We start from the raw sequence: 288,358 nt of genomic DNA on the forward strand, positions 1-288,358 counted from the left end.
GATTGTCTGGTCTAGTAATCAGAATTTTATTATAATGATAACCACCTATATAAATAACCACATAAAGCCCTTTGGGGTACTGTCATATATATATATAGGTAGTAAGTATTCTATCATAAATACTACGATGGTCCAGTTGTGCGTAGATGACTACCATATAATCAATTAGACATTCTTCTACCCAATAAAAGCATGACTGAATGACTTATATTAGATGAAATTTGTATGCACAGGATGATAAGAAAACTATTCGATGAAGTTGCTTGCTAAACCGCCAATTAAATGGCAAGTTGTTTGAAAACTTTACATCTTATATTATTTTACAATGTGTATTTAGAAATTGAAATACTAAATATTTGAATCAGTGAGTATGGGTGTTACCACATACAAAAAAACTGGTAAAAGAAAAAGTTACACCTATCATAACAATAAAAACTTATTATTGATAAACAAACATATTGTTATAATTGATTGTTAAAAATTTTTATTAATTTTGCCGAAAAATAAAACTTTTCACGCGCGTTTTCACATCATAAATGACATCTTTTCCCATAAGATTCACACTACGTACTTCTAATTTAATTTCAGATTTTAATTATTTTTACTATACGTCAGTACAAAATATATTTGAAAACCAATAAATAAACTAACATTTTTTAACGATAAAATGTTTTATTATGTGTAATTATATTCAATTACACAAGATGATGATTTTTTTTTAATTGGATGATTAATTAGGTTCCTGAATCTTCTATGCAAGATTGATTAACAAGACGTGGATTTAGTTTTATTTTCATGTAAAATAATAAAAGTTCTATAACGAGACAGTCTAATCATATAAATTTCTATTCTTTACGAGATCACCAGAAATTAATATAACTCTTCGTGAATACACTGCAAAAATATACCGAAATTAGCAGCGAACCAACGCAAATAAGAGTTCCATTGATCAGAAACATTTCTATGAAATGAGAATTCCCTATAATAGAACCTAACCACTACCGACGACGCAGACAATAATACATTATACAACGATAGATGGCGCTTGAACGACCAATTCAACTTACTCTTCTCATCTTAGACACTAAAGACTATTTTGGTTTTAGCCCTTTTATTGAATTTTATTCGAATGAAATTAATGATTATTACTATTTTTCGCCCCCTTTTTATCCATTAGGTATAGAAAAAAAACTTTCATAACAATAAATTGATTCAAAAATCAAAAATCAAAATCAAAGTATACTTTATTCAAGTGGGCTTTTACAAGCACTTTTGAATCGTCATTTAACAATTAAGTGAAGCTACCACCGGTTCGGAAAGTAGATTCTACCGAGAAGAACCGGCAAGAAACTCAGTAGTTACTCTTTTTCAACATTTAAAAAAATACAGTCATGTTAGTTAATTTTTAAGTTAATACAAATATTAAATTAATATATCCTGCCTGGAAGTCAACAGGTATTAATTCCACGCTTTTTTATCATCTACAAAATCTTGTATCGAATAATACGCCTTTTCACCAATGTATTTTTTATAAACGATTTGAATTTACGAGACGGCAAAGTTAAAAATTTCTGTGGAATTTTATTATAGAAATGGATACCTTGACCCAAGAAAGATTTATTGACTTTGCGGAGTCGGAAACTTGGCGTTATAAGCTTATCCTTACTTCTAGTGCATATATGTACAATGATTATCACTGATTTTATCAAAGTTATCAATGTTACTGTGAATATACATGATATTGTTGTAAATATATTGCGACGCAACAGTGAGTATTCCTACTCTGTTAAAAACATCCCGAAGAGAGTCTCTAGCTCCAAGATTATAAATAAACCGAATTGCTCTCTTTTGTAAAATAAACACAGATTCAATGTCTGCAGCGTTACCCCAAAGTAATATGCCATATGACATAATACTGTGAAAATAACCAAAATAAACTAAACGAGCGGTATCAATATCAGTTAATGGTCTAACTTTTCTAACCGCGTATGCTGCGGAGCTGAGTCTCCCTGTTAGGGACGACAAATGGGGACTCCACTGAAGTCTGGAATCCAATTCTATTCCCAAGAACACGGTAGTATCGGGCGGGCCTCCGCTATCGGGCGGCCCTACATCAAGCGGGCCACCGCTTAAAGATATATTATAATTTTGCTTCCTAACATTGGGTAGGGTAAAAACTACACATTTTGTTTTTTGAGTATTCAAAACCAAATTATTTACATTAAACCAATCTTGTATCTGTGATAAGGCACCGTTCACATCGTCATAGTCAGTTTTTTTCCTGTCAACCTTAAAAATCAGTGAAGTATCGTCAGCAAACAATACTATATCACAAATACCTTTAACAAAGAAAGGAAGGTCATTTATATACTTGACAATTTAAAGTTTGGGATATTAAATATGTTAAAACTTTTAATCCAATGCTCTGTGAAACAAAATACATGAGTTTTGTAATTTTCTGAAAATAATTCTATTTCATGATCTTTGCCACCTATGCCCTGTATATTTTGATGTATAATATTTAAGTAAGAGGGCATAGGTTTTGTCATTTTATTCAGTTTAAACTATGAATTTTAATATCCTTACTTTTGTCAGTGTTAATGTAAATTAGGTTATTATTTTTATTATATATATGATCCTTGGTAACATTACACATAAAATAATTATTAATATTGTAAGCAATTAGGTTACCAAGTTGTCTTCTGGATTTAATTGGTAGATACATAGTACCCTCTGTCAACTTAAACCTATAAATGAATTTATTAATATCAAATAACATGACATCATTACTACAATGTCGAGTCACATTGTATAAACATACATTTAAATCATAAATATGTAAGTTATGTGCATCTGTCAAGGTGTGCGAATATGGAAATGTACTAATTATAAATTTACATTTCTTTTGATTTTGAATTTCAAGTAATAATTTTGTATCCTTAATTAAATTCTTTTTATTCAGAGACAAGCTGTCACCATGCATTAAAACAACTATATTAGTGGAATCCAGATGCATAGAACTTATCTTATTTATTTGGTACTGATAGCTTGCCCCGGGTGTACATGTATTGAATACATTTTCTACCTCACTTTTTAGTATTAAGCCAAAGCCCTGACCTAACTTATCAGATACTACTATAACATTTTTAACATTTTTATTAATTCCTAACCCCAGTCTATTGTGGTTGTGGATTTTTGGTGAACATTGACTCAACTTGATAGGTTGAGGCACCGTGGTATTATTAGTACTAGTAGCAGCCAACTCATTTTCTTGATTATGCAAGCAGTTACATATGCATTTATTTGATAGGGATTCAAATTTTTCCAAGTTGGATGTACATAGCTCAAGAAGATTATTGGCTGCATGTACATATATGTTCCTCTATCTGTTTTTGAGCCAAGTCATATTTTTTATTAACAAAATCTAAAGTTTTCTGTAGGCTAAAAATTTCTAGTTGCATTTGTTCAATATTAGTGTCATACATTAATTTTTTATTTTGCAATTTATTATTACATGATTTTATTTTATTAATCAAATGTGAGCGGTCCTTTCTCATTTTGTGTATAAATTGATACTTATGAGTATTATTGATCATTTTTTTTGTTTTATTTATAAATTTATTTAATTTTATTTTTGATTTATGATTATTAAATATTTTTTTCATAAAATGCCAGTATGTATGATTACGACTAACGCCATCTGTATTGATAATTGATAGCTAAAAGTTTATCTAATATGTTTTCCACATTGTCAAAGACAAATGAGAATAACTATGCAGTTATTAATGAAGAGTAATTTAAATTTGACATTTTTTAATAAACGTAAAAATATAAATCATTGAATAATTTTACAGTTTCGTAAATATTATAAAAAATAATTTGCAAGAAAGGTTAAATGTCATGTTACAATAGTTTTTTTTTATTTCTTTATAATATTGATTGTATACTATGCCTTAAAGTTAGTTATTTCGAACGCATCCATATAACAATGCTACCAATATCGTAAATTTAAAACTTAACAGTCTTGCCAGCTTTTAAGAGTTTTATGTCAACTGTAGTTTGTAAGTGGCAATGCTTGCTTGCTTACTTTCTGCTTTCGTTGCTTAACTCGTACGCGCGTCGTTAGTCAATGGACTTTTCGGTTACAAGAATACAAAACATAACATACAAATAAGATAAATAAACTAGAGTGTACGATTTGTGTTACGTGCAAACCGTGAACACCAATAAAACTGGGATGCTTCGAAGATATTATGTGAAAGTGACAGTCGTATAAAATCGAATTCTTTTTTTTGTGAGAATTACAATGTTGTTTCGCATAGTTTCAAGTACCGCCACATAAATATTATAATGGGAACTCTGTATACCCTTACGACTCGAAAGCACTATGTTCGAAGTGGGATGATAAATACAAGTTCGTGATTATCAGTTAGAATGCAAGACGAGTGTTCGAATACGAAGAGGAACTTCGAGCAGCGGAGGCCTACGAAAGTGCTGAAGATAGCGGAGAGTTTCACAAACTTGGACGAGACTGCTAAGGCTGGTCGATTTGTGCGTGGTCCCAACTCCAAGGTTGGGAAGAGATTCCTGGAAAATGGGGGACGAAGTAGACGCGAGTGTTGTGATGATGGTTGTGCGGAGTCGAGTGTAAGTGATGGTGAGAAACTTGGTGATCGAAGAGTGACCGGGTCCTCGTGCACGGCGCTCAGGACAGCAGTGGCAGCCCTCTATCCTTTCGACGATTTCATTTTAGAAAAAATCGGAACTGGCTTCTTCTCTGAAGTATTCAAAGTGAGTACCCTTGCTTTTATTACAACCTTGGAATGTTTTGTTTACAATGATGATAGGTTGTGTATTTTACACATTGCTGTTAAAAATAGTAATTCAGAATATCCTAGAAATCTGTTAAAAATATTTCCATGAATACCTTATTGAAACCTAATTTGATTTATTGGCGGTATGAAAATCTTATAAGAATAATAACAAAATATTTTACGTAATATTATTAGGTGAGTCACAATAATTGTGTTTTCTACAGCATATTTTGGTGTTATTATTTTATATAATTTTTTCAAAATAAATGCTAATCAAAATATCTTAACAAATCCATTCTAACCACTACTAAAAAATGTATGTAAATGTTGTTATTTTTGTGTTACAAATTTCATATGTGGAGGTAGTTTACAAACACTTCTAATGAGTTTATTGTTCAAATTGCATAAGCTATTACATGTGATTCACAATTCATTACATAAATTATGTTTTGAAATTTATCATATATAAGCTTAAATCTAATACAATGTTGCGATGGCAATGGATATATATACTATAAATATACTTTACTGATGAAAACCTTAAAAAACATGGCCTCTTTAAACATAGTGATAAATTATGTTATCAACTTTTGGCAAGATATATCAAGATCGTTGGCTTATGCTATGTTTGTAATTTCACCGATGCTGGCAACTTGCCTCAGCTATGTCCACACTAGAATATTTGTACTAGAATGTTGTTAATTTATTTCTTATTACAACAATTTTCTCAATTAGTCTAGGTTACTCATTTTCTATAATTGGCAACTTTTTTTTTATGTTTCGTAACATGTACATTATTTCTGAAATATTTTAATTATATTTCTGTGAATCAACTTTAAAACTAATTGTTTAATTAATTTTCAATTAAATAAAATTATTAATTAATATACTCGAGAGATACAAATATACATTCAATTATCAATTCAAATAATTACTATTTAATTAATGTTTAATCACGGGTTAATTAATACAAACATTTACTGTTCTAGATAAGTTGTAAAGAATTGGTGTTAGTTTTTTGAATGTCGACCTTATTTATAAGAACTAGATTTTATTCACTATGCTTTCACATTTCTATTTAACCTGAGTTATAAATAATAAATATATCAAATTATAATTTATTATCTGTTAAAAATGATTAATATGTTTGTATAATGTTGCATACAGATTGCATGAGCATTGCATAAGAATACAGGCACGTCAAAAATACACATGATCAAAATAAAAGAAAGATACCTCAGTAGTTTTAATAATTTAATTCCTTTTAGAGTTATTATTTAAAGTATTAACGTCAGGATGGATTATTTTGTTCCTTTTTTTACAACTTTTATACAACAAACGTATATAAATAATAATACTAGAATATTTTATTACAATTAAATCAATGTGTAAATTTTAAGTCAAGTCATAATATTATGAATAAGTCATCTAATAATAAATTCAAAGGTTCCAAAAAGTTCCGACACCAATAGATATAGACTTGCATAACAAATAAAAATAATTAAAAAAACTGTTAAATTACGAAGGTTATATTAATTAGATTAAATTGTTCGTCTTTTCTTTCCCGTTATTTGAATTTCACATTTTCATTAATAATAAAATTAATGCCATTGATAGGAAATTAATTGACGAATTATCCTTGTTCCCATTCAATTCTTATTTTATTATTCATTATATTAATGTTAATTATAGAAGTTTATCTTATCATAATTTTTTATGGCAATTGAATATAATTTGAACTGTCCTTATAATAGCTAAGGTATAAAAAGGAGTAAGGTTGGGTTTTGTCTTAGCGTGTTTGAGTTTAAACAATCAACTTAACAAAAATTCTACCGCCAAAGACTCATTCTACCGTCATCGAATTGATGGTTCATCTTTCAAGTGAATAACATGTTAGTTCTCATGTTAGTCCAGTCATCTAGTTTATGATGATGGGCGATGCCTCTAATTTGATTAAGTAGTTTTTTTGTCATATGTATTAATTATATGCGTATAAGTTACTCAAATTTACCGAGTGTTACCAATATAGATAGAAGCTAGAAATAAAACTAAAAGCTATAAGAATACATTCTAATGTATAAATAATAATATCATGATAGAATATGTATTTGTAATGTGTTATATTTCATGTTGCAATTATGTAGATATAGGATAATTGTGAAAATTGAGAAGTTGATTGAGAGTATGGTTTTTTTTTTTTAATTTAAAGATTACCTACAAAAACATACAATAAAAATTTTATGACTTTTTAATTATTAGGTGAACTTAAAAGATTTATAAGTTTTAATATCATTCAAATCTGCCAAAATAAAACAAAAATATATAGGTATATGTTTTGAACTAAAAGTGAAGTAGAGATTATTTTTAATTATTTCTTTCTATAAAAGAAGAAAACAGCATTTCTTGTTTGTAGGGTTTCTGGGTGAGTGAGTCAGTGTGACTACAGGCACAATGGTCATAACTGGAATGCCTCTTCAATTTCCTTCTTTTAAAAGTTATCCAATGAGACTAACTAAAAACCTATTTGAAATCGCTAGCACTGAACCAGACACCTTAACTCTACTGCCAAAAATATTTATACAAAGTTTCGTCCTAATCGCATAAAAGATGCGTGAACGCATACAATACGAAGAAAAACTAAACATTCATTTTTATATAAAGGATTAGGTATATAGATAAAGAAACTTTATAGAATTTTAGGAAAATATATTTGAATTTCATATCTACTTCATAAACTCGTTACCGGCAAATATTGCATGATGTAAAAATAAGGTCATGCTTGATGTCAGAATGCAAATTTAATATATTCATTTGCCGATTTAAATTCTGTAAGGTCTTCGTTATGGTTATCCTGACCTTGCCAATGACCTTCGTTGTTTAGTACAGCGTTTAGTACAATTTGAATTGTTTGTTAACTACCGTGAATGAATAATCTGACATTGGTTCCTGGACTAATGTCGCTGAGTCCATTGTATTGATGATTATTGCTATCCTGTACTATACTCCAAGGGATAAGAAATCAAAATAAACAAACCATAGATTTACATATGCGATTTATATGAGATTGTCTATGTAATGCACTATAAACAGTTTGATTAATGTTTTTATTTATAATACAACACTATTAACCTTAGCCACTTCTACCCTTATCTACTCTCGAATGCCCATTCAAACGAATCAATATTCTTTATCATAGACTATTTTAGATTTCGACCAATGATATCGTGTCATTTCAAGGTCGAATTTGTTTATTTACCTTTAATCCAACCAATGGAATCGTCTTCACAATGAAATAAACAAATATTTATAGTAGGAAGAGGAGAAATGGGCTTTTTGTTTGTAAGTGGTTAGTGGTTACCTCTCCTCAAAGACATTGGTACTACGAAAAACCAATGGAGTATGATGTTAAGTCCTGTTATGCCTTCGCAATAAACTTATCTCAGCTCAATAATTAACTATAACTTAATAATTAAATAAAATTATAATGATAAGGAGATGATTTTTTGCATCTTTGGTATTTGTGGATCAAATCTTGCAAAAAACTTTAAAACCAGTTCTTCCCAATCGATTGAATTGTAATTTAGCATACTTTTTTAGTGTTGATGAGTATGTTAGCTCTACTAGCTAAATATTAAATTTGAATTTGATTTTATTCTTCTTTATCTTACATTTCTTTTACGCGATAAATATGAATTACAATTTAGTAATATTATATTTTACTTAAACATTACAATTTAAAGTATATTTGTACACATTGTAATGAATGTTTTATAACATACGCTTTTTTTTAATTAATCGAAGATATGTTTTTTGTTCTTAATCCTGTTTAATTTCATAATATAATTCGGTAAGGGATAATCAATCAATAAATAAAAAAGTCAAAAACATTTTTTGTATATTATGTAGATTATAAGTGTTACAATCGTTTATTGATATTAAAAAATCTCCCAGCGATTCGAAAATGAACACCTTAGACCTGAGAAGAACTGGCGAAGAAAACTCAGTGGTTTTGTTTTGTCATATCGTAAAGTTTTCGTAAACTTGTCACAGGATTAATTCAACGAATATATATCTCTTTCACTCATCAGCAATTTGACATTAAAAAGTAAGAGACAAAGCGTTGTTTATTAGTTATGACATATATGCGTCAACATAGTATGGTTTGAAATTAATGTTATTATTTAAGGTGTCTTCTATATCCGTAACGCCGTTTGTCACAGTACCCCGTTGTTAACTCAAGTGACGCCGAAGAAAGGCATGCCTCGACACTGACATCATTTGTTAATTGTTTATTATACGCTTAATTATATTATATTAATAAATTAATTCTCATTTTAAATATTTACCTAGTGATGAGCTAGTATTTGATAGGTTATTTATCGATATCAAATTATGAATATGTTACATATATAATAAAAAATTAAATAATTATGCAGCTGTACCTATGGTCCAGTTGTTAGAATATAAAGAACATGAAGATCGTGCCTTACATGACAAAACCTTCATTTGTCAGAATTCTGTCTTATGAGTATCCAGTACTCATCATGGAACGGCATATTGATATAAAGTCCAAACCTTAAAAGGTCTTTGCCCAATTGTGGGATTGAGATTAAATAAGTTATGTATAAACATTCGATTTATAAAAACCTAAACACGAACGTTACTACAAAAATAACCTTTTAATAAAAAGCTGAATCATTACTTCCTCTGTTTCCCAACAAAGGGCGGGAAACGGTCTATCTGAATTCTGTAGTAAGTTTTTATGAATAAAAGTGATATTGCACAAATTTTAAGACTCGTAACTATGTCTGCGAATGCGGAGCGGAAATTTAATTACCTAAACTTACCGAAACAATTACGTGTTTTCTATAGTGAATTCTGAACGGAATCGGTATTGAAACTCAGCTGGTCCGGTGATCCGGTCTCAAAATGTAATTAATGAACGATTAAAACTGTACGGATGCGTGATTCGTGAACTAAAATATACGATTTACGTTTATAGCGTTTCAAATACATGATCTGGATATAAAAAGTACTTTTGACGGTGAGAATTTACCAGGAACAATAAAAAATGTTATTCAGTACATAACGCATATTGATTTCATTAGCAAGCGCATTAAGCGCAAATATAATATGTCTCTTTCTGTCACTAGTGATTCGCCATAAGAAAGAAGAAAGCAAAGCGTTGTTGTGTTAAGCACAACGCCAAATTACGTTTGTAAGTGAACACCGAAAACTGCCGAGCAGTTTGTTAATATTTATTATAAAAATGTTGTGTACAATAATTTATAATATATTGTTAAAAGGTACGGTGACGTAAGTGTAAAAAAAGATCGTACTTGTCCGTAGTACAAAAAAATGTCAGAAGTTTGACCACACACGATACTAGGTTTATATTTCTCTTATAAAACAAAAGCTTCCGTTGATACTACATCAGTGAACTTAGACTATCATCTTCCACAGGATAAAAATAATCTTTTCACATCGCAAATTATGATTCGATTAAAAAAGACCGGATCATTTTACGGAAGATTAAAATTTGAATTGAGATCATTAATTTTTTTGCGATTAAGCAGTAATCATCATAAAATTGGAAAATGTTATATGAAATAATTAAATAAAAATTTTTTGTAATAAAACCTCCTTGTTGGATTCGCAGAACACCTATTGTACTTTAGTAGTACTACGCCTTGAAAATTAACTGCACAGAGTTTCAATTGAATCAAACGACCGATGCGTCACGGTCTTGAAAAAACAACAATATATACATTATACATGTAAATAATATTAATAAAAAAAGATTTAGGATATTTTCATTGAGGCTCTTGACCAGACGTGGCCAATTTATCTTCAATTATATTTTTATGTCTGACTTCTAATTATCGTTGACTGTACTTACTGCGGAAAATAGAAACACAAAGTCGCTTATTAAATATTTATTCGCCATTTACTTCCGCCAACTTTGCTGCACTTTAGTATGAAATAGACAATGCTATCGCTTAAACTATCGCGTTCATAATGATAGTTTTTTCTATATGTTACGCAATAAAAATGTTTCGAAAAAAAACCTATAAATTTCAATATGATGTTGTCATAATCAATTCGACGCGAATTTTCTAAACACGACATTCATTTAATTTATGATAAAGAAATATACAAAGCGTTTCAAATAAATTTTCCTCAAGATTTTCTCTTTTAATGATATTTATAAAACAATTGTTTATCGTAACAGCTCGAGTTCCACGGAAGAAATTAATAGAAGTTTTTGTTCGGCATTGTAAACGACCTACCGAGATTGAATGCAGGAAAATGTATCTAAGGAAGTTTATTTGTTGATGCAGGATGTTACCTTCAACGAAGGTTTTAATGGAAACATTTTGAGCAAAAAATCTGAAAGAGCACTTTAAGTACTTGTGTACTTAATAAAAACGTTTTTTTTAACATTCCATTTTTGAATCTCAAAAATACTGAAAGCTTATTGGTTGAAAAAAAACGTCATCCGGTGTCTGACCAATGACCACTCCGATTAATGTAAAATTTTTTTGATCTAGTTTTGATCATTGACATCAATGATGCTCTAGTAAACAGATATGTCATTAACGCGCAAAAAGTGAAGACTAGGAAACGTCCTAATTGGGACGTTTGCCTTTAGTCGTTTTCATCATAATTATGCCAGTAATACGTTATAACACATCATAATTATGTAGTAATACGTTTAACGTAATTAAAACATCTAGTTATCCCTTTTACTTATTGTTTTTTATCAAGCTATCATTTTTACTTGTAACGAAATGTAAAATAAACAGTCTCCGGCGCGGCACACTTTTTTCTGTTGTTTAGTATGGGTATAACATATCTGTTTATTAGAATATCATTGATAGGCATATTATAGGCAAATAATAAAAATATTTAATTTGATTATAAGAGAAGTATCAGTTTCAGAATAAAGTAATGACGAAACCGAATTTTATTTATAAAGAATCCTGTTGGTTCGTAATACAGGATGTTGCCATCACTCCCAATGTTCACAATACGAAGTGCTTAATTATAGACGACCACGTGCGTTTTGTTTGTGATGTGCGTTGAGCTTATTAAAACGTATTTATAGATTGTTTCAAAGCCCGCAAAATTGAGTCGTAATGTAAAAATATATTTTTTCGATCTGGGTGGAAATAGGCCACATGATTATAAAATTTTATTCAACTGTTGAATTTTAGAAATATAAAATATCAAGATTGATAGTGCTAACTATGGAATTTTAATTACACTGACTCATTCATAAAACAAAAACGGTTGGCGTACTCCAATCAAAGTTTTTACAATAATAACTGAATGTGTAAAATGGTTTCAGATGTAATTTAATTGGTTAAGACTGTTTCTATACAAATATAAAAATGTATCAGCTTTCAAATGAAATGCTGCAATACATATTACTGTTTGGCGATGGTATATTTTTCTAAGGTAGGCAAGCTGACCTGCAGAAAGTCCGACCACGCAATTTTCTAATAGCTCTGCTATATAATGAACTACTATCAGTTTTTAATTGATATATTTTTATTTATAATACAACACTATTTCCATATAAATTACTTATATCAATTTTCATTTCAGTTCCAAAGTTCCGATAACAGTTTCGTCGACGTTCAAAGAGCCACTTTTTCGCAAATACATTATTAATATCATAGATTATTCAAGCTTTCGATGTCGCATCAATTCGATCTCAAAAATTGTTTATTTAGCTTCTGTATTCTCGATTACAATAGACTATGAATAGTTGCGATTTTTAAATTAGCGTTGTTTAAATATGAATAGTAAAACAGTAACAGCCTGTAAATTTCCCAACGCTGGGCTAAGGCCTCCTCTCCTATTAAGGAGAGGGTTTGGAACATATTCCACCACGCTGTTCCAATGCGGGTTGGTGGAATGCACATGTGGCAGACACATGCAGGTTTCCTCACGATGTCTTCCTTCGCCGCCGAGCATGAGATGAATTGTAAACGCAAATTAAGCACTTATGTATAGTGGTGCTTACCTGGGTTTCAACCCGAAATTATTGGTTAAGATGCACTCGTTGTAACCACTGGGCCATCTCAGCTCTACATATTAAATATGAATACGTAATTTCAAATCACTCGTATATACATTTTTCTATAGTGAAATAAGTTAGCCAATGTATTTAAATAGAATATCTGCCTCGCAGACTTGCTAACAAAAAACGAATACAAGTATATGAATTCCAAGCGTCTTACCTCGACCGCTTTTCGAACGAAATCCACCCGTCGCGTCGTTCGAGCAGATGTTTTCGACATTTGGCTTAGATAACGATGTTAATTGCCGCTGGGATTCTGCAATACACCTTTATTTGTCGCTAACAAATCACAAATAACAAGATATATAGATAATTGAGACTGCGAATGAGTCAACGGCGAGAGATTATTATTAAACATTGAATATTTTATATTATTATTCTCTCTCGCTATAGAAACGTATGCAGTCTTGTAAATATATGAGTTTTAAGTTTCGTCTAATATTTGACCTTCGTGTAATTTCGCGGTTTAAAATCCAAGAACAAAATAGTTTTTTTTCATAGCTGTATTAAAGCATTTACTTCGTATGTAATCGTGAGGAAATCTGCCATATGTATGAGATAACGTTTTGCTTAATGCATATGTATTCCTATATCTGGCTAAATGTACATGTTCAGTAAGCTCCAAACCTTATCAAGCCTTTGTATATGTATATTTTACTGTTCGATAATTTAAAAAAGAAATCCTAAACAAGTTTATATGTAGGTGTATATGTAAATGTATGTAATGTAATATTACTTACAATTGTTACATAAATAACCTTAGCGGTTGCTTAAATACTAACACTAAACATACGTAATCTGTAAACATGGGGTGAAAGAAAACAATATATTTAAGAGTATATTTGACATAAGTGAAGACAGATGATTGGGCAAAAATCACACTTATGTTTAATGTAATATAGTCCACTTTAAAATATTTGTTAATGCATTTTTTTTCTGAAAAAATCTTTAGCTTGTGATGAGGCTGCCTGATATTTTATGAATATATTTGTGTTATTGATTAGTAATAAATATTTCCCTTTGCTAAATTTTTACTTACTGTTTTCGTATAATTGACTTATATGTAGTTGATTATTATTGGTGTATAATTTTGTTGATATTCTCGTTTTAACGTCGTTAAAACCGTCCCGTGATCACATTGACCCAAAAGACAACTGGTTTTAAAAAAAGGTATATTTTTTTCGTATTTTACTGTTCAATAATTATATCATTATTATTATTTTATTATAAACGGCCTTTGTCGTAACCTTATTGATAAAAGCGCCGCTTTTTGATAAGCCGTCACAGCGATTGTTTATACTTAGTAATTACGATACTATTATTAGCGGTTACGTAGAGCAATCTTAACAGAGGTCAGGTAGGATAACTGCAAACTCTTGATATCGTTACGTAGAAATCATAATAAAATACGATATACTTTCTTTATTTTTAAGATACTTTTTACTATAGATATAGTAATTTGTAATGATGTTAAATTTATGTGTATTGATTTCGTAGTTATGTTTCTTAAATGGCTTATCTCTATAACTAATAGTCGGATTTTATAAAACTTTTTGCATTAGATAGTCCAAATACTTGAGGGAGGTTACAAGCTAGATAATCTCTTCTTACAGCTTAAGAGAGTTAAGGGTGAAGGTTTAACGCGGGTGTAACCTAGCTGGATAAACCCTTCTTAGGTGGTATTTAATTAAGTAAGTATTAACTAAATTATGGATGGAGGCCTTATCTCTCATTATTCATAAACGATTTGCGGATATACATTATGCATGTGTCTGGATTACATTTTTTCCGACACATGCAGGCGTCCTCAGAATGTTTCCTTCATCGTCGAGCACGAGATGAATTGTAAAAACGCAGCTTAAAAGCAACGACCTCAGCAAAAAGGTCAACATATTCTTACCGCTGACTCATCACTGTTAATTATTATGATTCATATTTTATTAATAAATAATTTTTTCATCACATTAACGACTTATTTTAATTAAATAAAACTCGTCCAATTGCGATGTAATCCAAACGTCTAGCCGAGAAGACCTTAAAAAAGGCCGACTGACAAGTTCTCAATGATTCATAAGCAATTACAACTGTTATGAAGTTGAATTATAAAAATGTCTTATATCCATTTACTCAACATTGAATAAAATGTTTTAAAAAAAATTACCTACCATAACAAATGAAAAAGTTTCGTATCAAAAATCATGGCAGTTAATAAAATATTGCATAAAGGTATATTAATTAATCTATATGGTTCCGATGAAAATTTGGAAATTTTGAATTAAGAACGAAAATTTGCATTTCAACAGCTGTAGATTAACACTTTGAGTTAGTAGTAGACTTACTCTTTGAGTGTCGTTGGTTTCGTAGAAGTGTTTATCATCATAAATGACGTCAGAAGGCATTAAATTGTTCCATTAGGTATGGTATTTGTTAGGATATAAAACTGTCAATCTCGATTGTTAATTACTAATTATAAAATTGGCGACGCTTGTAGGAAACTGCGCCAACATTTAATAAAGAATAGGAGTTTAAATTTAAGAAGATTTGAGTTTTTAAAATGATAATGCATTTTAAAAACTTGTGGTTTTTATTATGACCTCGTGATTAATTACAATAAAAGCAATTAGATACTAGACGAACGATTATTATTAATCGTTTTTTAATTTCGTCTAAAATTTTATATAAGCTACGTAGGTAGTTAACGGATAATTTGACCTTATAGCAATGTAGTACGTACAACGTTATATGATGAAATATATAAGCAACGATGCCCCATCAATGACTACATATTCAATACATGTTCATGGAATAGTATCATAAACGATATTAAAAAATATAGACTAACAAAGTTAAGGGAACCACGATTCAGATAAAAGAACATTTGCCTAATCAGTGCTGCTTCAAACTAGGAACGAGTGACGACAGCATCAAACCGATGGATTCATAAGGCACAGGATAAGAGAATGGTTCAAAAGTGTTCATGAAAATATGATTGAACTAAAAACTTCATTATAAACGGCATAAATGAAAGGATCAGATAACACAATATAACACCAAGAACGATCTGCTGAAGTATGCACTAAACTTCGTGATGGAAAGTCAATTTGAAATAAGTATATTTAATTTACAAAACGTATAGTTACATATATTAGCAAATCCAAAGCTATCGTTTTTCACCATTAATACATGTGATGTGAAATACAATTAATAATTTCAAGTTCAAATCTTAATTTATAACCTATAGATAAATTTTAATGCCCTCACAATTCATTATGTCTCATATTTATCAATAATATTATAATAAATACTTCACGATTAATCAATCCGACCCCACTATATTTTTATCATGTAATATAATATGTTAATAAATTACGTTAACGTCAAAAATTAATATTAAACAACATTTCGCCCAGTCAATGCCAAACTTACATATCACCTGAACGAGTACAATGTGTGAACCCTTAACTGGTTGCTAGTTTTTTAGGTTAATGGTTGCATATCACTTGCAACCTTGTACAGAAGGTTGCAGTTTATCAATCGGAGACAGCACTTAACAATCGATTGAACAATATGCTCCGTATGTATTGCTTTTTAAGAAGCGATAAATTTTGTCTTTAAGCGATAAAAATAAGGTAAGCGGTTGTTTGCAATAAAAGGGTTTAAGTCATTTGGTTATAACTGCCTTTTTAATGTTGTAGTTTACTTTTAAGGCGAAACAATCCTCGTGTTGTTGGGCTATTAAAAATATTGGATCCTTCTGTCACGAAAATTTCAGCTACAATCTCATTTAAATTTAGTCAAACCGTTGCGTTTGTATTTAATGTCCTATCGGATGCTGCACCATCGGTAAAATTACGGGATGGAGACTGTTCTGTTTTTGCGCAAGCTTTTGGACCTACTGCCATCTTCACTTGGCTAGTGTCTCCTGAGAATGATTCATCTTGCAATAAAACATAGGACAGCTTACTTTTTAAATCGAAATACAGCAGCTGTAAGTACTACGGTTTTATATAAGTTTATGCTTCTATTTTAGCATTGTTCGATTTATTCTCTTAAGTATTTTAAAAATGTAAGTCATGAAACAAAATCTCTGGGATTTGCCTTGAGCGATCAGGAAAGGGCTTTCCGAATAAAAAATAAAAACTGTTATTCCTTATTTTTATCCGTCGTCTGGCTCTCGTTTAATGGTTTCCTATTGGTTACAATAGTCATAGTTAATGTACGCCGATTCTGAGATGCAATACAAATTCCACATTATAGATCTGGCGTCAATCCCATTTGGCAGGATATCATAAAATTACAACTATGCATCAAAATGTGTTACAGATTGATGTAACATGAAACAGATTGTTTTAATATGTTATAAAGTATTTTAATTTATATGTTGACAATTGTATGATCTTCGCACATGATAGATGATGCGGTATGTTGACCGAGTATACATTATGTCGGTATTATTTTTAATTTGTGGTTCGCAATACAATGTAATAGGGCATGTGAGCTACTTGTGATGATATTTCTTTTGTTGATTTACATTGTAAGTACATTTTTGAACGTTTTCTGAGATCTTTTTCGTAAAAGCGAATTGTCCTACAGCCAAGCTGAGATAGCCCAATGGTTAGAACTCGTGCATCTTAACCGATGTTATAACGAAAGATTTTTTTTGACTGAATCTTAGACAAGTTTGTCTCAAATTTTTGTAATTCTACTTGGAATCCGTATGTATTGTATTATTTGTTCTTCAATCGCAGGAAAAAAAATACTGAATTATTCATTTCTGCTCGTAGATTTTTCTACGGAAAAACACAATTTAAATTGATCTTTGATCTTACCGATAATACGTGGTAAGTCATCTATGTCAGTTCATTATTGCGTATCGTCGTACGGTAAGTATTTTATAAAACATTTCACGTAAATAAATTTCCGTTAAATCCCTTATTTGTTGTATAAGAATGACTAAAAATGTTTTGTATTCATAGCTGGCTTGACCACCTGCTTCGAAGTTACAAGATATCTCCGTATTCTTTTAATTATTTATTATCTGTACTATCTTATCTAATTTAATAAATAAATAAAGAATGTTTTTTTTTTTTTTGTAATTCCTAATTTAAAAATTTATTTAATCAAAAAATATAGAGCTTATATCAGGCAGGCAGAAACGTTTAGTATATAATATTATCATATTAGCTGTGCTATGACAAGCAAGATTTTTTAAGTCTTTGTTATCGTCATAGAACCTTAATATTGTAATATTAGCGTCTTTCTGTTTGAACGTTATCATATATAACAGCTGTGTTTCTTATTTCATTTATCATTAACTGGCTGTGCCCTGCGGTTTGAGACGCGTTAAATTTTGATTACACTCAGCCGTCTCCTACACGCGATGAATAGCCATGACATAGCGTACCATATTATAGCATAACCGTGTGTGCATCTAAGCACCAGTAGTTTGTCTGATTGCTTGACGTTTATGGTTCCTGCGCGCCTAAGGGTCGTAATGTGAAGTTATATAGCCTATAACCTTCCTCGATAAATGCGCAATATAAAGCAGGAATTCTTCAAATCGTAGCCATTAGTGGCTTCTTAGATTAGCTCGTTCGAAGTCATAAACTCTCTAGCTTTATAATATGAATACTCCATGATATCGAGCATATATAAAAACGGGCAAGCATAAACAGAATTTAAAAAAATAGCGTTAACCATATATGGCTGACGATTCTGAGTGGATTGGTCATAGTTTTCACGTGATTAACGCACAAAGAAATTTATTTATATATATAGATGATGTAGACCATTCTCAATAAGTACGTGACATTAAGAAGTAAAATAATTTTATCTATATAATTACTAGTTACACTCAGTTTCGTTGTACGTACGATACGCCTTCATATTTAAAGGTTTTTAATTCAATGATTGGAACGAGAGTACGCTGTTTTAGTGTCGGTACTATCTCGTCAAATTAGAAATCCATGTGATCTATGGAAAAGGTGTTGCAAGCATGCAAAATTTCATTTTGTATCATATAAAAATAATTTACATTTGTTAAATAGATGTCACGATATGGAGAAAACAAAACCCAACCATTGTGGTCTTTAAATGTTTAATTCAATGTTAATATATACATAATTCATGTAAAACTAGAACTCATATACATATAACTAGGTTTCATGTACATTTTTATATAAAATAGTTTAATTTTCACACATGAAAGTCACTAAAAAAGATGATTTGATTCAATTCAAAAGTGCTTATGAAAACGTACACTAATTACGTATTGTCTTAATTTCAATGTTGCGATATTATTGAAACTATTATGTAAATAACGTAATTACTAGTAATCACATACATCAAAGCATTAATTAGTACTAAAAGTGAAATGTAAAAAAGTATTATGGAAGACATAAACTTAAATCACTCGGCTCCGTCGCAATTACAATGCGAAGAATCCAGTTTCACTTGTCATAAAAGTTAACTGTTTATCATTTTCCAATTTTAAATAAAGACGTAACTTTGCTGGTACAAACGAAACTTTCCCGGTGTTGAACATGATCGTGCATGACGATGCGGAATCAGTTCATCTTGTAACGTGGTCGTCAATCGAATTTGCAAATACATATTGGAAAGTCGTCGGTGTAACGATTGATACATCAAAATCAGTGAAAGCGATACTCTAACGTCGTCTAAATAATTAACTATTTCGTTGATGTTTTTCTGTTTTCCGCGTGAGATGTGATCAAGGAAATTTGTAATGAGTCTATCATGACGATTTTATCTTTTTTTCATGTACGTTCAAGTAGTGAGGAGTTATTTAACTGTACACTTACGCACCTGTTCGGTTACATGTGTTGTATTACGAGTAAACGCGTCCCTCATTGTATTTTATTGCGATATGTAACGCTCGGCAGGGTGCTGGCGAAACTCTCTTGATAGCTCCATATTGATAATTTTATAACAACGTTATCGTCAATTTATTAGGCTGCGTAATGTTAGGTCTTCCGCTACTAACTATATAATATGAAATGCTAATTGCTTAATTACGTATTTATGAAATTATAAACACTACGAGTATCAAACCGCTTCAGGTTAACTCGAGAGCTTTTAATAACCAGAATTTAACGTAACAACCGTATTATATTTCGAAATGTTATTTTATTCGATATTTAAACAAGTAGCGTGTGAGTATTAAAGTTGTATGAAAAAAAAAATTCAAAACGTTTTTTTTTTATTTAAATGTACCTATGTATATAGGTACTGTACTAATAATTTCAATAAGTACTCCAAAATATATGACAATATTAATATAAGTTGATAAATATTATGAATGAATGTTTTTACGTATACGTGTTGTATCGTATCTCGCGTTGATCAAAATCTTCATTCATCAATTTGGTCCGCGTCGGTAGCGGTGCGTTCAATTACCTAAATTGATGTGTGCGCTGCACATAGATCCAGTCATTCAAGAGAGGGGACCTTTGCCGGTTTAATTCAATCAGCCAGCTCATGCCTGGCCCCGCATCTCCCTAACCATTCATATCGTATTACGTTTTCACAGCTGTTTTAACTTTAACACCTCTATCATTCGCAACTGTTGCATATTCTTCTCATATATCTTTTTAATATTTAATTTTTGCTAGCAATCCCAACGTTACTACGTTTTTTTATCAACGTTAAACAAAGGAGATAAAATTTTATACTCAAATTTTGATGTATACTTTTATGGTTATTTGCTGTATTGTACTCTCATTATTGTGAGAGTACAGTGACATGACGTCAGATAGGGAAGTATGAAGGAGAAGACATGCTGCTCTGACCCCAAGTAAATTGGGATAAGGGCAAGAAGATGATGATGATGATGAACTGTAAACAAGTTGAATAAATATTTGTTGTACATATAGAATATTAATATAAAAAAAAACTTTCTTAAAAGTACTAACAGGTGTTAACTTTCATAATGATCGGTCAAACTGACGTATTTTTAACCGACTTCAAAAAAAGGAGGAGGTTCTCAATTCGTCGGGGCCTTTTTTTTTTTTTTTTTTTTTTTTTTCTTATATAATAACATCCAGTTTTATATATGTAAATAGATCAATAAATTTCTAAAGTATATCTTAGTAATTAATAGTCTGATAAATAAAATTGAACAATATTGGTAGAATCCGAATAATATCTTTCTCATAAAATAGTTCTCAGAGACTGTTTGTGAATCAACATCTCAATGACCATAGGCCATGTGAACGAGTACATCTCGTTAACAATACATTTTTCAAGTTGAAACTCAATTAACTCTTCAACCAATATCCCCCTACTTTTCTATTTATTAAATTTCGAAATTCCTTAATTAAAATTATAATCGGTTGTACCGTTGTATTCGGTAAAGAATATTTTGTCTGTGTCTGAATATATTTTATATAATACCCTGTAATAATGCATGTAAATGACTAATTATGATAAATTAGGTTTAAAAATTCATAAATTTTGTAAGTGCTAAAGCAGTTAGTTACTTTCAGAATGATTTTGGCGTTTGAATGTTTAATAAGAATGTTCTGAATTTGAAAATGAAATAAAGTTCTTTATTGTTCTTATATACTCAATCAGCTCTCGACCTTGTCTTAACTGTGATATAAACATTGATATTGCCATATTTTGTAATAATAATAACATGTAAAATTCAAACATGGAACCAATAAACAACCTCTATGCCTCTAAAGCCTTTCCAGACGGGCTAACTTGAAGTGGTACTCGTCGTTTATTATTTTAACCGCCATATTGATATACCCTGTGGTAGTGCGTTCCCATTCGAAGGGTGAGCGAAATTAAAGGGTGAGTAAACCCTATTAAGCAACGATTTCAGTATACATTATGATTTATATATATAGTCTACGGCCATTATCAAGTGGGCAGTTTGCATGTTCCTAAGATGAATTAAAAAAAATAAAACTGTTCTAAAGAATTCGTAAACAATATCGGTATTCAATTATGAATGTTCGTTTTTTGTGTTCAGTTAAATGTTGTGCCGAATTTCACTATGATCAATGGAATGGCTCAGTTTTGAAAGCCGGACAAACAAACAGACTCACTTTCACTTACATCATATAGAGCTTCGATTTAAAAAAATATCGTAATATAATATGTGTATATAAGAATATCGTAATATGATATCGATGTCAACATTACATTTATAATAGAATGAAGGAAAGGTTTTTGAACGGCGTTTAGTAATTTCATCGCTTGAAAAATGTATCAAAATTTAATATGTTCTATGTAATAAATCTAAATTGAAAGCGGGTAAAACTGCAAAGCGCTGCTAGTATAATACAAGCGGCTTTACCCGCGCAAAATGTATAAAACAAAAACTTCCAATCCCTGTTTCAGCCCCTCAGGGATGGAATTTCATTTCGGTATGTCTACACCCCATAAGGATCTTGCCTGTCAAATTTCAAGTTTGTAAGTGTTATAGTTTCTGATATTTCGTGATTAATCAGTGAGTGGTATATCGCTTATATATATATATATATATATATATATATATATAGGAGAAGATTAAGCGTGCATCATCTGTTATGGTTTTGGTTAAATAGTTTTTGAGTTGGGATTTGACATCTCTTCAATTATTTTTTGTTCACATCACTACATAGTATAAAACAAAGTCGCTTTATCAGTCCCCATATCCCTATGTATGCCTATATCTTTAAAACTATACAACGGATTTTGATTCGTTTTTTTAGTAGATAGAGTGATTCGAAAGGAAGGTTTTTAAATATAAAACATGGACAATTTAGTAAAGAAATATGGATAATTTTAGAGGTTCCTACTATGATGTCATATTATTGCACCCGTGCGGAGCCGGCGCTGGTCGCTTGTTTAGAACAAAATGTAACATACTGTTAAACAATAGTGTAACAGTTATTCAGATCAAAACAGAGCATAGATAGGTCGCGGATACGAAGCCACAAGTAATAGTCAAGCTAGGTATATAAATAAAGATGCAATCTAAGTGCGTGTAGGTACGTGCGTTTAAGTTATAAAGCCTCGCCTCACTTGTATCCGTGAGAAATGTTTTACAATGGAAATCATTCTGCAATTAGACTAACTCCGTTGTCATTGTTAATGATATATTTTTTTTAAATAATATTATTACGTACCCAAACACGTTGTTTGTTCTGCCGAGTTTCCTTAAGAAAAATAATCTTCGATGATTTTACTATTGTTATGAGTTATGAATGCTAGAGTTGGTGTTTTAATGTTTGTTACGTAATAACCGCATTTTATGTGCGTACACTTAATCGATTACTGATTTTAATCTTTAGTATATAGGTCTATATAATTTATTGTTTATATAAATAATGTTTTGTTCTCTAATAACTTTTTCATATGATATTTTTATAATGTCGCGGGATATAGCACGCATGATTATGCACATTAAAACTAATTAAGCCGTCTTATGTGTTGATTCCCATAATTAAAATTAATCGGTTTTATATTTTTACATCTTGTAATGTATCAAAACCAAAATAACAGTCTTCCGAGTTGATATATTTTTGTGTGAGCCCTGTTTTATTATTAATAACTTGGGAGGCGTCGATTTCATGATAACAGACTCTGAGAAATGTTACGAAAGAAGCCCATTCATTTCCCATCGACCGATGTGAAATAAGAATGCTGTGGTTTTGGTTAGCGGTTACTAAAATATTAATTATCTGATACCGTTTCGCTTTAGTGTTCACACCATACTGACTTTCAATTATAAAAATATTACGTTTACATTATAAGATTTACTTCCTAATTTAATATAAAAAATATAGGTATAAATTACGACGGTACCACAAACACCCAGACTCACTCGACAACACTCGAAACACAGACTCAGTCGAATATATAAAACAAAATTTGAAAGGTGTAATAATAATAAAAATATGTTCTATAAATTGTTGGGTCGCTTCATAATCTATTTGCCCGCGGTAAAGCCCACATTCTCACAGTTAAGCTACACATCTAACGACAACTCGTTTGTTTAAATAGGTTTGCCAAATTGCCTCCGCTAGCGCATTCAAGGTCATTTGGAAAAGTAAAACGAATTTAAAAAAGTCATATGTACATTTTCGAATATATTAAGATTATATGTGAACTCGTAATCTAATTTACAAGTAGGCGTTAAACCGCAACATAACCACAATAAATAGTTCAGTTACAATAACCTCTGATTACGGTCACCCAACGCGTGTTACGTCTTGCGATTTTTACAACAACATTCGCAAAATACTTGATAACCTACCGCTAACCAGTGTATGAAATTACTAGCAGTTATAAAATTACACGTAATTTCTAAATAGCTTCATATCGTAGACCAAACAAAACGCGTACTATTAACGTATACACCGAACCAGTTGTATGTAAAATATAAGGTAAGAAGATTAATTTCAAAGCGTAAGTAGCAATTAGAAGTTTCTCTTCTTATTTATGATGTTCTTATAAAGTTAAATAATCGTACCGACCTTGAGACGTAACACTATAAACGTAATATAAAAAAAATAACAATACAAAAGTCTTATGTGGGAACATGTGTGTAGACTTTCACGCACGACTTTCGCCACTAATTAAACATGGCAACAGAACAATAGCAAGAAGCAGATCTCTAGCTGATGTTGCCATTAATTGCCGATCACCCACGCTTTCTACCACGATACGACGCTGAACTGGCTCGATACTCGCACCGGCTGACATGCGTATAATGACATCTCTGAATATTATATCATTTACAAAGATAACGTATCGAATAAACTTTTAAATTATTTAATAAGTCACAGGTGATGCTCGAACGAAAAAAACTCGTGTTCGTTACAATGGTACGAAGAATTTGATGAGATTTCTTAGATAAACGAATAGAAAGTGTTTATGATCGAGATGCTTTTTATTTTACGCTCATTTGAATAGTTAGATATTCGTTACCTTCCTCTCGTTCACATACACGTTTTTTATATAATTATCTATTTTATTTTGCATATGTAAATTTTAAACTAAGAAAGTGTCTTCATGGCAACGTTTAAAACGTAGTTCCGTGTTTCGATACATTATGGACAGAATATTAATATTATTTTCATTTTACCTGTTTCGTAAATATTTGATATATATTTTAAGGTATATTGCCTTGAAGCGTAGAACCTGACTATGTAACTAGCGAGTGTAATTACTATGTACGCTTTCCCACAACCTTTAAATAAGCAGACCATGTCTGCATTAAAAAAGAGGTTGCATTTATCTGATCTAAGAAATGAGGCTACTGAAATAGTTTGTTAGCATCTGGACTATTTAAAAAAAAAACATATTCAAATGGAACTCTACGAAATATTCTAAATTTAAATTATAAATTAAGATTTCAATTTAATAAATTATACGTTATACATAAAACAAATCGATCATTTTGTATCGATAACTCTGTATAAATATCACAAATTTATATTGCGAATTAAAATAATATTGAATGATAGTACATTTTTCATAAATCAATTATAGATTAGACGAAACGTAAACGAATAACATCATCGATACTTTCTCGATCATCGAAATAAATGCGCTTTCTGTAATTTATATATTCGAAAGTGCAGTATAACTAAACAGTCAGATTTTGGTCTTCGAGTTTGAAATTTTTAATATAGAACTTTGTGTAAATAAGACATAAACATCCTACCTGGTAAGTGTTGGTTATAATTGTAGGCTTTTTTTAATTTAGGTTCAGATCAAATAGAAAGTCTATGCTATAATCTGCTAATTAACCGTGTACTGTTCAATGACAATTCATTGCTTTATTAAATTAGGTTGAATTTAAACGCAATATGAAAGAAACTAAAATATTTAATTTAAAAAATATATTATGATGAATCTACCAAGAGTCATATATTTTTTTGTATCTCATCCGTCGTTTGTCTTCAATTTGCTTGGATTGACGTCAATGAAATTACAAAAACATGGACAAAAAACTCCACTAATTACCGTGGATTTTTGTATTTATATTGTTAATTGCATTCTGTACCTTAACCAAGTAATTTTTTTTTAATATCTCTTTCTGACTAAAAATAATCATTATTTCTTTATACGCTCTAAAATTTACAATAATTAACGATTCATGACAGACATTTTTTTTCACAACACAATAATTACTCTCTGTGACGTCACGTATCTACGTGACTTAGAAGGCGTATGACAATTTGATTATCTATCGCCCAAAATTGATACGATGTGTGACGCTAATCAGTCAGTTTATTTAAAGCCTTTGACCTTGGAATGAACTATTAGCAAAGCTGTTCGGTCAGAGCATAGTATAGACAACAATAAGCCTGCGCCAGCGCAGCGTCTTGCTTAGCCGGCACCAAGGGGTCGATGACCCCTCGCGGGTTAGCGCACGAGATTTCTTAAACCGATCCGCTTATTAGGTATTCTATATCGTGTGCTGAGTAGTGAGCGAGTTTTGTAACCGTATTCTATTTTAGGAATGTTAAAATGTTTACTTTACAAATTCACTTGATATGATGGGAAATTCATTAGCGCCGCGTTGATAGATGAGTTTCTCCGTTCACATTGTTTTGTAACGACTCGTTGCGAACTTGTCTTACTTTGAAATGATTGTTGAATTATATTGTTATGAAGCAACGATATTTTATTCCTTTTATTATTTCCTATTTATACTTGAATAAAATCTTTGTAATTAAAAGAGTATTTCAAAATATACAACTGAAATGTCGGCCGAAATTTTAAAATTAGTTTCTTAACCGGAAATGAAATATTTATTACAACTGAATAGAATAAGGCGTCGACGCCCTTAAATCAATGCGATGCTCGGTGCTATTCTATCTCCTATTCAAAATGTCACCTCTGCCCCTTAAACGCAGATGAAGAGTTCAACGACCTGCAAATAATACACAATCACGTGTTCTTGAAAATAATTTCAAGTTAAGAATCAACACATATTACAACAAATTTTATATAAAGTAAGTTCTAATAAATGACTTATTTATCTAACTTGTATTTAAATTAATTTCTCCTAATTCTTTTATATGCGTAGAATGTTTTAAAAATTGTATTTAATGATATTAGTTATTATCGTAAGTATGTATCATATTTTTTGATAACAGAAATTATAATAATTTTGATGATAAAAATGTCGTTCTGACCGAAATATCCAATTAAACAAATTACAAACCTAAATATATATATTAATTCTTATAATAAATAAGGTTATCAATTCGCTTGTATTTTTGCGTTTGTTACTTCAACTCTATCATTAATAAACCGAGGTGGATAATTATTTTTTGTAATAATCTATAATACATGTGTACGTAAATTTGTTTATTATTAACATTTTATATTATTGCAATATACATCGATCTGTATGCTCGCTACCGACATCTGTGATTAGTAAATTGCTGAAATTTTAATTCTTATCATTAATAAAATATTTTTATGTACATAAAAGATAAGTTAATAAATGTGTAACACTCGTTTTTTTTTAAATTATTTCTAAAATCTTAAGCCACATTCCAATAAACGTAATCACATTAAAATATTTACAGTATCTTAATTGTGTCAATTAAACGGTCGTTAAGATTAAGGTCAAATTTAAAGATGCTATTAGTAAAAATATTAATTGATCGCTGGTCTATACGTAACTACGTCACCTGAAAAAATACTGAGAGATACGATAATCACAAAACAAATTGCAAAATGTTATCTTTCATATCGAAATTATTACAGAAGTGCTAAATGTGTTAATTAACGTCAAGTCAGCCTTCGTGTCTAGTCATTTTAAATTGTTATTACATCCATTAACTACCGGTCGGTATTTACTCCTTAGTCTCACCTTATTTTAGGCACGTTTCAGATGTGGAAAATAAAATATATGTAAGAAAATTATCGATAATTTTTATTAGTAAACCGCAATTAACGTAACATCGTAAAGAGCCTCGAGAGTACAATTATTTTAATATTACGAGTTCTGTATCTGTTAACATGTTCGAACCAATTAGGGCTAATAATTTTTTAACCCTTAGGCATTGAATGCTCAACATGTGATTACATTGACGTAGAGACATATGACCTAGATGTATACGATCATTATTTATTTATGCATATGTTAAATGTATGGAAAAAGGAAAATCGACTTTCAGGACAAGACACCGCATACTCCTAACCACCGATATTGGCAAAACAATAACAATTTGCTATCTATAAACGGTTGACAAACTTTTCGTCTTATATAAATTTACATCGAACCCTATAATTGATTAGATAAGCGTGATAATAATTCCTGCTCAAAAAACAGCAATGATCTTCCGACTCCAACTTCTGAAGCACAGAGCATACAGCAATAAGTGACTTCTAAATTCTGAATTACTACTAATATACTACTTGATTTTTTAACGTCCAAATAAGTTTTTAATGGCAAATAAAAATGGTCAAAATTAGTGTAAAGAAAAAGCAAACCTACCATTGAATTCCATGTAATTTAATGATTAAATTCACACCCTTAAATATCGAGAGTGTAACAACGTTCACATTAGTGATTCTTATCTAAATGCACATGTTTCTAATTATAGTCTGTCAGTATCGAAAGCTGCAATTAATTTTCTTAATTGTATGTTTCAAACTGTACATTATACTTAGATTTTGCAATCGTTGTAAAACTATAAAAACGTCATTCAACTAACACAGGTACTAATTTATCTAGGCGCGGTTTTAAAATCGTATGACGCATCAGAATCTATTTGTCATAGCTAGTGTAATCTGCAGTGGGTCATAGGCATATATTTACAGCAAATACTTTATATTTATTCATCACTAAAACAACCGCTAAACAGAAATATTAATTGTCATATTTTAAACCAATTACATTTTAAAAAATCTATTCAAGAAAAGGCTTCGTTGATTTGTTGTGACAAGAATCTGCCAGATAGTGACATGGCGGTATAGTATGTGACGTAATAATCCCATGTATTCACAAGCACATTACAACTTAGATCTAAATGTTGATTTTATTGGCAGTGTCAACATTCGCATATGATTGAAATAATTTGGTCGGTTGTAAGGCATATGATCACCTATCTTTCTTTCTCACTGCCCAACAAAAATTTAGTATCTTTGAAAAGTCTAGAATGATTGATGAATCACAGTTGAATTCTTCCATTCAATCTGTTTTACGCAAGCAAAACAATTTAATATTTTAATTATATAACGTGTTCCAAAAATCAAAACATTTCTCACATACAATTAACACAATGGATGATACACAAAACTTACGTAAAAAAACGGCAGTCGTTTCATGAATAGTGTTTAATTTTGAAACTCACAACATATAATTGTAGGTTAGCACCTCGCATGCGACCAACAAATGTTAACAAATAACATTTCCGCAAAGTAGTCTGTTCGTACTCCGAGCTGACTTTCGTCTTGTTCACGCCATTTATAAAGATAGAGCTATTTTATTCTCACGAACAAACTATTTTATTACATAAGCTAAAGTATCTTCTTTGTTTATACAAGAGATAAATTAAGATATTATAACATGAAAAATACATTGATAAAGATGGCATATTATGCCAATATAAGATTATATAAATGTTAAAAATGTGTGCAGCTAATACTTGTTGACTTTCAGGCAGGATGTATTATATATACATAAACATTTAACTAATATGAAGTTGTATTTTTAAATGTTAAAATAGAGTAACTTCTTAGATTTTTTCCGGTTCTTCTCGGTGGAATCAGCATTCGGTAACGAGAGTAGCTTCACTTAATATACATAGTTTTTAAATGACGATTCAAAAGTGCCTATAAAATCCTACTGTATAAAGTCCAGCTCCAATTTCTTATATTCAAAAGTATATTGTGATATTGTTATTGATATATTTATCTTATCCTATATAAATAAACGTCTTAAATCTATTTTTATAAGTTTTATCTTTGCGTTTTATAAATGTCTCTATTTTCTCAGTAAATAAAATGGCTTACTGAATATATATACGATCTTACTATTTTCAGGTTCATTAACTTTAAAATAAGTGATCGTTACGTATATTAGTCAGAGTTTATTTTAACAATACGAAATTCTTAAGCCTCTGAAACAATAGGCCGAAAGCTACATACGTATGTATCTAATATATTCATACTACTTGTATAAATTAACTGTATTGGTTTTTGTTTTGTATAGGTAGACGAAATGGCAAAGATGCCCTTGATGGTAAATAGTCACCAACGTCAATAGACATTGGCTCTGTATACGCCAATACACCAACAACCTTGGAAACAGATGTTATGTCCCTTTGGCTTACTCACCCTTGAAACCGGAAAGCAATAACGTAGTGCCTCTTGGTGGTGTAAATGTGATGATCAGTGGTACCCAACATATATATCAATACTGCAGAACCAATGCTGATAAAATTTGGTACGCAGCTTCATTCCCAAGGATGTATGCTTATTATATTTTACCCTTTTAGGGAGGTAAAGTTGTAGATTAAGATTTGTATGCAAGCTCTTGAATGTTTTTCATGAAAAAGAGTATACCTCACGGGCGATGCGGCGAGTTCTGAAAATACTTTATAAAGAATTATACCTCAACCGTTGCGATAATCACACTTATAATGTCGTAAATAAAATAAATGATTGTTTCGACATCAGATAACGTAATGTAACAGCTTTTTTTAGCAGTAAGTATTGCATGTATGTAAATTATATCATCCGCTTCGAGAATGTGCATCTGTTTGGTAAAGAGAGCGAACAATCGTGCAACTTTCGTTGTTTCGCTTCGGAGTTCCGGAAATGCGTACACTGCTTTAATTCCGTGATAAAATCTACTCGGACCGGCCATTGCAATTATTTACGGTCAATTTATGGGTGTTGCTACGTCTTTATATAACGTCTCATAGTGAAATGGAAAATTCCGCCCTCTAATTGATGTTCGTTCTTCTTGAGATTCTTGGTCGATTACGATCCAAAGTTATCTAGAGATCTGTACTACATTCGTATGTTTTTGTGTCTAGAATTTCTCAATACTATTTTTTTTGGGTTAAACAACTGCAACAACTAACATTAATTATATAATGTGAAGACTATCGTGACTATGTTATATAGAATGGAGGGGTTCAATACAACTAAATCATGCTGTGTCAGGTAAGTAATAACGCAAAGTTGCGTATCATTTGCCAACGTATAAAACTTTTTCTCTACTCGAGTATTTCTTTTCGAATCGCTTATTACACTTCGCTCTTGTGGATTTGACAGCAGCGCAGAGGGGACGATGTCGAGGAAGAGATTTAGCCGTGAATAGGGGAGACTTCGAAAGGGTGGAATCGCAGTTCGAATAAGATACCTCTTTTACTCTTATTTTGGTCACATATTGTTTATTTTTTAATTGTTTGTAGTCTTATTTTTGACCAATTTCATACAAATTAATTCGAGGTAGTTTAAAATAGAATGTGCTTGTCTCAATGTTTATTGATTGAACGTAAAAAATGTTTACGCTCACCTTACTAATTGCAGGCACCAGTTGCGTTTTATTGTATAAGAGTAGCGTAAGAATTAAGATTTATGTTTTAAAAACTGTGTTATGAAGTAATAAATACTAAATAAAATACATTTATTTGATTAAAGTAAAATAGATTCGTTGCTCATAATATATATTTGGTTTTTTAAATAGTATGTTATATTTGCAGTGTTTTTATCGGTTTTACGCAATTGTAATCTCGTTAGTGCGGTATTCGTAATGTAAATACTCGATACAGACGTTAAGTGTGGTAAGACACTCGGCTAATAATTAGCAATACACAAATGACATCATTAAAATGTAATACAAACGATAATTTACTTTTTTATTATGTAATATTTAATTAAATTACATATTGTTAATAATGAAGTCCTCTTTACGGTAACCATCATAATTGGAACTTGCCAATAGCGCACGAGAATAAAATGAACTGAGTAATACCATGGCGAAGTAAAAGTGAAGTTTAATCGCATAGTCCAATATTCTCAGACGACCGGATAGAAACCTGGCCGAGGATCAACAGTTTTACGTTCTCATATATTTTCATATTCAAAGCAAATGAAATTTCCCCTGCAGCGTATCTCGACGCCTTTAATTAAAAGACCACCCACCTGTTGCACTTAAATCGAACGTATGTTTTATACATAAGCTTCTTTCTCGCACATTTGTAGTGAAATCGAGTTTAAAATCCGTTCGATGTTGTTTTTTTTTTTATTTATTTTTTATACGGAACGATGACGCTGCGAATATCGCAGACTAACAAGAAATGTCTCCCGGTATACTTTTTCACTTCGACGAGTTTCGAGATCGTTACGTACGTAATTAATAATTGACATCTGCTGATTAAGACTTGTATATCCAATTAGGTGTTGGATTTAAAATTTGTTAATAATCGATGTTTCGACTGTCAATTAAAATGTTTGATTATAATGAAACTTATCATCATCGAAACGCATACGACACAACTTATATGTAGCATCGGCAAAATTCTTAAAACCGGTCACATCCAAATGAAGTACGCTATCCCAAATTATCAATATTTATTTCTTATTTGAATATGATCTTTAGACAAAATTGTAATATCATATAACCGAATATATTTGTCAATTTGAGACGTCACTGACGCGATAATCTAATAGCGACAAATAGCGTAAATTGGCGCGATAGGGAGTTATTTCTATTGGTTGTATAAATCGGCAATAATCGGTTTTATTGAATTTGCCGATGCTACATGTAAGTTGTGTCGTACTGTACGTTTCAATTTATCGAGAACGCATCCGCAATATCAGAAATGTTTGCGGAATATTATACAGTGATTATTTTTAATTTTAATTGGTGTTTATCACAACGTTTCGGGCTGTTAGCGGTGTTCGTGTTCGCGAGCTACCGTAGCCGATCGGTCATTCGTATGTTATTATATCATATCATATCTTTCAGCTACTGCGACGTTTACATATCAATTAGCCGAGTTTAACTTTTTTCGCGATTATTAACGTGCGTGATTCGATCGGCTAGAAATATTTATCACAAAACATTCTATTCGAAAATAGAATTCGTCTTTTAAATGACATTACAAGGAGTATTTATGCAATAATTTATTTTACTTTTTGAATATTACTAACCCTTAACAATTGTTTATATGTATACTGTACGCGATTATACAATAGCGACGTATCACGCGAATGTATTTGATTATTTTGAAAGTGACTCACCATATATCAATTGCTATAATCGTATGAATCATGTTTTTACAATTCGGGCCAAGCTAAAGGGACCACGCTGCTGATTCAAGGTCAATATAAAATTAGCGAAATTTTCGAATCTCCACAAAAGTATTAAGTAAGTTAATACCTGTTGAATTCCAGGCAGGATATATTAATTAAAATAATTGTATTTAACTAATTTGACTTTGTATTTTTTTTTCGTTGAAAAAGAGTAACTACTGAGTTTCTTGCCGGTTCTTCTCGGTAGAATCTACTTTCCGAACCGATGCTAGTTTCACTTAATTGTAAAATGGCGATTCAAAAGTGCTTGTAAAAGCCTACTTGAATAAAATTTTATTTTGATTTTGTACTCCGTGATTCTATAGATATTGTGAGTTGGTTGAAATGTCTGATCGTATAATTAGTGAGAGGCGATCGTCATTTATATTCTCAGTGTTCTTTGTGTGCCAAGTAGATATAAACGGTTTTAAAGAGTTTTTACCTTTCAATTAGGATACAATTTCGCCCTCTTTAGTGATATAAATGATAGCGTTGGTTCTTTTTTCAGTTCTAATTGGAGTCTGTAATTGGTGGCGCACTTTGACGCTATTGCTTCTATTTCATGTATACTTCACTCTTGTCAAAGACTATTAAAAAAGTATTAATTACTAGAAATGCTTTTTTTGTAAACGCAAGTGCGTGCTCGCGACTCTAAACCGTGGTCTCTTAATAAGAATTCGTGCTCTGAAACAGTTTTGTTTATATGTTAACTAGAAATACAATTCCAAATTAAACGATTCTTCCGTTATGGTAACAGTTAATATACCTTCGCATAGTTAAAATTGAGATATCGTTTAACAATAATTAGTTATATTTTATTAATACATAACACGCGAATATCGGCGCCATCTTTAAAAAAAATAACGGTAGTACAAAAATATAGTCACCGTTATATATATGTTATTAATTTACAATACATAAGCATATAAATATAGGAGTTTTGACAGTATTGTGGGTGGGTGGGTATGTTTAAACCAAATAAAAGTTTAATAATAATTTTAATCATATATTTTCTGAATGGCCTTTCATAAAAAAAGTCGCCCAGATACGTGCCAATAACATTCCGAAAGCGCAACGCTCTCGAACCGGCCGGAAAAAACTATAAACCGAAATGAAAAATAATAAAAGCAAAATAAAACGTACGCTCCAAATGTCGATCGCGCATTTCACTGTTTGCACTTTGTTGAATGTCGTAAGCGCGTGTGGTGTACAGTGTACACGATAAGTGGGCTGCAAGTGTAAAAACGTAATGTTCGACTCGGCTGACCGCGATGTCCCACTTGCTAGGAACATTTTTAAAGGTCTTGGAGTACATAAACACGGAAATTATAATATTTTCTCATACGTAATAGTGATGGATTGAATTTTGCAATTTTTTTGCGTTAAAAATTAAAATTGAATCTTAAGTTTTAGTTTAATTATTTTTCCGTTATGAAAGTTAAAACTGGCCAAGTTACATGGCGAAATAATCATTATCATTACATAGTATGAAACAAAGCCGCTTACTGCTGTCTGTCTTAATGTATTCTTATATCTTTTAAATGACACCACGTATTTTGAAGCGTTTTTTTTTCTAATAGATTGATTCAAGAGGAAGGTTTATATGTACAATATATACATAATATAGTAGAAAATGACTGAGAAACTGTAAACATAGTAAAATAAAACGTAGTAGGTATATTTAGTATCAGCAGTGCAACCGTGCGAAGCCGGGGCGCGTCACTAGTAGTTTATATTTCGTAAACAATAAATAATTCGCCCACATGTTCACTTACACCACGAACTTAATTAATGATTGTTCATTAATAAGGATTACAATGTATTATTGATATCCAAACAGGCTTGCTCTGACTTGCATACATTTAGATTAACTTGACATTTTAACAGGAAAAATAAAATGAAACAATTGTTGTTTTATAGACAATGATCAAGCAATTTGAGTCATAAGATCTTTGATCTTACCAGTCTTCATTCTCGTGTTTCATAACAAGTCGGTATAACATCTTAAAAAGATAATACAAGATGAATAAATCATTTCAGTGAATAGTGAATAACCCTTTAAAATTCCAAGTCACGAATAGAAAAAGAAAATGGTCACAGAATTTTACGGCCGTGTATTAAACGTTTCCGGTGTCGTCGTCGGAGTGGCGTGCGCGGAAACTCTTGCGCAATGAAGTTTGTAACTAAGCTCATCGCGAGCTCATCGTGTTTTATCAGCAGGAAGTCGCATCCATATTTTTTTTTATTTTTAAATTTACTCAACAATATTAACAAATGTAGAGTCAAGTTTATACAAGAGTTACATAAAATGCAGCTGACGAAAATAACTATCAGTAACGACGTACGATGAATAATTTTTCGTATGTATGTAAACTATTGAATTACAAAAAAATCGTTGAATATGGTAATTGAAATCTTAATTTAATGATTAATATGGTTTATTTCAGCATGGCGTGTCGTTTAAAAGCTCGTTAGTATCGCGGGTCAGCTCGATCGAGCTGACCAAAAATATCGGCAGCCGTTTCATAATACTTTCATTTTCGAATATGCAATTGCACATGACTGTCCAGTTTTGCACGTAATTTCGTCCTTTATGCAGTTCCTTGTTTTTATGTAACTTTTTTTTATTATGAAATAAATTTGCAGCAAGTGGGTCGATGGTATCATTATATACGTTTATTAAGCTGAAATCTTACAATTATATTGAGGAAATAAAATCTACAAAACGTAGCTGCTTTTTTTTAAACGTTTGTGCTCAGTAAATTGGTCCAATTTCTTGTCCAATTGTGTTATATGTTTCACCTACTTTCTTTTTTAAATTAACTAACCTAATATCGTTTGAAGAGTTTACAAAACAATAAAAACTATTTTGTACAGTTTCAATACAATTTCTTTAGTGCCACCAAATTGTCTTTATTTTAGTCTTCGAATTCATTCGAAAGTATTAGAAATGATTGAAGTATTGCGATTTTATTGATGTTTTCCACTGTAATCACACCATTGAATATAAAACTTTGGGAAGCCTTCTAAGTTAGTTCTTATACATAACTTTACTTCACCGTCAAACATCGGTACTCTGTATTGATAGGTTCAGAATTGAAGAATGGCTGTAATTACAGACAAGGCAGACGTAACATCTTTGATCTCAAAGTTTGGGATAAGCCATTGACAATATAAATAGTATTTACTGTTTCTAGCAGTATTCAGTAAACCCTTTAGTGATTTTCATCAAAATTTATCTGCCTTAATAATACAATATAAGAACAAAAAAGATGCTAGCAAATCTATAACGACGCTTATTACTTGTCTATTTGTTGTAATAGGTATATTTTCGAAACGAAAAAAAATGTAAAAAATATTAACATTCTTTCCATAATTAAAAAAGCGGTCTTTATGGCGGAGAAAACATTAACTTTCCCATATTTTCATGGCTTGTTTCGCTGCATAGCATGGGTTCGAAGTTGTGCCTATAAATACACTGGCTCACGCACTCAAACCGGAACATAACAAAACAACATATATATAATAGAATCGCTTTTTGGTCTCCTCTATTGACTTCTACCGACTGTGGCTGATAATGATAAATTAATGGATAAGCTTATATATTCTACTACTACTACTCTCAATCAATCAATAAATCAAAATAAACTTTATTCAAGTAGGCTTTTGCAAGCACTTTTGAATTGTCATTTTACAATTAAGTGAAGCTACCACCGGTTCGGAAAGTAGATTCTACCGAGAAGAACCGGCAAGTAGTTACTCTTTTTTTAACATTTTAAAACTCTCTTTCGCGCGACCTCGTGCGTGTTTGAATTTAACAAACAGGGTAGTCTTTCTGTGAGTCTTGTCAAAATTGGTCCAGCCGTTCTAAAGATTAGCCAGAAAAAACTGACAAGCAGACACACAAAAATTGCAAAAAAAGCATTTGGTATATATACCGTGTTTATAAATAAATGCATTTATTAAAAAGCGGTTATTTTAACATTACAAACAGACACAGCAATTTAATTATATGTATAGATAAAATAATCCAGTAAGAGTACATTTTTTAATACAAATTATGCAAAATCCCAAGTAGCGATATAATCTCATTAAGGAAGAGATTGTGTATGCGGTACTCATTGTAATCACTAATAGAGCGGAAAGGGTCATCGTGATTAATGCCTCGCGTGTCAGCGGGACATGCCTTTGAGCATTTTCTATGAATTAAAACATTCCACTTATGTCATTGCGTCACGCATTGCTTTTAGGATTTTATGGTTTCAATCCTACTACACTTTCATACGTCGTCTTTACAAAGATGAACATAACATATGTATAGTAAACATACCAATACTACCTAATCGATTATCAATCTTTAATATCTATACTTCTATACTAATATTATAAATGTGAAATTACCTTTTTTGTTTACTTGGTTGTAGGGCTTTCAGCAAGGTACCACCCACTCATCAGTTATTCTACCTAATAACAGTACTCAGTATAGTTGTGTTCCAGTTTGAAGGGTGAGTGAGCCAGTGTTACTACAGGCACAAGGGACATAACATCTTAGTTCCCAAGGTTGTTGGCACATTGACGATTTAAGGAATAGTTAATATTTCTTACTGCGTCATTGTCTATGGGTGATGGTGACCTCTTACCATCAGGTGGCCCATACGCTCGTCCGCCAACCTATACTATAAAAAACTGTCTGTATATCCGTCGCTCTTTCGCTACCAAACCAACGAACCGAATTTCATAATTTTTGTTACGAAGGAAACTTGAACGCCAACGAAGGACATAGACTACTTTTTTGCCGAGCATGTGACCTAGCCCCAACCCTTAAAACGCGAGGGAAGCCCAAGCAACAACTAGTTCAGTAGTTATATACTTCTTAAAAAACCTTTTTACCTTTTCATAACTTGACTTGAAATGACTACGAAAATTTTATTTTGTACAAAATAACCTCAATAAATCTGAATAAGTACACATGTTTTACATTTGTTAATTGTACAATTTAATGCAATATTTAAAGAAAAAAAAACCTTCGTTGATATATAATCATATTTATATAAACCTTTTAGAGGTTTTCGTGGCATTTTATATTGTTAATCTAACTTGTATTTTCTTTTGTATTTTGAACAATAAGAAAGAGAAAAAAAAGAAAAAAATTTATACCACTTATTTAAACTTGCATTTACGAATGAAGCGTCTGATAATTTAATGTTAGTTTTTAAAGTAATGTTGATGTGATGCTCGTTATGTGTGCATGGGAAAAGGGAAACAGTTTGTTATCAAAGGGCTTACCTTAGATTATAAAACAAAACGCAGAAGTGCTATCACTGTAATTATTAATAGTATTTACGTATTAACAAGAAGACGCGTCATTATAGCATTACTGGGAATTTATTTTCACTTCCCACATATTCAGCTCGGTCCTTCATCTATATATACATACATATAATAAAATTGAGTGTCTGTTTGAAATATTAAAATAATCCTTTTTTTACTCAATGCATGTGTAATACGTGTATAAAAGGTACATAAACCAAAACTTGACGGGACTGTCACTTTACGCAGATAATTGATATAGGTAATAAGGAGTAACTTAGGCTACAATAATATATGTTTTTGTTAAATATAAACGCGTACAAGATCGCGGGCGCAGCTAGTTTGTATTATAATCCGAGCACAAATTGTAATTAAAGTAACAATATTTATTTTTCTAAACCCATTAAGCAATTAAAGTAACTTATGCAGATCAAACGATCCGTATTCATCAAGCGTTAACTCTGCATTTTGCAATGCTTCCAAAAATGTAAGGCTTTCGTTGAATTTTAATTGTGAATCTTTGTTATGTCTACGTAAAACGTCTTTCACAATTCTGTATAAACGATTCAAATGTCTGTTTATATATATATATATTATTAAACCAATAATAATTTAATATAATGACTAGGTGAACCTGTACGATATTTTTAAAGTAAAGGTAAGGTGTCTATAGCTCATATACTGCCCATTTTGTTCCCTTATAGAGTTAGATGTTTCCTCAGGACTCAAACTATTTCCAAATCAAATTTCACAAAAATCGGTTCAAACGTTTTAACAGACAGACTTGCTTTTGCATGTATAATATTAGTACCTATAGATAAAAATCAATACCATGTTTCACTTTGAATACTAAATGAGCTAACTATTTAAGATTTCATCTTTATAGTTCGAAATCAAATAAGTCAATTTAATTTGAGATCTTACTCAAATTTGCCAAGGATATACTTGGTTCAAATATTGCACCAAATAATTTGCAATTACTTGTCAAAAATAAATTAATTATTTCTCTTTCTTTACCATTACATACGGTATTTGTATGTATGCCAATGCTGTTATTCTATTTTTGTAAGTTATAAAAGTCGTTCCACGTAAAGGAAAGGTGAATTATAATTAAAGTACGTTTTAAAAGACGTTTGGAGGTCAAACGTTTAAGCTCCTTCGACCCTCAGTCAGCGAAGCGTATCGCCTTATGTTGCAGCAGGTGTTTATAGAGAGGGGAACTTGCATATGCAGACGATGTTTTATAATATACGAGTGGAACTTATCAATTTGTTCCCTTTGTTATTTGTATATATACATAAGAATACGTTAGAAGCAGTACATGCTGTGTAGCCCATTGTTGCTGCATTTGAACGTAAGCCTGGATTAAAATCGAATCATAATGATAAATTTTACATCGTAGATGAAATGAAACTCGCTGATTATATAAAATTTCTCTTATTTTCCATAAAACATATAATCAATAGCGATCAATTCAATGGCGCTGCGATAGAAATAACGGAGTACCAAGACAATTGTATAGATTCTGAAGAGAAAATACTCATTATACAAAACATACGTCAAGGTAATGTTCTGTCTTTTACTATCACCGTCGTGACTTCGTTAATAATTGTTGTTCAACGTTTTACTTTAAGTGTGCAACGTATTGCATGATAGTTACGCTTGAAAGTACCATTTGTTCTGTCTTAAATATTCTTACATTTTATTTAGAGAGTGATTGATGTTAGCATCGACTCGTGTCGCTGTGTTTACAATATCGTCTACACGTGTTCTGTGATCGTGGAAAATATTAATTGCGACAAATTTTAGATCTAATTGTATACTAACAATACATTTCAGATTTATACTAGATCTTATCTCGTCAATGGCCATTTGTCACTAAGAATATATTTAAAGATGATCTCATATCTTATTCGTCGTAAAATTAATGTTAAATGTAATGCGATACTTAACGGGTAAATAAACCGAGTTTCACTTTCAATGGATTATGGAAAATACACGTTTTAACTCGTAATAGTTGCGGTTTTGACCGCGTTTTGCCAATGTCACGATGGACAAATTACTAAACCAGAGACTCGACTCGAGAAAATTGTTAAGTATTAAACTATGATTATAATACATATTTAAAGTGAAATGTTGTTTTTTAAAGAGAAAAGCACTAGTCATTTAAAAGAAAACTTAGATAATAACAACTTACTAAACTATTTGCAGAGGATTTGAAATTGGCATGATCGATTGTCGCGACAATTTTCGTCCAAATTTACCTTTTTTCTAAGTGGAGTTTAAAATAAAGACTTTCTGATCAATATATAGAACCTTTTTTCAACGCGATGACTCATGACATTTATTGAAAAAAATCCACCACCTAGTGGACTATTTACACCAACTAAGAAATACTATTTCTATAAGAAGAATAAACCATCTCTTCATTGTCAATAACCACGGATTCTAAGATGTTCCTTCATCCGTTAAAGTTTAAATATAATAAGTTATATACTGATTTTTTTAACGCAATCATTATTATAAATCACCTTTTAAACAATCGTTTACGTTTCAATTTGATAAATGTGTAACCGCTTTGCTTAATGAACGTCCAAACGATTAAGTAAATATTAATAACGATTTGATCTAAATAGTTGTCGGCAACGATACTATCATTATAGTAATAAACATATTTGAAAACGTTCACGTAACTTTTAAGTCTCGCAATAATCTATTTATTTATTTTTTAATTTAATATTTCAAAGACTTTAATTTATTGTGAAATTAACAAACTCGTAATATTAAATAACAGTAGGTAACATATGCCTGACCTAGCACCATTGCCTACTTCGTTTATGAATCGACCCGTTACTAAGCGTGCGTTATAGTGTTAATGATACTAAATATTTCCTTACTGATTTATCTTTCATCAATGGTAGTGTTACTAAAATTTTACGTAAAAATTACAATATCGTTACGTAACACTGTGATACAATTGTATAAAGAAGATAATATAACCAAAAAATAACTAAAGGTTAGTTATCTTGTAGGAAAATATAAAGATCTGATCGACATATGTATAATTATATATTGGAATGTTGTTTTATAGGAGATTCGATAAGTTTTAACCAACGCGACAGATGGTTCGTTCGCCTACACTATGTTTCGGATAATTGGTACATTCGTTGTACTAATGGTACAAAGGAGAGACTGCGTTATAGTAACTTGGTTTTACTGTTGCAGATTTCGATTTTCTGTTGCAGAGTCCAAATAAAAAATATTGGATTTTCAGTAGAACAGTTTCAGGCATTTTTCAAGTTAAATATCTTCCTAATTGATTACGAAATTGGTATAGTAAAAATATTCCTGTAGTCGCTATTAGGCCTTGTATTAATTATGTATAATCAATAAAACTCGTGGTAGATTACATAACCTTAATGAACTTATACTTGTATAACATTCAAATCTGCATATTAGTTTAGCTCATTCAAATTGAAACTATTTTTGTAATTCTCATCGTTTTTTTTTTAATTAACTAAGTAATTGCGAATCGATGATTTATCAATACATGTTTTATAATCTGATCCGCCTGTACTGGCGCCGCAACGAGGCCAAGTTTTTACACAGGTCGGTTTCACGCGTGTAGGTCGTTTACGCACCGTCGTGGAGGTCGAATACTTGATCATCCAGTATTATGCGACTGCTATTGTTCAATATCAACGGCCTATATTATCAAATATACGATAAACTTGCCACAGAATGCTAAACAACAAATATTTTCTCACTTAAATCTGCTGATTTTTATTTGCGTTAACATATGCGTACTTTTTATGTTCTATGTTCTATATTTGAAATCTCAATTTGATAAAAAGTTGAGGAAAAAGAAAAGTTATCAAGTAATATTAGATAATGTTATGTTATTAACTTTCCTGGCTTGCAGCTATGACGTCTTTCTTGGTATAGACAATATAAAATAATAAATTATGACATGTTTCACGATAAGAATAAAAATAAACCAGTTGATATAAGACCGAGATCATTTCGCAATGGGATGCGACGAAGAATCTTTATCAATGTCAGATAACATGTTGTACACGGTGCATTTTCTAGAATGTTCGAGTTTTCTGCAGAATAAATAACAAGGCACGCTATTGACGCAGTAGCTTACCTAGATTTGCAATTGATAAAACCATCTGTCGCGACATCGTTTCTTTGAACGGACAAGCCAACTTTTGCACGTTAACTTGATATTAATATACGATACCTGATCAATGCTCATAATTACCATCAATTAAGATTACGAATAAGATGCCAGTTTTTGTCATTTTTTATTTCCTCACTATATAAATACTCTTTGTATAAACTGTTCTTCCAGATATATATTTTTTTCGAGACAAAGTTCCTGCAGATATTCTCTAGCGAAAGTTTGCGTTATGTTTAGCTTGTTTTAATTTTTTTCATAGCAGGCTTCCACGTCTGTACCCGTCGTGCAAGTTTTTCAGCTAAGAATGTCGAATCCTCAGTCGGTATTGGCCTCTCTGAATAAAATATATGCGGCATCTTTTGTCTTCCAATTCCAGTTTTGGTTCTAATAAAAACTGGTCGAACGTCAAAATGTAAACGCAGAGTTACGTATCAAACAATTTCTTGAGTTCATGTAACAAATAATAAGTTAAGTTAAAGATATAGAAATCTAGAAGTGGTAAAACATGAGCCATATGACATAAAAACACTAGCAAACTTTCTTTCTTACATAAAATCGCTTTTAATGGAATATAACAAAAACTGGTTAATGTGACAACTTTACTTACATTTTGTATATAACTAAATGTTAAGTAAAATAAGCGCATATGGCATATTTTGCAATACTGGAACATCAAAATGTATTTTTAAAAAAAAAAGCAATGCATATATGATACTATAATAGAAGACCTATTAGCATACAAATATTTAGATTTCTTGCTCCATTTAATACGATTTTCGCTAGACTGGTTTTACGGTCAATTTTTTTTTATGCGTAATCAAAGCAAAGATCATTCTCAGAAAATGAGATCACCTCCACTCCCGAAAATAAATCGAGTTTGACAATGCTATTGTATTTTTCTAACATGAGAGTTGTTTTGTTTTCAAGTTGTATGTTTTATTATTACGTCTGACTTTAATCATGGGCTTTCAGACAGTAATTTAATTTGAAATGTATGATTGTTAAAAGTAATTACATTTCAAAGGAGACACTGACTGCAGTGTCGTTGACGCTGCTCTTTTGTATAAGAGCTTTAAACCTCTCCTGACTCTTGAGGTTTCATTTCGTTATCGTTAATTAGTTTTCGTTTGAATTTTTATGAATAAATTTACTATAAATTATCAAGTTAGTCTCTTGGTTTAGTGATAAGCTGGAATAGTTAACTGTTATGTATTAGTTGACTGTTAGGTATTCTCGATCAACTGTGTAACATAAGGCAAACATCGCACTGATGTAAAGTGACTTTAATTTAATTACATGTTAAATATAGTAAAAATAAACGCGTTTTACTTTTAAACTTACGTTCCAATTCAAATATCGAATACGATGAGATCGAAATATGAACCAAATGTAATAGCATAGATGTTTTGAAGTTTGTGTTATAGTTCGATTTGAACAACATTAATTATTGCAAAACTTTCTAATATATATTTGTTATATAAATGCATATAAGTTTTTTCCGATAAGTCGAACATTGTCATGACCGTTCCCATAGTTGGCAGTAATGATCTGTAGTGACCTCTTAGAAAACACATATTTCATGGCCTCACGGTAATCTTGATTGATTAATGTTTCTATTTATACTGTCTCGTATTGTTCGCTTCTCACGTGTCCATTTAAATGCGTAAGCGTATACTTTAACCCTCTCGACTTAAATGAGGACTCGGATGGCACAATCTAATACATCATTGTCCGATTCAATATAGTCAGTTGTTTAATATTTTTACGGTCGTTTTTGGCCTTTCTATTTTAAGGATTTAATTCCTTTTGGTTTTAGTAAACTATTTATTATTATTTTTAGGTTTCATCATGACATTATGTTACGATAATAAAATATTATTACGTCTAGCTTAATTCGATGTTTTTTTTTCGTTCATAATACTCTACTTTGTCTATTTTTAAGGCTTCACAATACCTATTAAGTATCTCTTGATCCGATTTAAAGAGATTTCGCTTGTTGTTCTCAGAAATTGTTTCACAGCTCGCTTATCGATTATTATAATATATTTCGGTCTTTAAAATTTATATACGTATTTGAATAATTTATGTAACATTTTAAATGTTTTATCTTATATTTCTCAATAAACTTCTGATGCTAATGTTCTCCAATCTATCAGAATATATTTCAGATTTAATATAATAGTAACAATATTTTTCTCATATGCGCGAAACGCGAAAACTTTACTTCAAGAAATCCCGAAACCTCCGATTTCAATTATGAAAAATAATTTCTTTTGTATATTAGCTATACTATCTACTGCCTTTTCAATCGGAGCGTTTCCTTAAATATAATTTCATTAACATTGTTCCGCATTTTAGTGTACCTACTCGTATATATGTCCTTTGGTTTATTATAATGTTCACCATTGTCGAGGTCTACATGGCGAACTGTTTGGTCACGGTCGTTGTTTGTTTGCAAAATAATTTCAATCGAGGAAGCCATTTTTATTGCCGAGATGAACGTGTGATGGAATTATAAAGATGTTATCACATTTTCCTTATGTATAAAGATTAACTTGATTTTACTCATCTCTAAGTAGGTTTAAACAATTTATATGTTTGTTTTTTTTATAGTAAGATTTTAAGATGCTGAATTATTATTTTTATTTAACGCTTTGTTTAAAATTTAATATAGCATTATTACAGTAATTATTTTTAATTTAAATGATAAGATCTTCAGCCTTTGTTTTATTTAATAATTAAAAGTTATAAATGTGCGTTATATAATATTTTAAAACGCAATACATGATTTCAATTTACTTATTTTCAAGTGAATAATATTATATCATATTAGTTTTTGGTATGTCGTCTGGGAAATTAACAAAAAATGGAGTATAAATGATTATGTAAGTTGAGAAGATATTTAAAAGCGAAACACTTCCAAGAATGCCCTTAATTTGCAAAACAAGCGGACCTGAGAGCGAGTCTTGAACGTTTGAAATGCAACGTGAATTTAACGAACAACGTTGAACCTTTTATTTCGATGTCACTCTTGAATTTTTTTGAATCACGGCGAAATTTTACGAGTTAGGCTTTTTAGTCTCTCAACAAACATTTTCGGTTTTTCAGTTCGTACATTGTGAAAAATCTAACCATCCGACGACAGGGCACAGATTATTTCGACAATGTCACGTAGGATGGAGAAGACACAAATAATTGATTGGTACGGTTGGGGAAATGAACTTCCTTAAATTTGGAAGACTAGCGTAGTATTAGTAATTTCCTTGTTTATCCTTAACCTATCCTAGAACAACACAAACTTTAAGGGTTAATAATAAGATACATTGAAAATAATTGTTAGTACTCTAAACAATCAATTGGACTATTCACAACTTAACTTTACTACATTTAATATAATTACATAGAAAAGAACAAAATGCACTAAACACAAACGTCAACAAACATTCAACATTTATAGGGCGAGAGACTTTAGGAGGGAGAATGTCCCAAGATTTTAAAATTTTAGGTCAATGTCGAATTTCATGTCACCCGAAAACATTCTGACGTCTGTCGAACAATCGACGCTTGCATGTCGAATAGATTATATTCAAGTGTAATAGTTGGCAATTTGTAGTTAAAACGTTAAACGGATCGCAGTGAAAAGTGCTAACCGTCCACTTTACCGTACATTCTCTGGTCAAATTATAAAGCGCACGCGATCTTCGATTGAGTATTTCGCGGGAAATCTCTGATCATTGAATCGATTATGAATATCGATACTGTGTTATATTTCGATACTTGCTTATATTAATATTTCACCAATGCTTACCATCTTCATTCTTTGCTATTGCTTTGAAGTTCAGCGTTGTCTGTTTTTTTTATTTAAGTTGCTTCACGCTGAGCATCCTTACGAAAGATTTTCATTTATTGGAAATGTTATTCGTTACAAAAAATATCCGAATCGGCCAAACAGTGGATTTTTAAAATATCTAGGTACTAGGTGAAATGGTATAACAACTTTCAACTCTGTTTAAATTATATATATGATCTTTCTCATGATATTTTCAAAAAAGAGTAAGGTTTAAAGATAATGAATAAATAGAGAACTTATTGTTTAATTTATGATATAGGAATATAATTTTATCGTATTGTATATTTTTTAAGTTTTGTTTTTTAATCGAAAACTCTAGTTCCCTGTCAAAAATACGAATCGCTCCAGATAATTAACGAGTGAGTGAGATACGCAAATATCTAGAGCGCAGACGAAGCAGCGCGTGGCGACTAGAGTATAAATAAAACTGGCGATGTAAAGTCACATGGATGGAGTGGCCTCGAGGTGCCCGCCTGTAACTAATCGTTGCTTCAATGGAATCTGTAACGAACACAACCTTGCTGCTTTATAATAAACTCTTACAATGGTACCACCATATAAATCGATCTCGAAATCTATAATTCAGTTCATACATTAAAATTGAATTATCGACCCTATAGTCATAATATCACTATATTAAATTGTAATAAGTTTTTTTTAAGTGAAAATCTAAAACAGCTAAAAGTTTCAATTTTTAGATTAAAATGTAATCTGTAATAATTAAATACAAACTTATTGTTTTATGACATCAAAACAGCAGGCTCTCGATCTCCTCTCTTCATTTATAAATGTTTAATGTGAGTTCTCATTTAACTTTTAGTTTATGAACTAATGATGATGATGGTAAGCGTTGTGCGATTAGTATTGAACAATGTAAAGGAGTTTTTAGTAACAACATTAATAGCCTGTAAATTTTCCACTGTTGGGCTAAGACTTCCTCTCCCTTTGGGAAGGTTTTTTTCGGAGCAAGTTCCACCACGCTGTTCCAATGCTAGTTGGTAGATAAAATGTGGCAGAATTTCGTTAAAATAAACACTTGCAAATTTCCTCGCGATGTTTTCCTCTACCTCCGAGCACGAAATGAATTATAAACAGATTAAATTTCAGTGGTGCTTGCCTGGTTTTGAACCTGCAATCACCGGTTAAGATGCACGAGGTCTAACCACTGGACCATGTCGGCTCTTTTTTTAATAAAATACTCTTATAACATTTAAAAAAAAACTTTACGATAATATTATTTAAACATTGTATTATTTTCCGATTTTCTACTCTGTCGATCATTGCAAATTCAAAAGAAGAAAACGAAACCTTCCGTCACGACACGACCGTTATACAACATGTAATACTAAGAAGGTTATTCTCGGCGTAATTGTAAATAACTATAATATTATTATGTTAAATGTTTAGAAATGTAACTTTCCTATTCACAAAGCAAAATGACATCAACAATATTTTAGTTTACGTCGAAATATCGATATCGAATGTCGTAGTGTTGCTGTTACATTATAATGCAGAAATCAATAAAACTTAATAAAGGTGTTTGGTCGGTTGTAACGGAAAATATTAAAATTATTTTACGAAACATTGTGATTCAATAAGTATTAAAGTTTCACTTGCTATAAAAAAGAAGATATGTACAATGATATCTTAGTATATATAAGGATCTCTCTAAGAATTTATTGAATTGAACATTCCTGAATATTCAAGAGATCGTTGATCGACCATTGAAAGCAATTAATAACAATTTTACTGTAAACAAGAAATAACTTATGTTTGTTATGTTTCTGCTTATGTCAATTCGTAAGCAAAACATGTAAGGCGGAAATAAAGAGACAGAATAATGACTATTGCATATTAAACGTGGAAAATTCAAACTATGTTAATACTAACTTTTCTATCAAGGTAACTTTTAATTGAAAATAATAGCGATATTTCTTGTTTAATCTCATACAGGAAGTTGATATTCTAATCGGACTTTCATATCCTGGTACAAATTATGGGTTATTAGTACTGAAAGATGTTTATTTTATTTCCTCAAAATATACATTACCTATGTGGTGGAGGCCTTCAACGCTCCATCGCGTCGAGCAATCAACGAATCGATTCGCTTCGTTAATCCACGAAATAACTCTGTTATTATTAAAAAACATTTTATATCAATTTGATTTGACGAACGTTATATATAAATTATTCGAAATAGCACGCCTCACGCACCACGTGTTCTTGTTTTTCTTACAGATCGATCTCGCTCTGTACACAGTCGGTGTCAACGACTCCCGCATAAAAAATATAAATAAACAAATAGTTACTTCATGATGTCTCGCCTATTATTGTATAGCTTGTGACCTTGCCACCGTTTGGCCCAATACCAGGTGGCGATGACTTCCTTGGCGCTTTCTACGAGTTTTTATCGACGTGACTATAAATCATTTCATTGTTCGATCTGTCGGAACTAGCTTGATGGTTAGGTATTTAAGAATTATAATGTGTAGACGAACGCAGTGTAATTACATATTAAGTATTTTATAAGTAATACGTCAGTGATATCTAAAGTATTGTAATACACAACAAGGGGTTGTTGAATATTCCGGTTGGAGTCGATATAAGGCAGGTTCTACGTAAATAAACACACGTGCACCTGCTTACGTCCGTTCCGCGTTATCTCGGCTAGAATTTAATGCGAAAACGTCGATGCTCTAAATAAGTCGAATGCCGACCTTGATTCAGTATTTTGGAATTAGTTTAATGCTTAAGCTAAATTGTCTATTTCCTATATCTTAACACAGACATTTTGTCTGATTTTCAATTCGTCTGTATCTTTTTTTTTTTTTTTTTTTTTTTTTTTTTATGTTTGTTACCTCATAACTTTTCACTGGGTGGACCGATTTTGATAATTTTTTTTTTGTTTGAAAGGTAGTGCTTCCCGTGCGGTCCCATTTTTTTTATTTTATTTTTCCGATGATGGTATCCATGTGAAAACGACATAAGTCTTAAATTTGCATTACGTGTATGCGCGACAAATAGGTGAATAACTGAAAATCACGTTAACCAATTTTGATAATTATTTTTTTATTATAAAATATATACTTCAAGGGTAATTTGGTGAAAGTTTGGTAAGGTTCTGAGCACAGGATCCATGACAAAGTAACGGAACGGAAGGGAACGGAACAATTCTGAGGAGCACGTTAGCGATACTCGGTCGAATCTTTTATTTATAGGTTATTTGGATATTTGAGTCACCTTCCGTAATGTGGTTATGTTTATGTAATTATCATAGTCGAATATTATAATCAACTAGCTACCCACCCCGGCTTCGCACGGGTGCAATACTGATACTAAATATACTACAGAATTTGTTTATATACGACATCACATCGCAAACTTCTAAAATTATCAGTGTTTCTTTACTATATTGTTCATGTATTATATACACAAACCTTCCCCTTGAATCACACTATCTTTTAATAAAAACCGCATCAAAATCCGTTCCGTAGATTTAAAGATATAGGGACAGAGAAAGCGACTTTGTTTTATACTATGTAGTGATGGAACTCCTATACGGCTCGCAGTTAGGGTGCGATATGGGGCAGAATTTCTTACTATCTTTAATCAAATTTTGTGTATGTGATGTGATGTCATATGATGTACGAAATATAGTTGGTCTTTTTCAAAGTTTTTTTTGCTGAGTTCGATTACAGCTCTTTCGAGGGATCCTTGTAGTTTACGCCGCGTGACGTATTAAATCCGCATTTTCGAAAGTCTATTTTTGCTTTATTCGCAAGTTTCCTTTGAAATTGTCCTCGAAATAGTTTCTGACTCTAAATATAAGCGTTCCGTGTATATACACGGAACGCTTAATCTATCCGTATTAAAAAAAAATAGTTAGTCAACATCAGCTTCACTTAAAATCAAAAAATAAATAAAATTTTAACAAAAAGAAAAACCGACTTCAAACAAACCACTATTTTAAAACAAATGAATATGCACGAAAAAGTAATAAAAATAATTGCGTATTCAACATATTTTTTAGAGTCTTCCTAAGTTAAATGAAATGAAAAATATTAGACTACTTAAAAGTCGATTAACGATTATATCATGTAGTTATAATTATTGATATATTTGGAGTCGGTGTCAGCCAATAAAACCCTACAGTATATCTATCATAAAACAATACGAGAATACTTTAACAAATATGTTTTTTACAAATTACCTTTTACACAATAATATACTGGATCAATCAAGGGGCTCGTATCGCTTCTTTCTTTTGATTGTTGGGGCAAGAGCACCGTGGCTGACACCGGCTCCAAATATACCAATAACTATAACTACATGATATAATCGTTAATCGACTTTTAAGTAGTCTAATATTTTTCATTTCATTTAACTTAGGAAGACTCTAAAAAATATGTTGAATACGCAATTATTTTTATTACTTTTTCGTGCATATTCATTTGTTTTAAAATAGTGGTTTGTTTGAAGTCGGTTTTTCTTTTTGTTAAAATTTTATTTATACTATCCACATGTTTCTTTTTAATCTAGTCCGTATTTTTTATATATTTAATTAATACTTAAAGTATTTTTAAAGAGCCGAGATGGCGCAGTGGTTAGAACGCGTAAATCTTAACCAATGATTGCGGGCTCAAACCCAGACAAACACCGCTGAATATACTGCATGTGTCTAATTTCATAGATATTCCACATGTGTATTCCACCAACCAGCATTGGATCAGCGTGATAGAATATGTTCCGAACTTTCTCCTCAAAGGGAGAGGAGCCCAACAGTGGGAAATTGATAGTCTGTTGGTGTTGTATTCTTTTATCGTTATAAATCGTATCAGCCACGTATCGTTTATTATATGCAAGTCACTCGCTTTGTTCTCGTTTTACATTATCGAGTTTAACGTATCTCAATTTACTCTCCGTTAACGACTGCGTTGTTTCTTCATACAGTCCTCGCTCCCGCACGACTTCCTATAATAACCGCTGTTCAAACATCGCGTCGTATTATTATGCATTAATATTTAGTACGATGGCTACACGTATACGACATTCTTGCTATCGATACGGACGTAAGAAACTGTTCATAATGTTCTTAAGGCACGAGGAAAATATGATAATTTTTAGTAAATTTATTTAATAAATAAATCCATATACGGTTATACTAAAACTATGTAGGTATGTATAATTATTTTATAGGTTTTCTATAAAATAATTATACATCAATCAATCATCAAAAAATGTAGACAACTTAGAAGATACAAATTATAATGAGTATGATAATATTGTTTGTATATAACAATGATACTGGTTTTTTAATGACTTATACTGACATCTTAAGATGCTACTTGAAAAAGCAAGCAATCAGGACTATGAAGTAGGTCTGTTTTGTAGGTAAAGGTAATTGATCCGGTCAAGGGTGTATTGTCTAGCACATTGAGGGCTTCTATCTGGAAAAGCATCTATCATTGTATACACAGCTGGAGGACTACAAATGTTATTGTCTTAAAAAAAAGTATACATTTCATTTGATTCTCCTATTATTAGTAAACTAGCTGTCTCGGGAAATTTTTCCAGTTTCATACGTCACTGCTCCTGTGAGTCTTTGTATCCATAACCCACCTCAAGGTATCTCGACAGTATACTTTAAGTCCGATTAGTAATATAAAGCAGATCCAAAGATCAGCGCGTTCAAAAAACCAATTTTCATAATGTTGTCTTAAATTTTCGCGATTATTACACATTTAAATAAAACTAATTATAACGGATGAATCGCGTATATTAATTATTTTTAAACATCCCGACGTTTCGAGCACTTTGCAGTCTACCCGTGACCACGAACACTGCAAAGTGCTCGAAACGTCGGGATGTTTAAAAATAATTAATATACGCGATTCATCCGTTATAATTAGTTTTATTTAAACCAATTTTCAGCTTCATAATATGTTATTATAGATATACTTTTTAATATATTTAATATTGTCTGTGCCAAAGACCTGATAACAACGATCTAACGAGTCAGGTGTTTATGTATTGACTCGTAAAACGTGTTAGGGATTCCGTAATGTATATTACCTGTGTCCGGAGCTGCGTAGGACTGAGGCGCCATCTACGCCCTCGCAGATCACGTCTATTGCGTCAACTAACTTGGTCAACGGGCCTATGAAACTTGAAACGTCTAGGGTATGCTTGCTTTATGAGAATTATTGCTCATGACACATTTTCAATGTTCTGCCTTTAAATTAATAAGACAGCAGACTAATTGTTTGTCACACTTTTGATGGCGAGTTTTCGAAACGTTTACGTCATGCTATCAGTTGTAAAAGCAAGCCGATTTCCTTCAATTAATATGAAACATATAACACTTTTGTTTTGACGTTTCTAATAATTTAACAGGACTTGCTAAACTTTTTTATGTCCATACCTGACAAAAAAGTATTAATAAGTCTAGTCCTTTCAAGTAAGTTAAGTTTCAGTATTGAAAACATCAAAACTAGTTCAATTGCATTTAATTATATTGTTAATCGAAGGTTTCAAAAAACCTGACAAAAAAGTATTAATAAGTCTAGTCCTTTCAAGTAAGTTAAGTTTCAGTATTGAAAACATCAAAACTAGTTCAATTGCATTTAATTATATTGTTAATCGAAGGTTTCAAAAACAAAACCTAGTTCTTTCATAATTACTATGTTTCAAAAATCTTGTATAAATATAATAAAACACTGAAAAGAATGACTATAAGTTGATGATTGTCCAAGGTAAATAAAAAACAATGATAATTTTCCAGATTAATATTTAAGAAATTCAAGCGAATATCTTACATAATTACATATATTGAATGTTAATGTCGATAATAACATTTTAACTATTATTTGAATACTGCAATAGAGTAGTTTACATTAAATACGAATGAATCAATATTAAAATTAAATCAATCATCGATTAAAAGTTTGTAGGAAATTCCTGAAATAAAGTTTTCGTGTAGCAAACAGTCATTGATAAACAAGTCTTCTGTATAATAATTTATTGTGAACGATGAGCAATGTGATAGAGTTATTATAGATATGTATGATAAGTCGGCAGGATACGAACCAGTTCCTTATCTGTCCCTCAGTTACATTACAAACCAATTATAATAAACTCGTATAAAGGTTAAAGCCCTTTTATTAGCAATGTTAATTTAAATAATTTAATGCCTCACTAACAATTTATATTTATCACCAGAAGAGCCGTCTTCGTTTACATAGGCTTATTGGAAAATTTAATCCAATATTCGATTATTTCTATAATATGTCATTATAAAATTTCAATCGGATACCAATATAATGTATTTTACGCTTAACGTATTGTAATCATTACATGATCACTTTGATTATAATATATTAAGATTAAGGTAGGAAATATGTAAGCTTATAATAATTACAAATATCACTTTCGCGACGAAGAGATGAACGACCTTAAAAACTCGTCTATTATTTAATGTCATATCCGCTGTTTAAATACAAATTATACATTTACGGAAACACAAGAGGAAGAAGGTAAATCGCTTCCTTCAACACCAGATATTTTTTTGCTCACACGACGGCACATAATTGCTATTTAATTGCTAAATATACGCATCGCGAACTTTTGCTCGTCATGCATATTCAGCGGTAGATTGCAACATAACTATTATTTGTTTTCTTCGTTTATTCTTTTGCCAGCTCCGTGGGTGCGAAGGAAGTTGCATCAGGTGGTACCCTCATACTGTCCGTCGAGACTCGTAATTTACGCCCACGTCGCACGCTCTAGGCCAATAAGGCTTTGACAGGAAAATCAAACACAGCTGTAAACTGCAGAATTTATAACTAACTATTAAACAAGTAGTTAATTTTCCATTATTTATAACCGAACATTCTCTAGTCGCTAGTTACCGTTAGTACACTAACTATTTGCAGTGGATGCGCTACGGGTGATTTCAAGCATAGCCTACTGGGCGAACGGCCAAATACCTCGGTTTCTAGTTTTCGTTGATACGTGCTTTCAATATAACTCATGTCATCGGGAATGTTTTTTGAAACAAGAAAATATGTCAACGATTGTCTTATTGAAATATTCTTTTGTGTGAACTGGAAAAAGTTGATTTGCTACAATTTTTTGTATGTTAATTATATAGGAGTGTTCATCAAGTTAGGCGTTAGGCAGTAGGTGCAAAACATGTTAAAGATTTTTTGCTTCAATGAAATAAATTTTATTTGCAAGTATAAATTAAACTCTTTAAAAATGTTCTTAATAGTAGGCGATTATATTGAAACTCTATGCTTTTTAAAATCTTCATGTTATATAGAAACTGTTATTTATTAGTGTTACGAGATTAAATCTTACCTCTCAATTGGTCTAAGGCGTGCCTATGTTCACTCCACTTGTCAACAAAGGGCTTCAAATTGCTCCTTTGTGTTCGGTTCGTTAAAATGGGATCAAGTGGTCTGTCAATTAAATTCGCTTACTTTTTGCATGGTATTCAAATTAGGCCATTGTTTGTTCTCTGAATGCAATAACAGAAATATTTTGAGCTATTATCCTTGAAATATTAAGCTTAGGAATTGATCCGTATGAATTCATCTTTTGTATACCAATATTAAAACAATATAGATGTCTTGTAAAAATGGTTAACACAATTTTATTTTTCTTTTCAGGTAAGTTAATGCCGCTCATACACGCTGGTCATAGAAACTTCTTCAGTCACAAATATGGTAATAAATGTATCTGTTGTCTCATCTGTAATAAACAAATCATACATAATGAGAGCATGAGAGCTCGTAAAGCAATGAAACAAATTGGTCTAACCATAACGCTGAAATGCATAACAAGATCTAATTATAAGTGCTCCTTAGCATCGAAGGACAGCGAAGACGCAGGATGCACCGCACTGACGCACACGATTCAGTACCGTTACACTTCACACGATATCTAAGGCCGTTAATACAACAACGACCTTTATTACAAACACTCTATGTGTACACTGATTATCTATATGCTCCTACAATCCCACGTGTTATAAATTATGATTGTTTAGAGAACGATGCTATTTCGCTGTGTACATATAGATTTTCATCAATTATTATTGAATTGATGTTCTTCTTTTTAGGTAGATAGTAGAAACGATATAAGGCTGCAAAATTAAATGTGCACATAACACTATTAAATTATTAGCAGTCGTTGGAATATTTATGCGTAAGTCTTCAAGATGTGGAGGGACTTAAACGGGCATCCACGGATCAGTGGGAATGTTATTTATAGCACTCATAAGCCCTTCGGCACGTCGGATGTCCATTCTTCAAGTTCTTAACGTATTTCGTAACGGACTTTTCGGACTGAGCATTTTAGTACCCTACACGTCTACACTATACATGTTATATTCGAGTTTTAAATGCCCACAACATTTTTTTCCTCTTCTGTACAAGATTGTTTCTGCCATAGTTTTACGTCTGAGCAAAAATGTTTTTGGACTTAAGAAAATTTCTATTGATTTTTTTATTAATTTTATTTTCTCAATAATGCTTTTAATGCGGTAATTGTTTTTAAGGTAGTTTAATGACTCAATTTGTGGTATAAATTTTCTGTTTTATTGACTTTTACTATTCCGAAATATTTTATAATAATATCTTATAACAGCAAAATCATAATTCGATTATAAATGCAGAGTGGTGTGCAAAAGTTAGTGAGTATTTAAAATGAGACGGCGGCGCTGAGCTTAATCAACTTTGTCGTCGCATTCAATGAGTTTTACTTCTGTTTTCCCACACAGTTGGCGTTTTAGTTCCATCGCTCCAGACGGGCTCAAAAAGTCTGCTAATCAAATAGACCCTTAAGCTATTAGTCTAACGATGTTCATTGTTCAATCAAACTAGTACTATATCTATGTATTATATCTGCTGATTTTTTAAAGTAATATTGCCGTCTATCTTTAAATATTTTTACATAAAACTGGCAACACAAAGGCGATATGAAAAAAAATTATTATAAAAAATTCATCATCGTTTTTAGGTCACCAATATTTTTTATTAGCGCGAATTTATATTTTTTTTACATGAGTGCGTATCGATTATAAACCCTTAATTGAAATATTATATTTAAACAAGTGATTACACAATTCATCTCAACAATCAACTACACGAAATTGAAAGTTTCAAATCAATCAATGCAGGTATTGTTTTTTCTCGTTGCTTACAATTCGTCGATCGTACCAAAATAAACAAATCGTATTTACAATGAGAAGGTATCGCGAGATACAATACACTGATAGTTGAGGAGGTGACTTCATACGATCGCCTTTATCTATATTCATTTGGCACATAATGTCATCTTGAATTTGTTCTAGAGTATTATTAGTCTACGCAAAATGTATTATTTTAATTATCAACCAGCGACGCGCCCTGGCTTCGCACGGGTGCATAGTTGATAGGAATATACTACAGATTTTTTTTTATTTACGGCACCACATTAAGAACTTCTAAAATTATCAGTGTTACTTTACTATGTATTTATATATTCTGTCCGTGTATTATATACAAAAACCTTCCTCTCAAATCATTTTATTTATTAAAAAAAAAGCATCATAATCCGTTGCTCAGTTTAAAAAAATAACCATATATAGGGAAGGAGAAAGCGATTTTGTTTTATACTACGTAATGATGTGATAGTCTGCTTCTTGCTGTAGGTTAGTGATCACGTTCGTCAGCTTTGTGCAGAGTTCCTTCAACTGCTGTTTTTGCCGTAATATCGACTGAAGAGACTTTTTTTTTTCTTTTGTACCAAAGCATACACACTCTGAAAAGACTGCTGTTCCTTTTCACATTTGTATTTTGCCTTTAGCACGAGCCCATCGCTAGTGCACGCGTGGATTCCAATGATCAAAGAACGCCGCTATGATTTTTTTAAGTTGGCGCTTAATTTGTTTTATCGGTTCATTTCGTGCTCAGCAATAATAAATAATAAATAAATATGAGACAACATCACATACATTACTCTGATCCCAATGTGAGTAGCTGAAGCACTTGTGTTATGAAAATCAGAAGTAACGACGGTACCACAAACACCCAGACCCAACAACATAGAAAACTAATGGTAATCTACATCGACTCGGCCGGGAATCGAACCCGGGACCTCAGAGTAGCGTACCCATGAAAACCGTTGTACACACCACTCGACCACGGAGGTCGTCAAATTTGATAGAAGTTCAGTCGCAAGCTTCAACATATTTGTTGTTTACTTTGGCTCTTCGAAATGTTTACCGAAGATATTCACATTATATTTGCTTGGCAGTTCTTGTTATTTGTATTATTTGGTATATATACGTTTAGAGGACCCTCAATCATTAATGGTAAGGGATATGTCACCCGTATTTCCTCATTGTATGAAATTTATCAAATGTACAATTAATAAAGTGAACGCTTATGCACCAGCATGATTTTACGCCAATTAACTTGTCTATATTTTTCCTAAATCACAGACGCTTTATTTATAAGAAAGTAAGTTTATTTTAAATTGATTAATGTTATAAATCAAAGTTTAATAAAAATATTGTCGCATTAAATTAACGATGTCATTATAAACATCAAAGATGTATGAAAACATTCTTTATTTAGAATCTTTAATCTATAATGCCCTGCTTAAAGAATCTATTTGTCATTGTTAACCTACTTTCGAAATTGTTCGTTTAACCAACAAGCGGAATTAATGATTTTAAATGTCGATCAAACTTTCTGTACCCAAAAGTTTACATGCATTCCCTTTCTATTCTATTTCTTTTCATCATAATGTTTATGAGTAGATTCTGAAACGTTGACACAGCGAGGTTTGTTTCGAACAAAACAAATGAGCATAGTCGTTTTGATTTTCCGCAATTTCTTTAATTTACCGCCACGCAATGATATTCTAATAAACAGATATGTTATATCCATACTAAACAACAGAAAAAATGTTTGCCGCGCCGGGGACCGTTTATTTTAGTTTATTTTTACATTTCGTTAAAAGTAAAAAGGAGAACTTGATAAAAACGATAAGTAAAAGGGATCACTAGATGTTTTAATTACGCAAAACGTATTACTACGTAATTATGATGTATTATAACGTATTACTACGTAAAACGACTAGAGACAAACGTCCCAATTAGGACGTTTTCTAGTCTTCACTTTTTGCGCGTTAATAACGTATCTGTTTACTACAACATCATTGCCTCCACGACAATACGTTACGCGATTATGTATTTTGATATATTTTATAACTGTTACTTTTTTTATAATAAAACTGTTATTAACTTCTGAGAGTGTATCATAAAAATGAATTTAACTTTTAACAAATATTGAGAACGTTAATGTAGTTTTAATTCGCAATAAACCAACAAGTAGGTCGGTAGTCGGAGCCCAAATATTTTCAGTTTCGAAATTTCTAGAGCGTTGATAATGCAGCTTACTTGCTGTGCGATACGCAGCCCACACATCGTAACAAATTCCTACGAAATATGATCTTTAGAAAACGCTATCAAAATAATATTCGAAATAGATTAAAGTGAATAAAAATAAGATTACGTTCCTCTGGACTTATTGAACTGTAAAATTAAGATTTATTGTTAGTTGAGGGCATTGACAGTTCAACTTTTTACGGTTTACATAATATGCAAAGAGAGATGAATTAATAATAGGTCACCAAAAATATTTATGATAAAATTCTAAATTATATTTTAGTTATTGCATATAAAGTCCTGCGTTACTTATAGAACTTATTATCAAGGTAATACTTCTATTTTGTCTAAATGCAGTTGCGTTTTATATATAGTAGATTAAAAGTCACAGTTAAGGTTGTTTGATTAAAAACAATGACTTGGTAGATAACAACGATAAGAGAGCAGATTTATCTAATAATTGATAATAATATTTGCTCATAAACGTCGCCATTGCAGCTGTTCAAGTTTTATATATAAAAGTAACAGCCTGTACATTTCCCACTTCTGAAATAAGGCCTCCTCTTCCATTAAGGAGATGGTTTGGAACATATTCCTCCACGCTATTCCAATGCGGGTTGGTGGATTGCACATGTGGCAGAATTTCGATGAAATTAGACACGTGCAGGTTTGCTCACGATGTTTTCCTTCACCGCCGAACACGAGATTAATTATGAACACAAATTAAGCACAAACATATAGTGGTGGGTTTGAATCCGCAATCATTGGTTAAGATGCACGCGTTCTTACCACTGGGCCATCTCAGCTCTATATATCTCATATAGTTACGGTAAATTCACAATTAAAAATATAAGGCCAAAGACATTGGCGTCATAGGTACCTACTTTTAATCATTCTTCGTTAAACATCGTCAATGCGCCACCGACCTTGGGAAGTAACATTTTAGGTCTCTCTTGCCTCTAGTTAAACAGGCAATGGGCCTGTTTAACTAGAGGCAACACTTCAAACCAGAACACAACAATATTTAATATAACTGTTTGGCTCAAGGAAATCTTTTGAGTGGCTGGTACCTACCCACCCGATCTGCACCAAACACTACACAGTAGTAGCAAGCTTAACAACATTGAAATATTACCAATAAATGTTGCATAGAAGATAAGTAATTTAATAAAGCTGTCTTCTTTTTTCGATTTTCAAATCATCTATGTCAAAAAGAGAGAAATCAGTGGTCAAAAGAATACCCAGTAAACAACGTTTATAAGTAAGAAGTCTAATTATTACGGAACCCAAGTTAAGTTCAATGCACTCGTCAAACTTTTTTTCAAACTGTGTGAACGTTATAACTGGAACTAGATTAAATAATTATGTCGACATTAACAGATGACGCCTGCGGAACTCATAATATTACAGCACGGCTTATGTAATTTTTAAAACAACGCGCTAATAAGTATTTTCTTTAGATAATATCCTTTACAATGAATAATAACTTCCATCGCTTTACTAACTCAAAGCGATACGTGAGAATATAACATTAGAAAGGAGTGTATCTATTTTTAATAAGTAAATCTTTATCTAATTCAAATGAAACTTCCTGTTCGCGTGTGACGATTTTTTATATTTGTATGCCATATAAGTATTTACAATTAGACCGAATTTCTTTTTCTTCCAATTTAAATATTTCGTGTGTTCATTTGTTTTAATGACTTTTCGTTTACGAAAGCAAGATATTCCTTACAATGTTTATGAGTTAGTAAAATATCTTCTTTAGAAAGATTATTATCTTCTTAAATGGACGAAAGACGTAATGGAATGGTATCCTAGGAATGGGAAACGACAAAAGGGGCGTCCAACCAAAAGATGGGAGGATGACCTACCAAAAGGTTGGAGAAGACTTGCTCGTGACAGACACGAATGGAAAAAACTAGGGGAGGCCTATGTCGAAAGACAACCTGACCAACGAACTGGTTGCTGTAGAATTGAACATATCACTTAAATTAAGCATATTTATTGTAACCATTATTTATAGTGTTATTAGTTATAATAGTGTTGTAAGTTATTTGTAAGTATTTTGGTCAGCGAATAAAGGCTTTTATTATTATTATTATTATATTGTTATTTTACTTTTCTCTCTTATGAGGTAACTGAATCCTACACACGCGGGCCGTAGCCAAACGTTAGTAGGAGCTAAGTAATAGTATAAGCAGCTGAGATGGATGAAGTCGTAAGGAACTTGCGAGTGAGGCGGCAGGTGTTAAGGATTACTGCCTTTTGGAGTAAATCATTAGTGTGATGAGGAATGTGTAATATATCAAGGCTACGTTGTAGGCTTTTGGGTACGACCCCAGTTGATGAGATGACTATGGGAACGATATGGATGGTGTCCGCACGCCACTGACGCTTCAGTTCTATTGCTAAATCTTGATATTTACTGAGCTTTTCCGAAATTGTCGATTGTATGTTGTGAGTGTTAGGGATAGCTATGTCAATAAGGTAAACAGTTTTGTTAGTTTTGTCGTGTAGTGTGATATCGGGTCTATTGAAATGTATTGTTTTATCTGTGATTATGGTTCTATCCCAGTATATCCTGTACCTGCTATTTTCTAGTATGGTGTCGGGTTTGTATTTATAGTATGGTATCTTCTTATTTATAAAATTATGTTTGTGTGCAAGATGTTGGTGTATAATGGCGCTTACTTGGTCGTGTCGGTGTTTATAATCAGTTTGCGCAAGGGCTCGGCAGGCAGAAGTTATGTGTTGAATGGTTTCAGGATTAGAATGACAGTGTCGGCATGTATCTGATTGAAGATTAGGGGCGCGTATTATATGCTTCTGGTAGTTCCGGGTGTCAATAACTTGATCCTGGATCGCTAACATAAAAGCCTCCGTTTCAGGAAACAGTTCACCACGCTTCAGCCAAGCGTTTGACGCTGCTTTGTCAACATATGGTTGCTGTAAATCGTGGCGGTGTCTTCCATGAAGGGATTTCTGTCTCCATAGAGCGGTTTTTTCGTTCATGTCAATAATCCGTTCGTTTTTTTGCGGGTGTCGGTCATTAAGGTTTAGTGGGGTAAGGCGTTTGTCTGCAAGCGTTACTGTTTCATGTAGTGGAGAATATTCTGAGCGTTGATGGAAGTAGTGTCTCAAGGATGTAATTTGTTTGTTATGCAGATTGACTATATCTATTAAGCCTCGTCCGCCTTCACCTCTGGGAAGAGTCATTCTTTGAACACAAGATCTAGGGTGATGTTTTCGGTGGGCAGTTAGAGTAGTATTAACGATACGTTGGAGGTTTTGGAGCTCACATTGGGACCAGTTAATTATACCGAAAGAATATGTAAGTACCGGGATTGCGTAACTATTGATTGCTTTAAATAAGTTATGGGAGTTGAGTTGAGATCGGAAAAGGATATTAAGACGATGTTTAAATTTAGTTTTAAGGCTATTTTTTGTTTCTTTTTGGTCAATTTTCCGAGCTTGTTGAAAGCCTAAGTATTTATAAGTAGATTCTTCATCTAAAGGTTCAATAATATTTCCTGACTCTAAAATGTAGCTGTTTGAGACGATTTTTCCATTTTTGACAGAAAATGTCTTACATTTATCTATCCCAAATTTCATGTGTATGTCGCTTGAGAAAGTTTGTGTAATGTCTGCAAGGCGATGTAGTGATTGTATTGTGTCGCTGTATAACTTAATATCATCCATGTACATAAGGTGTGTGAGAGTGGTGTCTTTGTGTGGAGTGTTTATAATGTAGCCGAGATTGGATTTGTGGAGCAAATGGGAGAGAGGGTTTAACGCAAGACAAAACCATAGTGGGCTAAGGGCGTCACCTTGGAAGATTCCTCGTCGTATTAAGATGTCAAGTGTTTCTGTATTAGAATGTCCCGTGATTTTAAGGGTGGTTTTCCAGTTCTGCATTGAGTTTTTAAGGAAATAAATAAGTTGTGGGTGAATTTTATAGTGTTGTAATACGTAAAGAAGCCAGCTATGTGGTATGGAGTCAAAAGCTTTCCTGTAGTCTATATACATGGTGTTAATATTTTTTTTCTTAGAAGTAGCATGTTTCATCGTAACTGAGTCTATTATTAGCTGTTCTTTGCACCCTTGTCTACCTTTTCGGCATCCTTTTTGTTCTTCGGTAAGAATATTGTTAGCGGCAATGTGTTCGTGTAGAAGTTCAGTAATACATCCTGTAAGTATTTTGTAAATGGTTTGCAGACAAGTAATAGGACGATATTTAGCAGGATTTTGATGGTCGTTATCTTTTGGTATCATAAAGGTAAGGCCCTGTGTAACAAAGTGAGGCATTGTTTTTGGTGTTTGAATAAATTTGTTGATATGTTTGTGTAGTAGTAAATGGACTGATGTGAACTTTTTATACCAATAATTGTGTATATGGTCGCTGCCAGGTGATTTCCAATTGTGCGCCTTATTGAGTACTCGCATAAACACTTCTAAAGGTATATGTTCAAAATTCATAGGTTCTATAGAATTAGTTACTTCGTAATCTGTATCTAGCCATGCAGCGTCCGTATTGTGACATACTGGTTCACTCCATATGCCAGACCAGAATGTATGTATTGCATTGGTTGGTGGTTGTGCTATGTCTTGCGTATTTGTACTAGTGTTGCGTTGTGTGGCGGATGACAAGATTCTGTAAAACTTTTTCTCATTATTAGCGAACTGTGTGTTTTGTGATTTTCTAAGAGTGCAATTTAAATATCTTTTCAGTCTACTAGATGCGGCATTTAATTTTTGTTTGAGGGTGTCAAGAAATTGTTCGTTGCTTGAGTTAGGTTCTTCATGTTGAGAGTGTATTTTGTATTTATTTTTTATCGCTTCTACTAGTAAGGTAAGCCTATTTGTCTTATTGCCGTTAATATATTCCGTGAGTCTTCCGATGTCTCTTCTGAGATCCTGTATCTTTTTCTGTAACCTTTTCTGCCATGCGGGTACTCTTTTCTGGACTTGGGAGGATTGGATGGTGATGTCCTTAATATTAGTTCCATTGCAGGTAGCCGCTGTGTAGGCAGCACAGTAAATAAGGGTATGAGTGGTTATAAAATCTTGTTCATCTGAAATATGTTGAGGCAGTATTTTGGTGTTAATGATATTTACAATTTGGGCTAGTTTTCTTGAGCTGTTTTGTTTTGGTATGTAGGGACGGCTAATTGGGTTGGTGTTTTGAAATTTTTCTAATGTGGTGTTGTATTGATTTTTGATTTTTTCCGCATCTAGATAATAAGTGGTTTGTTCCTGATCAGTTACTGTAGGTATGTCTGTTATTGGAACATGTGTTTGTAGTGATATATGTGGGTGGTTGTTATTTTCTGCGGGTGCCATATTTTCTGGTATAGTCAAATGTTGTAAACTATTTTCAAGATGGCTACGACGCAAACGAAGATCGTTTGATATTTCTTCACGGATTTCTTTAAGTTTTTGATCACTAATCATTTTGTTATTTAAAATAACTCGGAGCTGATCTGATATTCGCTGTTCACTTACTTCTGATAATTCTGGGTGTTCTGTGATTACCGCTTGATGAAGGGGTTGACGGTAAGCTGATCTATTTTCTTCTAATTCTGTAATTTTGTAGTAGTTTCTTATAATAGTTTCATTATACTCGGTAGTCCATCTTCTTCTCTGTCTTATACCTTGGGGGTTGTTGTGTATTTGCATGCTTAAATGAGTTTGTGCGTGAGTTCTATTTTGGTTATTGGTTTGTTGTAGGTACTCTGTTACTTCTTCTTTTATTTGTTCTAATATTTCTTGGGGAAGTAATTTATTTCTGACTATAGCTCGGCATTGGTCACCTAGTCTCTGTCTAGATGCCTGCATATGAGGAAATTTTAGTGAGAATTCTTGGTGTAGGTGAGCAAGGTATATTTTACTTGTGTTTAATTTTGTGGCAATGAGGTACGTGCGCCAGATGAATTTATTCATATCTTCTGACCATCTTTTACGCGCACGGTTTGTGTCTATGGCGGGTGCAGGTTCAATGGCTTGTGCCTCCTGCACAACATCCATAGACATAGGTGAAATTGTGTTTGATCTTGATGAAACCTGGAATGAAAGTGGCGATGAAGTGGGTGATTCATATGAACTGAAGGGTGAAGGTGAAACTGAAATAATTTCGTTAAGCATATCAGAGTCCTTTTCATGTTTTCCTTGGGTCATATGCTGAGGGCGAGTCGAAGGGGTATTTGTTTCGTCGCCCAAGGGGTCGGCTGTAGCTTCTACGTTGTAAGTCCGCCTGCTCAACTCACAGCGACCGGCTGTATCACTTTTACTGATGAGTGCCCGCCTGCTCAGCTCCTCATCACCGATGGTTCGCATGCTGTAGCATCCAGCATCGGCTCCAGATGCGCCCCGGCGAACCCCGGGAAGCGGCCGTAAATTGTATATTCTTTTACTCATCTCCATTTGGGTTTTGGGTTTGGGACCGTTAGTTGTGAAGGGAAAGGCCAAGATGTTAATGGCTATTAAAATTTACGTATCTCCTGTTTCGTTTATTATCAGGGTATATTTGGTCTAGTTCTTAGTGACCATTCATGCCTCCACTTAAGCCCCCCCACCACGGCAAGGTGGTCCCCTGGGGGGGTTATTATTATTATTATTATAAAATATCTTCTTACAGATTATACAACTACTTATAAGGGACTAGTAATCGCACGCGGCTTCACTCGAGTTTTTGGGTGTTGGTTGTCATGTCTTAGGCAAAAAATGTAGAGTATGTCCTTTTATGGAGTAAAATTTGCTTCATATCAAATTCGGTTCAGCGGTTTGGTCGTGAAATAGCAACAGACAGACAGAATTACTTTCTCATTTATAATATTAAATAATAATGTAGATGTTATCTTCACACATATTCTTCGTATGGATTTAATCCGTTATAAAATCAAGCAAAACAAATACGATAACTGATTCGACTCCGTCTAGAAATGCTTCGTCTAATCCGCGCCCATTCAATGTTAATCGATATGACCAAGTCGATACTCGTCGATACCTATCGATTTAACCGCAACCCGCAAGGAATACAGCAATCGATATTGAAACGGTCGGCCTTGGTACGAATTCCGGGACATTTACTGTTACCGGTCCATCTCTATTAAGCTGTCGTGGCGCTCCCACTGACCCGACGTGATAGTGACGCGACGCGACAAGATAAATAGACTAGTGTTTATCGATTTAAAATCTGACCGACGAAAACATTTTTTTAATTAAATATATTTATTGTTCGAAGAAGTCGATTCAAGCAAGAGTTACATTATTTGACCTAGAAGATGTTTATTAAATTTTGTTTAAAGCGATGCCGCTTTTACACCTTTATTTTAATTTTTTACTAACTCGAGCTGCTAATGTTTCTCTTCACAATCATAGAGTTAAACTAAGTTTTAACGTTGATTAGTCCGCTATTACTCATTTCTTAAATTAAATAAATATATGTATTTTATAATTCAACAGTTATATACATTCAGTATTAATTTATAATTCGATATCGTCTCGTTCTCGTTACGTTAAGTGTAATGCACGACTTACCTTGCCTTTCCGCTGAAATTAACCTAAGATATGTCGGCGTTTTATGCCTAACGGAACCGTTTTGTGCTATTTCTATTACAACAACCTGCAAAAACTTCTACAGCTATATAAAATTATATCAAATCGAATCTTAGGATAATTATTTTCAATGAAGGTTATACAATAGTATTGGCAACATATTTATAAATGGTTATCATGAATTGAAATCTTATATCGATTGAATACAGTAAAATAAATTTTGGAAATCGTTTTAAATACCGTCAAAATCAATTAGCCTTAAATAGACCGAGAAAATGTTTATGATACTGCAATTTATATAATGTGAGCATTTAAAATAAGCGCCGCCACATTGAGTGCATATTCGTTACGCAAAATATTTCAATATTTCTTAAAATTGTGAAAGTGTTATACACTTGTACAGAGGCAACGCCTCCAATATAATTTTAATGAGCAAATAAATTTCTGCACTTACCGACTATAGACCAAGCTTAAATCAAAATAGCCCTGAGATCCAGACTTTCGTCTATAAAACGGAATTTAACCAATAAACGAGTACAAATTGCTTTGACAATAAACAGAATTTAAGGCAGAAACATCGCGTCTAATCTCTTGATCTGTGAAAATTCAGCAACTGCAATATTCGCCTCTAATGCGAGGGTACACGGTATGTAATTGCGTAATGACCAAAAGTATGCTTGGTTAGGATAAAATGAATTCCGTGCGTACGCGCAGAATATCCTCTTAAAGCGGAATGCGTGTCTATTACGGTAAGGTGGCGGAGATGCCGTCAGAATGGAAAATGGACAACAGGATTACACTAAAGTATTGGGCTTACTTAAGTATGAGCAAAATATTGTTTAATATATTTCTGTTTTGAGATTAAATATACCAGATGACTAGAAAATTCCAAGCAATAATATTGTATGTCTTTGATTTCAATACCTACAATGTAGATAATCAGAAGATTTGAAAACACCATACCTATAAATACGTAAAAATATTGAATTCCAAATGTATAAGCGAATAATCCATACAAAGCGGTGTACTTGTGCACCCATTGAAACAAATACGAACTTTGGTCAAAATTGGACAAGCTTTGATTAACATTGGTTTTAACGATATAAAATATATTACAATATTCGAAGTTAACTTTTTTTCGAATGAATAATATAATTCAATATCTTCTATAATATATTATTTCTGTTTAAAACAATGTTTTGTTTTCCCCAACGTATAAACAAGTATGCTTGACGCGACTGTCATAGATTCAATATTAAAACAGCCATCTGATAGATTGACTAAAAATGGATACGATTTTTTTTTAATTATTTGAACGAATTACTTTTTGATTCATTTGAATTCAGATCGTTTCCTTTGAACCATGGCTTTAGGCATGTCACACTGTACGTGGGAACCGTAAGTGAATTACTTAATTTAATTGAACTATAAAATCCTTATTTTTATTTTGTTGACTCTTGGAAACTATACGAATATAAATCAGTATAAGTTCGTCACGAACTTATTTATGTGGTTGCCGATTTTGTACGTCACGCAGTTTTAAGGAGATTTTTGTATATTTTATTTGTTTATGCAGTGGTTTTGTTAATAGGTTCTGTGTTGTGTTGAGCGCCAATAAATGTTTTATCTATGAATCTAAATACCATTATTTGTGTAATAAAACCCGAATCACGATTCAGCCTGTCTTTAAATCTTAGTCTATCTAAATTTAAATAAACATGTGTTGAACGCAATACAACAGTTCTGGGTCAGACTTTAGCAGCATGGAAATTTTCGATTGCATTTTTTTTTACATGCAAAACGTATAGGATTTTGTCGTGAGCAATTTGTTTTTACGACGCGAGTTGCTTTCAAAGAACTATTAAGAAGCAATATCAAAGAAACAAATTCAAATGATGCTGTACATTTTATTGGAATGAAAACAAATTGAACTGTCAATATTATAAGCAAATCCAAATATACACAGACATGGAAATATTTCCAGTAGAATAAATTCAAGTAATGATTGGTTATAATCCCGGATTTAAAAGGAAAGCTTAACGGCAAAGTAATGCAATTTCTTGCTCGGCTCTCACTCGTAATCGAAAGTTATTTAACCCTAAAAAAACCTCGTATACCCCGCCAATAAAGAAAAATATCTATGGAATCAGAGTTCCGCTTAATCAATTTGCAACGAAAATTACTCGGAGTGAAGATAATCCGCGCCAGACGTGGTGGAATGCGATATTACCTGCAGGCCAATATCGCTCTTATGCCTCTGGTGTTACTTACGCCAGGAGAATGTCTCATCTAAAATATTTAGCGACATGCATAAAAACTGCATCACAGACGGCGCCATGTTGGATGCCTGTATTTTTAGTTGGACAAGAATAGCTGATCTGAGCCGCTGCCGGTGCATCTAAAACACCTTTGCACAAATATTCTTTAAAACAACCTAACGACAACAGTGTACATAACGGTATAACATACTTATATAATAAAAGTAATAAGTAATTTATTTAGGAATTATGATTTTGTATGAGGAATTATCTTTTTCTATTTTCATTTGTTGTTCATAATATTCATTAATTTACTCGTTTCTCTAGATAGCTGGCTAAGATTTCTTAAAGATGCAAATTTATATACATTCCTGGCACTTGACACCTAACTTTCATTTACTATTCAAATACAATCAAAAGCTAGTATTTCACACATTCCTTGAGCGTTGGTGCTACGCAGAATTCGAAGTATGTTCAGTGCTAGGAATTCAATGTGGTACATTATCAATGTGACAAAGCAGTTATGATAATAGTGATTCATATCGACCTACATATATGGCAATCTTTTATCTTCCCATTGTATAAGTAACAGTTTGTAAAGGTCTCACTGCTAGGCAACTAATGTCTTCTGTCGTCTTGAGAAATTTTGGACTTTATTACGTATGAAATTACATACGACAAAGGCAGCTTTTTTCACAAAGTTAAGCTCCACAAAATAAATTACAAAAACAAATTAGACCCCTGAAAACTTAGTGGTTTGAACCCGCAACTTTTGTTAAGATTAATGTGTAGGTATTAGCTGACCCATCTTAGCTCATATTATAAACGCATCATAAAATTCGAAAGAAGTACTTCAAACTAATATAAATTGTAAGGATTTACTACGTTAGTATGTTTCTAGTTACGAAATTTTTACTTTTTTTTTTGTACTTTGCAAGAAGATTTTGATTTCATCGTTTCACTAAATAATGTGGATTGTGGTAATTTATTCTGGTAACACCTTCCCGACGCGACGGCGGAGCGGACTTCGCGTTATCGTCTGCACGATTCGATACCCGTTACTTGAGGACCTGAAAACAATACCAGCATTCCCCATTAAACATAATCAACTTTGCAACAAGTTTACCTTTACCGATAGTATTCCTATACTTTTATTTTATACAATGGATTGCTATTATTTATTGCGGCATTTTCTTTCAAACGATTATATTTTGTATGGAAGGAAACTTATCATCGACGCGATCAGATAAACGCTACTCGAATACCTTTAAGATAACCGTATTTACATATAAATTTAACAATGTCTGTACTGCTTAAGTTTGTTTAACGTTGGTATTGTATTTTTTATTTTGATTAAATAATGATATCTCTGTTATTAAATCCAGTGTCACCTTTCAATGATTCAATGTCATTGAGTATTGTTCGCTAATGAAGGATTCTGGAGCTGATGCGTTTTAAAAGTCTTTACGTAGTGGGTACGACCCGTTAATCAGATAATCTACCGCTAGACAGCAATAGTCTTGTGTTAATGATTTAAAAGGATGAGGATACTATATACACATATAGGATACTATAGGTACAGACACAGATGTTATAACAATTTTATTAAAAAAAATCATTATAAATAAATAAATCTTAGTTCCCAAGGGCGATGTAAGGAATATTGAAGATTTCTTTAACTTTAATTATAACGTTGATTAAATAAAAGACTATGAGGAAGTGAACGTGCGAAATCACAAACACTTATCAACTATTATTATCATTATGATTATATATTACTTGAAATATACTAAGACTGTGCTTATATTGGTACTATATTATAATTTATATGAAGATAAATATATAGTGTGTCAGTTATTTTCTTTTCAATTGTTCATATCACGGGGATGATGATGATGTCGTCCTAAACGATTTTCGCCACAACGTCCAATATCAAGAGAGACTACGTAGGACATATTATAGAGCTAAAGTATATTCAAACACACAAAAACACTCTCTAATACCTTACTCTCATAGTTCGATAGGAAGGCAAATCCAACGCGACCACAAAAAGTTCAAGCTCAGGACCTTTCAACTTTCAATAAATTGGGCTGTAATTGAGTGTTCTTCTGCAAAAAGCATGATAATTTTTTATTGGTTCGACCACGAGTTCAAACCCCGGAGAATCCCATGGGGTTTTGCAGCCTTATATGTAACCAAAAGGCCAACGAGGCATTTGGATGATTGATGAATATAAAAATAATAAATTGAATAAGACAATTTTGCAAAAAGTCACCACCATCTAGTATAATTAGATTAGCATTAATCTAATCTAAAGTATTTACCGGAACAGCTAGAAGACTGTTTGATGATGGCATAACCGCTCTGCATTGAACCTTACGTAAGCATGGAGGGGAATATTTAGACATCGACTGTATAAATCTTTCTCATACACGCCTATCTACCTTGTTATCTGTTATATAAAATATGAGAACAATTTATACAGTTTTAAGCCGCTCACTCTCACACTATTCGTTTGAACTCATCGTCGTGTCAAAATGTGCTTTATATTTGTAGGCTCTAAGAGGCACGTTTCGGTCGTTATTAACAAAATAAATTAAAAAGTGTGTTCTTCACCTGTGTCTCTAGTCATATCGTAGGATCTTTTAATTTTCAGTATAGTTTTTGGTTTGGACTTAGTTGATTAAATAAAATAACAAACGGTACATGAAACTGTACACAAAGGTCAAACAATCATTTGTTACAGAGTAAATATATGTATTCATAAAGACAATATCTATTCGAAGCTATAAAAAGATTGTTCGTAACATTGATAAGGCTATCTTACTGATAGCAATGAATTAATACGAGAGCCAATGATGCATACATTTACGTATCGTAAGTCTATAGACACAATGGTTTTGTATGAAATGTTTTTAATTTTTACGAAGATAATAATCGTTTGTCTGACCGCTTACTCGACACGCTGTAATCATATATCGATTCTTACTTTACCCAAATATAGTTACAATATCGTCTTTGTAAAAGACGTCACTCGTTATCGAAACAGTTCGCTACATTTCTGGCGATTCTGGGATCAAAACCCCGGTCGTGCTGAAAAAAGTTATTTGGTATTTCTGTCGAAAAATCTCAAGAATAACAGGAAATCTGATAGCTGAAAGTATGGACGTGTCCGTGCCTCAGAAAGCACGTAAAGCCGTTCGTTCCTGCCTCTGAACTCTTTTCAGTCGAGTCGGATTTGCCGTCCCATAGGATTATAAGCCTGATGAAGTAAAGAGTGCATCTTTTTATATACACTAGTGCACTAAACTATGCTCTTCGCAGTTGCTTCGTCCTCTATGACCTTGACCGCCGTGATCTATAACAGCTAAACGTTGACATCATCTTTTTCTGTACACCAGACGTGAAATGTCATACTGATCGATTGAGTAGGTATACGAGACCTGAATGAATTAATTTTACAAAAATCAAAGAAAACTAGTTCAAAGATTTTTATCGGCTTATTAACCTTGTGTCTAATGATATGTGTTTTAATATATCAGCTATTATTAGATAGATATAGTGTATAAGATACTATCAAAAAGAATGAATTTGGTATAGTTCTGTATTTATGTTATATTAATATCTAGTTGGCGGTGTCTTTGACTTCGTGCGAATTTGAAAAAAAAAAATTATCTTATTGATTCGGTATTAGGCAGCTTTTGTGATATAAGTCGTTGATAGGAGGCACCCAACGTGACTTTATTATTATTTTACATATAATTCTAAAATAAAAGTAGCCTACGTTACTCCTTATTACATCAGCTATCTGCTGTGAAGGTACCGTCAAAATCTGTCCAGGCATTCCAGAAATTAGTCAAAACAGACAGACAGACATAGAAAAAGTGTAAATAATGTTATTTCGTTATATGTACCGTGTAGGTATACACAGCATTTAAAAAATGTTTATTTTAATACTACAAACAATTTTACTATACCTATGTTAAATTATTATAATAATATGAAATAGTACATATTATGAATTATATTTATTTTATTCGCGAAATTTCTTTTATTTTATTATTTATTTCGTCATTTTTAATTACATATAAATCAATTTACCATTAAAATCTACCCGGCGTCAAGCGACTGTTTCTGTAATTAAATTTGGTATCGATTATTCGATATACAGTACGTATAAGTTTAATAGAATAATTTATTTTAATCCGATTACGCTTTTAGTAATTTTCGATCAATATGTTATGAAAAATAAACCTCGACACTATTTGTATTATTTAATATGACTTTTTATTAAAGTCGTGGTATTATCAATTAATTTGTGATTTGATTATATTGATAATCGTATTCCTTTGTTCCTTACATTTTTACCGATAAATTTCCTTCTAACTTTTCTCGGAAATACATAATGTTTGTTTTTCTTATTATGAATTTGATTTATACTTACGACCTTTACGTTACTCACCAAACAAACAAAAAATGTAAGACAATACCATATTCTTTTATCTGGCGAAACATTAACTAAATGGCTTGAAGTGTAAAAATATATGCGGTCAAAAGAGTTTGGTTGCTTGTAGCAAATCCTATACAACCATGTATAAGTCGGTCAATGACCTCACTGTCCAAATAACATTCGAATAAACTCAAAATATTATTTTACTGTTTGTATCTTGACCTCGATGTCATGTAAATTTACAGAAAGCAATTTTAGTCTAAAATTGAAAATCATAAACTCACGATTGGCTGTTATTTTATTTAAATTACTACATGATAATGTATGCAATGATATGTATGTAAAATGAACTTTATGCAAATAATTTAATTATCATAATAATTCAATTATTTGCTTATCAATCATAATTGAAAAGGATTTCATTGAATGATTTTTTGTAATATACAAACATAGATATTGGCGTTATATGAAGTATTAACTATTTCATCACCAATGTTCGACCAACATTTGAAGTTGGTGTTATGTCCCTTGTGCCTGTGGTTACATTGGCTTACTGATTGGCGGTAGAATATCTAATAAACCCAGGCTAGCCCTACCATCAAGTAAATGTTAGCTACCACCGGTTTCGCTTGTAGATTATACTATGAACCGTCAAGGCTGATAATTACTTTTTTGTTGTTAAATGGAAATACATATTTATAAATATTAATACAAAAATTTCAATATACAATTAAATTTCTATATCCTTCATACATGGAAATCAATAAATACTAAAGCCACGGTTTTTTACCATCAAAGTAATCATCTATTGAGTAATATAAATGTTTTTATTATAAGATATAATGTATTAATTGGCAAAGTTGAAAAACATATTTACGCAATTGTTTTATAGAAACGCTTACCTTGCCCCAGGAAGGATGCATTGACTTTGTAAAGTCGGAAATTGCAGTTACAATTATAAACTGCGTGAGTTATACGCATTTTATATTTACGGAAAGACTCCAGAGCAGAGCCTTATCGTATTTCCCAACCGTGGGACGTTTTCGTTTTATTGCATGCGCTCATCATTCTTAGCAATTAGAATTACAATTCATGCAATAACTAGTTTATTACGGAACTAGCGACACGGCCCGGCTTCGCACGGCTGCAATGCTGATACTGAATATACAACGGAATTTGTTTATTGGCGACATCGGATTAGAAACTTCTAAAATTATCTGTATTTATTAACTATATTGGCGATGTATTATATACAAAAGCCTTCCTCTCGAATTACTCTATCAATTAAAAAATGCATCAAAATACGTTTCGTAATTTTAAAGATGTAAGCATACATAGGGACAGACAGCGGTAAGCGACTTTGTTTTATACTATGCAATGATTGTTTCAGCTAGTTATATAGGTGAGTAGTAGTTGAATTAGCATAAAATCTGGGTACACAGCTATACATAATACGTGTTTCGTGTATTCGCATGACTAGTGGCACGTGTTGTCTCTATATCAATGAACTTATTAAGCTTATGAGTCACGATTACTATGTTTTTAGTGTTAAATCGTGTCTGGTATCACATACATTATCACAGTACAATGTATGTTGGTGTTCCACTAAATTTATATAAATCGTTATATTCGTTCATATGTTAGAATGCCTTTATTGTAATACACAATGTAAAAATATTTAACTGATAAAAAAGCTTATTATAACTATTTTGGTGACAATACGATAGAATTTATAGTAGCTTCACATTTAATTGAATCCTGCAATGTGCCCCAAGAAATAAGTAGATAATTTTTTATTTAAAAAGTAATTCGATTTTTGGCTAATTATAAACTGTATCTGTATAGTATTGTAAGCCGAGATGAAGGGAGAAGAGAGAGATATAAGAGATGTACGTGAAATTTGACCGAAGATTACAGGTTAAAGACATAAATATTAATATAAATATAAATATAAATATGAGACAACATCACATACATTACTCTGATCCCACTGTAAGTAGCTGAAGCACTTGTGTTATGGAAATCAGAAGTAACGACGGTACCGCAATATATACATATTGGCGTTGTAAGAAGTTTTAATTATTTCATCAAAAATGTGCCACAAACATTTGAAGCTAAAGTGAACTCAGGCGAGCATGTTTCTCCGAATGTTTTTGAGCTTAAATTGTGTTTATAATTTTTCGACTCTGCGAAGAAAGAGAATACTGCATGTAATACAAAAATATGCCTCATATATTTTTTGTCACCAACCTGCGGTAGAAAAGGTTCCAAATCTTTTCAAAATGAAGTGACTATAGCATTAGGAAATTTGCTTTCTTCTATTAAGTAAGAATCAAATTAGAAGTTTTTCCTTTATTAGATATGTTTATTATTTTCTGCCAATTTCAGCCTTTATGTCGAATGTATATTTTAGGTCTAAATTATTTAATATTGAGTACGTGTTTATTTATCGTTCTACAGACTTTCGCACGATTGTGACTGTCTCCACATAGAAGATAAGGTGAAAATGTGTCATCAATAATAATGATACTATTGATAAAGATACTTTCGAATTTGATAACATAATATACCATTTAAAATTTAGCAATACCGTTAAGGCACCAACTTAAAACATATTAATTAATTGCATGTTAGTGAATTTATACAGCTTTATTTTTAAGATAGACAAGAATTATACGCATAAATAAATAATAATAATAAATAAATATGAGACAACATCACATACATTACTCTGATCCCAATGTAAGTAGCTGAAGCACTTGTGTTATGGAAATCGGAAGTAACGGCGGTACCACAAATACAAGCCAAGACAACATAGAAAACTAATGATAATCTACATCAATTCGGCCGGGAATCGTATCCGGCCCTCTGAGTGGCGTACCCATGAAAACCGATGTACACACCACTGGACCACGGAGGTCGTCAAATAGTTAATTTAGTTTATACTTTTCTAACATCTGTAATGCTTTAATCCTTCTAGCCGTTCCGCACGGCTTCATCCGCGTAGCACGTCATTGCTATAAATAGTCGATAACTTTTATATCAATAAATGTGCTATATCGAAAAAAAAATAGAAATTGTACTGAGTTTAAGATAAACACGATCAAACAGACAAACTAGATAGAACTAGATACCCGTCCCGGTTAAAAAAGAGGTCTACTTAAAAAGTTTGTATATGTAACTGGTAGTTTACAGGAAGCACAATGCTCCCAATTGACACGATACTTTCCCACATCGTTAACAATCGTCGTCATATTTCGTTCAATTTACATGCATGAATAATACACACACATACATACACACACACATACACACACACACACACATACACACACGCACAATCACACACATACACACACACACACACACACACACACATCTTCAATATTAATAACGTAAGCCGACTTTTGACCCAGTGAATATGAGACGATAGCTACACATAAAAACATTTTGGTCTCATTTTGAAAAGAAAAACATGCAGAAAGTAATGAGATTTAACAAAAACTTTTTTGAGAACTGAAAAAGTTCTGGCTGGTTAGAGAGCGGTCCTATGGCTGCATAAAAAAAAGAATGAAAAACGTATACGAAATTAAAGTTAATTGTTATCGACAAACTCTAATTCTATTTGACATAAAAAAAAATATCACTTAAAAAAGGTTTCATTTTCATTTTGGCGACAAATATAGATAAATGACTGGCAGATTACAGTGAAATGAAATCGAAATCAGGTCAGATTTCCAAATTAAAAAAAAGTCTTTCGCATAAATGCGAAGTTGCTGGAGACCCACTATTAAGCTAAATCTTCCTCATGAATCACTCGTCCATTGTTGAATCTTATGGAATTCCAGTACTTTTTCAGTTTGCATTCAGACAGACGCAGTTTATAATAATTATATAGTGATGTCTTCTATCCAAAGGTTGTCAATAAGAGATTGCTTTCTTAGCGATAAACACCTTTACCTCTATTTGTAACTGTATTCTATTTTAATGTACGCTTAATAGTCTTTAAATACCATATAATTATCATTTAAATTTTTTTCTTTAATGTGAGTGTAATTTAAACGCTTGAGAACTAATTAATTTCGAGATACAAACGTTTATTCATAACTTTATAACAAGGAAAATTACCGTTGAAACTTTCTAAATTTGAACAATACTTTCCAATATATTAAAATATGTTTGAAAGAACGTACAAGAAACTACCGGCTTATTCCGACTCTATGGTAAAATTTAATATACAAAGTTCTTAGCAGACTTTGCATAAAGCTGTTCCGAATTTCGGTTTTAATAGGACAAACGAAGACTTTAAAAAATGTTATTTGAAAGCAACCCACGTTTTGTTACTGTATTTAAATGTATATTTAAAGAGTTGTTTTTTGGATACCTTTTACCGGTATTTACGTTTTTTTTGGTTCTTCAAATTATCGCGTTGTCGTGATTTCTTATTAAGTTTGTAAAATAAAGAGTTATGTTATGTCGAAATTGGAGGTGAAATTTTAATGATATGGTTCCGTTACACTCGTGAAGGTAATACAGTGTGTGAAAAGTCAGAGGATGTTCGGTAATGTCTGTTACAACACTAAATAGAAGGCTATATGGTGATGATAAATATATAGGATTAATGGTAAATAAATTAATGTCTATTCTATATAAAACAATCTGTTTTCAACCTTAATTCGTATCCTGTAGAGTCGACAGTCGAATTTCATATCTGTAACGGCGAATGAACACAAAATATTTTTTTGTTTAATTGCCAATTAAATTGGATATTTGGTCGACGTTATTTCGTTCTTTCTACGTAAAGACTTTGAGAAACAGCTCGTGATTTTTCCGCTTCTTTAAAAGTGTCCGAGAAATCTTTCCGAAACATTAAAATGACAAATACTCCTATAAATAAATTCAGAATTTACTATATTCAAACTAAGAAATAAATTTTAAAATAAACCTCGGCTCAGAGGCAGTAACTTGCCATCATCTATCAGCAACAATCCTATCGGGATCGTATCAGTATTCCCGTATCGGGAAGGCATATTACGGTAGTTAGCAGTTGAGGTCAAAGGAATCCTTATTACGGCAGCGACAGTGCTGAAAGAGTTCAATTATGGAAATTTACTTGGAAACGTGCCTCGTTTGGAATTGCTTTTGGGTGTTAATTCCAGTAAAGGCGCATATTGGTCACGGTAGAATGTGTCCTTTATCAAAGTTTATCAGATAAAGGCGTAAATTAAATTATTTATTAGTTTATTAACTTAGATTAATAATTGCCTAGTAATACAGTATTATCATATATGCGTATATTTGTAATCAATGTTACGTGCCTCTTGCCAAAATATTCAAATGTCAAGGTGAAAAAAAAAATTGCGTCGAAATGTTATGTTCATTAATGATAATAAATTAAAAATAAAAGCTTGAATATTTTTAATTAAAAATAACCTTCCAATCATTAATTGGTGATTTTTTTTCTTACGTGTGGAAATAAAAATCTATTTTTATGCTCAACTAGCTATCCGTCTCGGCTTCGCGAGGGTGAGTGAGCGTCTTGGAATTAACAGATTCGCGACTGACGTTATAACACCTAGGGACGTTGATAGTATCAGAAACTATCACGTAGCTTCCAACAATACACACAAACATACATACACACGCACACACACACACACAACACACAAACACACACATTATTTTGATATAAATGAATAATAATAGCAGATCGCAATTAACATATTTTCATTGCATAATATTGGTTGTCATATTCATAATAAGAATATTATTATACTTAATGCAGCACCAGTCGCATACAATTTAATATGAGACGTTAGAAGTACAGTACTTCTGTACAAGTACAGTTTTTTACCAGTACAGTACTTACGATGATAACATTAGCAGTTTCATATAAAATATATCTTGATATGATCAGATGTGCTTTCAATAATACTAAACTGATTTTTAATATCTGCAGCCGCCAGCTACGAGTAAATAGTGAAAACGATTCAATCAAAGTCAAGCGCTAATAATGGTTCATCAAGAAGATATTTGTAATAGTTAGGTTCGTACACGGTTCAGTGAAGCGAAAGTGTTCGCATAGGTTCCGGACCCCATGATGTCGAGTGAGATGATAACCGACGTACATACGCCATGGTATAGTTACGTAACTAACATAACATTAACATCATCATGATATTTTCTCTTTTAAATCTACCGTGTGACTTGCAGCGGAAGGAGATATTTATTGAATGAAATTGTTGTTTGCTTAATATACAAGGGCTGAGATAGCCCAGTGGTTAGAACGCGTGCATCTTAACCGATGATTGCGGGTTCAAACCCAGGCAAGCACCACTATAATTATATATGTGCTTAATTTTTGTTTATAATTCATCTCGTGCTCGGCGATGAAGGAAAACATCGTGAGGAAACCTGCATGTGTCTAATTTCATCGAAATTCTGCCCCATTGCATTCCACCAACCCGCATTGGAACAGCGTGGTGGAATATGTTCCAAACCCTCTCCTTAATGGAAGAGGAGGCCTTCTCTCAGCAGTGGGAAATGTACAGGCTGTTACTTTACTTTACTAATATATACCTAAGAAGTTTTAGGGTGTTGGTTGTCATGTGTTAGGCAATAAAAGTAGTCAATTTTGCTTCATACCAAATTTCATCAATTTCGGTTCCGCAGTTCGTAGTGAAAAAACTACAGATAGGCAGACAGACAGAGTTACATTCACGTTTATAATATTAATATCAGTATAGATTATCACCTTAGTATGATGTGAGATGAAAGATGAAATATTTTACTGGGTAGATTATGCCTGCCAGAATTTCGACCACGGACTTCAATATGTGTGATTGCCCCAACCTGTGATTTGTGCCCAGTACTTCGAATTCTATACGTGAGCAACGTACATTCATAACAGTTATTCGTCAAAATTATTGATTGTTTAAGTAATATTTTGTACATTTTCAATGAAAGAAATATTATTTGTTGATAATAATAGGGCCAATTATGAGCTCCTGAGTGTTACAGTGATCCGACACTATTCCAGGGAGAGTAAGTAAATTATCCATAAACTCTTATTTTTATTAATTAATAAACTCAACTAACTCTAATTTCTAAACTAACTTGTCTTGAGAATCGTCAAGATTGAATCTTTAAAAAAAAACTTTGTTATAGTTTCTTCAATATTATAAAATAAATATATTCTTTATATCTGCATGTATTATTCAACGTTTCATAATAAAACATGTAGCGAACAAAGATAAAACTTTTCTCTAGATAGAAATCCGACACTAGGTGCGCTGGATTCTTATCTTATCACTCGCTCTCATGAGCGCTGACTTTGGTTATAACTAACGTTGAATCTTTGTTTGCAAATACTTAGAAGATTCCACGCATTCTTTACTTATAAAAATAGATATACAGGGTTTAAATTCTTTATGAGCGAGCTAATGCAAGTCACGTTGCAAATATAAATTAAAATGCTGAATGATGGTTGAAAAACGAAGAAAACTTAACTTATGACGTTATATACAAAGACAGACTCAACGGTCTTAACGATACGAAGATCGTAAACTCGATGAGATTGATTAGTGATTATTCAGTGTTTCCCTATTTATAGAATACTCGAAGAAACAAAGAACCAAAACAAGATATTCAATCGAATCCGTCCTTTTCATCGCTCATGAACAATATTTCAGTTAGCTGGCCTCGTGACAAATATAGTACATTTATATCTAAACATTTAACTTTACACTGATGCAAGAAATAAAAAAAAAAAAAAAACAACATTTCTATACAAATTGATGATAGTTGTTTTTGCTTTGGAGATGAATAATTATGTAATACTATTAAGCAACATTTTCGATTTATCCTCGTAGACTTGGAACATCGCAATGTAATTTCACACTTTTATTGTTATATTAACAATTACAGACGTCATAAAATGCATGATCTCAAAATATATTTCACAAATCAAATCAAATCAAAATAAACTTTATTCAAGTGGACTTCTACAAGCACTTTTGAATCGTCATTTAACAATTAAGTGAAGCTACCACCGGTTCGGAATGTAGATTCTACCGAGAAGAACCGGCAAGAAACTCAGTAGTTACTCTTTTTCAACATTTCAAATTCAATCATATTCGTTAAATACAATTATATATGTATGTATGTCAGTCCCGTTATCGACTTGTTATACCTTTACAATACGAGATGTTTAGATATAATGTTTACAATTACAACCCAGTGACCCATATCGGTCATCTAACTGGCTTAAGGTTCAAGTGATCTCAGCGTCTGAGACAATAGCGTGTCATCATTTCGAAACGTGTCAAGTGGTCACTCGAACTCGGAGGTAAGTTCAGACAACGATTTTACAACCTGCTTATTGTGTCATTGGCTTTTTAGCGATGTTAGCAGATAAAGTATACCACGAAGCACAACAACGACATACCAATTGTTGACCTAACGTATTGTTATTTCAATTTAACCCTTTATCACTTACTAAGTCAAAATTTAAATGTTCTCTGTTTAAGTGTGTTTTAGAATCGCTATATTGCAAGACTAAATTGTATTTGAGGCTGCCAATACACATATTCAATATAACCAATAATAAATGGCAAGATTTATTTCTCTTTCGTTTGTAAATATTTCCTCTCAAAAATACAATTATATACAATACCATATTTATTTATGTTCCTGTAATCATTTGTATATTCTTAGCAACATGCCTTATTGTTTTTCTTCATTAGATTTAAATCTATTAATAGACAAGGAATGGGTCAAGTATCCTTTCAAGTTTAATAAGACAAGACAATCACAAAAATTAAGAAAACATTCCAGAATCACATACATTGTACATAAAGAATTACTTGGAAAGAAAGATTCTATAAAAGATAAAACCAACATTTCGCAATAATCAGGTCAGTTCAGGTCATCCGTAGGTCATTTTGTCCGTCAAGCGCTATAAAAATGAAAATAAACAGTTGACTAACTATTGATCCTTAATTTTTAAATTATTTGTGTCGCAACTGAACCAAATGTATATCCCTCTGAGTTTCTTTCGCCGCTTCTTGGTCAGGTCTGAAGTGTTAAACTCGGAACCGGTGGTAGATTTTTGACTATCAATAAGCAAGTGTAATCATTTCAATTCAATTCTTAGTTTAATGGCTTTTAGTCGTGCCGACAGGGCGTAGATTTCGCCAATATCACGTAGGTAATCATTTCTGTATATAATAAAGACTTTTGACTTTGATACATAATGCCTTAAATAAATTAAATGTGTTCATTCGTCTCGTACTTGTAAAATTTCTTACATAGATTTTAGTGACCAATTTTTGGGGAATATTTTAAAATCCGACGCAACAACATACATATTGATGCAACGTCGTGATATTCGTGGGCGTGGAATACTGTTACGTTCCCACTTGGAGCACGGCGTGAGTGATCCATTTCGTAATACCTGGCTATCGTGTACTGTTCACTATTAATCACTTTCAAGTATTTTTGGGCTCGATAATTGGTAAATTGTATCACAAGCACTGCAATTACTTACTGTTACCATATCGAATAAATATATAATGGATAGAAAATTCTTGATTTTGAGAGTACTTGAAAACAATTTCATATCAAGAAACTAGCAGACTTAGTATCATTCCAACAACATTGTATATATGGCGTCAACAGAAATCTTATTGGATTATCAGTAATTCTGTTATGGATGTTTGTTTCACTTGAAATTATTGGAAGTGATAAGTATTTAGAAAGTTGAGAATTAACAATTAAACTAAAATCGTTCCCAAATACTTATCTTAAGCGTGTTTGACTATATTACAAATCTACCTCATCATATCGAAAAAACTGTTAACATATCGTATATAAATATAATATGGTTATTCATGTTACACCTTTATATATTAAATATATATTTACTTGGTTGGGTGAATATGCAAAAACTCTTATATTAAAAATATACAAGACCGATATTGTGTTCCGTATTCTAAGAATTTGCGAACATACTTTAGCTTGATATCTAAACCGGAATCCTTTCAAGAAGAACTTCGACGCTTATAAAATGATCAAACGTTTAATCAGTAGCCGAACTCCTTTGTTTACTGAGGTCTTATCGAACGATAATACATGGTCCACACAAATAGTAGACTAAGCTTCTATATTAATATCTATATTTTTATATGTTAAGCTTTGACGTCATATTCTCTTAATTTATATAATAACCATTGTGAAATTTGATAAATATGTATGCATAGCCATAAAGCTAAAAATCCCTTACCGATACATAGTCATTTTTGGAGCAGTTTCCCTTTCATCACACGCAACAAACGATCAACAATGATCGTACATCGATCCTTCGAAATTTAACTAAACAATAATTTAATTATCTCCTAAGTAATAATTAATATATAACCTATTTTAATTAATGTTGTCTTAAATTTTCGCGATTCATCCGTTATAAATAGTTCTATTTTAATTATTTCAAAGATATTATATATAGCCTTATTCGAAGGTAAAGACGATTTGAAATCGAAACTTTTTTGCAGTATTTGCAGCGGCAACACTAAAAAATAGCTCACGAAATAAATACAGTATAAAGATAATAATTAAGAAGAAGACATTCGCGATTCGATAAGCAGCATTAACCACTGTTTATGTATTCTGGTTTGAGGATGATTGAGTCAGTCAACAGGCACAAGGGACAAAACATCTTAATTCCTAAGTTTGGCGGCACTTTGTCAATGTAAGGAATGGTTAATATTTAGCCGGTTATGTCCATTGAAATCATTGAATATAAGATGTATGAACAGGATATTAGCTAAGACATAATTCAGTAATCGGTGTAATGGCTTTATCGTCCCGTTTATGTGACACGAACTACACTACTCTGACAAGCCTTAAACCAAGATACTTAGTTTGGTAATTGTTAAATGCCTACTGTAACAAGACGACGTCACGATTAGTTTACGCCAGTTGTGATCTTACATTGGATAATTTATTAGATATTGAATTTAAAATTATTTAACTTTATTAAGATTATTTAAGCAAGTAAAATAACATATAAAACATATAATATACAAGATAATAAGTGATTGAAATAATTATGTGTTCCTAACTTATTTCGGCAATGCACCATGCGTAAATAAAAAAAATACAATGCATAGAGAAAATATAACTCAGAATGAGGATTGTCGCAGTCCAATATGACGGACGGATAAAAAAAAAATCAAAGTATACTTTATTCAAGTGGGCTTTTACAAGCACTTTTGAATCGTCATTTAACAATTAAGTGAAGCTACCACCGGTTCGGAAAGTAGATTCTACTGAGAAGAACCGGCAAGAAACTCAGTAGCTACTCTTTTTCAACATTTAAAAAAATACAGTCATGTTAGTTAATTTTTAAGTTAATACAATTATTAAATTAATATATCCTGCCTGGAAGTCAACAGGTATTAATTCCACGCTTTTTTATCATCTACAAAATCTTGTATCGAATAATACGCCTTTTTCACTAATGTATTTTTTGTAAACGATTTGAATTTACGAGACGGCAAAGTTAAAAATGTCTGTGGAATTAACTAAAAAAAGATTAGGAACAAGGAATATCTTAACTTTCCGAGGCACGGGACCACTCTACCAACTCTTACTTAGAGCTGTTACTGAAGAATACTTTGACATAAAAAGTTCGATTTGTTCCTGAGATCTCATAATCTCTATACGAGGCAACTGTAGTAACTACTAACTACTATACTGGATTAAGTAGTTAATATCCATTACCAAAGAACCAAATCGATTACACGACCACCCCCTAATCGTGATTAATAGATGTATGTCAATCGTTACAGCTAGAACTCAGCGACTAGGTTTATGTTGTATATTAATATACCTACATTTGTCTTGTGTGTTTATTTCGTAATGCCGTTGACTCGTTAGTTGTATTTCGACATTGACCTTCACGTACTATCAATATCGAGAACCGAGCACGAACACGCAATGTATGTTTATCAAAACTATAAATTCCTTTGCAATAAAACATATTAATAAATTCAGGAAATGTGTAATGATAACAGGATATTTATAGTTGGTCTCTTTTTTTACGCAAGAATTTTTCGTTATTATTATTGACTCTGCTGATTTTAGGCGATACTTCCTAATTTTTAATACGTATTCAAAAAAACTGTGTCGTAAGTTACATCGATTACATTAGTATATTCGCACACATGTCATAAACACAACAACAAATAGCATACTTTGAGGTTAGCTATGTACAAATATGCAACTATGAATTAGTATCTAGCTAGAAACGTTGTTTGTACGACTATATTAAGAATGATCTGAGCATTTTTAGACGGCAAAACATTATTGTTATTGCAAATCCCAATACAAGGCTCAATAATAAGCAAGGAAATGTTAATAAATTTATTTTCAGTCTGTAAGATGCAAATTACCGTTATAAAATATACGAAGTATAGAATGCTGTATCAAAATTTTCCCTCTAAAACAATAACTTCAGTAAAGTTTTCTGTTACTCTACATTGAATGACACACTTAAACCCTTTGTCATCACTATATGTATTTAAACAAAGAATCAAAACTAAGAATAGTACGAATGTAATTGTTTTTGTTTAAAATTCAATGATTAATTGTTCTGTATAGTGTTTATTTGTTTCAGAAATTAAAAATGTTGGTATAATTAGCTATTATTTAATCCGGAAAATTCAAGAAAAAAACTCAGCGTCTATTCTTGTCGTGTGACATTTTATGTAACTATTATATAAAATATTCGCCTTATTAATTTCTTTTTTTTTTTTCAGGTGACACACAAGACCTCTGGCAAGGTCATGGTTCTAAAGATGAACCAGCAGAGGGCGAACCGTCCCAATATGCTCCGGGAAGTACAGCTGATGAACAAATTAAAACACCCCTACATCTTAGGGTGAGTATCGTTTGATTTCCTAAGGTATAAAATATGGATGATAATTTCGTAACAATTCTTTTTTTTTTTTAATTCCGAAATAATTTGAACTGATTATAAAAACAGATAATTCTTCGAAACCAAAATCTATTTAATTCATAACTCTTTCTAGTCGTTTAAGTCACTAAAACAAATCCGAAAAATCGACATATAGCTAACACAATGATGTCTTAACGTAGTAGAACGTATTGTTTCTTAAACTTTCAAATAACAATAAAAGAGTACGCATAAAAAACAAAATACATGGTGAAATAAATTTCATAACCGAAACCGGTAAAATTAACAAAGCAAAGATAACAGAACCGGTGTTTGCATGAACATTTACGAGCTGCCAATATTGGTGCCTTTATTTATTTATCGTTTAACGAACTCGCCAGCGCCTCTGTTTCATACATCATCGTACCGTACGACGTTGTTTTGAGAAATTGATCCTAACAAACACTGGAAACTGGTTGCCGGATTACATTATCGAGACCGCCCATAGTACCGAATTTAAAGGCGTCTATAGTTGTTGTGGGTGGGATTTCTGTAATATAAATTGTAACTGACTGAGGAACACTTTGAAGTATTAGTATTAAAGTAACAGCATAAAAATTATTGAAAATGTAATAATATAAACAAATTTACTCATTCAATTACCAGGAATGCAGAATGGGTAGAGAGCTACGTTTAAATAAATGTCTTGATTTTTTTAATTAAACGTATGCAATATGAACGCGTGGACGCTAGTTATCATTAGGGCGGTCTGATAGTTTCATCGGTCGCAGGCTGCCGCCTAGTGCTGTTCACACTGCGTATCGTGCGCACTTTTATCGATATATCGATATCAACACCGTCACCCAAATCGACTATTAAGTCGTAGCAATGTCAAATCAAATAAAATAAAATCGATTTTATTCAAGTCAACTTCACAATGAAGCGTTTTTGAATTGTTTATAATTAAATACTACCACCGTTTCGGAAAGCTGCTCCTAGCGAGAAGAAACGGCAAAGAACTCGCATAGCTCTTTTCAAATAAACAGATTTACAATGCTGTTCTTTACAGTTTCCTGTAATGGATCCCGAGCCTAACTCCAGGCATTTCTTTCTAAAAAGTACTCCTTTAATGAATAATATTATTATTAATAGAGTTTATTTGTTATTCCATTGCCCAAAAAACGTTCTTTTTATCGTATGCAATGCCGATAAACGTGTTCGGGGATGTATTTATCGGATCCCCCTAATGTGAATGATGCTATTGAAATCCGTATGCCGATATACAAATGACACGTACGGTACGATAAATCTGTCGGGTCGTTCTAATGTGAAAAAGCTCGTAGAAATGTCAATCCCAACAATAGGGACGGGACCTCGTCGTGGGCGGTTAGTGCTTGCGTTTCCCGTTGTGGGTTCAAACCCGAACGATAAAAGTAGATAATAATTTCGATTGAATCTAATCTATTTGGATTATGATCGAAGTCACAACAAAATTTTAAGATTCATTTTCGTTATGAAATAAAAAAAATAATGGATTGAAAAAAGAATTGATTAAACCTTTATGTAATGTAAATGTAATAAAATTGTAATCATAATTATATAGATACATCTTAAAGATCTTTAAATAAACGTATGAAAAAGTACAATAGGTCATAGGAAAATGTTTATATCTCTTTAAAATCTCTAATAAAATCCCCATCTTACCCGTGCGCGATCATTTCCCTTAATTCATCAGTTAAAAGTAATTTAACAGTTAAAGGTAAGTGAACTAGTTAATTTATAGTCACAATGGACGTAACATCTTAGTTCCCATGGCTCGCGGGCCGCGGCGCATTAACGGTGCAAGGAATAATTAATACTTCTTACAGTATGAATGACTATGGTCGGGTGTGACCACTTATCATCAGGTAGCTCGACTCGTTACAACTTATTATAAAAATGTTTAACTGTATGTCTGTGTCTTTAGGTCATTTGACTATGACCCAAAGACACAACTAAGTGCAATATGTGGTTATTGTCGCCTAATTTACTCCTTATATTACATCAACTTTCTGCCAGTGAAACTGCCGTCAAAATCGGTCCAACCATTCCTGAGATCAGCCTGAACGAACAGACTGACAAACAAAAATAGTAAAATATGTTATTTTGGTATATGTGCCATGTATTCATGCATATGTATATAGTAAATAGCTGTTTGTTTAATATTACAAACACACACTCCAATTAACAGAATTGGAGTGTGTGTTTGTATATAGAATATGTATGTATAACATTTGTATAATAATGATTCATCAATGTCCGTAAGTTATGACAAGGGTAGAAATAATATCTTCTGAACAATTTATTGAAGAATATATTTACATTTGTGTTTTAATATAGTCTTACAGCAAGTATAAACTTTATAAGTATATTAAATTATACGTGTTGTATTAAACATATGGGGATATGTAATCAAAAATTGTTATTTTAATCCGTCGTCCTTATGGAACATATTATGATATTAACGGTACATAAACATATCTATACATATACTAAAATTGGAGTGTCTGTTTGTAATATTAAAATAGCTCTTTTTACTCAATGCATACACTGTACATATTCCAAAATAATATTTTTTACAATTCTCTCTGTTTGTTCCGGCTAATCTCTGGAACGGCTGGACCGATTTTGACGGCACATTCACTAGCAGATAACTGATATAATATGGAGTAACTTAGATTATATATTTTTTTTTTGTTAAATTCAAATGCGTAAAAGGTCGCGGGCACAGTTAGTATTTGAAGAATAAGAGTTTTATTTAATAAACCAAAGTTATGGTAATCGTTGTGCTGTCTTCGTAATAAGTATTTGTTGCATAAAATTGTAAACCGACTCAAACACGCTCTCGATTTAGCGATTGACTCGTCTGAACCCGGTAAAGCTAAGTCGATGAATACCGTTTAAAATTTCGAGAACAATAAACATTCTAAAAACAGCGTAATATTTGTTTTGTTTAAACCTCATAACTTATGAGATAATTAATAAATTGAAATCCTATTTATATAACACAGACAAGTTCAAAATATATCTGTACTAGCAATCCGCCCCGGCTTCGGACGGGTGCAATAATGATGCAAAATATACTAAAGAGTTTGTTTATTTACGACATCACATTAGAAACTTCTAAAATTATCAGTGTTGGTTAACTATATTGTTCATGTATTATATACAAAAACCTTCCTCTTGAAACTATGTATATATATGAACAGTCGGGGTAAGAAAAGGTTCGTCACGTTAACGAGAATGACATACAACAACAACAACAACAACAGCCTGTAAATTCCCACTGCTGGGCTAAAGGCCTCCTCTCCCTTTGAGGAGAAGGCTTGGAACATATTCCACCACGCTGTTCCAATGCGGGTTGGTGGAATACACATGTGGTAGAATTTCTATGAAATTTGTCACATGCAGGTTTCCTCACGATGTTTTCCTTCACCGCTGAGCACGAGATGAATTATAAAGACAAATTAAGCACATGAATCAGCGGTGCTTGCCTGGGTTTGAACCCGCAATCATCGGTTAAGATGCACGCGTTCTAACCATCCATCTCGACTCTTATGACATATTGTGTCGCAATGATTTGATGTTTAGGTTCAAAAGGTACTAAGAGTTTAAGACTTGACAAAGGAATGGATTTGAAAACTGACGAAGGTTTTCTTACTCTGATTGTACATAGGAACAGACAGCGGCAAGCGTCTTTGTTATACTAAGTTATGATAAGAAACAACATTCCTCCCTTCACACTACGTATTTGCTTAAACCGTTTTCACTTTTAAAATCTTAACATCTCCTGATCATACAAGTGTGCCTTTGTTTTGTATCTACACAAAAAAAAGCTTTTACAGATCGTTTTTTTCAATCAACGTTACAAAGTTGTGTCAATTGACAAACAAGGAATAACTGGTATAACACCCCGTGCGCATGCGCTTACGCTAGTCAGGGTGTCAATTCTACGAACAAATTGTCATTTCATCGGAATATAATCGAAACGTTATCATTGCCGGGGTCAAATTTTACGATTTAATAAAAAAACATTTTGTATCTCACTCGCGAAATAAACCTGTAAATTTCTCACTGCTGGGATAAGGTCTCCTCTTCCATTAAGAAGAGCATTTGGAACATATTCCACCACGATGTTCCAATGCGAGTTGATGAAATGCACATGTGGCAGAATTTCAGTGAAATTAGACACATGCAGGTTTCCTCACTATGTTTTCCTTCACCGCCGAGCACGAGATGAATTACAAGCACAAATTAAGTGGTTAGCCACTGGGCCATCTCAGCTCCATATTGCATTTAATATTGTAATATTGTAATATTATAAACTCGCGTTCTGCGGTGAGGTTCGAGTTTCTTGTTACAGAATAACCTTACAGTTACGATTAAGCTGAGTTTTGACTTGTAGTCGAAGTTGGATCATAATAGAATCGGGAAAGTATGATAACCGTTATGTTAGTGGAATTAGCCCGCAGGTCACAGCGAAGCCTTCTCTAAACGAGAATCGCTTTGCACGTAACGCGTTACGAAATAACAACAAAATCCCGAACAATAGAGCGCACTGTTTCAGTTCATTTCCTGCTCGCTTATCTTAAACGAAATAAAAACAATGCACCTCTGATGCGATTGTTGAATAATATTTTTCTCAGCAACTAGGACGCTTCTTCACTTTTGAACGACCTTTTTTTATATACATACGAATTATAAAATTACGTAATTTCAAGATATAACGTACTACTTAATATTTCGCAATATAGTATAGAAAAGTGTGTTTAAGTAAGTGCTTTATTTTTTATAAACACATTTGAAATTTATACCAACAACAAAATCAGAAATCAAGCTACAGCTAAAACTAATGTTCATACATTTTATAATAAATAGAATATAACCTCCGTGGTCGAGTGGTGTGTACACCGGTTTTTCATTTTTCATCACTCCGATATCCCGGATTCGATTCCCGGCCGAGTCAATGCAGATGATCATTAGTTTTCTAGTTGTCTTGGGTCTGGATGTTTGTGGTACCGTCTTTACTTCTGATTTTCCATAAAACAAGTGCTTTAGCTACTTACATTGGGATCAGAGTAATGTTTGTGATGTTGTCTCATATTTATTTATTTAATAACGATTCGTGATTATTTATAATTTAAAGGATGTATTACAGGTGATGAAATAAACTAGGACTTAAAAAACACATATTAAGGTTTTATTAATGTATGGCGTTAGGACCAGATTAATGCGATACTACTCGAAAAGCAATACAAAGTATCATTCCAACTATTATATCTCTCCTATCTCTCTCCGTGATAAAAACCAAGTTCCAATTTTAACGTTTCTGTACGTGACTGTAGTGACTTTGGGTTAAATCCAGTTAGTTTGTATAAGATGCCTCAAGTATCTCGAGTCTTTTATGAACTATCATTATCATTTAAGCAAATTTTATGGAAAAATAGTAACATTAATCTATATTGGATCACGACAACGAACTATAGCCTATTCCAATGGAAGTAGTACAAAAAATAAACAAAAATTGGATTTACGTATTTCATAAGTTTTTTTAATAGCTCGGTTGTATTGTGGGTTCTTGATTAATATGTATTTTTTATTATACAACACCATTGCACCTGGTTAGGTGAATATAAGTGGTTATTTATTTTCACTTTAATTTTACTGTTAAAAGTACGATAATAGTTTCGTTGACGTTCGAAACGCTTTTTTCGCTTATCCATAGTGAATACCATAATATATTAAGCTCTCAACTAATGTGAAAAACTAATATTTATTTAAAAAACTAGCGGCCCGACCCGGCTTCGCACGGCAATGCTGATACTAAATATAGTAGAGAATATTTAAATTATCAGTGTTTGTATTACCCACGCATTATATACAAAAACTTTCCTCTCGAATCACTCTATCTATTTAAAAAAAAAACGCATCAAAATTAATTGCGTAATTTTAAAGATCTAAGCATACGTAGGGACAGACAGACATAATGATGATAATAATTATATACAGGTAAACCTATAAAGACAATAAATATTCACTCTCCACTTTTCACGTTGACTTCCTAGGAAGGATTTGAACTTTCACCGAGATGTGATGCGATCGTCTCTGCGTGTATATCTATCATTTGAAGCGTTTATTTTATTTATCATGGCACTTGCATTATAATTGAGCCCTCTCTAACCGCAGCACGCCAATTCTTAATTGGCAATTTGTATTGATTGCTTGATAGATTGATGAACCCCGACACCGGTCTCATTCTACAAGACCCCTTAAGTGATAGTTTTGTGTTTAAGCAACTACTTCCTTGTTTATTTATTATTTTACATTTAAAATTAAAAATGTAAAGCGCGAAGCTAATACTTGTTGATTTTCAGGAAGGATATATTACATTAGACATAACTTATTTCAAATATTGAAAAAAAGTAAGTTTATCGCCATTTCATCTCGATAGAATGATTCCAAATCGGTGATAGCTTTGCTTTTGATACAGTTCTGTAAAATGACGATTCAAAAGCCTACTTGAATAAAGTATGATTTGATTTTGAAAGTTTATTGAGCTTATATTATCAACATATTAAAATGATCAAAAAATACAATAGTTTTTTGTTCTCATATAGAGAACGTGTTTTAACCCCCAGGCATTTCATGCCCACTGTTTTATGATACAAAAGGGTTGAACCTCAAAATGTGTTTTGAATGTCGTCTCAAGTGGACCGTTGTTTCTGCTTTTGACTTCCCTGCATTTGTTACACCGCTCCCATTACAAGTACTTTGACACTACTTGCATATATATTTTTTTTAAACTTTGAATAATAACGCCGCTGTAACAACGTTAAATATTTATTGCAATAATTTAATTTGTTCTGTGTCAAATGTATTTTCTAGAATTAACTTAGTGTTTAACTCATCTGCTAAGAACGAGCAAGTCATGTTTATGTAATTAAGATTTTAATTACAATAATTAAAACGTTATAATTACATTGACAACTTGAGGAGGTTCAGCGAAGCGTTTCCAGCGTTATACGTATTCGTCTGTCCTTGCAGAATTAGTCATAGCTTGCTACCGACGCTGACTTTGCGTGGTACTAATATTTTACTCAGTATTTACGTACCAGGACTGATATTTCTTAATTACCCTCCAGAAACGATTACTAAATGAAACAACAAGTTACAAACATAGCAAAACTTCATAATATTAATACGTTTATAATCGTCAAAGGTGAAGTCTGTAGATTTGTTTTGCTGATACTTTAATATAATTAAGCTCTATTGTACAATAAATTGATTCATGAATTTTCGATATGATATGTTAAATGTTGATTCCAATTAAACGTCAGGAACTTATTTACTAAATATTACTTACTTACTTACTAAATATTCTAAGCACATCGAATGCTTATACAACGAGGTTAAACCGTTTGCCGATTTATAATTTAAAAATTAAAATTTCAGATTCATGGGCGTGTGTGTACACGAAGGTCAACTCCACGCTCTCACGGAGTACATGGAGGGTGGGTCTTTGGAGCAGCTAATACTCGGTAGGCCTCTTCAGCCGCTGCCGCAGTCCTTGAGGATATCGCTAGCTACCGATGTCGCTGAGGGCATGATGTACTTGCATTCATTGGGTGTCTTCCATAGAGATCTTACTACTAAGGTAAGATCATCCTTATCATCGTAATTTCCTTGTTCCGATTTTGTGGCGTAAAAATAATTTCATGCCTCATACTTTTAGTGCTAAATTTGTTCTCCGCCATATTATGGTTGATGGTTGACATTAAGCACATCGATTGATTAATGCTCTTAGCGTTTACGACAACCAGGTGTTGAGAGAGTATGGCTGATGACTTTCTCATAATTAAAATCACATAAGACGTTTTAGTCCTATGTATATATTTTTGACTTTAATTTTTTTCAGAATGTATTGTTAAGAAAAGTTGGCGACGGCGAGTATACCGCCGTTGTGGCAGACTTCGGCTTAGCTGCCAGGATACCTCATCCAATGTAAGTAACCTAAACTGTAATAACAACAACAAAAGCATCCTATAAATGTCCCACTGCTGGGCTAGGCCTCCTTTCCCTTTGAGGAGAAGGTATGGAATATTTTCCACTACGCTGTTCCAATGCGGATTGGTAGAATTCATAATGTGGCAGTATATCTATGAAATTAGACACATTCAGGTTTCCTCTTGATGTTTTCCTTCACCGCCGAGCACGAAATGAATTATAAACAAAATTATGCCCATGAATATTCTGGGGGGTCTTGACTGGATTTGAACCCGTAATCATCGGTTAACATGCACATGTTTTAACCGATGGGTCATCTCGGCTCTTGGTTGTTGTTGTTGTCACAACTGTAATATAAATTGCAAAAAAGATGTCGTTTCATCAACAAAGGTTGTTTTGTTATTAAGGATGGTTTCAATATCATTATCATAAGAAGCGACACGAATAACAGTAAAAGTTGAATCGTAAAGAAGCGACTCTGTGCATATCTAATAATAATTAAACGCACGTACAGTCATCAGTCTGTACGGAGCGTCACGCCATTTCGCGTGCAAAAACCGATATCGTGTGACGGAACGGGTCGTTTGTCAAGTTTAGCCAATTCATCAAGGTGGTATTTCGTAAGAACCACCCTTCACTTTTGTTTATGATGCGTGAACATTGCTACGAAGAAACTCGTATCATGTACCATAATTTTTCTATGATGACATGTCAACCCGTCATGTGACCATTTACCATTATGACCATGTCTGCCTACCTATATTATAACAAAACAAAAAAATTCTTATAGATCTTTATGGTTGTGAAGATTTTATCATTTAAATTCTTACATATTCGAGTCATTACTATAAACTGGTCAAAAAAAGTATAGACTGTATAACACTTCAAGGCAGAGTCCTTAGAAGAAGCTCCGTTGGGAGCCAATCCCGATGCTCCTATACGGTTGGGGTAGCGGATAAATCATGAACACGATTTGAACACATGAAACCTTTCGACTTAAGATCTTTTCTGTCTTCTGAACATGTTTGTGTTTGTGGGTCACACAAATGATACAAAAAAATTGATGATGACGTAACTCAAATAAATGAAATGTTTTGACATCAATAAAAGGTCACAAGTTCTTTTGCTATACAAAAGTTGTCAATACTAATTATGAAAAAAGTATATTCGTATATAAGTAAACTGTTTCCTGTTCTTCCTTAGGCTGGCTAGTAGAAAATGTTTTTAATAAGAAGTTATGTAGAGTCAGACTAAGAAAAACTTCGTCAGTTTTCAAATTAATTCCTTTATCAAGTCTTAAGTTCTTAGTACCTTTTGAAACTAAACATCAAATCATTGCGGCGCAATTTGACATTCTCGATCAGTAAAGCAGATTATCGGTCATACTGAGCAGACGAAAATAGATCTTAAGGTGACGAACCTTTCCTTACTCCGACTGTACATTTTATATCAAATCTGGTAATTAATCTTCACGATTAAAAATGGATCTTTCTTATATTTCTCAGCAACGGTCATCGTTTACCTAGCGTCGGGTCCCCATGGTGGATGTCACCGGAGTGTCTGAGGGGTCGGTGGTACGATAATCGCTCAGACATATTCTCGTATGGGATCATTTTGTGCCAACTTATAGCGAGGGTAAGTTCAAATAGCCGTGAAAATATCAATTCAGAAAATAAAATTGTTTGTTAACTTTAAATAGAATAATAAAAAATTATAAGGTAAATTTTAATTATAATCGAATATCTCTGCTTTTTGTGCATCTTTAAAAAAGAGTTCTTTTCGAAGGTGGATGCGGATCCAGACGTTTTGCCGCGGACAGATAACTTCGGCCTAAACTACATGGCATTCGTGGAGCTTTGCGACGAAGATACTGTACCAGATTTCCTTCGCCTAGCTTTCAATTGCTGCATTGTAAGTATTTTACGAAACATAAAAAGAAATAGGTGTGCGTCTCAGGACGCCCGTCAGAAGAGATAACTTAAAGAGTCCGCAATATGGCTGACATTGTGAATTAGAATGACAAAGGTGGTCGCTCGTATACGAGAGCGATAGGCAGGCAGCGAAAGAAAATTATTTGAAAAATTACTTAATAACAAAAAAATAAAGAATTCAATTTGATTAAAAGTAACATTATTTGCAGTACGAGCCCAAAGCTCGGCCGCTATTCCCGGAGATAGTGAGCAAACTCGCCGAGGTGAAGGAGGGCCTCGACGACGCCGCGTGGGAGTGTCATACGCCTAACAACTCCTACGACAGGTGCGTGCGTGACCCGGCTACCGAGACCGTGGTCGTTTGTGAGCTTAAGTCATTGATGACTGAGTGGTTCGAGGATGACCAATTAAGTGTTTCTTTTTATATTTCTAAAGCGAGGAGGCAGACTCGTCCGGACCGCGCTCGTGCCCCGGCCTCTCTGCCTGGCGCCGCCCGCAGCGCATGCGCTCCGAGGGCAGCCCGCACGCGCACGTGCACACACACACGCGTGACCGTGGAGCCGCACACCGCCGCTCCCTTTCCGAACTGGAGTGGGCGTGGCGGGGCACCGGGCCCGCCGGCGGCGCCCCCCCGCACCGCTCCGCCGGTGCTCTGGCGGCGCCGCCACCCGCCCCGCCGCGGCTGCAGCGCCTGCAGCGCCTCGCGCATATCATGCTGTTGCGCGACTCGCACGCCGCCCCCACGCCCGCCCGACGCGCGCTGCACACGTTCCGCGGCGTGCACAAGATCCTCGAGCCGGCGCCGTCGGCCGGCACGCCGGCGCGCTGCTCCAGCGGGGACCCGCCGCCCTCCCCGCCGCGCACTCTGCCCGACGAGCCGCGCTGCTCGTCGCTGCCGCCGTCGCCGACGTTCGCGCGTCGCACGCCCTTCGACGACGCTCCCCCGCCGAAGCTCGACTACCCGAAGAGCGACTCGAGTGTGGAGCTGCGTCGGCGCGCCTCCTGCGAGAGCGGAATCTTCTCGGTCGCCAACGAGGACCTGTGCGCGCCGCCGAGCTTCGGCGCCGTCTGCCCGTGCTCGCTGATGGGCTGCCACCGCTGCTGGTGGTGGCGACGCGACGTCGGCGACCGCTCCCTCGACGACGAGCCGGACGGAGAGCGCGCGCGGCTCCGCGTGTGCTCCGACTGCCTGCACGTGTACGAGCGCCTGCTGCGCCGCCGGCCGGCGCCGCCCGACGACTCGGCGCTCTCGACCACGGTGAGCTCGCTGCGCAGTCTCGACGACGAGGCGGAGGCGGAGGCGGCGTGCGAGGTGGGTGACGTGGGCGACTGGTCGCCGTTCCTGTGCGAGGGCTCGGCGGAGGAGCGCGAGGCGCACGTGCTGGCGCGCTGCTGCTGCGCCGCGGGGCTGCGCGCGGGCTGCGGCGCGCGCGCGCTGCACGCCGACGAGCTGCGCCGCGTGCTGCCGCGCGCCCTGCAGGCCTTCCCCGCGCACCTCCTGGCCGCCTACAAGCGCACGTCCAGCGTTTACACGGACAGCTCCGAGGACGTGGCCTCGCTGGGCTCGGACAGCCTCTACGACGACCGCATCCCCCGACACGTGCGCTCCGCTCAGATCTCGAAGATCGTCGAGTACTTCGAGAGGAAAGGTGCCGACTTCCGATGCGACGCGTTCAAGGCGCAGCGGCTGAAGGTATCGGGCGGGTTCGGACCGCCGCTGCTCGGCAAGGAGTACTTCGTGGACGTGAAGCACCGCGGCGGCGTGGCGAGTGGCGTGGCGAGCGGCGTGGCGGGCGGCGCCCGGGCGGCGCAGCGGCTGATGATCTGCGAGGGCGCGGTGCGCTCCAAGCTGCCGCTGTTCGACAAGAAGTCGTAACGGCGCGAGCGCGAGGTCGAGCGGCGCAGCTCCATGTACCGCTGACCGCACTCGCGCACTGAGGCTCCCGCCGGCGGCCACTCGCGACGGCACTGCTGTTATTCAGGTTTCTAGGGATCGTGAGAGCTATATAGTACTGGACGACGGCGTCCGCGTCTCGCTTCGGGACCGGGACGACTCCCGTGCGTTCGTTTGACTGAGTAAAATAAGCGTTTCGTTCGTTGTAATAATGAGATTAGAGAGAAGAATGTAGACGTTATGTTAAATGGCGATAAGGGGTTCGGCGTATCGAGTGATAGGAGAATCGTGGCCTATCATTTTTGAGGCCTTTATAGGTAGATTTTTAGCCAAAATATTACCCGAGATCGATTAGATGTAACGGAAAATGTACTTTTTCATACTTAAAAATGGTATAAAGGATGCCTGTAAATAGTTACATTTTAGGTTAATTCTGTTAACATATTTATAATTTATATACAGTATTATATTATTACTTGCCAGTTTTTATAAGTTTGTAAATATTATTCAGAGTAAATATAGGTGAAGAACGTCATAATAATATCGTAGTTTCGGGAGTGGCAACATTTTGGATACTGATTTATGTTATAACATTTTGTATTAAAAATACTTTATCATTTGATGCTTGATATGTATAAAAAGTTTGTGTTGATCGAAAGAAAGAAACGTCTTTATTTCTTAGTATCCTAAAATATTCATATTATTACCCAAAAAATATTCAATGCGTGTAATAATCCGCCGCATGTATACTATTTCGGGCAGAATTCGTCCTAAAATTAAATTATAAAATATATTAATAAATGGACATGTTACTAGTCTTTTAAACGTGTCGCAATCCGTCGATTTACTTGTGATCTAATGTATAAAAACACACGATATGATATATATTTATTACAGCTTAATATATTGAAAATATTTGAAATAATGTAAACGATTTCGTTTGGATAAATTATGTGTCACATCCGGCTAGAAGGACCAAATTATGATTTGTCAATTTGAATATTTCGGTTATTAAAATTATTTGGTACGAAACTAATACAATTGTGTTTGTACAAAGAATATTTAATTTATCATTAAATTTAGAATCAAAGGATTCAAATTTAGAAGTTATTCTAAAATAAATTCTTCTTCGTTTCGGAAATTAAAATTAAAAAAAATTCAATAGTGACGTATATCCGTTGGTAATTATTCTAACCGATTCTCTTGTACAGAATCTCTAAACTTTTATCGAGTCAAAATATTGCTATCTCCTTCTTATGTCTGAGGTTAAAAAGGATAACTAACCGCGTCAATTTAATTTAAATTAGAGATTTTTTACTACAGAATCAGTACCATTCAGAAATGACTTACTTATGATTTGTTTAATCGTAAGATATTAAGGTCTTACGATTTGTTTACAATACAGTTATATCAATAAACTGATATATTTCGTCTTCACTTAAAACATCTTCGCATGCTAAGTAAACAAACTATTAATAATTTCGAGTTCGATTCAAGTTACAATAAAACTGTGTACAAATATGTGTCAAATCGATTTCAAGCTAAAATAGATTAAAAAAATCGATTATTTTGATAAGTTTACGATTACAATTTTGAAATTTTACATTTCGATATGTTGATTTATTTTATTTTATTATCAGTCGTAAACTTTTATCGAGATATTCGAGAAGGTCGATTCGAAATGCATATATTTTTGTAAATAAAATTATTATCTATATATTCATCGTGACTAACATCTAATCGTGTTTACATCAGGGTATTTGTATCAATTTGTAAATAAAAATCATTTAATATAGAGTATATATTATCTCTAAATTAATATTTCCTGAAATAATATATTCAGATACAAAAGTGAAAATAAAATCAGTGCCAAATAAAGATAACGATTAAATATTATGTTTGGATTCACAGATAAAATAAGATTGCTACGAAAAAAGATCTATGAACAGTCGATTGAAACGACACTTTTGAAACGATTCGATACGATATTTCGTTTGTTTATTGTTTGATTCATTCATTTCATTCAAAAATGAATGGAATGATAAACAATGTGAAGCTAATGAGATGTATAATCTGTCACAAAAGTGTACGGTCAGCTCCAATAAGATTTTTTCTCACTTTAACTTTATTCGGATAAAAAGCAATTTTGTATCCGTCCAATGTGTTGTAGGAGTTTTATTTTGCAAATTCAAAATATTATTTTTAACGTTTCAGAAATATCATATTTTTTTTTACATAAAAATACCTTCCAGATTATGTAAAGTTTTTTTTTTTAATAAAAATCATATAAGTAATACATATTACTAAAATTGTTGCCAACTTACATTAATATTATATTTATTGTGCTTATAGTATTTACAAAGTCGAAAACATCCAAACATTTTTAAATTTATTCGTGTACTAATTATAATATATCTGTGGCCGTCATTAATATAGTGTAAAAAAAATTGTAACAATCATATGGTAATACTGAACAGTGTTGCCATGTTTAGTCCATTCCAAATAATAACATAATTGTTGATATATATTTTGTTTCAAGAGATTGTTAATGGATTAAAGACAACAAACTGAAAATATTTACTGGTGTTGTATTAGCAGAATAATTTGGAAGCGGTCCTAAGTTTTCGTACCATTTTCCACCCCTACACTTACCCTAAATGTGTGGTTTGATTATCGTTCATTACATTGTAAGTATAAATTTATTAGAATGTAAGAATAAAATGTTATACTAAATGTAAAATTGATAGCATGTTAAATTTTTTTTGTAATGCCATCAAAGATTACTTCAACTGGAATCTAATGCATCCGTCTGAGGCCGCTCTTTGTCAGTACACGACAATTCGTCGCTGTATTGTTGTTCCATTTAAATATATATTTCATTTGTGAAAATTGGATTGGAATGGACTATAATTGAGTAAAAACGTTAACTAATGTCAACCATCGATGGTGTAGGAAGTAATATTTGTCAGTTGTACCTGTTAAACGATACACAGTAAGCAAGATTAGTTATCGTGCAATAAACATGTGAATATTTCGACTGATTTCTGTGGTTTTGTGAGTGTAACGCGTGTTTATACATATATGTTAACGGCTAGAATCCATTTTCAAATATGACGTTATACTAATGTTGCCAATTTAAATTATAAATAATAGAATTACAGTTTTTGTTACAATTTTCAATTTAAACTTGGAAAGAATACGAGTTCACCTTTAAATTCAGTCTATTAGTCAAACTTAATGAAATGATAAGAAATCATTAATATTTTTTAAGTATCATCCAATACTTGATTTTGCACCAACATCAATAGAAACGCCTCTATAAATATTGGTTGATATAATTCTAGCCCTTATTGTTCTATTGTGAATATTGCAAGATATGCTGATTGGCAACACCACACTGCCTATATGAGCGAATACGCCTTACTTTCATGAAACCACAACCGCAAAGGAAACGGTGTAACTTTTGTCAATTATTCACTGAATTATATAATTAAATAAAACTATTATTAACTTTGTTCGCTCAGACAAAGTTACACCACATTGAGCATATCAGTTTCAAAACATTTAGGTCTAGTTATTTTTTATAATAAATCTAGATTAATAAGACCCGAGTAATTTCAGAAACTAATGTTGTGAATTTCGAAAATGACGTTTTTTTTATCTGTTCAATAACAATAGATAATAATAACACTTAATACAGATAAAAAATTAAATCAACTTTAATAAAATAAAGAGGCTACTTGATCACTTCGAAATTACTCGAGTTTTTAATGTATATCGATTAAGTTGTAGTACATCGATTCAATAATATGTAATACATCTTAGTACCTCGTCAAAGTTAGCAAATTAAAAGTGATATGATAACTCGAATGTATTTTTCGAAATCATTAGTGTGACCGGGTGCTAACTTGAGTACATATTAATGACGGACTGTACGATAGATCCTAATGTTCCTCGTTTTAGGGCACTAACGTTAAAATAGGGACATTTTGTTACATCGGTTGTGTCTTTTTACATACCCGGACTTGCAATAGTTTTATTAGCCGATTGAGGCGGTTAAAGAAAATAATTTGTAAATGAAGGTGGTATTAATAAATATATTTTGTTTCACTTGATGGACATTTATTTAGATCCTTTGAAGCACTTCCCTAGTGTTGTTGTCTCTTTTCAGCATGTTGGTTTTCAAATAGGTAGAAAGAGCAAAAACAAAAACCATTATTTCCCCTATAAACATAGAAATATTTCGAACAATATGGTGAAATAATCAAGCATTTTCCGCTTTTGTTAGCCTTTATTTCAATATTTATTAAAGTTTATATTCATAACATTTTTTTTTAAATTCGTCGTCGATATTCTTTGCAATTTCAGTTGACAAATCTACATTAATCCTTACAAACACATATCTTGATTTTTTCAGGTGATGTTTTCTGTAAAAATAGCAATGCTTACTACTTATATTAACAATGCTTAATACTTGGTGGTAGGGCTTTGTGCAAGCCCGTCTGGGTAGGTACCACCCACTCATCAGTTATTCTACCGCCAAATAACAATACTTAGTATTGTTGAGCCAGTGTAGCTACAGGCACAAAGGACATAAAATCTTAGTTCCCAACGTTGGTGGCACATTGACGATGTAAGGTAATATATCGTACAGCGTCATTGTCTATGGGTGATAATGACCACTTTCCATCAGGTGGCTCATATGCTCCGCCAACCTATACAAAAAAAAAATGCACTTATATTATTGTTAAATAGAAATTAGCTGGAGAATGCATGCCATTCTCATTCATTCGTCATGTATTATTACAGTGTAAATATTTGTTCGTTACGAGGGCAACACAGTTGAGAACGGAATAAATAAAAATACAGATTAAAATTTGTTTTACTAACACTTACTGCCGCACTCTGTAAGGTTCTTTCAAAGTAAACCAAATAAACACTTCAATTTTTAGTTTAATGGCTTTTAGTTATGCCGACAGGGCACAAATTATTTCGACAATGTCACGTAGGATGGAGAAGAAACGATTGAGAATCCAAATAAATCCATTCGACTTATAATTTTTTATTACTTTATAAATTAATCATTTATACCCACTTTAATAATTTATATTAAAAAAAAATGTTTATTTTTTAAATTGTCATTTTGTAGGCTTTTATTACATGTTATTATGATAACGGAAAAAAAAAACATTGTATTCCGTAACGATTTCGGAGTTCCATAAGATATCTAGTAGATACCATGTTTTCGTACATATTGTTAGTAATATTATATCAATGTTTTAAAAAATAGTAAAATGGTCGGTGACAAAATCTCATTGTCTTTGGTTAATAGCAATATGACAGAAGGTTATATAAGAGTACGGTCTATACCGGAAGACTCTATAAATTAATTTGTAGCTACATAAATCACAATAAAACTAATATGAAGATATAGGCAGAAGGACAAGCAAATGAGTCTTCTGATGGTAAGTGGTAACGACCGCCCATAGTCAATCGCGCTGTAAGAAACATTAGCTTCTTACATAGCCCATGTGCCGTCAATCTTGGGAACTAAGATGTTATGTCCCTTGTGCCTGTAGTTGCACTGGCTCACTCACCCTTCAAAAAAGAAATACAACGATACTGGGTTAGTACCCAGACGGACTAGCACAAAGCCCTACCAGCAAGCAAAACTACCACTATTATAGGCACATCACAGTAAAAACAGTCACACATCCACACTAATACAACAACTAGATCTTTATTTGTAATAAAGATTTAGACGATGATGAGTTCTGAATATACTTACGCGTTTAACTTTAGTCTCGCAAATTGGTTTAGTTTCCCACACCAAAGCTTTTAATTTGTCAAAATTCTTATACAGAAGAGTCATCAAGCCCATGAATGCTGCTGTACTGCCGAGAATAGGAAACCACTCCTTGACCGTGGAGTCATCGCCGCTTCCTACACCGAAACCACTCCACCACTCTAGAATCCACCAACTTGACTGTGATGATTCAACCCCCGATATTGGTTGGCCTCGTGGACGCTCACTCTCTTGTCTCTCTTGTTCTTCAGCACTAAAAACATACATATAACATATTTTATACACTTTCGAATTTTAATAAAAAATATAAAGCAATAATCATGAGATAAAACAAAATTGTATGCATTCATTTACAACAATAAATACATTTTGTAATGATAATATGATGAATAAATAGAATCTGTATTTTCTCTGTCTTGATGTTTCTGTAATCTGTAATTTTGGAAGACATACAGTGCTGGTGTCAATTTCCACTTATAAATTAAAGAGTGGTTATAAGAGTTTTTGTTGCTTACCAGTCGCACATGTTGGTAGGTCGTCTAGGTATCTTTATTAAAGAAAATTAAAGAAGACATCGGTGATTCGTATATAATAAACATTTTTGTAAATTTTGTCATATAAAATTGTGTAACAGAATTTCGACGTTTATTGACATTTATATGTGACAGCAATTGAGACAAGTAGAAACTTCATTCTTCTTCAATCTATTTCTACCTTATTCCATGGAGTTGGCACTGAAAATAGATAGTATTTCATTAAATTGTAATAAAAAAACGACATTATACTTGAAGTTGATCATTTATACAACATTATCATCTTTACATCGTATAAAACAAAGTCGTCCACCTATAAAACAGATTTTGATGCTATTTTTAATGGATACATAGTTTTATTCAAGACGAATATTTAATACACGCACAATATAGTAGAGAAATTATTATTTTTCCAGTTACGAAAGTGATGGCGTAAAACACATTTTTTACATTGCAAACTCTGGCTAAACTCTACGAGTAAAGAGTAGAGAGAATCAAAATAATATACTACATTGTGCACCTTAAAGATGTCTTCGAAAACGTCCACAAAACTATATGTCTATCTCTTAGGGATAACACACAATAAAAATATTTAATCCTTTACTTTTCACGAGAAATAATGGCTTAATTATAAAGCGATTTTAAGCAATACAGCTTTAATCCTTATCCAATTAAGTACAAAATATTGTGCATTTACATAAAGATCAATATGGCCCTTTACAGGATGAAATTTAATTTTTTTATTACAGATTTAAAACAAAAGGAAATAGCGGTTTATATTTTCTAATGACAAAAATCTGTTGTAAGAAATTCTATACTATATTTAATATCGATGCGAAGCCGGAACGAGTTGCTAGTATATGTGCCTAACATTCGACTCTTTATAAACAGATATAATAACAACGTTATTTTTATATCTACGAAGAAATGAACAATGATTTTGGTGTTCGCTATTTAAAAGAATACAGGATGTTGATATTATTATATGTGTTTTATCAGTACGTTGTATCTCGTTACATTGAAGCCGTATATTTTCGACGCGTGTACCTACATTTTTATTTTCACCAATTTTCCCTAAACCACTTGACGTATTTGGATGATGAGGTAAATAATTGCACTCTTCTTGAACGATAACATACCGTTTTTTGATAACAATCGATACCTAATTATCAATCAAATTATCAAAGATAATGGTTTTTACTCGATATAAATGTAATATTTCCTTTAATGTATTTTGATATAAGTATTCCTAAACGAACAAAATAATAAATTTGGTTTATTCAAAAATGCGTTTTATTACGTAATACAAATTTCGACATATGTATGTAATAACTTTTTATTGATATCGATTTAATACTTTATTATGAATATAAAACTACTTGAGAACACACTTAATGCCAGCAGACATTTAACACAAAGATTCGTTGATATAACTTTTTAACATATGCATGTACATACACACATATAAGTATCCCACAGCTGGGCAGATGCCTCTCTCACCAGTTAAGGGAAATATGAACTCATATAGTGTCAGAATGTCATCCAACTTATAAGTATGTAATATTATCATACCAAAATAATTAATCTGGGTCTTTTTTGAGTTTAAACTCAGGGCAAGGTCCACTGATTTCCTGGGCCTAATTTTTATTTCAAATTTATCTCGTGCTCAGTGGCGAAGGAAAACATCGTGAATCTGCTCGTGATGATGAGCTTTTAGTGAAACTGCCTGCCTGTTACTTTGACGCGATTTATATGTGTTAATTACTGTTAGGCTGTCGCCGTCTATGGTCTACCATACTCTTTATATTTCCCATAGAATATTACTTTAATTTGAGAGTACTCTGTCCAACCAGAAGTATATGATATGATAACTGTCTGTGATTCCGTAAAAGTTAAGTTGAAAAATACGTAAAGTAGTCAATCTAATTTGTGACTTCTTATAATGTAATACCGTATATGTATCTAGTTCTTTTAAAACAAGATAATTATCATGCGTCTCATCTTAAATATATATTAATAGGTATTAGGTACATTCTATGACACGTTTTGAATGAAAATAATCGTTTTAGACATGGGAAATATATTAAGCATGTGCTCAAATAGTAATGTAATATATAAATACAAGAAAAAAAAATGTCTATAACTAACACAATACATACAGGTATTATTACAATAAATATGTGTGTAAGTAAAATAAGCTTATTATTTTGCCACGAAACATTTTTCGAATGATGAGTCATTATCAAAATTTATTTAAGTCTACATTAGCTAAAAAAATTGACTGGGAATTCTATTAAGAAAAATTGTACAAAAGGCGCTCTTATTAATATAACAACCATCTCTTCCACAAAACTACGTATTTGAATGTGTGCGTATATGTAATGTTACTAACACAATAATAATACATACGTATTAAGTCGATTTTAACTTACATCATTATCTCCGTCTTTTTTACAAGTACAAATGTATCGTACAGCTCCGATGTTCTGATTAGTTCCCTTAGCATAGCTGGAATTATTCGCCAGGAACAGTTTATATATCACCGCCAAGACACCGGCGCCAAGCACTAGGCCCGCAGCAATCGGTACCCAAGCATCACGGTCACTCATCATTACCTATACAAATTGTACTAAGAACCTGAGAAGATATGTATTTTTATAGGTCATCTGATGACAAGTTGATTTCCGTAAATGACATTAGTACTGTATACAAAAAAACCTTCAATAACGAAATGGTTTACAAGCTGACTACCGATGAAAGAAGTCGCGGGTTCGATCCTTACCACTTGAGATTTGTCGTCACCACTCCCAACACAAGCTTTAAGTTTAATTGTAGAGCTAAATAGGAATATTAGTTATTCAATAAAACATCCCCAAAATAATAAAAAAATGTATATTTCAACGTAAATTTGATTCCACTATTATTCATAAGGGAAACGGTTTTATTAATAGAGCAGGTAAATACACTAGCCCACTTCAAACGGTCACTAGGAAATTAGGAGTACATCATTTACTACTAATTATATTAATAAGCTAAATAAGTACATAAAATGTTTATTTAATTTTTTTAAAGTAGATCAATTTGAAATTTGTCCGCCAAACAATCTTCTGTCGTGGCAGATCCACAATCTGTTTCCGATAATCGCTAACTGTTTTTTTAATTCCCCATTGTCTACAAATTTGCTACGGTAAGTGAAACCGTATTCAGTAAATGTAAAGCACTACTATTGTAAAACATTCCCGTAACATATGTAGTTACTAACGTTTTATATGCTATAAATATGTATACACCATTATTCATATTGTATCTATAACTTTTAAAACCATGAAATTAACCGAGACCAAGTGACGAACACAAAAATATTTGACATTCTAAAGACATTTGTCAAAATTATAGTAAAAAGATTATTAGTTTCAGTTTTTATTGATGTCAATAATTAGAAAGGGAAATTTATCAAACTAGCTGAGAAATATATATTTAAATAAAATAATTAGAGAAAAAAAAACACATTTACTTTTCGAAATTTTATTAAATAAAAATGAAAAATTTGCACCAATATATATTGATTAAATCTTAAAATATTTATATATCTAATTCAAGTGTTGCAATACAAATAAACAATACAAACGATTCAACTTTGTTATCTTGTATCATTGTCACAATATTGTCGGTTTTAAAAATATTTAATTTATATTCACATGAAACATATTTCAAATATATAATAATCAGAGTAACCATCTGTATGTTTGATATTCGTGATCGTCCAATAGATATTTAGCTACTTGTTTATAATTATAAGGGTCATCCAATACAGACAACAGTTGCTGAACTTTACTTTTATACTCGTTAATTAAACCTTGACTGATATTTCCTATCAAATTGTGACGTCGGTTCCAAAAATATGGTATTTCCTTTTTGTCGAGAGCCATGTAAAACTTCCTTAACATATGTTTGAATAGCGTTGCCATGTCGCTGGTCTGCCACATATGACTTTGATGTGTTTCTTGCAGTTGAACATATTCCAATAAGAAAAGAGTTTTTATATAATAGCTTGCTATTCCATTCATGTTCTGCGAATCACGGAACTTCTTCAACTGCAAAAAAAAAACATTAAGTACAACTTTAATACCATAGAAAAGGAACAAATAATATATATAAATAATAAACCTATCTCAGCCTGCCTAGCCTGTGTGGGGCGTAGGCGTCCTGGGGGAATATCTAACAGAGAACGGCCAGCAGTGTCTCTCCGACTAATATAACCGTGACCATCTTACCTAACCACTAAGCGTCGTTATTATGGCATATGTCCCTCAGATAAAGTCATGACAGAACCATACTCCGTAGTAGGTAACGTAGGTAAGAGCTATTGTAACATGCTCTACAAATCCCTCATGAGCGACGTAGTGAAAATCGCTGGAGTCGATAAGTTCTCAAGGCGACCACGAATGGAAGTTTCAATGTGACCAATCCAATACAAAGTGCATCGAAGCTCTTGCATTGTGAAAAATCTTAAGGACAGCCTTTGTCAACTAAGTATAAAAGAACAAATCAACAAACTAACGTAGTGGACATTTAATATAAATGTTTCACCAATACATTGTTATATTTAAACGATACATGGTATTAAAATTTAAAACTACAACATTAACGACGATTTAACGTTCCATTGTATGGATATTAAAGAAAAAAACATTATCAAAAATATACTAATTTAAAGTCGCATTTTCGGTGGACTTATCTAGATTAAATGACTAATTAGCCCCATAGATATGTAACAAGCCCTTGCACCAGTTTTCTAAAGATTTAAAATAAAATACAAATGAATATACATTAAAAAATATATCGGATCGATATCATAGAAGTTTAGGAAAGAACTTACAAAGCGGATCGTCTGACGCAACTGGTACGTGTTGTTTAGGAACTGTTTCTCTTGATCCTGTAACGCTATGCGCCATGAACGTTTCTCGTCATGGATTGTGTTACCGCCTTTATTTGGTTTCGGCACAACCATCCAATATTCTCTTCGACATTCTGGTGGTATCGGGCGGATAACATTCGCCTCTATACAACGATCTTCCGGAAATCTTAGCGCGGGAACGAGGTCAACGTCCAACTTAAAGTTTGGAGCTTCTATTATTATAGTCCAAGCTGGACCACTTTCGGATGTTCGAATAGTGTAATAAACACCTTCAACGGAACAAGCCGGTAAATTTTCTCTTCTTGGAAATCGATTTAACGCTCTATTGCCGACACTTTTGAACCAATTAGTAAATTTCGATCGAAGGATATAGTTTTTTTCATCCAGCCATTCATGCGCCGTTCTATTGATTAGACAATCTACGCCGTCTCTCACCAATAGCTTTTGATATTGAACACCAGCTCTTAGTTGAACAAACCCAGGAAAATTCGGTTCTAGGATAATATCGCTTTCATTTAGGTTACGATCGCGGCGTAAGTTTACTGGCAAGTCGATTACGATATCCACATCAAATTCATCCGGCTTTTTAATTCGGAGTCTATCGTAGTGACTGCCAGCGAATTGAATCTAAAAAGAATACTCGTATTACATAAATTATGTAACTTTGAAAAAATAATACCTAGAAAATAGTTAAAATAAAATCAATTGTAATATGCAACATTGTACAGATATATTTTATTATATACAACAACAACAACAACAACAGCCTGTATATTCCCACTGCTGGGCTAAAGGCCTCCTCTCCCTTAGAGGAGAAGGTTTGGAACATATTCCACCACGCTGTTCTAATGCGGGTTGGTGGAATACACATGTGGCAGAATTTCTATGAAATTAGTCACATGCAGGTTTCCTCACGATGTTTTCCTTCACCGCCGAGTACGAGATGAATTATAAAGACAAATTAAGCACATGAATCAGCGGTGCTTGCCTGGGTTTGAACCCGCAATCATCGGTTAAGATGCAGCGTTCTAACCACTGGGCCATCTCGACTCATTATTTTATTATATACCAAGAAAATAATATAACGTAGATAGATAATGCTTACGTTGCTGGAATACCGGTTGTAGTATTTGTCAACTTCCTTCATATTGTTGTGTATTTGACTAAAAACTTCAGTAAAAACACGGTAGTGAAGTCTAAAATCCTCCTTTTTGAGAGCGATGTATCTGACGTATATATCGGCGAGAAGACCGTTTAGATTCGTAATATTCGGCGAAACAGGTACCGAAGAAGAAGAAATCGCACTGAACAAAAATAAAAATATTCTTTAAATATATGTATATATAAAATTATTTCGCAATGCCTACGCAGTTCAAACTAATTGAAATTAAATATAGGATCTTTATAATTTGTACAAAAATCACTTTGTACTTCAAGCAGCGGTAAAAAATTATGATTAATTCGTATTTTGCCATTTCAATAATGATCCACGCAAGTTTATATTATAGTGCGGGACTTATTTCTAAATTAAATCACAAAGTATTGATAGAAACTTTTTAGTATTAATTCATTATATAAATATAATTTTAATTCAACTTACTCTTCCATATTAGTCGAGTTATTTGCAAGTGGTTCGAGTAATTCAGCGAGTGTGCTCAATACGCCCCGTCGTTTCTGTGTCGACTGCGCTACAGTAGTGGTACTAGTGGTACTAGGGGTACTAGTGGTAGTCTCCAGCTGAGGTTGTCGCGTTAAATAGTACAAGGTACCGGCTGTGGCTGTGATCGCCGCTGCCGCCGCTCCGTATTGCCACCATGACGGGCCGTTATCTCTTCCACCACCATTACCTCTTCCCTCATCATTATTCCTGTCACCATTCATCGTGCTAATGATAATATACAAATGTCAATTAAGATTATTTTTATTTAAACAGTCGTCTTTTCCTTAATAAGCAATATTTTAAAAAAGGAAATTTATTTCACCAAAACTTCGACTCCAGACGTAAGTTTGACGTATTGGAACAAAAAATATTTTTTTTATATAAATAAACACGTAACAGTTTACTTTTAGAGCCAATGATGTTGTAGTAAACAGATATGTTATTAACGCGCAAAAAGTGAAGCCTAGAAAACGTCCTAATTGGGACGTTTGCCTTTAGTCGTTCAACGTAGTAATACGTTATAATACATCATAATTACGTAATAATACGTTTTACGTAATTAAAACATCTAGTTATCCCTTTTACTTATTGATTTTATCAAGCTATTCTTTTTACTTTTAACGAAATGTAAAAATAAACTAAAATAAACGGAATATAGGCTCTATATTAGGTAAATAAATGGCAGTTTTTTTTTTAATATTGCTTTCGAAGCGAAGTAAAGCCCGAAGCATAATAAATCTTGATATAAATTAAATAAATGACGGAATAAAATGTAATTATTTATTTTATATCGATTAAAAATAAACCTAATAACAAGGAGACCGAGTCTAATCAAAAGAATAACAATCTGTCTTAATTAAACAATTGAATTAATATCATTACACTGTATAAAACAAAGTCGCTTGTCCGCGCTTAGATTTATGAATTAAGCAACGAATTATGATGCGGTTATTTTACTAGATAATACTGATTCTAGAAAAAGGTTTTCTAATGTGATATCTTAAAGAACAAATTCTATAGTGCGAAACCGTGGCGGATTAGTCAAATATAATGCCAAAAAAGTTTTCTTAATAATAGCTTTTATATAAATAGTCTAAAAAGAAGAAATATTAAGAGCATTGTTTTTTGGGATCAAATGTGTTATTTCATTATGCTTACCTACCTTAACCTACCATACCTTGAAAATATAACCCATCAAATAACAATAACATTTTCAAGCTATTTTTGATGAAAAATAAACAAGAAAATATTGAAATAATATCAGTTTTAAATTTGGATCGGTAATTTTTGTTTAAATATTGTCAAATATAGAGTGTATAGTGGTTTTTATATATAAGAAGAAAAAAATATATTTTAATTAATACTTATTTATTTTTTAATATTTGAAGTTGCATTTTTGGCTTATTATGAAAAAATCTAAAAAACGCGATAACTCAAAAATGGTTCACTTTTGTACTATGCATATGGGTCTTAAAATTATTGCAAATAGTCACCCCCTCCACGGGAAAGACAAACAAAACACAATAGTTAATAAACATGAAACTCGTGACATTTATATAGAATTTGAATAAAAAATATTTTGGTTTTCAGCTACATTTCAATTTTTGATTTTATATTTGTTAAATCCTATATGGAGCGAAGCGAAATCAATCTCGACTCAAGTAGTCTATGACAATTGACAGTGGGAGTCCCTCAACTCTTATTTTTTTAGCTAACGTCTAAAGCTCAAACAAATAAACATAATGTAATGTGTACGAATTAAATTCTGTATCTTTTTAATAGCATTTTTCTTTTTTCTATGGAATGACCAATGAATACTAATTATGCACAGTTATATTGGGTTTCTAAGGTTAATAACATGACTGCGGCCCGCCTTTGGTTTTTTTCCCACCTTGCCCCTGTCTTTTTTTTTCGCTAGAAAAACGCTTTACTCGTTTCCCCCTCAGGATGTTGTACTGTGGGGGGTATGTGGGGCTCGCCGACGCTGAAGGCACCGGAATACCCACTAAGAAACCAGCAGTACTCACTCCGTCGGGAGGCATCATGGGATCGCTTGCGCATTCTACCGTGACGCCCCGATGGTTGGCCTACCACGGACTTCCAAGCTAGAGGAGTTCCTGGGGTACAGAGAACCCGTCTACTTCCAGCGACGTTTATAGCTGGAGGAGAAAGTGCGCATAGCTCTGCTGTCTTCTCCCCGGTCTTCTTCGTCGAAGCGAATCCGCGGAGGCGTAAGGAGAGTCCTAACGCGCTCGCTCCGCAGCTCCTCTCGCTGCCTATCATGGCGGTTATTACGTTCGGCAGCGAAAGTTCTCCGCCGATTATCGCCACCAGGGAATGCCTCTGAGGCCCCAAGCGGCACGCTCCACCAGTGACACGCCGTGTCCATAGGTGCACCACATGCGTGGCAGGCGGGTGTCATTTACCGCCTCACTATCTTGTGCAGGTACTTACCGAAACAACCATGTCCGGTAAGCACCTGAGTTAGTCTGAATGTGAGTGTGCCGAGACTCCGTTTTATCCATTGACTCAAGTGTAGCATGGCCGGCTATTGGGGACCCCAGGTCCTCCTCTCATCTGCGAATAAGGGCTGGTTGGGCAAGAATCCTTACTCGACCCACCATACATACCCGCACTGCAACAGGAGTGGCGAACGACAGGTCCACAACGGATTCGCCTTGCTGTCGCACGCAGATGTAAACCTGCTCCCTGAGTAGGGATAGGCTGGCTGGGGTGAAGGTCAGTCACCTCCTCGTGGTGCACCCTGGGCAACGTTGCCGGCTTGAGCTTGCGGACCATGTGAGTGGCCTCGTTGGCTAGGAGGGAGTGGGAGCCTCCGAGGTGTTTTACACCGGTGGTCATCTGCGGAGCCTACCATCTTTTCCGTCGCAGCCTCCAGTGGCGGGCTCGGGGGAGTTCGTCACATAAGCACATGGAGGATGAGGAGGAAGACGCTCACTAGACGCGCTTTCCACGTTTGTCATTCAGCCACCTCACGGCGGCTGCCGCTGGTGGGATCGCGGTTGCATGCCCTGGGCGATCCCGTTGCCTCACCACTCGACGACCTGGTGGAAACCCGAGGATGGTTTTAGTGGGTAGGACAGGGCATTAGGCCCTGGCACGGGGCCCTTATGGCCCCGTTTGAGTCCCACATACCCGTCACGGTTTCACGCATGCCACCCTGACGGGGAACCGTGCGGCATACTTAAAAGAATTTCCTCCTCATTAAACAAAAAAAAAGGGATAGGCTGGATAGTAGGGCACACTTGGACAGCTCTCCCTTGTGAATTCGTAGCAGGATTTCCCCAGGCCCGCGATTTTGCATTAAAATCGCCGAAAACCACTACTTGTCTTGGCGAAAGACTGGCCACCACAGCTCTGAGAAAGCCGAGATGGATTTCAAACTCCGCCAGGCTGCGGTTAGCGGAAAAATATGTGCCAACAATTACATACTCTGTCCAACCCACCCATACGTAGCCCGAGCCCCTCTCGATGTGTAAGGGAGGGGGTTGTGGCCCTTGCTTACCAAGAGGTTGCCGACCGCGGGACTACGGGATTTTATTGTGCAGTTTATTTTCGTTATCCGTGTCGATGAAGATTGTCGTGTCTTTGACATCATTTGTTGGACAGAATTATTATTAGCTATGATTTTTAACATCATTAACTAAATGACCTAAGCCAGACTTTAAAATGGGATCAATTTTGGATCTTCAGTCGTATGACCTAGCCAATAGACCAAAGAGACCAAAGAGAAGGGTTCGAAATTAAATAAGATATAAAATGATCTATAAAAGCAGAAAAATAGTCCAAGAAACATAACATCGAAACTATTAAATTTTACAGTAACATAACAGGAAATTATTCTTTTTGATTAGAATTTACCGAATTGTAATAACATAATATTTTATTAGTATGGTGTAACAATCATACACAATAACAAACACATTTTACATAAAAAAAATATTAGAATAAATACTTAATGGCCGAGAAAAGATACGACATTAGGTACATATAATTATTTTAATTTTTTGTAATAACTATGAAAAAAATATTCAGAATATTGCCGAAAACATTTGATATACTTAATGCTAATTAAGTATTAAAGCAAAAAAACAACATTTATAGAATGCATTGTATATATATACAACACACATTCAATTAATAAACACAATAAAAGATAGATAATAAATAACGTACCTGTTCCTTAAAAATAGCAGCAAACAAATCTGTTAACAATTGCTCGAATCTAAAGATTATCACTATTCACTACTTCACTAGTTTGTACAATATACAGTCATTAATCGAACGTATTTAATATTTATACGACGTAAGTGTATCGATAGAGATAACCAATAGCCAACCGAATTACCGAACCAAGTCTCAAACCACAAGTCATATCGTGTACTCATTCTTATTACCAGTACAAAAAAATGTTTTTCATAAAAATAAAATTGAAACTTTTACACCCGAAAAAGATTGTGATCATGTCTAATATATTATCTTAGATAGTACTTAATATTAATATATTGTTTATTATATTTAAGTCATGATTTTAAGAAATTGAATACATTTTTGTTTTGTTTTCTGGCAGCATTTCTTTTCTAACAGGGAATTACCTTATATTAAAAAGTAAAAGACAATACGAGAATTACGAGAGTTGCTGGAATAAGATTGTAAATTTGAACAGGGCTGTCAGACCGTATAATTTGATAGAATTACGTATTATTTATTCACCTCGTGACTAAAGAATCATAAGAATATGACAGATTGACTTAATATTAATATATTGTTTATTATATTTAAGTCATGATTTTAAGAAATTGAATACATTTTTGTTTTGTTTTCTGGCAGCATTTCTTTTCTAACAGGGAATTACCTTATATTAAAAAGTAAAAGACAATACGAGAATTACGAGAGTTGCTGGAATAAGATTGTAAATTTGAACAGAGCTGTCAGACCGTATAATTTGATAGAATTATGTATTATTTATTCACCTCGTGACTATAGAATCATAAGAATATGACAGATTGACTTATATGATTTAATTGGATAAAAAAATTGTAATATAAACAGTACGAATTAAAGCAGAAAGTAGCAGTAAAAAAAGTCACCCGTAAAGTACTGTCTAGCGACTTTACAGTAAGTATTGAGTTTATTAAATTAAGGAGTAAAACGAAACTTTCATTTTCAATACTTATATTTATATACTATTTATATACTAACCCCACGTATATTAAATAAGTTGGCCCTACTGGAAGCCCTGAAAATAGATTTTATATGTAACATTTAAAACTTTGTAGTATTTCTAAATGCTCTTCGACTGTTCAGTGTTCATATTAGCAACTGCATCAGTTTAAGTACCAGCATTTTATATTGTTTTTGGTTCAATAACCACCCTTCCTTTTATTTATAATTATCTTATCTGTCATAGTTTGGAATAATGACGTGTATATGAAAAAATAAACATTTTTATTTTATTTACCTAACGTAAATTAAAATTTTACCGACCTTTTTAGTAATTTTATAATATAAGCTGTTATCCTAAGTTAATTTAAAATTAGGTAAGTAATACTATGTTTTGTAAGTGTTATTATAGTAAAGTTTAATTATTAATTGGATTACTTACATTAGTGCCTTAGTTATATAAAATAGAAAGATATTTATATACATAGGCAATCTAAATAGTAGGCTAGTGAGCTATTTAGTACGTATTTAGTATGTTATTATGAAAATATATTTAGATTTTTTCATTCATAGCGTTGGTTGTTAATTACATTTACTTGCTGGATGAGATTGGTTAATTTACATGTAGATTTCTCCATCCATTTTCTGCGATTTAGAACACAAATATTATTAACAAACAAATGAAAAAACAATCTTTTCCAGATAAAATATATCATCATGTTAAAGTGTTACAATACAAGATGTATTCAAGTGAAATGTATAATATAATAAATAATTATTATTTAAGTAATAGTGATCTTTGCTGTTTTCCTTTTTTGTTGTTTAATTTGATAGAGACATAAAATTTCCAGCACCAGTAATCTAACTAAAAAATACTGTACTTTGGCAATTATTAAATTTAGTAGCTCATGAATTAAAAAGAGGTGTAGATATAATAATAATAACAGTAAAGAAGCATTTATAGATAATTATTCAGGGGTATATATAATAATTTAGTTACATTTTTAATAATACAATGTAAAGTAACTGGTGGTAAATATAGAAATTCTTTTGGTTTTTCTCTATAGATCTATATTGCAAAAAATTTATTTTATTCAATATTTTAAATCACAATTTCAAAAAGTGTGTATTTGAATAAATTATATTATAATTGATATTGATAATTGCTAGCATTAAGTAACTATAGTAATTCCATGGTAAAGCTGTGTAGTAAACAGAATTAATGCTAAAATGCACATTCATTGCATATTCAGCGGTTCGGTGCATTATTTTTCACTATTCACTGTTAAACCGTTTTATTAAACTTTTTTCCTTATTTTAGTTTATTATGTCGGCTAAAAAGAAAAATTTAGATGTCTACCTGGGAGAAGTGTTTAAACAGTTTATTGCTTTAAAAGAAAATGATTTGAGAAAATCACAGGAGGTTTTTAAAAGTGTCTTTGAGCTTTTTAAACAGAAAATGGGGGAGCAGTGCAACTACTTTAAGAAATATGCTAGTCAGGTTAGTATGAAATTGAGTATATTCGTTTTTGTAACACTTATAAATAAATTATATGCTGTTCCTTTACTACTGCTGTACAATATTGTTTAGTCTTTATAAACAGAATATAGCTTTACAAATATTTTCTTGTGTGGGTAAGTGAAAACATTGTAAATAATAAATTTAGGGGTATATTTATTTTAATTTTTTTTTTTACAAATAGGAGCAATTTGTATGAGTATTTATTCATTAATTTTTTTTATTGTTTACTTCATATGTAATCAATCAAATCAATTTTATTCCAGTAAACTTCACAATGAAGCGTTTTGAACACATATACACAATATGTATACTTTTATTTATACAAAATCAATAACAACTTGGCATCCATTAGTATTACTACCTCACACTCAGAATACACAATGTACTGAGTACCATCTGATATATTATCCTGACTGAATGTATGTATTATGTTAAATATCAATTAATTCAACAACAAAGTCCGAAAATTTCATCATAGTAAATATGTATGTTTTGGACCAAGTGATAAATTAGGACATTATATATGATACAAGGATATTAATGAGTAACTACTTCGGGCCATATCCTTATCTAGTGATAATGATCACCAATCTTAATTATTTATCAAATTGTCTGGTCATTATGGATATTAGTAGGACATTGGGCAATCTAATATTGTAGATAATATGTTGTAGGTAAATACGGACTTCAAAAAATCCCTGGGAAAACTGAAAACGCCTGGTAACTCAATGTAATACTACCGTTTATTCAGTGATACGTTACAAATAATTTCTCTACGTTAAAACTATTACGAGACAGGTTTTATTTGTTTTTAGAAAAAAAAATTGTTCCATAAAAAAACACTAGGGCTAAAAAAAACAAGTCTAGAGTTAACTGGAATTTCGTTTTGCAAATACCTCTGATAGGTCTACATTTTGATTTTGTACATTTCAATGATAACGAACATAATCAAGTACCCGTAAATTTTATTTTCTTGCTTAATTCGAAAAAATCTATTATTTTTAAAGTTGACCCATTTATTTCAATAAAAATTACTGTTAGAGAAAAACGTGTTCCTTAAAAATTTTGGTAGAAAGATACTTTTTTTTATGCGTTTTACTGTAGAGCCAATGGTTTAGAAAAAATGAAAAATTAATCAGAAACTTGTGTATTTTGTCACGACACACAGAAAAATATTGTATATCCGGTCTAACGTAATCTCAATAGTAGAAGGTGGCGATCATCTCAAGAGCGGATATACAGTAAGGTTGACGTTTAATTCCAATATTTAAATCGTAACATACAATTTTGTAATTAAAATTTTGAAGGTACAGAGTATGGCCCTAAAAAACTCAGCGACACTTACAACAGGAGCTGATGGGTCGCACAATGCCTACGCCTTCTATCCGGTATTCTTCAGTACCCAAACCAGTAACCCACGCAACTCCACGTGAATAGAATTTCCGACTAGAATTTCCAAGGTTGATCACTCGTGAGAACTTTCGCCATCCACGAAACCCAATGGTCGCCTCGTATCGCTCTCACGGCTGTGACTCCCTTCGGATTCCGCAGAAAATGCCTTGTTTTGACTACTAAGAGCGTCCACATAAATGCTTGCACTGTACGGATCACTCAACAAACGATTTATAAACATGGTGATAATGGCGGTCCAAGGCAGCAGCGGCGTTGATAACTTTCGGACTTAGACGAAGAAACTACTGTTTAAAGTCGAATTGAACGTATATCATCTGGGCCCCACTTAAATTGCCGTCCGTTCCGTTCATGGTGGTTAAGGTAAAAGAAATTTGTCCCCTGAGTTGATTCAAACATTGACCGTTGAATAATATGACCTCTTTTGTTTCGAGTAAACACGTTATCTGCCACACAATATATGGGGTAAAGCTAGGGTTTGTTTTTATCTATTACCTTTTCTTTTTGAATATGCTATGTGTTAGGCGATAAAATTGTAAAGTGATAAATTAAAAGTGAACAGTCTGAGATTGAATGAAGTATTACTCCACAGGTCATGTATGCCGGTAGCGTATATGACGGTATAAAAGTGAGCAAGCTTGATGAATTCGACATGGACATAGTGATACGCCTCCCCGTCAACTATGCCGATGTCGGAGAAAACGGCATCATTATAGAGAACGACGAGCCCGGCTTCGTAAAGTTAAAAATTATTAAGGCTTTTGATAATTTAGATAAACAGAGGGTGAGTTTTGTATTCAGTATCACGTTCTTTCCTAATATATGAATTGAATGTAAAATACGCACGAGAAATATAAGAACTTCAAAGATCATCGAAATTTAATTTGGTCGTATATTGACTTTACCATTCAAAGTATGATGGGTGTAATATATACTTTTCACCAAATTTACCATAAAAACCAGGAATCGTGAAATCACATCTGTGTCAAAACGTATTTGAAAAACAAGTATTTGTATATATATGCATATGTTACAAATTTGAGTCATATAAAACTATGTATGTTTAGTCGGGGTAAGAAGAAGTTCGTCACCTTAGGATCTATTTTCCTGTGCTCAGTATGGGCGATAATCTGCTTTACAGAATGAGAATGACATATTGCGTCCCAATGATTTTATGTTTAGATTCAAAAGGTACTAAGAGATTAAGACTTGATAAAGGAATGCATTTGAAAACTGACGAATGTTTTCTTACTCTGACTGTACATAATCTGGTTTCCGTCTAGGAGTGGGATACCTGTCATAAAGTAACACGAGACTGGCGGGATACGGATAAGTATTTGCTACAAAACAAATTCCGACAGTGGCTACATAAAATAGTTCAAAGGACCGTTAACGATTTGAATGATAAGGTCACTGTTCTTGGAACTACATACCTATTGTCGTACAAAACCACTGGGCCAGCTTACACGTTGAATATACGGAATAGTGAAGGCGATGAGGAGTTTCTTCTTGATGTCGACCTTGTGCCTGTAATCAGATTCATGCTACCAAGATGGCCTGAAGGGTACAGGTAAGTTATTTATATTCAAGCAGTCAATCAGCAGCCCTATTTCTCTTTTTTTTATGGAATAGGTTGGCGATCAAGCATATTGGCCACCTGATGGTAAGTGGACAGTACCGCCCATAGACAATGGCGCCGTAAGAAACATTAGCTATTCCTTCTATCGCCACCAACGTTGGAAACTAAGACATGTCCCTTGTGCCTGTAGTTACACTGGCTCACTCACCCTTCAAACCGGAACACAACAATACTGCGTACTGTTGTTTAGCGGTAGAATATCTAATGAGTGGGTGGTACCTACCCAAGCGGGATTGCACAAAGCCCTACCACCAAGTGAAAACATCTAATGTGTCTTGGAATCTAATACGCTTAAAGATGATAACTTGGTTGGTGTACAATTTTTTTCTTTGAACAGGTTTTATAAGAACAGAGCCTGTGGGTTTTACTTCAGACCAGAAGCATTTATAAACCCTTTACAACCAATTCGCTACCATTCGTGACCAGAGATGATACATCCCAAACGTTACGATTAAATTACTTAATATATAATAATAGTCAATAATTATACATTTGGGGAAATTAAATTAGTAACTATTGCTTAAAGTTAAAATTTATTGATTAAAATCTCGCTAGAATCCATAGCCAGGTAAACGTTTACATTGAAACTATTCCAGAACCGTTGAAAATACTCAGATAAAGGAATGGTTAGTGGTGCCAAAGCCAAACAAGTCGGTACAAGACGAGGGCGTGAAAAACCGTCTTTGGCGGCTCTCCTTCCAGGATTACGAACGGGACATGATCAAGGGCTGTCAAGGATTGAAGACGACCATACGATTGGTACCGTTTATAATTTAATAGAATAACATTTTTTTATATAGTGAAGCAACCGCTTTGGTTAAATTTTTTTTATTTGATTCGTAATTATTTGACGACCGTGTTTGAGTAATGTGTACAATGGTCTTCACGGGTGTACGCAACTCCGAGGTCCCGGGTTCGATTCCCGGCCGAGTCGATGTAGAAAAATTAATTAGTTTTATGTGTTGTCTTGGGTCTGGGTGTTCGTGGTACCATCGATTGATGTGATTTTCTAAAACACAAGGGCTTTAGCTACTTACATTGAATCGGAGTAATGTATGTAATGTTGTCCAATAAATAAATAAAAAAATAAAGGTTACTCCTAATATTTCATAATTATTAATTTAGAAAATTCAATATGAATATTTTGAAAATATGCCGAATTCAAATCAGGTAAAGAAATTACGCGACGAGCTTGGTATGAAAGCAATAGCGAGCTACTACATTAAGACCCTGTTCCTGTGGAAGGTTGAAGCGACCGACAAACAGTACTGGCAGCGAAAAATAAGCGTGATTTACCGCGAAATGGTCGAAGAACTCTACAACGCCATCACAGAAAGAAATATACCGTATTTCTGGAACAAAGACAACAATTTAATACAATCTGTGAAACCGACAGTTCTCCAAGTATATGCGAAGAAATTAAAAGAAGTACTGGTCAGCATAGATTCAAATGACGTCGAAAAAACGGTCTACTTCCTCCTCAATACTGAAGAAAAAGAGGAATTTAAAAACTCTGAGTTTTATAAGAATCAAGCTATAGGTGATACTGTGAACAATATCGCTCGGCAAGCTTCAAACAGTGTTACTGATGACACTCAGCCGAAACTTAACGAAAAGAAAGATAAAGATAACGACCTATTAGATCTCGTAAGAAATCTTATGACAAAAATCGACCGCTTGACAGTAAAAATAGAAGAACAAGAAACAAGGTTGATTCGGCTGGAGAATGAGAGGATAGTGACAATAGTGCAAGATAAGCCGGTGAGTGTGGATTTGACTAAAGAAAGTGTTAATGATATAAGTCAACATTCCCAAGACACGGTATCTGATTTACTGATGTTTTAACCAAACTTAAAAAATAATCTTATATCATAAAATGACTTTTAGAATAAATGTGATAACACTTAGATAAGTAGATATATATATATTTTGTAAATGTGTTAAATTTAACAAGAATGAATATTATGATATATTTCTATAAATTCTGTATTATTTGAGCTACAGAATATTTGACTGTTTTGCGAGGCAAATGTATAAGGATTTAGGTAAAATGTGATATATTTGTATTTCTTAATTGAATATTACCATGCTAAAAATGTACTTTGTTAATTTTTTTATTTTAAAATAATATTAAAATATTTTCAATCCGGTTAATGTGGGTATTTCACTACGAGGAGTCACTTTCTGATATATAACTTTTAAAAAGTTGTATTCCTCAATTAACTTGTATTCACTATTGCAGCTCCAGTAATGTATGTATGCGGTGTTCTCATGCTAAACAAAACTAGATGAGGGACTATTCACATTGCATTTATAATGTTTAAGAACATTCATACTAATTTTTAGCTCAAAGCAAATTTTGTTAACAGTACCGCAGTTATAGTAGTCGTCGTAGGTAGTATTTTTTTTTCTAACTGTACCGGATTTTAGGACAAATGCATTTGATAACTAATTCTAAATTTTACTATTCCAGTCGCTTTTAAATTGTATTTATTCCTTTATCTTGTATTTTATCTTCAATTTCTCTTTATTTACTACTCTAAAGTGTCTTTATTTAATCATATTTATAATCATATTTTCTAAGTATACTTAGACTGTTTAGGATTTTTAGAAGTACTATGTTTAATGTTTAAGTAACAATACTGTATATGTATAATTATGATGAAATAAAATTTTTATAGCAGTTCCTCAATAAAAATTAAAGAATAATAATGACAAATAGGATTAATTCACGTGTCTAATGATAAATCAATTTAAGGTTTTTTTTATTTTTGTAAGTAAATATATATAAAAGTATAAAAGTCTGAACATGTTTTTCATTTATTTTGTATCTATTATATTTTTGTATATTTGTAACTCTAAAATGAAATTCAAAACGGCAAACACGAGGCCTTAATTATAAGCATCACTGCCGTGGGCGAAAATTTTTAATGGCAATGCTATAAGCAATGCCATTTAACAATTATTCTTCATCTATAAAACAGAATCCGACGTAGGTACAAGATCCCCTGTACATAGCACGGACTAACTCCACATACTTCCCAGGCAAACCTTTCTCTTTCAATGCCCACCATACTACTTCACGAGGCACCCTATTATTATTATTCCCTAGGCAAAGAGGCTTTCTCGAGATCAATGAAAACTATGTGCAGGTTCTTGTGAGCATGTCTGTACTTCTCGCATAATAGGCTATTTGACTGGTTTTTAAAATCCATTTTATATTATTTAGTAGATTTTAAGGAACCCAGTAAAAGTTGATTTTTTTTATTTCTAGTACATATTTGCCAAAAAATATCTTATTAAAAATTCCATATTTAAATAACGCGTAAAAACGCTACTTGGACAATACGGCGCTACAATGGTGTCAGTGACGTCACTTTGCTGTATTTTAATCTGTGGTACATATAGTAGAAAAGCAAGGTTTACAAGAAAGTGACTTCATCATAAGCCCGGCCAATCAGGACCGTTTTGTGTCACGTGACAAACTTTTGAAAATTTGTATTTTTATTTATTGATTTTTGAATAAATTAAGTATTATTTTTAACTTCCGTCAGTAAATAACCATTTTTGAACTCATAATATACTCTGATTACAATAATTCACAATTTATTTTTCGCATTGTCAAATAGCCTATTGGCGGAGTGCAAAGATAGCGTTCATTGTCCCTCGACCTGGCATAAACCCCAACTGATTTTCGGTAATTTCACTCTCCTCTCGCAATCATCTCTATAACCTCCCATACATAAATAGTATGTGATATGAGTTTAATTCCTCTATAGTTGTCGCAATCCTGTACATCCCCTTTATTTTTGAAGATGGGCACTAGTGAACTAATGCACCATTCTTGTGGGATGGTTTCTTCATGCAACAGCTTATTGAAGAATAAAGTACTTAATAATAAATAACTAAATATATACATATTAACTAGTTATCGCACCCAGATTCGCTCAAATAAGATAAAAAGGCTAATATTGTTGGTATTCAAGCTTACTTTATACTAAATTCAGTGAAATTATGGACATATTAACTTTCAAATTTACAATATTAGTATAGACAATGTTGGTAGAATAATAAAACACAAGTTTGAACATAATTTAATATTATCTTTTCACCGCTATATTGATTTGTGTCATCATCATAGAAAAAAAAGAATATATTACAGCCAAGTGACTAACATACTTTTACAAATATAAATATTGATATCTCAAATAACATAAAATTAAATACATTTTGTGTAATAGAATCTCACAGCCTCTTTTTTTCTAGAAATTTTGAATTTTAAAACTGCAAATAATGTGTCTCGCAAACAACATTTTGACATCAATTTATCCCAAATTCCTATAGAATATTATTTCATTATTAGAACATTTGTTATAAAGAGAAAAATATGTTATACATACTTTTGTTTGTATAACTTTACAATTGTTATTTTATTTTTGGAATAATCTTTTATTGATTTAGAACATTTATAAGATTCAAGTCTTTTCCCGATACAATTTCTGTTACTTGAGATTTCCATATCACAAATAATAAATTTCTGAAATTATAACTAAATTGTAACACATTTGAAGCACTAGCAAACCCGCACGGCGGGACAACGTGCAAGAGACAATTCAACTCATTCCGATCCTACAGTCAACATTACACTGCCCATATTTCAATACCAACAATTACTTTATATTTGTTTTTTTTTTTAAAGTTTTCAGTATTGAAAAATCTGAGACGCTCTTTTATATAAATAAAGTATTATCAATAAAGAAAACGAAACAATTTGGTATACTCTTTAATTTTATATCATATTATATATTTTCGTATTAACCGCGAGTACATACTTTTTTTTATATCAGGTTTTTTTTATATCAGTCGCGACACAGGCAGACCTGACAGTCGCGCTCTGTAGAAACTTCACTCATTATAATATAAAAAAAGTTTGGACTCGGTTAAAACCAAAATATGATATATAATATACATTGATTTTGATCATCTTAGATGATGTTCTTAATATAGAACAAACGCAACTACATTTATAAATTTTACATCAGATAACACAATGTGCAGATTAAGTATATTAAATAAATCTGGTGACTAAAGAATTTCGTGTAAACCTAAAACAGGGTTGCCAATCTAGCAGTTTTACCAAGACGTGTTTTGTCGTTGAATCGACCTTGATAATTCAAAAATTTAATATATTTGGAGAATGAAGATTCCGAAGGCAAGATTAAATTGGATATTTTTTAACGAATTGTTTATTTTTTTTCCCCTCTTCTTTTTTCATGATGAAAACAGCTGTACACTATTTTTTTTGTACACAGCCTGATGGCAAGTGGCAACCCTAGTCTAATGTCACTTTATAATAAAAATAACATTTTTTAGAAGAATACATCGACCTATCAAATAAACTATATTAACAAAATTTTGTTTTTTTTTTTTCAACTTTATATACAGCTATCATGGAGCAAAATTAGTCTCACACTATATATTATATTAACTTATTATTTAGCTAACAATATGAGATAAGTATATTTATAATGTATATATGCTAATATTATCAGAGAATCTAAACAATCTATTACAATACGTACAAATCCTTAATATTGCGACTGATAGATATAAAAAGTTTTGATATATAATTGATATTGCAAGTCCACGTAAAAATACAGTACAATATTATTTGATAATAAAATAACCGATGGTTGGATTGAATTTACGATACGATGATAAAAAAAAAAAAATTAAAACAAATTGTGTGGACATTGTTATCGACTATTTATCTCTAAAATTATTTACTAACAGCCGCTATATACTTTGGATAGTATTTTATTTTAATGTGGCAATACTTTGCGTTCAAATACCGTTAATATGAGTCGAATGAAGCAAACTTGGCACAAATAAAAACCGCCATCATCAATGAATACAAAATAATGCCACATAATTCAGAGAGTTCGTCGACTCAAGCTAATTAAATTTACGACCTAAGATTTTAATTTTTTTCTCATCGAATTACACAGACTGAGACGTTTAGTTGCGGACGCCATTTTTAAATGGCGGCGAATTGATTTGCAATATGTGAATAAACAAAACGGTTGCGCTATTCGAGATAATATTATATCATTAATTTGAGCATACATTGAAAAAAAATATGTAAACAGACATGAAACATTAGTCTTTCTGTAATTCAACGAGAAATGTACGCCAAGACACATATCAAAGATTAAAAGCTGTGGTCGAGAAAGGTCTTTGTAGCGTGCACTTCTACCTTGATACGTATTTCGATGAACTAATGTAATTTACAATAGCAGTTAACGCATTACACGAACGAGCCGGACTCCACTCACACTCAAGGCGACGGCAGAAAACGGTCTGATCAACGTCGAACGCGAATGCAACGTTTAAGATTTCATTTATAAAACGAGTAATCTATTCAACGGACTATATCTTTAAACTAGCTACCAAAGAAATATCTCGCGCGGAATGCGGAATCCGTTTCGAAATCGTATTTGAAGAATCGTCGTCGATCGCGGGCGAGGAGTCCGCAGCCAGCGGGAGACGAGGGGAACGACTGTCGCCCGACGGCGGCCCGACGGGAGCCGACGGGGGCCGACGGGCGCCGACGGGAGCCGACGGGGGCCGACGGGAGCCGACGGAAGCCGACGGGAGCCGAGCGGCCGCCGACTAGCGCGCGCTGCCCGACTTACTGTGCGAGATGAGCCACTGCAGCGTTATGTCAATGTTGTCCTTCTCCTTGCACGAGATCGAGTAGCAGCAGATCTCGCGATCCTGGATGGCTGAGAGGTTCCTGGGGAGAGACAGGCAGAGGGTTATGTACCAGCTATGACTGCTTCGAACAAATATGAGCCGATATGGCCCAGTGGTTAGAACGCGTGCAGCTTAACCGATGACTGCGGGTTCAAACCCAGGCAAGCACCACTGAATATTCGTGTGCTTAATTTGTGTTTATAATTCATCTCGTCTTCGACGATGAAGGAAAACATAGTGAGGAAACCTGCATGTGTCTAATTTCATAGAAATTCTGCCACATGAGTATTCCACCAACCCCCCACTGGAACAGCTTAGTGAAATATGTTCCAAACCCTCTCCTCACTTTGAGGGGAGGCCTTAGCCCAGGAGTGGTTGTTGTTGTTGAAGGAATATATACCCATTTTCCTGTTAATATGCCTTGAAGAAGAAACCCTCATCATATCCTCAAAAAACAAACCAAAAATAGAAAAATCAATTCTATCATCTTCCCACAACATTATTGTATGCAGAAGTAAGTATACATAAAAACAATATATATAAGACAGTAGAGTGTAGCAGGTATAACAACAACAGCCTGTAAATTCCCACTGCTGGGTTAAAGGTCTCCTCTAGCAGGTATAAAGTAACAGCCTGTAAATTTCCCACTGCTGGGCTAATGGCCTCCTCTCCCATTAAGGAGAGGGCTTGGAACACCACCACCACCACGCTGTTCCAGTGCGGGTTGGTGGAATGCAAATGTGGCAGAATTTCAATGAAATTCACATGCAGGTTTCCTCACGATGTTTTGCTTCACCGCCGAGCACGAGATGAATTATAAACACAAATTAAGCACATACATATAGTGGTGCTTGCCTGGGTTTGAACCCGAAATCATCGGTTCAGATGCACGCGTTCTAGCCACTGGGCCATCACGGCTCCAGCAGGTATTGTATAGGGTAGAATATGTCAGTACATGCGCTCGATGAGGCCATGCTCGTCTAGAGCGTGGGGCAGATCCCGCTTGTTTCCCAGCACCAGCACAGGTATGCCGGTGAGCTGCTGCTTTTCCAACAGGCTATGCAGCTCGTTTCGAGACGCCTCGATCTTATCCGGGTCCGCGGCGTCGACCATATATCTGCAAATGACACCACAGTACAATCATTATGATAATTTAAATAATATTGCTCAATGAACAAAGAAGACAAATACCAGAATATCTAATTCTCATATTGGGTTGTCCATTAATCACTTGATCTTTTTTTAGCATTTTTTAACCCCCCCTCCCCCATTGGTGATACATAGTGAGGTTTAAGACCACCCCCCCTCCCCCTTCTCAACATCACGTGTATTTTTAGTACCTACAACGAATCTTAAAATTTTCTGAATATTATCTTAATTTAAATACAGGTATAAACTATAATCTTATTTTATTCTGAAATTAAGGACCATATTTGTTTAAAAATCGCGCATTAGACGAAAAAATAAATACACGAGATATCTTACTACACCCCCCCTCCCCCTTGTGTTATTTTCGTGATTTTTATCAAACCCCTCCCCCCCTTTCAAGCCTCACGTGATTAATGGACAACCCCTATGCTTATTTGCGTCAGTATTGTTGACTAATATCTTACATTTCTAAAATATCATACAAAAGATTCATAAATTGGTTTATGAATAACATTTTCCCAAACATTTAGTGACACTAGATTAGAATGGACTATTGTCAATATCAAATAAATATTTCATTAGCATTTACCTATTTAATTAGTTATTATTAAAAAAAATAATTAGAAACTCATTCATAAAATCTTTAATCACATAGTGTTGTGTATTTAGTAACACTAATAACTTAAAAATGTACTTACACTATAGCGTTGACTCCTCTACAATACCTTTCCCACATGGAACGGAATCTAGGCTGTCCACCTATATCCCAGACCTATGAAGCAAATTGAGTCAATGTAATAACTGCCACAAGAAATATCACTTATATCATATGGCCAATACATAATGGTCGATGATACATTTGCACATAATATTGGACTGGACTAATCTACCTGAGTTAATACCTGTTGACTTCCAGGCATGATATATTATATACATATATAATTGTATTTAAGTAATGTGACTGTATTTTAGACAACATTTAAGTTGAAAAAGAGTAACTACTGAGTTTCTTGCTGGTTCTTTTTGGTAGAATCTTATCTCTAAACTGGTGGTAACTTGATAGTTAAATGACGATTCAAAAGTGCTTGTAAAAGCCTACTTGAATAATGTTTATTTTGATTTGAATGGCAAAAAAGGAGGGATAAATAGAATTCAGATATTAACATTCCAGTTATTAATTATTAATAGCTCTTATATATTGTCCACTACAAACCACTCTAAATCTCTATTTATGATACAACAAAACTATTTTAATTCACTTTAATTTCCAATACCAGTTTCAGAGACATTCAAACCATTAAGTTGATAATGATTTCATAACAATTCCAATTAGAAATTGTCTATTTATTTTCTCTCTTCATGAGATTGGAATAGTAAAACTATTTTTTTACTTTAACTTACTATATATCATAATAAAAAGGCTTAAAATATTGCCCGCATTATTTAAAATAAACTTTCTCTCATAATGTTTGATAATTTCTAAGGACTTTCTAAACTGCATACAAAATTTAGTATGGAAGTACAAGAGATGTACCTATATTTCGATAGTCATTATTCTGAGTTCAAAGATTATTGTGTTTAGAAAAGATCAATTATTTGTAACAACATTTTGTTATTAACTGAAAATCATACTTTATATATAAGAACACATAATGAGTTTAAGTGGTGAATTTTTCTTTAAGAACATTTATTTAAATCCTAACAAAATGAAGTATTAGCCAGTATTGGACTAGCAAATTGAAAACGCTGAAATTTTACCTGACTACTGTTCAATGTAGGATCAAATAATGCTAGAACACTAAATTAATTTAGTAAAAAATATGTGAAAAAATTTTACATCATTGTACAAATATTACATTGTTATTAATATTGGGGTAGACCATAAAAAATAATAATAAATAAAAATAATAGTGACCACACCACACCAAAACAATTCAATATAAAAAACAACACTTACTTTAATAGTGACATTGCCCTTTGTAATTTTGCGCATGTTGAAACCAACAGTCGGAATCATGTCTTCACTAAATTGACCAGACTGAAATAAACAATTATTGTAATAAAACATTTAAAAGTATGCTTTATGTAACCCCTATCGAAGAGGTTAAAGTTAAATTTCTTTATGTAGTGTGCTTTATGGCAATAATGAAAGTTTGGTTTGAAACTAATTTAATTCTTCGTGAGCAAATGACAGTTTGAAGATAAAATATCGTAAAAAAATATTGTAATTTCCACACGCTATACCTATATGTAGAGGAAAGGGAACACATGCACCTGATAAGAACAGTTTCTGAGGTAAAAAGTACCTGTTGTACCCCAGAACATAATCCTATCTCAGTGCTAAATTTCACCCAAATCTGTGCAGCTGATCTTGTATTAATGAGTAACAATCATCCATCCATCAAAACTTTCATATTAATACTATATGTAAGATTACTTTTTCATGCAATACCCATTGGAACAAACGTTACGTTATATCACACTATGATATGATATGAGTCATAAAAACAATTTTTGTTATAATGCAATATAGTTACATCAAAGTTAAATTTTAAGAATATATTTATAAGCTTTTGAAATACATCGACATTTGTAAATGCAGTTCCCTTTATAATAAAATATGTCCGGCTCGCTCTTTATAAAATATCCCACACATTTCCTTTGTGATTTACAAAAGAAATTTAAAAACATTCAAGTAATTATCTCATGAAAAATGAATCTCGATACCTAATTTTTTACTTATTCAATGAAAATATTCCTTTTCAAACATCAAAAATAACTAAGAATACTCATTATAATGTAACTTTATACAATTTAAGTACACAACAAATATTTTGTGATAATACATACGGCAATGACGTTAACAAAAGTTGTTTTCCCTGAATATTGTAGGCCGACCAATGTCAATTCCATCTCTTCCTTCCAAAACAAGCTTTTAATCCAATCAAGGATACGATTGATTAAAGCTAACATTTTATTAAACAATCTAGTAAATTTATGACTGAAAAAAGTAAAATTTAATACGCCTTTTAGAAAAATCGGTGGTCTTAACAATTTGACAGTCACCGGTTGCGTTTAGTAATTCCATCAATTATAAAGTTCGGTTATTGCATCGTCTCATATATGAAGTCGAAGATAAAATTATTCTTACTATTAAATTTTGATTTTTGATTTGAGTTATTACTGAATTTATATAAATTAAAATTATGTATTATCTTGCTAGAAATTATAAATGTAACAAGTACAAAGAAACAATGAGGTAATGTTGCGTGTTATAAAAAAATATTATTGAATTTCTAGTTCTGAATTAATAACTATATAAGAAATAATACAAATAAATACATATAGGTAGTATAATATATTTTAGTTATTATTCAGCTTAACCTTTTGTTTAACCACTTGACTTGTTTCGTCGTGCTGCCATCGCAAGAAGTAAAAGTCGGACCAAATTTAAATAATTACTTACTACGTAACGTCTATTCTATCGTTTTAAATGCAGAGTAACGAGATGTCTTATTTTATATTTGACCGGCTTAGTGAGTTCGAATCACGGGCATAGCTTATTAAATAGTTATGCATTGGATTTTTCTGTCAAAAAAATTCTCAGTAACGGCTCGTGCCTCGAAAAGTAGTTAAAGCCGTGGGCTTTGTGGTCCGTTGTAATCTTTCCGGTCGTGTCGCGCAGCGCACTTGACTTCTCATCGGATTATGAGTGTGAGCTCACACATCGAAATCTGCATGAGTCGGATTAAAATGTACATATGTATCTATCAACCAATATTCAAGCAGTGTGTGTCTGTGGAATAAGCCTTATATATTCCTACACAAAGGATATTGAGAAAATATACAGGTATAATCAATGATATTATAATAAACACATATGTTATATCCATACTAAACAACAGAAAAACATGTGCCGCGCGGGGACGGTTTATTTTAGTTTATTTTTACATTTCGTTAAAAGTAAAAAGGATAGCTTGATAAAAACAATAAGTAAAAGGGATAACTAGATGTTTTTATTACGCAAAATGTATTACTACGTAAAACAACTAAAGGCAGACGTCCCAATTAAGACGTTTTCTAGTCTTCACTTTTTGCGCGTTAATAACATATCGGTTTACTACAACATCATTGGGTATAATTAAGAGTTTTAAAAAGGAATTGTAAAACTATTTTTTTTTTCTTTATGTTTTTAAGATCCAAATAACATTAGCTGTTAGTATACACACATACATTTTTCGGTAACTTTATATCGGTACATCAATTATGCTAATAGTTAATTGTAATGGTATGTTAAAACCGCTTATAAATGTACTAATTGCGTAAGTTCAGGGTATATGAATGATGCATATTCCAGCTATATTTAATCTAACAATGGGAACCAGACGCGCTGAATTAATTTTAAATGAAAATCACAGACATGAGTTTACGTAAACGCACGCGTTGTGTTATGTTCAGCGATTTGAAGTAAACGAAGGGGCGCGGGCCGCAGCGGCGAATTTCAGTCACGTGTAGCCGAGCGTGGCACTGACACAGAATAATTTAGCTTGGAGGTGTTTTATAATTTACTTGAATTATCTTTAAATAATAGGTATTGCAAATTATTTTCATTTCTTTTGGTGTCTTCGCAAATTTCTTCGAAACTAAAAAAGGATTTTCATGTAGTTGAAAAAACTATGTAGATTTTATATAAAATAAATTAATTCAATAACTTATATTTCATTTGATACATATCTGACTACAAAGGTATCTCAGTACAATAATCTGCTATGCATCAGTTTTTGGATTAAAAAAAAAGACTGGTAAGTTGCTTGTGCTCGATTCGGGTGACGATTTGATTGGCCGAAAACGGAGGTATCAACAGCGAGCACATTACATAAGTATAGTACGACACAAATTAGATGTAGCATCGGAAAATGCAATGGAATGAAAATAAAACCGATCACTGCCGATTTACACGACCAATAGAAATAGCTCCCTATCGCGCCATTCGACGCTATTCGTCGCTATAGATTCCCGCGTCAGAGAAAGCAAGTGCAAGTAAATCGACGTGTCAAATTGACGAATATATTATATCATATGATATTAGAAGTTATTACGATCGTGTAAAGATCATTTTCGTATGAGAAATAAATTTTAATAATTTGAGATAGCGTACTCAATTCGGATGCGATCGGTTTTACGAAATTTGCCGATGCGACATCTAAGTTGTGTCGTACTATACCTTCTATTTTCCAATGGACGACTTCGTCATAAGTGTAAAGTTACTGAAACTACCATAGCTGTAGCCTAGGCGAGTCTTACTTGCGTGTCAGTCTCAGTTTTAACTAGGACAAGACCAAAGTCACGTTCAAGAGACATATCGTGACGGAACCGATACACGTCAAGGGAAACTTCTCGAAGTTGTTGGTGAATGTATATTGAAAAATTTCTTCAATAGTAATATCTTAAAGGAGGAACACGATAGCATCATTCGTTTGGGGTGGACTATTATCGATGTTTTATGCCGAAAGGGTTTAACTCATGCTACTATGTCATTACATACAGTACCAAAACTTGAAAGCAATCCTTGCGGGACGAGCCACAAAGTCGCGTAGCGGCGAATGTCTTTAAAGGACAATTATATGTAGATGCATAAAGTTACTAGCACATTTGTAGCGTCATATCGAAGAACTCATTCTTTGCGGTAAATGAGTCCCAGAGTGGATAAAATGAATTAAACGCGATCCAGGATCCCCCAAATGAAGCCTATTCTTATTCCTTATAATATGTCTATAGTGTATAATAGGTCTGATATTTATAGTAATAATATAAATAAGAAACTCTTTGTCTGTCTATCTATTACGTTTCACGACTAAACATAATTAAATTTGGTAAATATATAGGCAATTTTGATTGTGATACCAAATATCTATTGACCAATCCCTTAAATGCGAACGAATCCGTGAGCGACAACTAGTAACATTATTTATTTGTTTAAGTGACTGTCTAGGGCGTCAAATTTGGGGGTGCCAAGGACAGGTGTTTCTTATCTCCCGTGCTGCGTATCCACAATATTTCGCCTTATAGGTACATATCGTTAGAAGCTTTAGAGACCACTTTTCAAATACAGCTTCGTACGAAAAAATAGGCAAAGTCGTCCCTGAAATCATCCAGGCCCAGCCAGGCCCTGGTTAAATTTAAAAGGGCTTCGAATGCATGTCTAGAACCAGGCACGTGTATGGTCCAGGCCCCATCAGGCCCTGGTTGCGTTCTGACTTCGGATGCATGTCTAGAACCAGGCACTTGTATGGTCCAGGCTCTGTCAGGCCCTGGTTGCGTTCTGACTTCGGATGCATGTCTTGAACCAAGCTAAGGTTAAACCTTATGGTTAGGGTTAGCCCTGCCTAACACGGAAAAACTAATATTTTAATAAACGCATGAAAAACCTCTGTACTTATTGTACCATACGAGTAAACAAGTGACCTGTATTACGTAAAGATTAGTAATGTTCTATATATTATGATTTTATATTTTTATGACTAAGTCCCAATATTCTTAAATCTAGTACGGTTATAGTTTTTTTAATGTCATATAGTTTGGTGGAATGGCAAATGGGTCATCAAGTAGGTAGTGGTAACTACCCATGTACATTGGGTATATAAATCATTCCTCAAAACAAGAACCTTGGAAAAGAAGATGTTATGTGCCTCGTGCCTGTCCTCACACTAGCTCATTCAACCTTCAAACCGGCACACAACAAAATATTGCTTTTTATAGGTAGAATATGTTTGAATATGATGACTGGCTGATACCGAGCCAGACGGGCTTGCACAATGTCACAAACCACTGAGTGTGGGTAGACTTAAAGTTAAATGAATAATGATAAAAATTAAATTTTCTCCATTCGTGGGAAATGTAAAAAAGCTGGTATTACTCAACACATAATCAATCGTCACGTGACGCAGACAATGCAGCTGCAGCATGTGTGTAAACTGTATAGTAATAAAATCTAAAACGAAGTTTGGTTTCTTTTGTTATAAACGAAGCACAATGGTCTAGAAAAGATAAACACAAAAAAGAGCCAACACAATATTTAAAATATTTATATTTTTGGCCAACATAATCAAACCGATTAAGTAAGAGTATTTGTAATAAGAGGTACAAATAATACTTATTACCGAATTAGCTATCTTTGATAATCTTACTCTGTGTAACGCTCCAGGCGTGCATCTTCACGTTGGTTATGGATTTTATGTTATTGAACTAATTACAGATTATATTTATTAATCATAATAAATAGATTGGTATTCAGTATATTAACTCAGCTGCAATCATCTATACAAATTCCTACATTTGAAACAGCTTGAGAACAGTAAAAAAAAGAAGTTAAGATTGAAAGAAGAAAGTCAGCAACAGTCAATATAATTTCAATGGAACTACTAGTTACCCAGTTTATTACAATTAATAATAAAACGTGATTGATATAAATCAATATATTTTTCAAATACAAATACAAGTTTGTTATTGTTTTATATACGAGATGAATGTTATCAAACGCATCCATAATAACCTGCACATTTATTCACTCGTGCCATATTTTGACGGTGGCGGTGATGTCACATGACTTCAGACTGACCGGCCGGCATCGACTCGAGTCAACTTTACGATCAGAATCAGATCCACCGCGTACGTCTCACGGCGCTGACGTCTGCAATTAACGTACTGTCAAACAATAACAACAACAATCATTTAAGTGTTTAATCAAATAATATTATGGTTAGCGAAGAGCTCACCTAAATATAGTGTTTATTGAATAGTGTTGTGCCCAATACGGGAACAATGTGACAGATAATTGATGAATTATATTCAGTGATAGTGTTAACATAGTGATATAACACTCCTTATTGTTGTGTTAAAATTTGAATATGGAATCACATCATTATTGGGAAGAGAATGGACATGCCGTTAAGTACGACAAGTAAGTACATTTATCATTGTCCTGGCAGGAAATAAAGCGCATATTATCACGTAGAGACGATTTAAATCATGGTAAATAAAAGCACTATATCGAGTATTCATTGGATTATGGGAATCTTTTCAGGAAATATTGATGGTATCCATGTAAACAGCTTGTATGAATATGTTTTAACCGATATAGGTTTTCAAGGTCGTTCTTACACATGTCTGATTATTTGAAAGATTTACCCCTTGCATAGCAACTATTTTCTCTTATTTAATACTGCCAAGTCGATTTCCGATCAAGGGTATATTGCTTCCTATTCTTCATAGTTTTAATTTTACGTCGTAAAAAGCGTATTAAAGTATTTCGAAATGATTGCAATGCAGGCTATGTAGTATCATTATTAGGGATGAGACTGTTAAATACACATAATTATTTTATATGTGTCTGTCATTATGAGCAATAAAATACATTCAAGATTGTATAAGTCGCATGTTAAATCGATAAGTACTTACTTAACTGAGAGGAAACTCAATGATGAAATAATGAATCCACAACAAAATATGAGTCGATAAATAGTAACGTACTAATACGTGTCTAAAAGTATAATAAATGTTTAAAAATCGTCTGCTACGAAACTTGTCATTTACTTTAAAGTAGGTATTAGATGCGATTAAACTCAATGTTTGTTTTTTTTTTACTTCTATGGCAAATATTAGATTTCATTCAGCCATTCGAGCGTGATTAAAACAAACAGCCAGAAACACGATCTTTTTCAATTTATTGTATTACAATTAAACAGGTAGATGGTGTGGAGCGTATGAATAAAATAATTTTAAGGAATATTTCGCTGAAGATAACATTGATGTCATTTCGTAAATCAGGTCACTCGTTCTCAGATCACGTCATATTCATTTTATGTACAACTAGCTGTGCCCGCGACTATGCACGCGTTTTAATTTAACAAACAAAATATTATTGTAGCCTAAGTTACTCCTTATTATATTAGTTATCTGCCAGTGAAAGTCCCGCCAACATCCAGCTGTTCCAGAGATTATCCGGAACAAACATACGGACAGAAAAATTGTAAAAAATGTTATTTTGGTATATGTACCGTTTATACATACATGTTTAATAAGATTCCATTACTTATTAATCCGGTTGCCTGACTTTTTAAAATAAATATACCTGATTAAAACGCATTTAATTCATAATATCATTGTAACGAACACACAGACTTATAAATTATAGTATTTGCGTTCCTTTTCACTTTTAATTTATTTTCATAATAAAATTATAGATAAGGAAAAAAAACAATTTCGATACAATTTATGTTTTCAAACCCGACTTTCAAATATTTCGATATTCATAATTTAATATAAACTTGTACTGTAATCTATGCTTCTATACTAATGTTTTAAATAAGTAAGCGAAAGTAACTGTTTCAGTCTGTTTGTCTGTCGCTAAATAACTTTTTGGAATTTGCTATAAAGTAAACTTGAGGTCTAAGGAAGGGGCATATAATAAGTAACCACAAAAGGGCACAAAATAAGTAACCCCTAAAGTACGAAAAAAGTAGCGGGCGTCAACTAACCATTCAGAATATCATTGCCTAGAGATAGAGATGAAGAAATCTAGTGGACATGGGTAATTCAACAATTTAAAAAAGAGCAAGGATCAAGATTTAACAAATTTAATGTAAAATAGCAACTGTATAATAAGTCATGACCTTTTGTCCAAAATAAAATCAAATCATTATTTTTTCTCAATTATCGTAAAGAATTTAATTAATTTTAATGACCCGGCCCGGGATTCGATGCCAGGACATCATAATCTGCTTATTACGAAAAGATAACACAGAAATCTAAACTTATATATCTGCTAGCTTGTTAGCGAGTCCGTTAATGACATTTTTTTTCCTGTTCGTCGACATTATGTGACTAGAAAGCAAAACTATTCGGATATTTATTTAGCGAATACAAATCCAAAACACCTTGCTCACCATATTGCTCGTTTTAAATAAACCAGTATATTATCCTTTTACGTAAGACTTTTTTTTTAATGTCAGTCTCAATTTTCTTAGACATTTTGATATCTGAGGTAGTAGGTCCTGTAATTCTCTAGCTGGGAACCGCGATATTGTATACGTTGGAATTTTACAATAAAGATATTGTTGCAGTCTAAGTAATTAAATCAGCTATCTAACTGTGAAAGTCTCATCAAAATCCAGTCCAGACGTTATAGAGATTAGCTGGCACAGACAAAATTGTAAAAATATATATTTGGCTGTAAGTACCGTGTATACCTACATACATTTAGTAAAAGGCGGTTATTTTAATATTACAAACAGACACTCCAATTTTATTATATGTATAGATTAGTAAGCCGCGGCTCCTCACGGATACAGTTACTTATTAAAAAATAATGTATATAAATAAAATCTATACCGTATTGCACTTAGGACCTTACCTTTCTAGCTCTAAAAAAGAAATTAAAAATGGATCATTACTTTCTGAAGTTATCCCCTATAGACAAACAAACATACGTCACCTCTTTATAATATTTGTATAGTTAAAATAAATCTGCGACCAGCGCAGCGGTTACACTGGCGTCACACTTGCATAGTTGTTTCAACTGCTTTTATTTTTATGGTTACTCTCCGCTCCGTTGGTAGCATATAGACTCACTTGATGGTAAGTGGTCACCACTACCCATAGATATAACTACTTTGCGAATCGTTAATCATTCGTCATATCACCGTAACCACATGTGATGATTTATGGCATATAACCCTAAATAACGACTAGAAAAAAGGAATTTTACTAGTTCTTGAGATAACTGTGTTAATCTTTACTCTTGTTCGCATATACCTTATTATAGTTACAAAAGTATTACTAAAATCAATAAAGTAAATAAGTTGATAAAATATTTAGCAATCACTACGATTTTTTATTCAAACGTCATTGATTGAAAAAATCCATACATATGATACTTAGTATAGTATTCGTCGCATTCCGTGACCATCAAATAATATAACCGAAATAGTGATGGAACAATTAATATTGACATAAAAGTATCGATTGATAAACATCATATGCGCACCGCACTACGATGTTGTGTGATTTGTGGCGAAAGCGCAAGGCAAAAATAACTGAACACGTGACGCGGGGCCGGAGAGCGCTGCACGCGCATAGCGCCGGCCTCCACACGCCGCGCGAAACGTGACCGCACGCACACTTACACAATGCACTGCTATAATCGCACGCGCTTGAACTTACGCACACAGCTGCATCGTCACAGCGCCGAGCGCTCACGTTCATATCGCCTGACTTGATGCCTGATTACCGGCTAGGGATTTTCTACATTCTGTAATCTAATATACCTAAGACGGTGATTTTTTAACACTGAAAATGTATACATATTAATGTAACAATGTTATTCCATATGTTTATCGCTCACACTTAATACATGTAGCATGTAGGCAATAAAAATTGTAAGCAACGTACAAAGTTAAAAAATATATCAAGGTTTTCCTTTTAACAGTGACTTGTGTCTTTAATTATGCTGGAAATACATGTGTTGCAATATTTATGACGTCTGTGCTGACACGTGCATTATTATTATAAAATCAACAATTAACGATAATTTTACACCTGTTTTGATAGTCACGACGATACACTGTATGGTGATTGAAATAATTTCGTTTGCTAAATCTACTGATTCTGAAATACAAATAGTATTTTACTATTGTAGGTAGAGACTGTATAACGTCATTGTAGTGACGTAGTTACGTTATTATAATCACCAAAGAAAAATTCCATTCATTTTCCGTTCATTTAATAAAAAACGTAGGTAGCCTGGTAGCTTGGCCACTTGATCATCGTTAATCGTCACTAGCACAGTGCGAAATTTTAAGTATCTCTGACATCGATTTGGGGCCTGAGACGCTTTATTTCTCGGTGTATTTATTTAAGTAAACCTGGCTCACTAACCTTCAAACTAGAACCCAACAATATGTGTTACTATTATATTAATAATGGATGGTAGTGCCTTAATGCCACATGCTAAATGTTCTCAATAAGCATGAGACAGACGGATGTAGGAATGTATTTAAAGCATGTATGAGAACGTGCGTCGCAGTTACATTAGCGAAATGATTCAACGGTTTTGTGTTCGTGTGTAGTTATTTGTAGTTTACACACTTATATAATCCGGTGCATGCGAATGTATCGCTAAATCTAATCTGAATGTATCATGACTTAGCTCTGATTTTATTACACCGATACAATTCGATTTATTGAATAGATCGATATCGATAACGATAAATGTAAAAATTTAACAGTGTTAAATTTTCGATAAATATTTCTGTTAATTCTTTTTTTCATCATCATTTCATCATCAGAAATAAAAAAATCGTATAAAAATTGCCAGCTTTATCACTTAATCCAAAAACTGATAATGATCGCTTGTAAATTTGTAATTTAAACTTCTTTGTATATATCTATGCATTAAAAAAAAAGGTTAATTAAAACAATATACAATCGGCAAAGATATCGAGTTATAAGATTCGAATCTCTTATTCATGCGGTGTTTTGGGCCATGGAATAATGCTCCTATAAACAAAAAAAATTTTTTTTTTTAATTTGTTTTATCAACTAAGTGATCGAGGACTATCCAAAAATAAGGCCAATTGATAACCTCCTTCGACTAAAAATAACGTAAATTAAAAACTGGGATGCGCTAAAGCTCGTACTCATTTTAAACAAAATGGCTGCCATAGCTCATTTTAGAGTTCTAAAATCAGAGATGGCTCAGTGCTGATTACAAAGTTTGCTAGAGCTAGAGATTAATTTTATGTTCAGTATTCGGCACCGAATATTCATATTCAATGGAATATTTTGCTATTAAAAAAGTTCATTAAGACTGCGTGATTAACATTAGTTAGATAACTAATGCGTCACAATAATTTGCATCAACCTCAAATGCAGTAAGTATTTTAGAGTTAACCGTATTATTAAAAGGATACATCTCTAGATTTAAATGCAACCCACACATTTTACTTTAGTTGTACTTTAAATGTACCTACCGGAATAATATCTATATATTCGATAATTTTCTTCACTTATCGTGATAAAGAAATTCAAAAAAAATTTTTTTCGAATTGAATAACGTAATAACAGATTAAAAAGCTAATAATGGGAAAAATTGATTGATATCATCTGTCATTTTTTTTTAAATAATACTATACGTTTATTTACATAGTTCATAGAAATTAATTAATAATTGATTTTTTTTTACGCGTATGATTATTTTATAAATGGATTATGAAATCACTTATACTGATTGGTTGATTATGTTTATTTATTCTGTATTTGGAAAACATATCCCGGGAAATACTCTTAATTATGTCCGTGCAATACCGAGGCGGATTGTTGAAATAGGATTACCAGAATCTACAAAAATACCGCACACATCATATACTGACAGAAGTGAAAAGGCATAAGGACCAAACGTATGTTACAAATATATAAAAATTATAAAAAAAAACGTTACAATTTAAATTTCAAATTGATCTTCAAGATTCGGAATCTTGGGATTTAAATAAAAGTAGCCTATGCAAATGCAACAACTTATTTCCAAAAAAAAAAAACTACAACCATTACATTTGTTTTAGCACTGACCACATTAAAAGCTGGTATATTCGAGTGAGTAGACATGGCAACCCTGTTAGCAAATGATTATAAAAATCAAGCCCATTTATTAAACACGGTTTCAGAAACCTTGCGTATGGTCATTGTCCTTTTCAATGTCAAAGATTAGACACAGACACGTGTAGCCGACGATAGCTTGGCTGAACATCAAAATAGAATCACGTGTTCATAAACACATTAATACGTTTAATTAAACGTTACAAGCTTATATTCGCTATAGTTAAACGTATTAAACAGCTTACCTTTCATTTTCAAATTTACAACAAAGAGGTTTCATATTTATACTAACAAATCTTATTTGATCAAAGAACAAACGAAATAAAAAAGTAAAAAAAAAAATTGTCTCATTATTTAAACTTCATGTTCGCTTAAATATTGTCTTGGTTCCGTCACGAGATCCCAAGCAACTGTACTGTCAAATATTTATTTTGAGACCTAACTAATCTTTTTTTTTTATTAATCTTTATGGCACAAATAAAACATGTACAAAGGGCGGACTTAACGCTATAACAGCATTTTCTGCCAGCCAACCCAGAGTAGTCAGTAGAATGTGCACAGAAGTTAAAGAAAAATTTAAAATATATACATAGCAATAGATGCCTATAATGCTTATATATATAATCTTGATGGTTTTTGACGTTAATGATTTGTATAGTCGAGTTTTTATAACCTCTTACAATCGTCACTGGTCTCCTGATCTGTAAGCAAAGTATTCATCGAGATTATTTTATGACCTCTGACCTCATCTGCTTTACATTTTCTATGACATGTTCTTATAGCATAGTAAAACATAAGACATATATTAATATGATGTACAAACATTGTTCGCCAAATTATAAGAAAATCGGGAATTTATTTTATCCATTGCACGAAATATATATCTATACCTTCAAACAAGGAAAACATTCAATAGTCACGTAGTGTATATACTATCTCATATGAACAGTCTGTATATAAACGGAAAATGCGTCAAATTTATAAAGCCCCTCGGTTTTCAACGTCTGAGCTTAATAAGGAAGCAATCACAATGCCATTGTGATAACCTCTAAACTCGAAACTCACATCAGAACACGAATCTGAATGATCAGGAATAAATACGCGATATTACCTTTAAAAGACTATTACATATATGGCTATAGCCGTTCAAAACTTCATGAAAATCAATTAGATAGTCATTTGACTACTAATTGTTAGTAGTGCGAAAAGAAGACTTAATGTGACAGTAGTTACTTTTTCTTTTATTTCTCTGTTAACAATGTTGTTTTTTCCGTAAATAACTGTTATATAAATAGGAAAAGGTCATATTAATAATTTTACCGTTAATTTCTTTTTTTCAAAGGTTTCTCATCAAGTTCATTTTTCTTTTGTTGTTTGTAAAAGAAATTTTATATGAGTTCGCAAACCTTATGTTACGTGTACTGGTATATTTTCATGATTTCGCTTATGGTGGGGCTTCGTTCAGACTCGTCTGAGAGGGTTCTACTTACTCACCAACTTTTCTCAAGGCAAACGAAAACACTGTATTATATTTCGGTTTAAGTGTCTATCCGTGTAATTAACAGACTTATTCCATTATTAGTAATAATTGCTTAAGTGTAGTGTTTAAGAAGCTGGAGAATATCATATCGCTAAGGGCTTATGTACTAACTAAACTTTTTCCTAAACAAAGACTTTTCGGTTGCGTTTTTGCAGGTACAGAGGATATTAAATGATATACTCATGTCCTCATTTGGAGGTGAGAGACACTGAATTCTCAGCATCAAGCTTTTCAATAGTGCGGTTTTGTTAAGCGGTATTATCTCTCATAAAGCAAGTTTTAAAATCCTAGTTGAAAGAAAATTTGTGTAATTAAATTTTAGTATTATCGACAGTTATCCGAGTTAATTGATATCGATACACGAGTTTGATACTTCAAACCCTAATCACTGCGTGTTAGGTTATCCATTTTTCATTCGAATTTGTATTTTATTCAAAGGGAATAAGTTTCATTATAGCGTAGCAAAATGAATCAGTCTCGTCATAGACGTGACTATATTATACACGTTGACCTTAGATTTCTAAGCCAAAGCTATATTATAAGCAGAAGTGATCTTGGCTGTTGGCCTAGGTTATGTTTAAATGCAATTTATGCGTCTAGCAATATAAATTTAACGTTTGTAATAATTTTAATTACCAGTAGTACACTACTAACATTGTAGCGTCGTGTGTTTAATTATACTGAATAAAAGTAGTAACAATTAGTTAGACTACTCGTTAGTCTATCATCTATTAAGATTTACTGTAACTACCGACATTTTTTATAAGTATATGAATATAAAATACAAAATTTTAACTGTTGTATTTTTAAACAAATGTCCAGTAGTATGCATACTACTGTGAATAATATGTTTCAAATGCGGAATTTCGTAAAGTTGTGACGATAATGCTCGAAATCCAAGAACATATTATATACAATCCATTATCTCCAATTTTACCCCCAAGGTCGAAAAAACTACCTAAATGAGTGAAATTTGTCACAATGCACTCCCAGTATGAGTGAGCCAAATTTTATCATAATCGATTCAATGGTTTGACAGTGATAGCGTATTTATAATTTTAGTACAGATCATATAAAAACAACATCATGTGATAAATGTTAATACAATAATATATGAGTTACAGTAATTCGTGAATCATAGGATTGTGATAAGACTATCGCTTCAAGCAGTGTGGAATGGTGAAATAAAAAAAGATGTTGCATAATTCTATGTCTACTATATTTAAACACTAGCGATCCGCCCCGGCTTTACACGGGTGCAATATAATAATATAATACCATAAAAAAAAGTTCTATAGTATAATTTCCATGTATTATATAAAAATACTTCCTCTCGAATCACTCTATTAAAAAAACACATCAAAATCCGTTGTGCAATGTTAAAGATCTAATCATATATAGGGACAGACAACGGTAAGCGACTTTGTTTTATATTATGTAATTATACAAAATTTTATACGATTAGACAAATTAGCAACCAACATGGTTGCAACTATGTATGGATGTTTGACAGGATACAAATTATTATGTCGAAATCTGAAAATAAATAGCTATCGGTCCATCACGTATTTAAATAAATGTATAACATTTTATATATAGATTATGAAACAAATTTTAGAGCTTCTTCTGTTTCAAGTCATGACATATAAATTAAATTGTATTTATTTAATTTAAGAATTAAATGTCAAAGAAATTCATCATTACATTACATAGCATAAAACAAAGTCGCGTCTGTCTGTTTGTCCCTGTGTATGATTAGATGATAGGTGTGATCTTTAAAATTGCACAACGGACTTTTAATGCGATTTTTTTAAATAGAGTGATACTAGAGAAATCTTTATATGTATAATAAATGCACAAGATGGCAGAGAAACATTGATCATATTAGAGGTTTTTAATGTAATGTCGTAAATAAAATAATTTCTTGCGCTTTAATTGCAAACGCTGGCTGAACCCTACGAGATCAATATAATGTACTAAGGTACACCTTAAAAAGGTTTTCAAACGAAGTCCGGGATTGTATATGTCTATCTCTTATTGATTACCGACACTAACCTTCTTTATCCTTTACTTATTACGAGAAAAAAATAGCTTATTTCAGAACCGATTTTGAGAAATTCATCGTTAATCCTTATCCAATAAAGTATCAAAAACATTGTTTATTTTATATAGATAAATAGAGCCCTTTGGATATTTAAATTAATTGAATATTTTCGAAGATATTACAGATTTAAAATGGAGGAACAAAGCGGGTTGAATTGTTACCGACAAAAAGCTAAGAACTTTGTATGTATAATATATGTATAATGACATTCTGTAGTATGATTTGCGTCAGTATTGCACACAGCGAAGACGGGGCGGGTCGCTAGTAGTAGTATAAAATAAACTATGTATGTAAAGGAAAGGAACAACTTCGAACAACTTTTTATAAGAACTTTCGAAGGCTTCAAATCGATTACCTCCGTTTGTGGAAAATTTTATCTTTGGCGCTGGGTTTCACTCAATCGAAAACACTAAAATTAATTTTATTTTCATATTTTAATTATAATTTGTTGTAAAAAAGATAACTTCACTGTACCGGTGTAACAAATTATAGTCTTATTTTTGTAAGCATCGTTTGATTAATATTAAATGAAATTCAACTATTTTTCGATCTGCAAGTTTTTATATATAATTAAAGTAGGTACCATTTCACAATATTAGTGCCTTATATAATCTGTAATTAATCTGCTACTAATATTTCATTACATGTTCCTCACACCGTCTCGTCCTAACGCTTGATTTAATTAAAGCCGTAGATGTTACATTATTTTATGACATAGATTATAAACAATATTTTGTCTTACACCTAACTATCAACTAAAAACGATTGTTACAAAAAATATCACGAAATAATATAACCAATATTACGTAATTGGTGTAAACAGGTATATATAGGTAGTTTCAAAAATTAAAATTGACAAGTAAAACCTTTGCGCAATAATCATGAATATCCTGTCATGTGCATTCTGTGGATTTGGCCGTGTGTGTGGCGTCGGGCTTTATAATATGGCCGTTATCATATTGATTACGTCACAAAAACGGCATTTTAGCGTTCGGCTCGCGGCGCGTCGCTCCGTGTTCGACAACGTGACTTCTTAGCACGTGTCACACCACGCCGCGCCGCGCCCGCCGATATTTATTCGGCCTTTCGTTTTCTTTTTAATCTATGCTTGTGACGAAAGTAATCTACTAGTCATGATGATGATGGTATCAAATCTACATTGATTGTTATTGGTATAAATGCATTCTTTATGTTTATTATTTGGTAGAAATAATATTGTTATAAATATATTTTTAATTTACAACTAAAAAAAACATTGCAAAATGACGGACCATTATCGCATTTTGCTAAGAAATTTCTAGCTCTACACGAAGATTGGTTTAATACACACCTATATAATATAATACACATTTATCTTTGCAATGCCTAAAACTTTGTAGGAAACATTTTCCTCTAACTATCAATATTTATTTAAATAACCGTGAAAAACATAATATTTTTATTCGTTTGATCTTGAAAATATTTGCGAACCATATTTGATTTCAGCACAAGGATACCGAAATCCAGACCAATCTAAAGTATAGGGTTATCGGAAGTACATTCAAAACATTTTTTGTTATTAAACATGTAAAGAATACAACAAAACGAATTTAGCATTTCTCACAATGCCTAGCGTTTTGTTCTTGACGTTATCGCATCCGCCTGACCTCAAAAAACCACTCACGTGATGCCCGCTGTTTACTGTTCATAATTTTATATCAACGTCTTTATTTTATTGCTACTTGCGATTGGCGATGGTGACGCGTGAGTGTTCAGTCGAGCCCTTTTTCGATCAATAGACACGTCTACAATAGGGTAGAATACTTTTATACTACGATATAAGACGATATCCTAATATTATATAGGAATATAGTGTATTTCATTGAGACCATATGAAAAAATAATACATCATAGCTCCTAAGACATCTTTTAATACTTTATACTCTATTTTACTATACTTATACATTATAAACATACTTTTTACTTCTACACAACGTAAACAAATTAATTTTATAAGTTATTGATTTTTGCTTTATAAATGTAGTGGTAGTTTGTAAGCACATTGCACTTTGTTTGGCAAAATAAAGTATGATTTTATTTTACCAAACAGTTGTTTTTTTTTTCATTTTTCTGTCAAGGATTTTACGTGTATGTAAATAGATAATATTTTCAAAAATAGAATATCTTTAAATTGTCCTACCTAACTAAATGTGGATTTTAAAAGTAGGTATATGGCTTTTATTATATCTTTGTCAGAGCGATATTAATGTTACGACAGCAGTAAGTAGACACGGGCTTGTTACTTTTAAATTAAATAACGTGACACGATCTTAGTGAGATTTGCGTTCACGTTAACAATATCATTATATAAAAGTATTTTTCATCCCATTTTTATGTCAAATAACATTCAAGAATTGAACAAAATGAAATACAAACGTTATTGTGTTTTGTAAACAAGCGTTTACTGTTCATAATATACTGTGTAACAGATAATTAAAAAATAATGAAAAAAATAACACAGATTCCAATCTACATAAGATCTGAAAATGCGTAGTTTTTTATTTTAAATATGATTTCTGGTAATTAACAAGTTGCGAAGGGATCGATTACTTTCTTATATAACAAATATAATGTAAATAAGGTTATAAAACAAATGATTTTATTATCTGTGTTTACAATCGTGCAATCACAGGTGTTCATGCATATAATGCCTTCGATTTTTTTTTTCCTTTGCTAGACGAAACAAAAATAGACCAATGAGGTTGGCCGAAACCTTGCGTAAGGCTGCGTGATCTAACGGCCTGATTAATAATTAATCTAATATATCTAGATCGAGAATTTTATCAACAGACGGTTTGACATAAGATGGGTTGGACATGTTTGGATTCTAAATCACAAATTAAGGCAATCAATCTTTTGTACGAATACAATAATATGTATTTCAGTAAATTTTATCACTCGATCTTGATTAACAAGAGTAAAGTTATGATGACAGATTAAAAAACGATGTAAGTGCATACATACATATCATAGATCGGCATTAATTTCGGGATACATAATATAATATTAATTTCAGCATTAATATGTTATAATTAAAGTTTAATGATATCGGGATATTTACCACGTTTTTTTTTTTTGTTCGGTAGAGCTCGATATTTCGACATTATCTACGAATATCTTGTTCATGAGACACGGAACAAAAATAAAAAGCATGGTAAATATCCCGAAATCAATAACTTAAATAATAATTATAACCACATTAATTTAAAATTATGTTATAAGTTTTATAAATAAAATTTGTCTTATTAAATTAAATTTTAAAACATCATATTATTGAAATGAAACTTATTCGGTCGCGTTGTGAGGGTAATTTCAAGGTCGAGTTCGAGTGAATTCTTTTATGACGCAAAAAGGTTTCACTTCTGTCACGTGTACTGACTTGCACGCGCCTTCATCGACGTTTTTGTATATACAAAGCTGTTTATAAATGTTTCTTTGATTTGACGAGATCTAACACTATTAAAAAAAAAGATATATATACTATGCAACATCACACATCGTGTTTTTTATAATTGGATAAAATTAAGGAGCACTAATAGGCATTTAGTGAAGTTCTTAATATGACACATGTGTAATCTATCTGTTATGTAATCCAAATTATTGATGAATGCCAAATGTATTTGTTAATTGAAGTTATTAATAGACAACTCGTTTCAGACGCATAATATCACGTTTGATCTAGATACGTCATTGAATACGCACTTAAAGAAATGGTTCGATACGAGAGGTGAGTTTCATTTAATGATATATAAAGACGATTTCTATAAACAATTTTGTTGCTGTGAATCTCTTGCAAAAAAAGTGTCATTAACGAAAATATATAGATTGTTTAGTTTTTAAAACGAGAAATGTTTTAAAACTTTGGAAAGCAATTGGAGTGTAAAAGTTACTAAAAGTCATCAGTAAATTTGATTTTTCGATAACCCTGCACTGTGAATGTCATAAACTATTGGTAACAGGATTCTTAAAAAAACATCTATAAACTAATGTATCGCAATGTGGCTTACAAAAACAATAAAATAACTAAAAATTAATTATAACTAAATTAAGCTATAATTTAAGTGGTATTGTGCCCAGTGATACATTTTCGAGTTATAAGCTCAAGAGGTGGTGTAGTATATAGCTAACTGCATTTTGCAGTAATAATTCAGTATGCAACATAAACATAAATATAATAATGTACGTATTAAGTACTTATTTTAATAGATATAATTTTTTTATATGTAATTGGTAGAAGAGCATAAAACGAATAAAATTTTCTCGATACAGGAAAATCATTCGTTCATTTCCACAAAATCTAAGGCAGTCATTAGCGATTGTCTTATAAAATCTTGATTAAAAATTACTAAATTACAAATCGTTCTCGAACTTAGTACATTTTCTTTTACGAAAGACCTCATCTCCTGTAGCTGGTCACGGGTACTTCAATGTTTCTTAAATCAGTCGTAATCTCTCCGTTGAGACGCAAGGACTACGGTGGTAATTCGCGCTTTATAATATAAATATACCATCGTGCGTAATATAAACTCATCGAAATATTGTGGAGTATGTGCAACAAGAAAAAATCGTTGTTATAGTATTGCTTTACACGATCTTTGGGAGAACAAGCTTCAAAATATCGTTTATGATAAGGGCGCGCGATAAGTTGATTTTTTGGTGACTAGGTACGATTGCATGCAGGTAATTGTTTTGAATTTTTTTTGGATTGTTTGGTTTAATTGGTTTTTGATAGTTATACTCCAGATACCGAATAAGAGCTTGGCCATAAAGTGACTTTGACTTTGACCGTCACGACACATGCATGTGTATAAATAATATAGATCGTTTCGAATGTTTTATTTTTTTTATATTTTTTATCACTTTTATAACTAACATGTATTACTAAAAGGTAGTCATTACGATTTGATTACCATTTAGATATGCATAATGATAAATACCGAAATGATAATTGACCCAGCAGGACATACCACGACTCTCGTCTATTATTTTGTTTTTTAAATATATTGTTTTAAAATATAATAACATTGGTATATAACACAGGTAATCAAACATGGTCGGTCGATAAAGTTTATGAGAATTATGCTAATTTAAAAATAATGAATGTCTTAATCGAATCTGGGCTATAGATAATATTAAAGTATTGCATTTAAATACAGCTCTATCTGAGCTCTACGGATCTTACGTATGACATAAATTATTCAATCAAGAAACTTGTTTTCGTTGGATCAGTCGCTGTCACGTTTCGGGCGGCACACGTGACGCGTGACGTCACAGTCCTGCAGATGTACAGTCACAGTAGGAAAACCTTCGTCAGTTTTTAAGTACATTCCTTTATCAAGTCGTACACTCTTAGTACCTTATGAAACTAAAGCACTAAATTGACAACTGCATATAAAATTAACCTTACATAGTATGATAACTTGTTTCTAAATGGTGTAACATCTTTGGACTACGTATAGTTTTTCTTCTCTCTATCTTTTTAATGGCGTAATTACTCATTACAAATTTCAATTACATATGATATCTTCTACTAAATTGGCAAAATATGGCTGTTAGTATCATATACATATTCTCGATCGGTAAAGCAGATTATTTCTCATACTGAGCACACGAAGATAGATCTTAAGGTGACGAACCTTTTCTTACCCCGACTGTACCTACCTACATGCATGAATACTCATTCAGTTAAACTTTATTCCTGCACATTAAATATGTCTTATCTAGAACGTGCTTTATATGAAAATATTGAAACGTTTATATATTTTTTTATTTTGTGATTTAAGAAGATTTACGTGCTTATGTAATGTGAACGGAAAATACGCATTTTAATGGTTTCAATTTTTATAATGAATTAAAATTTTCATTCTTATTTAGTTTCGAAATGAAACTTCTTAGGCCGCGTTTCGATTTTATCAATAAGTAAGTGGACGAGCATTGAGGGTAAAATAAGGACGCAACTGTTTGCATCGTTAGACATTTCTTTACATAAGAGAGAAGTAAGATATCACGTTGAAAGAGAAAGAAAGAGAGGTCTATATTTATTATTATTATTTATTTTTTAACTCGTTCCCTCATTTTATTATGGTTTTATGTTACGGCAAAATTGTAATTAGATAAACCAATGATATTCTAATAAACAGATAAGTTATACCCATACTAAGACAACAGAAAAAAGTGTGCCGCGCCGGGGACCGTTTACTTTAGTTTATTTTTACATTTCGTTAAAAGTAAAAAGGAAAGCTTGATAAAAACAATAAGTAAAAGGGATAACTAGACGTTTTAATTACGCAAAACGTATTACTACGTAATTATGATGTATTATAACGTATTACTACGTAAAACGACTAAAGGCACACGTCTCAATTAGGACGTTTTCTAGTCTCCACTTTTTGCGCGTTAATAACATTGGTTTCTTAAATTAGTATGACTCACTTGGTGGGCAGTGCTTTGTTCAATTCTGCCTAGGTATATTCTACCACCAAACAGTAATACTCTAAAGTGTAAACAAGACAGCTTTTAAAATGCCTAAAAACAATTCAAGCCCATTTAGTTTTTAAATTTGAGTTTATTGTGATACTAACTACATTTAAAAATTTCAAATTGTATTTCCCGATTGATTAATAATACACAGTCCAATATTTTCGAGTTTAAAGATTTTGGTATGTGTATTTTTGGGACAAACTACGTATCAATATTTTTGGAATTTGACCTCTTGTGAGAACACAAAACGGGCAACGAGTAAAAAATGTTCATAGTATTAAATATACGTACCTATACATAATTTGTACGAAAACTAAGATTTCCCCACCAGTAGGTGGTCCGTATATATGTTATGTTATACAATATATTTGTACAAACACTTTTTAATATGGCGGCGTTCGCAGCTAAACTCTCTGTACAGGTAATTCCCCCGATATCGTTCGGGAGATTAGCTTCATAGAACACAGTATTATATTACAAAGATAATAATTAAAAAGAATCTCGTTCTTGCGAAGTCAACAAGTGCGCCTTTCGTTCAACCTACGCCATCTTGTTTTTCAAAATAGTTTAAATATAATCTATAAAAGATAAAATTAGAATTTTGATTTATTATTAATACCGGGTAGGTACCAAACAACAGTAGGTGGTATTATTCCGCTTTGAAGGTTGTGTGAGCCAGTGTAACTACAGGCACAAGGGACATAACATCTTAGTTCCTAAGGTTGGTGGCGCATTGGCGATGAAAGGAATGGTTAATATCTATGGGCGGTGGTGACCACTTACCATCAAGGTATGCCCGTATGCTTATCCGCCAATAAAAAAGCAAAGCAAAATAAACAACTTCGACATTGAATTGACTCGTTATCATAGATCGAGATCTTGAATAATAATCTTTGATATTGCATTATGGATTTGTGAAAAAATGGCGCTGAATATCGACAAAGTTTTTATCGGAACTCGGTTTATCTAAAGACCGGCGACCCGCCCCGGCTACGCACGGGTGCAATGCTGATACTAAATATACATATATACTACTATTGTTTATTTACATAATCACTTTAAAAACTAAAAATTATCAGTGTTTTTCTTCTATATTGTGCATGTATTATATACAAAAACCTTACTCTCGATTCACTCTATCTTTTAAAAGAAACCGCATCAAAATTCGTTGTGTAATTTGAAAGATCTAAGCATACATAGAGACTGACAGCGGTAAGCGACTTTGTTTTATACTATGCAATGATACTTATAATAATCAAGAACTGTCTGTAGTTCATAATATGGCAGAGTTATAAGGGAAGCGTATGAAATATGCAAATTTAAACTTGTTGAACATTTTTTCTTATTAGGTTATAAAGCGTGCAACTTCAAATGGCTGTTAAAAAGAGATAGCTAAGCAACGAAACCGCCATTGTTTGTCTTCAATTGTTTGTCTAATCGTTGTTGTGGAAACTGTCTCTTCCGACTTCGTCCGGGTGAAGTAAAACTTTTATTTACGTCCATATTTCCGCACTTTCTCTCGTATCCAACCACTCAGGAGATAGGTCACAAAATATATACATACATACACACATACATACAAAAGATTTATTTGTATCTAAGTACAGTATTTTGTATATTTTTCTCGAAATTATCACGTAATTATATTGAATGAAATAAATCGGTTTTTAGTGGGATTTGGTGGTAGAAATTGTATGGCAATTTGCCTACCTAAAATTAATTCTTTAAGATATAATTGTTTCCTACCTATACATATAAGAAGTTGTCTTTTGACTCTTTCAATCTTGGTGATCTAAAAAATGACACTGGCTCAATTGTTGTCCCAAAATGCATGTGTAGATAAATCATTATGTATTCGAAGGTTTCGTTTGTCTAGTGGCTAGATTCAAACACCTGTTCGGTACAATAATATTACAGATTTTTTCAGACGAGAAATTCTTAGTAACGACAGCTCAACATGAAAAGAATAAACGTCATTAAGTGTCATGTAAATGTCATGATTGGGAATTTAAGTTGTGACTGATAGAGTAACAGCCACTTGTAATTATAATACTAACAAATAAAATAGATAAACAGAATAATTAGAATTACATTATTTGAGATAATGAGAGATTCCATTCGGGATGTTTTTTAATAAAGTTCGTAAACTTACAGTTGCTTTAAAGTATGTTCATAATAATATTCCCGCTATAATATTATTAATCTTTTGGAAAGAAATTCTGAAAATCTTTCTTTACATAAGAGGAGGAAAAGTAAACTAAAAACACTAAGTTTACGACTTAACAAAGTTAATAGATCCTTCTTGGGGCACGGTATTCGTTTCTATAATAAGATTTGTAAGTTGGTATATAAAAAAGGTATATCCAAAAAGTCATTAACAAATAAGGTGCATTACTCATTACAAGATTATATTACTGATAAAGGAGCGTGGATTTAATATTTTTATTTTTTATATAAAGATATATATTAGGTTACATATAAAATTAACGTTTTGTCATACTGACCACTTTGATCTGAATTATCTCCTCCTTGGTTAAGAATTCCAAATTTAAATTTATATATTCATATAGCTACTACATTTGAGTTTTTAAAACAGTGTCATTTGTTTTTCCTCATTATTTTTTTCTTTGGCGTCGCTTATTACTGCAAAAATATTAACAATCGGTTTATTTACGAGTACGAGTTCTACCGTGGCACCAGTGCTGCAGAAAACGCTTGAGCGGTTATGGGTGACGGTGCTGGTATAGCAAAAAAAAGACCAAATATTTAAATTTAAATAAAGAATCCTTTCGGTAGATTTTTGAATTTAATTGTACCGGTTTCAATGTTACGGGTTAAAGGAGAAGTTCTTGATTTAGTTCTTAAAAACAAAACCCAGTTGAATGTAGGCTGGGGACAATTCTAATAATTTAAAATGGTAACAATGCATTACCAATTCCCATCAGCAAACCGCAATCGAATCGTCGTTTTAATTAATAAGATTCAGCTAATCAGCAACGTAAGTTTAAACAATAACAATGAAGTGAATATCTTAGTAGAATTGCCCTCTTTGACACAACTTCTACGATATCACATCTCGCCACGCACGTGTTGTTTTTTCACGTGTTGCGAATTTCACGTGTTTTATTATTATTTTATGTCTGCTTCCAAGAATTCCATTTATTAACGAATCAATGAAATCATCAAGTGTGATGTTTAAGATTTGAGTGAGTTATTACATTATTACTGCTGAGATAATTTTAAACTTAGAATCGTTGCTTTACTTTCTAGTTTTCTGTATAAACGAGCTTACTAATGGAATTATATTCATAAAATGTACATCAACCAGTGTTGATATTGTTTTTACATTTTTTATCGTTTAAATTATACTCGGCGTTTGAATATTTTATCAAAATACCGACATACTATGATTAGTCGGGGCGCACATTTTTTTATATTAACGTATCCTGATACAATTTTTTTGTTCCATTAATCTGTGATGTAACCTCAATGGGTGCCATGTTATAGAAATATAAAAAGTCAAAATAGCCAAATATGGATACGGAATATAGCCTCATGTACACTCATGATTCAAGTGAACACTTCCATAGTTTTGGTTGGCACTTATTATCAGGGTTGCCAATGCCTACTCACCTAATTTCCCTTCATTTTCCCCACATACGACAATCCCAACACCAATCCCCGATCGACTTGCGATTCCCCGCAATTTGGGGAATTCCCCACACATTGGCAACGCTGCTTATTATATCTACATTGTAATTAATTTACATGAAATATTCTTGCCCTATATACATATATTGGGTCAAAACAAACGCAAGCGCGATTCAGAAACCAGCATATTCATACAAATTTTTCAATACCAACATTTGAAACATTTTTTGACAGTTTAACACGGAGACTATTCATATGATCATTACGTATCGTATCATGTCAAAACCCAACCATATAAACACTTACCGTGCTGAATCGATATCGGTATATAGGTAATGATCGCATCAAAAGCCTTTACGTCGAAACTTGTTAAGTCCGGCCAGCTGCGTTTAGTATAAAGGGAAAAGCAGTTTAGAGATTGGTCGTGACGTATTACGTATCACATCGAATCCTCCTATCAAACTGTTCATACTACCGTTCACGATACGTCTATCCGATTCGAGATGTATCAGATAAAAGTAGTTGTTACGGAACGGGAAGTATCAGATACGGTATCACACTATCGTATAATTTTGCGTTCAAACTAGCGATCATGATAGACGTTATACACGTCGTTGTCACGCAACGGAGATACGCTACGTGAACGTGATCATGTGTGAACCTGACCTAATATACTGTTTAACTTAATAATTATAGCCGTTCCGTATTAAGAGTCGAGATGGCCCAGTGGTTAGAACGCGTGCATCTTAACCGATGACTGCGGGTTCAAACCCAGGCAAGCACCGCTGATCTATGTGCTTAATTTGTCTTTATAATTCATCTCGTGCTCAGCGGTGAAGGAAAACATCGTGAGGAAACCTGCATGTGACAAATTTCGTAGAAATTCTGCCACATGTGTATTCCACCAACCCGCATTGGAACAGCGCGGTGGAATATGTTCCAAAAACCTTCTCCTCAAAGGGAGAGGAGGCCTTTAGCCCAGCAGTGGGAATTTACAGGCTGTTGTTGTATAGCCGTTCTGTTTGCACTGCTTTAGAATTTTGTGTGTACATGACTTAAAAAAAAATACCCATACCTGTGATTATTAATAATTATTTCTCATTATTCAAAGCAAATGAAATATGATACTCCATCCACGTGTCTATCATGACTTGATACCCGAGTCTGAATGCCTTTTCACAATTTAAATAAGCTTAGTTAGTGTGTGAGCGCGGTCTGCGCTAGACTTTGAGTGACTTTTTCTGAGTAAGATGAACTATATTTAGAACAGGTGAATAGATGTCATATATTACATACTATTTGTAGCACTCGGCTTTGCTAGCGTTTGTGTTTGGCCGTCAGGAGTTAATCACAAAAAGTAGTCCGTATTTCTAAGTCCCAAAGTTTCCTAATATAGTTCAAGCTAGCTATAGACCGCGTCGTGTAAAAAGAACGCTGGAAGAAAGCGGAGGGGGTGTGCTTGCGCATAGGTACAATCGAGCAACAAAGTACTAGGCATATTGTTTATTTTTGAAGGAGCCTCGCTCGCGGGTTTGCAAATTAAATATTGATAGGCACGCCGAAAAATTTACTGGACAGAATATAATTAAATATAAATAAAAACGTGTTTGATTAAAGATAGAATATTTAATCTAATTACAAAATTAAAGGTGTGGTAGATAATCCTTTTTCGATTTCAATGTCTGTTATTGGTTTTTTATACAGTTCTTTTATTTTTGCCGCTAGTTAGAAAGACAGTAAGAAATTCCGAATCTTTTGAACCTTTTAAAATTTAGATTCGAACCATTTTGTAGCCAATCTATAAAACGGACCACCATTTTACAGATTGTTATAAATTATTATCAACTGCATTAATATCAGCCTCTCTCTTCATAAAAAAATTTACGTCATAAATATTATTTCTTTCTTTCCTATGTAAAACCATTTCGTAATAAAAACTTTTTTGCGTGATGGTATTTTGGGAACAAACGTAACGTGGACACGGCGTGGATAGCAAAGGGCGACTGACGAACCAATAGCGCACAGGCAAGCATGCGGCGCTTGACCCGCCGCACCTCATACCACCAAATAGACCGATAAACAGTCTAGTGCGCAGGTTGACTGCTAGCGTTCTTTTTACGTGACGCGAGCTATACGATCAAATCGCATCAAAATCGTTTGACTGTGAATTAGCAACAGACGGGCAGACAGAGTTACTTTCGCATTTATAATATTAGTATATATAATGTGAATTAAATCAGTAAATAATAGCCGAAGCATTCGGGTAATATGTAAGGAATATATAAGGAACTAGTAACAAATCCGTATTTTACTATTATTCTACTAGTATGGCAACATTTTATTAAATTAAAAATGGAACATTAAATTACCTACAAGGTTCAAGGTAACAACTGACCATCGAGAAGATCCTCAGGTAAGTAACAAGAATAAACAAAAACACCTGACACATTATCTGAAGTGAACCGCTATAACGGAGCGAATAAAAAAAATATATATGTTAAAACATTTTTGAAATATCGTTTCATTGATATTTAAATTTACAAAGGCTATTCGTAATATATATTTATGAAGTCACGTTTCAATTTATGGTAAACGAAAAACGTGAAATATCGGCCACAGAGAATAAATAAATAATATCATTATACTTTATTCTAAACGACAAAAAATAAAAGTTGATGTTTTTTTGGGTTTTGTACTGGCAATTTTTAAAATAATAACGTGTATCGCTAATTCTTGAGATTTCTTCAAAATTTTTTGACACGGCAATTAAATAAAAAATATTGTTTTGTTACTTATTAACACAACAAATTATACAGAATTTAAATATTTTGGCCTATCAAATTTATTCACATACGAATACATACGAATATGAGTTCAGAGCTATCTACATATAATACTTCAATACAATTAAAAAATGCTTATATAAAAATAAAGCATAATAAAGAGTGATATGATACCTTGTTGCGGCGTTTCAAAAGAATTTCATTGATAAATGGGAAATCCCCTAGAAATAACGCAACTACAGCCTTAACCAATCACAAGAGCTGTAAAGGTAAATAAACAACTTCGACATTGAATTCACAAGACGTGATTGGTCAAGATCTTTCGCATTGTATTCATAATTGATTCTTGAAATTCGCATCTTAAACCGTTGTGATAATGTTATCGGAACTTCTGTGAAAGTGGATATAAAAACCTTTTTGTTATGTCTAATCCAATACAGGAATTACAATAAATAACAATCAATTAATTATATATAGATATAAACCGGATATCCGGCAACTATTTACACATGACTGGTTTATCCGAAGTAATTTCCACAATTTCACTCACCGGATAATACGATCTTTCAGTTTCCGGATGTTTTTTCGAAAATTGTGTTTATTTACCGCTACCGCTACATGAATTGGCTACAAAAAATAGAAGTGATTGTCATTGATTCTGTTCTCAAATGTATGTCGATCTCTCTTTCAAACGCCGGAGTGACAAGGTTTTTAGTTTAATTCAACAACAACAACAGCCTGTAAATTCCCACCACTGGGCTAAAGGCCTCCTCTCCATCGTGTTTTCCTTTATCGCTAAGCACGAGATGAATTATAAACACAAATTAAACACGTGAATCAGCGGTGCTTGATTCATCGGTTAAGATGCGTTCTAACCACTGGGCAATCTCGGCTCGATTTTAAATCCCTATCTCGGTAATAGATCAAAATAAGTCACGGGCTTCGCGAATCACTTTGGAGATGATCTGCTGCTTGCCTAAGATTCTTCGCATAATATATTTATATAAATAGGGTAGTCTATAGCAGACTACCTCAGACTACTATAGACTACCCTAGTCTCAAAAAGTACTTCAAAATGTTTATTAACATAAGAATTAACAACATTAAATGCTTAAATATATATATACAAATATGAACTAAAACTAGTTACTGTATAAATCTTGACCGCGTGGAATGGTGGCAAGAATGCTAGCAGCATTTCCCCGTTGAATCGCAATTCCGATCCTCTGGGCAAAAAACGAACCAGCCCTCCTGTCACCAGTGGAGGCAATGAGGCGAGGTGTTATACTTAAAAATGTTGATTGTCCTAATAAAAAGTCACAAAAAATATATTTTGGCAAAACGAACACGTTTCCTTGTAATAAAATAAAATTTCTACAATACCGCTGTCAATCATTGTGGTGACGTCATATTGATAAAAACAACAGTTGTTTACGTACGACTGGCACTCATTCAAAGTTAACAGCTATAAATATTCGGTGTTATTTGGGATAATAATGAATTCCAATTACTATCGTTGTAGTTTAATGTACAAGTACTTGCATTAAAACTCCAACAAAGTTGTTTATCAGTGCCAGATGCAATTGAGATGACAGTTTTTGCTTATGTGACGCAACATCATGGCGGCGGTGTTTTAGGCTACCTGGTATACAGACTAAAAATTACGACTTTTAATTTCAATTTAATAAACTTATAATGCGCTTCTGTTACTCAAAATCAAAATATTTATTAAACTATATTTCTACGTATATTTTAATTTTTATCATACATACCCTATGCCAACAGTATAAAATATAAAGCGCCTTCAGTTCCAACATCCCAACATACTTATAAAAAATACTTTATTCAAGTAGGCTTTTACGAGCACTTTTTGATCGTCATTTAACAGACTATATTAAGTGAAGCTCAGTGATATTATAACAAAGTTCCTTCAGATTCGCTAATCATTATTCTTAAGTAATTACTTAATTTAATTAAATTGCTTTATATAATAGTACCTTTTGATATATATATGTTCACCTCCATATATACCTTGATGTAAAGTATCTTCGGATTCCGAATTGACGAATTTGGTTTGCAAAATATAATTCAAGGTCGTTTGGTCACATGGTTTTCAAGAAAAGCTATATGATCGAATTGAATTAGGCGTAACATTTTCTGAAAACGTGGAATAATTATGTAGTGTTTTGTTTTATACAACTGTTATGTAAAAAAAAAATAAAACACTGTATTGAAGCCACTCTTAAAAAATGACTTAAATGGTCTTTCAATTCAATATTAAATTATAGTGTTTTGCGTTTGATATAAAATTATACTAATTAAAAGCCAAAAGATAAAAAGTACATAACGATTATATACTTAACTTATTTAAAACCAGTTGGTGTCCGCGTCTTCCCTCGCGTTTTAGGGTTTGGTTTTCATGTGCTAGGCAAAAAACGTAACCTATGTCCTTCCTTCAAGTTCTAGATTGCTTATAGTATAAGCCTTATACTATATTTCAACAACTTCGGTTTTAGTCGTGAAAGAGTGACAAACAGACAGACAGAGTTACTTTCACATTTATAATATTAATATAGATTGATTGGAGATCTCTAACGAGTCGAGATGGCCCAGTGGTTAGAACGCGTGCATCTTAATCGATGATTGCGGGTTCAAACCCAGGCAACCACCGCTGATTCATGTGCTTAATTGGTCTTTTTAATTCATCTCGTGCTCAGCGGTGAAGGAAAACAGCGTAAGGAAACCTGCATGTGACAAATTTCATAGAAATTCTGCCACATGTGTATTCCACCAACCCGCATTGGAACAGCGTGATGGAATATGTTCCAAGCCTTCTCCTCAAAGGGAGAGGAGGCCTTTAGCCCAGCAGTGGGAATTTACAGGCTGTTGTTGTTGTTGTTGTTGGAGATCTCTCTCGGTGGTCCATACATTTAGTTGCTTGAGTTTCAATTCACGTAAAATTAAATATTTTAGGAGTTCCTAGATATGAAGCCATGATATTTTATTTAAAGACACTCGATAATTTTTTATTATACATAACTTATGTAATGTTTTAAAATTTTCAGTTACAATTCAAACGACGGCTTTGGTCGTGCCGGCGAGCTCAACTTCGCTGCACCCTCGGAGGACGAGGCAGACTATCCTCCCGCTGCGTATCTCAAGAAGGGGAAGGTCTCGAGGGCAAGTCATACTGAATATGCCCGTTTTTATAACCTTTATCTTTATCACATTTTATCTAAAACTTTTAATAAGCACTACATTCAACATTCATGTTTTATTAACTGTGCAACATTGATACTAAATATACTACAATATTTGTTTATTTAAGATATCACATTACAATCTGCTAAATTTATCAGTGTATCTTTACTATATTGTCCATATATACACAAAAAACTTCCTCTCGGATCACTCTATTTATAAAAAAAAACCGCATCAAAATACGTTGAGTACTTTTAAAGATATAAGAATATGTACAGTCATAGTAAAAAACCTTCATCAGTTTTAAAATTCCTTCCTTTATCGAGTATTTAACTCTTAGTACCTTTTGAATCTAAACACCAAATCATTGCGACGCAATGTGTCATTCTCGATCGGTAAAGCAGATTATCGCTCATACTGAGCACACGAAAATAGATCTTAAAGTGACGAACCTTTTCTTACCCCGACTGTACATAGGGATATAGGGCCAGAGAGAGTGACTTTGTTTTATACTATGTAGTGAAGTACATTTTTCGATATTCCCTGCACTAAGATATATAATAATAAAGATACCAGTTATTAGATGTACGTTTAAGGCGATAACAATGTCATAGTATTTTAAAATTAAAAAAAAGAGAGCCAAAATTATTAATATCGAAGTTTATGTTTCCATGTTCGGATGAAACTATCACGTTTAAAATAGGGTTTAATAATATAGGTACATTTGCAGCAAGACCCGATGTCTCATCGCATCATCGAGAAACGTCGTCGTGACCGAATGAACAACTGCCTGGCTGACCTTTCCCGCCTCATACCTCCGGAGTACCTTAAAAAGGGCAGGGGCCGCGTCGAGAAGACCGAGATCATAGAGATGGCGATACGGCACCTCAAATTCCTGCAGGACCGCGTCAATGGTTTGTAAGGCAGGATTTTTATTTATAGACTTTAAAAAATGTTAAAGTTTTGGAAATAATAATAACTACATACTTCTTGGTAGTTTTAATTAAAGTGCACTATTATTATTACTTCTTCTTATAAATGGCAAACGACTACTGGATACATAGTTTTCTTCAGATGATCTCCTATGCTTTAATATTGGTGTAGAAATAATTATATTATAACATTTATATTTACAATATAGTCATATGATTATGTCGTCTACAATAAGTCAGCTATTTAATCTTCTTTTTCTGAATGTAATGGTCACATTTTTTTGTCCCATTACAATTAAATGGTACAAATTTTAAGATCAATGATTAATTTCATGTCATGTAATTTAGCTTTCATTGGGAAGATAAATTCAGTTTGGTACATAAGAGATTATAGTTCGAATAGCCTAATTGAATCAATCGGAGTACGATACACTAGAGGACGTTAGTCTTTGACGGGAGTCACCTGTCAGGAGATGTAGCATTTTGGGTTGTTGCAGCGGCCGAGCGCCAGGCGGGCGACGACTACCGCTCCGGCTACCAGGAGGCCGTGGCGGAGGCCGTGAGATTCCTCGTCGAGGTTCAGGGTTTTGGTCCCGGAGACGGCCTCTGTCTACAGCTTGCGTCGCATCTACAGAGGCATTGCGAAATTGTTACAAAAGGTAACGCTTTTGCGTTTATATTTGCTCCATAGTTCACATTTTCTTAGATAGATTAGATAGACCATGTATTGGGGATCACTAAAATGTTTGTGTATAACAACAACAAAAACGACAGCCTGACACTGCTAGGCTAAGGGTTCTCCCTTTGAGGAGGGGATTGGGACATATTCCACCAGGTTGTTCCAATGCGCGTTGTTGGAATACACATGTGGCAGAATTTCCATGAAATTAGACACATGCAGGTTTCCTCACGAAATTTTCCTTCACCGTCGAGCACGAGATGAATTATAAACACAAATGAAGCACATGAATATTTAGTGGTGCTGGCCTGGGTTTGAAATCATCAGTTAAGATGCACGCGTTCTAACCACCGGGCCATCTCGACTCCTTATTACAAACGCACCACTTTTCGTCTTGCTGATAACATAAACGCGAATTGGTAATGTTTCCAGGCGAGCACACGCGCGAGAAGCCCCGCTCGCACCCCGGCTCCTCCTCGGAGACGGCGAGCTCGTCCAGCAGTTCCCACGGGTTCGGAGTCAAGGTGATCCAGCGGCCGGAGCTGCCGCCCTTCCCGACGGAGACCTACGACCCTGAGCGGCAAGAACCACCGTATGCTATGGAATGTGATAGAGGTTATAATGCATGTATTGGCCATACATACATTTCGCGACACCCCTTTTCAGGTTCAAAACCGTTTAAATTTCGAAATTATTTCTTCTTGTATTTGTGTTACCGAGACGTTTCTTATACATCTTGAGCCCATTAGAAAACATATATATTTTAATGAAATAATTTACTTCTGCTACAAAAGCTGGCTGTTCATAATTAACACTTGACGATTTTGTTTTAGGTACGTTTGTTTTTAAAGATACTTCAAATTTGGAATCAGTTAATAATCATTAAGTACTAGTAGTCGCCCGTTTCTTCGCTCGCATTTTAGGGTGTTGCTTGTCACGGGTCTGGCAAAAAAGTAGCCTATGTCTTATTTTGGAGTTCAAGTTTGCTTCATACCAAATTTCATCAAATTCGGTTCAGCGGTGAAAGGGCGACAGATAGACAGAGCTACTTTCACATGTATAATGTTATTTAGATGAGAAATTGTTTGACTTGAGCAAAATAGTAAATAATGACACACACATACGACCTTGAAACGTCCTTGCTAATGAAGCCACCTCGAAGGTGTATGAGTGTAACGTATCTAGAAAGAAGCGTCCGTGTATAATGACACACACATACGACCTTGAAACGTCCTTGCTAATCAAGCGGTTTCGAAGGTGATAGGAGTATGAGTGTAACGTATCTAGAAAGAAGCGTCCGTGTATAATGACACACACATACGACCTTGAAACGTCCTTGCTAATCAAGCGGTTTCGAAGGTGATAGGAGTATGAGTGTAACGTATCTAGAAAGAAGCGTCCGTGTATAATGACACACACATACGACCTTGAAACGTCCTTGCTAATCAAGCGGTTTCGAAGGTGATAGGAGTATGAGTGTAACGTATCTAGAAAGAAGCGTCCGTGTAAATACACTGAGGTATATTCACACGGGCGGCGTGCGCAGTGTCGCAGCTGCCGCCGGCCGAGGCGGACGCGCCGCTCAAGCGCGAGCCGGCGCTGCGCAAGGTGCGCAAGCCCGACCACACCGACGACTACCTCCACTCCTACAAATTTAAGAATTCCATCGAAAGGCGATTTTCGAGGTCCCAGGACACCGAGGTAATTACAGTTTGTTACTGATTAAAGATAGTCGCACACCGAGGCGGGCCGCAACGCATAACAAAAACTCTCTTGAATCAGTTTCATACATTTTGTATGGGCTATCGCACACCTCAGGCTGGCCGCAACGGGCCGCATCGCAACGCATTGGCGTATCGCTAGCCAGGCGTATTTTTGCGTCGATGTTATGCGTTGCAATGCGGCCCGTCTCAGCACACTGAGAGTTAGCAGACGCAACAAGTAGACTGCTGAATGAGCGCTGTTCGTGAATTACCAAACAGAAACCGAATCATCAACCAGAACTATCCATCTTCTTAGATTGCCAAAACCTGACTGATTATAAGATATTCGGTGCGGTGCGGCCCGATGAACACACCCATAAACAATAATAGGCTATTTGACTGGTTTTTAAAATCCATTTTATATTATTTAGTAGAGGTTAAGGAACCCAGTAAAAGTGATTTTTCTTATTTCTAGTACATATTTGCCGAAAATATCATATAAAAAATTCCATATTTAAATAACGCGCGAAAACGCTACTTGGACAATATGGCGCTGCTATGGGATCAGTGACGTCACTTTGCTGTATTTTAATCTGTGGTAGGGTGAGTGGGGGGAAAGATGAAAAACGGGGTAACACAAAAAGGCATCAATAAAGAAAAATTTTGTGTAATTTATCCAATGTAGGCAACATTCGTAAGACCGCCATTTTATTACGTCCCACACCTCAGTCGACACTTGTCGTATCGAGGGATCGGTTGTGTGTTACAAGGGAATATTTGCGCTGCGGAATTTACGCGAGCAAATCGGGTGTTTTAATCTTACCCCGTGTCGCGTAACTTCATATACGAGGTAGGTACGAGTTTTTTGTTTGTATACATACTTATTATTTTTAATTGTTAGTTATGTTTTTAAGTTCAAATATCGCTACTTTTTGTATTTTAGGACTTATTGTAACATTCCGTCTTTACCCGCCAATATTTGACGGGGTAAGATAAACATATAAAAGTTTCCATCTTGCCCCGTTTACAAAAGTCATACTAATGGTCACATGCTCTCAAAGTGTACTTGAATATTTTTTTTTTTGTTACAGCCCATATATAAATTGTCAGCAGTGCCGACTAAATAAAAATTAAATACTGTTTGTCAATTTAGAAACATTACCATGCCACGTAACTACGTCCGAAAATCTCTACGTGCAAGCTCCTACACTCATGAAGACGTGGCAGAAGCCGTTGAGAAAGTGAAAAGGAAGGAACTGACATTATACGGCGCGGCTAAATTTTTTAAAATACCCATTGCTACTCTTCATAATCGTTTGAATAAAAAAACCGGTGTTAAAAGTAATACACTTGGTCGCCCTCCCGTATTTGATCATGAAACGGAAACAAGATTAGCAAATGGTCTTAAAGTTTTAGAAAAATGGGGTTTCGGTCTATCTAGAAAAGAAGTCATTTTATTAGTGGAACGCTATGTTCGATTGAATAAAATACGAACCCCATTTAAAGATAACACTCCAGGACCGAATTGGTTCACAAACTTTCGAAAACGACACAACCTTTCACTTAAAAAAGCTCAGTCTCTGGAACATTTAAGAAAAAATAACACTAATCCTTTTATTATAAATGAATACTTCACAATTTTGGAATCAACGTTAAAGGAATTAAATTTGGAACAACGGCCAAATTTAATATGGAACTTAGATGAAACATCAGTATGTTTAGACCCTTCAAAAACAAAAGTAGTCGGAAAGAAGGGAGCCCCATCTTCTCGAACTACACATGGTACTGGCAGAGAAAATATCACTGTTTTAACGGCTGTTAGTGCCAATGCCAAGAAAATAAGTCCTTTAATCATATTTAAGGGGAAATTTGTGTGGGAATCATGGGTAGCTGATACCGAGGGCAAATATGATTTTGAGCTGTCTTATGCCGCGAGTCAAAGAGGATGGATGGATACACAAATATTTTATAACTATATAGAAAAAGTGTTTATCCCTGCCCTTGGAAAAGAAAGACCAATCCTTCTAGTTTACGACGGACATGGCAGTCACGTTGATCTCAATGTAGTCGAATTAGCTATTCAAAACAACATAACAATTTTAAAATTACCGCCTCACACATCCCATATCCTACAACCGTTGGACGTGGCTGTATTCAAGTCTTTTAAAAGTAGATGGGACGCAAAATTAATTGAATGGCAACGACACAATACAGGTGTTAAAGTGCCTAAAAGGGTATTTTCTGAACTTTTTGCTGAAATTTGGAACGATACGAAAGACGAAATAATATTAAACGGCTTTAAAAAAGTGGGAATATATCCTTTTAACTCTAAGGTGGTTCCAACTGATAAATACGACCCGAGAGCATACAAGCGTTGGGAAGAAGCGCAAAAAAACAACCCTCACTCTTCACATCCACAGTCTGAAAATCCGTCAGTAAATGATACACAATACCCCCTACCACCACATGTAAATTCACAGTTATCACACCAAGATCCGCGATTGCATATTTTGTCAACGTTAAGCCCAGTTAGTTTAAAAGAAATTTGCATTAATGCTATCAATCTTCGGATGAGAAATGACATGTTTTTAAATTATGAAAATACTTCTTTAGACTTAGAAAATGTTCATCTGTTGGCGGATGTGTCAAAGAATCACGAATACGCACGAAAATTCATAGCGTACCACAAAGAAGAATTACCTGAATGTTTGACATCAGATAATGTTAAAATCCAAAATGTATCAACATCGGCAGCACAAAAATCAAAAATTAATATAATTTCTAATGAATTAGTCAGCTTCGAAGAACTTCTTTTTGAAACAGTCAAGCAAACCCCTCGACTCGATACGAAGATCAAAAGAAGGCGTATAGCGTTAGGAGCGGAAGTAATTACAGAGACTATGAAAAAAAACTATAATGAAAAATCAACACAAAATATACTTGAGACCAAAATAGAAATACCAAAGAAAACTCCAAAAAAGAGTCAAGTTGTAAAAGAAAAACTGGGAAATATTAAAAAAAGTAGTAAAATAAAAAAAGAACGTAATACTAAAAAATATCAAATGAAGAAAGAAGACCAACGGGAAAAGAAAATATCTAAAAATATAAAGAGAAAAGTGAAAGTATTGTATAGCGAGACGGAAAGCTCTGAAAGTGAGATAGAAGCTAAAACTCTTGAATCTGATGATTCTGACTATAATAATATGGAAGAATTTATTGACAAATGCTTAAAAGAACAAGACGAAGATCAGGAAAATGTAAATCCTTGGCCAAATACACCATTGAGGCTAGGTGAAATTACAATTTTTGACGATAAATCTAGTGAGTTAAAGAAAGACGATTGGGTTGTAGTACAATTTACTACAAGAAAAAACGTCAAACATTTCGTTGGAACGATTTTGTCATATGAAAACCATATGCCTGTAATAAAATTTGTACGAAAAGTCAAAGAGACGAGGTCGAATACGATTATATCTTTCACCTATCCAGATGTGGAAGATATAAGCGTCCTAAAACATACGGAAGATATTGTTTGTATTCTTCCACAACCGGAAATTTCTCGTCGCGGCCAAATAAGGTTTGAAGTCGATTTAAAAAAATTCAATATTCAATAATTCGTTAATTGTTGTTTTTGTTTTTTCTTTTGTTGATTTTAAAAAAAAAGATTTATGATTAGTTTAAACAATTGTGTTTAGTATCTTATATTTTATATTAACTTTTTCCACTTCGTGTCAGTTTTTAAGCACATAGCTGGAATAGTTTTTTTTAATTATTATTTTTTTATCTTTATGCCTGTGTACTCCGAACCCGGTGGGTAGAGGTGCAATAGCATCCATCGCTGGCCGAACAAATTTTTAGGTCCCAATGTAATTGGTGGTCGCCTTATTGACATCGCTCGGGATTTCCAAACTCGGGGTTGTGCTAATAGGATTTCTTTACACGTACTACATAATAGTGCAGAATGAAAATTTCTGGAAAATCCGTAATCGTTGATTTTTTAAGATAAGTATTAGGTAAAATAAAGACTTGTTATCGGTGTTTTAGTCAACATCAATTTGCAATTTGACTTTGACTTACAGATTACAAAATATAAGTTCCTAAATATGCCAAATTTAAGTTAATTATTTATTGTTTTTATATAGTACTAGCTTTGCCAACGACTTGGCTCGTGCAGAATAATATTTTTTTTAAATAAATAATATTTAAATGAATCTTATATTATATAAATATGTTATTTTGGTACTTGTATGTATGTATGCTGTGAACATCCATACGCATTAGGTAAAAAACGATTTTTTAATATTACAAATACACACAATTTTTTTTATAATACGCTTTTATAAGCTTTGGCTCTGTGTAACGGAATCTTTAATCGCGACTTTCAGCTATTAAAAGAAGTCAAATTATTTCGAAACTTAAAACGTGTTAAGTGACAATGCAATTAGTGTGTTTTTTTAGGTTTTTTTTAATTATTATTTTTTATTTGAATACATTGAAGATAAATGATATTTCTTTTAAAAGTTTTCCTGTTTTTTGTTAAGGCAATTTTTAAGATTTTATTGAATGGTTAGCTCTTTAATTTTGGAATATTTATTCTTTTACGTTTTGTGCTACATATTTTGCTGAAGAAAATGATACAAGGTACATCTACATGATTGTGGTTCAAATTATTTTGGCAATAAACAATAAAAGATTTTATATATTTTTCATTTTCTGAATAATCTTTTCCAATAAAGAAAAAAGTTTGAGAACCTCTAGTTCAATCTTACCCCTGCGGGGCAAGATTGAAATATAGAAGACACATAATTAGTGTTATCTGTGCAATTTAAAGGTATTTTGATATTATAGACAGTTCTGAACTGTTAGGAGAATGAAAATTGTAGTCTACTGAGTGTCCACATCGTCTGACATTAATTTAAACGGTTTTAAAAACTACTTCGATCTTACCCCGTCACCCTTTCATCTTTCCCCTTGGTTTTTTCTTTCGATAAAAATATTGTAATTCATTTATTTTTACTTCTGAATAAATATAACAGGCATTTATGGATATGACTTAAAAATATGGTCTGTGTACTTTGTTTACCATATATGTAATTTTAGCTACAGTTTATATGTACTATTCTACAAGACGTCAAACACAACACTACTTATCTCATCAAAAAATCGTTCGATCTTCCCCCCACTCACCCTACATATAGTAGAAAAGCAAGGTTAACAAGAAAGTGACTTCATCATAAGCCCGGCCAATCAGGAGCGTTTTGTGTCACGTGACAAACATTTGAAAAAAAAAATTTTTATTTATTGATTTTTGAATAAATTAAGTATTATTTTCAAGTTTCGTTGGTAAATAACCATTTTTAAACTAATAATGTACACTGAATACAATAATTAACAATTTTTTTTTCGCATTGTCAAATAGCCTATTGTTATTGAAATATCGAAATAAATGGATATCTGTAATATAAATATAACCAGCATCGTTCATCGTACTCGCCTAGCATGCGCCATACACAGCCTTTATATAGCCTTATAAGCTGTAAGGTTCTACACTCCCAGAACTTGGGTATCAAGAGATAGACCAATCAAAGCTACCGAATTACTTGAATAACTCTCGTGTCTCAGAAGGAAAACACTAGATCTTGCACCAAATCTCTTTTATCACGTCATCTTATGCTTTATGGTCTGTTACCATGTCCCGCAGTCGGCAGAGGGCGCGGCGCACGGCAAGCTGTACTCGCACAAGCGGCGCCGACAGGCCAAGCCTCCCGCGCCGCCCTCCACCTCTGCTTCAGCCTCCGCCTCTACCTCTGCCTCCGCCTCCACGGAGGACGCACAGGACACCTCGCCACAAGTACGTACGACTGATCTGTGCTTACTGCACCTCTCGTAACTGGTGTTGTATCTGGCGTGTTCAGAGGCACTTATTTTTCCCCTGAGGACAATTTTCTTTATACTACGCTCACAGTTTCGAAGTATAATGTGACCGTGATAATTAATCCAGGCAAGTGAATATACACATATTTGTTTAAAAATTTCAACACTTGTCCGTATTTGAAGTTTGTTTTATTGTCTCATCGGACATATTGGATGTCTCATTGTTTAAACTTAGTTTCGCTTCTAACTTAAGAACAAATATTCACCAAAGAGTTCGTAAGTCAAAAATAAAACAAATGAGTGTACATAAATAAAAACGAATCTTGTATTTCAGGACACGTCGAGCGATTCCCCCCACCACCACCAGTACGACAAGCCGCCGCCTCCCACGCAATACGTGCCAGTCTTTGCGTTAAATTCACTCGGTATGATATTTTGAAAGCATTCCATTTACATTACATACAAGTATGTAATATTATTAATTTGCTTGGTGGTAGGGCTTTGTGCAAGCCCGTCTGGGTAGGTACCACCCACTCATCAGTTATTCTATCGCCAAACAACAGTACTCAGTATTGTTGTGTTCCGGTCTGAAAGGTGAGTGAGCCAGTGTAACTACGGGCACAAGGGACATAGCATCTTAGTTCCCAAGGCTGGTGGCACATTGACGATGTAAGGAATAATTAATATTTCTTACAGCGTCATTGTCTATGGGCGATGGTTACCATCAGGTGGCCCATATGCACGTCCTCCAACCTATACCATAAAAAAAAAATTACTAGAATATATTCTTACGTATAATACAGATAAGTTATCAAGTTAAAAATGCCAAAGAGATCTACTATAGTGGTGACCTTGAATACAATTGTAAGATTGGAAGACTAAATGTAATCATTAAGGCCCACTGTTGGGGTTTGTTTATGTTGGTCGCTTTTAATGAGAAAGCTTTGAGTCTTACTGCTCTGCTGCTAACATGTAACTACTTATTAATTTATTGAATTTTCCTTCAATAATCATAAGTATCGAGTATATGGTCTATGCCAAGGGTTTAGAGATAATCATTTTTTTTTAAATTTATGTTATGAAATGGTTTCATTCCTTTTTTTCGGTAATAGTTCCCAGTAAAGGTTAAAAATATTATATCTTACATCATAAGCAGCATGACCACTTTTCTTAACAATCAGAAGTAACAGAAATAAATAAAGATTTTATAAAAAGTATTACCCTCTGAATTTGTTATTACAAGTTTTTTTTCTAAGATCACGGATCAAAACATTTCGTACAGACCTGTGATAGTTTATCCCGAGAATTCCCTCTAGGTGTTGGAGGCCCGCATAGGCGGGCCGACCGTCAGGGCGCCACGGTAGCATGCGTAAGCGATCTCGTGGTGCCCGCCGAGAGACGGTGAGGGTACCGCTGGTTTTTTAGTGGATAAACCCGGTGGACCTGGGCGCACTCGGCGTTCAGGAAACCGGGGAGTCCCACACACCCCCCTACTATCCATCACGTGGGGGAAGCGCGTAAAGCGTTTTTCCAGCGAAAATAAAAAGAGCTGTGATACTTTACTTCCTAAGGTTAACGCTTAATCGAGCAAGATCAACAACAACATACATATATATATGTACAAAACCTTCCCCTCTAATAACACTATCTATTAAAAAACTGCATCAAAATCCGTTTTGTAACTTTAAAGATCTAAGCATGCATAGTGACAAACAGCTGCAAGCTTTGTTTTATATGTAAAGATGCTTCAAGTAGTGTAACGGCGTGCGTGCCCGCAGGCAAGTACTACGTGCCGCTGAGCGTGGAGTACGCGTGCGTGTCGCGGCAGCTGGGCGCGTTGGAGGCGGGCGTGCGGCCCCTGGCGGCGCTGCACCCCGTCACCATACACGTCAACTTCCAGCCCTGCCTCAACTACCACGTCAAGCGCGAACCCAACGACCCCTGGCGCCCTGCCTGAGCGCTAACACCTAGACACACTATGAAACACTCAAGCAAGATCAATTTGATCAGCTGTTCGCTTGTTAAAACGCCATCATGAGAGTAACTTATCAAGGACGAAATTTTGTAGCATATTTTTTTTTTAAATGAGACAACATCACATACATTACTCTGATCCCAATGTAAGTAGCTAAAGCACTTGTGTTATGAAAATCAGAAGTAACGGTACCACAAACACCCAGACCCAAGACAACATAGAAAACTAATGGTGATCTACATTGACTCGGCCGGGAATCGAACCCGGGACCTCAGAGTGGCGTACCCATGAAAACCGCTGTACACACCACTCGACCACGGAGGTCGTCAAAAGTATTTATAAAGAACATTATGTGATAGCCATTTCCTTCGACATCAACTTGTGTGGAACTAATTGTTAATGATTAAAAATAAAGCTATCGACTTGGGAAGCAATATAATGTGTATATTGCATATGAACAATTTCAGTGGCAGTTAGAAATGTAAGGTGAAAGTAAAGTCTTGTAATATAGTATACTATAATGTAACATACGAATTTATTATAAGAACTATTAAAGATTAATAAATATATTAGGATAGATTTAAACGTGTAAATATTTAAAGTTATGTAAGTGTTAATGTAATTTGTAAATATTTTATTTTAAATGTTTTCAATTTTTTTTTCTTTTTGTGCAGAAATGTATGAAGGTGATAATATAATAATATATTGCAGAAGAATTATATGCAAAAAATGTTCAAGGTCTTGATAAAAATAAAGGGTGCCATACAGGATTCCAAACGCCTTCGGAGCAATCTAACTTAGGTCAAATTCAGTTTGATTAAAATGGAAATATTTCTTATGTATCGATCACATCTTATTTAAATCAAACATTCCCGAATAAAAAAAATCTTTAAATAAATGAAAAAAAATTCTTTTATCGTATTAAATAAAACTAATATTTTTTCCATACATTTTGTCATTTAAAGGTGAAAGAATTTTAATCTATGTTCTTTGACATATGATCATTTCTAATCTATGTTCTATACATATGATCCAATTAAAATATTTATATAATTGATGAGGTGAGCGCATTGAAGATAATTCAGTGTCCCGGCTGTGATACGCGATTGTACCTAGTCAAGTGCTGGTGATGCTTGACTAAATTATTTTTGGAGTTATTTTTAATATAAGATTATATACCGATATGTATGACAAAAGACTGTCATATTTTATCAGACTTTTTTTTATAAAAGCTGTATTACAGTTTTTTGTAAGTTTGTTTTATTTTAATTTCATACATTTTATGTTTTTGTTTCGTTAAAACATGTGTTATAAAATATGTAATAGTGATAATAGAAAAATTATATATATAAGTATATGTAATGAAAATTAAAACGTATTTTTTTGTTATTTACGGCAAACAGTTTTTTAAGCGTTGCTATATTAATATTGTATATAAATATCTGCGAATTACCTACACTAGTGCCAAAATACTAGAATAAGTACAAATATTTTGTTTATGAAAACATGAGCTGGTAAAATTTCGTATTGCGGGTACGTAGTACTTATTTTATCTGAACGATTTGTAAAAATATTTGTTTTAACATTATTATAACAAAGATTGTATTATTGAAATCCAGTGAATAAAATCCTGTCAAGTGAGAGAAATTTAAGGTGTCTGTAATACTTCTACGTTTTCTATGAGAGTTACAGCTCGCCCTTATTTTTAAAATGAAAAAAAGACAAGTAAAATTAAACTAACAATAAATTTGTTACATGATTTTTAAATATGGACTGAATACATAATGTAAAAACTAATGTTTTATTGCGAATGCTTTAAAGCTACATACTATAGGCAGAGGACAATTTAAAAACTTATAATACCTTATGCGCTTCTACTAGTAGTATGTCATTCCGTTATAATGATAACTGTACATAATGTTGTTAGATTTTACTAAATCGTTTATAATTGTTAAATTTTATAAACACTGATATTTAATAAGAATTAAATTTTAATTATATTAGTATGCAGTTTTATTTTAATCTCTTTAAGCGCACCCACGAGTGAAATATTCTAGAGTCTAGAAACTTAAGGATGTAAGCAAGCGCGTAACCACTACCAAGGGTTCAAATCTCACGTCAGCGGATAAATTTATGGGAGTTTGAAGCCAATAAATTTACATTCATTTATATTATATATAGGCGATATTCCTGTTTAACTCTCCCTCAAATTCCAATCTCTTCTATGTATATGCCATGAAAAATTAACAAATGTTGTAAGAGTTAATAATAATGATATATCCTATAAAATGTCCTGCGGGGCTAAGGTCTCATCTGTGTATATGAAAAGGCTATAAGCTACTTCTACTACGCTGTTCCAATGCGGATGACATTTTGGAGACACATGTAGCATTTTCATCCAATAAATGTAGATTTCCTTGATGTATCATAACCAATAAAGCACATGAAATTCAGTGTTTGTCCAAAGTTGCACCCACATCTTCGGTTAAAATTAAGCTTTTCTAAGAGCTAAACGAAATCAAATCATTTACTATAGTCTGTTCCAACCACAGACAAATATGACTGAATTGACGCGATATCATAGGCCGAAGTATTGATGTAATCTTTGTCCTAGTTCAATTCAGGTAAAAATTCCGTTTGGATTGTCGGTAAAGTTATTATAACATGAACTTCGGAAGCTATATTTATATATCTCAAGAACTATTGGTAATGCATAATAGAATAGAGCTATTAGGAATGTATAAATTAACTCCTTCGATTTAATAGGCTGTAATTTGATGTTATGTGTGTCTTCTCAGGTGATGTTGAGGGACCACGTAGATTGCGTAGAAGGAAAAGGAAAGGCAACAGATTCAAACGAAGATTTTATGTAATTAATTATCATAACATCTTTTATTCTATATTATTATTTTAAATTTTACATGCTTAGTTCAAACATTAAGAAAGAAATAATAATATTTAACATCTGGATAATATACAGCGCCACTATTTTACGATCCACTTAAGTTAAAAAAAAATGATATAATTTGTATTGCAAAATATTCCATTGTTACAAACGAATAGTTCGGGGACAGGCCGAGGTGGGAGACAACACTGAGACGCAAGCAAATTATAGTTAATTTGCTCTCTTCAATCACCTTTAACAAAATATATGTAGCTTTTTCACTTAACATTAATTATACTATTTACAAGACACAGTTTCTCTACTGAATGATATTTAAAAGTTATCACAAAGATTTTCTCTAATATAACTACAAAGATTTCATACGTTACAGCGCATTATGCTGTCATTGTATATTATTATATTACCGACTTAATTTAAATCAATAAAACTTATATGATGTACATACATACACTGGTTAAAAATCGACAAATTTACATACAAAATATTAAATTTGAATTTATGACACATAAAATGAAAAAGTTATACATTGCGGGGCGTTCTGCACTCAAAACACATAACATATAAAACGTTACAGCAAAATGCACTTTAACATTAGGAGAAAGCGTTTAATTTAAATTCTATTTAACAACCTGAGATATATACATAGTTCATGACTTGCGATCATGACGCACCTTGTTACACAACTCGAATACTTAAATCGGATCGAAAAAATAAATTTCAATCATTTCTCTATACAAAAATATAAAATTATACGAATTAAATAAAAAGCTGCTTATTATTTTGCGTGCCTATCATCTTTTACCCACTACATGTTTTGCCTTTAGGCGAATTATTGCAACAGTTTGACTAACACCTAGGGTTAAACATTATGCGGAGAATTGAGGTTCTGTTAAGTAGTTTGTAAATCAGATAATATTGTCGCATCTTTGAAGTATCATTTATATCTATTATGTAAATTTAAATTAAAATGCAAACTTATTTTTAATCAATAAAAATATCAAACACGTGAAAATGTTCACTCAACAAAAATATAATATATTTATAGTTATATTAAATTTATAACAAAAGGATACGCACAAAAAAAAATTATAAGAATTCCAAAAACGTGACAATACAATTTTACATTCATACAACTAAGCACATTATATTATCATTCCTCGAAGGTAATTTCTTAACTCGAGTGCTTGTGTTTACGTTTAGAAAATATATATATATATGTCGAGAAATTATCTGGAAGATAGCAGATATCACCAAGTGAAAAGCAAAGCATCACAAATTAAATTAAGTATCGAAATGAACACAAATTTCGTATATGGCTCAGCCTACTCTTATCAAATAATTTAGGCGGTAATTTCAAGGCCATGCCCGGCATCCCTAACAAAGTATACAGCGCAAAGCACAGCTTAAGGACTGCATTACAAATTTACTATCGCTCGACAGTTTACACGAAACACTATGGTAATGTACATTTCTAATTAGATATTCAAAAATAACGATCAACTATTGGTCGATGAAAATCTGTAATGTCAGCTAGCTGTAAGAGATCGGCCTAAATTTAGGTAACTTTGAAACTGGAATACTGACCTCAAAATCTGTTGATATGATTTCTCATATAAAGTTCTACAAACAACAGACAAAGATTTAAATAAAGGCATAATTATTTTATCTGTTGTTTTAAATATCATTACCCTGACCGAATTCATATGAACATTCAACATTGACTCACGTATCAATTTTGAAAAAAGAAAATTGAGCAATCGTAAGGATGGATTCTTGCTCGCACTGGGCAAAAGTCGTAGTCATACTAGCAGATCCCATTGATTAAAAATTCTTCGTCGAGACTTGAAATGAGAAAAAACAACACAAAACTATATTTACTGTTTTTCTAGCGTCACGACTCGATCGAACTAAGCCATTGTGTGTTTAGGCCACGATTGAAGGCTAAAGAAACGAATGAAAAGTAATAACAAACAGAATATTTTGCAAGTCCATCGGTCACACGATTTCACTGGGTCGGGGTTAGCCCGGGTGTATTCACAACATCTATTCGTTGTCCACGAGTCAGGTACTAATGACCGCGAGTTTCATATTGCAGACGCCATTTTAAAATAATTTACAAAAACCATTGTTGCCAGCAAAAAAAATAAAAATAAATAAATAACTGTTACAAGAACGAAAATTATGTGTAAAGAAAAATCTAAATAATTTTATATAATTTACACATTGGCGTATACAATTTCAGTTATGATTCTTGTATAGTACAAAACACAATTACACTTAACGTAACTTTGTTACTTTTTAAAGTAAAATAGATTTTAATATACAATTAGCGTCTATTTCACAACGGGAGCATAATTGCGTTTCGGACTACTATTTCATTTTTTATACTATTGTAGAGTATAATAAAGATGTGGTTTATGATCTATATGTAGGGCCATTTCGAATCGATTTTAGATACCATTAAAATGCCCAACTATTGTGATGATGTAAATAATCTATTGTCAATAGGATTAAGTTAAGACTAAGTCAAGGTCTGTCAAACCTTAAAAATATTAAGCATACATTGAGCATTGCTCTTTGGGATTATTTATCGATTTATTCTAAATTTAATGGTGATCTAGAATCGATCTCTCAAATCCAGCGAATACCCAGTCGCCTATAAGCCTTGTGATGGTGTGAACTTTGCCACATGCGCTCACTTAAATTATGACACGTATTTAACTCTAAGAATGGCTTATGACAATTCGACACTAAATTACACCAGAAACGTCTAACACTAACAAGATACCTATATACCTAACGGGACAATCACCCCGTTGTATACAATAAAAAAAAAAATTTAAAACAATAAAAACAACTATAATTTACTTACACATTATGATGCGTACAAAAATCCTATATCCAACGTTTTCTTAGACTCCGCTGTCCGTAATAAATAAACATATCAATAAGATACATAAACATTGTACATATATAAAAAATCTTATTTTTTTCATATACCATTATACATACGTACCGCGTGAGTCGCCTCAATATCTTTTCTATATACAATATGTACAGTAGGAAATAAAAAACAATTTGTACTCGCAGAGAATCCTTGAACTTACAAGAGGAAGAATCGAAAACAGAAATATACACGAGATAACCGAGACGAGATACAAAAGTTACATTATATTACAAGCGACGGTCCGGCGCCGGTGAGATTTACAAACTACGTCGACCCGACGCACGCGCCTCTACCTGTCGCACCGCTTGGCGCCCAGCTCTGCAACAAACACATGACGTCACACAGCTGGAAACATTACACGTATAAAATATATCAAAAGATGAATTGGTAACTCAGTGCATACACATACGAGTGTGATAGCGTACGTTTGCACGCACGCAGCGTGCACGTTTGTATTGTATGGACCTGTTCACTCACAAAGGAACGCTCTCAAATGATCATCGTGAAATAACAAATAAACGAACGAACTCGTTCTATATTTTATTCTCCCCTGTTATAGTAAGTCGAGATGGCCCAGTGGTTAGAACGCGTGCATCTTAACCGATGATTGCGGGTTCAAACCCAGGCAAGCACCGCTGATTCATGTGCTTAATTTGTCTTTATAATTCATCTCGTGCTCAGCGGTGAAGGAAAACATCGTGAGGAAACGTGCATGTGACAAATTTCATCGAAATTCTGCCACATATCTATTCCACCAACACGCATTGGAACAGCGTGGTGGAATATGTTCCAAACCTTCTCAAAGGGAGAGGAGGCCTTTAGCCCAGCAGTGGGAATTTACAGGCTGTTGTTGTTGTATAGTAAGTCATCTCTGACATACTATGACATCGGACGAGCGTCTTTCTCACAGATAGTGAGTGGATAGGTGTTTGCATGCAGGAATGTTATAGTTATTTACTTTACTTTTTTATTATATGCTTTGTGCAAGCCCGTCTGGGTAGGTACCACCCACTCATCAGTTATTCTACCGCCAAATAACAGTATTCAGTATTGTTGTGTTCCGGTCTGAAGGGTGAGTGAGCCAGTGTAACTACAGGCACAAGGGACATAACATCTTAGTTCCCAAGGTTGGTGGCACATTGACGATTTAAGGAATAGTTAATATTTCTTACAGCGTCATTGTCTATGGGCGATGGTGACCACTTACCATCAGGTGGCCCATATGCTCGTCCGCCAAACTATACCGTAAAAAAAAAATAGTGTATGGTATGCAAGCGGCTCGGGGCTCGTACCGGTGGGCGCCTGTGCGTCTTCGTCGTCGGGCAGCGCGAGACCGAATTCGCGCCGCAGCCGCGAACTCAGGTTCTCCCGCTGGCGCTCCGAGGCGGTCGGCTGCGCGTCGAACACGCCTGGCAATAAAGATAAACAATATTAATCAGATGAACATTTTAGATTACCAACGGAAATATTTTGAATGTGGAAGACATTAAATAAATTCAAAAATTAAACACAAGACATAATATAACCGTATAGTACGACACAACGTAGATGTCGCATCGGCAAAATTCGTAAAAACGATCACATCCGAATTAAGTACGCTATCCGAATTTATCAATATTTATTTCTCACGCAAATATGATCTTTGCACAAACGTAATAACTTGTAATATCATATTACCTAATATATTCGTCAATTTGACGCGTCGATTTACATGCACTTGCTTTCTCTGACGCGTGAATCTATAGCGACGAATAGCGTCGAATGGCGCGATAGGGAGCTATTTATATTGGTTGTGTAAATCGGCAGTAATCGGTTTTATTTTCATTCCATTGCATTTTCCGATGCTACATCTAATTTGTGTCTTACTATATCTTCAAATTACTTCCGCTCCTTAATTACTAATAGATGACCTAATAATATTTTTGTCACGTTATATAGTATGGATTATCTCACGGCTGAAGCATCTAGACTTGGCAGTCGTACAATATACGGTCGCTTCGTGTGTGCATAACTAGGTCTTGTGTATGTGGGATAAGGATCAAAATAGATTGGCCGCGACGTAAAACAGTTGAGCACAGAAAAACAAGTTTACATTAATTATTCAAACATGTATTGTATTTACAGTGCAAACAATAGAGTTACAATTATAATGTCAATGGTACATTGTTTTTATCTTTTATTGTCAGTATAGATATTTATATGTCGTTACATTTATTTTTAATATATTTTATAAAATAAACGTTACAAACAATGCACACAGTAAGCCATACAGCTAATTATTCTATCTATTATTATCAACTGTTTTAAATAATTTTGATATTATTATAAAATATCACGGACTAAAAAAATATATCGCTTCATATTTCACTGGTGTCTTATCGCTTTGTTTCAAGTCTATCTTTAAGCATTGAAATAAAATTATGTTATAAAGCTGAAGAGTTTCTATAATTTTATATAACTAATATATTATACACATAAAAATTAACTATAGTCTGTTCGCGTTAAGAATGCAGTGAGTTGTCATTTTACTCCTCCCCCTGACCAATCAAATCTTTTTTAACAGCAGGGTGAAGGTGTATGCATCTTTGTGTTAAAATTCCAACAAATTATATTTGTTTTAAAGACTAAGTATAATGAATTTAAAAAATACACATTAAAGTAAAAAATCGAAATTAAGTCATTAATATTTTAATCACTATTACTAGTGTCGACGTTGGTATTGATAATAAAATAATTTTCTGCAGCGAGTTCCATAACATTATCTAAATCCCACATGGCAATTTCTTCTTGTATGACGTGGTCGCAGCATTTCTCGCACGTTTATTTTTACAAATTGGTGAGTATTTAATTTTTTTTAAATATCAGTTAATAATAATAGGGAGCCAGTTTTTTAAACATGATCCTGGAATAGCTGCTAATCGTCATAAAAATGACATTCAAATCAACGGTGTCAAGAGCTATCTGCGACGGACTTACCTTTGGGCAGCTGTACGGGGAGGTCTCGCCGCAGCCGCTGGTCCAGTTGTACGGCCAGGCGCTGCTCCAGCTCGTCGACGGCGGCGGCGGCGGCTGCGTCGAGGCGCTGCGGAGACAGCGACGCGGAGCCCGACGAGCCGCGAGACCAGTCGCCGGAGCCTTCGCCCTCGCCGCCCGCGCACCCGCCCCCGCACCCGCCCTCCTCGCCCGGCGCCGCGCCCGAGTGCCGCTTGCGGTACTCGCTGATTGACAGCTGCGGAACGCAACGCGATTATTGCTAACGACGAAAGATAACACAGGAATCACAGTTCCTAAGCGGTAATCGAGTGTTAATGAGTTAGGATACTGGGTTCATCTCTAACATTACTTGTTTTTATTAATCATTCCTTGTGTAAAAGAAATGCTATGAATATTTAAAAACAGATATTTTATAGCAATTATAGAGAGCTATTATTGTTTTATCTTATCTGAAACCTTGGTCTAGTTGCATGGAAATATCCACAAATAACGTATTTTTCGAGTAGACATAGTGTTGTATCAATTATATCACAATTTTATCAATGTTTTATCACCGGTTGTACGCTGTAAACTTGACTTTTATCTATTCTGAATGGTGTAGCTAAAATTTAATAAACATTTGGTACTTTACACACAGTAAGGTGTATAGTACCAAATACGTTATATATGGACAATTAATAATTTTTGTAAACAAAAAATATACTATTGAGAAGATTACTTGTGCACAAAAAAAGTAACCATAGTCAAAAATCAATCAGAAAAACTCTGTCTTCTAAATTTTATCTTTATATTACCCGTTACTAAAAATAATTTCGATATTCACTAAAAATATTAATTTTTGTAAACAAAAAATATACTTTTGAGAAGATTACTTGTGCACTGTACCAAAAAAAGTAACCATAGTCAAAATCAACAATAACTTATAATATTTTATGGTCATTTTTCGATCAGGTTAATTTGATACGTCATAGCATACATTTGACGCCAGGCAGCGCGTAAGTCAGGCCTCACCTTGCGGCGCACGGGCTTGGGCCTGTCCTGCGGCGGCGGGTGCAGGCGCGGGTCGGGGCGCGCGCGCGGGCCGGGCGCGGGCGCGGCGCGCAGCACGCCCGACAGCAGCACGCTGTTGTTGGTGTCCATGTTGCTGACGCGCGTCAGGATCTCCTGCACGCTGCGCAGCTCGTCCACGGGCCGCCCGCCGTCCTTGTCGAAGGCGCCGTCGAGGCTCGCCGACCGCTCGATCGCGCTCTTGATGGCCGCGCACGGCCCGCCCTCGCTCGCCGGCCCCTCCTTGAGCGCGTGCGATATGTTGCTGAAGATCCCCGAGAAGAGGCCGGTCGAGCTGAAGCGCGACGAGAACGGGAGCGTCGTCTCGATCGGATCCCTCTCGACGACGGCCACGGGCGCGGGTCGCATCGGCTCCTCGGGCAGAGGGATCGTCTCGGGGGAGGGGATGATCGATATCGGACTGGGCTCCTCGGGGAGGGGTATGTTCTCGGGCGCGGGGAGAGGTATGGACTCGACGGGTGGGAGGGGAATGTTCTCCGGCGAGACGTGCAATTTGGCATCCTCGTGCGAGTTGCCGTCGTCGTGCGCGTCGCCGTTCAGCTCCGGCGACTTGGAGTTCGTGTCGTCCTCCGTTCGCAGCTGGATACTGATCTGGTCGTCTACCATGTTGAGATCGAAATTCAAATTGACCTTCTTCCGCTTTTCTTTCGGCGGCTTTTTATTTCGACTTTTTAATATTTGTATGTTCTCCGTGTGAAACGAATGTATTTTCTTCTGAATGTCGTCCATCTCGTCACGCTGAGGGGAAGAGTTTCCGCTCGTGTCGGCCGACTGCGAACTGTTCACTTTATCGCTCGGGCTTTCTGCGCCCTTAATATCATGCATACTCTCATTTGATTCTATTTTGGTTTGTGTTATGACTGTTGTATCAATTTCCATAGGAACGACCTTATTGTACAAGCATTCTTCTAATTCTAAGTTATTATTATTGGTAGAGACATGTTCTGGTTTAGCTATCTCTGGCGGTATTTCCTCCTCGGGAGTAGGCACACCTATAATTCTACGTATGTGCTCGCTGTCATGTGGTCCTTTTAAGTTGACGTTAAGAACGTCATGGTCAATATTACACTGGTCGTCGGAGCCCTGCCCGCTGTCGGAGCGAGTCCGATCTCTACTATACATTTCCATTATATTACGTTTGTACTGCCGAGCCAGTGAAAGAGCGTCCTCTTTGACAGGAGAGTCCTCAGACGTCAATACCGGCGAAGTCTCGTCGTTACACTGGACAAGAAAAAAAAAATTAGTAGCTATACTTTGTAAGTTCGTAAAGTCATTGTGGAAATTATTAATTTTTCCTTACAGGCACTATGGTATTCTGTTCATACGATAGAGATTCCCGCGCCATTCTTCTCTTTTTTAATGGCGTCACTATTTCATTGGGCGGAGACTCTGGAACAAATGCATCTACACTTTAAATAGTACTACATAGTAACTTAAATTATGGGTGAAATTATGGTAAAGATCAACTCCACTTGTTTGAATCAACAACTTATTATATATAATCTGGCATAAATTACCATTTTATGTATACAACTTTACAAACAAAAAACCAGACTCGTAGAGTTGACCTTCAGATAAATCAAATGCTCTGCTCACCGGCCATCGGGGAATCACTTTCTTCACTGATAGCTTGCCGCAACCAACGTTTCTTAGCACTATGTTGAACAGGAATCACCTCTGCAACTTCTATAGGCGGAGTGCTTCTTGTGATTCTCTTAGCCTTCTTCGGGGGTCTATTCCTCTCTCTACCTGGAGTCCTGGGAGGCGAATGGTGTACATCTTCATTGTATTCCTGGTTTCCGCTAAGGTCACCAATCATCGTGGACGCTACTCTAACGAGGCTCTCTAATGAGGTAGCTGACACAAGGGGAGGTCTGTAGGGTGACTGGTATGGAGACGGCGTTCGTTCAGGAGATCGTCCTATCCATTCAGTAGCCATGGTCTTTTTGGTTTTGGGAAGTTTGAACGCCGATTCGACAGAACCCACTGCAGCTTCAACGAGCAGACAGGCCGAGCTTAATCCGAGGTCCTGTAGACAAATAATTATGAAGTGTGAATAACTTCTATAAGTATACAGATTTAGTAATTCAACTTATCTCCGAATAGATTTTTATTTTACCTCACTAACAGGTTCATGGTGCCTCTCAGACTCCGGTAAAGGCAGAGACTGTTCCGGTTGTGAAGGAGCTCGAGGGGACAAAGGTGTGGCTTCATCTCCTGACGTCACAAGGTCACTGTCTGCTGAATTTAGCCTGCGTCTGTTGGACTGTGACGCCGTTCGAGCCCGTCCTCTACGCCTGAAATAATATGAATAGTTTAAAATATCTATGAAAACATTAACGTTATTAACATATACTCAAATATTTGGCAAAAAATAAACTTACTTTTTCCGCTTTTTAGCACTACAGTGGATGTCATCTTCGTCATCTTTGTCCATATTACTGGGGTGCGGGTCAGACTCCCTTCGTTTCTGTCTCTCTTTCACTTCCTGCTTCCTTTGTTGTGCTTTTTCCATTCTCTCGAATGCCTTCATTATGGCTTCCATTTTTCTCTCCTCGCGAGTCTTAAACGAAATTAAAAGGATATTAGAATGAAGATATAACTAAAAAATAAGAAAGGATTTGTTCAAATTAAATAGATTTACATACCATTTTGCGTTTGTCCTTTTCCTTATTTGTCGCGGTCTGTATCTTGTCTTGCGAGTCATCGGTTTTATCGTCCAACGAATCGTGATTGACGCAGGTTGTCCGACTTGACCTCGATGACCTGTCATGACACGCAGACTTGGCAGTCAACTCTCGAGTGACTGGCCTCTCTTGTTCGACTTTAGGTTCAATGGGTTTCTCTTCGATTTTCTCTTGCTCTATTGCCTCATCAGCTATAACGGGAGGTTGAACTAATGTTTCATCATTTACCTCTGGTTCCTCCGCTTTCATTTCAGGAGTTTCGGCAATAGGCTCAATAGAATTTTCTAATTGAGGTTCAGGTTCCAGTTCCGGTTCTGGTTCCGGTTCCGGTTCTGGTTCAGGTTCAGTTTCAAGTTCAGGTTCTGGTTCAGGCTCAGGTTCTGGTTCTGGTTCCGGTTCCGGTTCTGGTTCTTGCTCTGATTCCGGTTCTGGCTCTAGCTCTCGTTCCAGCTCAGGTTTAATCTCGGGTTCAATTTTCTTTTCAATCTTCTGTATAATAGGTTCAATTTTAACAAAATCAGGTTCATCCAAATCTGGTTTCATTTCTTCTTTCGCAGTAAGATCAATTTCTTCGTGTTCTTCTTTAATATCGAGGTATGGATCAGGTTTTATCGGTGCATTAAAATCTAGGGCCAGTAATGGCTCTTTAACAGGTGACATCGGAGGGAACTCATGTTTGATTGGTGATTTCTTTTCGGATTTGATTGCCGTGAACGGTGGTGATATGTCTTTAACTGGCGTCTTTATCAGCGACGCTAAAGGCGGAGACACGGGAGACGAAGAGCTGAAACATCTGTTTCTGCTGCGTTTTTCTCTTTGCGGATATTCCAAGCTTTTTCGGGGCATCATAGGCGTTAAGCCGTTTGCTTTGCAATGTTTAGGATTACCGCAAGCACACGGTTGCTTGCCACCATTTGAATCGTGTCCAACCGTTATCTCTGTGTTGGATGGAATATCATTAATCGTTACTAAGTAGACGTGTAAGGTACCTTTAACGATACAATGCTGTAATTCTGCATTCGGCTTACATGAGCGCCGCACGAACCTTGCCTCGTTTCCGTACGTTCTTGTGTCGATGCATATTTGCGTATTATCTTTTGGTAATCTATAGAAAAATACGAAAGGACCAGGTTTTTGACTTCCCGCACGAGCGGAATTTTGTAATTGTGGTCTATGCTGATTCGATAACATATATTTACCTCTTAATTCAATAACAGGCGAATTCTCTTTAAGATCCTTAGTCGCGATGAGTATTTTACCACCAGCGTGTGGTACAGTTGTACACAAATGAGTCGTTATGGCAGATGCCATGTTAGACGTACTACCGAGCTTACTACTATATTTCATAATTTTAGCTCGCAACTCAGGACTATAGTGATTCGTCATTGCGAGTTCGTACAAGTCACGCCAGTGCGATTGATTTGACATCGTCGAGTTATATTTACTCCTATTTAACAACATTTCTTTTTTCCGCTTCACTCTTTTCTCAGAAAGTTTTCGCTTTGTTCCTTTTCTCACCACTTCCGCTTTCTTGGGACGCTTGGGGCCGCGTTTGGGTAAGGTTAGCGACGGCTGCGGCAGGGGAGGTAGAACCGGCAGACTGGAGTTGTACGTCGTCACGCAAGTTCCACTCGTGTTAGTGTACGTTGTGACGGTGAGCAAGCGTTTTCTTCTCTGACCAGGCGGACGGCCCAGGTCCGGTTCCGACTCTGTGTCCGACGCGCCCAGAGCGCTCAACTCCTCTCGTTTCCGTTGCTGAATGGCACGCGCGTGTCGGCGGTCTATAGGGCGCGGCTGGCAGAGTTCGCACATGTAAGCGTCCGGTATGTTATTCCGGTCGATGCCCATACAATCCACGTGCTGCCACTCGCTGCATCGGTCACAGCATATCATGTAACCATCGTCGTGTGTAAAGTCACAAATGCATCGCGTCTTGCCCTCCTCTTCTCCTTCCGGCGCGGTCTCGGTGTCGCTGCCCCCCGCGGCGGGCGGCCGGCGTTCACCTTCCACCGATGATATGATCGACGCTGTGTCGTCGTCCTGCACCGACTGTGGCTTGTAGGCGAGGGCGGTCGGTTGGACCGTGGAGACCGTGGAGGGAGGTGCAGTTACCCCGACAGGCGAGAGTGCGGCAGTCGCAGGAGCCTCGTGCGGAGATGGCGCGGCTGCGACGGGGGAACTCCTCGGAGGAGTTGGTGGCGTCGTGGTGGCGGGAGGGGAGGCCACCGTCGGAGACATAGCGGATGGCGCGGGAGCCGGACCGCTAACGACAGGTTGTTTTTGAGCCGGCAAAGCGTATGTGTGGTCTAGCATGAGAAACGCCAACGCCTGAAATGAGTATCGACGTAATTCTTCCGACAGATTGGGTCTCTCCTCCATTCCAACAATGTCTTCCGCAGTCAAGAGTGTCGATTTGTCCCCTCTGAAAATAAAAATATAATAAATATTCATCATTTATGTAAATTATTATACAGTACTATTTTTTTTTAAACTAATACTTACAAGACAATTCTTTTTTGATTAACATTCTTAATTTCAGTTTGCTCTTCAATTTTATGCTGTGGAGGATTAAGATTTACCACTTGCTGAATAGGTATGTTTGAGCTTTGATGTAGCATTATCTTGGGTTGGGATAGTGATTGTAAAATCTGTGCAGTTAACTGTTGGTTAGCAGATACTTGAGACACAGTAGAGAGCTGATTATCTGGTCCATATGTTTGTACATATCTGAGATTTGGTGTAGACCCAGATTGCACATAATGTGGTCCTTTTGGCACACTTGTGCTGATAGGGGCAGTGGATAACAACACTGGTCCACAAGGCGATTGAAGTACGAGGCGCTCACCTTTAGGGACTTTCTGTAATGCCATAGGTTGTTGAGTCTTTTGATTAGGACTTCCAACTTTTTGTATGACTTTCGAAGTGTGAGTCTCAACAACACCATAATCGGAGCCGGCACTTTTATATGTCACACTTGCCACTGGCCAGGATTTGGTTTCGGATTTATGCGCTGTACCAGCCTGCTGTATTATTTTGATAGCTCTAGACTGATTTTTCTGATTAGACATTTGTGAATTCTTTGATCCCTTAAAAGTGTTAACAGATTTTCTTCCTGAGTGAACAGATATCTTGTTCGGTCCAGAAACTACCCTGGACAATATATGACATTGGGTACCTGAAGAAGCTGCCACTATAGCATTTAGATTAGCACCATTATTTACCTTATTTAAGTTTGTGCTTTTGGAATAAGTGTGACTATATGGCACATTTTTTACTGGACTACTATTTATAACAGTAGGGGAAAGTGAAGCAGCACCTATAAGAGATTGACTCTTTGGTGGCTTTGTGCTTAACATTGCATTGTTCAAATGTTTTTGGGATACAACATTGGCACTCAACTTATACACATGATTTTGGGTTCCATAAACTGGTGCACTGATATCTTTACTTTGAGCTATGTATTGTTGTGAATAATTCGAATTTTTTGGCAAAGATATATTACTTAAAATTTGAACTTTTGATGTCTTAGGTCGGCTAATGTAACTAGTTTCAGTAATAATGTTCGTTCTCCGACCTGATTGATTAGTATCATTCACATAACTCTCACTCGTTATAATAATTTGCGATACTCCAGGTGGTCTATCTTCTTCACTTTTGCTGTCTGTAGCAGCACTAGTAGCAAGGATTGTAGGCAACCACAGAGTTTGATTGCCAGAAACATCCTGAGACACATTCTGTATGGCTGTAATATTTCCTACAGATCCATCTACATTAATAGTGAAGTTTTGTGGAAGCTTTGTAACATTCTGTACAATTGCTGTATTCAATGGAGTTTGAATAAGAGTCGCAGCATTCTCTGCAAAATTTCCATCCCCTGAATCATCAGCTTCTTGTATGATAGGGTAGGCTATCCGTCCTACACTATCAAGAGTTTCTTCAATTCTAACAATCCTCGAAAGTGAATCGACAGACATCTCTGTGTCACACCTCTTCTCACTAATATGATACTCAATATTTTTGTCAACTTTATGAACCGCTTGAATTATGCTTTCAGGGTTTGTGGAATCAGGTTCAGGGTCACCTTGAGTAGGCGAAACAGGTACAGTCCTCAATACTGGGGCTCGTACACTTGATATATCCATAGTATCTGTTAATTTGTGATCCAACACATGTTCATACATATTTTCACTGGAGGGGGTCGGCCCATAATTCTATAAAAAAAATAATTTAATATTAGTAAAAAATCAATTAGAACATAAGTCGCAGAGCAAATATAACTTTAAAAATTTACTGTATCCTTACCAAATTAATATTGAACATGCACAATGATAATTACAATTTTAAAACTTAGTAAATTAAAGTTTAGAACTTTCACAAATACATGATTTATATTGTATGAACCTTCCCCTATTCAATGAATTTATTTACATATAATCAACCTAAAAGCGTCAAGTATTAGAATCATAAAATGAAATACCATATCAAATGCCCTCATTCTGCTGAGCTTCTGATAACTTCATAAATATCAAAAATAGTAACATGACAATTACTCACTGTAACAATTTACTGAAAACTACAACACCTACTAGAAATTTTCAATATCTAAAGGTATAATAATACAACATTTATCTTTAAATCTTTATTTGTTACATGCACTTTAATTGTTATTATCTAATACTATGCAAAATTAGTTTACTGCTATAATGTAATATTAATTAGTAATTATATACTGCATGCATAATTAAATTATATCTTCAGACAAGTGGTCAAAATGTAAATAAATAATTATACATGATTTAGTTAAACGATTTTGTGCCTTAAATAGCATTTTTTTATGAATATTTAGGTGTGAAACATAGTAATAGATAATTTTCAGGGTGCAATTTACTGATATGGAATAAGCAATAGAATCAAGTTTACTTACTTGCCGGACCCTAGGTTCATATTCTGATGTCGCTGACATGCTGTGAATAGCATCTTGGGTCCAGCCCGAGATGACGCGATGGAGAGCTCCCGGCCTCCAAGGTTTATTTCATATGACTGCAATCGAAAATCGACTTTTTATCCATCCACCTTCGTAATCTTCAAAAGTTTTGACGGCATAACAATCTTGTGAAAATATTTTTAGTCCGCAAATACGACATGACAGTCGAGGTCATTGTTTCAGAAAATACTCGAAAGTCACATTTTTATTGCTTCCTACGAGAAAATACAAGAAATAACAACAAAAACAATATATAACAGCATATGGTAATCAAGCGTAAATCAGGAAAAATTATAGATAGGTTAAAATCTACTGCCGCCATTATTGTGGCACGAAAACTGAAATGTCTCTAAACATCAAAAAAAGTAAACACTAACCTTAAAGTGAAAAACACAGTGGAAATAAAAGATTTTGTACTGAAAATAATACTAGATTGTTTCGTAGGACATTAATACATATTCCCCTTAGTAACAAAGGATAGAAATATATAAATACATACGAAAATGAGGTTTGTATATTTATATCACTTCTTATCGCAAAAATGAATTAACCATTACAATATCAGTGTATCACTATTAATACTATATACTATAACACAAATAATTCTCTATAAAAGACGACACCACAAAAGTTAGGCTACGAAATCCAGATGTAAACACTTTTCTAGAAAATTGTGAAGGAAGACAATACTAACCTGTTCGCAAACAATATAACAATTTCTACGATGTAGCGAAACTATTTTTATCCAGTATTTGCATAGCACAAATGAAAAAGGCCTCAAAGTTCGAAACTACGACCAAAACATTCACAAGAGTCGAAGATGGCGGCCATTGCATTTTCTTGATACAAAACATCGGGGGGTTTCACGGAACATGTCCAAGTACTCAAGACTTCCGGTTGAGCTTCACTTAATGTTTTTTTGTTTTGGTTAAAAATATGTAGTACATTTAAGTGAATATAAAATAGTTACACAAAATATTAAAATAATTTACTAGCAAGTTTTTTCTCACAAAATGTAATTATTGTTACTTATGATATTAAAAAGATTATAAGTTGACTATAATGTTCATAGGTAATATTTTTTCTTTTTTTCTTATAATGGTCTATGATAATACCATAGCTATCATCTTTTTTTTATTCATTTTAACCATAAGCAATTATTGTTAAAATGCGTTCAGAATTTAAAAAAAAGATAGTTCATGATATTAATACAAAGTAAAGAAATCTCTTCCTTTTAAAAATATTTAAGATGTATCCTTTGTACAATAAACTATACTATTTGAGTTTTTTTAAAAAAAAATTAGGAATATGTTATGGTATGTTAAGGAATATGTTCCAAACCTTCTCCTCAAGGGGAGAGGAGGCCTTAACCCAGCAGTGGGAAATTTACAGGCGGTTGTTGTTGTCATTGATTAAGCAAGTATTTGTTTATTTTCAAGAGAGACAAAAGCATAACTATTCTATTCGAATCATGTACGGAAGATGATTGAATGTCACATGAAGTGTTGCTTTAAGTCGATGAAATCAAAATATCCTATATTAAAGTAGTATTTACAAGCACTTTTGAATCGTTATTTAACAACTATATTAAGTTAAGCGTTAAGAGTTAAATATATGCAAGTCAATCATCGGTCTACTGATTACTACTAAATTTACGTCACCAGATTAAACTAAATATGGCCGTAAAATGTTGTTTATTCATGTTATCCTAATCAGTATTTACTATTATTTTAAAATAAAAAAAATATATCAGTTAGACTAGTATTTGTGGATATCATGTCTAAGGGATGGACTTATTTCTAAGAAGCCATCTGTACAAGACACCTAGTCTGAAATATTTTATAAGCTAATGGGAGTACACAACTTTTTAAACATTTTACAATTAATTGAATAAAAATGGAAAAATATGTTGTCTTAAATTATTGTTGAGAGTAAAATTAAGATTTCGCTTTCCTCGTTTTTTTATATCGATAAAAAAAAGATTTTTTAAAATAAAATATTGGATAACACTTTTGTCTATGACCGGCTGCCACGATATAATGCCGCACTGGATGTCGGATAAAAACAATATCAATAAAAAAAAATTAAAATGGATTCTGAATTTGGATATTCTATTTGTAACATAATAAGATATCTTAATTAAATTATTTCAAGAACATCACGAAAATTATCATTAACAAGGTTTTGTTGTTAGAAAAATAAAAGTAATTTCCACTATAATGACTATAGTCCAGTAAATAAAGACAAAATGTGAACCGAACTTCGAAAAAAATATTTTATAATGAGTTAGACAAAGAAAATATACGGCTAAACTTTCTCGTTTGTCACACGACCTTGATGAACTTAATGAACATCTGCGTATCTTTTTTTTGTTTAAATAGTAATGTTTCAAATAATCTCATTCATTACCACATTATTTTTTTGTAATTGCACTAAAGGATGAAAGAAGGAAAGCTGGATTATCCTGTTCACTAGTCTGTATTAATAGGGAAGATGCGATATTTTTATTTTTGTGTTAATTTTAAAGATTTCCGTATAGAATAAACCACGACTATATTTTAAAATTTAAAACACTGTAATTTACTGCTAAAACTGTAAAACTTTTTTGAATGGATCTTTTGACACAAAACTGAGATAAAAGTGGTTTCAAGCTGAAAAGAGGAATATGAATAAACCTTGCAGTGGCTCTTCTTTTATATTTTTTTAACATTTTAATAGAAAATTTTTCATAAATATTTTATTTGCATGTTCCCTGTTGTCACGGCCGAGGTTGTTTAAATTTACTTGCGTGCGTTTCATGAAGACGATCCTACTGAAGACTTAAATTGATTATGTTTCTTAATTTAAAACGATGGATATTCAGGAGACACTAAAATAATATAACGAAGAGATGGAGATGGAGATTGAAATAGAATTAGAAGAACCATAATTACAAACTAATGCGTGACGAGCAAATATCTTTATTCACTGGACTATTATTAGATACAGTTATATAGAGGCACATCTAGGGAATTCTTAACCGTTTTTCAATAATATCTATATATTTGTTATTTTATTTTGATTAAAAAATAAAAGTTTGTAAAATTTTATCTCATAATATCAAAATATTTAATAATAGACGAAGTAATTATAAACTTAATCATTCTAGTAATTAATTGAATGATGTAGACTCATATTTTAAGCGAACATTATTTTTTATTTTATTTTAATATTATGTCAATAATATATTAGTTTATATTATATTTTCATTTGTATGTAACCATCTTCAAGTAAATGTATTATACTCTTAATTTTTAAATTAGAGAATGCAGATAGATATATGAAAACTCAGAAATATAAACAGAAATGAAACTATCGAACCTCGATAGCAGTAAGTGTATATGGCGCCCACCACGCTTTTATAAATCATACGAAAACGAACGAAATCGTAAATATACACTATAATTATCTTATTGGTTAATTCTACAATCAAGCAAGTGTTATTTTAATATCAAGAATTACTACATCCAAGCTGCAAATTCTCAGTAGTGTGTAGTAGCTATTCCCTTTCATTAATAAAAGTATTATTATTTACTGTTAAACCATGTAATGTCTTTCACTAGTATAGTGCATCTCCTTTTACAAACTCAATTTTAAATATTGAAAACCTAACAAAAAGTTTCGTTAAAGAAACCGTAGTGGTATATAATCTGTGGTAGTGAATATATTTCTTGTTGCATTATTCCATCTGTATAGTTGTATACGCTGTGATGTCAATTTGTCATTGTCATTCGCACGTTGTCAAAGCGCTCTTAACCAATAACCACTTCGTTTATCATTAGTTGTAGAGGTTATGTTGTATATTGTGTTATTGTTATAGGAATTAAAGTTATTATAATTATTACATCAGTATCATAAAAATGAGTGACTTTGTACTAAACGATAGTGACACCGAAGTGGACTCCGATGAGGAGGTAATTTTATAGTTAAGAAACATGTTAGTGGGTTACTTTTCATTAGTGTTCAGTACATGTGTTACATAATTTGTGTTTATTTTCAACAGCTTCAAGAGGCTTTTGCCAAAGGCCTCCTTAAGCCGGGTCTCAATGAGGAAATTGAGAAAATTGAAAAGAAATATATGAATAATGTAGCAGATTTAAAAGCTAAGTTAAAAGAATTTGAATTAAAACTACCATGGGTGGAAACATTGGATTTAGTGACGACGGTAGCTCCTATGGCACCGGACGTCGCTTTACAGATGCAACAAACGGCACTTAGGAGAAAGTGAGTATTAATAAACAAATTCTCGATATAATTATTAAAGGCTCCTTAATCTTATCCAATAAATAAAGTTCTATTTTGATTTAAATATGTTTATGTACATTGAAGAAATTATATTTTAATTCATTGTTATAAATACCTCCTTATTTAATTCCACATATATTTTCAGGAACATAGCAGAAAATACAAAAGGAAAGCTAGCATATGACCCAACTCAGGACCCTGTTCTGAATGAATTTAAAAGAGAAAATCTTATTCATCGTCAAGCACAAGCTGCAGCAATTGATGGAATCAAACGACTCAAAGAATTAAATATACCGACAAAGAGGTAAGTTCAATTATTGGCTTTAAGTCCTTGGTCAGATACTTCTTTGTATCATAATAATATGCATTTGGTGGTAAAGCTTTGTGCTTGCCTGTTTTAGTAGGTACCAATCATTCATCAGACATGTGTGTAACAAATCAGCAATGTTTGGTATTGCTTCATTCCTGATGGAAGGGTGAGTGAGTCAGTGTATCAATAGGCACAAAAGACCTAACATATGGGAGCATATTAACAGGTGATACAAGAATTGGTTAATATTTCTTCAGAGCTAATGTTATGTGTGTAGGTAAATCTATCTCATCAGTTTTGCTCAGTATCTGAGTTATCATTGGATCTTAAGAAAATTAATAATGACCTCTTTTCAATATTATTTTTCATTGGATTACTATATGATAGTATTATATAAATATTAATAATATTGATATCTATTCACAGACCTGATGACTATTTTGCTGAAATGGCGAAATCAGATGATCACATGCAAAAGGTTCGCAAGAATTTGATGGCGAAACAGGCAGCACAAGCTCGCACAGAAAAGGTGCGCCAGTTAAGAGAACAAAAGAAAATTGGCAAGCGTGTTCAGGTATTTACATCAAACTATTATTAAATGATAAGAATATTCATTTGCTGATAAGTTATAATTGATTTGAGAAAAATAAGGTATACTTTAGATTAATGCACACACAAGCTTTTGAGATCACCTAATGAACAATCTTATATTGTTTTAGTGTCTATAACATTTAGCACAATTTGTTTTAATATCTATGTTTTATTACAGATTGATACAAAATTAAAACAAGCAGCAGATAAAAAGCAAATGCTAGAGCAACTCAAGAGAGTCAGAAAAGGTAAATCATCAGATTTAGACTTTTTAGAGGACAATAAAGGTAAAAACACGGGTAAAGGTAATCCCAAAAATAATGTAAACAAGAAGCGAGCAATGAAAGATAAAAAGTTTGGCTATGGAGGTAAAAAGAAGGGGTCAAAACTAAATACTAGAGAATCTACAAATCAAATGGACGGTTTTAACAGTTCGGCCAAGAAGAAACCATTCAATCCGAAATCTAAATCATTTAAGCCCAATAACAAAAAGAAGAATCAAAGACCTGGTAAATCTAAGAGAAATAATGCTAAACGATAGTCTTAACAGTTAAAAATAAATACATAATGTTTTTATCCAGTGCATTTTTTCATTTACAATTTCTTTAGTAGTTTACTGTCATATATTTGCTGTAGGCTATAGAATGATTATGATTATTTTAATTCCACTTAAATGTGTGTAACAATTGATCTGTAATTTTGCCATTTAGTTATATTTTGAGATGGGTAAGTAGTACAATGATTTATTAAAATATAAATAAACAGCTCTTTGTTGTGCGAGTACTTGTGGATGAAATGGTATTTCAGGTTGTATTATTAAAAGTCAATTATTTCAACTCAATGGTTTATATTTATCTACCATTTTCCCTTTGCCTTGCCCTTTTTCTTCTGCTGTTGCTTGCGTTGCCACGCACTTTCAGCTGACTTAACCTCCACACGAGGACTCTTTGCTGTAGTCGCCGCTGCACTTGGAGTTTGCTTACTCATGTCGCTATGGAGTAAAAATATTTTTCTTTTGTATTTTCAATATGGTAGAAAAAAGGCCCAATATAGGCTCATAATTTATGTTTTTACGATTTTTAAGTTGTTTGTGTGAATAGTAAATCTATACTACGTCTAAATTCTCTCCTATCCTTTCTTATTCGTATTTCCTATTACTAAGACAGTCCGACAGACAATAGTGTTTGCGTGCAAACTGACTTACATTATAATAATTTATTGTGCAATGCAATCAGAATTAATATTTGATGATTATATCAAATATTATCTTTGTTTGGTTGCTCACATACAGATCATATTACTTACTACTGATCAACAGCATTGGTAGTCATTCCCTGACTGCCCTTGATGACGTCACGGCGGATACCACGTCTCTTGCGGTAAGCTGTGCGCTCGTACTTAGGAAGCCATCTAATAAATAAGGATAAAAAAATCTTGAAATTTTCTAATATATTTAATTTCTTCTAAATACGAATTGAGTCAATTATATGTAATTTTATCCCATTTTAATGGACAAGTGATTCTTGGCAACTATTACCTTTTTCCTGCTAATAGCAGGACTAGTACTAGTACATCTAGTTTTAGATATTATTTTCGCGATTAGAATATGTTCCAAACCTTCTCCTCAAAGGGAGAGGAGGCCTTTAGCCCAGCAGTGGGAATTTACAGGCTGTTGTTGTTGTTGTTTGTCTCTCTATTCTGCTTTGAAACCGCGAAACTTTTTTATTTCACTGTTACCTTTCTGGATCCGGAGGCTTGGAGAGATCTGCGTTGGGTGGCAGCTTGGTCTTGCGCTTGCGCCTCGTCTTTGTCTTTTGACCAAGTTCCGAACCAGGTGTTCTGAAAATTTAATCATTTAAATTTTTATTGTATGCTAAATTTTTCTCTTGCAGTGACAACTTAAAAAAAAATATAAAATTGAAGAGATTAACTATTGGTGATTACAGTTTTATATCTTAATTTTATTTATCAAAATAGTTTATATTAGATTGTTTCATGTTGACAAACTATGAATATTTGTTCCTCTAAAATCTGTTTTCATATGATATGGAGCTTATATAATATTAATAATTCATACCCGGGAGATTGTTCTTGTTTGCTCTGCACTGTCTTTTTAACGACCTTCGCTCCCATCATCCATTTCGACGATTCCAATGCATCCACATCGATTTTTCCCTAAAGCAAAATATTATGATTTATTTGGAATATTTATTTTTTATTATTATTCATATGTTATTGAAATTATCTCATATATTTTGTATTCATCTTTATCTATCTTTCCTATAAGGGAAAAAAATAAGGTAACAGCTTGTAAATTTCCCACTGCTAGGTAAGGCTAGATAAGGCTTACTCTTCCATTAAGGAGAGGGTTTGGATCATATTTCGAAGAAATTAGATACATGCAGGTTTCCTCACGACGTTTCCCTTCACCGCCGAGCACAAGATGAATTATAAAAACAAATTAAGCACACATATATATAGTGCTGCTTGCCGGGGTTTGAACCCGCAACCATAGGTTCTAATCACATTGAGCTATTGTCTACTACACTGTTTGTGTTTGGGTCAGATTTATTGGTAGAACACTTTTACAGCCCGTCTGATGATTTAACTGTCTGAGAATTTAAGAAAATATTTTACTGATGGGTTCGCTTCCTGCCACCAAATGGTTTGTTGCTTGATGTCCTGAGGACAATACTAGTCCTGAGTCTGCATCAATTGGGTGTATTTGACAGAAAAAAAAAACTATCAATCAGCTTATTTGTCGACTTGAGTAGCTCATAATAATATGGCAATACAAAGTAAAAACAGTTATTATGTCACGTAGAACATTATGTTGATTATGGTCACCTCGAGTTGAGAGATCGGTGGCAGTCCGGCGGCGAGTTCTCTCGCGCGCGGGGAGTGCGCTCCGAGCGCCTTGACAAGGCGGGCGAGGCTCCGACGGTCGTGCGGCGCGGCGCGCGCCAGCGCCTCGTGCGCGAGTGTGGCCTCAGCACCTCGCCCCGCGCGCGCATGCGCCTCAGCCGCCGCGCGCCACACGCTGCGTAGCGACGCCTGATTCTGTAAAGGGGTTGTCCATTAATCACGTGATCTTTTTTTAGCATTTCTTAACCCCCCCTCCCCCATTGGTGATACGTAGTGACGTTTAAGACCACCCCCCCTACCCCTTCTCAACATCACGTGTATTTTTAGTACCTACAACGAATATTAAAATTTTCCGAATATTATCTTAATTTAAATACAGGTATAAACTAATATTATTTTATTCTGAAATTAAGGACCATATTTGTTTAAAAATCGCGCATTAGACGAAAAAATAAATACACGAGATATCTTACTACACCCCCCCCTCCCCCTTGTGTTATTTTCGTGATTTTTATCAAACCCCTCCCCCCCCTTTCAAGCCTCACGTGATTAATGGACAACCCCAAAAGACGAATAACAACCTCTTTACTTTCTTATATTCTGTGATCTAAATTATCAGATAATAATACATATGTGTAACCTTCTACAAAATAATGCAAGTAATTAATATAGTCCTAAAAGTGAATATGAGAACAGGTAGTGATTCTGAAGCTAAAGTATTATCGAAGATAAAAAACAGGGTCTCGAGGCGGACTTTTATAAAAAATCATAGTTCATGTTAATTTTGATATTATTCTGAAATATAAAAATAAATGGTAAACTAAAGGAAAGCATATGCTTTTTATGTTTATATTTGGATCATTAAAATATTTTAATGATCCAAATATAAACACTGATGTGTATATGAATCAGTTCAATTGATAAATAATTATAATATCTTACATCAATATCATTCTTATAATGTTCATAGACATCGGAGAAAAGTTTGGATGCTTTTTCATATTCATTGTCAGCGGTCAGCAAAGTACAGAGTAGACCAATGATACCAGGTCTGTACTTGTATTCACTCTCTTCCAGCAACTTGACTACTGCTTTGCGATCACCCTGTAATATATAAAAAATATTTTAAACCATACTGTAACAGCTAGAATATAACTGCGTGATGTGAGTTACACTTAAGGCAGTTACCTGAGCCAAAAGAACTTGAGCAGCTGCTAGAGTGAGGTCTTGCTTAAGCAGCAATGCCAAAGCCTGGGAACGCTTGCCATCTTTCACAAGGGATGAAGCCTCAACCAATGCTGCTTTCTTCTCTTGGTTAAACTCTCTGCTTAGTTTTACGCAGCACTGCTTGCAAAAGTCGGGCTGAAATATATTAGGTATGTTTATTATTTAAGTTTACAAGAAATAGTAATGCATTTAACTAGTAATAATGTGTTTTAAACTATTGAAAAGGCTTAGATTATTGGTTAATTATTGTGAAAATTATAATTAAAATTATGTGATAAAAACTAATTTTATCATATACATTTTTTTATTAAGTAATATGAATATTATTATAATATGAGAAGTATATAATACCTGATTGGAATATATAGCTAGTACAGCTTGATTGTATGCAATGGTGGCTCTCTGCCTTGAGTTGAGTTTGTGCTCTAGTCCATCTTGAGTAGCAGCCTTCATACGTTTTCGGGAATCAAACACATTGGTGTCTCTAGAAAATATATTAGAAGATTATAAATTAGTTACCATACCATACATAACAAGTAACTTTTCATCATGCAAAATATTCATGTTTCACTAATTGATGTCAGCCAATGGTCGGTTTCTAGTGCTGTAATCATTCCTGATATGCTACATATAAATGATGACTATACCTGTTAATAACCACAAGATTGTTGCTTGCAATAGCAATCAGTGCCTGGTCAGATGGTCTATCCTTTAGGACATTATGGTAAAGTATCCCAGCTTCCTTCTCTTTGCCCATCTGCTGTTGACAATACCCCTGCTGTACTCTGAAAGAATAATTAAATGAAAATATATTATGTGTAATAATAATTTTATTAATAACTAAATAGTAAAAATATAAATTTTTATGTTGTATTTTAATATTCTTATGTAAATTCTTATAACAAAAGTATTACTTTTAAAATCGAAGCTAAGTTATAGAATATACAATAAGATTAGAAACTATATGGTATTTGTATTATAATATACAAAACTTTATATAAATAACTAAGTAATTTTATAAGAGAGATTATAAGAGTATATAATTAATTTTTAATTAATTTGGTGTTGGCGGTGAGACCTGATAATTGCAGCTTCTTCCTTAGCTTCTTCTTCAGTGCCTCCATCTTCAATCACACTCTCCGAGCATGCCTGCTCAGCTTTCTTAAGCACTGGCAATGCCTCATTATACTTCCCTCTCATTGCAAGTGTTGTTCCCGCATTATAGGACAGTTCATAAGTATTCTCTTCAAATGTTGGTAAATCTGCTGACTGTTAAATAAACATGCATTTAAGATAATTTTTAATAACAATTGCAAGTTGAAAAATTAATCCTTACTGTATGAACCTATTAGTGTTTACATTATTATGTATGCTTACAGGATTTAGAGCAGCTAAGTTGGCAACAACAGCAGACATGTTGGCTTTTCTTTCATCTTCATAGTCATCAGTTGTATTCTTAACAATATCACGGTATAGATTGTAGCAATCCTGATATTGTTCCAGGCGATATAAAATTTGAGCCCTTAAATGTAAAAAATCAATACATTAAAAGAAACCTTTTGGTACCAATCACATTGGCAATAATAATGATAAAATAAATTTACCTGAGTTCTTTTAAAGCTGGCGTTAATTCTGTTGCACTATCCACAGTCTCTAAAGCTTCCTTGGAGTTGTTCAGTCTGTATTGACTGTAAGCCTTTTCGAAATGCAAATCGGCCGCTAAAGCAGCATTCTTAGGATTGGAGAGCACAGACAGTGCCTCCTTGAAATTATGGAGCTGAATGAAGCATATCACTTTGCAGTGGAATGCTTTTTGCTCATTTGGCGCAATCTGCAGAACTTTGAATTAAAAACGAATTATTAATTATTTTGTGGCTGAAGTTTAGTGTAAGAATGTTGAATTTAATTTATTTTATGGAAATATTTCTTATCTGGTAGAATTATTTAATAAAATCTGTTAATAGTACATACATCAATATATTATTGTGATAACAAATTTTGTAGCTTTTTATGAATGAATTTATATTTATCAGTTTTACTTACCTTTGCCTGCAGCTTTTAACGCTCTTTCATATTCTCCACTTTGGCAAAATTTATTTAATTCTATATAAGCCTGAACAAGGTTATTTTCCTTGTTGGCTGACATTTTTTGACAACTTGGCACCTGATTTGTCATTTCCTTTATTTATAGACTAGTATCCATGTTGTACCTGTATATTTCTATCGTAAGAAATTATTTTTTATAAAAAAATTCAATATGATATTTATTTTACATACCAAATATTATTTTAATTTTTTTAAATTGTTTTATTTTGCGAATTTTTTTGAGCTAAGTAGAAATTTGTAGTGGTTTACAACGTTGAAGATAAGTGGTAAAAAGTTAAATCATGTTATAGTAGTCGCTAAAAAAATATATTAGGAATACAGCCTAAATTAAAACCTTCAGTTTTCTAAGACTGAGAAGATGATAATCTTTTAAATATTATGATAATCAAAAGTGTTAGATATTTTTAAAAAGTCATTAAAATTTTTTCGTGTACGATGATACATGATTTGCGTCTTCTTTTAATTCATTAAAAAACAATTAACAACTATAGGCCTTTTCACTCGCACATTACGACAGTCTTTACGGACACACATCAGAAAGTACTAAACAGTATTATTTATCAGTTTGCAATGGTTCTTGGATTTGTCTGTAGTGTTTTGAAGGGCACAGTTACCATGAATATAACGGTTCAAATATTTCTTGGCACATGTGAAGTTTTTAGTTTTTTAGTTGAGATTTAGTCTTTTAAATAAATTATCTGTTATTATTTTGGCGTATTTTAAATATAACTGCCTTTTCTTAAGTAACAGTACTTAATTTATTTTTAGTTCGGTTATGTAACGGATATTTAGATTATATAGCTATTGACATGCGATTTCAGATGTCGCCCTGTCTTTGTTTAACATAACATTGTACGGTTTGTGCATATCGTTATTTAAATTGACTTAACATTAATTTCGTCTGTTTCTCACCGATGGGCTATTGTAGAGTTAAAGAGAGATAGGGCGAATATTTCATGAGCTGAGTGTTATTGTAGTTTGAATGCTTTGACATACCAGAACGATGTTCATAGATTGTTAGATGTGGTGAAAACGGGTACTCATCAAAATCAAATCGATAACATCTGATATTCCGACGAATCCCGATTTTAGATTAGTGTCTATAATATATAGGATCGAGTGTTTATAATATATAGGATCGGGTTAGTCTTCATCGCCCATGGCCAATTATGCTAGTTAGATATATATCTTGTATGCCTTAAATCGCCAATGCGCCAATAACCTTGAGAACTAAAATGTCACATCCTGTTGCCTGCAGTGAATTGGCTCAATTTCCATAAAAATCACAATGAGTAACGCTATTTAGAAGTTCTGAGGAATGAGCATAAAATATCTTATCTTTGGTTTAGATACACATTTCATATTACGACTATCTCAGTTCTTACTATTTTAAACTTGTATTACTCCAACTAGGTAATCCATTAGACTCATAGTAACATTATCATGATCGCAATTGGCTGAAACTGTTTATCCTAAAAAATACTGATTTGAGTATTTACAATTTCGTTTCATTACATCTTTGGGTTATATTATAATTTTATTACCTTTTTGTTTACTATAAAATGTAGTTAGCTAAGTATTCATGATAATAGTAAGAGTCTGTAGTATTTATAAACATCATGGATCTATTAATGTTTTTCAATCACTTATGGATTGCTTCGTTAAATTATTTCATTGTGGCTTTAGAAAAACTTGGACACTGTCAAAACTATTTTCATTTTCCGCCTCAATTCGTCGGAGTGTTGCCAATAGCACGTCTCGTCTGGCGGACATGTCAACATGGCGTCGCTTCCGGCGGACGTGGCGGGTTGTGGAACACCACAGTACCAAATAAATAAAACAAATCCAGTATGAATTGCTTTTGTTATATTTAATGCATTGCAATCTAAGTCTGAAATGAATATTTCGATTTATGACCATCTGGAAAGCCAAATCAATACTGTTAAAAAATACAATAGAAAACACTTTAACATACAACAACAAACAAGAATAACAACAGCCTGCCAATTTCTCTGTCAAGTCCAGCAGGCTTAGGCTCCTTACCCTTTAAAGAGAAAGGGTTGGAACATATTCCTGTTTCGATGTTCCAGTGGGGTTTGGTGGAAGACAAATGTGGCAGAATTTCTATGAAATTAGACACATGCAGGTTTCCTTACGATGTTTTCCTTCACCGCCGCGAAATGAATTATAAACACAAATTAAGAATATTCAGGGATGCTTGCCTGGGTTTGAACCCGCAACCATCGGTTAAGATGCACGCGTTCATAATTAGTCTGGTAGAAGCTCATTATACGGTGAGAAATTGTAGATACAAGTCCCGTACTAAATTTTAAAATAAAGCATGAGATCAGCGAAATATAACAGCATCAAAGTGAAAGAGCTAGTTTGAAAGAAGAATGGAACAACTATTGTGCAAGTCCACGCTTACACGGGGCCGTGTGTCGAACTCATCAAACTTGGAGCGTTACGTCGCTCGCTGTCGCTTCGAAAAATTGAAAATTCCATGCTCGGAACATGCATCGCGCTGAATCTTTATTTACTTGAAGAGATTTTGATAAAATTTAACGTCGTTTTTAAACTTTATAATTTTTCACCAGAAATAATACGACGTGAGCGATGAATAATTCACACAAAAGGAAGGATACAAAAGGATGCAAGCTTAGCATACTTTTTTTTTAATTTGTTTCGGTCGCCTTAACACCTCTAGGTCCAAATCTTAAAGGAATACTTTTTTGATGTACAATAAATTTAAATTTGTTACATAGCGACGACATTTTAAAATTTGGATACTTAGATGCTTTTTTAATTTTGCGTTGTCCGTTTTATATTTCCTTTATTATGTAGCAGAGTCACAGAATAAAATAAAAATAAATAATGGACAGTATTATCGTCTGTCAAAGAAAACTTTAATCGCATTACATTTCAAAGTTACTAGGAAGCTAGGAACTTTCACGGGCGGGTGGACACGTTGCGTTGCAATATTGCTTTTACGCGTCGAAAAACTTTCATAGAAACAATTTTAAAAATAATAAAATTTTAATTTTTCACATAGCATAGAGTTACATCAAAAATAATTATCAAATTTTTATTATTTGATGTGGTAAATCATTTCACAGTAGTTATTATTTCTAGACAGCAATAACTTTTATTAAAAAAAAAAAAATTCAATGCACAAAAGTTTTTTTTTATTTATTTCCAATGATATTCTAATAAACAGATATGTTATTAATGTTATACCCATACTAAACAACAGAAAAAAGTGTGCCGCGCCGGGGACCGTTTATTTTACATTTCGTTACAAGTAAAAAGGATAGCTTGATAAAAACAATAAGTAAAAGGGATAACTAGATGTTTTAATTACGCAAACGAATTACTACATAATTATGATGTATTATAACGTATTACTACGTAAAACGACTAAAGACAAACGTCCCGATTAGGACGTTTTCTAGTCTTCAATTTTTGCGCGTTAATGACATATCTGTTTACTAGAACATCATTGTTTATTTCCCATAAACACGGAAAAAAATCTTTTGCGTATAGACAAGTTTATTTTTTGAAACTCAAGATAAAATGAGATTAAAATAAATAACAGTCACTTCACGGATTAAATCGTTCTGAGGAGCGAGGGGAACGTATTTTATCAAGGTTCGCTGATAAATTGCGCGAAATTCAATTTAAAAGGGTAATGTTTGTGTCCCTATTACGACGTCACTCGACGCCCGCCTATAAACTCTGTCGGTCCACTGAACAATTGAAATATCGACGCCTCACATACCTTCCTCCCATAAAAATATTGGTCTAAACCCTACTATGGGTTTCCGATCACGATTCGGCATATTTGGTAATATGTTCCAATGTTCAAAGGATTTTGTCGAAATAAATGGTTTTAATAGTATCTTCCTTTTTTTGACTGTGCGTCGAGCTTCGAATTAAAATTGTTAGGTATATTTGTTATGATATATTATTTAATTGTGATCTGCCTTGTTGGTCAAATAGATAGTCTTTCTAATATGTAGTAGAGAATGAAGCAGAATCAACTCATATGGGTATATCGAAATGTATGAAATAGCCGTTCCAAAAGTATTTTGAATGTAAATTTCAAAGTCCATTAAAATGACCGCGACATTTGAAATCGGTCGAAAGGATGACAATCAATCACAGAATTTTACTACATTATTATTAGATAGTGTAAAGTATTACACAAATATACATTATTTTTATCCCATCACACTATTCGATTGAATGGGACTAAACATCAGACAATACGTAAACTACAAGTAGGGTATCTTTCTCCACCATAAAGCATTCGATTAGTGATCTCGCTACCGAGAGATATGATTAAGAATTTAAGGGGTGTACCTTAATTTTACTTTGAGGAGTCATTTAGCTTTTATGAATTATTAAGCGTGACGCGTCCTTTCACAAAAAAGGTATAACTTTCGGAAGTCCAAATTAGGTTACGTTATAAAAATAATCAAAGTATTAAAGAAATGTGAACTTGTTTGTTCATATACTTTTGATTTACATGAAATGCCATTAATATTCAAGCAAATAAATAAATAAAGTGGTCCAAACTTTAGATTTTATTCCATTAAAATCGATTATCTCAAAATTTATAACAAAATGAAGTGTACGTACAAAATTCTATTACTAAAATTATATATCTAGCGAAATATTTAACAACATATCAAAGAAACAATTTAAATTGTGTACCTTAATTATTTCTATATGGTAGGCCTTAAGTTTAGCTTTAAATAAAAGACGCGGTATTACTCATAAATTTTTAGGAATCTGATTGGTTGTACCATCTTATGGCCTTATCATTTATCTTTTGATGACAAGATGTTAGTTATTTTCTGCAAATATGGCAATTTCGAAAATATGTGCATTATTTATTTATAATTGCATAGCAGTAAACGTGAGCACAAGCACGTGTGAGATAATTTGTTGGTTCTTCCGGGCCCCCTCAAGATGGGGGCCCTGGGTAAAGATGGTAATGACACTAGCGCCAGCTTTCTTGCCAAAAAATTTCAGTCTATCATGCGTTTCCATTGAAATTCACTTTCACATTTTACCGAATGGAATACATACATTCTATTTTATAATTATTATATTCAATGTCACATTATATTCTTACACGTCTGAGATCTGAGGTGTACTTCTGCTTAAAGAATATAGATCTTTTACCATCATTTCAGTTACAACTTATTTTAAATGCATAATAATATAAAAAATAGTTTGCTTACTCGCATTTTTCAAGCAAGCAAATCTGTATTGCTTCATGCTGAAGATAAACCACAAACCTAAGGTTATCGATAAACTATTGAAGATATTTTGCTTGTACAGATTTTTACTTACGTTTCAATTTTGACGACCGCCACAAGAATAATCAGACAGCTCCTCGCTGGATAGATTAACTTCTTATTGAAGTCGTATACAGCGGTTGAGCCTTCAAAGGAAATACCAAGTTTGTTGCAAGCATTCAAGTTGACGATAGCTTCATAGCTTCGTTAATTTCATTAGATAACTTTCAAAGTAAAGTTTAACAGATGAGAGGTAACACGTGAGATGAAAAAGGTGCACTAAGGTAACTGTTTATTTTATTTATATTGTAGATAGTATATACTATTAGACAACATGTAAAAATTAAAATATAGTAGTATCCAATCGATTTTAGTTGAGCCGTGATGGCACTGTGAATGAAAACCTGCATGTGTCTAATTTCATAGAAATTCTGCCACATGTGTATTCAAACCCAACATTGGAACAACGTGGCGGAATATGTTCCAAATCTTCTCCTCAAAGGGAGAGGAGGCCTGAGCCCAGCAGTGGGAAATTTACAGGCTGTTTTTGTTGTTGTTGTTGGTTTTAGTTATATTTTTTGCTGGAAGTTTCGGTATAAGAGATGCGTAAATCTTATTTTTGTTCAATTCGATTATTTATAAACTCATCTGGTACATCAAAATATCAAAATCGAAATAAACTTTATTCAAGTAGGCTTTTATAAGCACTTTTGAATCGTCATTTTACAATTAAGTGAAGCTACAACCGGTTCGGAAAGTAGATTCTACTGAAAAGAACATAGGCATCATATCACCAACTGAATACAGATTCAATCGTAAACTATAATTCCGATCTATGATTCCGAAGTATTGTTCCGATTTGAAGGCAAAATTGAAAATGAGTCATTGCAGCGTCAGCATACAGAGTATATAGAGGACATTATATCTTAGTAAAAAAGGTTATAACGCATTTTCCAGTGCATCTATATATTTTGATTGAAAAGAAAATGTTTTTCTGAAGAAAAAAAATGTTGTCGTATAATTAATAATCATAAAATTATCTTAAATACTAGCTTAAGTCCATCCCCTTTGCTGGACAGTAAAAAAGGGCGAAAGTTCAACATAATTCCAAAAAATAAAAAAATATTATTATCATACTAACACGTTAACTAGTGCGTCAATCGTTAATAACAAAGAAAGAAACAATTTCATTGCACATACTAGGTATTTAAATATATTTCGTAATACAAAATAATCAAGATAAATCATCATTTAAAGAAAGTTTTGTTTTGAAAGTGTTTAATGGATGAAAAGTTAGTTTGATAAGCTTTAAAAATAGTTTTGCGATACAAAACAAATATAGTATTAGCACAGGACCTCATGGAATATGTTCAAAATAATAGATTAGAAAATTCCGTTAGGCTGAAAAAGGTTGGACCATTTGTTTCGGCGAGACACTTTTTCCTGACAAATTGCCTGAAAGTAATTTTAAGCCCAAGATCAGTTATTTATGTGTATTACAAGCTTTATATTCCTATATAGCACTCTCGGACGCGTGTGGGTTATACGTAAAAATAAAATTTTATATTAGGCCGTATAATATTCGCCTTTTAGCTTATTACTACAGGCTTCGTACTGGTCTGGGACGCCTACGTCCCAGTGCCTACACTGAGACGTATATTTACTTATCGGAAAAAACATAATAATACATTTTTTAAGTAAATATAAAATTTTCTTTTAAAAAAGTTACGAATTGTGCTAAGCTCACACCTGCTTGAAGTTATAAAAATAATAGACTATTTGATAATGCGAAAAATAAAATGTCAATTATTGTAATCAGTAAAGATTATGAGTTTAAAAATTAATTGTTACTTATTTTTGAAACGTTTAAAATAATACTTAATTCATTCAAAAATCCGTAAATAAAAATGCATTTTTTAAACATTTGTCACGTGACACAAAACGCTCCTGATTGGTTGGGCTTATGATGAAGTCGAAGTTGCTTGTCCTTAACTTCCACTAAATAATATAAAATGGCTTTTTTTTGGCTCAAAAAAACAGTCAAATAACCAATTTTTACAATACACAGTGCAAATAAAATACGTTATGAAGGAACTTTTTAATGTAAATTATTTCATAGTTTTTATTTTACGTTTTTATTTATTTATTTATTTAATCGATACACCACAGTATTTGAAATATAACACTTAAAACAAGAATACAGAAAAAAGACACATACAACTTCAAACACTTAATAGGTATATACAGCATTAATAGTTACGTTAGCCTCCAGTAACAATTTTTAACTATACTGTATTCAATAAATACTGCAGACTGCAATAATAACACGCTTATTAATTATTTAACATTTAGACAATTGATAAAAAAATAAATAAATAAAAATAAAAAAATAAAATTCAAAAAAAATTCAAAAAGTTCAAATACTGTCAATAAATTAAGACGTTCACACATAGTGAAATTTGACTAATTCGATCGTAATAAAGAGTCAACACATCTTGAATAATCTTATCTGGGAATTACGGCTTCTAGATATTTTGACGCAAATTGGACAGGCGTCAAGACGGGCCGACGTGTCGTTAGTGGTACTTCTACACTTAACGAGGTTCCCTCTTTGATGTAGGGCTGAGAGATTTGACTTCACGCCTTTAAGAAATACACGGAGAGTATAAGTAGCTTATTATAAAATTACTTATTTTATTAACAAAGATGTGTGGTGCAATCAATTTTCACTACGGTGACATAAAAATGTGTTGCCATGCAAGCAAGCCTTTTCTGTGTAGGTTAGAAGAAAAGAATTTCAAGAAAAGGATTAAATTATTTCATTAACTTCCATTGCTGGGTGTATTCCGGTTTGAAGTGTAAGGGAGTTAACAGCAACAAGTAGAATAAGACACAGGGGGCGTAACATATTAGCTTCCAAGCTCGTGACCTATTAGCGATGTAAGGGAATGATTAATATTTCTTACAGCGCCAATGTCCATGGGTTTAAGTGACCACTCACAATAGCAAAAAACTCTGTCACATATACAGATGAGCAAATTTCTGATACTGTATCTTGTAGAACTGTCTACAATCGTTTATACAAAAATAAATGCAATAAAACATTAGTAATTATACCATTGTACCACTGAAGATTGGTGTTGACACATCGTAGCATATGAAATCAACCAAAAAATAATCCAAATACATTCTTTAATCAAAACACAAACTGAATCTGTCTTTGGAGATTATACCTGACCTATTACTGAACCTTCAGAACAATCGGACATTATTTAAGTCAAATTTAGAGTCAGATTGATTGAAACATCAAATCATATCGGTAGCCCTGAGGGTTGTCAGCAAGAGGCCGACATTGATAGCTCAGTATTGCCTAATAAAGGCTCCACGTACGAGATTTCAATTTGGAAGCTTTTAAGCCCTGACGGGGGCTCCAATTTTCTGTAGCACCAACTGAGGCGATGTATTTGACGTCGCGACATAAAGTTAATCAATATGATAAATAGGATTTGATTGATTCCGTTCGATGGGATTTGTTAACCGGATTGAAGGAAAGAAGGTATAAGTTCTGTATGTATTAAAGGCGATTTTAAAAATGTTCACAAAAATAATTTAACTGATGGTCTTATTAACGATAGCCCCTACCGACTTTGTACGGTAGAACTTGTAAAGTTTTTTTTTTAAACTATCTATGGATTAAGGGTACAAAGACACACAAGAATATCATCGGCCTTTCGTCATTCGTCATCGCTCAGCCCTTTTAGAAGGATTTCATTGACATATTAAAGTACATTTGATTATACAAAGATCTGCTACCCTTTTTCATGTTATTCATTCATTTCATATTATTAATTAAATACACAATTACTATTGGACAAAGTTACATTCTGTAAACGAATATACAGAAATGAATACCCTTATGGTATTTTCACCTTGGGTGCATTTTTTATATCGTATGTAGGCAATGATGTTCTAGTAAACAGATATGTCATTAACGCGCAAAAAGTGAAGACTAGAAAACGTCCTAATTGGGACGTTTGCCTTTAGTCGTTTTCATCATAATTATGCCAGTAATACGTTATAATACATCATAATTATGTAGTAATACGTTTTGCGTAATTAAAACATCTATTTATCCCTTTTACTTATTGTTTTTATTAAGCTATCCTTATTACTTGTAACGAAATTTAAAATAAACGGTCCCCGGCGCGGCACACTTTTTTCTGTTGTTTAGTATGGGTATAACATATCTGTTTATTAGAATATCATTGTATGTAGGTGTAACAATATAAAATAAAGATATGTTCGAAAGAAACTGTGGCAATCATTTTATGAACTCGAGGAGAAAACGTAAACTAATAAAACAGAAAATGTACACTATAAAAAAATATTTTGATTTTGATATTGAATGCGCAACCTTTGTGTATTTTCCTTTGGAACAAAGGATTCTTCTTTTATTAAGGTAATTGTAGATTTTAATTGCCATACAGTTCCACTATGGATTATATATAAAACTATAGGAATTTTTCCTCACAATTTTACAAGATCTTGCAGAAACAACATTGAATGTTTTTTGTTAAAGGTTTTGTACTTATCGGAAATTTATAACGATGTTTAAATTAAACATGATACAGTACAGGAATTTCTCATGACCCATACTGTAAACATATTATATTAGGGATGTATAAAGTTGGAAACATATAAAAATGTTTCTCTAAGCTTTATTTATAAACATTCTCTTTCGTATGAAAACTACTAGATAAAATTGTACTGAATTTATACTCAACCAACGCTATAAGCTGAAATTCTTGAAAACTTTCATTCCTGTTAATAAAAAAGGCTTTATTGGAATGATAAAAAATCTTAATATCAATATACAAAGGATATAATGTCGCATACTTCTCATATCATGATCATCTTTATTTATTTGCATCCTATTACAATATTGTTGATCTTAGGATCTAGGGTGTCCTATAAGCTCATTACATTAAGAAAACCTGCCTTCTGGTCGATTATCCCGTTGAGGTCATGTTTGTTGAATGCGCTTTGGGCACATTTTATATTGTAGTAAAAAAATTATGATATTATTTCGTCCATTGAATTTTTTTTCGATTTCATTTTATAATGGCCAATAAAATAGAATCTTCATCACTTAAACTTCTTAATGTCTGATATTACTTTAATTTTTATAAATTTCAAGAATATACATGTATAATGTGTATATAATAATGTGTGTTTGTTCTTTTTTTTTTTTTAAAAACGTAATGCTTTTCAGATGTTTTGTAAACAAACTGGAGTAGCGTTGAGTTTCTATGATAACAAAGTTATCGTGGAATTCTATTGAAGCCAAAGCCTCACTGCTGCTGTTTCTATGAAATATCAATCTGTTATAATCTACTACCTACACCCAATTACCTTGGCTAAAATACTTTTCAGCCAATATAAGGCAAAGTGATTGATGACTTATTATTTTATATAATTATAATAAAAATTGCAATCAACGATTCAATTTTAAAAAGTAGTAGAACTGTAGATATCTAACCGATACCTGTATATATATATAAGATGGCTTGTTATTGGTATCATTTTTACATCAGATCAATGAGACATTTTAACTTTGCCGCTTCGTAAATTCAAATCGTTTGTAAAAAATACATTGGTAGAAAAAGCATACTATTCGATACAAGGTTTTATAGATGATAAAAAAGCGTGGAGTTAATACTTGTTGACTTCCAAGCAGGATATATTAATTTAAATAATTGTATTTAACTAACATGACTTTGTATTTTTTAAATGTTAAAAAAGATTAACTACTGAGTTTCTTGCCGGTTCTTCTCGTTAGAATCTACTTTCCGAAACGGTGGTAAGCTTCACTTAATTGTAAAATGACGATTCAAAAGTGCTTGTAAAAGCCTACTTGAATAAAGTTTATTTTTATTTGATTTAATTTATGATACTTTTATATAGTTTCAAAGAAGTTTTATAATTTACAAAAGTATCTTATCATTTGATATAGAAAAATTAATCCTCAAATAATCAAGCTCCGAAAAGAAAGTCCGAAATATGCAATTTACTAATTCAATTATAATTTTCTCAATTTTTCAATGATATGTAGTCGAATTTCGAGGAACGATGACTACTGTTTATTTATACGTCTCGAATCTCGAATCTAATTTAATCTACAATAACATCTGCACCATTCATTTATTTTAATGTAGATTTTTTTATATAAGTATATATATAAAGTAAATACAGATAAAATAAATTATAAGTGTTGTAAGGTGAAAAATGATAAGTGCAGTCGAATAAGTCCGCGGATTTGAGGCTAACAGCTCAATTATAGGGATCGGATCGAGTTAGGCACGCTCCGCTTGCTTACATCTAGATTTGATTCGTTCTAACTAGACATCGCAATTCGTTTACCGCATGCGATGCGACTATTGAAAGTGGTTCTACAATGAACTCAAAAATGACGTTAAATTTAATGTTTTAAATATATTTTTAAGGATCATTACAAGTTCACTTGAAATATGAGTCTTGGCTTTGCTTTACTTTTTAACTAACTTTATTTTTTTATTTTATAACTTTAATTTTTTCTAGTAATAAATATAGCCTATGTTACTCAGGGTAATTGTAGCTTTCTAATGGTGTAAATTTTTTTAAAATCGGTACAGAAGTTTTTTAGTTTATTCATTACAAACATACACACACACACAAAAATACATTTTTTTTATTCTTTGTAATAGTATTGTAGATAACTGATGTTAATGTTAACTGTTTTCTATTATAAAAATCAATCGACATATCTTATAAGTTTAAATATAACATTCATTTTTATGCTACAACTTATTTCTCTTTGTATATATTGTGATTATTTCTGTTTGTAAAATAAAATTACGTGTATTGTATATTCAAGGTGAAGTATATTATTTATATAATAGTTAGACAGACTGGCGAATACACCTGCACATATACATTGGCAATTCGCCACAAACCTTTGGAACTAAGATGCTATGTCTAGATTCTTTTGTTCCTGTAATTACATTTGCTCAATCTCGCTTCAAACCGAAACACAACAATACATTGCTCGGTATTAGAATACGTGATGAGTTGGTGATACCTATATAGATGGGTTTACCCAAAGTCAAACCACCAAGAACAATACATACATACACTTTTAGTATTAAAGTCTACGTAGAGGTATTTTCACTTCAATATTTCTGTTATATATATCATCATAATACAGTAGTTATATTAAATATAGTAATTTATTAACATAAGAATTAACAACATAAAATGCTTAAATATATACAAATATGAACTAAGACTAGTTACTGTATAAATCTTGACCGCATGGAATGGTGGCAAAAATGCTAGCAGCACTTCCCCGTTGAATCGCAATTCCGATCCTCTGGGCAAAAAACGAACCAGCCCTCCTGTCACCAGTGGAGGCAATGAGGCGAGGTGTTATACTTTTGATGAAGCTTTTTGCACCATTACTCCAAGGGCCAAGTATTTCGACAGCAAATGGCACACCATGGAATATTATATATATTTAATATAACTACTGTATTATGTTGACTTTGACCTATTTTTCATCTAGAAATATAAATATGATTACTCAATTATTGAGGTTATGAAAATTGCGATCAATGTAGAGCAACCCCAGAGGGTTAATTTGGCCGATATCGTGCTGCGACGTTCAGGGCGCCCACACAGAAAATTGGCCTTCTTCACCATTTGAGTACGTTCCAAGATCCCTTGTGAGGTTTTACTTAAAATTACTCAATATGAACTCTGAAAGTCGTGTTCGATTTAAAATTGTTAGGTATTAATAATTTATTACATATAATGAGCAACACGTGGTTGGTAATCAGTCATAGCTTGATACGGTCAGTTTCTAAATTAGATGTCCATTAATTGAATAATCAGTACATTATTTTAAATAAAACTAGTTATACCGGATTTGAATCGCGTATATTAATTATTTTTTGGCATCCCGACGTTTCGAGCACTTTACAGCGTTCGTGGTCACGGGTAGACTAAGGTGGCATTTGTCTATTTGAGTACATTATTTTGATACCAATAATTTAAGCCCATAAATAGTGACAGTTATTATAAAGTCTTAGAAGTAAGGCACTGTAAAAAACCTGAAACTTTACTTATTATGCATCTTATTCTAGATTTTCACGACGTATTATTTCCCCATAATATTGTGTTGATTTTTCATGTTGTAATACCTATTAATTAATTACTTATAACTGGTGTCAATAGACTGCTCCATAAGCAATAAAATTTGCTGATAAATGTATACCTAACTAAGCGGAGAAGTATTTTTATATAGGGAATAGACAGTTCTACAATATTGTATCCAAACATTCTGATTGAAAGTCAAGAATTCAGATGATTTTGATAAAGGAACAATCACATTTTTTAAATAATAAATCTATACCGATTAAAATAACTCCTTACAAAATTTAAAACAGTGACATCATGAACTTAAAATACCAATTTTTTTTAAATAAATCTTCAAATCCGCTTGCAGCGCCACGCAAGCGCAAACGGGTCCAATTAAATCATTGAACGATCTACTCAAACTTACAAAAAATAATCTATATATCATTTTTAGAGCACTTCAGTGCTATACACGTACTGAAGAATCTATAACTATCTGTAAATAATATAAAACAAAATCGCTTTATTTTAACACTCTTCTTTTTAACCATTCAACATATTTTGATACGGTTCTCATAGTAAGAGCGATAAACAAGAAAGGTTGAATATATAATTTGTGTGTAAACTATGACAGTATGTTAAACGAAAAAAAAAACACTTTTCTCACGTTAACACGGGTAATACTGGCTAAACCTTAAAAGATTCACTATAATACTGAATAGACATATGTAGGTATTAAAAAATTTAAAAATCTTACGATAGTTTGTGTATATACCTTCTCAGGTACGATAGCGTAGATTACATTTTGCTAGTAACATATAACGAAGCTAATATTAAAAAAATATTATGTTCTTATATAGTTTTTGGTGACGAGGAATACAATTGTACGTTGTACAAACTCGTCTCGGCAAACAATTAGTTACATAAGAAGTCATCTTCACATTTCAACACAACATTACAATGCATTGTCTTTTGAAAGTTCAGCTCGTTTCATTCTAAGTTATTCCTTGCTCACTGTGAGTTATTGTTACGTAAAATTTACAATCCTTTAAAATCTAGGATGTATTTCATTCGTTTTCTACTTTACTGGCCTAAAGCCAGACTTTTTGATTGGACGGACATGGTTGCTTGAAGTATTTACTCTTATATCGTGGCTGAATCTTTTTCTTAAAAGTTGTTTTCAATAAGATGTATAGAGGTTACTACATTTTATATAAGCATCTTGATTTCTATGCTTTATATACTATCACAATATAATACAATACTTACTAGAGTAAGTATAAATATCCCACTAGAGTTACATAAATGTTTATTACCTAGGCGATGTATCTGATGTATTTTAATTGTTCCAACTTTCGGGGAGAGGTTTGATTATCCTTAACACAGCTTATTTAATTAACCTAGCTAGGATAGCCAGTACTTGATCTGTGTTTAGTTAGACAACTATGTTATTATACATTGAGATTTTTCTTAGTTCAACCATGTAATTGTTTATAAAGATTTTTTTTCGGAATTAATATTACTTGGTGTAACCATGAACTGTTAATAAACCATATAACATATGAAATGAATATATCTTGACAACAATTCGAATATTTTTACAATAATGAAAATGCATTGTCTAATCAACCCAAAACTTAGATTGCATTAGTAGTTATCAGAAGTGAAGTGTCAGCCGCTGTTAATAAAAAAAAAAATATTTTTTCACAGAAACACATTTTACATAATGCGCAATTTGTAAATCAGATTTAGGTTCATCGATTTAAGTTTTCTTTCAAAAATATTTCAATTCGATTAGGAATTAGTTAAGGGTAAGAAAGGTGTTGAGAACGAAGGTGATTTTCGATTTCAGCCTAAAAGTAGGTACTTCAACAGCAACCGTCGTCACCTGTCATCTCATCGACCCCATAACCTCGTTAGAATTTAATTTGCGAGTACTATGGATAAACCGTAATTTAATAAGTAATCTACTAGGACCATCCGAAAGTTATTTGCAAAATTCAGGATATTACAACGTGAATTAGTTAGTTACTTATGAATTTAACATTTCAACACTCACGTGAGTAATATGATCTCTGTCAAGCGAGATGATTTGATCAACTACGTATTCGGTCACGGAGTTGTGTAATAAGTAGAATAGTCAGTTATAAATCTTTACTTTTTTTATGCCATTTGGTAACTAGACACAACCGTCCATAGACAATGGCGCATATGAAACATTATCCATTCCTTTCATAGCCAATGCGCAGCCAACTTTGGGAACTAAGATGATACGTCCTATGTCTCTTGTGCCTGTAGTTACATTGGCTCACTCACCCTTCAAACCGGAGCACAACAATGCCAAGTACTGTTGTTTGGCGATAGAATATCTGATGAGTGGGTGGTACCTACCTAGACGAGCTTGCACAAAGCACGAGCACCAAGTATGTATCTACCATTTTTTTATGAAATGCGAACTATTTTATATGTACATATATGACAAAGAAGTAATCGAATGAAAGAGAGTTCCTTCTATTTCTTAAATAATAATTAATGAAAAAAATTGGAACAATATTAATTAAATAAATCATTAAGACAGGACTATGGGAAAATTTTAATTGGACGAGACATTGTAAATTGATATTATAACTACCTGTTTTACAATTAATCGTTAATGAATGGTTAAATGAAACAATTTGTAGGTAGGTTCTTTAATTTTAATGAAAGTTTATTTTTTCATTTCGTCTGTTTCTTCGTACGAAAGTATTTTTTGTATACACGCCTAATAATTTGTCTAAAATAATTTCTATCAATGATACTTAATTTAATTTTGTATTATTTTATTGAATAGTGGTACAATGCATTGAAACAACACTAACTGATAAATACAGAAAAAAAATACAGTATGTATTACAAATCCTTTTGCATGCAAAATAAAATTAAAAAAAAACCTTGTTATTTTAGCAAACCTACTATTTAATACGAAATGGCAATGTACATAAAGAAATTTTTCAAAAGCTATTTGGGCGACCTCATTATTTTTAATTGTACCTACAGACAACAAGAGCCGACCTTTCTGCTTTAGCCTTCTTAATTTGTATTGTCAGCTACTAAATTACCAGAGTTGGCTGGACACTTAAAACCCATTGTTATTTTATTTCTTTTAAGGTTCTTACCTGTCCTCGTGCAAATAACTTTGAAAGAAAAATGAATGTTTCCAAGTAAAAAATATTTGTTTCTAATGGAAGCTACATATTTACATTTACATGAGGTCTCCGCCAATTAAATGTGACTTTCTTTTTTTTTTCATAGGAAAATACTTAACTTTGAGAAACTGCTATACTTATTTGTCTTGTACTTGTATGATAACTTTCCCATCTTATAATCAAAAAACCCAAAACAAATTGAATTAATATCATATCATGTAGTCTTCTTTATTGTATCGTAATAAACTTGTCAATTCGACCTGTAACAAAATCTAGTGGTGTATATTTTAAGATGTAGATTTGCGCCGAGTAAAATCGATTAAACCAGTGCTGAGGTACTGAATAGATACTATTTAGATTAGCGAAAGTTAGAAATGACATGATAGCGCGCTGAGTATCTAGGAACTATCTTGATTAAGGACAAAGTTGCAACTGATCAGATTAAATCAAGAATAGATTGAAGTCAAAATTGTCCAATCAAATATTCAGATTCGTGCGAATGAAGTGTATAATCATAAAACTTGCATTTCAGTTTTACTTTTATGCATTGGAAGTATTTAAACATTAAGCATTTGCTATGCAGAATTGTATAGTTTTATAGTTTCAGATTATTATGTACAGAGGATGTATAAGAGATAACTTAGTAGCTGCTGAAATATTTTGTATGGCCAAGAAAAAAGAACAAGCAAATTAAACAATGTTGGTTGCCTGGAAGAGATTGCTACGCTATGCGATAAGGTCGCCAAAATTGTATGTTTATGAATAAAGGTTTCTTGTACAATAGTACACCACACAGAGGAAACTTTATTAAGACTAATAAATTTCGTGATAGATTAACCAAAATTAGGCTTCGACCTAACTTCAAAGAAAAGAGACAAAATAGTTCATAGCTTACGCATGACAACGAAACTCTAGGAAGCTGTAATCTAAATGATTAAATACGAAGAGGTGTAATCCAGATATCGTAATTCATCTAAACGATTCCTATTCTTAATTCGTTAATTTCACTCAGATTTGTGTAACCGCACAATCGTGGGCTCTACAACAAATCTTGAGTTTTAGCAATTACCATGTAAATTTGCAAAGTTCGCGAAATAATTTAACGGGATGTAGACGCCGGTTTCAAAACAATTTATATGTTAATTCTGCTAGTATGGACTGGGTTTCTGTACACGAACAACTTCACTCCTCTTCAGATATACTGCCGAACACTCAAGTTATGAATAATTAATTATTACAAATATTACCTGTAATTTTGATTAATGCACGACGTATTTGTATTAAAAACTAGCATTCGATTAATATTAAAATAGATTCACGTGATAATTCAAAGAAGGAAAGCTTTTGACACGGTCCTGTATACCTCCTAGTCAAGTGGTCAGGTTTGTAAAGCTTTTATGTATTAAGCATCAATTGTTTAAGTAATATCACTTTTGTGGTCAATAGTACTGTGTTAATGGTCAATGTGTGTTATATATGTCATATTCGTCGAATGAATGAATCCTTCTAACTGAATTATAACTGCCTTTGACGCAACTAGCCGCTAGTAACTTATGCCGCGTCATAAGCTAGATTATACCACGAAGTTATGGTTTAACGATGTCCAGTGCATCAAGATAGAAAAATATAGAATCTGTATCAGTTTGAATTTTGGTTGTGGTATTCTCCCGAATCTTAGGTATCCCATCAAATAATCAAAGAGAGAAAACGAGTTTGTACCCGTGGTTAAGTTAATACTTTAGTTTTTAAGAAGTTAGTATTTTGATTAAATATAAAAAAAGTTATCAAAAAGTCTTTTCAAACTCTACTTCTTCTGTAGTTCTTGTAGTGTGTTCGTCTATTTAAATATTTGAGTAGTACAATAATTAGATCAAAAATTTTAGACTATATGATTGATTATATACAAATAATTAAAAAAAAACCAAAATCATGACTTATATCAAACAACTAACCGAATGCACGATATCGCATCGGGGAATGTAAAACGTTTGAAGAAAGTAATCAAACAATTGGACCAGATTTTAGTTTACCGGGTAACCGAAAATTGAGAATAATGGTGCCGGAAATGACTGGCACTTTCAATATGAGTCAGATCTTATACATAAGAAAATAATTTTCAGTGGTTTACAATATTATATGTTAACAATAATTTACATCTAAAAAAAGTATTTTGCACTCATTGATCAAATTTGAGGAGTCGAGATGGCCCAGTGGTTAGAACGCGTGCATCTTAACCGATGATTGCAGGCTCAACCCCAGGCAAGCACCACTGATGCATGTGCTTAATTTGTCTTAATAATTCATCTCGTGCTCAGCGGTGAAGGAAAACATCGTGAGGAAACCTGCATGTAACAAATTTCATAGAAATTCTGCCACATGTGTATTCCAACAACCGGTGGAATATGTTCCAAACCTTCTCCTCAAAGGGAGAGGAGGCCTAGCCTAGCAGTGGGAATTTACAGGCTGTTGTTGTTGTTGTTGTTGATCAAATTTAAAGGTATAGATACTCTAGTAGAGATACTCTAAACAAATCATTGATTTTGCGTGTACTATACAAAAAGTTTCATTTTTCGACCAAACTCATACTGAGATCTAGTTTTCACCTGTCGTACGAATCACGCATCTGAAAACTCACCTTTCAGAGAGGTAAATAGAATATCAGCACATCATTGGCATGCCGTAAAACTTTATCAGTATAGTAAAACCAAAATTCGAACAGTCAATTCAGAGCAGCAATTTCACGTACATGTTTCAGTTGCAAAACAAACTAATACTCACATGGGAAGTGGCCACGCAAACACTACTTTCGTTACAAACATTTAATCGTGTTGGAATCTGCAACTCCATTTCAATCGAGAACTCGCTGAATCAGAATCGATTAACGAGAAATTTCAAGCTCAAATCGATTTTGAGTGCGGATTCTTGGCAACTGGGAGCCATCTCAAACTTCGCGGGAGTTAAATACCGCTTTGATTGTATCGTATTCAATCTTCTGCCAGTTTAAGATAATTTCGATTATAACAAAGTTGAGGACGTGTCTATGTTGCGTATAAATATTAATTTGTTGTGACTTACAAGTAGATAGATTAGATTTAGAGATGATTTATTTCCCATTAACAAGAACAAAGTTCACTTACATAGGAAACTTAAACTAGTAACATAATAATAAACATATATATAGTTAATGGTGACCTTATTTATACAAACATTCAAATATAATTATAAAGTTATTAATTTCGGGATATTTACCATGTTTTTTAATTCACGAGAACAAGACATTCGTAGACAATGTCGAAATATCGAGCTCCACCGAACAAAAATAAAAAACATGGTAAATATAATATCCCGAAATTAATAACTTTAATAATAAAAATAACCATGTTAATTTAAAATCCTATATAATTATAAAGTTTGACAGACAGATGTTTTTAATTTAGTTTTAAATTTCAAAAAAGATTTTTCGTTAAATATTTCTTTCGGTAGATTATTGTACATAAGCGCTCCCTCAAATTGTATAGTTTTGTTACCATAATGTTTAGTTCTAGACTTAGGTATTTGTAATTTATGTTTATTTCGTGTATAGTATTTGTGTGATTTAGTCTTAAAAGTAGTTTGTGTGTGTATAGATCCTGAGATAATTTTTCTTATAAGTATGCATGTTATAGATAAATGGTTAATATACTACATTGTTTGAGGTAATTGATATACCATATTATTACAGATAATTGTATTGAGGAACAAAATTTTAATGATGTACTTCTAAACAAGTTTTTATATATACGTTCATTGGAAGTTCGTATTTTATGTTTCACATTTTTCCGGAGTTATAAAGTTAGCGTAGTTTAATTAGTACTAGTAAGTACTTGTTGGAAACTAAAAGAAAAGGTTAAGTGCGAATTCAGTGAATGTACGGATGGTCCCGTTTGTTTCGGTTGAATTATTTATTCAAAATAAAACGATTATAAAATATTTTTTTCTAAAAAATAACACTAATATAGCCAATAACATAGTTATCACTTTGAAGTCGGTGTTATTTTTTAGAAAAAATACTTTATTTACTCTTTTTAGTGATATTTCCTCAAAATAGAAATTAAAAGTCCTTATGTAACAAATGGTTATTTGTCTATTTTTTCAAAAAGCGCTGAACCTATTTCTATTAAATTTATATGGGACCACTTCTGGAGCACGATATACCAAACGATAACATAACAAAAGAAATGTTTAGTGAACCTGTACTTCTCTTCATGAAAGCAACGATGTGGAGTATAAATCCATATTTAAAACCATAATCTTAATATGATGTTTTTAAGACTGATTTTCAAACAAATAACTACCTATAAATAGCTACCTGCGTGTTGAAGGATTATCAATCACAATTCATTATTTTGGGAAAACTAAAAGCTCTTAAGAATTATTACAATGAACGTTGACTTTATTTTACCTGCATTTCGTTGTACATTAAGAAAATATATTTTACTAAGCCATATGCTAGTACCTCGCTTATGCATTTCTAGTTTTAATTGTAAATCAAGTTGTTTAAAGAAATTGTTTCATACTTATAACCTAAACTAGATCGACTATTGTCAACGCGACGGCTAGCACATTTGATTTTCAACTAAAGATTAATATCGACAGTTCGCTATCGATAGACCATCGATAGTTTGTCGATAGTATCGATAGCTGCCGTGAGCAATACTATTGATACTATAGATAGTGTTGTAAAAACCATTATTTTTAACTTGAACGATACGATACTATCGATAATATTGATAGTTTTACGACCTCCGTGGTCGAGTGGCGTGTACACCAGTTTTCATTGGCACCCCACTCCGAGGTCCCGGGTTCGATTCCCGGCCGAGTCAATGTAGATTATCATTAGTTTTCTAAGTTGTCTTGGGTCTGGGTGTGTGTGGTACCGTCGTTACTTCTGATGTTCTATAACACAAGTGCTTGGGCTACTTACATTGGATCAGAGTAATGTATGTGATGTTGTCTCATATTTATAAAAAAAAAGTTTTGTACTGTGAATAGCCAGTTAATTTTCAATTGTATTACTTTCTCAAGATAATGTATTTAGTAGGCCAGGTAAGAAGACCATATTATAATATAGTATCGTAATAAGTTTCATTAAATTTGTGCCAGCAAAGAGTATAAGAATTAATGCAAGATATCCTTACTTTGATTTATGAAATAGATGAATAGATGAAGGTTGGTGGCGCATTGACGATGTTAGGAATAGTTAATAGTTTTTACAGCGTCATTGTCCATGGGTGATGGTGACCACTTACCATCAGGTGTCCCATATGCTCGTCCGCAAACCTATACCACTATATCATAAAATAAATTAAAATTAAGTATACCAAATAGGATTAGCGAAAAACTAATAAGTACTTCGACTTAAATGCAATAAAGCCCAATGCAATAGAAATTGTTAAATAAATATGGTAATTATACAATAAAGTTTATAACACATTGTCCATAAGCTGAGCTGCTACTAATACTTAAATCTAAATAAACAAAACATTTTACTCATACAACACAGATAATCTTCAAACAATACATATCAGTGTCAAACTGCCCGTTCTGACTTCGTCCTAGTTTATTAATTAGCCGAATGCGACGCCTACCAGGTCCAATCTAAGCCATTTCGGGAACCAGCCAAATAAACACAAAACCAAAATCATGGAAAACAGTTCAACCGTTTAGGAGAAATATAATAGAAATGAAAGTATATTCAAGACGTTAAATGAGAACTTAACACTTTTTACAACTTTGTTGAACTTTAGCTAAGTCGGGTTCAAAAAAAGGCAACCAACGAGAAAAACTAATTTAGTAGAAAACAGAAATTTAGTAGTTTCCAAATTTTACTTATTAACGTTAGGGTTCTTTTAATAGTAAAATCTGTAAATCGTGAATCCTGAACATAAATGAATACTATTCCATCCTTAAAATTAACATACAAATATGTTTTCTATTTAGGATTTCACATGAGCTAAGTAATGAATCGAGATGACCCAGTGGTTAGAACGCGTGCATCTTAACCAATTATTGCGGGTTCAAACCCAGGCAAGCACCGCTGATTCATGTGCTTAATCTGTCTTTATAATTCATCTCGTGCTCAGCGGTGAAGGAAAACATCGTGAGGAAACCTGCATGTGACAAATTTCATAGAAATTCTGCCACAAGTGTATTCCACCAACCCGCATTGGAACAGCGTGGTGGAATATATGTTCCAAACCTTCTCCTCAAAGGGAGAAGAGGCCTTTATTGTTGTTGTAAGTAATGGTAATTGTTAACGTATTGGCCTAATTATAAATACTAATATTATGAATGCGAAAGTTTGTCTGTCTGTTTGTTTCTATGTTGCTTTTTCGTGACCGAATCGTGGAACTGAATTTCATGAACTTAATATGAAGCAAGCTTGTGGAGTAGGTACAAGAAAGGACAGAGGTTACTTTTTATGCCCAATGACTAACTTTAAAAACGCGAGCGTAGCCGCGAAACAAACAAACTAGTATTATATAAATTAATATTTTGTACCCAGAAAAGATGTAAGTACCTACTGATTTTAGAGAGTTGTGTTGCAAATTTTATCTTTACTTCTCATATGTTCTATACGTCTGAGCTCTTACAAGCACTTCTGAATCGTCATTTTACAGAATTATATGAAATTCTAACACTACCCACAGCGCGGAATGTAGATTCTACGGCGAATAACCAGCAAGAAATCGAGGATTCACTTAAATTTCAATATATTCTAACAAATTACAAGATTACAAAGAGCTTGAACAGTTTTTATTTAGAGCAGGCTGAGCAACGGCGAGCAAGGATTTTAATATTCCAAAGGTATGCGAAAACCTTAGAAGAAAAAGGTAAGGGTAAAGCGAAACTTAGATGTTTTTGCGTTTAAATATAAAATATGTAGCATGACATTCCTTATAATATCGATGATTATTTTGTCCCGAAATGGAGCTTCAATCGGGCAAAGGCCATCCAAACGCCTTGCGAGAAAAGAAATAAGGCTAATTTACACCTTCGTTTCGAAATGGGCTAAAAATAAAGTTTGATTGATTTGTCATTTCGCTGAAAAAAGATTTATCCATGTTCCCGTTCTGTTAATATTTTGCTTACATTATTCTGCGAAAAGTGTGTATGGCCAAAAAATCTAAAACTTTCAAGTAAACATTCTTACTATACGAATTTCGTGGCGACTTCGAATCAATTCTGCATACACAAAAAAAAAAAGAAACGAATATAAAATTGTTACGTACATACATCGTTAGCTCCGATCATCCGAGAACGAAGCAATGTGATTAAGAACATATCTTATAAACACCACAATGCTTAAGCATATCGCAATAATTCAAATTTAGATAACTTACAAAATAAGCATAGAATGGGTTCTGTAACTCCTTATTAATTACCCGTGAAGTAAAATGAACACATCTATAATGAAACAGCTCCTCTCAATTTGTATAACTGACAATGCCAAAACATTTAAACATAAAAGAAGAGACGGATACACGGGTCCAGAGACCGGCCCCCGCTTTATCACGGGGACTTCGAAAGGCTATTATATTCACTTATAATATTTTTTTTAGTTAGTTTCATTTATATTAAATTAAATTAAATTTCATTTAATTTTTTTTTTCATTTATTTATTTTGGGCTATAAAAGGGATGACTGAAAGACAATTGCATGTTGCGGAGATGAGAATTCTGAGAGGAATGTGAGGTGTTACGCGAATGGACAGAGTAAGGAATGAGTACGTAAGAGGAAGTTTGAAAGTGACACCGATAGCCGAGAAGTTATGTGGAAGGCGGCTATCATGGTATGGGCATGTAATGCAGAGGAATGAGGAACATATTGTGAGAAAAGCCTTGAGCATGGATGTGGACGGATATAGAGGTAGAGGACGACCAAGGATACGATGGATGGATTGTGTGATAGAGGATATAGTTAGAAAGAATGTTACTTGTGAGATGACGTCTGACAGAGAAGTATGGATGGAGAAGACATATTCCGCCGACCCCAAATAATATTGGGATGTTGCATATATGGTTAAACTGAGTGATATTCAATTGAGTCATTATTACGCATCAGGTAAGGCACTGGGGCGCAAACAAGCGTTAGGGACGTGAATTAATAAAATTATTAGTTTTATAAGTCAATGGCTAAGTGACAGGAGGTTATTTACAATGTGGTAGCTGCAAATTGTTCCATTATTGTTTTAAGTAGTATGTATGTAATTTTACGACGAAACAGGAACTTCCGTCGTCGTCTAACATCTGGCTATTAAGCTGGTTACGTACTTGTCATGTCGTCGTCATTCGGTAACACGCCGTTATTAATACACAACATGCTGCTCATAGAACGATTATATACTGAAATTTTGCAATCAACATTATAATTTTAAACAATATAAATATAATTTTAAAAATAAAATAAATTGTATTAAAAATATTAAATTTTAAACTAATTTGATAATAAACATTTTGGCCTATAACATACAAAAATCACTATTCTGTAACGATAACTGGCAAACTTTAACAGTCCATATGTTTCAACGATCGAAATCTGCTCAAGACGCTTATGTATTGTACACAATAGAGGCTCAATGAAATTCCGGTTTCTCTGAAGTTTTACTAAGATTCCCGACTGAATGCTAAGGCTCTCGTTATGTCCAGATAAGATCAGCGGCGGAAATTAAGGGGAAATTGTATTTGTTTCTTATACAACGACGTCGTCGCAATAAAGACGCCGTCTTAGCCACGCTGTGTATAAATAAACGTTAATTTTGTATGAGGATAAGCCGGATAAGTAAATCTTGCCTTTGGTTATAGGACTTGCTTATGTAAATACTTAACTATTTGCTGCAGACTTTTGCCCACATCGTCACATCAGTATTTTATTTATTTTCTATTTCTTAAGTCTGTTTCATACTGTATATTTATGGTTTATATGTTTATTAATTATTTTATTTTATATGATGATATTTAAAATTATTTAATTAATTATTTAGTTCATTGTTATCATTGGAGCTTATTTTTATAAATTACTTTGTTTGTATAGAAAAACAAATAATTAGTATGGTAACTATTTCAGAACGTTTTACTTATACTTTGCGTGACGTCCGCTCACTACCGATTGCGTCTGTCAGTTTAAATTTTTGACGGTTACGAATACGATTCAAAATTTCAAACGAAAATACGACATTGAGTTTCTGTTTTATAAGTGCGCCTAAAACTTATATTTTATATGATATTAATAATAATTCTTCAAACTGGTTTGCTTCTGCTGTGCACTGATGTGTTAGTAATATCGATGTTAAAGTTTTTGTGAAAAATGGTTAAAATCGAAAGAGCTTGCCCTGGCTTAGGCAGGCCGAAAAGTTCTACAGTCCTCGCGCCATCAAAAAGTGGATCGACTCAAAATATGGCTGCGAATATAAAAGTTGTAGTAAGAGTTAGACCCTTAAACGATAAGGAAATGGACCTCAACAATCGCGTAGTGGTTGATGTTGTTGATGACAAAATGTTAGTATTCGACCCTAAAGAAGAGATACGACCATTTTTCTACCAAGGCGTCCAACAGCCAAATAAAAGTTTTCTAAAGCGCGCCAACAAAGAGTTGAAGTTTGTTTTCGATAATGTATGTGGACAAAACGCTACAAATCAAGATGTTTTTGAAACTACGACGAAGGATATGTTAACTTCCTTAATGGAAGGTTATAATTGTTCAGTGTTTGTTTACGGAGCAACAGGCGCGGGAAAGACATTTACAATGATTGGGAATAAAGAACACCCTGGAATTACTTATCTGACAATGGAACATTTATTCTATACTATTAATTCATTCGAAAAAGAAAGAGAATTTGATATAGGTGTTTCATATATAGAGGTAAGTCATATTTTTTGTATGTTAATAACTTGAATCAGTATCATACTGAAGCTTACAATAATAACAATTCTAATAATATTTTAAATGATATTTGACTAAATATTTTGTATGAAAGACTTTGTAAACTTAAATATATTACAACAACTTCAGTATAATATATATTGAATTTTCCTGTTTCTTCTTTCTATTACATTTATAGCATACTACATACATATTAAACTATACTATATTTATTCTAAATTAGGTGTATAACGAGAGTGTTTATGACCTACTCAAACCTTCAAACACACCTCTTCAACTGCGAGAGGACTCCAAGTATGGTGTGATGGTAGCAGGTCTTACCCTCAACAACATCAAGACGGCTCGGGAACTTCTAAACATGCTAGAAAATGGCAATAAAAATAGAACACAACATCCCACTGATGCTAATGCTGAGAGCTCTAGGAGTCATGCTGTCTTTCAGGTATTTTGAAACTAGGATGAATCCATTTTATAATAGGTTCCATAGGTGTTCTTAGGTGAAAGAACACTTGATTAATATTTGGTGATATTAGTCGACGGGCTAAAGTAGCATCACCATCATAATCAAAAGAAATTTTGCTCTTAGACATATAACACCAATGTATCACCAAATTCGGGAAGATAGTTATTAGGCCATAGGGCCACAAGGGACTTAATTACTTTTATCATTATACTATTATCTAGTTATACAATTATCTGTTTGTCATATGAAATGTAACTAAATAAGCCTTATAAATATAATTTAGAACATGCTGCTTTTTCACCAGTTAAACATTAATTTCTGCTTTTCTGTCACAAATGATTTGAAAGAATAAATTATTCATTTAACTCATTTTTTAGCATATATATAATGTTGATGAAATAGTAAACATTTTTAAAAACTTGTTTAAATTAATTTGAAATGAAAAAGCTTCAAAACATTATACACAAACATTAACACATTTAAAATATCGTTACAAGGATTGAATGTTAGGTATGGACAGTAAATCATCTCTTAAGTCATATATTTGTTTTGTGAACTATTGAAGCTTTATTTCAAATTATTATGTAGTGATCCAAGTCTAAAGTTAGTATTAGTTAATTTATTATTAAAAGAAAACAATTTTTTTCAATATAATATTCTTTCACAATAGGTGTATGTAAAAATGAGGTACAAAACAAGTAGTCAACTGCGGCTTGTCAAGCTATCCATGATAGACTTGGCTGGCAGTGAACGTGCATCTGCCACTGGCTGTGTAGGAGATCGCTTCAAGGAGGGTGCTAATATCAACAAGAGTCTACTCTCACTTGGCAATTGTATTAACAAATTGGCAGATGGCAGTAGTTACATACCTTATAGGTAATATTTAATTATTTTTAAGTAAAATAACAATCAATTTCATAATAGAATTAAGTTTGTTTTGGTTCATTATGTAAAACTAACATTTCTGTTTTAGAGATTCAAAGTTGACACGCCTTCTCAAAGACAGCCTCGGTGGCAACTGCAAAACTGTTATGATTGCAAATGTATCTCCCTCGAGTATCAGTTACGAGGATACATACAATACACTAAAATACGCAGCGAGAGCTAACAAGATACAGCTCAGTATAAAGAAGAATATTGTGGATGGCAACATGAGATTGTCGCAGTATGTGAAGATAAATGAAGAGTTAAAGAAGAAGGTTAAGGAACTGGAAGCGAAACTCACACTCTGTGCAGTTAAAACGGTCCATAAAGAACCTGATATGGCCAAGGAAAAAGGTAAACAAAAAAGCTTTTTCATTTTTCACTTTTTTCACTTTTCACTTTTTTCATTTTTCACATTTTTTCATTTTTTATCTTCCATGGAACACTGGGAAGTACCATAAAAGTACATAGTTGTATGAGATTATTTGAATGGCGTATATTTTCCAGACAAGCTTGAGTGGCGGCGGCGCATCAGCGAGGAGGAGCGCGCGCACGGAGCGCTGGAGGGCCGCCTGCTGGCGCTCATGAGCCAGCAGCGCGTACTGGCGCTGCGCCAGCGCCTGCGCACGCGCGCCTTCTCGCACGTCGCCGACCTCGCGCACCGCTCCTCCAGCGACGCCATGGAGCAGGTAACTCCCGGGCCCTCCCGGACAGACAGGACAGTCAGGCAGAGCCTATATCAATGCCAAAAATGAAAGAAAAAATATTTCTGTAAAAACTGTGTTTTTTTTTTTTTTTTTTTTTTTCTTTTTTTTTTTTATGGTATAGGTTGGCGGACGAGCATATGGGCCACCTGATGGTAAGTGGTCACCATCACCCATAGACAATGACGCTGTGAGAAATATTAACTATTCCTTACCTCGTCACTGCGCCACTAACCTTGGGAACTAAGATGTTATGTCCCTTAAATTGTTTTTAATAATAATTATTTTTGTAGATGTGCACGGAAGAAATCCCGAGACAGGAGCGTGCGGCGGAAAACTACTTGAAACAGTCTGTCAATTTGGACTCGAAAATAATGACGGCTTGGACCAAATGGAATGAGAGCCTCAAGAAGATGCAAGTGCTTTACAGTGAAGCGGTAGCTTCTTGTCCCGAATTGGTTGACTTTGTCGAAAAAGTCCAGATGCAAAGTGAATTACGTCATCTCAGGGCGAGGGACGATTTGCGGTACAAATTGCTGGCTATAGAGAATGACGAGATCAATGCATTTACAGAATACATGAGCGATATGCCCAGTATGCTCAAAAAATTATATTTGACGCTGAAAGGTTACGACAAAGCGCCACCGGCGCTGACGGCTGAATATTTAGAGATTATGAAGAAAGCAAAGTCTGCTAAAGGGATCACGTGGTCAGATAAAGACACGGAGAGTGATAGCCATTTCAAATTTGTATCAACTTTGGACTTGGACAAACCCACAACCACAATGGATTATAATTTAGATATGAAAGATATGAATTCTACTGTTGATATCGTGACGGATAGTGATGATTTTACTGACATAGAAAATTGTGAACCCGTTCTCTCGAAAAAACGCAAAGGAACACCTATTAAGCTTGCTAATAACGAAACCATCATAATAAATGACTCTTTAGAGAGCTTAGATACTACAAGAAATCTTAATTCAGCAAAGAAAATTAAAATGAATACTAATCCTGCTCTAGATGTGGAGAACTATGTCGGGTTAGACCCAAAAGATCTAAATTCCACCTTTGTGCTCGCGGGTAAAATTGATGCTTGGAAGAACTTGCCGGTAAAAACTGAATTGAAGGCGGAAGTCCAACCTATAAAGAAGGGACTTGTGGACAGGACAAATACCATGCCTCGGACTATAACTTTTAATGACAACAAAGGTAAGTTAACTTTGATCATTCAGTAACATTTACTTCTTGCACGAAATTGTAGCAGTCAGTATAATTTTTTTATATTTTTAAGAATACATAACGCAATTTTAAAATTTGAAATTTGTTTATGTTATAATATTGTTTTGTCTTTCTACTGAAATTTCAAGAAGTTGCAAATTATCGCAAACTAACTGTGTCCTCTGGGCGATTACATAACAGGTCTTGATCGATTCTCACATCATATTGAGTTTCAAATTTCTCAACAAATAAAATCAACAGCCTCATTTACTATTCACATGCAAGTTTAATCTCAGTGTCTATTTAATAGAGCCTGTTGATTTTTTTGTCAATAAGTTTACAAGACATGTCTGTGACGATCCTGACCTGGGCCATAAATATATAACTAATATAACTGCATTTTTAAATGTAGAAAAAATACTACCTTCTACATTTTTTACCGGTTCTTCTCGGTGGAATCTACTTTCCGAACCGGTGGTAGCTTCACTTAATATAGTTGTTAAATGAAGATTCAAAAGTGCTTGTAAAAGTCAGCTGGACCTATAGTACGACACAACTTAGATGTCGCATCGGCAAAATTCGTAAAACCGATCACATCCGAATTTAGTACGCTATGCCAAATCATCAATATTTATTTCTTACGCGAATGTTATCTTTGTACAAACTTAATAATTTGTAATATCATATGACCTAATATATCCGTCAATTTAACGCGTCGATTTACATGCACTTGCTTTCTCTGACGCGCGAATCTATAGCGACGAATAACGTCGAATGGCGCGATAGAGAGCTATTTCTATTGGTCGTGTAAATCGGCAGTAATCGGTTTTATTGTCATTCCATTGCATTTTCCGATGCTACATCTAATTTGTGTCTTACTATACGCTTTTAGAACTTATTTTACGCTTAAGCTTCTAATATAGTACAATATACCGCTCTATTGGTTAAATATATCAATTATTGAAACCACCGATGAAAAGTGTATTTAATTTATGTGTTTTAATTTAAAGTGTGATTCAATTTATCTTGTAAAAGCAACCTATCGGCAAAAACATACCCAAGGTATATAAAGCATTACTACTGCTTCTCTAATTCCTTTTTAGATGGTTAACTTCGTACCGTCACCGTAAGTTTACAAACATCGTTAGATTACAATCTTCCTCGTGAGATTGTTAACTGTCGTAATATTGTGAACCGTGAATGAATATGATGTGAATGAAACCTACCGAAAAGTAATGCGTTACATTTTCATTCCATTGCATTTTCCGATGATACATCTAATTTGTGTCGTGCTATACGTGACGTGTGTTGTGTGCAGGCAGGCTGGTAAAGCCGGCGGTGGGCAAGGCGCTGCCGCAGCGCCGCGTGACTCCGCGCCCGCCGGGCTTCGGCTCCAGCCTGGCGCGCGACGGCACGCCGTTGCAGCGCACCGTGCAGGGTAGGAGCCCTACCGCATCATATCCACTTATACCTACAACACTAACCTTAACTTAACCCAATCGCCTTGCAACTTTATAATACCCCCCCCCCCCCCCCTCTTACTTTACTGGTTCGGTGTATGTATTTAACCCCATCCGATCACTATAACACTAACCTTAACTTAACTCAAACATCTTGCAACTTTACAATACCCCCCCCTCTTACTTTACTGGTTAGGTGTATGTATTTAACCCCAACCGATCCATGATAAGCTGGTTCACGAGTTCAAAACAAAAACAACAACAACAGCCTGTAAATTCCCACTGCTGGGCTAAAGGCCTCCTCTCCCTTTGAGGAGGTTTGGAACATATTCCACCACGCTGTTCCAATGCGGGTTGTTGTTTATATTATATATATTTTTAATTATTCTTAGTGCGAAATAAAATTTGCGTATGAAAGTTTTCATAGAAAACTTCAAAAGTTATAGTGAGTATGTTTTTGCACGAGATTATAGAAAGTATTACTGTTAGATAAGTAAATAGTTTCTTAAATAAGATGTTTGTATATTCCTAAATTCATCCCCCAAAACTTACTTTTTACTATGAATATTATTCATTTAATGTTTAAAATATTAAACCGCGCGGTTAGCTCTGTACAGTTGAAAAAAAAAACAACTAGGAATTTTTCGTCCACTATATAATTACTACTAGACTAAATAATTTTTATAAAACGTGTTTTATCCAATGTAATACGGTGGCTGACGAGCATATGAGCCACCTGATAGTACGTGGTTACCATCACCCATAGACAATGACGCTGTAAGAAATATTAACTATTCCTTACATCGTTAATGCACCACCAAGCTTGAGAACTAAGATGCTATGTCCCTTGTGCCTGTAGTTACACTGGCTCACTCACCCTTCAAACCGGAACAACAATAATGCGTACTGTTGTTTAGGGGTAGAATATCTGATGAGTGGGTGGTCCCTAGGCGGGCTTGCACAAAGCCCTACCGCCAAGGAATATAAACTATTACCAAGCGTTTTTGAACTCGTGAAGCAGTATAAGATACTTAATTATAGACATTTTAATATATTTTACTCTTAATTGTTTTAATACATTGTTTGTCTCTGTATTTGTCTGGGTATTTACTTAACCTAACTATGTGGCTATTTTGGTGTTGGTGACGTTATATATAGTACGCAGGCATACATACAGTAGTCAGGATTTAAAATATATTTTGAAATTCCAATCGGTCTAGAATAGTGTAGAAGTTTGACTAGTGTGTAGATGGGTTCTCTAATGGGAGAATTATTAGAGTTAAATTAAAGATAGTTTAGGTTTTCTTTTAAAGTATAAACTACGAAAGCAAGAGTTATCCTTATTCTTTTAAATATCAATGCTAGGGTATCTCTTAATTTTGTATTAGTTAATTAAGTAAGCCCTTTTAGATTATTCATATTTATATCAATCAATGAAGTTAAAATTTCTTTTTAATTAACTCGAAATGTAATTATCAAAATCAGGCTTCGAACAGCAGAGATGAGATCATTAGTATTATAACATTTATTAACTTGTCACTGCGTAAGTTAATTTTGATATCAGCCATGTGTGTTCCTAACGGTGACGATTGCTTTCGACGTGTTTATCAATACTAATTAACTGCATCGATTTGTGCCGAACTCAATTACGTTGCATGTCTTATTCATAGTAATATTATTTAGCTAACATCAATGATGTTGTAGTAAACAGATATGTTATAACGCGCAAAAGGTGAAGACTAGTATACGTCCTAATTGTGACGTTTGTCTTTAGTTGTTTTACGTAGTAATACGTTAAAATACATCATAATTACGTACTAATACGTTTTGCGAAATTAAAACATCTAGTATCCCTTTTACTTATTGTTTTTATCAAGCTATCCTTTTTACTTTTAACGAAATGTAAAAATAAACTAAAATAAACGGTCCCCGGCGCGGCACACTTTTTTCTGTTGTTTAGTATGGATATAACATATCTGTTTATTAGAATATCATTGACTAACATGTATTCCGTGTGTTAACGTTGTGTTGTCTCATTAACAAACTAACAGACGGCTCGAGAAAGACTACTGTCACTGAAAGATCAGTGGGGTTTAAAGCAGTTCGAGCAAGGGAGAGGGTGCAGGCGCATCCGTACTCGAGACCCGCAGCCATCAATTCGAGGAAGTGAGGAGCTACCGCTGATAATCATCAGAGACCAACAGTGATCATCAGGGATCATCAGAGACCAACAGCGATCACCAGTGGGCACCAGTGACCAATAAAGACTATAAAAACCTATCAGTGACCATCAGTGATCACCAGTGGCCACCTGTGAGCATAACACTAGTGATTGTATGTCGATAAAGTGTTTTAAGGCAATACGTGACCAGTAGGTAAGATAATTCGTGAAGTAAAATTAATTATAATCTACTTTAAGAAATATGTAAAATTGTAAAGGTAGGTAGGAATTTCAACTATATGAAAAGGAAAAATTAGACCTAGATATTTTTAGAAATTATAAAACAATTAGTGTAGTATCTTTCTATTATAAAATAATACAACTACTTTAAGGTGTATCATAAACTGATAAAATTGCAAACCGATAAAATAACTTAATCAAATAATAGAGTATCTAGCGGAGTAAAACTTGCGAATGGATTAGTTTTCCGTATTTGAGCGAAGTTTCATCAAACTGAAACACTGTGGGTCTGCGGATTCTTCTACGTATGCGGGGTGTAAAGTTGTTTCCACACTAAACTGACTGGGATATAATATGTTATGATATAAAAATCGCTATATACTTTACAAACAACTTTAAAATTATTTCAGAAAGTAGTATCCTTAATAAACTCTGTTAATATAAGACTTTTTTTGAATGGAACAGTCTTGTTTGTCCCTTGAATGGACTGCAGTGATATTTTCAAATAGTTAATAAAAATGGGTTTGATACCGCTGTTTGGATATCTGGGTCAAGCAGGATTCCTGACTCATGGACACATAATTGCATCCCAAGATCTGTTGGTAAATTTATTAACAACAAAATCGATCTTTAATTCGAGTCATATTTACTATTACGAGAGTAACTCCCAGGTCGCTATTACAAAAAAATGCGTTTCGAAATAACACGAACATTCATAAAAGTGCGCCTAGATGTTGAAAAGGTTCAAGAGTCATACAACAACAAACAATTTAACTAATAAAATTTTATAGCAACATATCAGGTTTTGGGCACTCTATACTTCTCGTATATCACTAATATCGACCGAATAGTGGGACTTATCGATATCTTACATCATTATTTTTTTATCCTTTGCCCCACAGCATCGCTTACCGCTTGGCCACGGGAAATTCGCGGACGCGAATATTCGCGCGGTGTGAACGGCGAAGCGTCTTGCGAATGTGACAAACGTATAGCAATGTATAGTACGACACAAATTAGATGTAGCATCGGAAAATGCAATGGAATGAAAATAAAACCGATTACTGTCGATTTACACAACCATAAGAAACAGTTCCCTATCGCGCCATTCGACGCTATTCGTCGCTATAGATTCACGCGTCAGAGAAAGCAAGTGCATGTAAATCGACACGTCAAATTGACGAATATATTAGGTCATATTATATTACAAGTTATTACGTTTGTGCAAAGATCATATTCGCATGAGAAATAAATATTGGTAATTTGGGATAGCATACTTAATAGGTTTTACGAATTTTGCCGATGCTACGTCTAAGTTGTGTCGTACTATACATGCTACGCCGTTCGCACCGCGCGAAATTTTGCGTCGGCGAATTTCCCGTGGCCAAGCAGTTAATTGACGAAAAACTTCGGGTGCGTTATCCGAGAGGTGTAGGTCCAAATCATTTAGCCGATAAAGCAGCATGTTGTTTTAGTCTCAAAAATGTTCCTTAATAACAGACTGTCCAACAGTGGACAATTAAAACATTAATGGTGGGTGTATTGATTTTTTTAATATTGTCTATGACACATCGGATGAATGATGTACGACATTGATCGCAAAATTAATTGCGCCTTTTGTTTTTGTACCGTTTTTGATTTTATAATCATTTTTTTTTAAGATTTTCGACACAGATAATATAATGTAATTTCCATAATATATAATTCATTGTTATAATAATGAAATTTGAAAGTTATATATTTGTTATACATAAACCCACCTTTAAACTTTCGATTAATACGAGATAAAAATAGAATAGTCATATTTGATTAATTTTTATTAACAATCCAATTCATACCATTTTTTATTTGAATCTCAACTTACAGTATCTTGTGTCAATTTACAATATCATTATAATACTGTTGGAGATGGGAACCAAGTGAGTTAAATATAAATCGATACTTGTTTGATGACAAATCGATTTTTCCAATAACGATACTATCGATTAATATAAGCCTTTCAATTCACACATACCACAACATGTGTTAAATCATAGCTGTACATATTTGCGTATTATTTATAACATGAGTGAATATTTTATTGGATGTAACAAATAATCCAATTATATTTTGATATTGTAAATGCATCAATTCGTTTGTTGATTGTATAATAATCGATTATATTTAGACCGTACATGACATTTACAAAATATCATACCTTATTTTTTGATCTTTTATTACAGGTATAATTCATCTGTAACATAACAATTGAATCAGAAATATCTTTTAAATGATTATGTGTGGAAACAACGTTACAACTTCCTTTTTTAAATGTCATTTATGTAATGTTACAACTTCATTTCGAGCAATTATAAAAAATAAAATATTAGGGTATTTGAACAGAAATTTTAACTAACTAACAATAATTCTAATTAGATGATAAATATTTTTATGTTTTGTCAACCCTACACTTGTTAAAAAAACAATTTTAACCCAGTTAAATTAGATTGTGTTAAACGTAATTGGTTGCATTGTCACGCAAAACATTTTAACAACTGGCCATTTCTTTTTTTTTAATTTCCAATTATAAAATATACAATGGGTGTAAAATGATATGATATGAATTACTAAGATATTATCACAAATTTATGGTTATTAGTATGTAAGAAAATTCTAAATTAAATTTAGACTAACGATAATCTTTTAGCGCTTCTACTTTGTCCGATTGAAAACTTAACTTTAATTATACAATACACGGATAAAATAATTTATGCTGACCGTACAATTGTGTCAGATTGTCTCAGGTACAGACAACATAACAAGAGACGAAACTTTGTTCAATAATATGTAGTTGTATAGTGAATTCCATCGATATTAACTATTGTGAAGTTTAAATGCAACTGTAAAGACTGAAATCCAATTTAATTTGAATCTTTAAGTGCTGAAAAGGCTTTGATACGTAAGACCGTATCAATCGTCGTTTTTCAGTACTTTAGTTCGTGAGACTACGTCATAATAAAAAAAATCATTTAAACATCGCTAGGAAAGGTATTAATAAATCCTGAAATGTTATATCAATTTGTATTCTTGTTTTTAATCAAAATTTCGAGTATTCACAAAATACATTACCGATTGACTATTTGAATTTTCACTGATATATATATATTGTGAATGGACTTTAATTTACTATTATTTTAATTACATGTTTCATGTACGTGGATTATATTTTAAATGTCATATTGTGACGTTCTTTTTACACTTTCCTGTCTTACTCTTTGATAACGACTATTTTTTCACGATACTAACGAATTGAACTACGGAATTGCTTCGGTGATTTTTATTATAAAGGTTTTTAGCTTTAATAAATAATGAAAGAAAGTCGAAGGAAATCGTCTATTGAATCGTATTTATTTGTGTAGCGATAATGTTTTCAACTTTTATAGTTTATTTTCTTATATTAATTTAATTAACGTAACATTTTAAAATATAATTTTTTTGATAAGATATGTACGCGTGATTTATCTCAATGATAAATATCTTACTGAAATGGTATGTATGACTAACTTTTTTTTAATGTAATTATAATTTTTTTTTAAATTGAAGTAACAGTATGATGTAAACGTTTATTTAAACTATATTTCATCTCCCTGCTACAATTTATACTTGTTCAGTGTAATGAGTACAAAAATGTGAGTTAACTTTTTTGATACAATGTAAAATGCAAGTTCAAAATATAAGGGTTGTCACATTTTTTTTTAAAAACAATTCAAAGTATTGTATTATGAATAATAATATTATCAAAAGTAATATTAAATAAATGAGTTTTTATTTCATTTTAACGGTTACCGATTACTGATTATAATAAATGTGTCATATACCAGTGTATTACGGTTGCCACAATTGACGCGGAAAGGAGTCTGTAGTGGAGTGGAGAACGCTACTACACTTTCATTGTGCACCCTTTACCCTTTTGCCCTGTCAAACGGACAAGTTGTCTGACTATTAATATTTGTACGCTTTGCTACTATTATTATCCACATTACAAGCTTAAATTTATTACGTAAATAGATGCAATTTTTTTAAGAAACGTGTGATTCTATAATAGTAATGTATAAGTATCATTTATTTGTTTATTTATTGGGATGGTTGCTCTATACCTAACAAAATATTATCCATGATTTTATAGACTGAAAGTGGCATATAATGCTCGTTCTAAAGATAGGGATAGATTAAAATAATTAAACTCGTTACAATAGACAGTTTATAAGCGTTTACATCATATTGTTTATATAATTATTAATAATTTTAAGGTTGTGTTGTGAATTTTCTAATATAATATTGTGTGATTTTTTTTATTAGGTATGTATTGTATTAATAATAATTATTATTGTAGGCCTAATGTGCTATTGTTTATATTTTTCTATCTAATTTGTGACTGATTCTAAGAAGTATAATAAAATAAAATATGTACGGATTTTTTATTTCTTTTGATTGATATTTCTTTATCTAATACATAATAGTCATATATACATATCTAATACGTAATAGTTATACTCGGAAAATGATCTTACTAGTAGTATTATCAGTTGTAGGCATTGATAATTTTCTATAAATATAAATAAATAAATATGAGACAACATCACATACATTATTACTCTGATACTAATGTAAGTAGCTGAATCACTTGTTTTATGGAAATCAAAAGTAACGACGGTACCACAAACACCCTGACCCAAGACAACATAGAAAACTAATGGTAATCTACATCGACTCTGCCGGGAATCGAGCCCGGGACCTCGACTGCCGTACCCATGAAAACCGGTGTACACACCATTCGACCATGGGGGTTGTCTTTGTATATGCAATGTACTTATACCCAGGGCCGCCGTAAGCGGGGGTGCGACGCGTGCACGGCACGCGGGCGGCACGTCCAGGGGGCGGCAAATTGAGCAATACATAACGTACCTAATTCAAGTCATTATTATAATTCCCACAAATCCTTAAGTAAAATAAATTATTCAAAGCATCGAAAAATATCGCACTCAGTAAAGTTAAAAGTCCGTCGTCTGTTATCCTATGAAAAACAATACTGTCGAAGTTAGGAGTATCCCCTTTAGCTTCCTTATCAATCGGTAGATTAGGTATCCGTTACTTGTAGTAGGGCGTTGTAGTAGGGCGGCTTGAAGGGTATCACGCCGTAAGTTATATTGGTGGTCGCTCGAAATAGCAGAGCTACGGGCACCGTTAAACCGGGCGCGGAGGGCATACGTTCGCTATCGCAGGCGCAACGTGCTCAAGGCAAACTTAGAGGTACACCTGTGGGCTGCACATCGTCAGTTGAAAAAAGAGTTAGAAAAGGCGTTAAGTAAACAGAGAGCAAACAGGCGCCCCTATCGTGGTTTGCGAGGGAAGCTCCGAACATACGGCGCTCCTGTTACGGAATAACTACCGCCAGATCTCCTGCGACTGATCGGAGAGCTATTTCCGGGGAAAAGGGCGGGTCATTTAACCATCGATGCCCTAAAACACCCTGTAGACCCGGTCAATGGAGGCGGTGGGACAAGGGAAAGTAGTCCTAACGGTATCACCGGACGTGGCGAACGACTTCAATAGTCTTCCTTTCTTTTTTTCTTAATTTAATTTACGGCATCCACGGGCTCATAGGCCCATGCCTTTTTTATATTTTACATTTATACACTTTGGCGTTTTATACTTTATATTTTTACTTAACATCAGCAGATATTCGCTAGACTTCAAGCTCGCCGTCTTCCTTTCGAGACCATAAGACCATTTCGATATCACGAGTTGCCTTCCTATCTCAGAAGGCCGTTGGGGCATACCTCAGGGATCAGGTGATCCTTTGGGAGGGGGCGATGGACGACTTGCCCGGCGTTTGAAGTTGGTTTGACTGGCTCCTGCGGGCACCGACCTCGCCCGGGATGGGTGTGTTGTGTCACGGTGACGGGGCGAACCTTTCAGATGGCGGCCCTAAAGTCGGAGTATCGCTCACGGTGGATCGAATCGAGATGCTGGTCTTGATGGTTTCTCTAACTAAAACGGAGGGCCTCCTAATCCACGGTCCTTGCTGAGGTCTCCTCGAGGAGCGTCTACCGCCCTCCAAGAGACGGTAATTAAGGCGCAGACACATATGAAGGATCAGGGCCTCATCCTGGACGGAGCTTCGTGCAACATTTTGTCCAACTCAGCTTAAAGCTCATCAATGCCAACGTAGGAGGACCTCCTAAACCAAACACCTTGTCTGCGTGCGCTCTGTGGCATTATATTTTTTATTTATTGTAAATAAATAAATTTAATCCAATCCAGCCCATTTCCGGTCACTGTTGTTGATATGTCCAGTCCTCTCCAATTGCACGCCACTGAGATCGTTCTTGGGCTCCTCGCATCCAGCTCCTACCAGACGTCTTGCGTAAGTCGTCACTACACCGTGCCCGAGGACGACGACTACACTACGTTTGCCGAGACGCGGTCTCCACTCTAGAACACGTTTTCCCCAACGGTTATCGGTTCTGCGACAAATATGGCCCGCCCACTGCCACTTCAGCTTATTAATCCGGTGGGCTATGTCGATGACTTTGGTTCTCTGGCGGGTCGCCTCATTTCTTCTGATGCGATCCCGCAGAGAAACGCCGAGCATAGCCCTTGCCATAGCACGCTGAGCAACTTTAAACTGGTGGACCAGCCTTGCCGTGAGTGTCCACGTTTCGGCTCCGTATGTCATGACGGGTAGTACGCACTGGTTGAAGACTTTCGTCTTAAGGCACTGTGGGATCGACGCTGTAAAGATTCGTCGTAATTTTCCAAACGCTGCCCAACCCAGCTGAATTCTTCTATTCACGTCGTCCTCAAGGTTGTTTCTACCTAATCGCAAAGTCTGCCCATGGTAGATATATTTTTGAACAACTTCGAGGACGGTACCGTGTATCGCAATCGGTTCCGGTAGAACATGTTCATTGAACATGACCTTGGTTTTATCCAAGTTCATCCGTAGGCCGATACGCATAGAAGAATCAGCAAGCGTCTGCAAATCTTAAGTATCCTCCATTGAATTAGTAAACAATTTGGGGGAAATAACGTCCCCTCGTCTCACACCTTGATGCAATGGTATGGGATTTGTTTGCTGATTCTGTACTTGGACGGAAAATACACCTATTTGGTTGGACTCCCTTAATGCTCGTAACAAGATTCTTATCTTACGGGACCGTGGGAATAGTGCTGCTGACCCGCTTCGCCGAAGAAGACCAGTAGAAGGGGTCTTCGCTATGGATGTCTTCTCCTCCCGCCATAAGTGTCCCGGGGTTAAGGGTTTCTGTACCCTGAGAACTCCCTAGGTAGTGGAACTCCGCAGAGGTGAGCCTACCGTTAGGACGTCACAGTAGTATGCACAAAAGATTTCCTAACATCCTCCAAAAAGACAGAGTGGGTCGCTAACGTTGGTTTTTTAGCAGGTATACACCCCGCCCCCCACCTCATGTGGAGGAATAGTGGTATGCGTTTTTGCAGCGAAAAAAAGGGCGGCATAATAGGTATTGCACGCGGGCGACAAAACAGCTAGCGGCGGGCCTGCTTATACCTACATATAGTACGACACAACTTAGATGTCGCATCGGCAAAATTCGTAAAACCGATCACATCCGAATGAATCCCAAATTATCAATATTTATTTCTCATGCGAATATGGTCTTTGCACAAACGTAATAACTTGTAATATCACATGATCTAATATATTCATCAATTGACGACAATTTGACGCGTCGATTTACATGCACTTGCTTTCTCTGACGCGTGAATCTATAGCGACGAATAGCATCGAATGGCGCGATAGGGAGCTATTTCTATTGGTTGTGTAAATCGGCAGTAATCGGTTTTATGTTCATTTCATTGCTTTTTCCGATGCTACATCTAATTTGTGTCATACTATATGTTTATTTCATTTTCAATAGGCACCGTGAAGAAAAAATAGAGGGCGTTATAATCCCGTCAGTAGAGACACCGTGCGAGTAAAAAAAGAAACTTCCCAGACACATTGGTGGCAGGCTGGCAGCTGTCAAGTCTGTAAATATGATTTTACAATGATCAAAATTAAAAAACATGGTTTTATACCAATTAACAATGAAAGCAATGGGCGCTGCAGATGCTGGTATTTATAGATGGGAACCAGTTATTTGGATGTCTACTAAAAGAAACAACGGCTAGAGGTTAGATTCAACGATCGACGAAAATTAAACTGTCTTCCATAAAACAGTTACCCACAAAATTGGTGATTTTTATATAAATAAAAACAAATAGTACTTTTTAAATACTTGAAGGTATACTTACGTGTGTTTTATAACTGCATTTATCCATTTCACTCTTTTATCCCTAAGCCATGGCATATGAGTACTATTAGTAGGGATATAGTAAAATTTTACACCAGTTGTTTTTGAATGTATTACGGCATCCAGAAATACAACAATACATTTCGATAGCTCAAATTATCAAAAATTAACACGATAATTCAGAAAAATTTTCCGTTGTTTGACAGTAGAATTTCTGAAATTGAGGGTAAAAGTTTTGAATATGAGTCACGAGATGGCAGAGTCATCGCTACGCACGGTGCCTATAATGATGAATTTATTCTTACACTGGCGACACGTAATCGCTGTTATCTGAGCGACGTTGTCTTTTAATAAAACTTGCATATTTTTTTCCGATATATCTCTTTAATTCATTGGGTATTAGGAACACATAACTTACTGCTTTAGTTGTCAAAAAATACGTTATCATATTTGGATTTTTTTTTTGATAATAATAATATTTGATAAATAAATTAAACAAAGGATTTGAAAAACGGTAATATTTGTTCCCCTTTTGTAATTGGTAACGGTGACTGACTTGTCTTCTAAAGTCTAATATAAATACTGTCACGGGCTTTGTAGACATTTCTATCTATAAATCTTAGCCTTTCGTAGATTTGTTTTAATAGTGATGGCGTAAAGTTGATAGAAAAGATATTTTTATCATAATCTGTATACATCCATAATAATCTTCAAGTATTTCATTCACAAGTTATATATTTTCATCTGTAATCTAATGTAATATTTTTTATAATTATAAAAAATATAATTATATTGCTTTTTTTTAAAGACCAATGAATTAAAAAATATATTCACATTTACATTAAAACTGAAAACGGATACAAAATCAAGATAATAATTTAATATAGTGACAAGAATGATTAACAGGAAGCACAAAGCAGTAATAAAATAAATTCCAAATTTCTCGTAGGCAGCTCGCTGTCTAATTACGTCCGATGCAAATTGAACCCTTTGAAATGCACCCAGCTCTGTCACTGTCGTTTCTAACTCGGTGAGGCCCTTGTTTCCATCGATTACAAAGTATGTCCAAATGAACGAATGAATAAAATGGAATGTATCATTTGTATTTCAGTTATCTAGTTTAAGATATTTTATGACAAATAAAAAAAAAGTGGTAACGAGACGTTAAAAAGAATAGACAAATTTTTTTTTGGAAGTTCTATTTCAACGGCTTATAAAAGATAATTTTTTTAAGTCTTATATTGTCGTACGAAGTACCGTACGATTCGTTTTGTACAATTTGTTTCCTTATGTATTGTCTTTACAATAAAAGGAGGCTTTCATGAGCGCAACAAAATTCTAAAATATAATAAGTTCTTACGTAATACAGCTGCTTAATCAACGAGCTGTCTACATTGTACGCTCTTACATTCGAATGATTGATAGGTCCATTCGGGCTCTGCATCCCACATTTGCGAAGAGAACATTTCTCATATTTTCGGCAATCTGCCAGCTCTAGGTATTCTATGAGTCTAGGCACCTTTTGCTCCGACTTTGTATTAACGCTATCGTTCATAATAAACCCAATTATTCGCTCCTAATTTTCTCAAAAAAAAATATATCGAGATTTTGAGTTAATTAATATTGACAGACCTCAGTTTGATCAAGTCCTCGAGGTAATAAAAAATCGGTCCAAGGTGTCAACAAAAACGTCCGACGCCGCAAATGAATTGATTCAACGCAATCAATTTTTTCTGCCGTACCCTGAACGGAGAGATCCGCTCATTCACTACGCTCTGATTAAATCGGTCAATCATTCGGTCTCACCGTTCAGTTAACTGGAAAATTGGTAATTAGATGGTATAGGTGATAAACTGTCGACATTTCGCGTGTGGTCGTAAGATAAAAGGATTAAGATTGAATACCTTCGTACTGAAGAAAGTAGTTATGTTGTAGCTTCAGCTTGTAGTCAATAAATAAACAGTTTTACCTTATGCTATGTAGAATTTACTGAGTTTATATATATTTAAAAGCTAGTATGTCATATTTACGCGTTAATTAAAATTTAATAATTTTTATTTTAGTTATTAACACTATTTTCTAAGTAATCTTACCTCTGTAATCAGTTTCCTTACAAAATAATTTGTTGCTTGTTTCAATGTTCTTTAAATATTATATAGTAATAATATACTATATAATAAAAATACTATATGAATGGCTGTTATTTCCTTGGCTTAACTTGAGCCGAGATGGCCCGATTTCGGGGTAAAACCAGACAAACACCGCTGAATTATCGTGTGCTTAATTAGTTTTTATGTTGTTGTTTTTGGAAACCTGCATGTGTCTAAATTTAACTTTGTGTCACGTGTTGAATCTACCGATCCGCACTGGAGCAGCGTAGTGGAATATGCTCTGAACTTTCTGCTCAAGAGGGAAGCCTTAGCCCGGCAGGGATACATTTTAAGGCTCTACATGTCGTAAGCTTAACCTTTTACAGTAAAAATGAATTCAAGATTCGTATTCAATAATCCTTCTTTAAATAATGAAGCAACTCAATAAGAAAGAGCATTCGGGTAAGCAATGAGATTTTCCTAGAAAACACAAATTTCAAATATTATATTGGCTCGATCTTGATATACTCACCGTGTGATATAAGCATGAATTCGTTACAATACGAACATGAAAATACCTTATGAACATTTACCAATAATTTTGTAATTAAATATATTACATGTTAGGGTCATGAATTACCTCAATAATAATAACTAATTACCTACTAATCATTATTTATTACATGCAAATTTATGATTTTACCTTTTTCGTAATAACTTGTTAGTTTAGGTTAATTTTTTTTTTTAATTTTTAATCTATGGAAAATATATTTTAATATTTTATAACTAATTAAATGCAATGTTTTCGAAGTCGATACGTTGACAAGTCCTGATTGTAATAAAGCGGTGATTACGCGTTGTGCTGTCGAAAAATAATTAATGAGGACACGAAAACAGAAATTTTCATTTGTAAATTGCGTTTTAACAGAAAATTATGGGCATACGTGAATTACGTTTATGACTTTGTGTCAATTGTTTGTTTCACATCACGAAATTGTGTAGCGTATTTTAAAATAATTGCGAAATTGCGTGTGACGTACTCGCAGCTGTGTTGCCGCTCTACGATAATATTGATGTTACGGAATTTGACAAACATAATTAACATATTGATATTATACATACATATTTGATATTAAGTATACAAATATTTCAAATATAATAAAATAGAATATAACTGCCCTTAAATAATTATCTTTATTTGTCTATCCTTATGCAATTTACTAGCGACCCGCCCCCGCCTAGCTCGGGTGCAAAGCTGATAGTGGGTATTTTTTTTTCACTTTTACTTTGTACAAAAGGATTTGTTTATTTACGACATCACATTAGAAACTCCTAAAATTATCTGTGTTTCTACCCTATATTGTACATATATTCTATAGATAAACCTTCCTCTCGAATCATTCTATCTATTAAAAAACCGCATCAAAATCCATTGCGTAGTTTTAAACTTTTAAGCATACATAGGGATATAGGGTCAGAAAGTGAGTTTGTTTTATACTATGTAGTTATGTAAGACTATATTTAATGTTATTCTCCTAAATAATTACTTGTATAGGTCTAAATTAAATTAAGGTTTTTTGTATTGAAAACAAACTAGTTTTCTCGGATTTTAATATTCATAAAGTAAGTAAATAGTATTCGAAAAATACACAATAACAGTCAATAAGTCAGTCCGTGTAGTTGATTGGCGTCGGCTGTCGCTAGGAAGAGTCACTAGCAACGTGCGATCATGTATGATTGCCTGCATCGACAATTGACGAACGAGCCTGGACAAACAGCCTCCGAACGTCACTAACTTGCTTGTGTGAGATTGATCGAGCACGTCCCTTTGAAGAATGCGTTCGTTCGGAAAATAATGTTGTGGTTGCATTGCGGAAAATATTCTTTATAAATAAACTAGCGACCCGTTCCGGCGTCTCACGGTTGGACATTACTTTTTTTTTATGGTTATACCTTTTATATATATTTTTGTTGCTTTTTCCGAGATGTTTAAAATTGACGTCATAATTCAACTTATTTTCACAAAAATCTTAATAAATTATATGCACCTTATATATAGCTAAACCTTCCTTTTCAATCCCTGTCTATTAGTAAAAACTGCATGAAAATCTGCTCGTAGTTTTGGAGTTGTATTACATATATAACATACATACAACATACATACATACATACATACATACACATATAACATACATACAGACACAGCCGGCGATTTCCTTTATAATATGTAGGGATATGTTAGCCATTTTGTTCCATTTAATTATATATTTACGACTAAGTGTTACCCGCATTAAATAAAGAGGGATGGATCAACGGAATTCTAAAAAGTAATAGCCTTTCAGCATCTAAGTACGATTTCGAATCGTTGGGTAAAGTAGCTTATATGTTTACGTACACCTGTTTTTTAAGTATGTATATATATATTAGTGAAGTGTACTTTTAGCGTTTTTGTATATGAGATTGCGAATATATATGACATGCTATTTGTGCCAGCCCATTCGGAATTGGTACCACACCCTCATACTCAGTATTCTTGCATTCAGGTTTGAAAATTGAGTGAGCCAGTACATATAGGGACATAAGTAACGTAACAAACTTACGTTCCCGAGGTTGGTGGTGCATTGGCGACTTAAAGAATGGTTAATATTGACGGTGGTGACTATTTACCGTCAGGTGGCTGATTTGCTTTTCTACGTACTTATAAACATACATACAAACATATAATTCGATGTGAAAATAAGGAAGTTTTCTATTCGGATAAACTCAATTTAGCTTTTGATTCTAAAACAAGTATATTTTGCCGGAGGAAGGGAGAAAAGCGTGGAAAATAAACGATTCTTTTCTCTTCTAAAAAACTATGCTCAAAGAAAATATAATAATGAGGTTAATCCAAGATACGCTATTGCTGATTAAAATTATGCAAAAGGATTCTTGAATGAAATGTTTTTAATATATTTATTATATTATATATAAACTGTTTAGGATTTTTTAATCCTATAAACTTTATCAATAACTCCGAACTCCGATTGTCATCACAATTAAGGTTTTGTTTTATTTCTCACTAGCGTTCTGCCCCGACTTCGCACGGGTGCGTAATATACCGCAGAATATATACAAAATCAAACCTTAGCTTTGTCAGACACTACACACCTGTACATATACATTATTATTAAAAACTAAAATTATATTACATACAATAAACTTCCTCTCGAATCGCTCTATCTATTAAAATAAAAACCGCATCAAAATCCGTTGCGTAATTTTAAAGATCTAAGCATACATAAGAACAGACAGCGGTAAGCGATTTTGTGTTATACTATGCGATGAAATGTACTCTGAGCATTTTTCACTATAAGCCTGAGAAAACTTTAATATTTTTTAAAAAAAGTCGACGATCAATTTTTGCGAAAAAGTCCCGCAGTTAACGTCCACGTTTCGGCACCGTATGTCATCGCAGTTATGATGCATTGGTTGAAAACTTTCGCATTCAAACATATTATATAGTAGAGGCGACGCAAGGACTTGCCGAATATTTTCAAATACCAAACGAATTGTTTAATCGATATAATCTTTCATTAATTGATTCGTACGTTACTTATTGATTTTAAATATAATATAATGTAATTTCACTTCCTGAATGACATACTTATAATAATAATAACCCTTTATTCCTGAACATGGGGTTACAAGAAGTCTCTCCGTTCGTGTGCCAAAAGGCATAGGCCTCCTGTAAGTCCTTTAAATGGGTCCTGTCTCTTGCTACTCTCATCCAGAATGGTCCAGCTGAGTGTTTTAAGTCACCCTCCCATCTCCTGACTTAATCAATTTAATTTCATTAATGATTTAATAATAATAAAGCTTTATGTCCCTCATTAGTTATGTATAACAGTTTCATCGTGTATATAATGCATTAGTATATTTATTTAATTATTCTATTTTTTTCTCGAATGCATATTTTCTATTCTACGTAAGGGCTGCCCTTTCGCAGTAAAAACCTCCTCCTAATATTGCCAGCTATCCCTATCTCTCGCTACTCGTCCAAAGCGCTCCAGCTACTTCTTCAATGTCATCACCCCGTCTTTTGAATCTTTAATGAATCATTGACATTCTTAAATTAAATAATAAACGAACCCAATTTGATTTGACATTCAATAATAAAACATTACTTAATTTATATGTAGCTATTTTTAATCTGAAGTTATTAGTCCCTTGAAACTCATAACAAATTTACTTCCAATCCCGTAAGTCACGTGTGGCGGTTTTATAAAAATAAATAAGATAGTGTCCATTGTATAAAGGACTAGTAGTGACCGCGATTGCGCTCGCGTTTTTGGGTGTTGGTTGTCACGTGTTAGGCACAAAAGTAACCTTTGTTCTTTCTTGGAGTTCAAGTTTGCTTCATAGATTTAATTTCGTTTGTGATAAGCATCACAGCATTGCTTTCCACATTATAAATGTTGGACGTAATTTGTGATCAACAAGACTTGAATTTTAGGTTCTAATTTTAAATACAATTTTTTTTTTATATATTTTGGTGTTTCGGCTTGAAAGAATAATGAGCTTGTTGGAGTGGATTTTGGTATATTGGATAACACCCTGTATTTACTTGGTGGTAGGGCTTTGTGCAAGACCGCCTGGGTAGGTCCCACCCACTCATTGGATATTCTACCGCTAAACAACAGTACGCAGTATTGTTGTGTTCCGGTTTGAAGGGTGAGTGAGTTCCTAATTCATCTCATATTAAATTGTTTATATAATATATGAGACAAACAAAAAAACCCCGCTGAGTTTCTTTCCCCGGTTCTTCTCAGGTCAGGGTATTTTCTTTCCGAACCGGTGGTAGTGTTTCAATTGACCATCAATAAGAAAGTGTAATGCTTCTATATTTAATAAAGTTGTTCGAGTTTGAGTGAGCCAGTGAAACTACAGGCACAAGGGACATAGCATCTTAGTTCCCAAGGTATTGAAGATGTAAGGAATAGTTAATATTTCTTACAGTGTCATTGTCTATGGGTGATAGTGACCATTTGCCATCAGGTGGCCCAAATGCTCGTCCGCCATCCTGTTCTATAAAATAAAAAATCCCAAACATGACAGCGGATTGTTTGGATTACACTTCTTATAATGCCTGGATAATTAATTTTTAAATCTACTTATATTTAAAGTGTAACCAACACTACAAATATAAATGTATTTGAATTAATAAATAAAAAGAAATCACTAAGTAAACACAGACGAATATTTATTACCGTGTCGTTTCCAACAATGGAAACAGTTATTATCAAACACAGCACGAACGTGGTTAAAGTCAATTCGAAAAACCTGGAGGCCATAGGTTATTTACATTTACTTATTGCACAGCTTTCGAAACTATTTTTTATTAAACGCCCCCAGAGTGGGGAATTGAACAAACAGTCGTCCTCGACTAGACTAAACATTAATGTTTATTCGGGACCCCTAACGCTTGCAGCATATTCAAAACAAACCTCATGATAGATATGAGGACAACTTTTTTACCATTTCGTCGTAACATTTGTATGTACGAAGAAAAAGTATCAGGATGTAAGTATACATTTATAAAACGACATCTTTAAACGTCGTGACATTTTTCTCTGTTCTCGGCAAATATTAATGGAATAAAAAAAAATGTAATCTTCTATAAAAAATTAATGCAATGTACAATACTATAATTAATTTTAACGTTACAGTCAATGATGTTCTAGTAATCAGATATGTTATTAACGCGCAAAAAGTGAAAACTAGAAAACGTCCTAATTGAGACGTTTGCCTTTAGTCGTTTTACGTAGTAATACGTTATAATACATCATAATTACGTAGTAATACGTTTTGCGTAATTAAAACATCTAGTTATCCCTTTTACTTATTGTTTTTATCAAGCTATCCTTTTTACTTGTAACGAAATGTAAAATAAACGGTCCCCGGCGCGGCACACTTTTTTCTGTTGTTTAGTATGGGTATAACATATCTGTTTATTAGAATATAATTGGTTACAGTATAAAATTAAGCCTCTTTTTATTAATCTAATAAAATTGATATTTAATATTAATTGGATGGATGGATGAATTCCAAAATTGATTACAGACTTTCAATTTAATAATTAAAAAGAACTGCTTTAAAAATGTTAATAATCATATTCATATAAATATATTAAATGAAAAAATTACTTTCCAATTATTGAACCAGTGGAAAAAGTAACTTTAATTCAACATAAAAACGAAATTTAAACTAACATTTTAAATTTCCTCCTTTACTTGAAAAGGTTTCCCATTAGTTTAAGGAGAAATCCAAGGTCGCAAAATCCTTGCTAAACTTGTCGTCATTATATCCATCCTGAGATAATGTTGAGTACATGGTAAGATTCCTGTTACTACCTACTCATCCTTCTAATAAAAATAAAACAAGTATTGATACTTTTCTGTAGAATTTAAGATGAGTGGGCGGTAACAATCCATGTACCTAAATGGACTTACACATCAGTGGTTTATTGTATACAAATAAAAATATTCAATAATAAAATTTAAAGGTTTTAAGAATACATAAGCATGTATAATGTGATAATGTCTATAATTTAATATCAAATATGCAAAAGAAAAATTTTCAGAATGATTGATTGATACCTCTGAATATCAGTATTTGTTTGTGTCTAAGATTGAAAAGTAACCTAGGGTTATAGGCAAAAGTTACACAATACCTTCTAAGGTATTGTATTCCACTGTGGATAATGAATTAATAAAATAAGTAATGCTTTATACTACTACTACTACTAATGAAAATAATAAACTGATTAATTAGCAGATGGCTAATTTGCGGTTTTATTGTTTGTCATTTGTTATATTATATTTTGTTAGAGCCGAGATGGCCCAGTGGTTAGAATATGTGCATCTTAACCGATAATTGCAATGGCAAGAACCGCTGAATATTCATGTGCTTAATTTTTGTTTATAATTTATCTCGAGCTCGGCGGTGAAGGAAAACATCGTGAGGAAACCTGCGTGTGTCTAATTTCATAGAAATTCTGCCACATATGCATTCCACCAACCCGCATTGGAACAGCGTGGTCGAATATGTTCCAAACCTTCTCCTCAATGAGAGAGGAGGCCTTAGTCAAGCAGTGGGAAATTTACAGGCTCTTGTTGTTGTATATTTTTTATATTATATTTGTATTTTATTGTACATCACAATGTACAAACATCTCAAGACTGAAAAAGAAAATAAGAAATATATAAAAAAAATGTGTTTTATTGGTAGTCGAAACGAAAACCTTAGACAACAAGTTCTATTATAACGATCCAAACAATCAAATATGTTAATCAAATTAATTCTTAAATGATTTCTCTGATAGACATAATTAACCAGCGTAAATGTTTAAGAGGGTATCCTTACAAAAAGATGTAAAAAAAACGGCTAGACGCGACCACAGGCTGAAACAATTGTTATTGTAATAACTGAGCAGTTCTCCTCTAATGACAAAATTCCTTTTCTTCGTGTAACACGGCTTGTGAATCGTGGAGACTCCAAATCCATTACATTTTGAGCATTAAATTCACTCAACAGAGCAGAGATGGCCCAGTGGTTAGAACGCGTGCATCTTAACCAATTATTGCGGGTTCAAACCCAGGCAAGCACCGCTGATTTAAGTGCTTAATTTGTCTTTATAATTCATCTCGTGCTCAGCGGTGAAGGAAAACATCGTGAGGAAACCTGCATGTGACAAATTTCATAGAAATTCTGCCACATGTGTATTCCACCAACCCGCATTGGAACAGCGTAGTGGAATATGTTCCAAACCTTCTCCTTAAAGGGAGAGGAAGCCTTTAGCCCAGCAGTGGGAATTTACAGGCTGTTGTTGTTGTTGTTGTTTGTTGTTTCACTCAACATTCAATATAACTACATAATTGCTAATAACCGACACGAAAAATAGCCATACAAAATATAACAATAGATTCACAATTAATCTGTGATATTATTGGCATAATCACTTTAAAATACTACATAAACCAACAAAACTCATCATCCATTTCTTATATATTGTAAAACAAAACTCATCTTCCTTTTCTTATATATTGTAAAACAATGTTTTTAAAGTCTTTCGGTTGATGAGTAAAATTTCAAGGTCATTTAAGTGCAACGTAGATACGAAACTTTTCAATATATATGTACGTCTGTTATATGTACTGAGATGTACTTAAGCCTTTTTTCCTATTTTAATGGCTTTAAATTCTAATTCTAATAATTCCAAAGTGTTATAGCTAATCTATGAATAAGACGTTCGCCACTTCATTGGTGCCGTGCTGCCCGTCCGCACTTTACTCAGTTCCGGCACGCTGTCTGCAGCCGGGCCGCGGGCTATCGCTCCGGATTCTTCGTTTATACAGGATTTTTTAATATTCTCCTCTTTGTTTAAATAGAAAACTCCATTTCTTATCTTTTTGTCACCATCACTCAATTTGTTACGAAAGTTTCCCTTTACAAGTTAATGAGATGTTAGTGACTTCTCTCTTTTTTAATTGTGAAGCAGCTTGACCTGGCTTTTCACTGTTTTATAAAAGCTTTATATGAATATTTTGTATCGTGATAAATTTAAATGTGATTATGGTACAATTACTATTACGATAAGTTCATACAGGAAAGTAATAAAGTCTCGGCTTAAATTTGGACTTAGATAGTCCAAATTTAAGCGGCATGGCATCCCTAAGGCTAAGTCTAAGACTGTACCTAACAACAAAATTATGAGACGTCATCCTCATCAAATGTGTGAACAATATAACAAAACAAACATTGGGAGGGAATGTTGTTTTGGAGCTCTTTAATTCAAATTCATGGACACATTCCAACTCAATGAATATGTTTGAAGTCTGAAGACTTTTAATCCAGACTAATATTTATATACAACAACAACAACAACAGCCTGTAAATTTACCGGCCGTGACCGTATTTTATAAATAGGCCGTTAGCCACTGCTGGGCTAACGGCCTCCTCTCCCTTAGAAGAGAAGGTTTGGAACATATTCCACTACGCTGTTCCAATGCGCGTTGGTGGAATACACATGTGGCAGAATTTCTATGAAATTTGTCACATGCAGGTTTCCTCACGATGTTTTCCTTCACCGCCGAGTACGAGATGAATTTTAAAGACAAATTAAGCACATGAAACAGCGGTGCTTGCCTGGGTTATGCACGCGTTCTAACCACTGGGACATCTCGACTTTATACGGAGTACAAAACTACACATAAGCCCATGAATACAAAAATCCACTTATATAAATTGACAAAAACAAGAAGTCCAAGAATCTAAAATAAATATACTTCAATTATATACAAACTTATAATTAATCATAACAATTTTTACGAATGAAGCTAAATATAATGATATAATTGCAAATTAATTTATGACTAACCCTCGGTTATCTTATTACATCAGTAAAACCTGATATTTAACATTTAATAATATATTTGCAATTGAAACCTTAATAAAAGCTCTGAGTAACTTGTTCATGAAAAAAACAAAACAAACATTGTCATAAAAAACCTCCCATCCAAAAAATTTAGTAAATAAAAATAGTCGCAGATATTCCAAGCCGCAAATAACTAAATTATTACATGTACAACATTTGAAGGGCTCCTCGCTTTCGCAGCGCTGAAAGGATCTTCCGCGTCAAGTGACTAAACACAACCTTGTCACTTGTCTCACATATTCCCACGTTACAGAATTTATTAGAGGTAATGCAGGAAGAATAATTCACACGATAGTATGTCTAGATTATATAAAAATAGAGCTGATTTTCAAACGAAGTGCGGATTCTGAAATATGGTGCAAGCGATAGCGACAAAAAGCAATTTAAGGTATTTTAAAAGAATAATGGATAGCTAAAGTTTTCTGCAAATATATAAAACCAAGTTATCGAAAATTTAATCCAATAGAAACACCTTGTAAAAGAACTACTGAAGGGATTACAGTTCGTGTATTTTAAAAATGTAGCTTTTTTGGAGTCGTATAAAATGCGTACATATATATTTGTAATTGAATGTATTTTAATTATTAAAACGATTTTTATCGTAAAACTTATATCTTATGATATGTGTTTTATTTGTATATGAAAATATCACTGAATGAGAAATAGTTCATTTTAAAACTGATATATTGATTTGCATTGACAAGTGAAAGAGTTTCAATATGATGCAAGTAATTCGCAACTTCGATATTAACTTACTTATTTGTTTGATTAGATATTTTAAAGGTTAAAAGTATTAATATTGCTGTAGGGCTTTGTGCAAGCCCGTCTGGGTAGGTACCATCCACTCATCAGTTATTCTACCGCCAAACAACAGTACTCAGTATTGTTGTATATCGGTTTGAAGGGTAAGTTAGCCAGTGTAACTACAGGCACATGGGATATAACATCGTAGTTCCCAAGGTTGGTGGCACAATAACGATGTAGGGAAAGTTAATATTTTTCACAGTGTCATTGTCTATGGGTGATGGTGACCTCTTACCATCAGGTGGCTCATATGCTCGTCCGCCAACCTATACTATAAAAAAAAAATTAACAAGCCAAAACGTACTTGTAATAGAGGCTTTATAATTATATCATATGAGCTGTTTAACTTAAAGCTAAGTTAACGGAAAAAAAACCCTAGTATTACTATTAATTGATATTACTTGTGGAATTAAATTGTTTTTAGATAATTTTTGCACATTTATTAAAAATATAAAGAGAGAAAATGGAACAAAACCCTTTATGGATACATTTTTTTCCTGGTATGTATAATTTTATGCTAAAACGAAGTATATATACTGCTCTATAGTAATAGAGCTCATTCGATAACTCAGTAGAGTTATCGAATGTAATAAATTTAACTCACATATAATTAATAAAATATTAATTGTAAGATACATTGAAGATGTAGAAAAATAGATTTATCAATCAGTATCTTTCCAATTTCATAATTAACATAAGAATTAACAACATTAAATGCTTAAATATATGTATATATACAAATATGAACTAAAACTAGTTACTGTATAAATCTTGACCGCGTGGAATGGTGGCATAATAATTATTATTAAATTCCATTGCTAGTAAGGTACCAGTACGTCAAATAGTTTAAGAAGATCACGAGGATCTAGGTGGAATTCGAAGCTAGTCGATATAGGTAAGGACTATTTAGCCGTTTGTAGGCTTTTAGTCTTTACTGCTTCGAGCCGAGACCACCAAGTGGATAGTGTGTGATAGTGAACGTGAATCTCCAAAATCACGCTCTTGATTACAAAAGCGCTCAATTGATTTTTATGGTCCTTAATATGTCGTTATAATTCATCCGTTATTAGGTGATAATACAACCCTGCCCCATAAATCCTGACAATCCGTAATTAAACCGGCAATGGGACGTTCATGCGGTATGAGCTCCAAGCCTTCTCCTTGAGAGAAGACATTTGCCGGACTTCGGGAAATTACACGAACTATCATTTTACAATCTTAAATTCCATTTATATTTAAACTACCAGTCGCCCGCGGTTTCGCTCGCGTTTTAGAGTTTTGGCTGTCATGTGTTAGGAAAAAAGTAGTTCGGTACAGCGGTTTGGTCGTGAAAGAGCGACAGACAGACAGATTTACTTTCACATTTATTTAGAGCTGAGATGGCCCAGTGGTTAGAATGCCTGCATCTTAACCGATGATTGCGCGTTCAAAGCCAGGCAAGCACCACCGTATATATGTGCTTAATTTGTGTTTATATTCATCTCGTGCTCGGCGGGGAAGGAAAACATCGTGAGGAAACCTGCATGTGTCTAATTTAATCGAAATTCTGCCACATGTGCACTCCACCAACCCGCATTGGAACAGCGTGGTTGAATATGTTCCAAACCCTCTCCACAATGGAAGAGGAGGCCTTATCTCAGCAGCGGGAAATGTACAGGCTGTTACTTTACTTTACTACTTTCACATTTATAATATTAATGTAGATTGAATGCTTTTTTAAGCATTACTGATGGTTAATGGAATTTAAACGCTTAATCTTATGTTTGTACCACACGTCGACAGTAGAGGAAAGCCTCTGGGATCTCGGTCTTGAATTTCCCGCGCTCGATCCCTCAGGACATGCGATGGTACAACAGGTAATGGAAATAGGTTCTGCCATCGTCTGCCACGCTCGGCTTTAGCGCATATTGATGCATTAGATGTACGAAACACGTGTTATAATTTATTAGAATATTTATACATGAGTAGCTTCGATGTTCATTAATATCTCGTTGAATCTATTCGCGGTATAAAACGGTGACTTAATAGTTTGTTATAGTATAATCTATAGTTATATTATTATAGTAAATGTGAAAGTAATTTTGTCTGTTACCTGTTCACGCCAAAACCGCTGTTCCGATTTAGATTAAAACTGGTATGAAGATAGTTTCAGTCGAGGGCATAGGCTACTGTTTTTATTCAGAGCGGAAAAGGGAGGAAGAGATGTTGAGTCTCGTTTTCTTTGCTGTTGGTAAAGTTTTATGAATTACTCGCGGGTAAAGCTGTAGGCTAAACTAGTTCATTACATATCAACGCATAAATGTTGCTGTGTTATATATATTAGTTTTTGTGTATTATGGTTTCAAGTAAAGTAATACCAAGCTATTGTATGTGAGGCTTGTTGGATTATATAATTGTAAGCGAACAAAATTTAAGGATTTCATTAACGTTTGCAGGACTTGAACCGAAATGGCCCAGTGGTTAGACCGCGTGCATTTTAACCGATGATTGCTGTTTCAAACCCAGGCAAGCACCACTATACATTTGTGCTTAATTTGTGTTTATAATTCATCTCGTGCTCGGCGATGAAGGAAAAAATCGCGAGGAAACCTGCATGTGTCTAATTTCCGCATTGGAACAGCGTGATGGAATATGTTTCAAGCCCTCTCCCTTAATTGGAGAGGAGGCCAGTAGCCCAGCAGTAAGAAATTTACAGGCTGTTACTTTACTTACTACTACTTTGTAGGACTTAGTTTAGTAAGAAAATAAAAATATTTTCTTGCTATATGTATGAGTATAATTGCATTTAATACAATTCAATACTAAATTATAAATTGAAATCGGGTCCGCATGCATTTTAATTAAACCCACGGCCGATGCGGTAACTCATCTAGCCTGTGTCAACAATTGTGAGCTTTTTAAATCGGCGAGGCAATTCAATTTCACTTGGTGGTAGAGCTTGTGCAAGCTAGTCTAGATAGGTACCTACTCATAGATAGATATATTACTGCTTACCAGCATTATTTGTTATTATTGTGTTCCGGTTTGACGGGAGAATGAGCCAGTGTAACTATAAGCACAAGGAACATAGCATCTTAGCTCCTAAGGTTGTTGGTACATTTGTGATGTAAGGAATGGTTAATATTTATTACAGAGCCATTGTCTATGGGTGGTGGTGACCACTTACTATCAGGTTATCAGGTTGCTCGTCTGCCTACCTTAGACAAAATAAAAAAAACACGAAGAGTTTCTAGGGTTACCACGATAACACGTTACGTTCTTCTTGATAGAATCTATATTCTGAACTGATGGTTGAATTTCATTTTTAAAATTGTATGATACCTATTCAAAATTGCTTGCAAGATCCTGCTTGAATAAAGTTTACTTTATATTTTAAAATTTGTGAGTAAGTAGGACACTAGCCTTAAATCTGAGACTTTATGTCTCTAGGCCAAATGTATACAGTTGACCTATTGAGTTTTTAATAGCTGTCAGTATTAAATATAATGCAATTATGATGATTCTGTGTTTTAACTTGGATGTAGAATGTATTCGACGAAGATTGTAAGGTATATTTCTCATAAACTATTCCGATTCAAACTTGCAGCAATTAGCACAGCATCTAATTGCCGTACTTATTGGACATATTCCTCACATCTGAACTCAACTTGAAACTCTGCCACATGTGTATTTCACCAACCCGCATTGGAACAGCGTGGTGGAATACGTTTCAAACATAATACGGGATATTTACATTTTTTTTTTGTTTTTATTCGATGGAGCTCGTTATTTCGACATTATTTACGAATGTCTTGTTCACGAGACTGAACTCGTGAATAAGATATTATGTTTCAAACATTCTTCTTAAAAAGAGGAGGCCTCCTGCCTTAGCCCAGCTGTGGGAAATTTACAGGCTGTTGTTTGTTGTTGTTGTTATTGAATTCAACTTAACAAACCACCTTGCACTGACATTTGCAATACAAAATCTAAAATTTTATGTTTGTTTGTGGAAATTAATATTCAGTTTATTAATACCACAATCATAATTCATACTGTTTTTTCGGACATAATTACACGGGAGTGCCAGTTATGACGAGTATATATGACCTTCTTGGTAGTAAATTATTTAGGGGCCTACGTCCGATGACAGCACTCAAGCAACACGTAGGGTTTATTAAGTTCTTTATACATACGATGTTGAAACAATATATTATACGAAACATTTATAAATATACATTACTTTGATTACAGTCAATTTTGATTGTTGTAATACTTTTTAAAACATACTAAAACTATTGAAATCATGACATCATTATTTTATATAAATAAAAATGTTAACAAAAAGAAAAACCGACTTCAAACATACCACTGTTTTAAAACAAACTAATTTGAATTAAAAAGTAATAAAAATAATTGCGTATTCAACATATTTTTTAGACTCCTCCTAAGCAAGATGAAATGAAAAATATTAGACTACTAAAACGTCAATTTACGATTATATATAACTACAATAATTACATTATAATTATTGCTATATTTGGAGTCGGTGTCACCCAACCCTGAAATATATCTATCAAATAATATGTCAGGGTTGGCTGACATCGACTCCAAATATAATTAGTTTTCAAAAGAATTATGATTATGCTTAAAGTAATAATTAGAACTGACAGCTTTGCGATTTTAAACGGCACGGAAATTTAAACACTACGAACCTTCCAACTGTTGACTATTACCAAGAATTTATTGACAGAAAAATCCAATAACATTTTATTAACCCAACTCGTGATTTGAACTGTTGGCCACTAAACTATCTCGTAGTTATGCAAATAGAATTTGTAACAAATGGCATTTATTCAAAAAGCGCTAAACATTGGGGACTTTGATTGCTAAACTGGCTTATATTAGCTTTGTAGTCATGTTTTTCAAAACCCATGTTACAATATATCATGGGTACGTGACTCCAAGGTACCGGGTTCGATTCCCGGTGTAGATTGGGTCTGGGTTTTTGTGGTATCGTCGTTACTTCTGATTTTCCATGACACAAGTTCTTTAGCTACTTACATCTGGATAGAGTAATGTATGTGATGTTGTCTCATATTTATATTTACATATTTATATTAATATAGTATTTATCTCCGAAATTCTGTTCATGATAAGGTATTTGATACATGGGAGATATCACAGAAAACTATTGACTTGTCCTGTGATGTATTTAAAGCGTTTGATTTTTTAGAACACAAGATGCTTTTGTATAAGATAAAATTTTACGGTGTTAATAGTAATGCTTTTGATCTTATTTTCACTTGATTGGTTTATTCTGTATCTATACTTGTAGATAGAATAAAGTCTTTCGGTACGAATAATGAGGGTTCCTCAAGGATCTATTATAAGTCCTTTTTTATTTTTGTTGTATATAAATGAGATGATCATTTTAAAGGTATTTAAGATGTATCGTTTGCCTATACCTTATTACTTTTCAAAGCCAAGAGGAATTAACCTTATTATAACGATGTAAAGAATAATGCATTATCACTGATACAAAGTAGGGTTACAAAAAAAAAAAATTCAATGCCAAAAAGACAAAAACTTACTAAACTATAAACAACTGAAATCTATGTATATGTAACTGATACTACGGTTTTTCTTGAAATTACTTTATATTCAAAACTTCAGTTGAATCCTCATTGTACTTTACTAACATACTCTGTAATTAAAATGGTGGAAAAGAAGAAATAATTACTGAGTTACTTGTCGGTTCTTCTCAGTAGAACCGATGGTAGCTTTACATTACTTTAACGATGTTTTGAAAGTAAGAGGCGAGATGGCCCAGTGATTAGAACGCGTGCATCTTAACCGATGGTTGCGGGTTCAAACAGGCAAACACCACTAAATATTCATGTGTTTAATTTATGTTTATAATTCATCTTGTTTTCGGCGGCGAAGGAACACATCGTGAGGAAACCTGCTTGTGTCAAATTTCATAAAAATTCACATGTGTATTCCACCAACCTGCATTGGAACAGGGTGGTGGAATATGTTCCAAACCCTCTCCTCAAAAGGGAGAGGACGCCTTAGCCCAGCAGCAGGAAATTTGCAGGCTGTTGTTGTTGTTGTTTTTTTTTTTGATTAAAAAACATTTGATTTAAAAATATTTCAATTTAGGAGATGACCACTTCATATTAGAATCCTCATTATTCCGTATACCTAACTAAAAAATATACGAAAAAATTAACTACGGAACCACTTAGTTGCATTATCCCCCTATTATACTTCATCCTAAACAACTTGTAATATCAGGCTCATCTCAATGTATAGAAAAATCAATGAGAGTATACATACGTGTATCAATACATAATGCGTTTAGCTACATGCAGTAAAACAATTACACTGTAGAATTTCCTGAGCCGAGGTGCGATCTTATAGGAGACATCCTCAGGATAAACGTCACTCGAATCCTGAGAAAGCTTAAATTTCAAGGCGGAGTATACGTTCTTACTCCTAGTGATGCTGCAAAGGCCAGTACGACTAATGGCAATTATACAAACAGAATCAGAACTGTTGGATAGGATATTTCAAGGGTATTACAAACATACAAATGTTTAACGTCCTACTAATATTATGAATGCGAAAGTTTGTTACTACTGAACGGATTTGGGTAGAATTTTAAAGTAATATAGGTTATACATCAGAATAATACAAATACTACAATTTATAATGATTTTATGTAATTTACCAAATTAACATTTTTTACAATTTTTGTCTGTCTGTCTGTCTGTTTGTCCCGGTTAATCTCTGGAACGGCTGGACCGATCTTGACGCGACTTTCACTGGCAGCTAACTGATATAAGGAGTCAAACAAGGTCGCGGGCGGGTAGTTTAATTATAATAATAATAATTTAAGGAATTACTTTCATTATGATATTGTTTTACGTATTGTACAAGTGCCGTTATGGAACAAGGTTGTTTCTAAGGTAACATAGCAAAGCTTTTAAACCATCGGTCATGTGGCCCTTCGATGAAAAGTGGCCACTTAGCTCGTCAAACGTCAATTCATATGAAGGGTACGATACAGTACGCTGCACCGAGACTAACCGTATCTCGCAGATGCGCAACTTTATATAATTCATTGCGATATTTCATCCATCTTTGGATTTATTGCATATAAATTAATGTATACGTAATTAATATGTAACTTAAACTGCTACATTTATCATCATTATCATTACATAGTATGAAACAATATCGCTTACCGCAGTCTATCCCTATCTATGCTTATATCTTTAAAATTACATAACAGATTTTGAAGCGGTTTTTTAATAGTCAGATTGATTCAAGAGGAAGGTTTATATGTATATTACATACACACACAATAATGTAGAAAATTCCCTAAAAACTGTGAAAATTCCACCGTGCGACGCTGGGGCGGGTCGCTCATATTATACAAAAAAAAATCTTCATAATTGTGTTTAGTAATCGAGTTTGTATAGCTTGGAAAATTTCTGCGCAATATCGTCTAATTATCCTTTTCCGAAGTGTCTATAGTGTATAAAGTATTCTCAAGGTAGCTCAGGGAGGGGCGGTCAAAGTTAATCATAATCTATTCCTTGTTCCTGACATGATCTGGAAATGACAGGACGGAATATACAACATTAACTACAATAAATATATAATTTAGAGGACAGGAGCTTTAAAATTTTCTGTCGTTAGTCGGTTTTACAGTTCTTAAAGAATAGCGTTGATGATAATAAATAAATTAAAAGTATTGAAACAAATGACGATGATCAAATAATATATTTGAAGAATGTGTTAAAAATACTTCTTTATGCTGTAATTATATATTTAATAAACTCATATTTTGTTAGTGTATCCGATTTCATAATTTTTTTTTATTTTTTTAAATAAAATTGATTTTAGAACGTCATTGGTATGGCTGTAAAAAGAATGCAAGATGTTTTCCCGCGTAAACGGATTATTAAAAAAAAAGATAATCGCACATGGAAAGACGATTGGAGATTTTTGTTAATTTGATTTTTAACTTCATATAAAAAAAATATACAGTATCTGTAAATATTTATTTTGCTGGCGTTTACATTACATGTAACTTATTTTGTGTGTTTTCCAATCTTACATACCTTACCTAACGATAATTAGCACATCTGTTATAACTTCCATCACATCTGTTCCGACGAGACATAAGAAAATATGAAATATGAGTCAGAATTATTTCGTACTCTTGAGAAAACGGTTTCTTTCATATTTAAGTATCATTAACAACATAAGATGAATTGTTATATACTTTTATTTATTACATTCGTTAATAAAATTCAATGTTTCTTTAATATCGAAGCGTTGGCCTCCAAAAATCTACGGCGACTTCCAAAAGATTTTCCTGAAGCCTTGGTGGTTATAGCTGCTGGATTACCAACGAAAAGCTTGACTGTTGTTAGAGGAAATACTACTGACTTACGGTAATATAACAGATGATAGTCGGAAAACAGTAACTATTAGCTAACTACTGAGTTTCTTTTCGGTTCTTCTTTATTTCTTGCTGATTAACATTGCAAGAAATTGAATCTTGTAAAATAAAATTTTCAATATTCTTGTTAGAACCCACTTGTAATGGATCAGGACTCTAGCCCAGCAAGCCCTGATCGTCCGATGGCAGGAGGATCTGGGGTCACCCACAGCAGGCCTGGCGACAGTGGAGGCGATCCGTCCCCACTTGAGTCGCTGGGTTGAAAGGAAGCACGGCACACTGTTGTACAGAATGACGCAGGTACTTACCGGGCACGGATGCTTCGGTAAGTACCTGCATGCGATAGCGCGGCGGGAGGAGACACCCTCCTGCCACGAGTGTGGTGCGCCAGTGGACACGGCGTACCACACCCTGTACGAGTGTGCTGCGTGGGGGTCCCAGAGGCACACCCTTACGGCGACTATGGGTGGAGACCTCTCGCTACTGAGCGTTATCAACGCCATGCTCAGTAGCGAGATGTGCTGGTCAGAGATGCGCTCCTTCTGCGAAAGTGTCATGTCGCAGAAGGAAGCCGCGGAGCGGGAGCGGGAAAATAATGCCGCCGCTGACTCGCTCCGCAGAAGACGACCGGGGAGGAGGAAAAGGCGCTACGCGCTCCTTCTCCCCCCGCCTCAATAGGCGCCGCAGGGACCAGGGGGCGTCCCAGTACCCCGGGAATTCCCCCTAGGAGTTGGAGGCCCGCATAGGCGGGCCGACCGTCATGCGTAAGCGATCCCGTGGCGTCCGCCGAAAGACGGAGAGGGTACCGCTGGTTTTTTAGTGGGTAAACCTGGCGTACTTGGGCGCACTAGTCGTTCAGGGCTCCGGGCAGTACCACCCCCCCCCCAACATCCATCACGTGGGGAAAGCGCGTAAAGCGTTTTTCCAGCGAGAAAAAAAAAGAACCCACTTGTAATAAGTTTGTTTTTGTTTTGATTTTATAATAATTTTATTACGATTTGTTTGTTTGTAAGATTTTAAATTAACATGGTTATTTTTATTATTACACTTATTAACTGCGGGATATTTACCATGTCTTTTTATTTTTATCCGTTGGAGCTCGATATTTCAATAAGACATTTGTAGATAATGTCGTAATAATTAGTTTGTTGTTGTTTAGTAAGTAAAGAACAACAACCCAATTATCCCTTGCTACTATAAAAACTATTGTAATTTGTAATGTAGTCTGTTAAAAATTAAATCTCTTGTTAATAAACATTAATAAATAAATCACACAACTCAATAAAAGATACATTAATATAATTGTACTTCATTGATATACTCTGTAAATAAAGTGGCGGGAAGGAGGAACTAGACGGAAAGGATTTTCTCACCGTTTTTTTTCGATGGAATCTACTTTCAATCTCAGATTTAAATTTAATTAAATACTGTAACATGACCTTTTAAAAGTGCTTCTATAATTTCAATTGATTTATATTTTATGATAAATATATTTTTAACTTAAATGTATTATAAATTAACATATTTTGAATCCTGAAAGTTTGTGATGGTGGATGTTGGTTTCTTTTTCCATTAAAATTGGTTATGCATCAGAATAACACATAGGCTAAAATTTATAATGACTTAATGTAATTTAGTCATTACATAACGATACATATCAAGTGCGGAGCCGAGGCGGGTCGCTAGTCATTTATAAATTTAAATCGAGAAAACAAAATTGAAGTAAACGGTTTTAAAATAAAAAAAAAAACAAAAAAATTACCTTCTTATTTTTTTTAAATTTCCATTTTAATTGTTTCATATTCCACTGATATTATCAGAATGAAGTTAAACAGCTTAAACGATTTAGTACAAATATATTTTTACCTATATCTAGCATTCACTTTATAGCATTCACTTTATAGCCATTACTTTACTAAACTTTACATTATTTGAATACTGTAATGAATATTTTTTTAGGTCTGAGGATATTTATGCAATACTTCATATATTGTGTAATAATAACATACAAGTAATCAACTTGGATTTGAAGACAGCGGAGAGCAAGGACGGAGTAAGTTTTGCTGTTAATAAGGAGAAATAATATCATATAATTAATATCAATAAAGATATTAATGTACGTAAATCGACCACTAGTCTTATTTCTGATTGAATTTCTCTAAAATTGGTCGATCTCGTAAAATAAACATTGGACAACATCACATACATTACTATGATTCCAATGTAAGTATCTAAAGCACTTGTGTTATGGAAAATCAGAAGTAACGACGATACCACCCAGACCCAAGACAACATAGAAATCTAATAATTTTTCTAAATCGACTCGGCCGGGAATCGAACCTGGGACCTTGGAGTGGCGTACCCATGAAAACCGCTGTACAAACTACTTGAACCACGGAAGTCTTCAAAAACTAACCAATTATGCAGAATTTATTACAAAGGAAGCGTGTTTGTGGAAACAGGTGTATTCTCAATGCCCTCGCCTTCATAGCCGATAGGACGGCGATTTGATAGAAGAGCAATCAAGCGTAGGACCTTTTCGTATTTTCCGAGGCACGGGACTGTAAAACCACCGCGATTGCGACTGAGATCTTCTGAACAGACAAACACCTAACTTCTTTTGTTTCAAACTGGAATACGAATCCGTTATCTCGGAATTTATAGCTGTTAAATTAATGACGAGTTGGACGTTATATAACTAAGACTTAACATAGATGTTTGTGGTTGAACAGGAGTTGTGATTAGTAGTAATTAAGAGATATTACTTTGACAGAATGTCATATAGCCTAATGTATACCTGTGCGTAATGCAATATATACAAAAAGAGAAAATAAGGCAGACCATGGAGTATAGCTGGCAACATTTGGAGGAGACTTTTACCGCGAACGGCAGCCTTTCCGTAGAATAGAAAAAAAAAATTAGAATAAATAAATATACTAACATATTTATTAATACAAACTAATAATGGGAATAAAGCTTTATTATCATTATAATGTAATATTGACTATATTACATTACACACATATACCTATCGGTCAAGTAGTTTTAAAGTAAATTGTGAAATAAATTGGAATAAGTTCTATACACAAATTGTCTATGAACGTATTCTTGTATTAATATTTATCGTTGTTTCGTGAACGATTTATTTTGATATTAAGTAATGTAAATATATTCAGTATTTCAGATACCTTAAAAAAGGCCTCGATACATCCGAGGAAAGGTCGAGTCTGATCCTTTGTGAACCAGAGGAATGCGAGGATATACTCTATGAGGTAAATTATTCAATAACTAAATATTTTTCAAATACCAATATGTCGACATTTTATTATTTATTAAGTGTTTTGCAGACAACTGAGGCGAGACAGCCCAGTGGTTAGAATACGTGCATCTTAACCGATGATTGCGGGTTCAAACCAAGGCAAGCACTGCTGAATTTTCATGTCCTTGATTTGTTTATATTTAATCTCGTTCACGGCGGTGAAAAGAAAACATCGTGAGGAAACCTGCATGTGTCAAATTTCATAGAAATTCTGCCACATGTGGCTATGTGGTATTCCACTAAACCGTGTTGGAACAGCGTAGTGGAACATGTTCTAAACCTTCTCCTCAAAAAGGGAGAGGAGGCCTTAGCCCAGTAGTGGGAAATTTACAGGCTGTTGTTGTTGTTGCAGATAACAATCAATAATTATATCCATCGTTCAATATTATATATATTCTTTTGGCCACGTGGTGAAGTCAGTAAGCTCTTCCTTTCTGGTATTAAGGAGGCTATTCGAGTTGCTGTGATCACCAACCCGAGACCGAGCGTGTGAGTATTTTTAACATGTTTTTAATACGGTATCAATAATAGGTAGGAAAAATATGAAAACTCACAGTACCCTATTGGCATATACTTGGTACTTGGTAGGACATTGTGAAAGCCCTTCTGGGGTAGGTAGTATCCACTCATCATACTGCATTCTACGCCAAGTTTTGGTTTAGACGGTGAATGAGTCAGTGTCTTACATGTACAAGGGAAATAATATCTTACTGTTCAAGGTCAGTGGCTCACCGAAGACTTAAGAAATGGAGGTGGTGAACACTCTTTAGCAGGCCCATTTGGCCGTCCGTCGACCTTTGCTATAAAATAGGCCGTATATGTTTTAGTTTCAAAGATTAATAAATGTAAAATAACATCGGCAACTCAAAAGTCAAAAATCTTTATTCAATATGTTGTTACTCTTGCTTATTCATTGTTAAAAAAAATCTTACAACTATGCTATTTGACCTTTACTCGTATCGAGAATTTACAAACTAGGACAAGACTCACGTAACGTCAGACTTCGTATCCTGTTGTTACGAACTTGAATTCCCCAAAAACACCTTTATATATATTATACATGATAAACACTGAAACAATTGCCAAAAGTAGCAAAAACCTGCATTCATAAATTTAATTGATAAATATACATCCATCCCTTTCATTCGTATACAATGATAACAAAAAAGAAAGGAGACGTAAAATCATTTAGTATACGACCGATAAATCAATACAGTTAACCACATCGTAAATCAGCTCGGACGCTATACTAAATTATAATGAATCTATCATTAAGCCGTAATAATATTAACGAATCGCGAAATAATTAAGGTAATAACCCCAATACGGCAACGCATTTATCTAATAAGTTATAATATTGTTCGTCTTTGCTTACGATATATGTATCAGAAAAAAATGCCTCCAACGAAATACATCGAGAAAAAACATACATTTATGCAGCGTATATAGAAAATATTAGATAGTGCGTTGTATACGGGTTGATTGATATTTTTAGTGATGATTTATTATAAAATTTTGCTTAAAGTGCGCATTTTAGATTTGTAGTTATCTTTGTGCTGGCTTAGGTTTCAATCAAACATTGACTATCGCAGTTTGGTATCATGGAAATTATTTAATTGCTTAAATTTATCAATCAGCCTATCATAGTACAAAGCTGGACACAAGCCATTCTTTTTTTTATGGTATAGGTTGGCGGACGAGCATATGGGCCACCTGATGGTAAGTGGTCACCATCACACATAGACAATGACGCTGTAAGAAATATTAACTATACCTTACATTTACAATGTGCCACCAGCCTTGGGAACTAAGATGTTATGTCCCTAATGCCTGTATTTACACTGACTCACCCTTCAAACCGGAACACAAGTATACTGAGTACTGTTATTCTCTTATTTGGTTTTTATCACTCGGCCAGAATTATCGGTCCATCAGGTAAAATAACCTAAGCAACGTTTGCTGATTTTCAGTCTTCGCTTTAAGACTTTGTTTCTATAGCCGTACATGATGATGCAAATAGTGGCTACCCTACCACGACTACCACGTACTAGTAATTTTGTAAACTTGATATAATTATATCTTTCGACCTGTAGCTTTGTTCTTTAATAAAGAAGTTAATGCAATCATGAGGTCGAGTCGAAGCCACTTATTCCAATTTTTGATTCGCCTTTTTCCTATGCTCCTTTTACTTTGAAATCTCCCATAAAAACATTGTAGTTTGTCTTCGAGACGTCGTATCTTCTCGCAAGGATTCCGTCATGTCGTCACAGAATAATTGTATTATAGGATCAATACATATTTTGGTGTTGTAGAAAATACAACACCAAAATAATGGTCTCCATCGTAATTTTCATGCAACACCAATAATTTGTAAACAAATATACACTTCTATATAGTCGATGGTAATAAAATAGCAACATGTGTTTACATTTACACTTAAATATAAAACATTGGTCGCTGTGCATTTAGCATAGCTTTGAAAAACCGCTGAAAAAAAAAAAATAAGATCAAAACATGGTTAATTCTTGTAGTACGCGTCGGATTAAATGATTTTATGAGTCAACAACAATAATGTCGTTTTGGAAGCGAAAAAGAGAGATAATATTAAATATGTTTGCATGTATGTTTGTGCTTATGTAATAATAATGTTTTTTTTATTCATTCATGCGTTTATTTTAAAATCATCTAAACACACTTTTGGCGCTCCTTTACCGTATAAACTATAAATTTGCGAAATTTCGTAGTCAATAAAGAAGGAATCTTTATTAATTTTTGTAAAAATAGGTACAAATTATGTATGTGCTTCACGTATTAATTTTGTAGACAACATTCAGCCAGAACTTGCAAGTTCTACTAGTTGTAAAAACATCGACCAATTGTTTTTAAAAATGGAATATAAAATAAATTACAAATCTATTCGAAAGCGCACCGAAAAAAAATTGAAAATATAATAAAATTACAGTTTTTATTCCATCTCTTTTATTGAGTTATTAAAGTCCTATACTGGAAAAAAAAAACAATTGTGATCCAAAATGTATATAATTTTCTAATATTACAACATTTTAAATTCCCTCCAAGTATGCACCGGCTTGATTATCGTACCATCTTGCCAGTATTTCAGAAATTACATTTTCTCCCCGTTCGGAAAGACCCAATACAAAGCTGCCGACTCTCACGTACATTGTAATTCGATTGAACGAAACGCCGATTGTGAATTGGCCAAAACATATTTTTTAGTGCTTCGCTTTCAGTATTTTCTTTGGGAAATGTATTTGTTTTGTGGTCAATTTTAGTTCTTCAAATAATATACTTATCCCCTTATAAATTTATTACATCATCTAAAAAATATTTTTTCTTAACATGAAATTAAAAAAAAAAATACTTCATGTAATATTAAGAACCATTTGAAAACATTTATTTTAAATTATACATCGTATATACACACGTACAGATTTCGATTATACTACAACCAGGCGACGCCAGACAAGCTTAACCACTTGACCCTCGTCAACTGGTGGTCAGGTCGCCTCTACAAATCCCCCGCCTTACCACCCGCTGATAAGGTCTATCAGGACTTCAAGGGCAGAATCTTCAATGTGCCCGTATTGCATGTAAGTTGTTTTCATCTCACACTTGAAATGTTCAAAATTGACGTACTTTTATTATCCTTTAAATGTTATAATAATTATTATTTAAAGTCGCACATATTACTATTTGGTTCTGCGTTGAGTTTTGAGTTTGTACTTATTGAATAACTCTACTCTTACCTAATTACCTTCAGTTCAATTTAGTTTCGAAAATGAACTGTCAAAGTTTCCTTAATTAACAATTATCACGGTCTTAGTTGGACTGAATGAAAACGAACATTTGATAATCTTGCTTGTCTAATGATTTTATTTTGTAATTATGTAATTCATAGTATCATATTTTTTTTCCAAAATGTGACTTTCAATAATGCAAAGAAGAGAAGAGTTGAGTTCTAAAATGTGAGAAAAATTTCATTTGTTACAACCATATATAAAAATGCTATCTTATTCTTTCGAATGTCAAATCTCTGATAACAGAAAGAGATCGCGCTTGTTCTGTTCATTCGCTATACAAATTGATTTCCCATAGTATTAAGGTCATTTAGTTACGTTTAATAATAGGATGTTTATTGGTTAGGCACCTCCTTGGCACTTTGTGGTTTACAAGAACGATTCGACTGTCAATGTGACCGGTGGTCGAGACGACAAATTACTATCACTATTGTCCAAGAAATTAAACTTTAAGTAAGTACAGCACATTTCAATTATACTCCTAGCAGATCTGATTACAAAACAGATTAGATAACAGATAATTTGGAATGTTCATTTCATTTCCATAAAACTAGATTCCATCTGTAACCTTTAAAACGTGAAGAATGTGTTCCGGCAAAATTAAAACAAATGTTATCTATGTTTTATGTGAAGCCAGAAAGACAGAAGCTAGGAATAGAATGCGTTAAATGAATCAATTACTCTGATTATAATACATATACTTCTAAATTAGATTTATGGAATCCGATTATCTTGTGCAAGTTTTAAAGTTATATTTGAGTCAAATCACATTTCGTATTGGTATTATGGTAACTAATAATTGCAAATCTCTTTCATGTTACCAGAAAAAAAAACAACAACAAGATATTTAAAATAAATCCTAAATCTCCGAAGGCTCAATCCAAATCCATTAGCCCACTCAAAGAAACAGACAAGTATTAAAAAAGATTTCTTTTATCTTATACTCGAAACATTGGTCTTGTATTTTTTTGCGAGAAAATTAGTTTCTTTGAAGTAATTCATACTGAATATGTATGTACAAATTATTAAATGTTACCAAACAGGTACCAATACTACGATCCTCCGGAAAGGAGTCAAGGATCAAGAATCGCCGGTAACGGAACGTTTAAAGGGACCCTCGGTCTGATTTGGAAACGTGTAAGTTTTATAATAAATCAAATATCCAGATAAGTACTTTGGTATATATTTAGCGTATTATATATAAGTTTTATTATTTAAATTATATTTTGATTAATTTAAAGAAAAAAGAAAGAATATTAGTGATTAAGTAGCTAATGATCAACAAGAGCCGAGATGACTCAGTGGTTAGAATGCGCGCATTTTAATTATGATTGCGGGTTCAAACCCAGAAAGCACCACTGAGTGCTCATGAGCTTAATTTGTCTCTAATTCATCTCGTGCTCGGTGAAGGTAAACATCGTGTGGAAACTAAACATATTAATAATAATTTTAACGAAATTCAGCCACATGTGTATTCACCAACGCGCATAGGAGCAACAAGGTGGAATACGTTCCAATCCTTCTCCTCAAACGGAGAGGAGGCTTTAGCTCAGAAGTGGGAAATCTACAAGCTGTTAGATGCAAGATGATGTTTGATTGACGAATATTTTTGAATACACTCTGAATATAAATATTTTATCAAAAAATTATTATCAAGATATGGTAAAAATTGCAATTGCTTTCTTTTAATTTAATTTAATTTCTATTTACCAGAAAGCGGATTTCTTCATCGGTGACGTAACGATGACTTGGGAAAGGTTACAAGCAGTGGAATTCTCATTTTTAACTCTGGCCGACTCTGGTGCCTTCTTAACTCATGCTCCAGATAAATTGAGTGAAACTTTAGCAATAATCAGGCCTTTTAGATGGGAGGTAATGTATTACTTTTTTTGGAGTAAGTCAAGATAATTAAATATATGAAAAGAGAATTTATCAATTAACTATTGCGATGAATTAATAGCTATTGAATTTTTCGTAATTTTTATAATTTTTAGTCTTTAAATTACTAAATAAAAGTAATAAATCGATTCCAAAGAATACGTAAATCACTTTGGCATATTATTATTTTTGATATGGAGTGGGAATGGCCACGAATATATATTTTAATGTAGGTCAATGTAAGAAGAGTACATTCATTTACATAAAAACTAAGCTTTCGTTAATAGGACCGCTTGTAATGATAGCATGAATGCCAAATGCCTCTTGATGAAAAGCAATTATCGCACCTGTTGGCAAACAAGGATATAAGATTAGATCAGTGTTGATATATTCTTTATTAGAAATATTAATAGCATTGTATTAACTGATATTCATAGAACATATATTTGCAAGTGGTATTCATCTTAATAGGTAATGCATTTAGTTTTAAGTTGTATTAAAATTGTATACCTTTGTACGTGTTGATGTATTTACCACTGGTGAATCTTAAATAAATGAATAAAAAAAAGAACGAATTGTTCAAGGTATGGCTACTAGTTGGCGCCACCCTACTCGTGACGGGACCAGCTTTGTGGGTTGTGATCGCGGCTCCGACATTATGGCAGCGTCGCAAGCGAAACCAGCTGGGCCTGTTGAATAATTGCTGCTGGTTCACCACTTCATTATTCTTAAGACAATGTTCGTACACGTGGTTTATAAAGTAAAGGCAAACATTTGAAGCGTATTATAAAGCGGCGACATAATAACCTTACAAACAAACTGTTCAATAATTCATTTGCATAGTAGATGTACTAGAAGCCAGTGTTGACTCGTATTCGAATATTAAATCACTATTCATAGTTGTGGTGTGTTTATGGCATACAAAATTATATTAATGTGTGATAATACTATACGGAAATATAAAATTCTTATTATGAATTAATAATTAACTCTTTTTGTCTAAAACTAACAGTTACCCGAGGCATTGACATGACAGTTGAAAATATTTACCGATTAACTTCAAATATTGTGTTAATTTAACGCCTCCTTGTACAACACATTGACGTGTTTCTTTTTAAGTGTTTAACTCAAAAATGACGGACATATATACAAACTTAAAGCCCTATTTTACCCCCTGAGGTGAAGTATTTCCAAAATTCCTTTCTTAGTGGGCGTCTACTCAATAAAACGATAATACTAACCACATTTAATGGTCGTAACTATAATAGTTTAGGCACGGCGATGATGAATCAGTCAGTCAGGACATATTGTTTTATATATATACATTACGAAAATTCTTAAGCTATGAAAATTTATATTCTTATTGGAGAGCACGAACTTCTTAAGGTAGGCTAGTCACCTGCGAAAGAGATATTATGGGTATCTATTCCCTCACTTTTATAATCTGATGAGACGACAAATCCAACATGACTGGAAAGCTTTGAATCATTATTTTTTAAGGACACGCTACCGATTTCGCTACTGAAAATGAGTCTATAAGAACCCACTTAATTAAAATGTGGGGTTTATTTAAACCCTCTAAATTTGTAGCTTTAAAAGCAAACAACTAAAAATATGACAAGAGAAATAGCCATAAAAATGGTGGTAACCAGATTTGCTAGTACTGTATCCTAGAATGAAGTCAATTTTATTTACAGCTTCCTCCAAAGAACCATCTAGAACACATAAGGCACGCCTAGTTTCCATTTTCATATCGCTCGGAGCCACATACGTTATAGGAGACATGTACTCTGCGAACTTAACCAGTCTCCTAGCAAGACCAGCGAGAGAACAACCGATTGGAACATTGCAAGCTTTAGAAGAGGCCATGAGGGATAAGGGATACGAATTGGTCGTTGAGGGACATAGTTCTTCAATGGCTATCTTGCAGGTATCGTTTTGACAAGTACTAAAATACCCAACAACCAATTATGGCAAATCTATTAGGGCGTTAAAACAACAAAACTATATTGAATTTTTTGTTTGGCTTTGACTTTGAATTTGTTTATAATTATAAATCAAAATGAGACAACCTCACAAGCATTGCTCTGATCCCAATGTAAGTAGCTGAAGCACTTGTGTTATGGAAAATCAGAAGCAACGACGGTACCACAAACACCTAGACCCAAGACAACATAGAAAACTAATGATAATCTACATTGACTCGGCCGGGAATCGAACCCAGGACCTCGGAGTGGCGTACCCATCAAAACCGGTGTACACACCACTCGACCACGGAGGTAGTCAAAAATGTTTATACATATGCTCTTATGAATTTGATTTTAAATAAGGTAAATTTATAGACCTAATGTGAGTGAATATCATCAAAATCGTTTCATTCTAAGGAAAAAAAAATGAAGATCTAATTTTCTGCAATTGATTTTACCATTTGCTGCTGAATTGGACAACCTATCAATTTATGTGAAAAAAATCATATAAGCTTAACTTTGTTTTGGCTAGAACGGGACAGGGGTATATGGTCGACTCGCTCGTCTGATGAGACGTCAACGCATTCAACGCGTACGAAGTGTCGAAGTGGGTGTCCGCTTGGTGTTAACAAAACGTCGAGTGGTTATACTTGGTGGGAGGGAAACTCTGTTCTATGATACCGAGAGATTCGGTATGTAATGTAAAGTAAATAGTCGTAACAAAATTACTATTAGTAAAACTTTATGTTTGAGTTGATAATATTAATTGATAAGCTATTGTAGTAGCTGTCATGAGTAATTTATAATGTTTGTTACGCACAAATTACTTCAAAAAAATTTATAACTTACTTCTTTTGTATTATGAGCTAGTCGTGACGCGAAGGTCCAAAAAGTGCTTCACAAAAAAATCGCCTCATTTCAACCTATTTTTATCATCAATGATAATGTTATTGAGATCAATCCTGTAATGAAAATGTTCCAAAATATTACCCGTCATATACTTGTTAAGACCAAAACACTAAGTCGCGAATAAATCACTAATTGAGTCAATTTCTTTAATTAATCCGTTTAGGTTACTATACTTTCTCCATGTTGTTTAATTATCATTAGTAATAACTCCAAACGACTTGTACATACAAGAAAATTGGCAAAGAAAGAAATATTTTTGTTTTTCGATTCTTTAAAACTTACGAGTATAAATAGTTGGCGGTGTACATTGGATTTTCTTTTTATTTCTATAAATTTAGATTACAATAGCTGTATGCTGATATGCTGTATGCGTGATTCTGTATAATATCGATCGGAATCAAAACTGTCAAATTAAATGGCACGTCCGTCTCGCACGCTCTACAAGTAAATTGTACGTCACTTATAACCGATATATGTCGTCATTATTTTGTAGCATTTGATCGACAGTGACGAAAAATATAACTGTAAAAATGTATCATATCCGAATATTTTAGTAGAACACACCCATACTATGGCCCAAAATTAACCTTTATTACTAAAGTATATAAAAGTGGGCGTGTAATAGGTCATTTCTTTTCAATGTTTGATGCTATCACTTTTTTTTAATAGACCTCATTAATGTTTAAGTTTTGCTTCTTAAACATTAAGCTTCGTATTTACGGAAGGGAAATCGGCAACTTCCGTGTTATCATGTTTCTGTGATTACGTATTCATTATAATTGACAGAATAATGTTTCGTAATCTTTCATGACTTAACATAGCATTGAAACCAGTTGCAAACACAGAAATCGCCAAGTATTTCGTTGGAAATGCACCGTTTTACTGAAAATTATAGCAGAAGTTCAAACATGAAATAACTTCTTAAATTTCAGGTTCCCATAACTTTCATTTAAGTGAAAAATTATATACACGATATTCGGCTGTTGCCTTGCAAATCGGTTGCCCTTATTTGGAATCATTTAATAACGTGTGAGTATCTAGAATAAATACTGTTAGAATATTACTGGTATTTTAGAATTCATTTAAAAATGCAGACGAAGCAATTTTAAAGTTAATGAGAAGCGGTCGGTTTCATCTTCTGTATTTTGGATTATTTGCTTACTAAACACTTTCAAAAGTATATAAATAGTTAGTATGTATTAATCAAACTGATATATATATAATATATTTTATCCAGGATAATGACTCTATTCGAAGCAGGTATATTAGCTAAGATGACAACAGACGAATATAAAAATCTCCCAGAACATTCTAGAAGATCTGAACCGGTTACCGAGAGCGATAAAAAGGAGAGCAGTGATGCTATGGAAAATACTCAAACTCCTCAAGTAAATGTTTTTAATGATAATATCAATAGCACAAACATTGTCTATCTGTAAAACTCTTATAACCTCAATTTTATCTTTTATTACTATGATATATGTGTATACACGTCTGGAAGATAGCATGCTCTTTTATACATCAAAACGTTACACATGCTAGTAGCTGGCATGCTAGTTTTTTTTAAGAAATTCATAAAGGACCATTTGCATTAATGCATAAATTTATTAGTATTATAGTACAAATTACGATTTGTTTCGTGTACTGATTGTTATGACAGTCACCTTGCTTCGCCGCAGGGAAAAATTAAACATCATGTTTTTCCCTGGTTATGTACTAGCACCTGACCTGACACATGCTATTAGCTTGCACGTACTAAGTCTAAATACAGTTAGAGTAAGAATACCTTTTCAAATATATTCCTTTATCAAGTCTAAAACTCTTAGTACCTTTTGAATCTCAACATCAAATCATTGCGACGCAATACGTCATTTTCGATCGGTAAAGCAAATTATCGCACATACTGAGCACACGAAAATAGATCTTAAGGCGACGAACCTTTTCTTACCCCGACTGTTTTCTGTTTTCTGACAAAGGAATAAGTCGTTTTTATTATATTATCTATTAGTTAAATTAAAATATCAAATTTGTAATTTAAGATAATTTGCTTGTTAAAAAGCTTTAAACTTTAAGGGTTTTGATTACAAAGATTGGTTACAATAGTCTAGGTGTTTTCGTTCTTTATCCATTGTGAGTGAAAATGTATGTTTTATGTTTTTAGTTTTCAATTTAATCTTAACAAAAATAATTTCCATAATTATTATTAAGATTAGTTTACGAAGGGTTATTGTGATATGAGGAGTTTGTAGTATACTGTTCTATAGTCTGTAAACCTACTGATCGTCAGAGATGCAATATAAGAAAGAGTATCGAATGGTAATGAAAACAATGTGTTTTTTAATTTATAACTACCGTATTACTTAACACTTAGCAGAGATGGCCCAGTGGTTAGAACGCGTGCATCTTAACCGATGATTGCGGGTTCAAACCCAGGCAAGCACCGCTGATTCATGTGCTTAATTTGTCTTTATAATTCATCTCGTGCTCAGTGGTGAAGGAAAACATCGTGAGGAAACCTGCATGTGACAAATTTCATAGAAATTCTGCCACATGTGTATTCCACCAACCCGCATTGGAACAGCGTGGTGGAATATGTTCCGAACGTTCTCCTTAAAGGGAGAGGAGGCCTTTAGCCCAGCAGTGGGAATTTACAGGCTGTTGTTGTTTGTTGTTTTGTTTGTATTACTTAACAAAAGTCAATAATTGTCAATTGTTATGTCTTGTAATATCTTCAAAGATTATAGACCCCCTTTTACGTTAATTATCATGTACGCGGTAAGCGTTATTATTATAGTTGTCTCCTTTTGTATAATCGATACAAAATCTTGTGTTTTAAACATTTGCGAATTTGAAAAACGAATCCTTTATACAATGTTTTATATGTTTCGTCAATTATAAATTTCAAAGTAATGTCAAAAGTTGTGTGACAACAGGATTTGAACCAGCATCCCACGGGAGCAGACCAAACTACTCTTCCAATTACGCTGTACCGGCTGAACACATGTACTCAAATGTGTTTTGGAATTTTGTTTGGCACTACATACAAAGTTAATATATGTGTATATAATTTTCGATTTTGTAATGACCTTTAAACTAACAGTATAAATTCAGGACATGCACAAACAATGTTTTCATTAATTATTCTTTTTAATAATAGTTACTACTAATATTTATTCAAGTGATTATTTTTTAATTATAAGTAAATAAAAATTAATAGTTTATTAAAAATTTAAAGGGTATGTCAAAAATCATTGATAAATAAGACATACTCAAAATAGGATATATATAAAAAAATGTACTATACCGACATACTCTATATATTTCCAATAACTAATTAAAATAAAAGTTTTTAAGTTAAAAGTTAGTCTAAATTAAAAAGCGGAATAGTTTCTTGTTGGATTATTTATTTAAGAGTGTTGAACGTGTGCATAATGTCTACTTACTGCGTTTTTTAACTACTAATTATTGATCTCTGTATAATATAAGTAAGATGTATGGAAGGAAGCTTATCTAAGCTTAGCTATTTAGTTTATATGCGTTATTGCGATTGCTTCGTAGTTCTTGTGGTTATATAATAAAGCTGTACCCGAGATCCTTGTTTTACATTCCGTGTTTGTATGATAAAAATTAAAACGGCTTAAGTTTATAATATTTAGTAGTTAGCCAAGTTTTCGGTGCGGCAGAAAGCTTTTTTTTTAAAAAATACTAAAACTTAATTTTATTAATTATTTTAATTTTCTTTTATTACAATTTTCACTTATGGCTACCTTCTTAAGACTAACTTAATATTAATTATAAAATCTAAATTGAAGCAGATGTCACCCGCCTCCCTGGGAGCTCCAGGCGGAGGTGCTCGCGGAAGTGTACCGGTTCCGGGTCGAGGCGAGGGACCGCGGCGACCGTCCGGGGTCGGCGGAGGTCGGGCGGATCAGGGCTTTAGCCCAGCAAGCCCTGATCGCCCGATGGCAGGAGGATCTGGGGTCTCCCTCGGCGGGCCTAGCGACAGTGGAGGCGATCCGTCCCCACTTGAGTCGCTGGGTCGAGAGGAAGCACGGCACACTGTCGTACAGAATGACGCAGGTACTTACCGGACACGGGTGCTTCGGTAAGTACCTGCACGGGATAGCGCGGCGGGAGGAGTCACCCTCCTGCCACGAGTGTGGTGCGCCAGTGGACACGGCGTACCACACCCTGTACGAGTGTGCTGCGTGGGGGCCCCAGAGGCACATCCTTGCGGCGACTATGGGCGGAGACCTCTCGCTGTCGAGCGTTATCAACGCCATGCTCGGTAGCGAGATGTGCTGGTCGGAGATGTGCTCCTTCTGCGAAAGTGTCATGTCGCAGAAGGAAGCAGTGGAGCGGGAGCGTGAAAAGAATGCCGCCAATGCGCTGACTCGCTCCGCAGAAGACGACCGGGGAGAAGGAAAAGGCGCTACGCGCACCTTCTCCCTCCGCCTCAATAGGCGCCGTAGGGACCAGGGGGGTCCCTGTACCCTGGGAATCCCCCCTAGCTGTTGGAGGCCCCTATAGACGGGCCGACCGTCAGGGCGTCACGGTAGCATGCGTAAGCGATCCCGTGGCGTCCGCCGTAAGACGGAGAGGGTACCGCTGGCTTTTTAGTGGGTAAACCCGGTGTGCTTGGGCGTACTCGGCGTTCAGGGCTCCGGGGAGTTCCACACCCCCCCCACTTTCCATCACGTGGGGGAAGCGCGTAAAGCATTTTTCCAGCGAGAAAAAAAAAGATGTCACCCGCCAGTTGCATTCCGCGTAAATGCCACCTGTGAGATTACATTATTGCTTTCTTAGAAGATCGACTGAGACCGCACGTTAGTTTCATTATAAATATATACATATTTTGCAAAATTTCCATGTATGGATAGTTAAGATGAAAAACATTAAGTTTTATATATAGATTTTAAATTATTTAATTAAATTTCGATGTTCAATTAAACGTGAAAATGTATAAATAACGCGTAATTATATCAAGAGATTCTTATTTCTAAATATTTATTACTACTAAAAGGATGTGTACAAGTAAACTCCTGACTTCGTTTACGTCGAGAACTATACTCAAGGTTTCTGGACTCTAGAAGAGACCACTTTTTTAACAATAAAAGCGCCTTTGTATATCTTATCTCACAGATATAGCTTACAATGAAGAGTACGTGGTCATTATATAGATACACAATTTTATATACGTACTCTCAATGTGATAATAGAAAGTGTGGATTTGTTGTTGCAGCCTGATTGAACTCAAGATAATTGCTGCTTCGAATATACCATATACAACATAGATATTTTAAATATTTTTGTTTACCGTGCTGTGATATCGAATTGGGCCACTGTCCTGTAATGATATGTATGCAGCTTGGCATTATAAATAAATAAATAAATTTGTTTTCTTGGACAAGTTTCCATCAAAATTTTTTGATGAAGCTATGTCTAACAGAGAATGACCTAAGCACCACTGAATTTCCAAACGCATAATTCGTTTTATATAGTCCATACACCTCGTCCTTAACAGCTAAGGTACACATCGTGAGGAATTGGGTGTGTCTAATTTCAATTGAATTATATCACACGTTTATCCTCCAAACAGTATTGAGTAAACTCCAAGCCTTTCTCGTAAAGAGAAGTCGTTAGCCCGGCTGCAAGGTATTTACAGTTACTTTTACTGATTGATATGGATCTTTCATAAAACGAAATCAAAATGTATTTATGGTAAGCTATCACTGGTTTAAAATGTAGATTATATTATGGAAGCGAGCATGAAGCTTTAGTTCCTAGCACTTGTTCAAACGTTAATGCATAGTCTTTTTGTAACTGCACGGTATAAAACAAAGTCGCTTCCCGCTGTCTGTCTTTAAAATCACGTAACGGATTTTGATGCATTGTTTTTTGATTTTTTGTATACATACATGCATAATATAGTAGAGAAACGCTTATAATTTTGGAGGTTTCTAATGTGATGTTGTAAATAAACACATTTTTGCGCTTACATTGCAAATATTGTATGAACCTTACGAGATAGATCAAAACAATGGACTATAGAATTTTACGCCTTAAAAGCTGACTTTGGAAGCGATTTTAAGTGATACAGCACAACACCTTGTTCATTTAAGTACCTCAAATACATATTGAATTTAATATAGCCCTTTACAGCATGTAATTTTAATGAATATTATATTGCGGTTTGCTTTGTCTAATGATAAAAATTGTGAATGTTGTAAATAAAGATATTCTGTGGTAGATTTAGTATCAGCATTGCAACTGTGGGAAACCGGGGCCAGCCGATAGTCATGTATATGAGGCTTATTAATTTATGTATAAACATTAAATAAATTAAAATTATATATTTATTATAAATTAAAATTATAATTATTTATTTTATAAATTAAAATAAATAATTATAATTTACTACTTATTTTATAAATTAAAATTATAATAAAATTGTTATTATTAATTTACATATAATGTACGGCTTAAATATGCGAATATTTTTTATTGTTGCAGGCACAACCAGAGTCCACGATTGGCTTAGAACCAGTTTCGCTTAGAATGCTACGTGGAGCCTTTTGCCTTCTCAGCATTGGGTACTTTTTAGCAGGTTATTTTTAAATGATTGTGTTATATTTATTTTTACTATATAAACTTATTCACACATACACACACATGCACTAACTATCAATCAAACACATACAATAACTCACAAACACGCAATTTTTCAATAAAAGTATATATTATAATTAATATATATTATAAAAATATATTTTAGAGCATTTGGGTCTCCTGATGGTAAGTGGTCACCACCGCTCATAGATAATGGCGCTGTAAGAAATATTCACCATTTTTTACATGGCCAAGGCGCCACTAACCTTAGGAACTAAGATGTTAGGTCCCTTGTACCTGTCGTTATACTGGCTCATTCACCGTTTAAACCGGAACACAGCAATGAGTACTGTGGTTTAGCGGTAGAATATCTGATGAGCGAGTGGTACCTACTCAGACGGGTTGGCACAAAGCCCACCAATAAAATATAGGTAGTCCTTTTGTTACATGGATTAACTAGTATTACAGAGCAACCCTAGCCTTCAATACGGTGTTATGACATTTGATTCTATATCATAATTTATATCACATTATTATTGCATATTATGAATATAGCCGGGACTATTGAATTTACTTTATTATATACAATTATTATTGTAATTCATTGATCAGTAATTTATTAGACTGTAATCAATATTATTTTATATGGCATAACATTTAATACTGGCATGTAATACTATTTATTGTTTTAAATATGATTGAGCTGTCATTAGAAAACAATTGGAATATAGAGTGGCATTCTAACAAAAGATAGAGAGATTGGAGCATAATTGTAAAAGGATAATATTACATTGACCATCCCGAACTACTGAAATTATACTAGCTATATTAAACTTTATTACATTTTGAACCTTAAAATCTTAAGCCTATTTGTTAACTTTAAATAACGTACGTTTCAGTTAAATGAATCGAAAAAATAAATTCATATATTGAAAGATAAATAAAATATTCGAAAGCACTCACTTTAAATAACATTATCAGTTTTCGTATATTGTTTAAACATTTACTTAGTATGTTTGTGTAATTTATTTTAATAACGAAGATAAATTATTCATGGATTATATAACAGAATTTACATTTCACTTTATGTTAACAGAAATTGAATATCGAACTTTCGTCGAATAGATTTGACTTTATTCATATTAAAAATATTTTTAACCGACACCAAGAAAGGAGGTTACTAATTTGAAAATTTAAGAATGTTACGTAGATATACATATGTATATATGTACTTTATTGTTACCTTAGAGTTTATTAGTAACGGAATATGATGATCGATTTTGAAATTTGTTTTCAATTCTGTAAGTCCTAAAAATATTATTTTTCTTATTCACTGTCTGTTTTTTAATTTTGAAGTCGGTTTATATATTTTTTAAATTACGATAATTTGATATATACAAATATCAAACAAAGAAAATACTAAGACGACTATACACGACTTATTTTTTTGTCTATGGGTCGCATTAAGATCCCTACGACCAATACGTCGCTTGATATCATGACCGCGCTGTAAAACGTGTCAGGCCAGTAAAACATTATTTGTATTGAGTTGTATTAGACTTTGCTTATTAGAGCGTTCCGTCACCGACCAACCAAATATTCCTAATACTTCTCAATATATATTTTTTACAATTGATAGAACGGTATTCGTATAGACACGCGGACAGTACAATATGGGCCATCTCATGGTAGATGATCAACAATACTTAATGGCTGGTTTAAACCCTGGCAAGCACACCTGAATTTTTGTTTTTAATTCACCTCGTTTCGTGAAAAAAAAAACATCGTAAGGAAACCTGCATGTGGCTAATTTCAACGATATTTTGCTACATGGTCATCCACCAACCAGCATTGGAGTAGCGTGGTGGAATGTTCCAAACCTTTTTCTCAAAGGGACAGGAGACATTAGCCCAGCGGTGGGAAATTTATAGGCTATTGCTGTTGTTGTCGGAAGAATACTTACTGCTACTATCCCTGACGGGTTACATCGTCTTACTACCAAGGAAATTGTTCTAGTGTAGGTGTTTGATAGATCAATAGTCACTACTACCGGTATATATGGGTATGAAAGTCTGTTGACATATTCTTGTTGGCATAATAACCCATGTCTTATTTGTTACCGTACCCGACACGTTCACAGTAAGATCACCGTATAAGACGGTGTCATAGATAGACTCCTTTATGCTAATATAGCATAATAAAAATGCTATTAAACGCTTTTAATTAAAAACCAGTCCTTAGTATTCGAAAGATTTAAAATGGATTAGTGTATTGAAATAAAGTCGACAGTAATTACTATTTTGGGTATGAACATTTTTAAAAGAATTTAATTGATAGCGGAGCTTAGGCTATGCTAATTAATTTATTTCGTCATTATCACCGTATTACTTACTGTGTTGCGGTTTCAAGTGTAAGTAAACCAGTAACACAAGCTGAAGGGATACGATAACACAGTCTCCATTATTACAGATGATGAATAATTAACTAATTATATGTAAATAATAAATAATTTATATCGTTGTTAATGGAATCGCATGGAAATTTCTTATATGCAGAATAATTATATTATTTTCATTAGGACAACCAACAGTAGATATAATATCACATACATAATAAAAACATAAATTACATTTCAAAATTATCTAAACAAATAAGATTTTAAATTAACATGGTTATTTTTATTACTAAAGTTATTAATTTCGGGATATTTACCATGTTTTTTATTATTATTCGGTGGAGCTCGATATTTCGACATTATCTACGAATATCTTTTATACATTCGTATAAAAATAAAAATAAAAAAACATGGTAAATATCCCGAAATTAAAAACTATTAAAACATAAACATAACAATTAAAAATAAGAAGTGCAATACATTTAAAAAACTATTATAGTATATAATTAATAATAATTAATAAAACCAATAAAATAAACCATATAATTAGAATTAAGTACTAATAAAATAATAGTACAAGTAAGTATTAAGTAGCATCTTATCTTATGCGGGATACACATTCGTGCCAGATCACGCGTTTTACGAATATTTACGTCATATTATGTTTGGAAAGGTGTTTTTTTCAAATAGTTTAGCGACTAGCGTTATCATAAATGCGTCGGTGGCTGCAGAGTAAAACCAGTAGCGACGTTTTTTTATACAGATTTTATTTTAGTAAGTTAATCCTCACAACGTCAGGGATAGAAAAGTGAATAATTCACCGAATATGTAAGCATGTTTTTACTAGGACTTGGTGGGAAAAAATCGATGTGAATTTACACTGTGTTTTACGAAAAAGTCTGGAGTCCACTTTAGATTATTAAGAGAACATTAAACTTTCATGCTATTACTGTCGTAAGCCAGATATTTATCCACTTTCAAGGGATATTCTTGTTTCTTTCGCCGTTTCTTCTCAGGTCAGGGTGTTTCCTTTTCCGAACCAATGGTAGTGATTAATTTGACTATCAATAAGTAAGTGTAATGATTCTATATTCAAAAAAGGAATTTGAATTTATATATATTCCATTTTTGAAACATAATTTTATATTTATTATTTTGTTGTTTTTATTCTTTGTTCATTCATAGATTAAAAATAAAATTATAGATTTACAATTTTAGTATAATTATAATATAATATATAAAACATAAATAATAAAATATGAAACGAAATAATTTCATTTTATTTTTAATTGCAGCAGTCGTCCTGGTAACAGAAATACAAGTACATCGTAAGAAGGAGAAGATAAAAACAGTGGAGCCGTTTCAGACGGCACCGACTAAACGGAAGTCAGCGAGAGTTCGTGTGAAACAGCGTTTCGAAAGGATTTTTAGGAACATATACGTATATCTTGATAAGGCCTTAAGACACGATGGTAGAGAATATCAAGCCTGATTTATTCAAATAATTATCGTGTGTTATATTTACTACACAAATAAATAGAGTAGTACGTTGAAAAAACATATCTTAGAATAGTAGTAGAAGCCTCATTCAAAAGTATATACACCTCGACTTATTGCTTAAAGTTTATCCTTAATTAAATTACTTATGTAGCCAGATGCTTTTTTTTGTATCGAACCTTATATACACACTTACACAAAAAACAGGAGGTGCAATTCACTGAGGGTTCCGTACTAGGTAGGTACTTATACAAACAAGTACTGTAGGACAGATTTTTGGACTACTATACTTGTACCATAATTATGTAGTATCTTATATGTTTTGATTTCCTTTGCAAATGTAGGGGAAATAATATAGTAGGATTTTGGCGAGCAAATAGACAAACAGAAAAACAGACGGTTTATGAAGTGATCTTATTATGTACGGAACCTTAAACAGCGATGATACACCTTCAAATCTTATAAAAATATTTTATTAAAAGTATTTCATTAATATACATATATTAAAGTAATATATTTAGTTACTTCACGTTATTTCTAATACGATACTGCCACATCATATAAGTATAAATTCTTCTTGATTTTGATCCATATATGTTATAAGAACTCTTTTAATTTTGTATTCATCACCCATACTGATCTCTTGCACAGTCTTTTCATCTTCTTAAGACTTCATTATACCCAATTTTTGTTTAACATTCTTCTTATATTTATTTATACAATATACTTTGCAATGCAAGTAAGTTGTACAGTCGGGGTAAGAAAAGATTCGTCACCTTAAGATCTATTTTTGTGTGCTCAGTATGAGCGATAATTTGCTTTACCGATTGAGAATGATGTATTGCGTCGCAA

The 288,358-nt window shown here is 33.5% G+C and overlaps 10 protein-coding genes across 24 annotated transcripts; 6 read left to right on the forward strand and 4 right to left on the reverse strand.

Annotated features, from left to right (window-relative positions):
- The first annotated feature begins 4,041 nt into the window (after nucleotides 1–4,041).
- Nucleotides 4,042–102,172, forward strand: LOC124530340 (dual specificity testis-specific protein kinase 1). The gene is made up of 8 exons (XM_047104476.1): nucleotides 4,042–4,791; nucleotides 86,058–86,179; nucleotides 93,686–93,887; nucleotides 94,149–94,234; nucleotides 95,743–95,872; nucleotides 96,023–96,148; nucleotides 96,378–96,493; nucleotides 96,604–102,172. Exons 1-8 carry the CDS (start codon nucleotides 4,435–4,437, stop codon nucleotides 98,042–98,044), a joined length of 2,580 nt encoding a protein of 859 aa, XP_046960432.1. The 5' UTR covers nucleotides 4,042–4,434; the 3' UTR covers nucleotides 98,045–102,172.
- A 1,678-nt stretch (nucleotides 102,173–103,850) lies between these two features.
- On the reverse strand, nucleotides 103,851–115,320 carry LOC124530341 (cyclic GMP-AMP synthase-like receptor). 3 transcript variants are annotated; one of them, XM_047104478.1, is made up of 8 exons: nucleotides 115,177–115,264; nucleotides 113,855–114,044; nucleotides 110,920–111,204; nucleotides 110,425–110,623; nucleotides 109,281–109,946; nucleotides 106,834–108,495; nucleotides 104,384–104,602; nucleotides 103,851–104,121 (listed from the first exon to the last, which is right to left on the reverse strand). In XM_047104478.1, the coding sequence occupies exons 2-6, from the start codon at nucleotides 113,911–113,913 to the stop codon at nucleotides 108,127–108,129; spliced, it is 1,578 nt and encodes a 525-aa protein (XP_046960434.1). In that variant the 5' UTR covers nucleotides 113,914–114,044; nucleotides 115,177–115,264; the 3' UTR covers nucleotides 103,851–104,121; nucleotides 104,384–104,602; nucleotides 106,834–108,126. The 3 variants fall into 3 exon arrangements, with proteins under 3 accessions (XP_046960434.1, XP_046960436.1, XP_046960435.1); XM_047104480.1 differs by having other exon boundaries at nucleotides 113,939–114,044; nucleotides 115,177–115,263; XM_047104479.1 differs by lacking the exon at nucleotides 113,855–114,044 and having other exon boundaries at nucleotides 115,177–115,320.
- A 566-nt stretch (nucleotides 115,321–115,886) lies between these two features.
- Nucleotides 115,887–123,542, forward strand: LOC124530342 (cyclic GMP-AMP synthase-like receptor). 3 transcript variants are annotated; one of them, XM_047104481.1, is made up of 6 exons: nucleotides 115,887–116,118; nucleotides 117,485–117,664; nucleotides 119,688–119,879; nucleotides 120,379–120,665; nucleotides 121,331–121,493; nucleotides 121,905–123,542. In XM_047104481.1, the coding sequence occupies exons 2-6, from the start codon at nucleotides 117,491–117,493 to the stop codon at nucleotides 122,577–122,579; spliced, it is 1,491 nt and encodes a 496-aa protein (XP_046960437.1). In that variant the 5' UTR covers nucleotides 115,887–116,118; nucleotides 117,485–117,490; the 3' UTR covers nucleotides 122,580–123,542. The 3 variants fall into 3 exon arrangements, with proteins under 3 accessions (XP_046960437.1, XP_046960438.1, XP_046960439.1); XM_047104482.1 differs by lacking the exon at nucleotides 115,887–116,118 and adding an exon at nucleotides 116,161–116,540; XM_047104483.1 differs by lacking the exons at nucleotides 115,887–116,118; nucleotides 117,485–117,664 and adding an exon at nucleotides 117,969–119,458.
- A 1,274-nt stretch (nucleotides 123,543–124,816) lies between these two features.
- On the reverse strand, nucleotides 124,817–131,731 carry LOC124530343 (ADP-ribosylation factor-like protein 8). Its single transcript, XM_047104484.1, has 5 exons — nucleotides 131,490–131,731; nucleotides 130,597–130,677; nucleotides 129,338–129,411; nucleotides 128,446–128,607; nucleotides 124,817–127,530 (listed from the first exon to the last, which is right to left on the reverse strand). Exons 1-5 carry the CDS (start codon nucleotides 131,610–131,612, stop codon nucleotides 127,407–127,409), a joined length of 564 nt encoding a protein of 187 aa, XP_046960440.1. The 5' UTR covers nucleotides 131,613–131,731; the 3' UTR covers nucleotides 124,817–127,406.
- A 4,528-nt stretch (nucleotides 131,732–136,259) lies between these two features.
- Nucleotides 136,260–174,204, forward strand: LOC124530209 (transcription factor cwo). Of its 8 annotated transcripts, none has more exons than XM_047104248.1 (9): nucleotides 136,260–136,599; nucleotides 161,952–162,066; nucleotides 162,806–163,001; nucleotides 163,517–163,678; nucleotides 164,131–164,364; nucleotides 165,245–165,399; nucleotides 171,103–171,252; nucleotides 171,610–171,700; nucleotides 173,054–174,204. In XM_047104248.1, the coding sequence occupies exons 1-9, from the start codon at nucleotides 136,547–136,549 to the stop codon at nucleotides 173,230–173,232; spliced, it is 1,335 nt and encodes a 444-aa protein (XP_046960204.1). In that variant the 5' UTR covers nucleotides 136,260–136,546; the 3' UTR covers nucleotides 173,233–174,204. The 8 variants fall into 8 exon arrangements, with proteins under 8 accessions (XP_046960204.1, XP_046960205.1, XP_046960206.1 ...); XM_047104249.1 differs by having other exon boundaries at nucleotides 136,261–136,599; nucleotides 161,952–162,057; XM_047104250.1 differs by having other exon boundaries at nucleotides 136,262–136,599; nucleotides 162,818–163,001.
- A 1,897-nt stretch (nucleotides 174,205–176,101) lies between these two features.
- Nucleotides 176,102–191,695, reverse strand: LOC124530370. 3 transcript variants are annotated; one of them, XM_047104520.1, is made up of 12 exons: nucleotides 191,530–191,695; nucleotides 190,776–190,891; nucleotides 188,354–190,062; nucleotides 185,813–188,273; nucleotides 185,549–185,727; nucleotides 185,284–185,461; nucleotides 184,761–185,193; nucleotides 184,465–184,553; nucleotides 183,108–184,385; nucleotides 182,079–182,331; nucleotides 180,395–180,511; nucleotides 176,102–179,420 (listed from the first exon to the last, which is right to left on the reverse strand). In XM_047104520.1, the coding sequence occupies exons 2-12, from the start codon at nucleotides 190,812–190,814 to the stop codon at nucleotides 179,392–179,394; spliced, it is 6,765 nt and encodes a 2,254-aa protein (XP_046960476.1). In that variant the 5' UTR covers nucleotides 190,815–190,891; nucleotides 191,530–191,695; the 3' UTR covers nucleotides 176,102–179,391. The 3 variants fall into 3 exon arrangements, with proteins under 3 accessions (XP_046960476.1, XP_046960474.1, XP_046960475.1); XM_047104518.1 differs by having other exon boundaries at nucleotides 184,465–184,568; XM_047104519.1 differs by having other exon boundaries at nucleotides 184,465–184,568; nucleotides 190,776–191,050.
- A 2,906-nt stretch (nucleotides 191,696–194,601) lies between these two features.
- Nucleotides 194,602–196,596, forward strand: LOC124530244 (probable rRNA-processing protein EBP2 homolog). Its single transcript, XM_047104299.1, has 5 exons — nucleotides 194,602–194,788; nucleotides 194,878–195,098; nucleotides 195,265–195,423; nucleotides 195,856–196,003; nucleotides 196,199–196,596. The coding sequence occupies exons 1-5, from the start codon at nucleotides 194,735–194,737 to the stop codon at nucleotides 196,559–196,561; spliced, it is 945 nt and encodes a 314-aa protein (XP_046960255.1). The 5' UTR covers nucleotides 194,602–194,734; the 3' UTR covers nucleotides 196,562–196,596.
- Nucleotides 196,597–196,850: 254 nt separating this feature from the next.
- Nucleotides 196,851–202,280, reverse strand: LOC124530536 (signal recognition particle subunit SRP72). The gene is made up of 13 exons (XM_047104731.1): nucleotides 202,156–202,280; nucleotides 201,717–201,951; nucleotides 201,490–201,634; nucleotides 201,191–201,381; nucleotides 200,760–200,897; nucleotides 200,464–200,596; nucleotides 200,074–200,247; nucleotides 199,828–199,989; nucleotides 198,868–199,080; nucleotides 198,098–198,195; nucleotides 197,758–197,859; nucleotides 197,326–197,430; nucleotides 196,851–197,011 (listed from the first exon to the last, which is right to left on the reverse strand). Exons 1-13 carry the CDS (start codon nucleotides 202,256–202,258, stop codon nucleotides 196,876–196,878), a joined length of 1,935 nt encoding a protein of 644 aa, XP_046960687.1. The 5' UTR covers nucleotides 202,259–202,280; the 3' UTR covers nucleotides 196,851–196,875.
- A 25,787-nt stretch (nucleotides 202,281–228,067) lies between these two features.
- On the forward strand, nucleotides 228,068–236,667 carry LOC124530719 (kinesin-like protein KIF18A). 2 transcript variants are annotated; one of them, XM_047104974.1, is made up of 8 exons: nucleotides 228,068–228,781; nucleotides 229,026–229,244; nucleotides 229,936–230,141; nucleotides 230,239–230,543; nucleotides 230,697–230,878; nucleotides 231,187–232,105; nucleotides 233,433–233,552; nucleotides 235,626–236,667. In XM_047104974.1, the coding sequence occupies exons 1-8, from the start codon at nucleotides 228,227–228,229 to the stop codon at nucleotides 235,742–235,744; spliced, it is 2,625 nt and encodes an 874-aa protein (XP_046960930.1). In that variant the 5' UTR covers nucleotides 228,068–228,226; the 3' UTR covers nucleotides 235,745–236,667. The 2 variants fall into 2 exon arrangements, with proteins under 2 accessions (XP_046960930.1, XP_046960931.1); XM_047104975.1 differs by having other exon boundaries at nucleotides 235,674–236,667.
- A 28,251-nt stretch (nucleotides 236,668–264,918) lies between these two features.
- On the forward strand, nucleotides 264,919–287,537 carry LOC124530494 (ionotropic receptor 40a). The gene is made up of 15 exons (XM_047104679.1): nucleotides 264,919–265,106; nucleotides 267,074–267,167; nucleotides 268,291–268,386; nucleotides 268,786–268,922; nucleotides 271,885–272,044; nucleotides 272,598–272,704; nucleotides 273,295–273,388; nucleotides 273,965–274,123; nucleotides 274,714–274,867; nucleotides 275,827–276,059; nucleotides 276,629–276,788; nucleotides 277,938–278,034; nucleotides 278,243–278,393; nucleotides 283,519–283,612; nucleotides 287,305–287,537. The coding sequence occupies exons 1-15, from the start codon at nucleotides 264,919–264,921 to the stop codon at nucleotides 287,499–287,501; spliced, it is 2,121 nt and encodes a 706-aa protein (XP_046960635.1). The 3' UTR covers nucleotides 287,502–287,537.
- The last annotated feature ends 821 nt before the right edge of the window (nucleotides 287,538–288,358 follow it).

This window comes from Vanessa cardui, chromosome 6, assembly GCF_905220365.1.
Source record: "Vanessa cardui chromosome 6, ilVanCard2.1, whole genome shotgun sequence".
NCBI classification, from domain to species: Eukaryota; Metazoa; Arthropoda; class Insecta; order Lepidoptera; family Nymphalidae; genus Vanessa; species Vanessa cardui.

Bases quoted from the DNA above. Each gene is read 5' to 3' on its own strand.
- LOC124530343 (XM_047104484.1), bottom strand. From the start codon at position 131,612: ATGTTAGCTTTAATCAATCGTATCCTTGATTGGATTAAAAGCTTGTTT. The intron at 128,608-129,337 runs GTAAGTACATTT...TGTCATTTGCAG, and splicing joins AGAGGAGTCAACGCTATAGT to ATATATGGTCGACGCCGCGG. The intron at 127,531-128,445 runs GTACTGACATAT...GTCTCTCCCCAG, and splicing joins CATGGCCTCATCGAGCGCAT to GAACCTCTCAGCCATCCAGG.
- LOC124530370 (XM_047104518.1), bottom strand. From the start codon at position 190,814: ATGTCAGCGACATCAGAATATGAACCTAGGGTCCGGCAA. The intron at 190,063-190,775 runs GTAAGTAAACTT...TTTTTTTTATAG, and splicing joins ATGAACCTAGGGTCCGGCAA to AATTATGGGCCGACCCCCTC. The intron at 188,274-188,353 runs GTAAGTATTAGT...TTTTATTTTCAG, and splicing joins AATCAAAAAAGAATTGTCTT to AGGGGACAAATCGACACTCT.
- LOC124530536 (XM_047104731.1), bottom strand. From the start codon at position 202,258: ATGTCAGCCAACAAGGAAAATAACCTTGTTCAGGCTTATATAGAATTA. The intron at 201,952-202,155 runs GTAAGTAAAACT...TTTAATTCAAAG, and splicing joins GTTAAAAGCTGCAGGCAAAG to TTCTGCAGATTGCGCCAAAT. The intron at 197,012-197,325 runs GTAAGTAATATG...TTTACTCCATAG, and splicing joins ACCAATGCTGTTGATCAGTA to CGACATGAGTAAGCAAACTC.
- LOC124530244 (XM_047104299.1), top strand. From the start codon at position 194,735: ATGAGTGACTTTGTACTAAACGATAGTGACACCGAAGTGGACTCCGAT. The intron at 195,424-195,855 runs GTAAGTTCAATT...ATCTATTCACAG, and splicing joins TTAAATATACCGACAAAGAG to ACCTGATGACTATTTTGCTG. The intron at 196,004-196,198 runs GTATTTACATCA...GTTTTATTACAG, and splicing joins AAATTGGCAAGCGTGTTCAG to ATTGATACAAAATTAAAACA.
- LOC124530341 (XM_047104478.1), bottom strand. From the start codon at position 113,913: ATGTGCTTATGTGACGAACTCCCCCGAGCCCGCCACTGGAGGCTGCGA. The intron at 109,947-110,424 runs GTAAGCATTATC...TATTCTTTTTAG, and splicing joins ACAACCGGTATTCCAGCAAC to ATTCAATTCGCTGGCAGTCA. The intron at 108,496-109,280 runs GTAAGTTCTTTC...TTTTTTTTGCAG, and splicing joins TGCGTCAGACGATCCGCTTT to TTGAAGAAGTTCCGTGATTC.
- LOC124530209 (XM_047104248.1), top strand. From the start codon at position 136,547: ATGGAATCACATCATTATTGGGAAGAGAATGGACATGCCGTTAAGTAC. The intron at 165,400-171,102 runs GTAATTACAGTT...CATGTCCCGCAG, and splicing joins CGAGGTCCCAGGACACCGAG to TCGGCAGAGGGCGCGGCGCA. The intron at 171,253-171,609 runs GTACGTACGACT...CTTGTATTTCAG, and splicing joins CACAGGACACCTCGCCACAA to GACACGTCGAGCGATTCCCC.
- LOC124530494 (XM_047104679.1), top strand. From the start codon at position 264,919: ATGAATTGTTATATACTTTTATTTATTACATTCGTTAATAAAATTCAA. The intron at 268,387-268,785 runs GTAAATTATTCA...TTGTTGTTGCAG, and splicing joins GCGAGGATATACTCTATGAG to ATAACAATCAATAATTATAT. The intron at 278,035-278,242 runs GTGAGTATCTAG...TATTTTATCCAG, and splicing joins TTGGAATCATTTAATAACGT to GATAATGACTCTATTCGAAG.
- LOC124530719 (XM_047104974.1), top strand. From the start codon at position 228,227: ATGGTTAAAATCGAAAGAGCTTGCCCTGGCTTAGGCAGGCCGAAAAGT. The intron at 229,245-229,935 runs GTATTTTGAAAC...CTTTCACAATAG, and splicing joins GGAGTCATGCTGTCTTTCAG to GTGTATGTAAAAATGAGGTA. The intron at 230,142-230,238 runs GTAATATTTAAT...TTTCTGTTTTAG, and splicing joins AGTAGTTACATACCTTATAG to AGATTCAAAGTTGACACGCC.
- LOC124530342 (XM_047104481.1), top strand. From the start codon at position 117,491: ATGTCGGCTAAAAAGAAAAATTTAGATGTCTACCTGGGAGAAGTGTTT. The intron at 119,880-120,378 runs GTGAGTTTTGTA...GTTTCCGTCTAG, and splicing joins ATAATTTAGATAAACAGAGG to GAGTGGGATACCTGTCATAA. The intron at 120,666-121,330 runs GTAAGTTATTTA...AAACTATTCCAG, and splicing joins AGATGGCCTGAAGGGTACAG to AACCGTTGAAAATACTCAGA.
- LOC124530340 (XM_047104476.1), top strand. From the start codon at position 4,435: ATGCAAGACGAGTGTTCGAATACGAAGAGGAACTTCGAGCAGCGGAGG. The intron at 86,180-93,685 runs GTGAGTATCGTT...TTAAAATTTCAG, and splicing joins AAACACCCCTACATCTTAGG to ATTCATGGGCGTGTGTGTAC. The intron at 96,149-96,377 runs GTAAGTATTTTA...CATTATTTGCAG, and splicing joins TAGCTTTCAATTGCTGCATT to TACGAGCCCAAAGCTCGGCC.